Source organism: Saccopteryx leptura, chromosome 1 (genome assembly GCF_036850995.1).
Source record: "Saccopteryx leptura isolate mSacLep1 chromosome 1, mSacLep1_pri_phased_curated, whole genome shotgun sequence".
Taxonomy (NCBI): domain Eukaryota; kingdom Metazoa; phylum Chordata; class Mammalia; order Chiroptera; family Emballonuridae; genus Saccopteryx; species Saccopteryx leptura.
In genome coordinates, this window is record NC_089503.1 from 241,801,066 (window position 1) to 242,089,423 (window position 288,358).

Below are 288,358 nucleotides of genomic sequence, written 5' to 3' on the forward strand. Positions count from 1 at the left end.
GTTGCATCAGAGCAATGCCCCAGATGGGCAGAGCATCGCCCCCTGATGGGCATGCCAGGTGGATCCCGGTCGGTGTATGTGGGAGTCTGTCTGACTGCCTCCCCGTTTCCAACTTCAGAAAAATACAAAAAACAAACAAACAAAAACTTTTTTTTTCATGTCATATTTAATTTATGACAAAACCCCAGTCCAGAGAGGTTAAAAGACTGGCCCGAGGACATAGAACAGGAGGGACAACAGATTAATAGAATCAAACAGATCTGGGCTCGATGCCCAAACTTGAAGAAATCATATTTCCAGTCTGAGCCCCTTTTTTTTTCATCTGGAAAGTAGGGATAATAAAAATCATTCCACAGGATTGGTGTGGAAATTAAGATAGATAACCTTAAGGAATAGTTCTTGCCACACAAAAGTGTTCAGTAATTCTTTTTCAGTTTCTAGTGTCAGAGCCAGTATTCAATGCCTGGGCTCAGAAGTCCCTGTTCATCCTCTTTCCTCTGGTCCCAACGACAGTACCAGGGAGTGTATCAGGTCCCATCGGCAATGAAGGGGACCACTGCACCATGTGCGTAGTGGCTCTGTGGCTCTGCTGTCCAGTACAATCGAGATCCCAGCCACAAGGCAGTATCTAGTTTCTGCCTCCGCCACTGATCAGCACGAAAACCTAGATCCACTGATAGTTCAATGTTTTCAGCTGAGAAACAGGGCAAAGGTCATCATTAAGAATTGATACTATCTGGTATTTTGGAAGCCTTCCTAGCTGTTAAGTTCAGTGAACTTGGCTTAATCTGTATTTATGTTTACATTTGCTGGGATCAGGGTAACAAATCAAAAATCAATTAATATAGGTCCTGACTGGGTGGCTCGGTGGATAGGCATTGACCCAGTGCACTAGAGCAGTGGTCCACAACCTTTTTTGGGCCACGGACCGGTTTAATGTCAGAAAATATTTTCACGGACCGGCCTTTAGGGTGGGATGGATAAATGTATCACGTGACCAAGGCAAGAGGCAAGAGTGAGTCTTAGACCAGGGGTCCCCAAACTACGGCCCGCGGGCCGCATGCGGCTCCCTGAGGCCATTTATCCGGCCCTGCCGCACTTCCGGATAGGGTACCTCTTTCATTCATGTTCAGTAAGAGGAGCATAGTTCCCATTGAAATACTGGTCAGTTTGTTGATTTAAATTTACTTGTTCTTTATTTTAAATATTGTATTTGTTCCTGTTTTGTTTTGTTTTTACTTTAAAATAAGATATGTGCAGTGTGCATAGGGATTTGTTCATAGTTTTTTTTATACTCCGGCCCTCCAATGGTCTGAGGGACAGTGAATTGGCCCCCTGTGTAAAAAGTTTGGGGACCCCTGTCTTAGATGGATGTAACAGAGGGAATCTGGTCATTTTTTTAAAAATAAAACATTGTTCAGACTTAAATATAAATAAAATGGAAATAATGTAAGTTATTTATTCTTTCTCTGTGGACTGGTACCAAATGGCCCACAGACTGGTACCAGTCCTTGGTCCGGGGGTTGGGGACCACTGCACTAGAGGTCACAGATTTGACTCCCAGGGCACGTTTGAGAAGCAATTAATGAGTACACAACTAAATGGAACAGTTAAGTGGAACGAGTTGATGCCTCTCTAATTCTCTCTCCCCCCTTTTCCTCTCTATCTCTCTAATCAATGGAAAAAATTTTTCAAAGTAAATCAATAATGTAATCCACCAGAAGTGTGTGTAAGTGTGTGTTTGCGTGTGTGTGTAGGTATATCTCAGATGGGGATGGGGGAGGTTAATGGGAATGGGAAGGCAGTCCTATTATAAATGGAAAAATGGCCAGGTCATCCGGTCCCCATATTTACAGGAAGAAAGCGAGCGGGCTGAGAAAAGGTGGCTTTCTCACTTTTTCTCACCTGGAGGGAGTAAGTAAGGTTCCAGGGACCTGGAAGGAGAAGATAATGTTGTTGGCAGGGAGAGACAGAGGCAATAGTAATTGAACAGAGGAGTACGGAATTTGCCCTATTGCCTATGGCTCCCCAAATCTATATTTTCCAGCCCTCACCTCTGCTCAGAACTCTAGATTAACACTTGAACGGTCTCACAGGCATTTCCAATGAGCTTGCTCGAAAGAGAACTCTCACTGCTCCCCTCCCCCCACACAAACCTGCTTCTCTTGAGGCATCCCTGTCTCTGAGAAAGCAACATGATCCACTCAGGTGCTTACTGCCAAACAGCTAGGAATTTTCCTAGATCTCTCCCATCTCCCTTCTCACTTGTAGAACCTGTGTGTGCATCCACAGGCTCTCAAGTCCATTTTCTCCTCTTCATCTGTGCTACTCCGACTCCACCCAACATCCAAGCCCAAGCCACCAGCAGGTTTTGTTTTACAGTATTGACCCCACTGGTCTCACTGATCCCAATTATGTCTTCTCTTTTTTTTTTTTTTTTCTTTTTCTTTTTCTTTTCTTTTGTATTTTTCTGAAGCTGGAAACGGGGAGAGACAGTCAGACAGACTCCCGCATGCGCCCGCCTGGGATCCACCCGGCACGCCCACCAGGGGCAACGCTCTGCCCACCAGGGGGCGATGCTCTGCCCCTCAGGGGCGTCGCTCTGCCGCGACCAGAACCACTCTAGCGCCTGGGGCAGAGGCCAAGGAGCCATCCCCAGTGCCCGGGCCATCTTTGCTCCAATTGAGCCTCGCTGCGGGAGGGGAAGAGAGAGACAGAGAGGAAGGAGGGGGTGGGGGTGGAGAAGCAAATGGGCGCTTCTCCTATGTGCCCTGGCCGGGAATCGAACCCGGGTCCCCCGCACGCCAGGCGACGCTCTACCACTGAGCCAACCGGCCAGGGCCTGTGTCCTCTCTTCACAAGCCTACCAGCATGACCTTGGGGGAAAAAATTATATATATATATATATATATATATATATATGATCAAATTATATAATCAACATATATAATCAAATTTGAGATATCAAATTATCCCTCTGTTAAAAGCTTTCCAATGATTTCTTATTGCATTTGGAGAAATGTCACTCCTCCCTCTGAGTCACAAAGTCCCAGACTGCCTTTTCCTAACCTATTTCCTATCCACTCTCTCTGTTCATTCCCAGTGCGCTGGACAAATTGGCCTGGTTTCCGTTCTTCAAATAAGTGAATATTAGTTCTTCTGAGCTTCTGCAGGGGCCATGTCTGCCTGGAATGCTCTTCTCTCCTATCTCTGCATGACGGACTCCTTGAGAACTCAGCTTCCAGCTTTATGTCACCTTTGCAGGCAACCCTTATAAGAATCCCCATATTCACTCACTGTTAGGTCACCTTATTTTAATTCTCTGTGTAGCTCTTCTCATTTGCTGATAGTTTTCTTGTTTATTTCTTTAGCGATGGTCTGTTTTGCTTTAAAAGAAGGGAAACTCTATGAAACAGCAGAAGTATTTTCTTTTTAAAAATTTTTTATTATTTATTTATTTTTATTCAGTGAGAGGAGGGGAGGCAGAGAGATAGACTCCTGTATGTGCCACGATCAGGATCCACCTAGCAATATCCCCTGCTCCCCACCCAGCCAATGCTCAAATCAACTGAGCCATCCTCAGTGCCTGGGGCCATACTTGAACCAATCACACCACTGGCTGCTAGAGAAGAAGAAAGAGCGAAGGGGGAGATGGAGGGAAAGAGAAGCAGATGTTCGCTTCTCATGTGTGTCCTGACCAGGGGTCAAACCCAGGACTTCCACTTACTGGCCTGACACTCTATCCACTGAGCAAACTGGCCAGGCAGCAGGGATTATTTCAATCTATTTTATTTCCTGTATCTCAGTGCCCAGAAACTGATCTGACATATAAAAGGCAATTAGCAAACGTTTGTTGATTGACTAAAAGAAGGAATAAATTTTAAACCACCAAAAGCAAACTAAAGAGCGTTATTTTGGGGGAGTGTTTCTTTGAATTGAATCCCAAGATGGTTTCACAGAAAGCGGCTGCTGTTCAGGAGCAGCAAAAGAACGAGAAGGGAGGGGCAGTGCAGCATGGAATCCTGAATCCTTTTCTGAAGAATCCCAATTGGCTGGACATCTCTATCAAGAGACCTCTGGAAAGGTAGCTCTCCATGCATTTCTGCAATGAGATGAGCTCACATGTCTGTTTTAAGATAGTTACATTGTGTTCCAAATGCTCTCTGCTGTGAAAGTGCTATGGCCTTTTTTTTTTTTTACCTGAGATCATTTGTAATGGCAGTAGCTCTAGCCAGGGCATAGAGGTTGCTAAGGAGAATCAGTTAGTTATAGCAAATGAGAAATTTTGCCTTTCCTTGAGTTTTTCCCCACCCTTACCCCCACTCTCCACCTACAGAAATTCTATTTCATCATGTTTAAGACACAGCCAATAATGCTACAGCTGCTGAGAAACTTGTGACAGCCTCCAGTCGAGATTAGCCAATGCTTTCCCAGATTCTATTACCCTTTTGTGTATCAATCCATTATATGATTTATTTATCTTTTATTAACCTTTATATTTACCTTTTATTAGCACTACTTTTAGACACCTAAAGTTACCCTGAATATTGTTAAGTTAATTGAGGTTGTAATCGTATCGTTCATTTTTTTCATCTCCTCTCAGCAACTTTCACAGTTATTTACGCAGAGGAGATGCTCAATAAATGTTAAAGAATAAAGGGATAGTTCCAGCCAGTTAGCTTAATGGTAGAGTGTCAGCCCAGCGTGTGGATGTTCCAGGTTTGAGTCCTGATCAGGGCACACAGGAGAAGCAACCATCTGCTTCTCCACCCCTCCCACTCACCCTTCTCTCTCTTTCTCTCTTCTCCTCCTGCAGCCATGGCTTGATTGGTTCAAGTGCATTGCACCAGGCGCTGAGGATGACTTGGGAAGCCTCTGCCTCAGGCACTAAAAATAGCTCGGTTGCGAGTATGGCCCGAGATGGGCAGACCACTGGCCCCAAACAGAAGTTTCTGGGTGGATCCCGGTTGAGGTGTATGCAGTAGTCTGTCTCTCTACCTTCCCTCCTCTCACTAGGAAAAGAAGAAGAAGAAAAAAAAAAGAATAAAGGAATAAGATAGGGTAGTATGACTCCTACTCAGGCAGGGGTTAAACACCAACTTAAGACTGAGAAAAACAGACAGGAGCTGGGATCTTGAACTTCTGATGGCATTTACATGTATTCACAGCTACCTCCTGTCCTCTCAGGCCAGAGAGACAGAAAAGGCAAACCGAAGCCTTGCTGGGATCTGCTCAAGAAGCCCAGACAGAACAGACCACCCCTAACAGGCACTCAAGATAAGTGAAGTGCCGTCATCCTGAAGGCTGAAGATTAACTGCTAATATAGGGTGTGTGTGTGCAGAGAAAGTTGAGGTGAGTTATAGATGAAAATTTTAGGCTTCTAAAGAAAATACCTGATTTCACTTTATATTTGCTTAAGAAGTTGATCTAGGATGCTGTCTCTAAAATAATTAAGTTAAACTGTTATAATAAACTTGGGGTTTTTTTTGTTTGTTTTTTTTGTATTTTTCTGAAGTTGGAAATGGGGAGGCAGTCAGACCGACTCCTGCATGCGCCCGGCTGGGATCCACCTGGCATGCCCACCAGGGGGCAATGCTCTGCCCATATGGGGCGTCCTCTGCCGCAATCAGAGCCATTCTAGCACCTGAGGCAGAGGCCACAGAACCATCCTCAGCGCCCGGGCAAACTTTGCTCCCGTGGAGCCTTGGCTGCGGGAGGGGAAGAGAGAGACAGAGAGGAAGGAGAGGGGGAGGGGTGGAGAAGCAGATGGGCGCTTCTCCTGTGTGCCCTGGCCGGGAATCGAACCCGGGACTCCTGCACGCCAGGCTGACACTCTACCACTGAGCTAACTGGCCAGGGCCTAAACATGCATTTTAAAGTAAATAAGACATGGAAAATTCTGTGCCTATTGGGGACATTAAATTCTGACTTACATGGCCAAGGCTCCAATGCCATCACTGTAGGATGGCCACATAATGGCATTTAAGAGGGTATTTGTCTTTAGGAGAGTGAATGTACTTATTTTCACAGGCAAATGGCATTGTTCTAAAAGATTTTAACCTCTTATAAAAGCTTGTCTTGTGCATTTTTTTTCACTGCTGTGATCAGCTGGACAATACTCTGAAGGACCGCGAGTCTGCCCCCCCACCCGCGTTTCCTAGACCCCGACATCTCCACAGCCGAGCCCTCCTCCAGTCCTGTCTTTACGTCCCTCCTTTGTTCTTTTCTTTTACAGCTTCCCTGTGTCCCTCACTACTTCCCACCCTCTGGCAACTCCCTGGGTCTTCTATAAACCACAGATAAGCATCTCTGTGGAGGCTTCTCCTCCTTCTGAGACACTGGGGATTAAAGTGTTTAGTACCTACCAGCGCTAAACACACATGCACCCTGTGCCTCAGTCATTCTACTCCTGGGTACGAACAGGAGAGAAATGAATGTCTACAATGTGCAAGAATGTACAAGAATGTCCACAAAAGCTTTATTTGTAACAACCAAAAGCTGGACACAACCAAAGGCTCATCGACAACAATATGGATAAATTGTGATATGTCATATAATGGAATGATTGCACAGCAGAGAAAAAGAACGAAGTATCGCCATATAGAACACTATACCTGGATGAATCTCAAAGGCAGTGATGAGAAGAAGAAGACAAACACACAAATACTCTCTATCTATCTCTCCATATATATAAAACAAACAGGCAGAGCCAATTTATGGAGGCTGGCAAAGCAGTTACCTTTGGGGAGAAACTGCCTAGGAGACAGCGTAAGGGATCCTGTCTTAAATGTGGTTTGCGGTTACCTGATCCTGATAAACATGTAAAAAGTTGTCAGGGTTTACGCACTTGATGTAAGTTATAACTCAATTAAAAGATAAGAAACTATATTAAAATTAAAAAATAAAGTAACTGATGTGTTATCACAAATTCCAAAACAGCAATCTATGCTCTGCTCCCCCCCCCCCCCCACGTTCTAACTCATCTGCCTCCTTTTGGATCCGTGCCAGGATGGCGTCTGACAGGCGCCATTAGCATATGATGAGAGGAAATGTGCAAAGCAAGCAGACAGCACGGCAGCTGGGAGCACCTCACCTTGTGAGAGGAACAGACCGGGACCTTCCTTTTGTAGTTTCCTTCGCTGTTGATAGGAAAGGTGAGCGTGTGCCCGTGAAAGATGGTGGGATAGAATTTCTCCCTGACTTTATCCTCACCTTCTAGCTCCTAGTCAAAGAAAACCCACCCTTGAAGCTCCAACACCCACGCTCTCATTTCTACCTGTTTAACTCGCTGAGGGCATGTGGTACAGTACCCATCGTGCCTCTGTTCTGTTTGTCTTAATTAATTAATTTATTTTTATTTATTTTATTATTATTTTTTTTGTATTTTTCTGAAGCTGGAAACGAGGAGGCAGTCAGACACCCGCATGCGCCCGACCGGGATCCACCCGGCACGCCCACCAGGGGGCGATGTTCTGCCCATCAGGGGCATTGCTCTGTCGCGACCAGAGCCACTCTAGCGCCTGGGGCAGAGGCCAAGGAGCCATCCCCAGCGCCCGGGCCATCTTTTGCTCCAACGGAGCCTTGGCTGCGGGAGGGGAAGAGAGACAGAGAGGAAGGAGAGGAGGAGGGGTGGAGAAGCAGATGGGCGCTTCTCTTGTGTGCCCTGGTCGGGAATCGAACCCGGGACTCCTGCACGCCAGGCTGATGCTCTACCGTTGAGCCAACCGGCCAGGGCCAATTAATTTATTTTTTAAAAGATTTTATTTATTCATTATAGAGAGGGGGGAGAGAGAGAGAGAGAGAGAGAGAGAGGGAGAGAGAAGGGAAGAGGAGCAGGAAGCATCAACTCCCACATGTGCCTTGACCAGGCAAGCCCAGGGTTTTGCACCGGCAACCTCAGCGTTTCCAGGTCGACGCTTTATCCACTGCACCACCACAGGTCAGACCCTCCTGTTTCTGTCTTTGTCACCTATTTTACCCTTCTCACCTCATTCTCCATGTCCTCTTATCTTTCTACTTCTTTTTCTACCTCCCCCACCTCTCTGGGATTCCCTCTCTCTTCTCCATCTTCCCGCTCATTTCTTTTTTTTTTTTTTAATAAATTTTTTTAAATTTTTTATTTATTCATTTTAGAGAGGCGAGGAAGAGACAGAGAGAGAGAGAGAGAAGGGGGGGAGGAGCTGGAAGCATCAACTCCCATATGTGCCTTGACCAGGCAAGCCCAGGGTTTCGAACCAGCAACCTCAGCATTTCCAGGTCGATGCTTTATCCCCTGCGCCACCACAGGTCAGGCCCCACTCATTTCTTTCATCGAGAATGTGCAAGAGAGATCTAAGGATTTCCTACAGCATTCTGAATTATTTAATTTTTAAAAGGGATTTGGAAAAAGCTAGGCTTGGTTTTAGAAAACACCATTCCCGTGAAGGTAAACTCACGTGTACATTATTATGTAGGAATTTGATTTTTAAACTACAGGTTGTTGCTGTAAAGTTATAGAAACAGCCTGTTGGAATTGTAGTATGGTGGACTTGCCAATGTCTCCTCAGGAAAACCATTTCCAGCAACACTGTTAAGTTCTGAAGAGGTTTACTCAAAGTAAAAGTTGCATAAAATTTCCAAATGACCTCAATATATGTATGGAGGAACTTACAAAATACCTAGTAATAGAAAAGCAGTTATGGGAGATTTGTTTCATTTATACTTCATGACCCACGGAAAAAGGACTAGGAGTGGTGTGGGTGGAGGGAGGGGTGAAGCTCCCCTAGGGAAGGGTTGGACTGGATAAATGACAGCTGTGTGCAGGGACTAGGCAAGATGGAGCTGGGGGGGTGCGGTGTGTGGTGGTGGCAGGAGGCTAATGATTGCCTCGCCTTCAATCCCATCGTCATTCCTTCCTTCTTCCCTCCCTTCTTCCTTTCTTCCCTCCTTCCCTTCTTTTTTTTATTTATTTTAGCAAGAGAGAGACAGAGACAGAGACAGAAAAAGACAATAGGAAGGGAGAGAGATAAGAAGCGTCAACCCGTGGTTGCATCCCTTTAGTTCAGGGGTTGGGAACCTTTTTGGCTGAGAGAGCCATGAATGCCACATATTTTAAAATGTAATTCCATGAGAGCCATACAACAACCTGTGTACCTTACGCATTATCCAATAAAAATTTGGTGTTGTCCTGGAGGACAGCTGTGATTGGCTCCAGCCACCCACAACCATGAACATGAGCGGTAGGAAATGAATGGATTTAATACATGAGAATGTTTTATATATATATATATATATTTTTTTTTTTTTTTTTTTTTTTTTTTTTCCTTCCATTTTTTCTGAAGCTGGAAACAGGGAGGCAGTCAGACTCCCGCATGCGCCTGACCGGGATCCACCCAGCATGCCCACCAGGGGGCGATGCTCTGCCCATCTGGGGCATCGCTCTGCTGCATCCAGAGCCATTCTAGCGCCTGAGGCAGAGGCCACAGAGCCATCCACAGCACCTGGGCCAACTTTGCTCCAATGGAGCCTTGGCTGCAGGAGGGGAAGAGAGAGACAGAGAGGAAGGAGAGGGGGAGGGGTGGAGAAGCAGATGGGCGCTTCTCCTGTGTGCCCTGGCCGGGAATCAAACCCGGGACTCCTGCATGGCAGGCTGATGCTCTACCGCTGAGCCAACTGGCCAGGGCTGTTTTATATTTTTAACGTTACTATTTTTTTTTATTAAAAATTTGTCTGCGAGCCAGATGCAGACATTAAAAGAGCCACATCGGCTCATGAGCCATAGGTTCCCGACCCCTGCTTTAGTTGTTCATTAATTCTCATATGTGCCTTGACTAGGGGGCTCCAGCTGAGTCAGTGACCTCTTGCTCAAGCCAGTGACCTTGGGTTTCAAGTCAATGACCTTTGGGCTCAAGCCAGTGACCATATCATGTGGATGATCCCACATGGAAGCCAGCCAGCAACCCCACACTCAAACTGATGAGCCTGAACTCAAGCTGGAGACCTCAGGGTTTCAAAAGTGGGACCTCATGTCCCAGGTTGACACTCTATCCACTGCGCCACCACTGGTTGGGTCCAGCCTTTTTTTTTTTTTTTTTTTACAGATCTTGCCTCAGGTTTACTTGTACAAATAGCACAGGACACCAGCCTCAGGCAGAAAGCCAGGGGCACAGCAATCCTTCCCTCCTCATACAGCAGGCAGAGGCCCTGCTCTGGCGCCTTCATGAGGGCTGGGCACCTCTGGGAGTCTGAGCCTGAGCCAAGCTGAAGCCAGAGCTGCAGCCTCAGCTTGGGCCTTGGTTTGAGCCTTGGCCTTGGGATTTCTTTCACGTAACACTGAAATACTAGTGTTTCTTTGAAGAGGCAGTATGACGTAGCGTTTGAGAGCATAGATTTTGGAGCCAGCTTTTGGAGTTCAAATCCTGGCTCTACCAATACTAAGCATGTAACATTAGGAAAGTTATTTAATCTCCACTTACCACCGCCATCTGTGGAGGGGAAACGATAACAGAATTGTGAGGATGAAATGAGTCAAAATACTGGCATTACATTTGGCATAGTCTGTGGAAGGATTTGATACAGTTCGGTATGGAGCCACTACCACCTTTAAGTGGTGGAGTAGAGGACTGGCTGCTGTTATGGTTCCCCATGGCTGTTGTAAAGCCAGTAGCCACGGCCACCATCACAGAAGCCTGGCCCATGCAGGTTTGCATTAGATTTGGACAGTCTGTAATGAAACAATGGAGCCAAGAACTGGTGGGCCATTACCTTTAATCTAGCTTGCACCCGGTGGGCAAGTAAAAACACACACTGGGCTCCAAAACCCACTCATTCAGTGCTCACAAAGCTACTGACTTATCTGAGTTTTCCTAAGATCAAAGATTTCTACCTCACCAGTCTTATTCACCTCTGTTCCCCATCTCCTTCTCTGCACAAACTCTGCACAAACGGCTTCTCAATTGGCATTCTGCCATTTTGCTGCTTCTCCTCTTCGCCATGTGGCCTTTCTCTGCTCTCTCCTCTAATACTAATCTCAGGAACCGAGAGAGAGCAAGCTCCCGGTCTGCCCCACTTTATAGTGTAGAAACCAAAACCTTTAATTTAATATACAAACAAGGAAGTCTCTGATACAGAGTCACTTATCTAAGGCATAATGGGATTCCTCATGAGAGTGCACCACCCCACATCAAAAAGGGTGGGAAAGGCTTAGTCCCAAAACCAAGCCCCAGGCTACAAGGATCCTGTTTGCCCACAGCCCGCCCACAACACACATTAATATAATCACGCCCATCCCAAGCAAGAAGGGCAACCAATACCATCACCTGGGTGAAGGGCTTCCACGTGGGCAGCGCCATCTTTAACAAAGTGAGCATAATATATTTTAACTGCCCAACAGCTGTCCTTTTGGGGACCATAGGCTGGCTGACTTTTACAGCCATGTGTGAGGAAACCAAGAGCTCTGTGGAAGAGGCTTCCTGGGACCTGCAAACCGAGCAGTGGAAGGAGCTGGAGGAGACATGGGATAAACAGATGCTGACCCTGGAGCTGGAGGAAGCGCTGGAGGAGGAGGCTGACCAGGTTCGCGAGATTCGCTTGGAAATGGAGCAGCTGTTGGGGAAGGAATTACAGGTTCGTGAGTTGCAGCATGCCCTGGACGTTGTGGAGAGCCAGCAGCTGCGGGAGGCCGGGGCTGAGACTGGAGCTGGGGCTGCAAGACCTGCGGAGAAGAAGGCGGCGGTGGCTCAGGGCTCGATTTTGGCAGCAGAAGCTGGTGTTTCTGGTTCCTCTTTGGAGGATGAGGAGAATCGAGCTGGAGTTGTGATCTGCAGTCTCCAGAAGATGAGAGCCCAGCAGCAAGGAGTACCTGCTATGCCCCTGGTAGGTCTGCGATCTTGGGACATAGGTGTGAATGCCATCATGCTGTCCAGAGCAGAGATGGAAATGCTGACTGCCAATGCCACGTGCTCCTCCCTGGGACAGTGTAAGACCTGCAGGATGGCAGGGATGGGGGGGGGGGGAGCTGCGGCCCCATGTGTGTGGACTGATTCCTGGACTACGACCGGAGTGGGCACTGGCTCCTTTGTGGATGGACTTATGGAATTTGGACAATGTGAAATACCCTGATGGGGGTGGAGGGGACAGCTTTGCTGGAGGCCCTCCCCCTGCCCCGGGAAGCTTTTCCCATGGCTAGAAAGAAGTCCGAGGAAATTTTGTGCTTTGGGCTAAGTGCTCAGAGACTGGTGAAATGTACCTTTGTAATTGTTAAAACTGTATGATTTGTGCTGTTGTAATTTGTGTAATATGCCTAATTTCCTTGTGCTGGAATACCTGTGTTTTAGATTGTAAGTGAGCAAAAGGGGTGGATTGTTGGTCAAATAAGTTTGTAAATATGATATATAGGTTTTCTCACTTATAGTTTGCATTGGGTGTGGGGGACAGGCTGTAAGCAGGCAAGGTGGTTATAGCCTAAGGCTTAGTTTTAAAACTAAGCTTTTCCCCACACCCTTAACTGATTGCATGATGTGGAGTGTTGCACTCTTATGAGGAATCCCATTATGTCTCAGATAAGTGACTTTGTATCAGAGACTTCCTTGTTTGTATATTGGATTAAAGGTTTTGATTTCTACACTATAAAATGGGGCAGACTGGGAGCTTGCTCTCTTGGTTCCTGAGATTAGCATTAGAGAGGAGAGCAGAGAAAGGCCACATGGAAGAGAGGAGAAGCAGCCAAGATGGTGGAGTTCTGAAGGAGAAGCCAGTTTGCGCAGTTTGTGCAGGGAGAAGGAGATGGGGAACAGAGGTGAATAAGGCTGGTGAGGTACAAACCTTTGATTCTAGGAAACTCAGATAAGTCAGTGGCTTTGGGAGCCCTGAATGGAAAGGGAAGCGTTTTCCCACTGTGTGTATTTCTTGCCTGTCAGGTGTGAGCTAGGATAAAGATGATGGCCCACCAGTTCTTGGCTTCATTGTTTCATTACCATCTGTCCGAATCCAATGTGAACCTGAATGGGCTAGGTGGCTGTGATGGTGGCCGTGGCTACTGGCTTTACACACACTGTTTAGCAGATACTACATTCTTGTTGTTTTTGTTTGTTTGTGAGAGAGAGGAAGGGAGAGAGAGAGAGGAGCATAAACTTGTTGCTCCACTTAGTTGTGCATCTATTGATTGCTTCTCATATGTGCCCTGACTAGGGATCTAGCTGGCAAGCTCAGGATCCAGACACTGATCCTGGGATCCTCAGGATCGGGTCAGCAACCTCAGGCTCAAGTCAGCAACCTTGGAATTAAGCCAGCGACCCTAGGATCGAGCAAGCGACTCCGGGATTGAGCTGGTGACCTTGGCTTTCAAACTGGCTACCTCAGTGCTCCTGGTTGACAATCCACCACGTCAACACTGGTCAGGCTATAACATATTTTTTAAGGTTCAGAATTTATGAAATTAAATATCAGTGAAAAAAAACTTTCACACATTTCAAGTTTAAAAGTTATAAACACAACCATCAAGTAGAGTATATATATTTATAAGTGGTATTTTATTATTCTAAAATGATAAAAATAAAAATCATCATGAAAAATTGAACACAAAATAACAATTTCAGCTTTAAAAGCATGAAACATCAAAAAACAAAATGTTCCAATGATATTGTTGTTCACTTATGAGTATATTTTGTGCAAATCTTCCCAGTTGCTGAAAAGTGTTCTCTGTATGACTTGAGGGAAGAGTAAGAGATCAATAGTTATAAGCTATTTCCAAATATTTTCTCTGAATCCGTCTTCACATTATACAATTTTTTGGTTGCTTTATATCTTAAAAAAAATCTTTTAAGGAGAACTCCTTTGTGTACTTTTTCAGAAACTGCAATCATTTTCTTGACTCTGAGTTATAGTTTTTGTCTGAATTGCTTTATCTCCATTGCTTTTGTCAAGTATAGCTGGAGAGTTTGGCAGTTATGTCAATTTCAATAGCATAACGTTCACATTCTGTTTGTTCAAAAGCCTTTAAAATCAAGACTCATTCTTGTGAGTCTCTACCAACTAGTTTTTTTCTCTTGAACATTATAGAACATAAAAAAGAAGGCATGAAAGATCATTTACTCCATTTGAAAATTAATATAGTGTCTAACTTTCTAAATACTCCTCAAGATGTGAACGTTTCAGATTTTAGGAACACTCTGGTGGCAGCATTATGCCAACAAAAATACTGGAAAATAAATATATCAAAACACCAAAAAGTGGGATTGCAGTCTATACTCATGAGCATCAAAAACCTGCTCTAATTGTTTGTATCCATCAGGGAGAGTCTCATATTGGTTAGATGACAGTGTCAGACCTTCTTGTTTTTTTTTTAAGCCTCTCTGCAGCCATCTGTTCTGACAGCCCAGCAAGCTGCTGAAAAAGAATCCTGCTCATGGACTCAAATTCCATTCGGTTTCTTGCCTTTCAGTTTTTGAGATTCAGTGTGCAATCTCAAAGTAGGACACAAGGGGGAGCAATCATGCTCCCGTCGACCATGGTCAGTAAGTTATGTTCTCACAGCGGTGGGATCATAGAGGGATAAGTCAGTTATCACAGAGAGGTTAAAAAATGGCCAACAACCACCCCTCATGAAAAAATTTTTAGAGGAAAATATAAAATAACCAACTTAGGGTTTCTTAAAATTAGGAACATAATTAGGAGCCTAAACCTTTATTTACTGAACATTGTTCAACACATGACAATTATTAGTATTCCGTTTCATATTATGGCCAGTTTTTAGAAAGGAAAAAAGAAATAAAGAGAGCGTGGAATAAGAAACCAAAGGGAAGGGGAAAGAGAAGGAACAAGAAGAGACAGGAAAGACATCAGCAGGGGGAGGAAGGGTGATAACAATATAAGAGTCAGAATCCTGGCGGGGGGTGGGGGGGGGGGAAGAGGTCAAAGTCTAGAATAATAGTTCACTTTTTTCTTATTGTCCATTTTGAGAATATGAGTAACTAGAGGCCTTTCCTCATACAATGGACATATTTCTATTATATTCAAGGGATCCATGAACTATAGGTTAAGAACTCCTGGTCTAAACAGGGCTATAGAAAAACAGAAACAAAGAGAAACATGCAGAGAGAGGAAGATGGAGAGATGGACAGAAAGAGCCACAAAGAAAGAGAGGGAGCAGCAGAGAGAAGGGCTGACACTGCTTCCACCCCTCTCATTCACCTAGACCAGTGTAGTCAACCTGGTCCCTACCGCCCACTATGGGGCGTTCCAGCTTTCATGATAGGCAGTAGTGGAGCAATCAAAGTATAAATAAAAAGATAGATTTAACTATAGTAAGTTGTTTTATAAAGATTTATTCTGCCAAGCTTAGTGAAAATCCAACATAAAGTACCTGGTAAGTCATTATTATTATATGCTTTAACTTGCTGTAACTCTGCTTTATAAATTTTATAAAGTAAAGTTACTTCCCTACTTTATAAATCACCATTACTGTGGAACCGGTGGGCAGTTAGAAAATTGTACTACTAGCAGAGATACAAAAGTGGGCGGTAGTATAAAAAGGTTGACTACCCCTGACCTAGACTAAAGCTGGGCTAAACTTGCATTCCTTAGTGCTGTTTAATCTCCCCATCCCTTCTTTTCTCGCCTCCAACTGCACAGCCCTTGTTAAAGGGAGCATGGTGGTCTTAAAACTTATTGATATGAGCCATGCCAGAGTAACATCAAAAGGAAACCCACACTGCTGGATTATATCTTTGTAAATCATTTACCTCTTAAGGCCCCTGACTCTCCTTCATACAATGAAGGGATTCATGTAGATGAAAACATTTTTTTTTAATCAATATGTCAGCTCAGAAGTTGTCTAGGAGTCAGGAGAAGAAGTCCTAGGTGGCAGGGACAGCAATGAAGGCTGCCCCAAAGCAAGCTGAGGCGTTTTTCCCTTATCTGTGGGCTATAGAATCGGGAAGGAATGAAATAAGCCTCCCCTTTCTGCACTTCTGTGTAGTGTGGTCTTAGGATCATGATTATTTTTTTTATTGATGAGAGAGAAAGAAAGAGAGAGAGGGAGAGAGAGAGAGAGAGAGAGAGAGAGGAACATTGATCCGTTCCTGTATGTGCCCTGACCAGGGATTGAACCGATAACTTTCGCATTTCTGGAAGACTGAGTTATCTGGCTATCTGGGCAGGGCGTGTGGTCTTATGATTAAAGAAGGTGGCTATCTATATTAAAACCATCAACCTAAAGTATCTAAATCTGATCTTTGCTCTAGGTCTCTTCCCTTTCCTTGGAGTTTCAGCTGGGGATGGCCCAGGAAAGCATTTTGGAGTTGTGGACCATTCATTCATTCCAACTCATTTTCCACCTTGATTTTTAATTCCAAATACATACACTAGACTCTAGGGTTTTCATTTTAGAGTTCTTACCAAGAGATGAAGAGCTACAAGAGAAAGGTACTGTAGGGCAGTGGTCCCCAAACCCCAGACCGGTACTGGTCCATGGGCCATTTGGTACCAGTCCGCAGAGAAAGAATAAATAACTTACATTATTTCTGTTTTATTTATATTTAAGTCTGAACAATGTTTTATTTTTTAAAAATGACCAGATTCCCTCTGTTACATCCGTCTAAGACTCACTTTTTTTTTTTTTTCATTTTTCCGAAGCTGGAAACGGGGAGGCAGTCAGACAGACTTCCACATGCGCCTGACCGGGATCCACCCGGCATGCCCACCAGGGGGCGATGTTCTGCCCCTCTGGGGCGTCGCTCTGTTGCATCCAGAGCCATTCTAGCGCCTGAGGCAGAGGCCACAGAGCCATCCCCATCACCCGGGCCATCTTTGCTCCAATGGAGCCTCGGCTGCAGGAGGGGAAGAGAGAGACAGAGAGGAAGGAGAGGGGGAGGCGTGGAGAAGCAGATGGGCGCTTCTCCTGTGTGCCCTGGCTGGGAATCGAACCCGGGACTCCTGCACGCCAGGCCGATGCTCTACCGCTGAGCCAACCGGCCAGGGCTCACTTTTTTTATTTATTTTATTTTATTTATTTTTTACAGAGACAGAGAGTGAGTCAGAGAGAGGGATAGACAGGGACAGACAGGCAGGAACGGAGAGAGATGAGAAGCATCAATCATTAGTTTTTCATTGTGCGTTGCAACACCTTAGTTGTTCATTGATTGCTTTCTCATGTGCCTTGTCCGCGGGCCTTCAGCAGACCTAGTAACCCTTTGCTGGAGCCAGCGACCTTGGGTTCAAGCTGGTGGGCTTTTGCTCAAACCAGATGAGCCCACGCTCAAGCTGGCGACCTCGGGGTCTCGAACCTGGGTCCTCTGCATCCCAGTCCGACCCTCTATCCATTGCGCCACCGCCTGGTCAGGCCTAAGACTCACTCTTGCCGCTTGTCTTGGTCATGTGATACATTTATCCGTCCCACCCTAAAGGCCGGTCAGTGAAAATATTTTCTGACATTAAACCGGTCCGTGGCCCAAAAATGGTTGGGGACCACTGCTGTAGGGGGTTTGAAGCAAGGATAATAACAGAAGTAAAGTTTCTGGATTAGGCCAGTCCTTTTAACAGGAAGAGGGACTCCGGACATAATCTTCTCAACCTCGTGTTGTTTTCTTAGGAGTTGTATTTCCCAAGCATCTGGGGGTTGGGGAGCAGCAATTGCTCAGAAGAACAGAGGCTTTCTTTTGGATGACTTGGAGCAAACAATGTCCCCATTCAAGGGATCAAGGTGGGATGGGCAGGGGTAATGCATTGAGGAAGAAAGGAATAGATCAAGTGTGAAAATTCTGTGCCAAACAGCTTCCTCAGGCTTCCTTCCAGCTAATCTGACCCCTTTTCAATGAGAAGCATGAACTAAATTGTTGCTTTGATGATCTTTACACTTTTTTCCACTGAGGTGAACATGGATGCCGTATGGCATCTGTTCCTTTGCAATCCTACAAGAGAAGGCGCTGGGCCAAAAGTGAATAATGAGCTCCTCCCAGGGAGTCAGTCAACAAGTGATGCTCATTAGTAGAGCTGACTCAAAACCGGCTCGTCACCTCCCTAGGGTTGCACTGTGCCCACTCAGCTTAGCGGGCAGGTGTCTGCATACTTCCCATGGGCCCCCACACGGCACAGGCAAGCTGCCGCTGAGCAAGGGATTCTGGGGCAAAGGGAAGGGAAAGAAATGAGAGAAGTATTCCAAACAACTCATCATCCCCTGCTTATTGGTCCATCTGTGATGCAGAGGACTGACTTGTTGCCTAGAGCAATAAGAAGTTTTTTCAAAGTATGGTCCTTGGGTCATAGGTGTGAGTCATATGTGCTTTTAAATTCAGATTCCTGGGATCTACCTCAGACCTACTGAATCTCAGTCTCTGAGGAATGGGTCTGAGAACCTGTTTGTTTTTATAATTTCTTCCCCTCCCACCTGCAGGTGATTTTTATGCAAAAGAAAATTTGAGAAACTATTTCAGTAGAATAAACTCTTCCCTGAAACTCAGGAAGTGGCTTCTTAGTCCTGGTTTTCTTTCAAGCTAACTGGGCCTCTGTTTGATCATGTCTCGGATTGGATCAGGAGTCAGCAAAATATTTTGAGATAATTATAGAGTTATGGGCAGTTTAAAAAAATAATACCCACACCCAGTTTCCCTCAATGGCATCATTTTGTAACTAGAGTACAATATCAAAACCAAGACACGGGCATAACTACAACCCCTCTATTTTATTTGGATTTCACCAGTGTTCCACTCACTCATTTGTGTGTGTGCAGTTCTATGTGATTTTATCACTTGTAGATGTGTGTGGCCATGGCACCACACAGGACACAGAACGATTTAGTAGTTTTTACAATGGGAGTTCCATCCAGGTGCTCATGGAATACTGCAGTGAAGGGAGAGAGAAAGCTGGTGCCAAGGAGGTGGGGTTTTAGGCACTTTCTCTTTAAACAGTCTTTATCTGTTCATTTTTATTATTATTATTATTATTTTTACAGAGATAGAGAGTCAGAGAGAGGGATAGATAGGGACAGGCAGACAGGAACGGAGAGAAGATGAGAAGCATCAATCATTAGTTTTTTGTTGTGGCACTTTAGTTGTTCATTGATTGCTTTTTCATATGTGCCTTGACCGCGGGCCTTCAGCAGACCAAGTAACCCCCTTGCTCGAGCCAGTGACCTTGGGTCTAAGCTGGTGAGCTTTGCTCAAACCAGATGAGCCCGTGCTCAAGCTGGCGACCTTGGGGTCTTGAACCTGGGTCCTCCACATCCCAGTCCTATGCTCTATCCACTGTGCAACTGCCTGGTCAGGCGGTCTTTATCTGTTATATACCGAAACTATATATGATGAAAGAATCCCATAGCTAAGAGTCACTGGCTTAGTCCAACACTGTCATCATATAGATGAAGCAACTGTATGCAGGTGTACCTATGTGCTGCAGCACATACATTAGGGTTAGTACTCAGCCTGCTAATGGGCAATTTTTATCTACAAAGCTAACAATTTTAGCTAACAATCAACATAAAATATACCTCAAAAATTTCTCCCTTCCCTTCGAATATGAACTCCTTAAATTTAGCAACCATTTAACAGTAAGTTAGGACATTTCCCCCTTTCATTAAATTGTCAGGAAAGTAAGGACGTTATGTGGTTCATCGCCGGGCATATAGTAATCAAACAGTGCCATAAGGAAATATTTGACTTTAATTGTATATTAGAGTTTGAATAGTTGGTGAAAATGTATATATACATATCTTCCTCTCCTTTCAATGTTTGAGAGATGGTTGTAAAAAAAAAAAAGTGCCCTGTTTTCTCTGATAAACTTAGCAAGTGTACACTGAGTTCTTCACTGCGTTTATAGACTCTGGAGACTCATATTCAGTTATGTGAATAATTTTAACAGGAATATTCACAACTGGTGTCTTTTTGGAAGGAAACCACTAGGTCTAACAGGAAGTCATGAGAGAACTGGAAAATAGGACATGAATTGGAGAATGAAACGTGTTTTGCTTACAGAAAAAACTTGCAGGAAATAGCAGTTTTCAAATGTCTAGAAAATAATCATGTAAAGGAATATATCTACTGTATATCTGTAGAACAGTACCAATGTTGGAAGGTAACAAAGAAATTCATTTTCCACTGACATCTATGGAAAGCCTTTTGTAACAATTTAGCTGCCTCACAATGGAACAGAAGGCTGACAGAGTAGTGAGCTTCCTGTTACTGCAATCATTCAAGCAGAAGCTGATCAAAGCTAGTCTGGAAGAATTTTTATACTGGGCTGAAGATTGGACCATATGATTTCTAAACCAAAACCTGATTTGCTTATGTGGGCAGGATTTCCTATTCAGAAATTGATATAGATACTTTAATGCATTCATTTGTTTTGCAACAGATATTTATTTAGCCCCTATTATGTGCCTAGTAGTGTTGTGCTCTGAGGATGACAGCAAAGGAGGGGGTCTTACCTATATTGACAGAACAAGTGTGACAGAGATCTGATATAGGATGGTGTGTTTTTATACAGTGTGTCCGTAAAGTCATGGTGTACTTTTGACCGGTCACAGGAAAGCAACAAAAGACGAAAGAAATGTGAAATCTGTACCAAATAAAAGGAAAACTCTCCCAGTTTCATACCTATTCAGTGCAGTTCGATGTGGGCTCACGCACACATTTTTTAGGGCTCCTTAGGTAGCTATCCCGTATAGCCTCTACAGACTCGTCACTGACTGATGGCCTACCAGAACGGGGTTTCTCCACCAAACTGCCGGTTTCCTTCAACTGCTTATCCCACTGAGTAATGTTATTCCTATGTGGTGGCACTTCGTTATAAACGCACTGATATTCACGTTGCACTTTGGTCACGGATTCGAATTTAGCAAGCCACAGAACACACTGAACTTTCCTCTGTACCGTCCACATCTCGACTGGCATGGCTGTGGGCTGCTCCGCTGTATACACGGTGTTACATCATCATCTGCACTTGCGCACATGCTGCCACATCATCCTACAGAAACTGGGAGGGTTTTCCTTTTATTTGGTGCAGATTTCACATTTCTATCATCTTTTGTTGCTTTCCTGTGACCGGTCAAAAGTGTACCATGACTTTACGGACACACTGTATATTTCTGTGTTCCAGATTCATATGAATGCTATATTATCATGAATGAAAAAAATAAGTAGTATTTATTACTAGAATACCCTAATTAAAAAGTAGTAGTGTTATATATTAAATAGTCTATAAGATGATTTAAAAATCAGGTACTAATGACAAAACAGAGAACAAATTATTTTATTTTATTAAAAATTTCCAGTTTATAACCAAAATATACAACCACTACATTTAAAATCAGTTTGTACACTCACAGTTAAAGTGCTAGGTAAAAACAGTTACAAAACTGACAGTCGTCTACTGTAAACAAAATAAATCTACAAGAGCAGAGTGCAAAGCACATCCAGCTAATGTGAAAACAGTTCATGCTCTAAGCAAGTGCACTCGCCCTATACACATCTCGACAACGGTCACTTTTCCACTCACTTGGAAATGAACAATTTTAAATATATAAAAAAGAAACAGGAAGAACCAATGCCACAAAATACAAGTCTTTAGCATAAACATTTTCTAACTAAATGTTTATATGACAAAGTAAGATTAAAATTTTAGAATCTATTTTAGAATCACCTGATCAATTTAATTCAAAATAGGTTTGAAAACTAAATTTCTAAGTGCCAGCTATTTAAAAATAATCAGTTTTTTAAAATAACAAGAAAGGAATATCTTTTCTTCCTTTATATCTCTTGAAAAAAGGGTAATCAGTGTCTACAGCAGTAAAATTAAGTTTTTATTTTGTTGTTGTTTGTTTTTTAACATAGGAATGGCCACTGTTCATTTGTAAATTTAATAGCAACGAGCCAGAAGATAGGCTCGCTGGAAGGCAGGGCTGACCAAGACTGAAACACAGACCATCTCAGAAGACTAATGCGGGGGATGGATACCGAGGATGCTCCAGACACAGCCCTTCTACTGAAAAACATAGCATCAATCAGCAAGGCCCTGACTTCATGTAACCCATAAACAGAAATGATAGCTCCCTTCCCCAAGGTCACTGAAAATATACAGCACTTGCAGACATCACATGGGTTTAGTCAAAGAGGTGCAGATTCCCCAGTTAGGTCATTTAAAGATATTTCTTGCCTCACAGTAGTCCCACCAACACTAATTCAGTTAATTTTGGTTTTGTTTTGAAGTTTAATATACTACTAATTGATAGTCATTTGTGCTAACAGTAATGTGTTTGCTCTTAAATGTAGATTTCTCTTTAAGAGAGGTAAAAGCACTGTAGTCACTAACACTTTAATATGAATTAGTTAAAGCAAATTTCCTTCTTCCCAATACTTGAGGTAAGTTATACTTGGGAAGGACTGAGAAGGAAGACTGGAGACAGAAGGCAGACAGCTAGATGTTGGGGAATGTAAGGGAGGGTATGTACCTGGGCAGGGCTCACGGCACCACTTAGGAAGAAGTATACTGAGCAGTTATTGAGAGATCAAGGTAAGCTTTCTCCACTAAAACAGTTTATCCAAAACCAAGACGCCTAGATTAATACTGGAGTGTACTAGGTCAGTTCTTGTTACCTAACCTTATTATTGTTACTTAACCCTTATTATTCATAATATTACTTATATGAGGAGATGTAACAACCAACATCTGAGTTTGGAACAACCCAATATACAACCTTTTAGAGCAGAGTTGTAACCAAACTTGAGGATTTCCCGTGTAGAACTTCATATTTTTACATGTTTTTATACTCATATACTTTTATTCTTATATCCTGAAATACAGTATAAAAAAAAAAACTTTAAATGACATTTTAAGGGAAACTTGTTAACTATATAACACTATAGTTTTATTTTAGAATGCCGACCAAGAAGATAAAATTCTATAATTAGCAAAACCTGAGTCCATATTAGATATGAGATGGGGCAGGTTTCTTGCCTTTAAATGATGTTTACAGACTAAGCCTTTCACATATGACACCTCAGGTTATGAAAGCTTAAAAACGACACACAGACTTAAGTAACTTATGTACTCTCCAAAGGAATTTGCTTTAATAACCGAAGTCTTCTCTTGATAAAATATCTTTGAAAACTGGACAATTTAACAACAAAACAAAGCTTTTCTTGGTAGACCTGTGGGTATCTACAGTTTGTGAGTCTCGCTCATAAAGCCTCTTGATAAGAGGTGGGATGGAAAGTAACATATCTGTTTTAAAAGATCTTTTGTTTGGTTGTTTCTTAAATGTATATTATAAAATTGCTAACATCATTTGATCACTTTTGACCAAAAAACCCTCAGGAATTTCACATAGTTCAGAATAATATTATCCAACTATAACTACATAGGAAGACTCTCCTTGGCCTGATTCTCAGAAAAAAAAAACAAACCAGTTCATGTACAGGAGTTTTCTGTTGAGATGACCATGATAACCTAACATATACAACACCGTACAGAGGGAAACAAGACAGAATTTTAAAAGGCTCAAAAAAACCCAAAAACCAAATAAAGAAGAGTATAGCTCGGCTGGTTAGAGCACCATCTGGAAACACAAAGGTAGTAGGTTTGATCCATGGGCACATACAAGAACAGATGGAAGTTTCTGTCTCTGTCTCTGTCTCTCCCTTCCTCTTTCACTACAAAAAAAAAAAAAAAAAAAAAAAAGGCAGAGAAGTACACTAGGCATTTAATACACAAAAAAGAATTTTTATATTTTGTGACATTTGTGATTTTATCAGCTTTTAAAATTGTGTTATAGTCTCTAAATAAATACCCATTTTTTGTTTGTTTTATTTAGTGAGAGAAAGGGAGGCAGAGACAGACTCCCGCATGCACCCCAACCCAGATCCTCCCAGCAAGCCCACTAGAGGGCGATGCTCGGGCTGTCTGGGGTCGTTGCTCCATTGCAAGTGGGGCCATTTTTTAGTGCCTGAGGCAGAGGCCATGGAACCATCCTCCGCGCATGGGGCCAACTCTCTCCAATCGAGCCATAGCTGCAGGAGGAGAGAAGAAAGAGAGAGAGAGAGAGAGAGAGAGAGAGAGGTGTGAGAGGGGGAGGGGGAGGGGTGGAGAAGTAGATAGGTGCTTCTCCTGTGTACCCTGACCAGGAATTGAACCTGGGACTTCCACACACCAGGCAGATGCTCTACCACTAAGCCAACCAGCCAGGGCCAAATATCCATGTTTATATCTTTTTAAAAAGCTCACATTAAGTAAATGTGGACTTTGGGTACTGCATATTACAGAAAGTGAAATAACTGCTATTAATTGTCAATACATAAATTTATATAAATAATCCTCCAATTTCATTATCAGATTAAAATACAGCAAAGTTAGTATTTTCTTAATTTAAAAATTTTAAATGAGAAAAAACAGCTCCTACAGCTCTTCCAAGTAACAAAAAATAAGACAATTTAATACTTTTCAGTGTCAAATTACCTTTTCTTTTATGGCTGGGGAGAAGGATGGTGCTGGTAGTATTTTTATCATGCCAAAGTAAACTTCAATGAAAAAAATAAAACTCTCAAAAATAAAATTTGGCATTTGAAAATAAAAGTTGTTTAAAGTTGGTGTTAAAAGATATGAGAAATGGGACAATTCTAGAGAATTTAAAGTAAAAGAAAATAAATGATAGAGAATTCAGATTTACTCTGATAATTCACAGATGAGGCAGAAAATAGCACCTGATAACAAAAAAACTTCCAGACTAATATTTCCACATCAAAGTCCCTTTATGATTAAAAAAATAATTTTAAGGTCACATATAAAGAAAATACATTATTTTCAAGTATATATTCACTTCAACTCAACGTAAAGAACTATTGTGTTGTTCTTGTCTCAGAATATGGAATTATTTCATATTGAATGTTTCTGCTGACGAGCAGTCCAGAGAATACTAGCTGGGGCAGGAATACGGAAATGAAGGAGGACACCTGCAAACTTCCTTTCGAAACGAGGGAGGGGAACGCAGAGAAATACAGAAATTGGGATGGATAATATAAATTCAGTCATTCTAGCTTATTGCTTTATCTTATGGAATATCCCATTCTTGAAATCCAGAAAATATTCAAAGAAATGTTTGGACATCAGATTCAAGTTTAACAAATGTAATAAAACATGCAAAGCCAAAAAACTGTAAATAAAGATTTTTTAAACAGGTAGTCAAAACAACATTGTAATATACACGTCTGAGTGAGGGAAGCTGGGCATCGAATTTAATTTCGGGAAGCCAGAGACCTGCCTGATTCAGTGAACCAACCAAAGACAAGCAATCAAGGATAACTGAAGAAATCACACCAGAAACCAGTTCACCTTCCTCTATCAACTTTCCATTACTCTTCTCTACCCATCAGATCACAAACCCAATAACTAGATTGCAAATCTGCAGAGCAAAGTGTTCAAGAGACCGAAATGAGCAAATGCAGACCATCAGGACAAAAACAATGATCTTTAAAAGTAACAGAAACCTCTTTGGCCTGGTTCTCAGAAAACACAAATCTAAAAGAAAATTCTGCTGAGATGAACTAGGAATCACTGTATTTTACCAAAGAGTTAGGAGGCTTTATGGAAACATCTGCACAGTCAGAAAAAAATTAAAAATAACCACATTTATCACTAATAATATTTTAAAGCAGAATATACACATATTAATGGCAATCTGGCAACTGCATTTATTCAATAAATCTAAAAATACAGCTTAAGTATAATTATTGAACAGAAACGTTTCAATCTACTCCTCTGAAATTCCTTTTATATTTTATAATTATTTTAATGTTGGTAAAACATGACAGCTTTTTGATTGGCTATATGGGCCAGTGTTATAACTGCTTTGTTCACTAATTTTATTTTGAATGCAGTTTAAAGTTTAGACTAACTAGCTATATTCATAATTTAGAGAACAAAACCCACAAAATTTTATGTCACTTTTTTCTGTATATAAATTTAAGGTGCTTATATTAGTTTTAGAAGACTTTTTACATAAGAAAAGTCATGTAACCTTCCCTTCAATTCTGTTATCTGTAGTATAATATTCCTCCTTTAAAATTACTTAAAACCATGAGTAGAAAACAAAGTTAATAACATATCTGAATCCTATCAAATTATGAACAACTTGCATTAACAGTACAGGCTAATCTAGTAAATACAGTTTATGGAAAGAGTAACAAGAATAAAAGTAAGTCCAGAGTAATGATCATAACATGATCAAGGGACAACCAAAGTCAAGACAGGTAGAATGTGCGATTACCTAATACAGTGGTAGTCAACCTGGTCCCTACCGCCCACTAGGGAGCGTTCCAGCTTTCATGGTGGGCAGTAGCAGAGCAACCAAAGTATAAATAAAAAGATAGATTTAACTATAGTAAGTTTTTTTTTGTTTTTTTTTTTTGTATTTTTCTGAAGCTGGAAACAGGGAGAGACAGTCAGACAGACTCCAGCATGCGCCCGACCAGGATCCACCCAGCACGCCCACCAGGGGCGACCCTCTGCCCACCAGGGGCGACCCTCTGCCCATCCTGGGCATTGCTATGTTGCGACCAGAGCCACTCTAGCGCCTGAGGCAGAGGCCACAGAGCCATCCCCAGCGCCCGGGCCATCATTGCTCCAATGGAGCCTTGGCTGCGGGAGAGGAAGAGAGAGACAGAGAGGAAGGAGGGGGGGAGGGGTGGAGAAGCAGATGGGCGCCTCTCCTGTGTGCCCTGGCTGGGAATCGAACCCAGGATTTCTGCACGCCAGGCCGACGCTCTACCACTGAGCCAACCGGCCAGGGCCTATAGTAAGTTGTTTTATAAAGATTTATTCTGCCAAACTTAGCAAAAACCTGACATAAAGTACTTGGTAAGTAATTATTATTATATGCTTTAATTTGCTGTAACTCTGCTTTATAAATTTTATAAAGTAAAGTTACTTCTCTACTTTATAAATCACCATTACTGTGGAACCGGTGGGCGGTTAGAAAATTTTACTACTAAAAGAGATACAAAAGTGGGCGGTAGTATAAAAGGTTGACTACCCCTGACCTAATAGAATGCCCTTGTTTCTTTCATTCACAGATGAGAAAGCCAAGGTTCTAAGAGGTAAAACTCCAAAGTTACACATTTACTCAAAAGAGGCAAAACTAGAAATCAGGTCTCCTGACTCAAAACTCTGTCATATTTTAAAAAATAACGTAACGCATTTTTACTGAGCCTCTGCCAATTTAGAACAGAAATTATTTAGCTCTAAAGATCTTCATCTTTTAAACCAATAAGTACAATACACAAAAAATATTTGCCAGTTAGCAATATAAATAAGCTGACTTACAGAACAATAACAATAATGTAGTTCATCCTACTTCAGGAAATATGATGAAATGACAAGCTTGACAGTATCAGTCTTACAAATACTAATATTACTAGTGAATGGTAATTAACAAAATAATGGAACACCTGAATCTTCAAAATCCGAAATACAAGGTAAAAAACTTGTCTATCAGGTTAAACTGGTGACAGTGGTCAATAAAATGGGAATAAATTATGAGCAATGTTATTAGACCAAAGAAAATGTCCAAGAAAGGACACAATCGATTTCCTGTGACAAGTGATTCTTAAAAGTAATCTGAAAGAAACTATCCTTTCCTGCATTTAAAGAGACTGAACTACTGTTATAGGAAGTAATGTAGTACTGGTTTGGTATCTGACGAAAATATAAGTGAATCTTTCTTTTATCTTTACAGCAACAAAAATTTACTAATTAGAGATCACAGAATAAGAAATATGCTGATTAATGGATTATATTACATTTTTATAAATCAACCAAAACAGCAATATCTACAAAGATGGCTGGGCAGACCTCAACATTTTCTCCTAGATTTTGGATCCTGAGAGAATATTATAATCCTATATCAATTTGGCAATTAAAGCAATCTAGAATTAATTAAAAAAGAAAAACCTCCAGGAGACTGATAATAGTCAGATAAAGAAAGGTAAAGGATGCTTCACCTTCCTAACCCTTTCCTAAAACTCACATAACTGAAACAAAAAAGGCAAGAGGATTAAATTATGAAGAGATGAGATAGCAACATAATTTTTTCATATAAAATAGAAATGATATAAGAATAATATATAAAATTATACAGCTACTAAGAAACATAGCTGAATTAAATGTAAATGCTTTCTTATTTTCATCTGGTGTAAAAAGGGATAAAATTTTAAAAGAATCATGAGTTCCTTTCTAAAACTTGATTCTATAAAGATGTTATCTTTTATGTGTTTAATGTGTGGAAAAAATGGAGAAATTCTTACCTCTTATGCAAGTTAAAAAAATTATATGTACAAATAAGATAATATAACTTAAAATGTAAAGTTTTGCAGTGATGAAAACCAGTGTTAATCACCTTTTAAACACGTGTTCTTAATCAGAAAGAATTAGGTACAACATGAAAGCCCTCAAAGAAAAAGAAAGTTATAAGGCCCTATACTCCTTTTTATATTTTTCTTACAAATTTCAGAGAAGTCAAGCCATTTTATATAATTCCCTATCAAAGGTAACATATAATAGAGATCCCCAATGCCTTCTGAAAGTGACCTACAAATTCACTGCATAAAATTTGAGATAATACTGTGGTATAACATATTAAAGAGCCAACACAATTTAAGGGCACAGTTACTCTGGAAAGAGAACCTCATTTTAAAAAGGATAATTGGCCTGACCAGGTGGTGGTGCAGTGGATAGAGCGTCGAACTGGGATGTGGAGGACCCAGGTTCAAAACCCCGAGGTTGCCAGCTTGAGCACAGGCTCATGTGGCTTGAGCAAAAAGCTCACCAGCTTGGACCCAAGGTCACTGGCTCGAGCAAGGGGTTACTCGATCTGCTGAAGGCCCATGGTCAAGGCACATATGAGAAAGCAATCAATGAACAACTAAAGTCCCACAATGAAAAACTGATGATTGATGCTTCTCATCTCTCTCCGTTCCTGTCTGTCTGTCCCTCTCTCTGACTCTGTCCCTGTAAAAAATTAAAAAAAAATTAAAAAGGGATAATTGGATTGTGTGTTTAAAGATTATATCAAATAAATACCGGTCTGTATTGTCTACTTTGTTATTATTGCCATATACCACTGAAGACCATATCTTTGTTTTGTATAACCCCCAAATTCTAACAGAAATATATAAGTAGAGCAATTTCTAGATTACAGCGCACTATAGTACGTGTTATCTCATTTGATCCTTCACAACATCCTGTGAGTTAAGTTGGGACCAAAAATTGCCTTATCCTCATTTTACAGTGAAGAAATTGAGACTAAGAGAAGTTAAATGACCTGTCCACTTCATATTATAATTATGGGTCTTTGAATTTCAAGCCCAGCAGAATTTTCATTACACTAGACTATGTTAAGTCACCCAAGTATGATAATATATATAAATACACCTTTGGCATGTCATAAGAGTGAAATTTTGGTATAGTAATGTTTTCTAAGCTCCAGCCAATGATCCTCTACTTTATCAAAAAATTTTAATTAGTTTATTTTATTTCATGGAGTGATAGCCTAAATCAAATAGTTACAATTTCAATTATTTCCAGCTATTACTACAAAGAAACTAATGAGGTAGGTTAAAATGTTGAAAAATTTTTCTAATTTGAAGAGATTCTTAGAATTTTTATAAATCTGCTCTAAGAAGCAGTAGAAAAAGAAAATCATTATTAATAATGGTTTGCTTGAATATTTACTCACCCAACTAATACACAAAGATGTAACTTCACAAAAAATCAAAAAGAGCCTAAATATTTACTTCTAAGAAGTTGGTACAAGTTTGTATATATATTTCTCTAATTTAAATAGTAATATGGACTGTTACTATAGGAGAAATAAGCTTGATTTGGTACAATTTATTTATTTCTCATTATTTGATGCATATTATTTTGATAACGCATACTTCATTTCACTTAGTTTAAATTCAGGTCCTTCAAATTTCTTTGAAGTGAGACTCTCATTACCAGGGTAAAAGTGAGGCATGACATGAATTGTTCATTTGTTCATTTATTGAAAAATTTACCATGCACTAAGTCCTGTGTTAGTTATTGAGTTATTAATCAATTATTCTTTGAAACTGATTATTATTTTGAGCTTAATATTGTCTTGGGTCTTTTAATTACTGAATAAATTAAATATAATGTTGGTGGAATCAAAGTATTTTTCAAAAACCTTTTGATTATATATTAACATTTTAGAGAGCACTATTATCAGCTGTCAAATGAACAGACAAAATACTACACATTATCTTATGCCAATCACAACACAAAATAAAGTTAAACATATGGTAAGAAAGCTGCCACACTTGCTCAAGACAGTTAGTTGGAGCTAGCTGAAATTTGAAATTCCTGTGCTGCTACATATAGTTCTTCAACTGTCTCTTTAAAAAATTAATTTGGCCCTGGCCGGTTGGCTCAGCAGTAGAGCGTCGGCCTAGCGTGCGGAGGACCCGGGTTCGATTCCCAGCCAGGGCACACAGGAGAAGCGCCCATTTGCTTCTCCACCCCTCCGCCGCGCTTTCCTCTCTGTCTCTCTCGTCCCCTCCCGCAGCCAAGGCTCCATTGGAGCAAAGATGGCCCGGGCGCTGGGGATGGCTCTGTGGCCTCTGCCCCAGGTGCTAGAGTGGCTCTGGTCGCAACATGGCGACGCCCAGGATGGGCAGAGCATCGCCCCTGGTGGGCGTGCCGGGTGGATCCCGGTCGGGCGCATGCGGGAGTCTGTCTGACTGTCTCTCCCTGTTTCCAGCTTCAGAAAAATGAAAAAAAAAAAAAAAAAATTAATTTGGAGCACTAATTTGATAACATGGTCTAAACTAAATACTGTTATTCAAAACAATGAATTAACAATATTTAAGTAAATCTTGTGTAGCAAAATTAAGAAGTAAAAGTAACTGAAATGTCAATACAGCATTTAGATATATAACCACAGTTTCCTAGAGAAGATGCAAATGAATACATAAATTAGGAAGCACAAGGTTAAGATTTTCTTTAAAAAAAAAAAAAGGATTTTCATAGTGCTGTTCACTTAACTGTCTATACTTGGCCACTTGTACAAGAAAGCTAATTAACATTTTGGCAATTGATAATATAATGCAGATGGTGATGACTGACAACGTCTTTGAGCTCAAACTGGTACCTTCTATTTTAACTTATTTTTGTTTCTGAATGTTGGTGTTGGTCCTCTCACACTGTTCCGGAGAGATTCCCAGAAAAAAGCCTCATGAATTAATTACTAATTTATTTATAAATGAGTTGTTATAAATTTGGCCTCCAGAGGAAAGGTTTCCTAAATGTTAGGTCTGTGGGAATTCACACTGTCTGTCTTGAGCGCTAATTCAGTTCAAGAAGAAAGACAACAAAGGCAGAGGAAAAAGAAAAACATTTTGGACCAAAATGTTCAAATATATCTCATGAAGAATCAATAAAAATATTAGTATATATGTACTTTGAAAGAAACAACATGATATACCAACAAATTATTATCAGAAAACTGACTTCTGTCTAATAAAAGCTACTTTTTCAACACCTAATTTTTTGGTACTCTTTGTTTTTTTAAAAAAGAGTAAAAGTATACATGAATTAAACACATGTCAAGGAATGTATTATAGTAGCCCTCCAATAAATCTCTTAAGTCCTCAATAATCTTAACCCCTTATATTTTACCATTTACAGTTTTCAAAAAGCTTTCAGATGATCTTTCAGTTGATCCTAGTTGACAATTTAGTGAGGTAGGTATTTATCTTCTATCTTCATTTACAAACAAGGGAACTGTAGCTCAGAGAGGTTGACTTTTTAAAGGTCAAAAGCCAGCATAAGAGAAAGCCACACCTCTCTGGAGTGTAGAATATTTTTTAAGGTGTCATTCTTGGATTACCTGTATAAGAATCACCTGTGGTATTTCTATAACTACAGGTTTTAAAGTCTTACCACCACCTTTCAGTTACTGAATAAGAATCTGTAGGAGTAGGGTCAGCATTCCACATTTCATAATGGACGAAATAAAGTGGAGAACAACTGTGTATCAGGTAACGATGTAAAAGCATAGTATTGAGTCCAGCTAGATTTTCACATGATAGAATATGACGCCATCAGATCATCATCAGTGGCCCATTAGTTTCAAGGAGCCTACAGCCTGGCTGCAGATTAGAATCACCTAGAAAGCTTTTTTTTTAAAAAAAAAAAACAAAAACAAAATAAACAACTACCAAATTCTCATCTGAATGAGAGGAGGTGTGGGGCATCAGAGGGTCCCCAAATGATGATTCTTATCTGTTTTCAGGGTTGAGGACATGCTTGTTCAATATGTTTTTCTATATAACACAGCCAGCATTTTCAGAATTTTTCTTCCCCTTCTGATCAATTTCATGCCTAATAAACTTCCTGGTTTTTACTGTCAATTATTTAAACATTAAAAAACAAAGTGTCAAACATTTCTGAGTTCATTTTTTTAAGGTTAAAAGATACTTCACAGCAAGACTAATCATGCTTCATTTAGCTACAATGATTTTCAGATACACCAAATAAATGACCACTTTGGACTTAGATCATATATATTTCAGCTGTAAACAGGACGGCTCCAGAATATGAAAATAAGGTGGGGGGCAAAAGCTGTAGCCTATTTGCTTCCGGGCAAGGCGAGTATAATCAACTCACTGAGAGGAGGGGCCTGGGGGCCAAGATCTGGTGGCTTTGGCAAGATCACATCTCGCTGTAGAAAGATACAACAATGAATACAGAGAAAAACACTTTGCCATTTTGTAATTGTGGTTATACAAAAAAACCTTATAAAGTGTGATGCTTATCTTATTACATGCCTCCACAGAACAGATCTGAACATAAAGTTCTCTATGAATCAATACTGCTATCTGGGAAAAGATGGCTACAAATTATTTTTCTATCATGCAAATGGATAAGTTATAAAAACACTGCCGGTAAAAGTAATATTTACAAAAGTAATAAAAACAGCTCAATTATGGGGGGGGATGCCCATTGATACTTCTAGTCCTTTATCTCTCTGATACCGCAGTGGAAGATTTTATATGTATATTTGAGATTGATTTTGGTAGAAGTATTTCTAGTCAGATTTGGTCTAATAGGAGGGAGGCAGATTTCTGACTTGATAAAATTTCGAATCAGATTTTTCTGTTGATCTTATATTCTATTAGCTAAAATACCTTTGCTGATTTATCACATTCTCCTACAGTTTAAAAACACAGTTCTTTTTCACTTAATGGAAATAAAACTACAAAGTCCTACCATTTATCTGAGAAATAAACCTTGCATAGAAAATTCCTTAATTCTGACATTTTATTACCAGAATGACCAGAATTGTCATCTCACGACTAGTTAATATTATATGAAACTTCACTACAAAGCAGTCACCACACATTGAGGATTTTTCTAAATATAAAATAGTGGGTTTATAAAAAATGCTTGCCAGACAAATAATTATCTCTTCATACCTAGAAATAAGAATTATTTATGTGACAATATAATTCTTAGCATTTTGGATGCCTTGACGTTCCAAGTTTGATGCAATATAAAAAGCAAAAATCTACTGTTCCCATGGACACGATCTGCACCTGACTGAACGCATGATACATTGCGAGTTACAGCAATTAGTCATGCAAAGGCAAAGAATAAAATCTGCTTTGTAAACGGCACACGTTCTCCACCTTCGTACGATTTAAGCACTGGTCCCATCTTCCTCAATAACTCGATTCATGCTGGTGCCGTGTGTGATGTGAGTCAGAGGGTTACTGCTGAGGTCTCGGACGCTGCTGTGTCGTGACTGCTCGTTGAGCCGATGGGAACTGCTGTGCCGGGAGTGATCCGTCAGCCTCGACATGCTGCCGTGAGGTAGTCTCTCCTCCATCCCTCTGTGACTGCAGGGAGTGTACCTAACGGAGGGGAGTTCATTCTGAAGTGGGTGACAAAATACACTAGAGAAACAATACTAACATTTCCCATGAAAATGCTGCACGATGGGAAATAATTAGGAAAACAATAAGTGAGAAAGCAACCACCTTTGATGGTTTACAGTTACTTCATTAATGCTGTAGAATTACTCGTATGGCTAACCAAAAAAAAAAAAAAAAAAAAAGGGAAGAAAAATCTACTCGTTACATTCAGAATTAAGGTCCTATTACCTGCTAAGGTTAACTTTTCTCATTCAAAGGAGTTTCAGGTTATGGGGTGAGTTCAGGGAGAGGAGGAACAACAGTAGAAGAAATATGGCAGTGAACCAGGAATTCTAGAAAATTGATTATAATCAGAAGTACAGCAACTCAAATTTTATTAAAAGACTATGAAGAGGGAGCATATAAAATTAAGAGGAGAAATTAGTATAACAACAACAAAAACAAGATGAGTAAATAGGCAAGCAGGGAGCCCAGTTCACAGTTAAATAAATGACTATGTAAATAGTCTTGATTACTTTTTCCAGAACTATGAGGATGCCACGCTAGTTCATAAAAAGTATATCTACTTAAACATATGTAACAACATCCTAACTAACACACTGCAACATATATTCCTGCCAAAGCAAATTATCTTGGTACCCTGACCCAAAACGGAGCTTTTAAATATGTCAGCTGGGCTACATTGCTTATCATGGGCTGTCTTCTCCACCATCATTGTACTTACCTTGAAAGGCATCAGTGGGGAGCTGTTAAATTTTCTTTTGTTGCAATCCTGACTCACTGAACCCCCACCAGAGGTTAGAAAACTCACACTCATACATACACACTTTTTAAAAAAGTATTTAATTTAGGATAACAAACTTCAAAGAAAATTAAACTAAATGTAATTTATAACTTTAATTAATATATTAAATTTTAAGAAACGTTTCTAAAAATAAAAAGAACATAGCAGGCCATTTCCTTTTTAAATAGTCATCAAAAGAACTAATCAGCAGCAGCTGAAGACCGCTTGGCTGTCAAAGCATTCATTTATCATTCTTTCATAGTTATAACAAATTTCATGACTCAATAATCATTTATAAAATTTAAAGATTTTTTTTTTAAGTGAGAAGGGGGGGAAAGGAGAGAGATGAAAAGCAACAACTCGTAGTTGCAGCACTTTAATTGTTCATTGATTGCTTCTCATATGTGCCTTGATGGAGGGGGGCAGAGAGGGAGTGCTCAAGCAAGGCCAGTTACCCCTTGCTCAAGCCAGTGACCTTGGTCTTCAAGCCAGGGACCATGGCAATGATCCCACGCTCTAACTGGCAACCCAACACTCAAGCGGATGAGACTGCAACCATGCTGGTGACCTTGGGGTTTCAAACCTGCGTCCTCAGCATCCCAGGTGGACACTCTATCCACTGTGCCACCATCGGTTAGGCAAAATTTAAAGATTTTAATGACTGATTTATGCACTACTGAAGAGATCTAGTTTTATAGCAGTGCTTATTAAATAATGTTTTCATTAGATCACAGATTTTAAAAACTGAGAAGTCCTTTTACAAAAGAAAGCATTCTGTTGTTTCCAGTTTTAAATTTGATTTGCATGTTTTGGTAAAATAATTACAATGTTAAATGTAAATATTTCAGAATGAGCTTGTTATTCTATTATTTTGCATAGTAATTATTGCCCTAAACTGAATGATTTTTCCAAATATGATTTGCCAGCTAATTTGAAGATATTACATCTCTCAATGACTTCATAAGTATCTGTTTCAAATAAATACCTGATGTAGCTCTAGCAATAATATCAAAATAATTTTTCAAAAAACCCAAATTTCTATTTAAAAATAGGAATTGGGTATTTTCTAAAATGAAACCTAAGTCTTTCAGTAATAAATATGACTCAAAGAACATTTATGTCTAATTATTTGAGTGAAATATTATGGCTATTCACAAAATTCTAGAATATAAACAACCCATCTATGGATAATTAGGAATCAACTACATAGAAAAATAAATGTAATTATAGTATTTAATCTCAATTGTATATGTGGGAATTACCAAGTTTATTTGTCTTTTCACAATCATTTTAAAACACTGTGACCATATAATATAAAATATGAAAATGTATATTAATCTTAAGATAAGCTTAGGTAAAACAATAAGGATGGTTAATTTGCTGAAAAGATAATATAGTATATTCCAAAGTCAAAATGAAAAAACTTGATGATTTACTCTTTTTTTTTTAATTTATTTTTTATTTTTATTTTTTATTTTTCAGAGAGAGAGAGGAATAGACAGGGACAGACAGACAGGAACGGAGAGAGATGAGAAGCATCAATTATTAGTTTTTCATTGCGCGTTGCAACACCTTAGTTGTTCACTGACTGCTTTCTTATATGTGCCTTGACTGCGGGCCTTCAGCAGACCGAGTAACCCCTTGCTGGAGCCAGCAACCTTGGGTTCAAGCTGGTGAGCTTTTTGCTCAAACCGGACGAGCCCGCGCTCAATCTGGCGACCTCAGGGTCTTGAACCTGGGTCCTCTGCATCCCAGTCCAATGCTCTATCCACTGCGCCACCACCTGGTCAGGCGATTTACTCTTTTTGATTCTCTGTACTATTTGCTACCATTAATATAAATAATTCATTTCACTAGTATCTTATTATGCATTCCCTTGCCACCTACTTTTACCATCCTAATCACTCATTCCCAAACCTCCACCTATCCATTCATCCACTTACTTTTCCACTCATCTTCTCATTTAACTACCAATTATTTATTCTTTTAAGTTGATATATGTCTAAGGGTATTTACCTAAGTGTATTTATTTTACATAGCACTGAGATCAATAATTATCTGTCAGGGAGTCTGGACCAGAGTGAGTACTGAGAGGCAGAGAGGTGTGTGTGTGTGTATAACTCTCATAATCAATATACCATGAGATGATGAGAAAAAGATGACCAAAGGATAATGTTAACAAGTAAACTTAAAAAACTGATGAATGCGAGAATAAATCTCCGTGAGATATCGTTTTGAGTTAGAAAATCCTTGTGTAGAGTGTTAGGTTCAATGTGGTCTTGGAATCTTTCAACCTGCTCTGGGGTTGTGAGTACGGCAGAGTCTCACGGTGTGAGTGCTCATGCACCACATTACAGAACATCCTTAGTAGGCTGCCATTATGAGGTCTGAGCCCTGAATTTCTGGAAAATGTTCACACTATTTCTAAAATCATTAGTTATCAATATATTTATCTCACTGTGCTACATACTCTGAGAGAAATACAGAGATGTCTGTCTCCTAGTTCTCATTCTACAGAAGCTGCAAACTTAGCTAAGGAAAGGCAGCTATATCAAAAATAGGTCATACCAAAAGAATGATTAAAAAGGAATTAATTAACTGCTATGGATATGAGAATTAAGTAGGCCTTACAGGCGGAGTATGGTTTTCCAAGCAGGGAGGTGGAAAAGGCCATTACATGAAGTTATAACCTATCCTCTGGATTCCACGACATTTCTTTAATTGATTTCCTCACATGTTTTTAGCACTTTCTCTGAATCACATGCCGGCTATTCTTCCTGTATTGTTATTACTGTAAAGATTTACCAAGGTCTTGCTCTTTTTTTTTTTTTTTTTTTTAAATGACTCAAGGGATTCTATCTCACAATTTTAATTACAACTCATACTAATTATTATAAACTTTCTTATCCAACCTCTAGTTTCACTCATACTAGAGGCTGAAATCCCCTATATTTCATTATCTTCAGAAATTCTCTACTTAATATAAATTTATCTTTTGTTATTGCCATTCACTCACCCTATTTATCTTCTCTAAGACATTTTCACAAGCCAATCTGATCTTTCCTTTTTCTGAAGTTCTATAACATCAGTCACCTCTAGCACTCACTTTCAATTACATGCAGGCTCACACTATAATTTAATTGGTTCTTATGTATATGTCCTATCTTCCCTATGAGGTTATATGCATCTAGAAAACAGAAATTACACTTTCCCTTTCTTCTATAGATTTCTTTATATACAGAATGTCACATGCAAACACATCGGCATTGCACTATAAATAATCATTCAATCCTTATTGAAAAGAATGAGGCTAATAATATTGAATGTCAGATAATGCTGATAGTTATTTCATGGAGGATGGTGTTGACAAAGGGTAATAATCTACAGGACTCTCTGATTCCCTCCCTCCTTATGAGTATCGTAAGATAGATCCCCTAACTGGGCTTACTTAAAACTTCCTTCTCTCCTCTGCTGTCACCAAAGTGATTGTTCTCAAATCCAAACCTAATATTATTAATCATCACAATTCCCCAAATGTATACACTATGCAGTAGCCATACTCCAGGACCTAAAAGACTTCAGTCTCCCTTGCCTCTGCATATACTGTGTCCTTGTCTTTATTTTCCAACTGCATCCTAGGAATCCTATTCAAAGTAGAAGTGCAATGTTGTTTGTGAAGTTTCCTCTGACCTTCCGTGATGAGTAAGATGGCTTTCTTCTCTGGGGTCCTAGAACACATTGTATATCATTTTATTATACCCATTAAGGTGTATTATAACTGACTGTTCACTCTCTGTCTTCTATCTCTGGGTCCCTTGCACTTAGAAGAATGTTTCTTATATAGGAGTGCTGAATGGGAAGAAAAAGGCAGGAAAGATAAAAGATCTCTGAATGTGGTTAAAAACATGGTATAGGTGAGTAAGGAGTAAATAAGCAGATACACAAGAAATGAACGGAATAGGTGGGAAGGAAATATTCAAAATTTCATTTCCAAATCAGGCAAGGAAAGGAAAAAGAATGGATACAAGACAGAAACTATGTCATAGTCAGAGAAAAACTGCTGCTTTATAAAACACAGAGTGGCTGACCCAGTTAGAAGACAAAGGATCTGCTGAGAGGATCTAAAAAGAACGTTAAGTATAGGAATTATATCCTACACTAGGATAGAGAAGACAGAGAAAGGGTGGGATGAGACTGAAAAGATACCAGACAGTTGTAGAAACAAATGTTTTAAAGTTAACAGAATGCTTTCTATTTTAGGAATAAGAATTTTCATTCTTTGTTTCCCAAACTAGAAATCATTAAAAAAAACAAAAACAAAAAAAACTTTGACACAGTCTTTCTCTATAGTTGTTATTAATCCATCACCAATTCCTATCTTTTCTTTCTTTTTTTTAAAATTGATTTTGAGAGAGAGAGAGAGAGAAGAGAGTGAGAAGCATTAACTTATAGTGGCTTCACCTTAGTTGTTCATTGATTGCTTATCATATGTGCCTTGACTGGGGGGCTCAAGCTGAGCCAGTGACCCCTTACTCAAGCCAGTGACCTTGGGTATGAAGCCAGCAATCTTTGGGCTCAAGCCAATGACATTGGGATCATGCTGATAATCCCACACTCAATCTGGTAACCTCAGGTTTTGAATGTGGGACCTCAGTGTTCCAGGTTGACACTCTATCCACAGCACCACCACCAGTCAGACTCCATTCCTATCTTTTCATTTCTTCTTTCTAAATATTTTTCAGATCAGTTCTTCCTTCCCCTTTTCCTACTGCCATTACTTTCCTATTAACCTTCATTAATAGGTTAATGTCTCCACTGTTAAATTTAACAAAATGCATCCCCTTCTCTCATTCTCTCTGTGAAGCTTTCTCTGACCTGCACCCTTCCTATTTTTATAAGTAAAATTTTATTGGAATATAGCCATTCCCATTTTGACTACATAATGTCTACAGCTGCTTTCATGCTACAACAGCATAAATGAATAGTTGCAACAGAGACCATATGTCCCACAAGCCTAAAATATTTACTATGTGGTTCTTTATAGAAAATGTTTGCCAACCTCTGGATTATACAGTCTTCCCTTAGTATCCACCAGGGATTAGTTCTAGGAGCCCCATGGATACTAAAATCCTTGGTTGTTCAAGTCCTTTTATAAAATAGTGTACTTGCATATAACCTACACACACCCTCCTATATGCTATATACTTTAAATCATCTCTAGATTACTTATAATATCTAATACAACGTAAGTGCTATATAAATATTTGCTGTACTATACTGTTTAAGGAATAATGACAAGAAGAAAAAATGTACATCTTCAGGACAGACATAACCACTGTAGGTAAATTACATGGTACATGTCAGCAACAAAGTAACACTTTTTTCACCAAATACTTTTGATCTGCATTTGGTTGAATACACAAATGCAAAACCCATGGATAAGAAGGGTCAACTATACCATCATATTTATATTTTACTTTATTTTATTTTAATTTTTTATTTATTCATTTTTTTTTAGAGAGGAGAGGGAGAGACAGAGAGAGAGAGAGAGAGAGAGAGAGAAGAGAGTCAGAGAGAGAAGGGGGGAAGGAGCTGGAAGCATCAACTCCCATATGTGCCTTGACCAGGCAAGCCCAGGGTCCTGAACCGGCAACCTCAGTGTTCCAGGTCGGTGCTCTATCCACTGAGCCACCACAGGTCAGGCTATATTTTACTTTATTCGTTAACTTATAATAATAACAGAAGTTAGTATCAGGCACTTACTGAGGACTGGCACTGTCCTAAGCAATCAGATATATTATCTCATTTATTTTTTACAACATTTCTAAAGGGGCAGATATTATTACTATTTTAACTATATAGATGAGGAAACTGAAGATTATCATTCCAGATCCCATGTTTTTAACCACACACTAATAGTGACTACACTATCTTTTTTAATAGACTGTGAACTTATTAAAAACAAAGAGTATGTCTACACCATCTTTGTATTCCCAGAACTGTGACTTATACAGTAGGTATTCCAATAACTGTTTGCTAAATTAATCTTACTAAAACAACCACTTTCACCCTGCCTTCCTCTCTGCTCAGTACCCTTCAATGTCCTCATATTGTTCACCGAATCAAGTCAAAACTCTAAACTCCTCTGACTGGCTTTAAATTGGATCATAATCTGGGACAACTGTTTTTAGTAAAGTTCAAAAGAGTTTTGAATAATGTACAATTTCTTCCTTTTTTAAAAGAAAAATAATGTACAATTTCTATTTCAGAATTGACTGCTCTTCCTTCTGCTGTGTGACTGTATTTCAGTGTATGAGATAAACCAGGCTACCAATAACTCACCTGCCATCCCGGGACCTGTGGAGGCTGCCATGGTAGCTGCTCACTTTGCTGTGGACACTCCCTGCTTTGCTCCTCTGATCATCCACCATAGCCAGCTGAGTTGAAGAAGCATGTGTGGATGTTCCTTGCGTGGAAGTTCCTCTTGATTTTCTTATAATAGGAGTATTTGGGTCCCTTAGGAGGGACTGAGCAAAATCAGGTTCTTGGAGTACCTGTCGGCTCTCATTCACTATCCTAGACAACAAAATACTAAGTTTAAGATAAAGATCACTATTTCTAAAGATGAACAAACAATACTTTTGTGACACATTGATGTTATTCTTGAAATTAACTGCTCTCTACATAATGTCTTTAGGACAGATGTAAGATCACATTGTTGGCAAAGGAAAGAATATAACAAAAATTCATGTCAATCTGTCCCCTAAAGTAACAGATGGAGAGAGGGCTGCACTAGAATAAAGAAATAAAAATTTTAGTTCCAACTGTGTCAATAAATATGTGATCTTGGGCAAGCCACTGTCTCCTTTCCTTCATTTTCCTCATCTCTAAAATAAAGTTATACAATTTAATTATTTCTAAAAAGTCCCTTTCAGCTAAAGAATTTTATGATTCAAAAGGACCCTGAAACATTACAAAGATATTACTATAAAGTAGAGAAACTGTGTTATTGCATAGTTTATAGACGTAGGAAGCCCTCATCATAGTAGATACATTTTTTAACTTGTAAGAGCAATTGCTTCAAGGTTACAAGTTGATTTTATGGCAGAAGCAGTTGTCCAGTGCTGGAACAAACATGAGGGGTCATAATTAGAACAAAACATATGAAAAATTAATCAAAGTAAATATATAATTAAGTCCCAAACACATTAAAGGCTTAACAGAAAAAATTTAAAGGGATAAATTATTGTCAAGAACAGAAGTGTTTACTATGAAAGTGTTAAAATCAGATAGATGTTTATGACAATAAAAAAAGCAGTTATTAAATTAATAAAAGACCCAATTAAATACTTGCAAAGATCAGTGTCTCCGTTTATGTAAATGAGTGATTATGAGAATCAGAGTTAAAGTTAAAATTAGATTAACAATTTCATTTAAAAAATATTTTATTTATTTACTTATTTATTTAAATTTCAGAGGAGGAAAGACAGAGAGACAGACTCCCACATGGCCTGTGACCAGGATCCACCTGGCAACCTTGGTCTGGGGCCAACGCTCTGCTTATCTGGGGCCATGCTCACAACCAATGCCTGAGGTGGAGGCTCCACAGAGCCATTCTCAGCCCTGGGGCCTATGCGCTTGAACCAACTGAAGGCATGGCTGCAGGAGAGGGAGAGGAAAAGAGAGGATGGGAAAGAGGGAGGGAGGGAGGGAGGGAGAGGGGGAGGGGTAGAGAAGCAGATGGTTGCCTCTTCTGTGTGCCCCAACTAGGAATCAAACAGGGGACATCTACACTACAGCCAACATTCTACCATTGCCCCAACCAGCCAGGGCCAAGAAATATAAATAAATAAATAAATAAATAAATAAATAAATAAATATATTTTTAAATTCATTTCAGAGAGGAGAGACAGAGAGAGAGAGAGACAGAGAGAGAGAGAGAGAGAGAGAGAGAAGGTGGGGAGGAGCAGGAAGCATCAACTCCCATATGTGCCTTGACCAGGCAAGCCTGGGGTTTCGAACTGGCGACCTCAGCATTACAGGTTGAGGATTTATCCACTGCGCCACCACAGGCAAGAAATATATATTTTTAAAATGTGATTTTATTTCAATCTAAACTGTTTAACAGAAACTGCTAATTACTAATATTTTAGAAAATATAGATTTTTTTGTTATTGAGGCACTTTAAGTTGTATAATAAAGGTGCATTGTGCCATACAAGGCATAACATATTATAAACACAGTCTTAAGGGTTTTACGGGTTGTCCATGAAAGACCATTTTCCATGGACCCTAGATGGATTCCACTAACTTAGATTTCAGATATAGTATTCATATAAGATTTACACTGTGTAAAAAGTTTGAAAATAAGTTGTCTGTGAATATTAAAGAGTTTTGCTTTATTTTATGAACTAAGGGTTCAAAAAATTAAAGATTCCTTAAATACGCTCTCCAAAGACTGCTTTCGCAAGCCTCACATTTACCATGATATTCTAATATGCAGTATGGCCATCTATGAATTGAATTAAAATACTTTCTTAAACATATTTCATGTTATCTAACAATATTTTTTCTATTTTGGCTTTAATGTGTACTAATCAGAATGGAATAACATGCTAGCTCTTATATGGTACACTTGGAGAAACAATGAATAACTGGAAATAGAAGCCTAATCTAATACCTTTGACCAAGGCAGCTAACTTCTCTGTCTTTTTCTCACCTGTAACACAGAAATGATAATATGCCAACCTTCACAGGAATATCAAGAAGATAAAATAAGAATATATAGAAAAGCATTCATTTGTTTTTAATTTTAAGAAAAATTACAATTTGGATTTTAAAATTAAATATTGACCTTCCCTCAAATATTCTGAATTAGTAAGGAAGAGATCTTAAGCCCAATTCTACTTGGTTATCTTCTCAAAATAAGTTTTTAGCTACTGTGTCGATCTTAACTGATGGCATCTGAAGTTATAATCTTATTGGAATACTTCCTTCAAATCCAAATTATTTTCATGTAAGCAACACACACAAAAAATCATGTGAATGTGAAGTTTGTGAACACTGATAAATTACTTCAACTTACTCTTTTTTTCTACGACCATGAAAAAAACTGGCCCATTCAAAGCATGTCTTTTTGCTTCCAACCCAAAAAATGGAGGGGATACCAACTATGAGGGCCATCAGGTATTTCATCAGAAAGAGAATCAGGTCTGGACGACTCATATGGGTGACCTACAAGAAGGAAAAGACAAACACCTTAAATACATAAAAAGAACTATCTATTAAATGCCATAATCAAAATTTCTAAATAAAACAAACAATAGTAAAGTAATTCTACAAATTTGATCTTTTCACTCATATAGTACGAGTTAATTTTCTGGTTATATGGAATGATACACTTCTGAACATTTGACAAAAAATTTATAATTTATATATATTTTTCGAGTTTTATATTTTTATTAGCACACACTGGCTACCTTCTAAATAAAGACATTATTAATGTCCAAATAAACCATGAACAAGAATAGCAGTTCAAGTAGTACCTGTATTGGCCAATTTTGCTAGCCCTATCTTTGGTAAACACAATATAAAAAAGTTGTTATCTTTAATATGTTCTTCCATCTACCTACTTCATCTCTACTGCTAGCTCTCTGCAAGCTTCCCCTTCAATCTATGCACTATTTGAAAGCGCATTTTCTAGTTTCTAGCCAGATGAGTTTTTCAAAAATGTCTTTTTTATGCTGGTTTCAAGTTTAATTATTGTGGTCAGATAATCTGGTCTATAGACTCCAGTTACCTTAACTTTTGGAGACTTATTTTGTGATTTAGAACACAATTTTTCTAAGTATTCAAAAATACTGCATTTTCTCTATTTGCTGGGTACAAAAGTTTCTAAATGTATTAGATCAACTTCATCAGTTGTGTTGTTCAAATCTTCCCTGTATTCTTCATTAATTTTGTTTAATAGAGGTATGCTAAAATCTTTCACATAATCAGTTTTCCTTCTGATTTTTATTTTCAAGCCTACATGAAGTGTTATGTAAATTTCAGTAATGCTCTAGCTGCTTATTTTACTTTATTAATACTCTTCACCTTCAACTGTATTTTAGCTGACATTAATATTGTAACATTAGCTTTTCTTCCGTGTTAAAATAGCTCTAGCTGTTCTGTCCATCTGTCCTAACTCTGTCCTCTGGAGATATGAAGAATACAGCTACCATTCCAGAAGTCTTAGTCAATTCTGGAGACACCCTGACAGAATGGAAACTTAAAAACAGTGTAAGTTCTGGGAACAAAGACAGAATAAGACTATCCTGAAAATCCAAAAAAATCAACTGAAAAAAACAAATAAAAACAAAGGATTCAGTAACTAAGTTGGGAAAGATTTATATACAAAAATCAAAAGTTTCTAAATATTATTAATATCAATAACCAGGTAAGAAAAACAATGAAAATAATTTAATTTATAATATTAAAAGAAACTATAGGACACCTACAAATAAACCTAATAAGAAAAAGAAAATGCTAAAATCCTATTGGACACAGAAAAACTTAAGTAAATAAAGAAATATTCCATATTTCTACATGTAAAGGTTCAATATTTTAAAGATATTAATTTAATTATCCCCCAAATAATCCTATAAACTTGAAATAATCCAAAAAATCAATAAGATTTTTCACAATCATGTGAAAAGTTAAATAACTACTTCAAATAAATGAGGAAAAGATAGCTTGTTCAATACGTGACACTGGGATGGTTGGCACTCCACCTGGAAACAAAATAATTTAGACACCACCTCACACAATAAGAAAAAAAATTATAGAAACTTAAAAATAAGATATAAAACTATGAAAAGCATAAAGAACATTTATATAATGGGAGGCATAAAAGGCCTTTTTAGAAGAGAAATATGAAACAAAGAAGATACATATAAAACTAAAAGACTGACAATTCTGACTACTAACAACTTAAAACTTCTGCAGAACATGTAACCATAGTGACTAACTAGGAATATTAATTGTATTACTATCAATAAAGCAATCACAAGAAAAAGAAATTGAAGGAATAAAGATACAAGAAATTAAAAGACAAAAATAACTAAGAAGCCCCAAAGTTGGTTATTTGAAAAGAATAATAACCATTCTCTACCCTACTTAAAACAAAGGGAAGAAAATAGCCCATGTGTGTACACACATACACAAGTAGAAATGATAAGTAAACAGCTACAAAGAGAACAAAACTAAAGTAACATTAAGAGATTACGTTGCTCAATTGTATGCAAATAAACTTTGAAATTAATAGAAAAAATAATAGGAAAATATAAACAAAATTGACCCCAGAATCAAGCATAAAATTGTACCTAACTCAACAGACTCAAAACAATTACAGATATCCCACTTATGAATTTTTATGCAAAAAGAATCCAACAGAAAATTCAAAAAATATATCATAACCAAATATAGAAAAGCAAAAATGATTCAATATTAGAAAACTAATTTATAAATTCCATACATTATTGGATCAGAGAGAAAATATACATAATAATTTCCATGTATGCAAAAAAAGGCACTTGACTAATTAATTATCCATTCTTAGTTTTTAAAAATTGTAAAAATAGCCTGACCAGGCGGTGGCACAGTGGATAGAGCATCAGACTGGGATGCAGAAGACCCAGGTTCAAGACCCCAAGGTCACTAGCTTGAGATCATCTGGTTTGAGCAAAAGCCTACCAGCTTGAACCCAAGGTCGCTGGGTCCAACAAGGGGTTACTTGGTCTGCTGAAGGCCTGTGGTCAAGGCACATATGAGAAAGCAATCAATGAACAACTAAGGTGTTGCAACGCACAATGAAAAACTAATGATTGATGCTTCTCATCTCTCTCCGTTCCTGTCTGTCCCTGCCTATCCCTCTCTCTGACTCACTCTCTGTCCCTGTAAAAAATACATAAATAAATAAATTTAAAAAAATTAAAAATTGTAAAAAATATCCATTTATTAAAAATTATAATAAAGGGCCCTGGCCAGTTGGCTCAGTGGTAGAGCATTAGTCTGGCGTCTGGATGTCCTGGGTTTGATTCCTGGTTAGGGTACACAACAGAAGTGACCATCTGCTTCTCCACCCCTCCCCCTTGCCCTTCTCTCTATTACTCTCTTCTCCTCCCGTGGCCATGGCTCAGTTGGAGCAAGTTGGCCCCAGGTGCTGAGGATAACTCCATGGCCTTGCCTCAGCCACTAAAATAGCTTGGTTGCCAAGCAAAGAAGTAGGTTGTAGATGGGCAGAGCATCGCTCCATAGGAGGTTTGCCAGGTGGATCCCAGTCAGGGTGCATGCAGGAGTCTGTTTCTCTGCCTCCCTGCTTCTCATTTAAGAAAAAAAAATTGTAATAAAATAAAAATAGATGATAATAAGCCCTTATAAAGTGACAAAATAAATCTGTCATTCCAAAGCCAGCACCATGTTTAATGGGAACACCAGAAGCTACTGTTCTCATTAAAGTCAGGAATACAACAAGAGGATCTACTGCTGCTACTCTTTTTTTTTCTTTTTTTGACAAAGACAAAGAGAGAGTCAGAGAGAAGGACAGACAGACAGAAAGGGAGAGGGATGAGAAGCATCAATTCTTTGTTGCGACACCTTAGTTGTTCATTGATTGCTTTCTCATATGTGCCTTGAGGGGGGGGCGCTCCAGCAAAGCAAGTGACTCCTTGCTCAAGCCAGCGACCTTGGGGTCATGTCCATGATCTCATGCTCAAGCCAGCAACTGCTTGCTCAAGCTGGTGAGCCCGCGCTCAAGTTGGTGACCTCGGGGTTTTGAACCTGGGTCCTCCGCGTCCCAGTCCGATGCTCTATCCACCGTCCACTGCCTGGACAGGCTACTACTACTACTCTTAATTAAACTTGTATCAACAGTTCTGACTGCAATTAGACAAAAAAGGTATAAAAATTATAAAGGATAGAAAATGATTACTTATAAATAAAGTAATTTTAAGAGAATAAAGTAAAAACTATTATAAATCATAAGCAAGATAGCTAAGTGCAAAATAAAATACTCAAATCACTTTCAGCTATGCAAGTAACAGTTACTAGGCAAAAGAAAATTCTTCATCTGTCATTGTTATGGGCTAAACTGTATCCCCCTAAAATTCGTATATTAAAGCCCTAAATCCCAGTATTTCAGAATGTGACTTATTTGGAGACAGAGCCTTTAAACAGGTAATTGTGGTTAAATGAAGTCATATAGGTGGACCTTAAACCAATCTGACTGATGTCCTTATAAGAAGGGGAAATTTGGACACACAGTCAGCAGGGATGAGCATAGAAAAGACCATGTGAGGAAATAGTAAGAGGGTGGCCAGTCATCTACAAGCCAAGGAGAGAGGCCTCAGAGGAAACCAACCATGCTGGCACCTTGATCTTGGACTTCTAACCTCTGTAAATATTGTTTTAGCCACCCAGTCTGTGGTATCTTGTTTTGGCAGTCCTAGCAAACTAATACTTCCATAGTAACAAAAGGGATAGAATAGTTAGGAATAAATTTAATAATAGAAATAAGTGATGTATTAGAAGAAGCTTTAAAATGCTTATAAAACATGTTCTTGGCTAGAAAGAATCACTATCATAAAAGTGTACATTCTCCTTGATTCAATCATTAAATTTAATAATTCCAATAAAAATACCAACAGAGTTATCTGGGAATTAAACAAAGTGATTCTAAAGTTCATATAGAAAAACAAATAAGGCCTGGCTGGTGGCACAGTGGACAGAGCATCATCCCAGAACACCAAGGTCGCCAGTTGGATTCCGAGTTTCTGGCTCGATCCTCAGGGCACCAACTTCATCCTGAGGTCACTGGTTCGAGCTCTAGCCACGGCATGATGAGAAGCAATCAATAGGTGCACAACTTCCCTCCCTCCTTTCACACAGCCTGTCCATATAGCTTATGACTAGTTTGGAATTCAGAGTGGTCTAGACTTCTCACCAGAGGCTGGCTTCTCCCAGAGCAATCATTCTAAGAGAACTTGAAAAAAGCTGCAAGACTTCTTAAGACTTAGCCTCAGAGTCATGTAGAACCACTACTGCTCATTCTGCTAATCAAAAGAAGTCACAGAGCCAGCCTAATTCAAGGAAAGGAACAAAAAAAGTAAGAAGTGTGGTTCAATAGCTAGAGGGTGGTGGTGGTCCATATCTCCAAAAAGTAGCTACCAAAATGTTATAAAAATATACAAAAAAATGTAAATAGTGGTTATATTGATGGGGAGGTGCATTTTTCCTTTAAGCATGTTTTACAATAATTTTTTTCCTAAAATTTAGCAATATTTTAAAACAGATAAAACTATATGTATATAATCAACATTTACAAAACATATTAAACCAGGGAAAGTTTACTTTATTAATGGAATGCCAAAATGTGGTAAAATGTAAATAGATTATAGAAGGTATCAATAAGTGTTCTACAAATGAAATGCTCCAAGAAATCATCAAAAATTATATTGATATTTAATATACAGTATACAGTGAATATCATAAGTATCTAAAGTGAGTTATATGTGACGTCACGGAAATGGCGCCGTGAGCAGCGCGTCCGACAGCTCTCCCCTAAATCACAACAAATTTATCAACTAGAAACAGAAAAATTTATCCTCGGAGCATTCCGGAATTCCACACAAACTGATAGCGAAAGGACTGTTATCACTTGAATCTGAGAGACGAGGGTGTGGAGGAAGCTACCGCAGGGATGTTCATTCAAGCCGCGAGGAAGTGCACCTGTGGTGAGTCAGCCCACACTCGGAGCCGCGAGCAGCCGCGAGCAGACGCCGCGCGTGCGCGCCCGGTCCCGTTGCAGAGCGAGCACCGCTTACGTTCCCAGCAGCCCGCACACTGCGAGTGAGAGTCGCCAGCCACCGGTGCCCGGAGCACCCCATTCGCGCGCGTGCCCTGGGCATTCCACGCGTCCAGAACGCCCTACTGGCCCGCACACCCAGGGGGCCCCATTATCCTGCGCCTGGTGCAGTCCAGCCGCCAGCGGCAGGGCGAGCGGGAGAGGCTTGGGAGATTCTCTCCGCGGGCGGGGCACCTCACCCAGCCATTCAAGCTAACAATCAAGCGTTGGGGGAGGGGCGCGCGCAGGCAGCCTAAAATACCTTCGGGAGCACAGCTGCGACCAAATCACTGAAATTAGCTTAACCCATGAAATCTGCGCACCCTCGGTTCTAATTGATAAGATCTCTCTCAGTTCAGCGATCCAAGACAAGAGGCGTGATATTTTTTAGTGCCTCTCGCTAAAGGGGCGGGGGCAACTTCTGATTGATAGAGCCTCCATATTCAGGGATAAACGCTAACAAGAAGGACTTGGCAGATAATAAGATCTATACTACACTAGTCGCAAGCAGAGACTAGTGCCTCTTCTTCCCAGCAAAAACAGGCTACAAAGTGTGGAAAGCCTGGGTTGAGAGGTCCAACTGAATGCTAGGCGCTGAACAGTCACCTTGACAACAATTGACTCCCACCCCCGCCTGATTACACTGGAGGCCCTGACTGCCAGAGCCTTTCCCAAAGCCTTGCACTGAGTGGGGATAGAGTGGGGATTTCCCAGCTCTTTGAGCCTCTTACTCCCCAGGCAGAAGCAGTTGCAGCCTTATAGCTGGATCACCAGGCTGCTAATTCAGAAAGGGGGGACTAGGAGAGAGAATCCAGGAAAGCAAACTCTCTCATCGTTGGACCCTGCAAACGCCAACAAGCCTTGACTACCAGCAAGACTAAAGCCAATTATATGACATTGCCATAGAATCCCATCAACTGCAAATCCCTACCTAAGTGTGACACAGGGGCAGAGCCTGGGGTACAGAGTCACCGACCAGGAAGAGGGAGAGAAAAGAAAAAGGAAGAAGTTAACCTCTCAAAATCAAGAAAAATCCACAGACTTTACAACTTGTTCCACTAATTTTTTTTTTGTTGTTGTTTGTTTCTTCTATCTTATTGCCTTTATTTCCTCCACCTCGGTCCTTCTATTCTCTGCCCATCTTATGATTCCCTTTTCCTGAACTACACTACCCATGAGTGTTACATTTCATTTCTCTTCTTCATCCTCACCCTCCTTTAAGGTTATACTCCAAAACACTTAACTCTCACTCTCTCCTCTTTTGTTTTTTGTTTTTGTCTTGCTTTATTTTGTCTTTTTTCTCTTCCTATTTTATTTCTTCCTTCGTTTTTCTCTTTTTCTTATTTTTTCCTTTCTATTCATTTTTTCTTTTCTCATTTTACTTTCCTCCCATTTAATCCTCAATCACGAACAAATTAGTTAATTTGGGACTCAAGGCTTTTTTTGGGCTTTATTTTTCTTTTTTGCTTTTGTTTTTATTTTTTTTCTTGTTTGTTTATTTTTGTGGCATTTTGGGTCCTCCCAACCCAAGGTCTCCATTGTATTTAGTCTTCGCTCCACTTAATACAACAGATTTTTACTTATTATTTTTATTTTTTTTCTTCTTTATTATTCTTTTTTGGTCCTTTTTTCTGGTTCCCTCTTATCCCTCTCATTATATCTCTTAGTTGACCATCACTTACAAGCAAATCATCTTATGCTTGTCTAAGATTTTCTTCCTTTTTTTTTTTTTTTTTTTTTACTTTTTACTCTTTATTAATTCTAATTAGTGCTATCAACAAGACCACCCTCAGATGCCGATAAGAAAGAGGAAATCGAATATTATGATACAAAAGACAGAAAGGTAACACAAATAGATGTGGAAAAATCTATGGAGAAAAGACTTAACATATTGGAAGCCTTGGAGCTAAATGACAGAGAATTTAGAATAGAAATCTTAAAAATACTCAGAGATATACAAGAAAACACAGAAAGGCAATATAGGGAGATCAGAAAACAACTCAATGAACACAAAGAATATATTACCAAGGAAATTGAAACTATAAAAACAAATCAAACAGAAATGAAAAACTCAATTCACGAGCTGAAAAACGAGGTAACAAGCTTAGCTAACAGAACAGCCCAGATTGAAGATAGGATTAGTGAAATAGAAGACAAACAACTTGAGGCACAACAGAGAGAAGAAGAAAGAGACTCAAAAATAATAAAAAACGAGAAAGCCCTACAGGAATTGTCTGACTCCATCAGAAAGAATAACATAAGAATAATAGGTATATCAGAGGGAGAAGAAAAAGAAAATGGAATGGAGAATATACTCAAACAAATAATAGACGAGAACTTCCCAAGCCTGTGGAAAGAACTAAAGCCTCAAATTCAAGAAGCAAACAGAACACCGAGTTTTCTTAACCCCAACAAACCCACTCCAAGGCACATCATAATAAAGATGACACAAACCAATGACAAAGAAAAAATTCTCAAGGCAGCCAGGGAAAAGAAGAGTACAACATATAAAGGAAGGCCTATTAGATTATCATCAGATTTCTCAGAAGAAACTCTACAAGCTAGAAGAGAGTGGACCCCAATATTTAAAGCCCTGAAAGAGAGGAACTTTCAGCCAAGAATACTATACCCATCAAAGCTATCCTTCAAGTATGAAGGAGATATAAAAACATTCAAAAATACAGAAAAGATGAGAGAATTTATCAACAGAAAGCCCCCACTCCAGGAAATACTAAAGGGGGTTTTCCAACCAGATTCAAAGAACAAAAGAAAACAACACCACAAGTAACAGCTCCACCAAGAACACAATAAAACCAAACTTAAACTGTGACAACAAAGGAAAAAAAGGGGGGAGAGGATGGAGATTAACAGTAGCAAACGGCGATGAAGTGCAGAAATACTTATAAGATAGGGTACTACAATGAATATGGTAGGTACCCTTTTCATTACTTAATGGTAACCACCCTTGAAAAAACCACCACAAAAACACTTGACTTAAAAAAGGTAGCAACAGAGGAAAGAAGTATGGAACACAAACAAACAAAAACAAATGATAGAAAAACAAAAGAGAAGAATCAAACTAGATACAAAACTAACAGAAAGCAATTTATAAAATGGCAGTAGGGAACCCACAAGTGTCAATAATTACACTAAATGTAAATGGATTAAACTTACCAATAAAAAGACACAGAGTAGCAGAATGGATTAAAAAAGAAAATCCAACTATATGCTGCCTACAAGAAACACATCTAAGCAACAAGGATAAAAACAAATTCAAAGTGAAAGGCTGGAAAACAATACTCCAAGCAAACAACACCCCAAAAAAAACAGGTGTAGCAATACTCATATCTAATAATGCTGACTACAAGACAGAAAAAGTACTCAGAGACAAAAATGGTCATTTCATAATGATTAAGGGGAAGTTGAATCAAGAAGACATAACAATCCTTAATATATATGCACCAAACCAAGGAGCACCAAAATATATAAGACAGCTACTTATTGACCTTAAAACAAAAACTAACAAAAATACAATCATACTTGGAGACCTCAATACACCGCTGACGGCTCTAGATCGGTCATCCAAACAGAGAATCAACAAAGACATAGTGGCCTTAAACGAAATACTAGAACACCTGGATATGATAGACATCTACAGGACACTTCATCCCAAAGCAACAGAGTATACATTTTTCTCTAGTGTACATGGAACATTCTCAAGAATTGACCATATGTTGGGCCACAAAGACAATATCAGCAAATTTAGAAAAATTGAAATTGTACCAAGCATATTTTCTGATCATAAAGCCTTGAAACTAGAATTCAACTGCAAAAAAGAGGGGGGAAAACCCACAAAAATGTGGAAACTAAACAACATACTTCTAAAAAATGAATGGGTCAAAGAAGAAATAAGCGCAGAGATCAAAAGATATATACAGACATATGAAAATGAAAATACGACATATCAGAATCTCTGGGATGCAGCAAAAGCAGTAATAAGAGGAAAGTTCATATCACTTCAGGCCTATATGAACAAACAAGAGAGAGCCGAAGTAAACCACTTAACTTCCCACCTTAAGGAACTAGAAAAAGAAGAACAAAGACAACCCAAAACCAGTCGAAGAAAGGAGATAATAAAAATCAGAGCAGAAATAAATGAAATAGAGAACAGAAAAACTATAGAAAAAATCAATAAAACAAGGAGCTGGTTCTTTGAAAAGATCAACAAAATTGACAAACCCTTGGCAAGACTCACCAAGGAAAAAAGGCACAAGACTCAAATAAATAAAATCCAAAATGAAAGAGGAGAGATCACCACAGACATCATAGATATACAAAGAATTATTGTAGAATACTATGAAAAATTATATGCCACCAAATACAACAATCTAGAAGAAATGGATAAATTCCTAGAACAATACAACCTTCCTAGACTGAGTCATGAAGAAGCAGAAAGCCTAAACAGACCAATCAGCAGGGAGGAAATAGAAAAAACTATTAAAAACCTCCCCAAAAATAAAAGTCCAGGCCCAGACGGTTATACTAGTGAATTCTATCAAACATTCAAAGAAGACTTGGTTCCTATTCTACTCAAAGTCTTCCAAAAAATTGAAGAAGAAGCAATACTTCCAAACACATTTTATGAGGCCAACATAACCCTCATACCAAAACCTGGCAAGGATGGCACAAAGAAAGAAAACTACAGACCAATATCTCTAATGAATACAGATGCTAAAATACTAAACAAAATACTGGCAAACCGAATACAACAACATATTAAAAAAATAATACATCATGATCAAGTGGGATTCATCCCAGAATCTCAAGGATGGTTCAACATACGCAAAACGGTTAACGTCATACACCATATCAACAAAACAAAGAACAAAAACCACATGATCTTATCAATAGATGCAGAAAAGGCTTTTGATAAAATACAACACAATTTTATGTTTAAGACTCTCAACAAAATGGGTATAGAAGGAAAATATCTCAACATGATAAAGGCCATATATGATAAACCATCAGCCAACATCCTATTAAACGGCATAAAACTGAGGACTTTCTACCTTAAATCAGGAACAAGACAGGGTTGTCCACTCTCTCCACTCTTATTTAACGTGGTGCTAGAAGTTCTGGCCAGAGCAATCAGACAAGACAAAGAAATAAAAGGCATCCATATCGGAAAAGAAGAAGTAAAGGTATCACTTTTTGCTGATGATATGATCCTATACATCGAAAACCCGAAGGACTCCGCAAAAAGATTATTAGAAACAATAAGCCAATACAGTAAGGTCACAGGATACAAAATTAACATACAAAAGTCCATAGCCTTTCTATATGCCAACAATGAAATATTAGAAAACGAACTCAAAAAAATAATCCCCTTCACGATTGCAACAAAAAAAATAAAAATACCTAGGAATAAACATAACAAAGAACGTAAAGGACCTATATAATGAAAATTACAAAGCATTGTTAAGAGAAATCGAAAAAGATACAATGAGATGGAAAAATATTCCTTGTTCTTGGATAGGAAGAATAAATATAATCAAAATGGCCATATTACCCAAAGCAATATACAAATTTAATGCAATTCCCATCAAAATCCCTATGAGATTTTTTAAAGAAATGGAACAAAAAATCATCAGATTTATATGGAACTATAAAAAACCCCGAATAGCCAAAACAATCCTAAGGAAAAAGAATGAAGCTGGGGGCATTACAATACCTGACTTTAAACTATATTATAGGGCCACGATAATCAAAACAGCATGGTATTGGCAGAAAAATAGACACTCAGACCAATGGAACAGAATAGAAAGCCCAGAAATAAAACCACATATATATGGTCAAATAATATTTGATAAAGGGGCCAACAACACACAATGGAGAAAAGAAAGCCTCTTCAACAAATGGTGTTGGGAAAACTGGAAAGCCACATGCAAAAGAATGAAACTCGACTACAGCCTGTTCCCGTGTACTAAAATTAATTCAAAATGGATCAAAGACCTAAATATAAGACCTGAAACAATAAAGTACATAGAAGAAGACATAGGTACTAAAATCATGGACCTGGGTTTTAAAGAACATTTTATGAACTTGACTCCAATGGCAAGAGAAGTGAAGGCAAAGATAAATGAATGGGACTACATCAGAATAAAAAGTTTTTGCTCAGCAAGAGAAACTGATATCAAAATAAACAGACAGCCAACTAAATGGGAAATGATATTTTCAAACAACAGCTCAGATAAGGGCCTAATATCCAAAATTTACAAAGAACTCATAAAACTCAACAACAAACAAACAAACAATCCAATAAAAAAATGGGAAGAGGACATGAACAGACACTTCTCCCAGGAGGAGATACAAATGGCCAACAGATATATGAAAAGATGCTCAGCTTTATTAGTTTTTAGAGAAATGCAAATCAAAACTACAATGAGATACCACCTCACTCCTGTTAGATTAGCTATTATCAACAAGACGGGTAATAGCAAATGTTGGAGAGGCTGTGGAGAAAAAGGAATCCTCATTCACTGTTGGTGGGACTGTAAAGTAGTACAACCATTATGGAGGAAAGTATGGTGGTTCCTCAAAAAACTGCAAATAGAACTACCTTATGACCCAGCAATCCCTCTACTGGGTATATACCCCAAAACCTCAGAAACATTGATACGTGAAGACACATGTAGCCCCATGTTCATTGCAGCACTGTTCACAGTGGCCAAGACATGGAAACAACCAAAAAGCCCTTCAATAGAAGACTGGATAAAGAAGATGTGGCACATATACACTATGGAATACTACTCAGCCATAAGAAATGATGACATCAGATCATTTACAGCAAAATGGTGGGATCTTGATAACATTATAAGGAGTGAAATAAGTAAATCAGAAAAAAACAAGAACTACATGATTCCATACATTGGTGGAACATAAAAATGAGACTAAGAGACATGGACAAGAGTGTGGTGGTTACCAAGGGTGGGGGGAGGGAGGACATGGGAGGGAGGGAGGGAGAGAGTTAGGGGGAGGGGGAGGGGCACAGAGAACTAGATAGAGGGTGGCGGAGGACAGTCTGACTTTGGGTGAGGGGTTTGCAACATAATTTAATGACAAAATAACCTAGACATGTTTTCTTTGAATATATGTACCCTGATTTATTAATGTCATCCCATTACCATTAATAAAAATTTATTATAAAAAAAAATAAAATAAAATAAAGTGAGTTATATAAACCGATTAATCATCAATAAGATAGAAAACATTATAATGAATTATAAATGAATCAATGCCTAGGACTTATATTCTGCATTTACACAGACACATACACATCACTTCTTTACATTCTCTGTTACAGCACATTACTTCTTTTTGTGTGTGTGTGTGTGTGACAGAGACAGAGAGAGAGAGAAAGAGAGAGGGACAGATGGGGACAGACAGGAAGGGAGAGAGATGAGAAGCATCAATTCTTCATTGAGGCTTAGTTGTTCATTGATTGCTTTCTCATATATACCTTGACCGGAGGGCTACAGCAGAATGAGGGACCCCTTGCTCAAGCCAGAGACCTTGGGCTTCAAACCAGCGACCTTTGAGGTCAAGCCAGCGACCATGGAGTCATGTCTATGATTTCGCGCTCAAGCTGTTGAGCCTGCGCTCAAGCCAGATGAGCCTGTGCTCCAGCCTGTGACCTCGGGGTGTTTTTTTTTTTTTTTTTTTACAAAGACAGAGTCAGAGAGAGGGATAGACAGGGACAGACAGACAGGAACAGAGAGATGAGAAGCATCAATCATTAGTTTTTCGTTGTGCATTGCAACACCTTAAGTGTTCATTGATTGCCTTCTCATATGTGCCTTGACCGCGGGCCTTCCGCAGACTGAGTAACCCCTTACTCGAGCCAGCGACCTTGGGTTCAAGCTGGTGAGCTTTTGCTCAAACCAGATGAGCCCTTGCTCAAGCTGGCGACCTCGGGGTCTCGAACCTGGGTCCTCTGTATCCCAGTCCAACACTCTATCCACTGCACCACGGCCTGGTCAGGCGACCTCGGGGTTTTGAACCTGGGTACTCTGCGTCCCAGTTTGATGCTCTATCCACTGCACTGTGCCTGGTCAGGCGGCATATTACTTCTTTTTAGAAAATGACAGATTTTCACATAATATTAAGAAAGCGCAAATATATGTAGCATATCAAATACAACTGTGTTTGACATCTAGTAAATGTTTAAACATATGGTGCAGGGAGCTATTGGACCAAAAGATAAAAGGTAGCAAGATATTCTGTGGTAAAGTAAAATTTGGATATTATACTCCCTCCGTGGAGACTAACATGCACATTTGTACATGAAAGGCTCTGAGAAGTCCTGAAATAAGGAACTATTTATCCTATGTTGCTTTTTTTTTAAGATTTTATTTATTCATTATAGAGAGGGGGGAGAGAGAGAGAAGGGGGGAGGAGCAGGAAGCATCAACTCCCATATGTGCCTTGACCAGGCAAGCCAAGGGTTTTGAATCGGCGACCTCAGCGTTTCCAGGTTGACGCTTTATCCACTGTGCCACCACAGGTCAGGCCCCCTATGCTGCTTTACACTGAAATTTCCTCATCTGAAAATTAAGGGGTTGGAATATGCAAATTTTAAGTTTTATCCTAATAACCTATCACCCTAATAATCTTGAAAAATTTTCTAGGGAAATTAGAAACTAGTCTTTATTATATCTAATTTGCCTCCAAAGTTATATCATACCAGTTAAAGTGTACATGCTGACCATGATTATACATTTTTCTTTGACTCACAAACAACAGTAAGTTCCTACAAAAGTGGAGGGAGGTAAAGGGAAAAATGTGACTATTGAGAAGCATGTTTCAAATCACATCTGCTTATATTCAGTGAATAGTGAGAAAACAATGACTGAAGAAAATTATTTGTAAATGTAAAGACAAGGCTTACATAAATTTATGTAATGTAGCTTAATAAAGGTGAAGAGGCCAAGAACCTAAAAATAACACTAGTAAAATTGTAATCAAAGAAGTATAGCGGGAGATTTAATCAGAGTTGAGCAAAGAATTGCAGGTATTGTGTGATGTGAAAAGAGGACTGGCAGAAACCATGTGACCTTCATCAAATCCCTTATAAAACAGGGGGTTTGAGCTGAATGACTTTGAGGTTGTCTTCAACTGACTGACCATCTGCCATCTAAAATACTCTTCTTCAAAGATATTGCACAGTCTAATCCGTTATTTACATATGTGGAATCAAAGTCTTGGAAGATGAATCAATTTGCTCAAGGTCACGTAACTAATTAACTCAGTCACTTAATTACTTAGTGCCTACTATGTTCCAGTACAAGATCTATAACCATAAATAAGTCAGAAAAAGTCGCTGCCCTTCTGAGCTGACATTCTAGGGATGGGTAGGGAAAGGGTGAGTCTGGACTGCTGTCAACAGACAAGAAAATAAAGAAATCTAATAATTTCAGGTAGTAATAAACTGAGAACTAAAACAAGTTAGGGAATAGCGTTTGGGGTGTGGTGTGGTGTATGGGGTATGTATTTTAGATCAAAGTGGTCAGCAAAGGCCTCTCCAAAGACATGGCATTTAAGCAGAAATTTGGAGTATATTCTGCAGTAAGGGTATTCCAAGCAGAAGGAACAACAACAACAACCATTGTTATCTCTGAAGACCAGTAAGAAGGAGACCAGCATGGCTAGACCTGAGCACAAAAGGAAGAGAATTGTAGGAAATAAATCAAAGAAGTAGACGGGCCAAATTATATATGGCCCTGCAGGTAATGGTAAAAATTATGATTTTTATTCTTGGGTAATAGGGAGCCACTACAGGGTTTTGTTTGAAGGAGCAACATGATTTCATGTTTTGAAAAGATCACTCTGGCTACTGGGTTAGAAATAAACCTTACAGGAATACGAACAGAAAAGCAAGCAGATGCATTGGAAGGCAGAGTGGAAGGATCAGCTTGGACGAAGGTAGAAATGCTGGCGATGAGAAGTTGATGGACTGTGTGTGATGAGATATGTGAGAAAGAGGGCCCAAAGATAGCTCCAATGTGGGTCTGAGCAACTTGTGAAACGGGGAGAACTGGGGATAGGATGTAGGAATGTTTAAGGGGAAAAACGAAGACTTCCATTTTAGATATGTTCAGTTGGAAATGCCTTGTAGACTTCCAAATGAAAATATTGTATGAATAGATATATGTCTGAAACTCAGAAACAAAGTTGGGCTCTAGAGTCTAATACATGGGAATATATAAGATTATCCAGACACAGGGGAAGGGGAAGAAAAAAGAGCCTCAATGAGAAACCGTATCTCTTTACTTCGACAGTGTTTTAAACTGCATCGTACTGTCTTTCACAAATTAGAAATGCTGTCTATATAACAGAGAGGCTTGAATTAAAGAGACATGCTCAAAACAAGATTGACAATAACACCAACCACCAAAATCTTCAATTAGGCAAGAGAGGACAAAGAATAAGAGGACAGAGGGACGGAACACGGAACATTTTATATTATAAAGTTCTGGTTAAAGCCAAAATTCCAGGGAAAACAAGTCAACACCTGCCTGTGGCAGAGATACAGTGAGAAAGCAACACCTGTTTTGTGAACGAGCCAGTAGTCAGAGTGTTGCAGCCAGAGGGCCAAGACACTGGGGAAGAGTGGTCAAGCTATTGCTATAAGGAAAGGAGGAAAAAGAAAGAGAAAGGAGAACACACTATCATCTAGTTATAAATCCCATAAGGAACCTCCTCAAATTCAGACAATTAGTATGTAAAACAGGATATGTACTAGCTAGAAAGACAAAGCTCATTAAAGAAAAAATTTAAATAAATGTTGTTTTTATTTTAAAATGATATAATTATCTAAATGCCCATATATATATATATATATATATATATATATATATATATATTTTTTTTTTTTTTTTTTTTTAAGGAAAAACCCTACTATAAGCCAGGCAGAGAAAGAAAAATACCATATGACCTCACTCATTTGAGGAATCTAATGAACAATGTGAACTGAGCAATGGAACAGAGGCAGAGGCGGGATCAAAGGGACCAGAGGGAAAGTGGTCAGAGGGAAAGTGGAAGAGAAGATGGGATCAGAGAAGGGAAAGACATTAATGAAATTATATATACATAACACAGCATTATAGAGAATAGGACAGCAAATCCTGGAGGGAAGGGGGGGAAGGCATTGGGGGGAGGGAGTATGGGGGGCAAGGGGGAATAAGGGGGTGGGGGAGATAAATTCGGTGGGATACTTGAATCTATGTAAACAAATTAAAATCATAAAAAAAAACGCACTAAATATTTCAGTTCTTTGTATAATGAAAATGGACAAATGAGAAACTTTAAAATATTCTCTTATAGTTCCTTTAAAAACACTTTATACATACTAATATTGAAATATATCATATCAACCTGGCCTGTGGTGGCACAGTGGATAGAGTGTCAACCTGGAATGCTGAGGTCGCCAGTTCGAAACCCTGGGCTTGCCCAGGCCAGACATATATGACAAGCAAGCAATGAACAAATAAAGGAAGCAACTATGAGCTAATACTTCTCACTTCCTCCTACTTCTGTAAAATCAATAAATAAGAATTTTAAATATATATATATCACATTAACAACTGAAAAAACTCACATATCTCTTTAATCGATTTACTGGCAGCTTAAGAAACCCAGGTAGAGAAGGGAGATTTTTTTGCATTCACTGTAAGCTCTGTGCCTTGATTAATGTCCTTTCTCTACAATGGCGTGACTGGCTGTGGAAAGCCTTCATACATTCACTATCTTCTGTACAACTCCTCTCCACTAATATCATTCTCATTTTAATCAACAGAATTTTGCAATATGACTTTATTCAACCACAATATGGAAAATATTTTTCCATGTTTTATTCTTCCAATTTAGATTTATGATCCACCAAAGACCCTGGGGATTAAATTCTTCTTAATTAAATATAAAAATTTACTCATGCTAAAGGGGAAAAAAGCATTGCAAAAGAAGAAACCCATCGACAACATATTTATGGTAATTGTGGTTGCCTAAATTTCATTCTTGTTTCTGAGACTTTGGCTTTGAATTGGGTTGACAGAGTCCTTGGCTTCTTTCCCTATCAAGTAGAATCTATACTTGACTAATGACACATACTGCATTAGGTTTACTTTCATCTTAAAAAATAGATTCATTACAAAATGCTGGCTTATGTTAAGCTTATGGTCATTAAAGCCCACATAAAAATATCTTACTGATCAGCTCATGCAGTCTGTCATGTTAGTAGTCAGTGACAGCAGTTCTAGAATGAAGGTCTGCTGATTGCAGGTTTTGTGCACGTATTTCACCACATTGCTTTATCTGCCTTTCTACTTTTATTCTGTGTTGAAAAGTCCTACTTGCCCTATCAGACATTAACAACTATCATAATACTAGAATAATTAAGACAATGACAGAAGATTAAGCAAAGATAGAAAATGGACCATGGAAACAAACGGCAAAATAAGTTTCACATATGGAAACTTGACATATAAGACAGCATTAAAGTTTACTGGAGAAAGGATAGACTAGTCATTAAATCATGCAAACTAGATATCTACATATTTTAAAAATAGTATCTCTCCCTCACACCAGATAAATTTTATAGAAAATTCCACATCTGTACAGATAATTATAATTGTACCCCTAAAACCTATATAATTTTATGAACCAATGTCACTCCAACAAAATTCAATTAAATAAACATTTAAAAAACGAATGTTTTAAAATCCACACCTGAAAAGCCAAACATTAAAACTGCAAAAGAGGCCCTGGCCGGTTGGCTCAGCAGTAGAGCGTCGGCCTGGCGTGCGGGGGACCCGGGTTCGATTCCCGGCCAGGGCACATAGGAGAAGCGCCCATTTGCTTCTCCACCCCCCCTCCTTCCTCTCTGTCTCTCTCTTCCCCTCCCGCAGCCAAGGCTCCATTGGAGCAAAGTTGGCCCAGGCGCTGAGGATGGCTCTATGGCCTCTGCCCCAGGCACTAGAATGGCTCTGGTTGCAACAGAGCATCACCCCCTGGTGGGCATGCCGGGTGGATCCCAGTCGGGCGCATGTGGGAGTCTGTCTGACTGCCTCCCTGTTTCCAGCTTCAGAAAAATACAAAAAGAACCCCAAAAAACAAACAAACAAAAAAACTGCAAAAGAGGACAATTTTTTTATGACCTCAAGGTCATAAAATTCAAGGTAGAGAATTCTTAAATACAATACAATTAAAACAAGAAAAAGATAAATAATATATACATTGAAATTTTAAACATCTGTTCATAAAAGGACATGAAAGCCAAGCTAGATATCTGTAATGCATAAAACGGACAGAGAATTATAATCCAGAATATGTGTGTGTATAAACAAGTAATTTAGAGAAATTTAAATACTTAATAAACATTAGGAGTTAAATCTGACTAGTAATCAGAAATACAGATTAAAATAGCAATAAAGATTGCTGATTAGGTGGCAAAAATGAAAAAGTCTGATGATACCATGTGATGATGAGGATGTAGAACAATGAGAACTCTCTCTACTTTCATAGGGGATTCTAAATTCATTCAACAACTTGCAATTTAGTAACATCTAATAAAGGTGAAGATTCACATATCTTATGACCTAACATTTCCCTTTTTAGGTATATACTATAGGAAAACTCATGTGGAAACATAAAACTATTCATAGCAGCATTATTTATAATAGAGGAAAAAACAAGGCACAGCCTAATTATACATTAATTGTAAAATGGATAAACAAATGTGATATATTCATACACTACAATGTTGAATAGCAGAGAAAACAAACACATACCTATTACCATAGACAAATCTCACAAACATAAAGAAAGGCTGCAAAAAATACATATACAGCTTTGATGATATAAAATTTAAAAATACTTAAACTAATACTATATATTATTTAGGAAAAATAGATGTGAGTAAATATATAAGTAAACACACAAAAACACCAAATCCTGGATGATAGTTTAGAAGGGAGATGAGATCACGAAGGGGCAGCTGCAGTTTTGCTAGTGTTTATTAAATGGGTGGTGGATATATTGGTGTTCAGTGCACAGTATTACTCTTTATTCACATCTGTATGTCAGAAACATTTATAATGCCTTTTAAAAAGGACAAAAAAGAAGTCAAGGCTCTCACAATTACAGTACAGTTTGTTCCTCTCAGGTAGGCAACAGTTTTGAAATTAAAGCAAAACTAGACAGGGTAACTAAAGTAAAAAGCTAGCAAGTAATTCACTTCTTTAACTAGATATAATTCACTCCTAGATTTGTATCTGTGTATCTTCCTTTTATTCTCTATCTTTGCCCATGGTTGGCCCACCAATTTTTTTGCAACCCTATGAAAAATTAGTATAGTAAGCTGGGATTTCAATTCCCAAGTTTTCCTTTTATCACCAGAGGAAATCATAAAATACAAACTCCATATTTCAAATATTTTGCAAATAATTTCATTTTTTTTCCCCAAACACAAAGGTTACCTTCTTAAAAAAATGTCTTTCTTCAATTCAAGGATGGCAATGAGGAAGGTTAAATGATTTAGATACTAATTAACTTTACCAATGACTGCTGTAAAACCCTGGGTGATGTCAACTTTTGAGCAAAAAAATTTAAAGATTTAAAATTTATCCCATTACGTAAGGATGCACAACTTCTTAAGTCAGAGACTAGATAGGCAAAGAGAGGAGAAAATGGATTGATGAGTAAGCTGACTGGAAATAAAGCAGTGTTTGCCTTTTTCAGAAAAAACTGATTGATATAGAGTGTAATGCTCAGAGAAGTATCCACAAAAAATTATCACAAAGATTTATCATGACACCTGGATATATTGTGCCTATACTCTAACCTCATAGAAACCTCACAAATGAAGTAAGAAAAGGCTTAAGGCCAAAATCACTCAAGAACTTAAAATGAAAACAGAAATAACATTGTTATCGCAATTCTATTCTATAATTCTTTTGCTTTGATGGCATTATAAAATAGAAAATTTCACTCCTTCAGAAACTGCACTTGATTAAGGACAACACCTGGAACTTTCATCCAAATTATACCTAAGGGAAAAAATGATCATCACTCTGATGCCACTTTAGTCTTATGAACTAGAAATAATTAGAAAATGGAAAAGTCTACTGAACACATATACTTTATAACAATGGATGCAATAATAACTGGGAAACAAATATTTAAAACTGTAGAATTTAGCTTAATTTTAATTCACATAAAGAACTAATCTTGATACACAGTTCAATGATATCCATTCGTCATGTGAAAAGTATAATCCTTTCCTTTTGGATTGAAGAAAATAAACTATTGGTTTTTTTGCCCAAAACAAATAAAAAGGCAGACCATTTTGAAAAGTTCATTCCTCTCTTTCAAACATAAACTACAGAATAATCAGAAAAATATCTTAGTTTGTTATTAAGTATGAAAAAAATAAAACAGAAAACATGGTTTAGACTTTGCCAAACATTACTATAATAGATCAAATTCCTCAGCCCTGTAAAAACAATTTAGGGCACAGACCATGTTCAGAAAGGAGTTCTTTGAAACTCCTTAAAATCGTTTTGTAATTTCATGATTTATAACAAGAAGATAAGACATTAATGAAAAAAAATACTGAAGATATAAATAAATAGATATTCCATGCTCATGGCTTACAACTAATATTGTTAAACTGTCCATACTACTCAAAGCAATCTTACAGATTCAATACAATCCTTATCAAAATTCCAATGGCATTTTTCACAGAAACAGAACAATCCTAAAATTTGTATGGAATCACAAGAAGACCCCACATAGTCAAAGCAATCTTGAGAAAGAAGAACAAAGCTGGAGGCATCATACTCTGATTTAAAACTATCCTACAGATCTATAATAATCAAAACTGTATGTCATGGCATAAAAATAGATATAGATCAGTGGAACAGAACGAAAACCCCAGAAATAAACCCAAACATATGTTATCAATTAATTTACAAAAGAGCCAAGAGTTTACTGTATTTTTTGCTCTGTAAGACACACCTGACAATAAGACGCAGCTAGGATTTTAAGGAGGAAAATAAGAAAAAAAAAATTCTGAACCAAATGGTGTGTTAAAATATTTAATAAAATATAACACAATATTTCAACAATATAAACTCAACAGCAGTATTAACAACCATTAGCACTGTTATTAACAAATGAGAAGAGACTTTAATGTTCAAATACTCTTCTAGTTGTCCGGGAACCCCGGGAACTCATCATCGCTAGTGTCAGAATTGAAGCAGCTCAGTTGTTCACAATCACTGGTATCACTTTCTTTGCTATTTTCATATATGATACTATCTTCAGTGCCATCTAAAAAATTGCTAATGTCACATTTTTTGAATGACTGTACCACGGTTTCATTCTTCACTTACTGCCATGATATTTTCACCCATTCACAAACTTGAGTGACAGTGGGTCTCTTCATTCGTCCAGTTGGTATCAGATCATGCTTATCAGCAGCCATCCATTTGTTCCACTCTTCTTGCTTAAAGACTTAAATGGTATGTTGATGGAAACGTCAAGAGGTTGCAACTGACTGGTAAGACTCCCAGTAATTACGGCTAGATGAGTCTTCACTTCTTTAGAGTTTTTTTGTGTGTGTGGTTTTGCTAATATGTGCTCTAAACTGGTCAAGCACTAAAGGGCAGCAAGTGACGTCAGCACTTCACACAGAGCTCCAGCAGCTGCAGCGCAGCCCTCCACCGCTGCAGTGAGCCTCTCACGTCTGCCTGGATGATGCCAGATGAATGTGCCCACACGTCACTCACCTTCCCTCCTGCGCTGCATGCAACTGTGGAAACCGGAACCAGGAGATCACTCAGGAGATGCTGGGGTTCCACACACCGCTGTTGCAGGTATGATTATGCTCCCACTGGCGTTCATTCTACATGTTTACTGGCTCAGCGCCCCGCAGCAGATAAAAGAAATGAACAGTCGCTCCATAAGATGCACAGGCATTTCCCCCTCCACTTTTGGGGGGAAAAAGTGTGTCTTATGAAGCGAAAAACACGGTAACAATGGGAAAAGGACAGTTTCTTCAATAAATGGTACTGGGATAACTAGACAGTCACATGCAAAAAAATAAAACTGAACCACTTTCTTACATCATATACAAAAAACAATTCAAAATGAATTAAAGATTTAAATGTAAGATCTCAATCCAGAAAACTCCTAGAAGAAAACATAAGCAGTAAGCTCCTATACATTGGTCTTGGTGAAGATTTTTTTTTTTGATCTGATACCAAAAGCAAAGGCAACAAAAGCAAAAATAAACAAGTAGGACTACATCAAACTAAAAAGTTTCTGTACAGGAAACCATCAACAAAATAAAATGGCCCACTGAATGGGAGAAAATATTTGCAAATCATACATATTTCATAAGGGGCTAATATCCAAAATATATAAAAACTCATACAACTCAATAGCATAAAACCAATCTGATTAAATGGGCTTTATACTTTGAATAGATATTTTCCCCAAGAACAAGAGGTCTATGAGGGCAGAGAGCAAAAACAACAACAACAACAACAAAAAACCCCAAACAAACAAAAAAATAAAGCGAGGATGGAGAAGGGCATTTTGTCAGGATTTCAAGATCACCATTAATTGATTTCTGAAGCAACTCATTCCAGCACTAATCCAATTCTGGTCTATATATACATTTGCCCTATTTTCCTACTGGATTTTTGGTACATTTATTTAATTATATTTTTAAAAGATTTGTTTGTTTTAGAGAGAGGAGAGAAAGAGAGAGAGAGGTGGGGTAGGAGCGGGAATCATCAACCCAGAGTAGCTGCTGCTTGTGTGTGCTTTGACCTGGCAAGTCAGGGGTTTCTAGCCAGTGGCCTCAGCGTTCCAGGTTGACGCTTTACCCACTGCGACACCATAGGTCAGGCTTTGGTATATTTTTTAAACCCACAAATTACATTATTAGTAGTATTTTATAGAAACAATATTTGTTTAGCTTTACATACATGTTTACAACTTTAGTTCATTTTTTCTTGCATCTCCTACTGTTTTTCATAAATCATTCTCATTCCTCTTGAAATACAACCTTTAGGAACCCCTTTAGTACAAGTCTCTTGGTGATAAACTCTGTTTTTGTTTATACAGAAATGGAGTTACAGTATTTCATTCATGTTCTTGAGAATAGGTTGAGTTCACCAGAAGATGGCAGGGATGAAGTTTGGGGTGCAAGATGTTTATTAGGGAACAATAGCTGTAAAGGAAATGGAGTGGAAGCAAAATTGGGCAGAGGAGGAAAGTGGCCTGCCCTACATCCAGAAAAGCCTCTGCCAAACCAGTAGGGAGATGCTCTGGAGCAAATGACAGTCAGAGGTCTCATGCTGGGTGACAGGCCAGCCCTTCTTAGCTCACCTAACAACTGCTCATTGCAGGCAGCCCCCGGACAGACAGGACCTCAGATAAGGCAGATCTCTGAGGCTGAAGCAGCCATTTTTGCTTTGATGGAGATCTGGCAGTACACCATGTCCACCACAAGTTTCACAAGGTCCAAATTCCTGGTTGAAAAGTTGTTGTTGTTTTTTTCTCTCAGTATTTTAACGTTAACATTATACTGTCTTCTGTTGTTCTGCTGTTTGTTGAGGACTCTGATGTCACTTTAACTGTTGGTCTTTTATTTTAAATGATCTGTCCTTTCTTTGAGACTGCTTTCAAAATTTTTGTCTTTGGCATTCTGCAGTTTTTCCAAAGTGTAGATTTTCTTTTATTTATCCTGCTAGGGCAGCGGTTCTCAACCTGTGGGTCGCGACCCTGGCGGGGGTCCAAAAGCTTTAGGCGACCCCTGTGTTTTGGTCGTTGGACCCCCGCCGGGGTCGCGACCCACAGGTTGAGAACCGCTGTGCTAGGGGTATAGAGTGCCTCCTTGAGCTGCAGATTTATGTGTTCAGCACTTTTGGAAAATTTGCAGCCAATCTCTCTTTAAATATTGTCTCTCCTACAGTCTCCCAATTCCTTTTTCCTGGAACTCTTTCCTAGGACTCTTACACTCCTACTGAGCCTTCTCATTCTGGTCCCCAATACTCTTAACATCATTTTCATATTTTCCTTGTCTCTCTTGCTGCGTTCGGATACCTTTATTTTCACCTACATATACTTAGTTCATTTAATTACTCTTCAAACAGTAGTCTAAACTTTTATATTTTAAAAATTCATCAATTGAGTCCTGGCCAGATAGCACAGTTGGTTAGAGCAGTGGTTGGCAAACTCATTAGTCAACAGAGCCAAATATCAACAGTACAACGATTGAAATTTCTTTTTTGAGAGCCAAATTTTTTAAACTTAAAACTATATAGGATGACGTCAGAGTAATGGCGCGGTAGGAAGCGATACCGATAAATCTCCCCCAAAACTCAACAAGATCTTCAACCAGAAACAGAAAAACCTAACCTTGGAGCCTCCAGATGTTTCACAATACACCCAAAGGTATGGTCGAGCGAAAAATTGGCTAAATATATAATCAAACCCCGAAGGAAATAGGGAGTAAGAAATGCTCCGCCTTCCTCACTAACCTAAACAGGGCAGCTTTCACTGGGAACTGAGAATATAGAAACTAAGGCGGGCAAAGGGGGTGAATAGATCCAGGCCGCGGCACAAATGGCCGAACCAGGATGTGGCACAGAGATCCAAGCCGAGGAAAAACTGTTCCTGTCGCAATCCAGGCAATACAAGCTAACACTCGCGCCAAACCCAGACAAAGAAAGACAAACGGGGCAGCCATTTTCCCCGATCTTCGAGTCGGAGCACGCAGATAGTGGGCGAGAGATTCCTTCCAAAGCCCCAGGAGTGGGCGTCCGTGTTATCCCACAGAGAGGCAGAGTCAGAGGCCTTTGTGTGGGCCGAAAGCGGAATCTCTGGGCTGCCCCAGCGCCCTGAGGGAGCCGAGCATGGGGAGGGAGTGAGAGCCAATTCCAACGCTGGAACTTTTCTGTGAGGGAGGGGGATTCACTCAGAGGGTGAGGCGGCCAGCCTGATTCCTGGTCTGCACGCACGGAGAAGTGAAGGCAAAAATTAATGAATGGGACTACATCAGACTAAGAAGTTTTTGCTCAGCAAGAGAAACTGATAACAAAATAGACAGCCAACTAAATGGGAAATATTTTCAAACAACAGCTCAGATAAGGGCCTAATATCCAAAATATACAAAGAACTCATAAAACTCAACAACAAACAAACAAACAATCCAATAAAAAAATGGGAAGAGGACATGAACAGACACTTCTCCCAGGAAGAAATACAAATGGCCAACAGATATATAAAAAGATGCTCATCTTCGTTAGTTATCAGAGAAATGCAAATCAAAACTGTAATGAGATACCACCTCACACCTGTTAGATTAGCTATTATTAACAAGACAGGTAATAGCAAATGTTGGAGAGGCTGTGGAGAAAAAGGAACCCTCATACACTGTTGGTGGGAATGTAAAGTAGTACAACCATTATGGAAGAAAGTATGGTGGTTCCTCAAAAAACTGAAAATAGAATTACCTTATGACCCAGCAATCCCTCTACTGGGTATATACCCCAAAAACTCAGAAACATCGATACGTCAAGACACATGCAGCCCCATGTTCATTGCAGCATTGTTCACAGTGGCCAGGACATGGAAACAACCAAAAAGCCCATCAATAGATGACTGGATAAAGAAGATGTGGCACATATACACTATGGAATACTACTCAGCCATAAGAAATGATGACATTGGATCATTTACAGCAAAATGGTGGGATCTTGATAACATTATACGAAGTGAAATAAGTAAATCAGAAAAAACCAGGAACTGCATTATTCCATACGTAGGTGGGACATAAAAGTGAAACTAAGAGACATTGATAAGAGTGTGGTAGTTACGGGGGGAGGGGGGAGAGGGAGAGGGAAAGGGGGAGGGGCACAAAGAAAACTAGATAGAAGGTGACAGAGGACAATCTGACTTTTGGTGATGGGTATGCAACATAAGTGAACGACAAGATAACCTGGAGTTGTTACCTTTGAATATATGTATCCTGATTTATTGATGTCGCCCCATTAAAAATAAAATTATTATAAAAAAAAAACTATATAGGTAGGTACATTCCTTATCAAGGTAGCACCCACACGTGGTATTTTGTGGAAGAGCCACACTCAAGGGGACAAAGAGCCGCACGTGGCTCTTGAGCCGCAGTTTGCCAAGGAGGGGGTTAGAGCATTGCTCCGATATGCCAAGTTTGCGGGTTTGATCCCCAGTCACAGTACATACAGGAACAGATTGATGTTTCCGTCTCTTTCTCTCTTCTCTAAAATCAATAAATAATTTTTTAAAAATTCATCAAAATTGAGTCTCTATTTCAAAAAGTATGTTTCTTGGTATCTATTTAAAAAAAACCTGTTACCTATTCCAAGTAAGTTCTTGTAGATTGGTAGTAATCTTTATGATTGTTACTGCTACAAGTATTACATACTTATCCATTATTCAGTATCTGACAATTTCAGTATCTGCAGTTCTAAGCCTGACGTTGCTTAATCCAATGACTATCAATCATAGTGGCTTGTTTTCTCATGTGTTTGGTGGCATACTATGAGCTATTTGGTTAGTCAATCAGTGGGAATCTGGCAAATAATCTGCTTCTGCTGATTGCCGGGAGGTACACCTAACCTGTAAATACATGACCATGGTGGTTCAGGCTCACAAGGAAGTTCCTGGCTCCCTTTCTCAACTTCCCAGCTCGTCCAAGTCTGTTTCCACCAATAGCAACCACACTTAGGTGACCCTTCCCCTCCCACCTGCCTGACAGCCCTGCCTGACCACTCCTAGGTCTTTATTGCTGGCTCTAAGCAATATTGGGGCACTCTTTGGAGATCTCCCCTAAATCATATAGGATCAGTGATGTCTCAAATAGTGTGTTCTTTCCAGATTTTACTGTTCAGACTTTAATTGTTGATGCTGCAATTTAGACATACTGTAAAAAGTCATACTGTCAGAACAGAACTTGAGTTTATCATTTTTCCTAACATTCTACTTGGAGACAAATTTCTTAGCTCTTTCTTTAGCAAACTTACAAAATATTGGTGAACTAAATGATCTTAATAGTTTATAAAGTCACTGGTATATTTGTATTCACAAGAGGAAATAAAATGAAAGATTTCATATTTGACGTGATTAGGTAGGTGGTTAGTAGTATAAAAATAAAAGGTCAGGTAAAACAGAAAAATCACAAAAAAAACCCCACATTTATTTTCACTTAAAACAGTTAATCATCTATGTATGGCCAAGGCATTTTATTTGATTGCTGGTCTGCTAATTAGTATTTCTATTTTTTCTTACATACAAGTTTATTCATCATCTGTGCTTTCCAATTTCTATTTATTTAAAGTAAATGGATAATTAAAATACTTATAAGCAATCTAAGTACAAAATCCCAAATTTTTATTTTTTCAACAAAACCTTTAACAATTCATCTTGTCCATACTAACTTCAATAATAATCTCTTTTTTAAAAAACCAACATGATTGCCTGACCAGGCGGTGACACAGTGGATTGAGTGTCGGACTGGGACATGGAGGACCCAGGTTTGAAACCCCGAGGTCACTGGCTAGAGTGCAGGCTCATCCGGATTGAGCGTGCACTCACCAGCTTGAGCATGGGTTCGCTGGCTTGAGTGTGGGATCAAAGACATGACCCCATGGTCGCTGGCTTGAGCCCAAGGTCGCTGGCTTGAGCAAGGAGTCACTCACTCTGCTATAGCCCCCTGGCCAAGGCACATATGAGAAAGCAATCAATGAACAACTAAGGTGCCACAATGAAGAATTGACACTTCTCATCTCCCTTCCTGTCTGTCCCTATCCTGTCCCTCTCTCTGACTCTCTCTGTCTCTATTAAAAAAAACACAAAACCCCCCAAAACTTGAGTCTCTCTAAAGCAATCAAGTTAGTTTTAATGATAACAATGCTTTCTTTTCCAACCAATACTTCACTGGTTTACCTAAAATTTAATTCAACTATATACTGAAGTAACACTACTGACATAAACAGGTTTTAGAATAAACATAATAAATTTAGAATAGACATAATAAACACTATTAACAAAACTACTGGTAAAGAAGAGGACTATGCAGGTATTACAGAAAACAGCATTTCAGCCCAGGCATCCAACATGCACTGGTCATCAGTTTATTTATTTTATAGAGGTCTTGGGAAGTACCTGCTAACCTAGCAGGCCAACTAATCTGAAAAGTCAGTTGTTTTGAGCATAACTGGTTATCTGTTTATGGCACTCTCTAAAATCAGAAGGCGCTGAAGTCTCACCTTCTGTTTCTACCTCTGACAGAAAGCCAAGAACAAAATCGAGTCCTCAAAGAGGACAAATAAGCCATTGCACCAACAGACGGATATTTTGTAAAAAAAAAAAAGGAGGAAGAACTGTAAAAGATTGGGTAAAAACTCTAATAATCGTCTTTCTCTTTTCTCCCTTTGCTAATGTGTCCTTTCCATTAGAAGGGCTACTAGAATTAGGGAGGAGCCAGGGAGAAAGGAGACAAGGAAAAGGGTAGTTTATGAAGGCTCAGCTTTAAGCCTTGGATAAGAGTTATTTTCAGATTGTCGCTCAGTTTCTGCAATTATGGCGCAACAGTAAGCCTCAGATAGGGCCAAGACCAGAAGTAGACCTAAAACAAAAATTTATAAAGCACGCAATTTGGCCTGTCTCTTGTTAAAAGGGGCAAGAGGAACTCCTCTAGACAGACAGACAGACACATACACACACACACACACACACCCCCTCTTTGAAATAAACAGCACTGTATGCAGCTAGCTGAGGATCTGGGCTTCAGAATTGTAGTCACTATTCTCTTTCCATCAGATATGCAAAATATAATGTTCACATAGGAACAAGTCTTTGCAAGCAGTGCTATGTTTGGTGCTAATTTTAAGAATTTTCCATAGTTATCCTTTGGGATTAAAGTGCTGTATTTTATTTGAGGGTAAAGATGCCAAAAAACATTTGAGAAATTATTAAAGTAATTATCTGGTCATTTTAAAATTTTAGGACCTCAAGGAAGTTTTTTCTACCAAACTTATAAAAAGACATAGTTTCACTTGGCTGTGAGGAATATTCATTAGAAGTGCTAGAAAAATAAATATATTCTAAATTAATCGTTGTATACTTACTAAACACCTTTATATTTTTAGGCATAGTATAATCGATATCATATTCTTTACAGTTATTTTGCCATATTTTTTAAAGAAACAAGAGCAAAAACTCATAAAATAATTGTACTTTAGTCACAGAATTATCTCCCTACTAGACAATAAACTCCTCCAGGATAGGAACTTTCTTATTCACTCTTGCTTCCTCGGCAGCTGTCACTATGCCATGATGGTAGATAAAGAATATATGGCTGTTTTGTCAATAGATGAGTTTTAGAAAGGAAGGGAAAAGAACTCGTTTTATGAGAGAAAAGTTTCTAGATTCACTTACTATTAGACCTAAAAAAAAAAAATCTTAGAGATTATTCAATTCAATCCCCTAATTTTAGAGAAAAAGAAATTATAGAGTGACTAGTTTAAAGCACAATGCTAGCTAGAGATAAAGCCCAGACTAGGTTGCATCTCCCAAGTATCATTCTAGTGTTTATTGCATAAGATGGGGTATAAAGTGATGGTAAGACTGTAAGCTTTGGCCTGACCTGTAGTGGTGCAGTGGATCAAGCATTGACCTGGAACCATGAGGTCGCCAGTTCAAAACCCTGGACTTGCCCGGTCAAGGCACATATGGGAGTTGATGCTTCCTGCTCTTCCGCCCTTCTCTCTATCTTTCTCTGTCTCTCTCTAAAATGAATAAATAAAAATAATTTTTAAAAAATGACTGTAAGCTTTGGAATCAGAAAGACAATTCATATCCTAGCTATCACTTACTGTTTAAATCTGAGTAAGTTTTATAATTATGACACTCAGTTTCCTCACTTGTCAACTTCAGTACAATCTAATTTATTGGGCTATAGTGAAAATTAAATGAGATAAATTTGCTGAGTACAGAACCTGGCACATAGTAAATACTTAGTAACTAGAAGCTTCTGTGATTATTACGTTATTTCACTTCTATTTTACTATTCCTATAAATTTCTGAAATTATTAAGTGGATGTGGTGATGACTCTAAAAACTATTGGAAAAAAAGATTTAATGGCATGTCTTTATTATAGTGATGTACTAGAATTATTTATTTATTTATTGTAGCAATTGTACTAGACTGTATTGAGTACTGTATTCCCCATGTAGAAGATGCACCCTTTTTCAAAAAATTTGGGGTCTAAAAACTGGGTGCATCTTATGCAGTAGTTGTAGTTTTTTTACTTGCATTTCCTGCTTTTTTGTGTGAATGAGGAGTTGTATAAATTTTATGATGAGTAAAACTTGAGTTCAATAACTTCATGTAATACATTTTCCCCCCAAATTTCAGGCCTCAAAATTAAGGTGCATCTTATACATGGGAGTGTATTACACATGGGGAAATATGGTATTTTTAATACCATTATGCAAATAACAAAAAATGATAACTTCCCAAAGTAGTAATGAAAATGAAACTGATAATTTACATGGAAAAGAAAAATGGCATAGGCCACCAACTGCTGTTAGGAAAGATTTTTCAAAGGTAATATAGAATAATGCTTGCTGTAGATAGGGTGTGGCAAACTATATAGCCTATAGACTAAATCTGCTGCAATTGTTTTTGCAAATAAAGCTTTACTGGAACAATTCCATTTGTTTACATATTGTATAGCTACTTTTGTATTATACCAGCAGGGTTGAGTACTTGCAACAAAAACCCTGACAGACAAAACATGAAATATTTACCATCTGACCTTTTACACTAAGTTTTCTGTGCCCGGCTGTATATGTAGATTGTAGCAAATATGTTAATTTTTAAGCACGTGTGTGTGTGTGTGTGTGTGTGTGAGAGAGAGAGAGAGAGAGAGAGAGAGAGAGAAAGAGAGAGAGAGAGAGAGAGAGAGAGAGAGGGAGGGAGGGAGGAAGTGGAGAAGAGAGAAAGGGAGGAAGGAAGAGAGATGAGAAGCATCAACTTGTAGTTGTGTCCCTTTAGATATTCATTGATTGTTCTCATATGTGCCTTGTCAGGGGTGGGAGGAGTGAGGGTGGGGGACGGGAGCCTCAAACCAAGCCAGGGACCCTTTGCTCAAGCTAGAGACCTTGGGCTTCAAGACAGAGACCATGGGATCATGTTGATGGTCCCACACTCAACCCAGGAGCCTGTGCTCAATTTGGATGAGCCCACACTCAAGCCAGTGAACTCGGGGTTTCAAATCTGGGACCTCAGCGTCCCAGGTCGATGCTCTATCCACCACACCATCACCGGTAGGCAAATATTTTTCATAAAATGTGTAAACTGTTTGTGTATTAGAAATATCTGCAATTAACTTAAATTGAACTTACAGCTTAGGCTTTTCTGTTTAACAGAGGCCAGAATAATAGTAACTTGTATATTTTAATATACAGTGTGTCTGTAAAGTCATGGTGCACTTTTGACCAGTCACAGGAAAGCAACAAAAGATGATAGAAATGTGAAATCTGCACCAAATAAAAGGAAAACTCTCCCAGTTTCATACCTATTCAGTGCAGTTCGATGTGGGCTCATGCACAGATTTTTAGGGCTCCTTAGGTAGCTATCCCGTATAGCCTCTACAGACTCATCACTGACTGATGGCCTACCAGAACGGGGTTTCTCCACCAAACTGCTGGTTTCCTTCAACTGCTTATCCCACTGAGTAATGTTATTCCTATGTGGTGGCGCTTCGTTATAAATGCGCCCATATTCACGTTGCACTTTGGTCACGGATTTGAATTTAGTGAGCCACAGTATACACTGAATTTTCCTCTGTATCGTCCACATCTCGACTGGCATGGCCGTGGGCTGTTCCGCTGTAAACCTGGTGTTACGTCATCATCTGCGCACGCGCACATGCTGCCACATCATCCTACAGAAACTGGAAGGGTTTTCCTTTTATTTGGTGCAGATTTCACATTTCTATCGTCTTTTGTTGCTTTCCTGTGACCGGTCAAAAGTGCACCATGACTTGACGGACACACTGTATTTTTCCACAAGAGCTATTTGACAGCATTTTACAACCTGTACATTAAAACAGTAATCTATAAATTTATTTAATCTTATTTCTATAACATTTTCCTATAAAACAAGAGATTTAGAAAACTTTTACCCGGAATTCTTACTCTTTTCCTCTATTATAGATACTAAACAATTTTGAGGAAAAATTACTTTGGTACTAGGAATTCACAGGCAGGATATTTAACACTTGAAATATTAGTAGCAGGGGGAAAAAAACTAGTAGCACTACACATTTATATAAAAATATTCACTGTCCCTAATGTTGGAATTATAAAACATAACCGTTTTCCTCATAGTTTCTTCATAAACAATGATGATTCCTTTTGGAATTGCTTGGTAAAGACAAGCACTCATCAGAAAATGAATCTAGCCTGATCAGGCATTAGCGCAGTGGACAGAGTGTCAGACTGGGATGCGGAGGACCCAGGTTCGAAATTCCAAGGTCACTGACTTGAGTGCGGGATCACGGGCTTGAGTGTAGGATCATAGACATGACCCCATTGTCACTGGCTTGAACCCAAAGGTTGCTGGCTTGAGCAAGGGCTCACTAGCTCTGCTGTAGCACCCCTCACCCCCACGTCAAGGCACTTATGAGAAAGCAATCATTGAACAACTAAGGTGCTGCATCGAAGAACTGATGCTTCTCATTTCTCTCCCTTTCTGTCTGTCTGTCCCTATCTGTCCTTCTCTGTCAAAATAAAAAATGAAGTTAAAATCATAATTTAGATTTGACATTATTGTTAGTTTCATGTTGTTCTGAATCATGCCTAGATAAACAAATGGGTTGCTTTATGTGGCTGAAAGAATACAAATAATGTTTACTGTTTGTTTTCTTCCTTTCCTTTTTTTTGTTTGTATTTTTCCAAAGTTAGAAGTGGGGAGGCAGAATCACAGACTCCCACATGTGCCCAACCAGATCCACACACCCCCCGGCATGCCCACCAGGGAGCGCTGCTCCACTGCTACAGAGTCATTCTAGCACCTGAGGTGGAGGCCGTGGAGCCGTCCGCAGCGCCCAGGCCAACTTTCCTCCAATGGAGCCTTGGCTGCGGGAGGGGAAGAGAGAGACAGAGAGGAAGGAGAGAGGTCGAGTGGAAAAGCAGATGGGCGCTTCTCCTGTGTGCCCTGGCTGGGAATTGAACCCGGGAATTCCACATGTTGGGCCGACGCTCTACTGCTGAGCTAGCAGGCCAGGGCTTACTATTTTCTATAAAAAAAAAAAAATATATATATATATATATATATATAATATTTTAGACTATTCTACAAATGGTTCTAATGAGAATTTGATAGACTTAGCAAAGCTGCTTGTATTACACTAACACATTTCTACCACTGAAACAGTTTCTAGTATCAAATTTCCTTGGGATATATAGCATTGCATTAGATGAATAAAAGAGATGAAAAAAAAGAAAAGACACTTTAGTAAAGAAAAATGTTTTCTTTTGAAAATCAATGTTTAAAAGAAAAATAATTATGATTCTAGTAGAGAATATAGAATCTTTTTTCAAGCTTCAAGAAATATGTAACTGTAGCAATATAGAATATTGAAATTTTCCTTGGTGCAAGGCACTCTTGTAAGAGGTTTAAATTTATTATCTCCTTTAATCTTCATAGCCACCCATGAGGTAGATATTACTATAAGTAAAATGCTATTTTCTGCATTTTACATGAGGAAACTGAGGCTCAGAAAGTTAGGGACAGGACACAAACCAAACCCATCTGCCTTTAAAACCCATGTTTTTAACCAGTATGTTATATTGACATCCTCTTCTAGAAATATCAACAACTTTTGAGGCTTGTAACTCTTTAATGAAATGCTTTGAGCCTCTTAGAAGGCACTAAATAGAGGAAATTACTTTTAAAGGGGAAAAAAATCCCCAAAATAGCCCTGGCCAGTTGGCTCAGCTAGCAGTGTGACATGGTGTGTGGAAATCCTGGGGTTTGATTCCCAGTCAGGGCACACAGGAGAGGTGACCATCTGCTTCTCTCCTGCCTTCCCCTTCTCTTTCTGTCAGTCTCTCTCTCTCTTCCTCTCCCACAGCCATGGCTCAATTGATTTGAGCAGATCGCTCCAGGCACTGAGAATGGTTCTGTCAAGCCTCCAACCTCAGGCACTAGAGATGGCTTGGTTGTGAGCAGCTCCAAATGGGCAGAGAATCGGCCCCAGACAGGGTTGAGGGGTGGATCACAATCGGGGCACATGCGGGAGTCTGTCTCTGTATCTTCCCTACTCTCACTTTAAAAATATAAAAAAAGAATAAAAAAAACCCAGTACTTAGAAAATTACTAATAACTTAAATAATGTATCAGATGGAAATGTACTCTAGGGATAAAGTTTACTGATTTTAAATCGTAAAGTAGACATTCTTACAACTTGAGCTATATTTCATAATTAATTCTGGATTCAGGCATTAAATATTACTTTCTCAAATACTGTTGAATACAGATTTTAAAAAATTATTCTTGCTAAAATTAGTATAAAGTAGATTTTAAGATCTAAGCAGTAAATTTTTGTTTACAGCAAGGAAACTATTTTAAATCCTTTATACAAGCCCATTTTCCTTTAACTTACACACTTAAATACATGCCGTTTGTATTAAACACAACTGTTATTTTGAAACAATGTGATCAACTGCTTCACAAACTGATGTTTCAAATATTTGAAAGTTTCAGTAATATAAAGCAACCTCACTGATTTTTAAGCAAATATATTCAAATAGTATTCTCTAAGTCACCTACTAGGCTACTCTAAAGATAACATCATTGCATAATACATTTTAAAAACATCTCATTAGAAATTATCATCAGGGCCTGCTATATATTCTTTTAGGCAAGCTCAGTGATAGCAAATCTTGTTCAATTATGTGTGGATATTATTTCAAATAGAAATTGAATCTCTCTGATACTCAAGTCACAAGTCTATATAAGTTCTTAGTAAATTGTGAATAAAAACTATGTAGTATTAAAATTCTAATATTAGACTATTAAAAATTAAAGTAGGACAAATATTGTATGGTTCCACTTAAATGAGGTATCTAGTCCTGGAGTATAGGCATACCTCATTTTATGGTGCTTTGCTTTATTGTGCTTTGCAGATCCTGCATTTATTTTACAAACTTAAGATAAGACCCTCTATCAGCAGAAAGACTGCAACTATCTGAAGACCCAGATGATGGTTAGCATTTTTAGCAAGTTTTTTTCCCATTAAAGTATGCACATTATTTTTTTAGATATAATGCAATTGTACACTTAATAGACTACAGTATACTATAAGCATAACTTGTATATGCACAGGGAAACCCCAAAATAATTCCCATGACTGGCTGTATTGTGATACTTTACTAAAAGGGTCTGGTCTGGAAATAAACCTGCAATACCTCTGAGGTATGCCTATAGTCAAATTCATAGAGACATACATTAGAATGATGGCTGCTGGAGGCTGCAAGGTTGGGAGGCAAGGAAGAAAGGGGAGTTTTAATTATTGAGTAAAGTTCCAGTTTGGGAAGATAAAAAAATTTCTGAAGCGCTGATAGTTGTACTAAACATGAATGTACTTAATGCTACAGAATTGTACACTTAAAATGGTTAAAGCGATAAAATTTGTTACCATTTATGAGGGATATTTCACCACAATTCAGAAAACTGAACACCCAGCTGACTGACTCTACAGTTCATCAATGGGCTCTAGTTTAGGTGGGCTGTATTTGCTGACCCCTGAGCTAATAATGCTACTCTGTGTAAGCAATATTATTTTTCTGCTTTAGCCTTCTCCCCTTAAAGTGGCAGGAATGAAGCCATACTATCTGTATCATAAAGTTGTTGTGGGTACCAAATAAGATCACAGATTTTACCCACAATGAAGTTTATACAAATAATAAGAGCTCATATTTATAACAGTTTATCTTTTTTGAACAAGTCAGATTTAACTCAATATCTGTTACTTAAGACTGAAAAGCCAGAGTCACAAGGGAGTTCATGGGATTCATACACAGAATAAAGCCTTAATCATACTTGCTCTAACCTTCCAGAATAGCCTCTGAACTATTATGCTGAAGAAAAAATAATACTAATTCTACGAAAGAAAATACTGTAGGGAATAAAAGAAAGTATGCATTTGAGTATTAATCTATGAGGTGTTAGTATGAGCACACCCCCTTTCAACAGGATTGGGAACTCTTCTATGAGGAAAGAAAGGCCAGAGATTCCCCAACTTGAAATAATAAAAGGTTCTCAAATAAATAAATAAAGTTGTTTGGAGCCAAGTACAGAAAACTCAATGAGTGGTCAACATGGTTAATAATGGTTTGGGGGTATTTTTGGTTAAACTTTAAATGCACTTCAAAAATCAGGAAATATTAAAAATGTATGAGTTGAATTTTCAAGACTCCAGACTCCAGAATAACAAAGTACAATTGACCACTGAACACAGGTCTGAACTGCGTGGGTCCACTGATATGCAGATATTTTACAATAACCACACAGTCAGCCCTTTACATCCCCAAGTTTTGCAACCGTGGATTCGACCAACTGCTGACTCTATGCATGTGTGCATTATTCTGTACCATTTTATAAAAGGCACTTGAACATCATGGATTTTGGTATCCACAAGGGTTGTGGAACGAATTCCCTGCGGAGATCATGGGACAAATGTAGTAAAGTTTTGGGAAAATCAAAAGTTATATGCAGATCTTTGAGTGGGGGCTGGCACCCCTAACCTCCACATTGTTCAAGGGTCAACTGTAATTACAAATAAAAGTAGTAGGAAGAAAGGTAAGAACAGAAATAACTGACTTAAAAAGATAATCCTCTGATAAGACAACAAGGGAGGAAAAAAAAAATCCATTAAGAACCAAAAAAAGATATAGTAACAATTTTCAAAATTAAAAAAAAAAATGTGAATAACCTTATACCAATTTATTTGAAAAGATGAAATAATTTTCTAGAAAAATATAAACCCCCAAATGTCTTGCCTGACCAGTAGTGGTGCAGTGGATAGAGCTTCAACCTGGGACTCTAGGTCCCAGGTTCAAAACCGTGAGGTCCTCAGCTTAAGCGTGGGATCATTGACATGATCCCATGGTCGCTGGCTTGAGCAAGGGGTCACTGGCTCGGCTGGAGCCCCCTGGTCAAGGCACTTATGAGAAGCAATCAATGAACAACTGAAAGTACTGCAACTATGAGTTGATGCTTCTCATCTCTCTCCCTTCCTGTATCTGTCCCTCACTCTCTCTTACACAATCACAAAAGAATAAAAGACCTGAATAATTACTATTAAAGATACTGAAATAGTAGCTTTGAAAACCTAGTGCTTTCCACAACTTCTTTCTCCTCACTTCAAAAACACTATGGGCCCTGGCTGGATGGCTCAGTGGTGGAGCATCGGCCCAGTGTGTGGAAGTCCCAGGTTCAATTCACAATCAGGGCACACAGGAGAAATACCTATCTGCTTCTTCAACCCTCCCCCTCTTCTTTTTATCTGTCTCTTCCCCTCCCGCAGCCAGGGCTCCATTAGAGCAAAGTTGGCCCAGGTGTGGAGGATGGCTCCATGGCTTCCACCTAAGGTGCTAGAATGGCTCCCGTTGCAGTGGAGTAACACCCCAGATGGGCAGAGCATCGCCCCCTGGTGGGCATGCAGGGTGGATCCAGTCCGGCACATGCAGGAGTCTGTCTGACTGCCTCTCCACTTCTAACTTTGGAAAAATACAAAAAACAAACAAAATAAACAAAAAAACACTATGACACAGAGTTTTTATAGGAGGATATATTAACCCTTTCAAAGAGAGGGTCTATTTATTATAAAACCTGTTCCAGAGAATAACGGGGGGAAAATACCTCACCTTATGAAGCTATTATAAGCTCGACATCCAAATTGGACAAAGACAGTACAGAGAACTAACAATTATCACAATCTATCTACTCATGAGTATACAGTAGACTCCCCTTATCCACAGTTTTGTTTTCTGTGGTGCCAATTACCTATGGTGAGCCATGGTCCAAAAATATTAATAAAAAATTCCAGAAATAAACAATTTCTAACTTTTAAATGGCAAGCTGTTCTGAGCAGCTTGATAATCTCTCACACTGTCCTGCACCATCCTGCCTGGGACATGAATCATCCTTTTGTCCAGCGTCTCTATACTGTATACCAGGGGTCCCCAAACATTTTACACAGGGGGCCAGTTCACTGTCCATCAGACGCTTGGAGGGCCGGACTATAAAAAAACTATGAACAAATCCCTATGCACACTGCACATATCTTATTTTAAAGTAAAAAAACAAAACGGGAACGAATACAGTATTTAAAATAAAGAAGTAAATTTAAATCAACAAACTGATCAGTATTTCTTTCTTTTTTTTTTTTCTGAAGCTGGAAATGGGCAGGCAGTCAGACAGACTCCCACATGGGTCCGACCGGGATCCACCGGCACGCCCACCAGAGGGCGATGCTCTGCCCCTCCGGGGCATCGCTCTGTCGCAACCAGAGCCACTCTAGCGCCTGGGTCAGAGGCCAAGGAGCCATCCCCAGCGCCCGGGCCATCTTTTGCTCCAATGGAGCCTCGGCTGCGGGAGGGGAAGAGAGAGACAGAGAGGAAGGAGAGGGGGAGGGGTGGAGAAGCAGATGGGCGCCTCTCCTGTGTGCCCTGGCCGGGAATCGAACCCAGGACTTCCGCACGCCAGGCCGACGCTCTACCACTGAGCCAACTGGCCAGGGCCTGACCAGTATTTCAATGGGAACTCTGGGCCTGCTTTTGGCTAATGAGATGGTCAATAGACAGTTCCATATTTGTCACTGCTAGCCGTAACAAGTGATATGATGCGTAACAGAGCCCTGACATGTGCGTCCCGTGTCACAAGAAGTAGTATTGTACGTGAGCAATGCCGTCACCAATGAAAGAGGTGCCCCTTCAGGAAGTGCAGCGGGGGCTGGATAAATGGCCTCAGGGGGCCGTAGTTTGGGGACCCCTGCTTTATACAATACCTACGTGTTCATCACTTAGTAGCCACCTGAGTTATCAGATCGACTGTCATGGTATCTTGTGCAGTGCTTGTGTTCAGGTAATTCTTATTTTACTTAATACTGACACCAAAGGGCAAGAGCAGTGCGGCTGGCAATTTGGATGTGCCAAAGAGAAACTGTACAGTGCTTCTTTTAAGTGCAAAGTTGAGTAATTGTTATAAAATTAGTTATTATTAATTTTACTGTTATCAATTTATAAGTTAAACTTTATCACAGGTGTGTGTATATAGCAAAAACATAGTATGTACAGGGGTCAGGCCTATCTGCTGTTTCAAGCCTCCACTGGGCGTCTTGGAATCTATCCTTCTGCAGATAATGGGGGAATAATATAGATGCAAAAACCTCTTAAGAACTGGAAGGCAAGCAAGAGACAAAGCTGTCCTTACTTGCAGACAATAGGATTTCTACAAGTAATTATTATCTAAGAGAATCTAAACACAATTAGAGCTAATAAAAGATTTCAGCAGGGCTGCTCAATATAAGATCAATACACAAAAAAATCTATCAGTGGCATATTCTTGTATACCAGCAATAACCAATTTAAAATGTATTGGAGATCTCACTTGCAATTGCTACAAAAACTAAAGGTGCCCAGTAACAAATGAGGTAATATATAAATAAACAAAAGATATTAAACTCAGTATTACAAAAATGACAATTCCACCAGAATCATTTAAAATAAAAAACAAGTTCAATCAAAATCCCAATAATGGCCCTGGCTGGATAGTTTGGTTGGTTACAGCATTGCTCTGAAGCACAGAGGTTGCTGGTTCAATCCCTGGTCAGGGCACATACAGGAACAGACACGTGTTCCTGTCTCTCTCTCTCTCTCTCTAAAATATTAAAATAAAATTTAAAAAAAGGAAGAAAAGTCAGGGAAATAAATAAATAATCCCAACAATGTTTTTCACGGATAAACTGATTCTAAGATTCATGTAGAAAAATGCCCAAAATGGTTAAAATAATTTTTTTTTATATTTTTCTGAAGCTGGAAACGGAGAGAGACAGTCAGACAGACTCCCGCATGCGCCCGACCGGGATCCACCCGGCACGCCCACCAGGGGGCGATGCTCTGCCCCTCCGAGGTGTCGCTCTGTTGCGACCAGAGCCACTCCAGCGCCTGGGGCAGAGGCCAAGGAGCCATCCCCAGAGCCCGGGCCATCTTTGCTCCAATGGAGCCTTGGCTGCAGGAGAGGAAGAGAGAGACAGAGAGGAAGGAGAGGGGGAGGGGTGGAGAAGCAGATGGGCGCTTCTCCTGTGTGCCCTGGCCGGGAATCGAACCCGGGACTTCTGCACACCAGGCCGACGCTCTACCACTGAGCCAACCGGCCAGGGCCTTAAAATAATTTTGAAGAACAAGAAGGTAGGATAAATGTAGAATTGACACAAGGTTATATAAACAAACCAGTGGAACAAAAGAGAGCCTAGAAATGAAACTTGTATATGACAGAGGTTGCATTACAATTCAGAAGGGCTATTTAATAAATAATGGTGTTGAAAGTATACTGCTTATTCATATGGAAAAACAAAATCATATTACTCATATTAAAAATATACTATATTTCAAGGGATTAGAGATATAAATCAAAAATGAAAATTTAGCCCTGGCTAGCTGGCTCAGTGAATAAAGCGTTGGCCTGGCATGTAGCTGTCCCAGGTTCAATCCCCGATCAGGGCACATATGAGAAGCAACCATCTACTTCACTTCTCCTCCCTCTCCCCCTTTCCTCTCTTCCCCTCTCACAGCCAGTGGCGCAACTGGTTCAAATATTGGCCCTGGGTACTGAGGATAGCTCAGCTGATTTGAGTATCAGCCCCAGATGGGGATTGCTGGGTGGATCCCAGTTGGGGTGCACGCAGGAGTCTATCTATCTCTCCTCCTTTCACTTAAAAAAGTTCAAATTTTAGCCTGACCTGTGGTGGTACCGTGGATAAAAAAACATCAACTTGCAATGTTAGGGTCTCCAGTTCAAACCCATGGACTTCCCCAGTCAAGGCACATACAGGAAGCAACTACTATGAGTTGATGCTTCTTGCTCCTCCCCCCTTTCTCTCTCTCTTTCTAAAATATCAATAATAAAATCTTTAAAAAAATTCAAATTTTAAAAATTGCTAGAAAAAAATATGGCAGATCGTATTTATGACTTTAGAGGCAGAGAAGGATTTTTTAAAACACAAAGGCAAAAAAAGAATACTAGCACAGAGCAGGATAAGATATCTGCAGTAAAAATAAATGACAAGAATCACACCAAGAATATTTAAACTACAACAACAACAAAAGGCAAATAACCTAACAGCAATGAAGGTACTAAACAGGCAAATCATGTTTAGTCAACAACTATGTCTTTAATAAACAGCCAACCAAATAAAATGTTTAGTTTTCGGCCCTGGCCGGTTGGCTCAGCGGTAGAGTGTCAGCCTGGCGTGCGGGGGACCCGGGTTCGATTCCTGGCCAAGGCACATAGGAGAAGCGCCCATTTGCTTCTCCACCCCTCCCCCTCCTTCCTCTCTGTCTCTCTCTTCCCCTCCTGCAGCCGAGGCTCCATTGGAGCAAAGATGGCCCGGGCGCTGGGGATGGCTCCTTGGCCTCTGCCCCAGGCGCTAGAGTGGCTCTGGTCTGGGCAGAGCGGCAGAGCGACGCCCCGTAGGGGCACAGCATTGCCCCCTGGTGGGCAGAGCGTCGCCCCTGGTGGGCGTGCCGGGTGGATCCCGGTCGGGCGCATGCGGGAGTCTGTCTGACTGTCTCTCCCCGTTACAAGCTTCAGAAAAATACAAAAATACAAAAAAAAAAAAAAAGTTTAGATTTCAAGATAGTTGGATTGTGAGTACATGGGTGTTTGTTATTTTCTATACTTCTGTAAACTAATATATTACTATAAACTTTCTTAAAAGAAAACATTTTTAAAAATGAACAACAGTATTAACATAAATACATCTCAAAAACTAAATGTTAGGTTAAAAAGTCAAGTTACAGAAATAGATGTATAGTATAACATTTACATACTATGTAAATAAATATTTTCATAGCTACATTCACATTGGTAATTGAATAGCCTTTCATGGGAATGACACTCCAAATTCAGGATGATGGTCACCTTTGGGCAGGGAATAAGAGAAACAGGACTGGGGAAAGATACACAAAAAGTTTCAGCCAAATCTGTAATATGATTTCTTTAAAAGTCTGAAGCAAATATGGTATTTGCTAAAGCCTGGTACTAGATAGTTTTAAAAAACTATGTTTATACATACACCTATGTGTGTGTGTGTGTGTGTGTGTGTGTGTGTGTGTGTGTAAATAGGAAGAGCAGCAACAGTTAATGAAGAAATTAATAAAGCTAACCTCTGAGTACTTATGTAGAAGGTACTCTTCCAAGTGTCTGTATGCATGTTCCTAAAAACAACCCTAGGAGGTAGATTCTATTACTATTTATGTCTAATACTATTGCTATTAGATTCTATTATTCATTTTACAGATAAGGACCTGAAGCAGAGAGGTTTGAAGTTGGTCTAAGGTTATAAAGCTAGTATATAAGAAAAATAACATAAGAAACCAAGATTCCTGTTTCAGAATTTACAGCTTAAGAGCCATGTTATTGTTATTATGTAATTTTTTATTTTTATTTTTTACAGGGACAGAGAGAGAGAGAGAGTCAGAGAGAGGGATAGATAGGGACAGACAGACAGGCACAGAGAGATGAGAAGCATCAATCATCAGTTTTTCATTGGGACTCCTTAGTTATTCATTGATTGCTTTCTCATATGTGCCTTGATCACGGGCCTTCAGCAGAACAAGTAATCCCTTGCTAGAGCCAGCGACTTTGGGTCCAAGCTGGTGGGCTTTTTTTTGCTCAAGCCTGATGAGCCCGCGCTCAAGCTGACGACCTCAGGTCCTTCCACATCCCAGTCGACGCTCTGTCCACTCTGTCCACTGCACCACCGCCTGGTCAGGCTTTTTTTTTTTTTTTTTGGTATATTGAAAATCCAACATTTCTGTGTGTTGGAAAACTACTTTTTAACCTATGACTATAAAGGAATGGATGTATGCGCGCACACACACACACACACACACACACACACACGTTATCTGTACAGCTTAAACTGCTTCTAAAGATGCTAAAAGAATTCTAGGAATGTCTTGAAAATAGCATCCCAACTACTCTAATTTACTAAATTTACATGGTTAAGCTTTGGTATTTTTTTTATCATTATTTCATAGTCACACATTGTTGTTCCTTCAATAGCCTCAAGATAATATATATATATTTGGAATCCTAGAAAATGTATACAGGAAAGCATATGATGTAATTCAACCATTGCTTTCTCTCTCATTAGGTGTAAAATCTGGTTAGTTATCTTCAGATTTGAAAATTCATATTAAGAGTTTTTAATAAGTGGCCCTGGCTGGTTGGTTCAGTGGTAGACTGTTGGCCCAGTGTGTGGATGTCCTGGGTTCAATTCCCCATCAGGGCACATAGGAGAAGTGACCGTCTGTTTCTCCACCTCTCCTCCTTTCACTCTCTCTCTCTTCCCCGCTTCTCCACCTCTCCCCCTTCTCACTCTGTCTTTCTCTTTCTTCTGCTCCCGCAACCAGGGCTCGACTGGTTCAAGTACATTGGCCCCAGGCACTGAGTGCTAAAAATAGCTTGGTTTTAAGCATGGCCTCAGAAGGGAAGAGCATTGACCCCAGACAGGGGTTGCCAGGTGGATCCCATTAGGGTACATGCAGGAGTCTGTCTCTCTATCTCCTCTCCTCTCACTTGGAAAAAGAATAAAAAGGAAAAATAAGTTTTTAATAAGTAATTCTGTTAAGAAATTTAATACATTTCAATTATTCAGTTTTTCTAGCTTCTTTATTGTAAGTTGGTTTATTTATTTATTTATTTATTTATTTTGTATTTTTCTGAAGCTGGAAATGGGGAGAGACAGACAGACTCCCGCATGCGCCGACCGGGATCCACCCAGCACACCCACCAGGGGCTACGCTCTGCCCACCAGGGGGCGATGCTCTGCCCCTCCTGGGCGTCGCTCTGCCACGACCAGAGCCACTCTAGCGCCTGGGGCAGAGGCCAAGGAGCCATCCCCAGCGCCTGGGCCATCTTTGCTCCAATGGAGCCTTGGCTGCGGGAGGGGAAGAGAGAGACAGAGAGGAAGGGGGGGGGGTGGAGAAGCAAATGAGTGCTTCTCCTATGTGCCCTGGCCGGGAATCGAACCCGGGTCCCCCACACGCCAGGCCGACGCTCTACCGCTGAGCCAACCGGCCAGGGCCTGTTGGTTTATTTTTTAAAAGCTAGTAGCTCATACTTACACAATAATAAAAATATAATTTTGTATGGGACTATTTATACCACCATATAAAAGGGAAAATGTAATTTTTAGTCATCAAATATTTATGAACTTTGACTATGTGCTAAACACACACTCCTTGTCCCCAGTACCGTTTCCATTTCTTAGATGTTTCTTCTCAACCTATACACCCCCATTTCTAATGCTATCATCTACTAACCTACAGAACATTCATTCAAAAATATGAAAAAGTTCTCGTCTGCAAAGAGTTCACCATCGAGGAGGGGAAACAGACAAGTATAAATGATCTATAATACCTAAGTACTTTAAGAAAGACATTTAAAAGGTACGAGAGAAACGCAGGGTTGAGGTAGAGGAAAGGGTGGCTGGTGCACTTCCGCACGCAGGAAACCTGGAACAGGAAGAACAGGAGACAGCTCTTTCAGGAAAACTTGTTTTAAGAGAAAGAAGAGAGGGTAATAGCTAGTGGCACAGTTCCAGAGAAGGTTTTACAATGAGAGAGATAAATACTTAGCATCAATTTCTTTGAATTACTTTCCTTGTTCCAATCCTCTCCTAGGACTAAATCCCAGATGAATGTGAGCAGGTTACTATACATTTTTAAGCCTCAAATGAGTCTGATGTTTAAGAACTTTACAGAGGGAACCTAAATAAATTATTGCTAAAGTTCTTTCTAGATCTAAAATTCTGTGATTCTATGATTATCTAATCTCTTTAAACTAAAGAATAAATCACAAAATATTCAGTATGCAAAAGAGAAAAACCAAGACCAACTGAGAGATGAACTAGTGTGCACAATTGCATCCTATTATTTTTACAAAACTATTAAAACAACATATTTCTACTTTGAACATCAGTAAAATTTCCAGAAAAAGACAGAACCTTTTTATCAGAGTTGGCAAAGTTCTAAAGAATCAACAAGCAACTGTTTTGTGATAACAGAAGATATTGTTTAAAAGCCCATAGCATAGACTTGTAAAAGTCTTATTTTAAAAGGACAATATTTACAGGAACATGTGTACGACATTCTTACTACAATATATTTGTTATAAAATTTTTTAAATTTTAACGTACAAATTGAAGGTTCATGAAGAGTTTTTTAAAAACCTAGTTAAGATTAGCTTTTTATAGCAATATGCCTTCTTTTCAAGACTACATATTCCGAAATTTAGAACAAGGTTTCCCTTACCTGATATGGACATGGAATGTGATATTCTCTGCAGCGCTCTTGTATCCATGTGGTTTCCCAAATGCCACGGTAAGCTTGCTCATAAAAGTAGCATCCAATTACAACCAAGAGTGGTACGAGATAAAGAATGCTGAAAACACCAATCCGGATCATAAACTTCACCAATTTATCTTGGTTCTCCTTTTCTAATGGAATCTCAATTCGAACTCTGTTTAGGGATATAATGCCAGCTAGGAGGAGGGAAATCCCGACTACCACATAGAGGCAGAGCGGTGCAAGAACAAAGTACCTCAGTGCATCAACATCGTAGAGGCCAACAAAACACACGCCACTGATATTGTCACCTTCAATTTTATTCATCGCTAAAAGGATGATAGTTAGAGTTCCAGGGATGCCCCATGCACTGGCATGAAACAGCAATGCCTTCTTCTCAATAGCTTCACTACCCCACTTTGGCACAGCCGCCAAGAACCATGTGATGGTAAGAATTACCCACCAAACGCTGCCAGCCATAGTAAAAAAATAAAGTACCATAAAAAGCATGGTGCAGGCTTTATTATGAGATCCTTGTGTCACTGTGGAAGCCTTGTACTGTGCAGGGCTAGATGCATTGCAGGCTACTCGGTCCTCAAGCAAAAACCCAATGAAGAAAATTAACGACACCATCATGTAGCAGACTGCATAAAATATAATAGGTCTTTCAGGATAACGGAATCTTGTGACATCGATCAAAAACGTTAAAAAAGTAAACAACGTGGCAGAGAGGCAAATGATTGAAATCAATCCTATGAAATAGCGAGCAAATGAAAGTTCTTCTCTCCTAAAGTACATATTTGGGCAAGGAGGTGAACAATCACGCACGTGCAAAAAAGAATAACCAAGATCAGGATCAATTTTTAACTCTCGGGGACACCAAAAACCATAGTCCCTCTGCACTGCCACTGGGGCTCCTTCAGTAGGTTCTCCAGCTAAATTCAGATCCACAAGTCGAGGGTACGGCTCATCACAATCTGGGAACCTATAAAATACAAGACGAGTACCATTTTACTAATAGAGAAATCTACTGCCACCTAACAATTTGGATTTCCAACTTAGCACCTATGACCTTACTGTTTATTCTCATGTCCTTGGAGCACTTTATGATAAGTATAAAGTAAATGGTGATGTTTACTGTGTGAGCCATACAACTAGATTTTCCATAGTTGACCAAAAATGATAAGGTTTTATACTTAATTTTGTTTTGGCTTTAAAAACAGTACTTTTTCTTAAAATAGTCAAGCATAGACACACAAAAAAGTGTGTATACACACACACTATTTAGGACACACAGTTTAGAATAAGATTTTAAAATATAAACATGTATATAAAATAAGCAAAATAAATACAAATATATATAGCTTCAACAGAATAGAAGCTAAAAGTTAGTTTTGTCTAACTATAATCTAGTCCTCAATTTACCCTAGACTTAAACAGATCTTACTCAAACATAAGAGTTAAAAATATTCCCTAAATGCATGGGCCAAGGTATTCTGAGTTAGATTAGTATTAAAAGTCCTTACAAGCCAGTACCTTTTAGTTTTTTTCTTCCCATTTTAAAGTTACTCTATGCTTATCATATTGGTTAAAGGCCTTTCAAGTCAACTAGTTTTTTCCTACCATTCCTAATTTCTCTCCAACCTACTGCATTCTCTAATTCAGTTATTCCCAAACTTTAAAGTACATAAGAAAACTTAAGGTCCCTTTAAAATGTAAATTCTTGGACCTCACCACCACAAATCACATTTCCATATACCTGAGTTAGGGCCCAAGAAAATTGCATTATAACAATTTTCCAGATCCACAGACTTGAGAAAAAAATCAAAGTCTCAGGACAAAGAAAATAGGGTGGTATTGCAGACATACTTATATGACTAAGGGTACCATTCTCAATAACTTCCTGCATCTTTAATTTTCTTGTCGGTAGCAGTTTCTAACCTTCAGACTCCCACTAAACTAAATGTTTACTAGTTTATATGCATCAAATAGTTTCCAAGAAACTATAATTGATATTGTTTTCCAAATGCATGTATAACCTTATGCTATAGTAAATTAATCTTTTATTTTCCAATACAAACCATTTTCTTCACAGGGCTTGGAATTATAAAGCCAAAAGGCAGAAACATAGTACATTCAGGCATTTATTGGAATCTGCAGTATGCCAGAAATTTAACATAAACAGACAAAAAAATCAGGATCTCTATCCTTGAGTTTAAAAGGAGACACATACTTATAAAAGACAGCACAAAATGCAGCAGTGTGATATATAAAGCAATCAAAATATATATAAAGTATAAATTGATATAGAGGATTATTTCAAAGAAAGCGGTTATAAAAGACTTCAGAGTCTCTTAAACAGAATTTTGTATCAGTATTTGCCAATACTGAAAGTATGCCAAATAGTATTTTAGCAAGAAATACAAGTAAAAGCATAGAAGTTTGAACCAAGTGTGTTTAGAATTGCAGGAGCATGAGGTATGCATGACTTGCAACAAGAGAAAGTTGGACAGGTAAGAATGTTGCAGAAATATAATTGTGTGTGTCTCTCTGTATGTGCATCTATGTATATATAAACAACGTCATAAGATTTAAAAGCATGCAAAGTAATATTCGGTATTTTTGTGGATGTATCTGTATAGCCAACTACCAATTCAACATATACATGCCCTTCAGTCTTTAACCCTTCCAAAACTAAACTCTTGATTCCATTCCTTAGGTTTCTCCATCTGCACAACCGACAATTCCATTTTCCTAGATACTCAGGTCAAAAACCTTGGGGTCATCTTTAAAGTCCCTTCTCTCTCATTTACACCTTACAAATTACCAGCAAATCCTGTCCTTCTACTTCGTGATATACTCAAAATCTGACCACTTCTCATATTCTCCACTGCTGCTCCAGTTTGGGACTTCCCTGGACTTCTGAGAGAGGCTTCCCACTGATCTCCACTTCCACATAGCACCACTCCAGTGCTCTGATCATGTTTATTCTGGCTTCCCTTCTCACTCAGGGTCAAGTCCAAATTCGACACCAGAGCTACAAAACTCCTACCACCCCTCACACTTTTGTGTGTGTGTGTATGTGTGTGTAAGTGTGACAGAGAGAGACAGTGAGAGAGACAGATAGGGACAGACAGACAGGAAGAGAGAGATGAGAAGCATCAATTCTTTGCTGCAGCACCTTAGTTGTTCATTGATTGCTTTCTCATGTGTGCCTTGATGGGGTGGGGTGGGGCTACAGCAGACCGAGTGACTCCTTGCTCGAGCCAGCAACCTTGGGTCCAAGCTGGTGAGCCTTGCTCAAACCAGATGAGCCTGCGCTCAAGCTGGCGACTTCGGAATTTTGAACCTGTGTTCTCCACATCCCAGTCTGATGCTCTATCCACTGCACCACCGCCTGGTCAGGCCCCTGTACTTTTTTGATCTTACTTAATCTTTCCATTCTCTCTCATTCACTTGGCCTGAGCCCCTTTGGTCACCTTGTTGTTCTTGGAATATACCAAGCATGCTTCCACTTCAGAATCTCTGAACTTGCTGCTCTGTTTCCCCTTCCTGGACTGTTCTTCCCTATACATCTGTATTGTTTGTTCTCTCACTTTACTTAGGTCCCTGTTCCAGTGCCTCCTTTCCTAATCAGTAGAGAAATAAAAGATTAAAAGGGCCTTCCCCAATGTCTCCACAGAAAATAGAGTCCCTCTGCTTCCCTGTATTGTATTACTATCACCTAACTCTACTCTCGCTTAATAGCATTTGTTACCATCTGACATTATCTATTTATTTGTTATCTCCCACTATCAGAATTTTAGCTCCCTAAGAACAGAGATGTTTTTGTTCACTGCTCATCTTCAACACGAATTAGTGCCTAGCACATAGAATACATTCAATTAATGTTTGTTGAATCAATGACTGTTGAATAAATATATTTATATAGCCCTAACTCGAGTAACTAGAAGATGACTAGGAGCAGTGTGGAAGACAGCTTTTGAGCTGAGCCAGAACTAAAATCACGTAGGACAGTGAGAATGCGACAGCTATGAAATTAGTTAGATAAAAGCAATAGGAATGTGGAAGCTAATGTCAATGAAGGAGGAAGATGACTTCCAGGGAATTAAAAAAAAAACTGCTCTAGAAATAAAATAAATTTTAGACATGCTGAAATTGAGGTATCTGAGACAAATTCAGGATAGCATTTTCCAATGGCTTCTGAATATGCAGATTTGGAACTTGGTAGGAAGATGTCAAGGCTATAGATTTAAATTTAGGAGTCATCAGTCCATGAATAAGAGGATAAAATCAGTAAGATAATTATTACCTAGAGAACAGGAACAGAACTTTGAGAAGCACTAGTATTTAAGGGTCAGAAAGAGAAAGAGGATCCAAGAAAGAATATTGAGAAGGATTGGTCTGAGTTATAGTAACAGTTCACATACGATGACTTAACTGATTTTCGGGAAAAGAGGGCAGGCTGAGGTTGAGGGGAATAAGGATCAAATATAAAATAAAAGTGAAATATGGGTTTGAAGTGAGTTATATAGATTTGGCATTGGTGTTAAGGGGAATGAACACAAATTTCCCTGTTTACCAAATTGGAAATTGATCAAAGAGAAACAGCAAATAGAATTGCTATAGTTTAAATCATTAAATAATAGCACAGGTAATTTATAAGAAATTGGTTGAATCGATCCAGTTGGGGATTTGAACAAGTTACAGTGGAAGGAATAAATTAAAATTGCTAGGAAAAGTGTTAAAGTGATGGACCACAATTTAAGCTACATAAGGTAATAAGACCCAGAAGGTATTGATTGGGAGGGGAAAAAACCCAAAAGGCTGTGGGTGTCCATGAAGCGAAGACAGGTCTAGTAGGAACAAAAATATAAGAGAGGTAAAAGAATAAAAAGTTTTGAAAGATTAGCATGCCAGAATTTAAGAGTTAGGCAATCCCAGGCAATAGTGAGGATATAAAAATACATTTAATCCTATCAAAATAAAGAAATAAAGATCATAATGAGATTTCTATACTTGTATATAAAGAACTAACATAAAAATGATCACTAAACAATGAGAGTTAAATACAAGAAACATAAAACAGGATTCTGGCCCAGTCAATTCATAACTGTTGCTATAAACATCAAGAAATTTATAGAGTTCTAAAGAATGACTATAAACACTATCATAGGTGTTTGAGGAAAGAGTGGATAAGAAAGCAAAATGTCAGTGAATTGACTACAAGAAATTAATATGTTTTATTTCTTAAAATTTTCTATCTCTCAAATGAGAGTAATAGCACCTGCTTTTTGCCTACCTCCAAGGGCGACTGTCAGATGATAAACAAAATTAATTTTAAACATAATGGAAAAAAGAATGTTCACTGCAGCATTGCTTATAATAGAAAGATATCTGAAAATAACCCAAATGATCATCCCTAGGAAATGGCTAAATAACTACAGAATATTAATACAACTGGCCATTAAAGAGCAATTAAAGAGAATGAATCAGACCTAAAGACATAAACATAGGTACATGTAAAAAAATTTAATGTTTATGGATATGTATATATGAAATGAAGCGTATAAAAACAAACATCGGAACAATTAACAACAAATTTAACATAATGATTACTGTACTTCAACTCCAGGGAGAAAAGAAGAAAAGGAAATCAAGACAGATACCAAGGAAGTAATTTTCAACTCTATCTGTATTGTTTTATTTCTTAAAAAGAAAATATCAGAAATAAATATTGCAAAATGTTAAGACTACCCAAGCTAGATAATAGGCACGTTCATATTCCTCTTATTCTTTAGTTTTTAAATATTTCAGAATACAAAAAGGAACAATGTTATTATATAAGAAATAACAGTATTACTACTGTGTACATTATTACTACTAATTATAATGGTCTCTGATACAAATCTATAAGACTGTCTAGTAAACATCTCTAATCTTTAGGAAATGTTTAAAATCTATCCACTGAAAATAATTAGAAAAGCACCTGACATTTTCTGGGGCTGGTACTTTTAATACATGACAGAAAAACAGAACTGACAGAACTACTCGAGTCATTAACACATTTCAATCATAATGACATTTAAATTCCATTAAATCATCATTAAAGGTATGTAATGATGAGGCAACAAACGATTATTTTCTTCTATTTTCTAATTTTCGTAAATGGCATTACTTTTATAGCCAGAAAAAAAATTAAGAGAAAATCAACTGAATGTCTTATGTTTTCCTTATTTAATTCTTTTAAACATTTCTTCATAGTAACATTTCTCTTTTTCTACCTTTTTTATGTAGTGTTTCCAAATTTCTAAGGAAATGAATAATTTTGAGGCCATGAAACTGTTGTTCAAAATTAAAACTAATATATTTACTTTTTAAAAGTTTCTAAACACCAATGAGCTAAAAGAAAACTAATTTTTAAATATACTGCAACATAAGTAATGATCCATGAAAAGATACGATTTTCGCACCTACTGCACTCCATGTCTTCAGGCCAAGGAACACCAAACATCTCCATAAGCTTCGAGCACTCGCTGTAGGCCCGCTGGCACAGCCTACGACAGGGAAGTGTGACACGTCCATACTCCATACAAATAGGAGCATAGAGCGCACAGAGAAACGGCCGGAAATCCCGAGAACAATCCAGATTCACCATAGGGTGGAACGGCTAGAAAAAAGTTAAAACTGAGTCATTAGAGAAAGAGTTGTATCATTTTCTATATACAATATTGCAATATTCATATTTTTGTGTTAAAAAATTCCTGAAAGTTATTAAAAATTTTTGAAGGAGAGTTTTGTTTTTTAAACAAACCCTCCTAGCCGTAGCCCTGGAGATTCTGATGCTTAAGTCTGCAGTGTATCCCAGAATTTATATGTATATTTTAATTGTTACAGGTAATATTAATAAAGAGAAAAGGCTGAGAATCACTAATAACAGTATGATCCATTTTACAGAGAAGAACACACAAAAGATATATGCTAGATGCTCAAAAGGGTGATAACTTCCTGGTGATAAGGGATTTTAATATTCTTCCTTTTATGTATTCCAATTTCTACATTTTCCTCATTTAACATGTATCAACAGAAGAGAGAGGACAAGAAGTGAAAGAGAAGGGGAAGGGAAGGGAAAAGTAGTTATACGTACTTATGGTTATTTAGAGGGTGAGAAGTACGGAAGAGATCTCTCACCTTTCTCATATTTTCTTGTTCTTTTTGTTAAAAATATTTTTTAAAAAACAAGAGCTCTTTAAACTAAAATTACATGATATAAACAGAGTTAACACTGTAAACTGATATTAAGAAAACAAAAACAAAAAGATAGTGGCTCCAAATATAAAAGCACACTAAAATCATCACAGGAATAAATCAAATATCCAGGAAGTGTATATATGTGGGCTTTTGACTATAAAATATTCTTTCACTTGTTTATATAATAGTTTCAGGGCCATTTCTGATTTTGAATTGATAGCAAATATTCTCACCACCAGACCTACTAAGTAAAAATCTATTTCATTTCTACACTTATATATACTTTCCAGAGATCTCCTATACACAATGCAGTCAGAAAAGCAAGAGTCATTCAAAAGAAACTGATGTTAAAGATGTTAACTGTATAATGGATGTAATAACCAATATATAACAATCAACTATTTGTGGCAATAAACTATATGTGACTGTCACTTCTAGGTGAAAGAGTAGTTTGTGTTAAACCATCAAGAACAACTTTAAAATACAGAAAAAAAGTTGTTTTTTTGTGTGTGTGTGTGTATGTGTGTGACAGACAGATGAAGGGAGAGATGAATTCTTCGTTATGGCTCCATAGTCTCAGTTGTTCATTGATTGCTTTCTCTTATGTGTATTAACCAGGGGGCTACAGCAGAGCAGTGACCCCTTGCTCAAGCCAGTTACCATGGGGTCATTTCTGTGTCCCACACTCAAGCCAGTGTCTCCACACTCAAGCTGGTGTGCCCACGCTCAAGCCGGATGAGCTCAAGCTGGCGACCTTGGGTTCTGAACCTGGGTCCTCTGTGTCCCAGTCCAAAGCTCTCCAGGCGTCCCCAAATTACAGCCTGTGGGCCGCATGTGGCCCCCTAAGGCCATTTATCCGGTCCCCCGCCGCACTTCCGGAAGGGGCACCTCTTTCATTGGTGGTCAGTGAGAGGAGCACTGTATGTGGTGGCCCTCCAATGGTCTGAGGAACAGTGAACTGGCCCCCTGGGTAAAAAGTTTGGGGATCCCTGCATCCATTGCGTGACCACCTGGTCAGGCCAGCAAGGTTGCAGGATGTAAGAAAAATATTTTTAAAATGTATTTTTCTATATAATGAGAATGTGGAGAATAAATTAAAACAATACATTTATAATCACTAAAAGAAATGCCCAAACTGGCCCTGGTCGGTTCTCTCAGCGGTAGAGCGTCGGCCTGGCATGTGGAAGTCCTGGGTTTGATTCCTGGTCACTGCACACAGGAGAAGTGCCTATCTGTTTCTCCACCCTTCCCCCTCTTCTTCTTCTCCCGCAGCCAAGGCTCCATTAGAGCAAAGTTGGCCCGGGCACTGAGGATGGCTCCATGGCCTCCGCCTCAGGCGCTAGAATGGCTCTGGCTACAACAGAGCAACACACCAGATGGGCAGAGCATTGCCCCTGGTGGGCATGCTGGGGGGACCCCGGTTGGGCGCAAGTGGGAGTCTGTCTGCCTCCCCACTTCTAACTTCAGAAAAATAAATAAATAAATACCCAAACATGGTATAGATGCAACAAACCATGTACAGGACTTGTATAAAACACTGATGAAATAAATTGAGGAAGCCTGACCAGGTGGTGGCGCAGTGGATAGAGCCTCGGACTGGGATGCGGAAGGACCCAGGTTCGAGACCCCAGGTCGCCAACTTGAGCGCTGGCTCATCTGGTTTGAGCAAAGCTCACCAGCTTGGACCCAAGGTCGCTGGCTCCAGCAAGGGGTTACTCAGTCTGCTGAAGGCCCGTGGTCAAGGCACATATGAGAAAACAATCAATGAACAACTAAGAAATCGCAACAGAAAACTAATGATTGATGCTTCTCATCTCTCTCCATTCCTGTGTGTCTGTCCCTGTCTATCTCTGCCTCTGTAAAAAAAAATAAAAAAAAAAATAAAAAAAAAGATATAAATTGAGGAAGACAAATAAATGAACAGATATACACTTTATTAGTTTGCTAAGGCTGCCATAACAAAGTATCACAAACTGAGTGGCCTAAACAACAAAATTCATTGTCTTACATTTTGGGAAGCTAGAAGTCTGAGATCAAGGTGTTGGCAGCAAAGTTATGTTTGCACAAAAAGCTGTACATGAATTTTTGGAGCAGCTTTACCTGTATATATCATCAAAGAGCTGGAAACCATTCAATGTCCTTCAGTGGATGACTGGTTAAGCAAACTGGTGAATTTCTAAAATGGAATACTACTTAGCAATTAAAAACAATGACTAGGCCCTGGCCAGTTGGCTCAGTGATAGAGCGTCAGCCTGGCGTGAGGAAGTCCCGGGTTCGATTCCCGGCCAGGGCACACAGGAGATCTCGCCCATCTGCTTCTCCACCCCTCCCCCTCTCCTTCCTCTCTGTTTCTCTCTTCCCCTCCCGCAGCCAAGGCTACACTGGAGCAAAGATGGCCCTGAGTGCTGAGGATGGCTCTGTGGCCTCTTCTGCCTCAGGCGCTAGAAAGGCTCTGGTCACGACAGAGCGATGCCCCGGATGGGCAGAGCATCGCCCCCTGGTAGGCATGCCAGGTGGATCCCAGTCAGGCGCATGCGGGAGTCTGTCTGACTGCCTCCCCGTTTCCAGCTTCAGAAAAATACAAAAAAAAACAAAAAAACAAAAAACAATGACTACTGGTACCTGTAACAAGTTGGATGTATTTCAAGGATATTATGCTAAAATCTCAAAAGACTACACACTGTATGATTCTTGAAATAACAAAATTATAGACAACAAATTAGTGGATGCTTGGGATTAGAAAGGGGAGAAAAATGAAGTATAAGGGAGTTCCGTGGTGGTGATAAAACTATTCTGTATCTTAACTGTAGCACTGGCTATATCAATTTATACATGTGATAAAATTGCAGACTACACACATATGCACACACACACACACAAATGGTGTGTGTAAAAACTGGTGAACTATGATAAGGTCTGTAGACTATCAATGTTAATGTAAAATAAGATAGTAGGGGGGGGACTAGGTAGAGTACACAGAATCTTCTGTACAGTTTTTGCAATGTCCTATGGAGTCTATAATTATTTTAAAATTAAAAGTTAAAAAATGGCCCTGACCAGATAGCTCAGTTGGTTAAGAGCATCATCTGGAAGCACAGAGGTTGCCGGTTTGATCCCTGGTCAGGGCACATACAGGAACAGATTGATGTTCCTGTCTCCCTTTCTCTTTATCTCTCTCTCTCCCTCCCTGCCTCTCTCACTAAAATAAATTTTAAAAAGTTTTTAAAAAGTTAAAAAAAATGTATTATAGTCATATGCTGATGTACATATGCCACACACATATATGCATATGTATGTCTTAAGCAAGTCTCAAACTTGCCTAGTACTAAGCAACACACGAATACTGACTAAGCCAACACTGCCACGTTTTTATGTTAGTAAAACCTCCATTTGTGAGCCGCATCATGAATTATAAAACTGATTTGAGTGACATGTTGCATGCACTGCTTGTACTGAGCCTAAAGCTACAAGTTTTTGATTCTGTCACTTACTAGCTATAAGTGCCTTCTGTGCTTTGTCTCAGCTAGCATTTACTGACAGTTCCTAGAGAACAGGCAGTGTTCTGAGTGCTTTACGCACATTATTTCATTAACCCTCTCAACAATCCCATAAAGCAGGCCCTACACTTATTAATCACATTTTATAATACATGTGAAGAAAACAGGGCATAGAAAGTTAAGTAGTTTGCCCAAGACCACACAGCTAAAAAGAGTCGAGAGTCAAACCTTGACATTCCTATTCAAAGCCCTTGAGCTTAACCAATCTGTTCAACATAACTTCTCTAAACTAGTTCTCTCTCTCTGTAAAATGGCCTTAATAAATACACAAAATTATCAGAATCCACCAGCCAGTAAATGATAGCTTTAAAGGGGATTAAGGGAGAGCTGCAAATTAATAGAGCTGTAGAAAGCCTATGTGATGGGCATAAGGAAACCCTGCTAAGTTTCCTGTTCACAAAAGCCAAGTGAGAATTCAATGGAAATATTTTCAAAAGCAAAACAAAACATGGATGAATTTCAAAATCATTATGCTGAGTGAGAGAAACCAGACATAAAAAAGTAGATACTATATGACTACATTTTTATAAAACTCTAGAAAATGAAACTAATCCATAGTGACAGAAAGCAGATCAGCTGTTGTGTGGAGCAGGGAGTCAACAGGGTGTGGACTACAAAGGACACAAGGAGGCTTTTGAGGTGATAGAAATGCTCTATATCTTGATTGTGGTGATGGTTTCATGGACATATACGTCTCTCAAAATTCATCAAATTGAACACTTTAAACAGGTGCAGTTTATTGTACAAAAATTATACCTCAATAAAGCTGCTATATAAAAACAAAAATATTAATATTTTCAAATAAACAAATTGCCTTGACTTTAACCCTAACAATTTTCAATCTCCACAAAATAAAACTTAAAACAAGGTAACCTGAATACTGTAAAGCTGAGAACAAATATATAAAATAAGTACTACTATTAAGCACCATGAAGTAGAAATAGGATTTTTAGCTGATTAAATTTTAAGAGTCTTAATGGCTACTTCCTTAAATAGTAATAATTTTGTTCACTAAATGAAGACCAGGTATAAGAAGTTCACAAACTGAAAAGTAACTTTCTAAAATTAAATTTCTGGGTTTGTTGTGTACAAAGGTATACAACATGGAACCTTCCATTCTTTGTTCAAATTCAAATCAACCAAGCCTTTGTGCTCCCACTCCCTTTCTTCTTTCAAATTTCCATTCCTGTTACCATAGGAACCTGCTAGCTGACAAGCCTTCAAGCATAGCAACAGCTGAAGCTTAGCAAGGGGTGTGAAAAGGGGACAGAGTCAAAGGCCAAAATTTGACTCATGAGAATCAGAATTCCAATCTTAGGAACTCTACAAAGGGTCTGGCAACCATAGAAATAGTGTCCTACTGGGTTTGGGAATATTATAACTAAATTCACTAACTGTGAACTAAATGTGGAATGGCCTTGAAAATTCAAAAATGGTATTCATTCTATTTCTGATCCAAATTAGAAAAAGGAATTAATAAACAACTGTTTAAAGTAATTTAAGTGATTAAATATAACTTTTAGAACTTTTTTTGTAACAAAATTTCTAATGAGAAATCCAAAACTTTAATAATTATTTTGTATAAAAATAAATCTAGGTTTTTAAAACACCTTTATAATCCCAATAGATTTACTTTTCTTTTACAAATCTTAATATTTTTATTAGATCTTATTTATTGATTTTTTAAAAAGTAGAGAGAGTGAGAGAGAGAGAAAGAGAAGGGGAGAAGCACAGGAAGCATCAACTCGTAGTAACTGCTTCTTGTCTGTGCCTTGATCGGGCAAGCCTGGTGTTTTAAACCAGGGACCTCAGCATTCCAGGTTGATGCTTTATCCACTGCGCCACCACAGGTCAGGCCAAATTTTAATATTTTTAAATGTCTCATAATAGCATATTAAATGCTTTCTAATAGTATTTTAGTAAGTTTGCAGAAATATGTCATTATCACAGAAGTATATTTATCTTAAGTCAAAGATGAGTCCCCAAAGCAGTCCATAAAATTTGACTTTCCTTTAGAAAGTAAACTTTAATATTTCAAATATCATAAAGAGTTGTTCATTATAGTCTGTTTCAAAAGATAAAACTTCACAAACCAAATTTCACCACACTTAATAAGTTCATTGAAAACAAATTTTTTAAGCTATTCCTTTGATTTGTCACACAAGAGAAACAATTAAAAATTTTAAAGGCTGCTATTTCCTCCCTAAAGTCTAGAAATATCTAAACCCAATGAATTCTCCTTTTTTTTTTTTCATTTTTCCGAAGCTGGAAATGGGGAGGCAGTCAGACAGACTCCCGCATGCGACCGACCGGGATCCACGCACGCTCACCAGGGGGCGATGCTCTGCCCATCTGGGGTGTTGCTCTGTTGCATCCAGAGCCATTCTAGCGCCTGAGGCAGAGGCCACAGAGCCATCCCCAGCGACCGGGCTATCTTTGCCCCAATGGAGCCTCGGCTGTGGGAGGGGAAGAGAGAGACAGAGAGGAAGAAGAGGGGGAGGGGTGGAAAAGCAGATGGGCGCCTCTCCTGTGTGCCCTGGTCGGGAATTGAACCCGGTACTCCTGCACGCCAGGCCGACGCTCCACCACTAAGCCAACCGGCCAGGGCCTGAATTCTCCATTATTTGTATGTACATTTTTCAGTTTAGTAGCTTCTTGATTTCTGGCTGGTTTTCCTGTTGTACAATAGGCTTCTCAAGCCACCTCATCAAATTGTTGGTTGATTAGGAAAAAAATCAAGTTATTACTGTAACCTAAACAAAAGATAATACATTCTGGGTAATGCATGTATTCTAACGATATAAATCATGAATTTTAAGAATATAATCAAAGAAATTTTGTTTCCTAAAAGGACTATCCACAAAATGTTAGTAATTATTGGTACAGCAGTGCATATTATGCCATTCCCTTAAAAAGACAAACAAAATAAAACAGTCTCTGAAAGCCCATTCAAACACTATCCACAGCTAATGCCTTCCATATATGAGCCTTCTCTTTTGAATCGCCTAAGCACTTCATGCTGTTATGGCATTTAACAAGTTCTTTAAGTTTCAGTCATTCAATCAAAATATATGTAATAAATGATACTAAGTCTTAGGCACTGCAACTGGGAGCTAAAAAAAAAAGAACTGCTGGGTTTTTAAAAACAAAGTTTCTGTACTAATTTTATTACTTTAAAAGCACAGTGTGGATCTTATAGAAAAATCAGAAAAAAACATTAAATGGGCCCTGACCAGCTGGTTCAGTGGATAGAGCATCAGCCCAGCGTATGCATGTCCTGAGTTCAACTCCCGGTCAGGGCACACATGAGAAGAGACCATCTGCTTCTCTACCCTTTCCCTCTAGCCCTTCTCTCTCTCTTCCCCTCTCACAGCCAGTGGGCTTAACTGGTTCGAGTTTCAGCCTGGGTGCTGAGGATATAGCTCGGCTGGTCCAAGCACTGGCCCAAGATTGGGACTGCCAGGTGGATGCCGGTCAGGGCGCATGAGAGAGTCTGTCTCTCCCCTCCTCTCAAAAATAAAACAGAACAAAAAACATTAAATGAAAATAAAAAACAAATAAATTGTACTAATTCAGGAACAACCACTACTAGCCTTAGGGAAAGATCATGAACATGTACATTTTTTTTTCTTCAACCAAAGTAGAAATTTCCAAAAGTAAATGTACTATACATAATGTTTTGTTATCTACCCCTACTTTTTTTCCTACTTATTAATGTATCAAATACAACTGTTACAATTTTTTGACTGGCAAAGGTAAAGAAGAGAGTATTAAGGCAGAAGGGACATAAAAGGTCTAGATGGGAAAATTGGATTGTTTTATTCTTTTTTTTCAGCAATTTAGAAGACAAGATAAACGAAAACATGGAAGCGGAGTAGCAAAAAGAAAAAGAGGCTCAAAAAGTCTAAGGAAACTCTAAGAGAGCTCTTAGACAACCTAAAGAGAAACAACATCTGCATCATAGGGGTTCCTGTAGAAGAAGAGAAAGAACAAGGGATAGAGATCTTGTTCAAAGAAATCATAGCTGAAAACTTCCCTAAATTGATGCAAGAAAAAGTCACACAAGTTCAAGCAGCACAGAAAATTCCAGTAAAGAGAAACCCAAAGGAATCTACACCAAGACACATCATAATTAAAATACCAAAGCTAAGAGATAAAGAAAAAATATTCAAAGCTACTAGAGAAAAAAAGTCAATCACCTACAAAGGAGCCCCCATAAGGATGACATCTAACTTCTCAACAGAAACACTTGAGGCAAGAAGGAATTGGAAAGAAATATTCAAAGCAATGCAAAATAAGAGCCTAAAACCAAGATTTCTGTATCCAGCACAGCTTCGTTTAAAATTGAAGGAGAAATAAAAAGCTTCCCAGACAAAAAAAAAAAACAACACAAAAAAACCCCCAAGGAATTCATTACAACCAATGCTGTAAGAAATGTTAAGGGGCCTGTTGTAAAAAGAACAAAGGGGAAAAAAAATACAGTAAAAGAGGAATATAGCTTTAAAGAATAAAATGGCAATAAACAACTACATATTAATAATAACCTTAAATGTAAATGGCTCAAATGATCCAATCAAAAGACACAGGGTAGCTGCATGGATAAGAAAACAGGGCCCATACATACGCTGTCTACAAGAGACACACCTCAAAATAAAAGATATACATAGATTGAAGGTAAAAGGTTGGAAAAAAATATTTCATAGAAATGAAAAAAGCTAAGGTAGCAATACTTATACCTGACAAAATAGACTTTAAAACAAAGGCTATAGTAAGAGATAAAAAAAGGTCACTACATAATGATAAAGGGAGAAATCCAACAGAAAGATATAACCATTATAAATATCTACACACCTAATATAGGAGCACCTAAATATATAAAGCAGACTTTGATGGATATAAAGGGCAAGATCAACAGCAATACTATAATAGTAGAAGATTTCAATACCCCACTAACATCACTGGATAGATCCTCAAGAAAGAAAATTAACAAAGAAACAGCACACTTAAAGGGCACAGTAAATCAACTGGATTTAAGATATCTTCAGAACCTTTCACCCTAAAGCAGCAGAATATACATTCTTTTCAAGTGCTCCTGGTACATTCTCTAGGATAGACAACATGTTAGGGCACAAAAGCAGTCTCAACAAATTTAAGAAGATTGAAATCATATCAAGCATCTTCTCTGATCACAATGACATGAAACTAGAAATCAACCACAACAGAAAAACTGAAAAATACTCAAAATACTTGGAAACTAAATAGCATGTTATTAAATAACGAATGGGTTAACAATGAGATCAAAGAAGAAATTTAAAAATTCCTAGAAATGAATGATAATGAGCATACAACTCAAAATTTATAGGACACAGCAAAAGCAGTACTGAGAGGGAAGTTCACAGCATTACAGGCATACCTTAAGAAGCTAGAAAAAGCTCAAATAAACAACTTAACCCTGCATCTAAAAGAACTAGAAAAAGAACAGCAAGTAAAGCCCAGAGGTAGTAGAATGAAGGAAATAATAGAGATCAGAGTGGAAATAAATGACATAGAGGCTAACAGAGGATCAAAGAAACCAAGAGCTGGTTCTCTGAAAAGATAAACAAGATAGATGAACCTTTAACCAGACTCATCAAGAAAAAGAGAGAGAGAACTCAAATAAATAAAATTAGAAATGAGAGTGGAGAAATAACAACTGCCACAACAGAAATACAAAGAATTGTAAGAAAATACTATGAAAAACTGTATGCCAAAAAAATTAGACAACCTAGGTCAGTGGTCGGCAAACTATGGCTTGTGAGCCACATGCGGCTCTTTGGCCCCTTGAGTGTGGCTCTTCCACAAAATACCACGTATGGGCGCTACCTCGATAAGGAATGTACCTATTTATATAATTTAAAAGTTTAAAAAATTTGGCTCTCAAAAGAAATTTCAATCATTGTACTGTTGATATTTGGCTCTGTTGACTAATGAGTTTGCCAACCACTGACCTAGGTGAAATGGAAAAATTCCTTGAAACATATAATCTTTTAAAAATCAATCTGAAAGAATCAGAAAACCTAAGCAGACCAATTACAACAAATGAGATTGAAACAGTTATCAAAAAACTCCCAACAAACAAGTCCTGGGCCAGATGGCTTCACAGGTGAATTCTACCAAATATTCAGAGAAGAACTAACTCCTATCCTCCTCAAGCTATTTCAGAAAAATCAAGAGGAAGGAAGACTTCCAAGATCCTTTTATGAGGTGAGCATAATTCTGATTCTAAAACCAGGCAAAGAACAACACAAAGAAAGAAAATTATAGGCCAATATCCCTGATGAATTTAGATGCTAAAATCCTCAACAAAATATTAGCAATCCAGATCCAGCAATACATGAAAAAAATCATACACTCCCTGTTTCCAGCTTCAGAAAAATACAAAAAAAAAAAAAAAAAAAAAAAAAATCATACATCATAATCAAGTGAGATTTATTCTGGGAAGGCAAGGCTGGTACAATATTCGCAAATCAATCAATGTGATTCATCACATAAACAAAAGGAAGGAGAAAATCCACATGATAATTTTTTTTTTTTTTTGGTATTTTTCTGAAGCTGGAAACGGGGAGAGACAGACAGACTCCCGCATGCGCCCGACCGGGATCCACCCGGCACGCCCACCAGGGGCGATGCTCTGCCCACCAGGGGGCGATACTCTGCCCCTCCGGGGCGTCGCTCAGTCGTGACCAGAGCCACTCTAGCGCCTGGGGCAGAGGCCAAGGAGCCATCCCCAGCGCCTGGGCCATCTTTGCTCCAATGGAGCCTTGGCTGCGGGAGGGGAAGAGAGAGACAGAGAGGAAGGAGGGGGGGGTGGAGAAGCAAATGGGCACTTCTCCTATGTGCCCGGGCCGGGAATTGAACCTGGGTCCCCCGCACACCAGGCCGATGCTCTACTGCTGAGCCAACCGGCCAGGGCCCCACATGATAATTTTAATAGATGCCAAAAAAGCATCTGATAAAATCCAGCACCCATTTATGATCAAAACTCTCAGCAAAGTGGGAATACAGGGAACATACCTCAACATGATAAAGGCCATCTATGACAAACCCACAGCCAACATCATACTCAATGGGCAAAAATTAAAAGCAATCCCCTTAAGATCAGGAACAAGGCAGGGGTGCCCCCTTTCACCACTCTTACTCAACATATTTCTGGAAGTCTTAGCCACAGTAATCAGACAATAAGAATAAATAAAAGGCATCCAAATTGGAACAGAAGAAGTAAAACTATCATTATTTGCAGATGATATGATACTGTATATAGAAAACTCTAAAGTCTCAGTCAAAAAATTACTGCCTGATAAATGAATTCAGCAAGGTGGCAGGATATAAAATTAATACTCAGAAATAAGAGGCATTTTATACACCAACAATGAACTGTCAGAAAGAGATATTAAGGAAATAATCTCTTTCATTATTGCAACAAAAAAAATAAAGTACCTAGGAGTAAATTTAACTAAGGAGATTAAAATTTTGTACTCGGAAAATTAGAAAACATTGATAAAAGAAATCAAGGAAGATACAAACAAGTGGAAGCATATACCGTGTTCATGGATAGGAAGAATAAACATCATTAAAATGTCTATATTACCCAAAGCAATTTATAAATTCAATGCAATACCAATTAAAATACCAATGACATATTTCAAAGATATAGTACACATAATCCAAAAATTTATATGGAACCAAAAAAGAACACACAAATAGCCTCAGCAATCTTGAAAAAGAAGAATAAAGTGGGAGGTATCACACTTCCTGATATCAAGTTATATTACAAGGCCACTGTACTCAAAACAGCTTGGTACTGGCATAAGAAGAGGCATATAGATTAATGGAGCAGAACAGAGAACCCAGAAATAAACCCACACTTTATGGACAATTGATATTTGACAAAGGAGGTAAGAACATACAATGGAGTAAAGGCAGCTTGTTTAACAAATGGTGTTGGGAAAACTGGACAGGTACCTGCAAAAAAATGAAACTAGACCACCAACTTACACCATTCACAAAAATAAACTCAAAATGGATAAAAGACTTAAATGTAAGGCATGAAACCATAAGCATCTTAGAAGAAAACATAGGCAGTAAGCTCTCCAACATCTCTCGCAGCACTATATATATTTGCCAATTTATTTCCACGGGCAAGAAATAAAAGACAAGATAAACAAATGGGACTATATCAAACTAAAAAGCTTTTGCACAGCTAAAGACAATAAGAACAGAATAAAAGACAAACTACACAATGGGAGAATATATTTGACAATACTTCTGATAAGGGGTTAATAAACCAAAATTTATAAAGAAGTTGTAAAACTCAATACCAGGAAGACAAACAATCCAGTCAAAATATGGGCAAAAAAAATGAATAGACACTTCTCCAAAGAAGACATACACATGGCCAATAGGCATATGAAAAAATGTGGAACATCACTAATCATTAGAGAAATGCAAGTTAAAACCACAATGAGATACCACCTCACACCAGTCAGAATGGCGCTCATTAATAAAACAACACATAATAAGTGCTGGCATGGGTGTGGAGAAAAGGGAACCCTCCTGCACTGCTGGTGGAAATGCAGACTCCTGCAGCCACTTCGGAAAACAGTATGGAGATTCCTCAAAAAATTAAAAATGGAACTGCCTTTTGACCCGGCCATCCCACTTTTAGGAATATATCCCAAGAACACCATATCACTGATTCAAAAGAAAAAATGCACCCCCCTGTTTATGGCAGCATTGTCACAATAGTGAAGATCTGGAAACAGCCCAAGTGTCCGTCAGTGGACGAGTGGATTAAAAAGCCGTGGTACATATATACAATGGAATAGTATGGGGCCATGAAAAAGAAGGAAATCTTACTTTTTGCGACAACATGGGTGGACCTGTGAACTATTATGTTAAGTGAAATAAGCCAGGCAGAGAAAGAAAAATATCATATGACCTCACTCATTTGAGGAATCCAATGAACAATGTGAACTAAGGAACGGAATTGAGACAGAAGAGGGATCAAAGGGTCCAGAGGAAAAGAGGACAGAGGAAAAGGGGACGACAGGATGGGATAAACCTGAAGAGAACGGGGGAGGGTGCTGCGGGGGTGGCAAGGGAAATGTTGAGGGGGATGCATTCAGGGCTACACTAGAATCTATGTAAACACAATAAATTAAAATCAATAAAAAAACTGCTTTCAGTAATCATATTATTAGTAATAATATTGCAATTATTCTGAAATTATACAATGTATATGTGTATAATAAAATTTCAATATAAAAAACAGAAACAAAATTTAAATAAAAACTCTGTACTATTATTTGTATTGAAAGTATCAGTATAAACTTTGCTGTATTAAAAAAACAACAACCAAACACATTTTTTAGCTTTCTCCATAAGGCCTAAAAATGATTAACCTAATTATCTATTAATAGGCTTAGCACCCAGACAGTGGTCTTTAAATATCATTTCCAACAAAAAGGAACCAGTGCTACCTAAATAAACTGATGATTCAAGGTGTGAAAATAAAGGAAACTTCAATTAAAATTGGAGCTGGGAAGGCCTGTTAGAGGGAGCTCTCAAACATTATCACTCATTGCAGATTACTCCAAAGAGGAAGACATCAATTACAGTGTGAATGAATTCAATCACAGACCCCCATGGGGAAAAGGGTAACTTGCACAGGAAGCATATACCTATTTTACTACTCCAGCAGGAGAAAGGTTTTCTTTTTGCCCAGCAATTAGTTCAGCTAATGAAAAACTATAGCTCAACCAATGGAGAAGCCATAATTACCTATAAACTCTTACTTTTCTTCAGTGAACTTTCATTTTTCCTTGTTGATAACTTCCTTACCCTGCCCTCCTTACTACAGAAGGCTTCCATCTTGTATAACCCGTGAGTATTGCTATGCTTGCTACATAAAATGTTGTCCTACGCATGAGTCATTTAATGAAGTCAAGTAAGTCATTAAATTTAAAGTTTGTTTATTAACGAAGATCTGAGACAGAATTTTACATTTAAAGTTTGTTTATTAACGAAGATCTGAGACAGAATTTTACAAAATGGACTTGGATCATACCAGAAAGCAAGGAAGTTATTAGAAATCAGTAGAGTACTGTAAAAAACACTTAGGAACAACCTTGAAGAGGCTCCCACTACTAAAGGTGGAATACGGTGAGCCTCAATAATAATAATAACTGCAATGGATTAAAACACATCAAATATGTTAAAAATCCATGAGCTCATACTAATATTAAAAAAAAAAAAAAAAGACCTCCCTGGTCACCTTTAGAGAGTGCCTGGGACTCAACTTATCCTAAAAACTAATAAAGGAACACGATCAGGTATTTATCCTGTCTTTCTCATATACATTGTACATAAAAGTAATTCAGTAGTCTAGTTAAGAGAGGAAGTTCCTGTTTATAAAATATTCCAGCTGAGAAATGAAGAAGATTATAATATCACCATTTTTTGTAAACCCCTAATAGAATTATTGATCTAGGAAATCATCATCAATGGCTGCCAAAATTATAAAATGACGGAGCTCTGGACAGATAGCTCAGTTGATAAGTGTTGTTAGAATTTAAGTGGTTGCCAGTTTGATCCCCGATCAGGGCACATACAGAGACAGACTCATGTTCCTGTCTCTCTCCCTCTCTCTCTTTCCTCCTTCCTTTCTTTCTAAAATAAATAAATTTTAGAAAGAGGTATTCTTCCCCACTCCCCCCAAAAAATCAAAAAAAGGAGACTGAGGAACATGGTAAATAACACCACAGGGATGTAATCAGCAAACTAAAGATTGAGAAACTCTACAGGGCAAACGTGTTACAAGAAAAAAGGGAAAGAGGAAAAGGAAGGAGACACTATAAATTAAAAGAGACTTTGAACGATATATCATCTGAATGCAATGCATGAACCCTGATTTGAAAAATCAATTATAGAAAAAATTTGAAGTGCTCCAAGTAATATGAACCTAATTGGGTATTTGATGATACTGAGGAAGTGATAAAGGTATGGTGTTTATACTTCTTCAAAGAGTTCTTACTTTATATATATATATATATATATATATATATATATATATATATATATATATGGAAATATTTGTGGGTGAAATTACTGTGCTTGTGATTTGCTTTAAAGTAACTCAGTTAGATTTGAGGTCATAAAAGAAACAAGACTAGCTATAAATAGATAATTTTTATAGCTGGATAATGGGTATATGACATTCACTATACTATTGTATCTATGTATCTATATATAATTGCAATTTTCCACAATAAAAAATTAGAGGGAAAAAAGCTAAACTTTGAGTTTGGATAACTGGGAGACTGGATCAAACATCCTTTATTCTTTTCTTTTGAGAGCAGGGGAGGCAGAGAAACAGACTCCTGTATGCACCCTGACTGGGATCTACTGGGCAAGCCCCCTTATGGGCAATGCTCTGCCCATTTGTGGCAATGCCCTGCCATTTGGAGTGTTGCTCTGTTGCTCAGCAACCAAGCTACCTTTAGTACCTAAGGCAGAGACCATGTAGCTATCCTCAGGGCTGGGGCCAACTTGCTTGAATCAATTGAGCCATGGCTGCAAGAGGAGAAGAGAGAGAAAGAGAAAGGGGGGGGGGGAGTGGAGAAGCAGATGGCTGCTTCTCTTGTGTGCCATGACCGGGAATTGAACTGGGACATCCACATGCCAGCCCGATGCTCTACCACTGGGCCAACCAGCCAGGGCCAAACATCCTTTATTCTTAATGGCTATTCTTAATGAATGAAGGCTTTTCAGGCAGCTTTTAGGCTCTGCATTCCCTCTAGATCTATCCCATTGCCAACTTCCCATGCTATAGAAAATCTTTAATGATGACAAAAGAAAATAAGAAATAGAAGCAAACAACACACCATCCCAGGAGTTTTTCCTCTAATTTTTCTAGAGGCTTAGTTTCTTAAAAAGAAAAGAAAAAGTAGACAAGCCATCAACATTCCAAATATCAATAGATTAGGGTGACAGGCAACAAAGAATAATGCTCTGTACTCACACAGCACTTTAGTTTTTCTTTTTTAAATTTTCTTTCTCAGAGGAGGGGAGACAGAGACAGACTCCTGCATTCACCCCAACTGGGATCCACCTGGAAAGCCCACTAGGAAGAAATACTCTGCCCACTTGGGGCATTGCTCTGTTCTGAGCTCTTCTTAGCGCCTGAGGTGGAGGCCATGGAGCCATCCTCAGCGCCTGGGGCCAATTTTTCTCTAATCAAACCATGGCTGCAGGAGGAGGAAAGGGGGAGAGGAAGACAAAGAGAAAGGAGCAAAATGGAGAGTGGAGAAGCAGATGGGCACTTCTCCTGTGTGCCCTGATCAGGAATCGAACCCAAAACATCCACTGAGCCAACGCTCCACCACTGAGCCAATCAGCCAGGGCTACTTTAGCTTTTCTTAAATGATTGATTTTAGAAAGACAGAGAGAACAAGGGAAAGACAGAGGGAGGGAGGAGGGGAAGAGGGGGAGAGACAGAGGGGGACAGAAGAGGTGAGAAACAGAGAAGCATTCATTTTGTTCCATTTAGTTGTGCATTCACTGGTTGCTTCCTGTACATGCCCTGACCAGGAATCAAACCTGTAACCTTGGTGTTTCAGGATGACATTCACTGACTGAGCTAACCAGCTGGGGCTAGCATTTTAACTTTTTAAAGCTCTTTAATACAAGTCATTATATCATTTAATCTTAACAATAACCTTGTAAAATGGACTGGGAAAACTTCATTTTCTTGAGAAAACCAACACAGAGAAGTCACAAAACTTGTTAGTAGCAGAAAACAAGTCTTCTCACCTCTTTCTAGTGCCTTTTACACTAAATTGTTCCCTTTCTATTCAATTTAATTATTCAGTATGGGAGAAAGGCTGCTCAGACCTCTTTTATCACCACTAAAGTCACAAATACCTGAAAACGTGTGGGTTGGTAAAGACAGTTACTAACATTTTATTGTCCATGCTGCACAGCTCCCAAAAGTTTACTTAGTAATTTGGACAGCTCAAAATGGTTTGAGAAACTCAGGAGTGAGAAATATTTTTCTGTCAAAAGCCACTGATAGAAAACTGTCAGGTGACTCTTACTGTCAGTGGATGGAGCATCACTGTCCTGATACAACAACTGAGCTAGAAGGGGAAACCATGATACTCAAGGGGAAAAGAAAGACATCAAGTTAAGAAAGTATAAAAATTCAGTGTATGTGTTTGTGTATAGATGTATATGTTCTGGAAGGTAGGGTAGAGAAATAAATATACTAGCAAGGATCTCTTTTTCTAACTTAATAAATTATCTTATTATTTAAACATTTCCCAATTTCAATGAAAGTATAGATTGGAAATTCTCTATGTTCAATGAAAGAACATCCAACTTGTTGATCGTGAATAGTCAAATCTGAGATAACCCGATCCTGCACTTTCTCTCATCTGTGCATCCCTAGCTCACTACGATGTACTATCCTGTTGCAAGCACTTATTTTATTTTGACTCACCAAACATCAGAACAGGAATATACCAGGCAGGCTGGACACCCGGATCTGCTGAAAGATACTACACCTAGGAAATTGTCTTTCAATTCAAGTTCCACAGTGAACACTCAAGAATGTGCTGGAAATACTTGCTCTAATTAGTTGCTCCTGGTAAAAGCTGGCAGAAATGTGTCCAGAGTTCCTGGACGAAGAGTGTCATCGGTAGATATAAGTCCTTATAAGGACCCAAGAATCTTTACTTCTGTCTGGAAGTGTGTTGTGTTGATTGCCGAGCATCTGAGTCTTTTACTATTACAGAAACTTCACACTCTCAAACTGTCGGGTGACTCTTACTGTCAGTGGAGCATCACTATCCTGATACGACAACCAGGCTACCAGCAACTATCCCCAATTTTAATTATTTCAAATCACTAGAGCCTTCTCAGAAAGTATTACCCACTAAGGTGCTCTCCCTAGAATGTGTGAAACTTATTCTACGGCAACTTCATTGCCAACGAAATATCTAGACTACAAGGGCTTATTTGAGAATAAGACAGAGCACAGGTCGGGAACCTATGGCTCGCGAGCCAGATGTGGCTCTTTTGATGGCTGCATCTGGCTCACAGACAAATCTTTAATAAAAAAAGTTAAAAATATAAAACATTCTTATGTACAGTGTGTCTGTAAAGTCACAGTGCACTTTTGACCGGTCACAGGAAAGCAACAAAAGACGACAGAAATGTGAAATCTGCACCAAATAAAAGGAAAACCCTCCCAGTTTCTGTAGGGTGATGTGGCAGCATGTGCGCATGTGCAGATGATGATGTAACACCGTGTATACAGCAGAGCAGCCCACGGCCATGCCAGTCGAGATGTGGACGGTACAGAGGAAAGTTCAGTGTTCTGTGGCTCGCTAAATTCGAATCCGTGACCAAAGTGCAACGTGAATATGGGCACGTTTATAACGAAGCGCCACCACATAGGAATAACATTAAACTCAGTGGGATAAGCAATTGAAGGAAACCAGCAGTTTGGTGGAGAAACCCCGTTCTGGTAGGCCATCAGTCAGTGACGAGTCTATAGAGGCTATACGGGATAGCTACCTAAGGAGCCCTAAAAAAATCGTGCATGAGCCCACATCGAACTGCACTGAATAGGTATGAAACTGGGAGAGTTTTCCTTTTATTTGGTGCAGATTTCACATTTCTATCGTCTTTTGTTGCTTTCCTATGACCAGTCAAAAGTGTGCCATGACTTTACGGACACACTGTATTACAATCCATTCATTTCCTACCACTCATGTTCATGGTTGCAGGTGGCTGGAGACAATCATAACTGTCCTCTGGGACAACACCAAATTTTTATTGGATAATGCCTAACGTACACGGGTGGTTGTGAGGTCAGGAAGTAAACTTCCCTCTTTTTTTTTTTTTTTTTCATTTTTCTGAAGCTGGAAACGGGGAGAGACAGTCAGATAGACTCCCGCATGCGCCCGACCGGGATCCACCCGGCACGCCCACCAGGGGTGACGCTCTGCCCACCAGGGGGCGATGCTCTGCCCATCTTGGGCGTCGCCATATTGCGACCAGAGCCACTCTAGCGCCTGAGGCAGAGGCCACAGAGCCATCCCCAGCGCCCGGGCCATCTTTGCTCCAATGGAGCCTTGGCTGCAGGAGGGGAAGAGAGAGACAGAGAGGAAAGCGCGGCGGAGGGGTGGAGAAGCAAATGGGCGCTTCTCCTATGTGCCCTGGCCGGGAATCGAACCCGGGTCCTCCGCACGCTAGGCCGACGCTCTACCGCTGAGCCAACCGGCCAGGGCTAACTTCCCTCTTTTTAATCAAGTAGTCAGCTAGCTAATTGCAGAAACCCTTTTGACAAAGAAGATGGCTAAAAGAAAAAAAGATGAGGAGTATCGTACTTTTCAGCAGGAATGGACAGAGGAATTCGCCTTTGTGGAGAGAGCAGGTTTTGCAGTGTGTCTAATATGCAATGATAAAATTGCATCAATGAAACGGTTAAATAGAAAGCGGCACTTCGACACACAACATACTACATTTGCATTGAAATATCCAGCGGGGGACAGCAGGAAGAAAGCATGTCAAGAGCTACTGTGCAGAGTGCAAGCTAGTCAGCAGCAACTCCGTGTTTGGACCCAACAAGGTGACTGGAATTCGGCTAGCTCTGCTGGTGCTTTAGCAATTGTGAGAAACGGAAAGCCATTCACAGACGGGGAGTATGCCAAAACATTCATGCTTGATGTTGCCAATGAACTTTTTGACAACTTTTCAGATAAAGACAAGATAATCAAACGAATAAAAGACATGCTTCTGTCGGCAAGAACTGTTCACGATCATACCATCATTATGGCAAATCAAATTGAGAAAACACAAGTGAAGGACATAAATGCAGCACCATTCTTTTCTCTCGCTTTGGATGAGTCAACAGACATAAGCCATTTATCCCAGTTCAGCGTGACTGCAAGGTATGCTGTCGGTGATACACTACGTGAGAAAAGTCTTGCTGTTTTGCCTATGAAAGAGACAACAGAGGGGAGGATTTATTCAAGCCTTTCACTGAGTTCGCTAAAGAAAAAAATCTACCAATGGATAAACTTATTTTCATGTGTACTGATGGTGCTCTGTGCATGGCGGGGAAAAACAGAGGATTCGTAGCGCTTCTTTGTGAACATGAAAAGAGACCCATCCTAAGTTTTCACTGCATCCTACATTAGGAGGCGCTTTGTGCTCAGATGTGTGGAGAGGAGCTTGGTGAGGTGATGTCCCTGGTCATTCGAGTGGTCAACTTTATTGTTGCCTGAGCTTTAAATATTGCCAGTTTAAAACACTGCTGGATGAAGTTGGGAATAATTATTGGTCTGCTTCTGCACAGCAATGCACATTGGTTGTCAAGAGGAAAGGTGCTCAGCCGTTTCGCAGCTTGTCTGAGTGAAATCCGAACTTTTCTTGAAATGAAAAATGTTAAGCATCCTGAGTTAGCTAAACACTGAGTGGCTCCTGAAGTTCTGCTATCTCGTGGACATGACTGAACATCTGAACCAGCTCAATGTGAAAATGCAAGGCATTGGAAATACAGTCTTATCCCTTCAACAAGCAGTGTTTGCATTTGAAAACAAGCTGGACTTGTTTTCAAATGCAACTCTGAAACAGGTCGTTTACTACACTTTGAAAAACTGAGAGAGTTGAAAGATGCATGCACAGCAAGTGACCCTGCTCAACATCTTGATCTCCAGCAGCTAGCAGGCTTCACATCTAATCTCCTGCAGTCATTCAAAACATGCTTTGGAGAATTTCGTGAGTGCACTCATCTTTGTAAGTTCATCACCCATCCACACCAGGGTGCAGTGGACAGTGCCGACCTGAGTTACATCCCCAGTGTCTCCGTCAGAGATTTTGAGCTACAAGCTACTGACCTGAAGGCCTCAGACATGTGGGTGAATAAGTTCAAGTCACTGAATGAAGATTTGGAAAGACTTGCAGGACAGAAAGTAACCCGTGGACCAGCTGATTGTCAAAACTTGGAACTGCTTCCCATCACATACCACACACTGCAGTGTGTAAGTATTGCTGTACTGACAATGTTTGGCTCTACGTATGCACGTGAGCAGTCTTTCTCACATCTAAAGAATGTTAACCTACGATCATGTTTAATGGATGGAAGTCTCAATGCCTGCATGAAGCTTAACCTTACCATGTATCAACCAGACTACAAGCCATCAGCAAAACCATGCAGCACCAAAAGTCGCATTAATGGTAAGAAGTACTTTATTCATCATTGGTTAGCAACAGCATAACAATGTTATTAAAAAGAATTCAGAGCCTGATCTGTGGTGGAACAGTGGATAAAGTGTCAACCTGGAAACGCTGAGGTTGCCGGTTCAAAACCCTGGGCTTGCCTGGTCAAGGCACATATGGGAGTTGATGCTTTCTGCTCCTCTCCCCTTCTCTCTCTCTCTCTCCCCTCTCTATAATGAATAAATAAAATCTTAAAAAAAAAAAAAAAAAAGAATTCAGAGATTTATTGTACTTTAAAAGTGTTGGTCTTACATAAAATGCACACATTTACTTGTATTTAGTGTTAAACATATTGTATGGCTCTCACAGAATTACATTTTAAAATATGTGGCATTCATGGCTCTCTCAGCTAAAAAAGTTCCTGACCCCGGGGTAGAGATAGCTTAGCATGCCATCATTATGAATGTTCCATGAGCCTACAATAGGGATGCAAGTTCATTTGGAACACACATATCTTCTCATTCTTTCTGTGTAGGATTGTTTAGAAATAGAATTTGAAATCAATCAACATTTGCAGATCACCTATTGTGTGCCATGGATTGTGCTAGTTACTTTATAAATCTCTCCTTCATTCCCAACATTGTTTTTTCATAAATGAAGAAACCAAGAAACAGGATGTTAAGTGACTTAAGTCCAAAGTCTTCAAGTTACTACATGGCACAGCCCAAAGGTGAACCCAAATTAGTAAAAATATCTTTAATGACTTGCTTCTTACCACCCTATTTGCTTTCCAAAGGAGTTGTACTACTTTCTTTTTTTTTACAGAGGCAGAGAGAGAGTCAGAGAGAGAAGGATAGACAGGGACAGGCAGACAGGAACGGAGAGATGAGAAACATCAATCATCAGTTTTTCATTGTGGCACTTTAGTTGTTCATTGATTGCTTTCTCATATGTGCCTTGACCGTGGGGCTATAGCAGACCGAGTAACCCCTTGCTCGAGCCAGCGACCTTGGGTCCAAGCTGGTGAGCTTTGCTCAAACCAGATGAGCCCGCGCTCAAGCTGGCGATCTCGGGGTCTCGAACCTGGGTCCCTAGATCCCAGTCAGACGCTCTATCCACTGCGCCACTGCCTGGTCAGGCATTGCTTTCTAACCATACTAGAAACAAGGGTACTCCTACTTCAATCTTTTTGTGTGAGAAAACTGGTGTCATTAATGCACAGTAGGGACTACATGCCTGGAACAAAAAGACTGAAGTTAATTACTATATTAAACCAATACCCATTTTCACATATCCTAATCTGACAATCTGTATCAAATCTCTATTTTACTTATTAGATCTTATGTAATCAGAGGAAATGCAGAAAATGTTTTGTTCAACCCCTGTGGTATCTTCAAATATTTGGAATATAAGGATGCACTCCACATTTCAAAATCTATGAATAATCTTTCTACAAATTTTCCCAGACACATTTATGTTAGTCTACTTGGGAGTAATGAACCTTTGAGTATTATCATAAAATGAAGAATTACAAAACACACAGTCTTCAATTTGCTGAAAGCACTGTAAAAGTGGATTAAAGACTAAAGTACAAAACATTCTCTGTAAATTATATGCCATATAGCCAAATTAATATGGGAATATGGGTAAATAGTAAAAGCTATCACTTTAGAGTACTTACTATGTACCAAGTATGTACTTTATACACGTTTTCATTTTATACTTTACAAAAGCTTATATGATTATTAACTCCATTTTACAAGGAAAGAAACTATGGTAAGAAAAGTTCACATAACCTGCCAAAAGTAATAGAGCTAGAAAGTGATAGAGCCAGAATTCAAAGCCAGGTCTGTCCAAATCTAAAACCTATGCTCCTTACTGACATCATTTCCTGCCTCCTTGTTCATACCTGGTAAACCTACCCTTGTCCATAATTTAAAAACCAGTATAGAAATACATACATACTTACTTAATCCTGTTATTAGTTATATCCATTAACTTATCATAGTTTTCTTTTTTTTTTAAGTGAGAGGAGGGGAGATAGTGAGACAGATTCCAGCCACTGGCTGAGGAGGAGAAGAGGAAGAGAAGTGTGAGGGGGAGGGGCGAAGAAGCAGATGTACGCTTCTCCTGTGAGTCCTGACAGAGAATCAAACCCGGAACATCCACAAAATCAGCCGATGCTCTACCACAGAGCCAAGCGGTCTTTAGGTACTTTTAATGACTGTTCTTTAGAAACTATGACAGGCCCTGGCAGGTTGGCTCAACGGATAGAGAGTAGGCCAGGCGTGTGGATGCCCTGGGTTCAATTCTCGGTCAGAGCTCATAGGAAAAGCACACATCTGCTTCTTCGCCCCTCCTCCTCATGCTTCTCTTCCTCTCTCTGTCTTCTCCTCCCATCTTGGCTCGATTGGAGTGAGTTGGCCCCGGGCACTGAGTATGGCTACATGGCCTCCAGCTCAGGGGCTCTGGTTGCAATGAAGTAAGGGCCCCAGATGGGCAGAGCATCGCCCCCTAGTGGGCTTTGCCAAGTGGATCCTGGTTGGGGCTCATGCTGTCTCTGCCTCCCCTTCTCTCACAATAAAAAAAAAAAAAGTGTCAAAAAAACTACCATTAGAAAAATTCAAGTAAATTTTCATAAAATCCCGAGAGGTCAAGGAAAAAACCCCCACAAAATTTACACAACAAAAACTCTTTCATTGCTTTGGAGTTACTGTTCTTTAAAAAAAAGAAACTGATGGTAAATACGGTAAGGCCAGAAAATCATTTTAAGCATTTAAGAAAATTCAAATACTGTAAACCACTAGCTTAAAGGGTGAATAAAAGAACTCATTTGTCAAAATCACATTACTGCCAATACGTAATGACTGAATTATAGGTATTATTATATTTTGCTCTTTGTCTAAAGCTTTATTATCAGCCAAATAACAGAAAAGATATAATCACAGCTTGGGCAACTTTAAACTTCTAAATGGCTATTATCTGTAGTGTTCCAGTGTTTCAAATTTCTTTATAAAAGTATGTCTAAAAAATAAGTAACATTCCCCAAACATCAATCTTTCAAACTATTAGAGTTTGAACCTAAACAGAGCTTTTTAATGTATAAGACGTAGTTTAAAATAACATATTCTTTCTCTGTTTTTTTTTTAAATTTATTCATTTTAGATAGGAGAGAGAGAAAGAGACAGACAGAGAGAGAGAACGGAGGAGAAGCAGGAAGCATCAACTCCCATATGTGCCTTGACCAGACAGGTGCTGGGTTTCGAACCAGCGACCTCAGCACTGCGCCACCACAAGTCAGGCTCTCTGTTGTTTATCAGTCACATTCATTAGATTAGTTAACAGGGCACTATAAGGAACACTTTTTTAAGATATGTCAAAGAACAAATTAAGTCTTACCTCCATTGCTAAAGCTGCTGTCTGTTGGTCATAGTGATTCAGAAGATTAGGCATGAAGGTAGTATTGTAAGGCAAATCCTGGCACATCCTCAAGGTAATAGGTTCACAAGAAAACAAACTGTGCCCATCTATATGCCACACAAACATAGTCAAGGGCCAAAGGTAGATGATCCAACTCATAGCCATCCTTCTTGGATCTGAATGAGATTTGGATGATCAGGCTTATTCAATATATATTTTTGATCTTTACACACCTACAGGTCTCAGCTTGAATAAGCACTTCTTCTATATCTTACTATTAAGTTCTTCAAACTGTTAAATACTCTTTGCACTGTCAGAGGTTTGTTAGGTTGGTCTCATAAAAGGCGTTTGTTTTTGGTTTCACAATATGGGAAAATGACATCATCTTGTTTCTTCTTTTCATTTTATTACATAGGGCACATTTGTCCAACATATCAAGTTGATCAACCGCATTCCCAAACAACAGATTCCATCTTAGGAGAAGAGCTATTTCTTCTTTTGATTCAAATATCTGAAAAGCATTTTAAAAAAAAAAAAAAAAAAAGGAAGAAATTAGTCATTTCCTCTCAAAACATTGTGAAGTTGATATAAAATCTTTGATGAGCTCAATAATGTTTCAGAATATAAAATTAATATACAAAAGTTAGATTTTTATATTATAACAGTAACTATCATAAAGGGAAACAAACAACCATTGATGAGAGATATCATACTGACCTAACAGATAAAATACATAGGTAATTCATAAAGGGATAGTACTATAGTTTTTCTGTCTTATCATTTATGCTATAAACAATCATTAAACAGCATTTAAAATATAAATTAATATTTTATGTCAACTGTATTGACAAAATTTTTTAAAAAGCATTTAAAGGCAAATTTTCTTCCCTCAATTGTTTATATAATATAGTTTAGATTATCTATATTGATTGCAATTTTCATTTACCACAAGCTGTAATTGACACATTTTGAAAATTTTTCATGCTGTTTTCTCATTTTATTTAAATAGCTGCCATACTTACAATCTAAGCTGTTAATTTTTTTTTTTTTTTTTTTGTATTTTTCTGAAGTTGGAAACCAGGAGGCAGTCAGACAGACTCCTGCGTGCGCCCGTCCGGGATCCACCCAGCATGCCCACCAGGGGGCGATGCTCTGCCAATCTGGGGCATCACTCTGTTGCAACCAGAGCCATTCTAGCGCCTGAGGCAGAGGCCATGGAGCCATCCTCAGCGCCTGGGCCAACTTTGCTCCAATGGAGCCTTGGCTGGGGGGGGGGGGGGGAGAGGGAGGAGAGGGGGAGGGGTGGAGAAGCAGATGGGCGCCTCTCCTGTGTGCCCTGGCCGGGAATCGAACCCAGTACTCCTGCACACCAGGCCAATGCTCTACCACTGAGCCAACCGGCCAGGGCCTAAGCTGTTAAATTTAAAATTTGTTATATGTGTTTTAATCATCAACAGAGCATTTTTACATTAGTTGATTTGGCAGAAGGTATCAAAAAGATAAAATATAAATAAAAACAAAAAGATATGGATTAAATCATCTTTGTAGCTGTGTGAATGAAATCATATTGTTTAACTTTTCTGAACTCAGAATTTTTCTTCCTGAAAATACCACCCTCAAACAGGGATGCTGTAGAAGTGAATTATGAGATAAGGAATGTAAAAGTATTCTATAAATGATAAAGCAGCATCAAACATTAGGTAATTTTTTAACTGAATTACAACTGATACAAAGGCTACCATTTTCAACCAAATACTGAACTGGCAAGTAGAGGCTGTAAAAGTAGTGTCGGGAAATTTTCCCACAATGCATCATCTTTTTAGATAGCACAAAAATTTAGTACCACACACACAGATGCAGAGATATTTTATCAACAAATGTTTCATTATATAGAACCAGGCTACAGAGAAAATAAATTACCCCTAGAAAGTCAAAGCAGAAATAGGAATGATTCCCAGTTAGTTTCCACTAAGCTTTAGAACCTTTGAGTTGCCCTTACTTTTCCAGAGGCAAAAATACTTCTCTCATTTGGGAATGAAGGGGTGTGAGTGGATCGGAAGTCAAGTCTGGCAGGAAAAAAGCATATTCTAAGTTATAATCCTTTCATTTAGTTTAGTGATGATGTTAAAATTGCTTTTATTTCATTTTGTTTCATATGCATTGGATATTTCTATGTTTGTTGTCAGGAACCTAGTTTGGGAAAACATTGAGAAATTCAGGTTCAGAAATTCTCAGAGACCAAGATTAATTAGAGTACTTAAATGCTAGGGGTCATGACAGCTTAGACCTTGAGACCTGGAACTGGTTTGGCTTAAGCAGGGCAAGATACTGTCCTTTGTGCACTGCCTACCAATGATTGAAACCTCTGCATCCCAAGCTTTAGTTACTAGGCAGAAAAAAACTATTTGGAAAAAGTAAAAGAATGGCTGAATCTTCCCAATCTCTCTCTCTAGCAGATGGTCTTGAGTAGTGGAGGAAAAAAGGGAAGTCTGTGGTCCCTAGCATTAATAACATTAAAGTTATGAGCACTCCCTGCCTCAAATGCCTCATCTTTCTATACCAAAATCATTAAATCGGAAACCTTTGTCAAAGCCTCTTGGCCTGTCACATTTTTTTTTCCTCCTTAAAGCTGGCCCTGGAAATTTGAAATCTGGCTATAGAAAATTGACACTGAACAGTTGTTTATACTTAAGTTTAATGATCATTCCGCACAGTAACAACCATGTGTATCATTAAATATGTGTCAAATAACTGCTGAAAGCTTTATTTGGTTACAGCATTAAAACCACCATGTAAGTTCAGTCTTTGTAGTTTGTTGCTTATACAGCATGTTCATCTGCTTGCAACTAAAAAAAAAAAAAAATTAAAGGGAACACTGCTCCTTATTAAATATGTATATAATAATAATTTCAAATATTTCAATGTACAAATCTATTTTTATAAGAAGTAATGGGTTTCGCCCTGGAGAGGTAGCTCATTTGGTTAGAGTGTTGCCCCAATACGCCAAGGTTGTGGGTTCAATCCCTGGTCAGGGCCCACACAAGAATCAACTGATGAACGCATAAATTAGTGGAACAACAAACTGATGTTTCTCTTTCTCTCTCTAAAATCAATCAATAAAATTTTTTTTAAAGTGATGGGTTTCAAATTTATGGTTCAAAGACTACCACATAAAACCTGAGGAAGAAACTGAGCAATGCCTCACTGGATCTTTAAAACCAGATGAGACATCCCTTACACTTTTTCCTACTCTATTTTACCTGACTTCTTTTCAATCATTCCTTTTGCCTCATTTGGAAATAAGGATTCCCACCATTTTATTAGCTTCCTTTATGTTCTACAACATCTGTACTATCATATAGCAAAACTTTGGTAAAATCTATTACATTAGGGTGGGCCAGAACAATTATCTTAATATATCAAGACTATAGTTTATGATTATTAAAATTAAGAAAAAACGTCATATACAGTGAGACAAAAAGAAAGAAAAGCAAAAATAGTAAGAATTTCTATATCCCCCATGTTAGAGGTTCTCTAATTTTAATGTGTAGCAGATTCATGGATTCTCCCCACAGGTCTAAGAAACCTGAATCTCTATAGGACATGCATTCTAACAACTATCTCAGGTGCTGTTACAAGTGCTATATAAGCCATATTTTAAGAAATTCTAGCCTAAATTACAATAATTTAAAAGACTATAAATATATTTGAATATAACTGTATGCTTAGCAAAAACAAGACATAAAATTAATTTAAAATTTTTTTTTAAAAAGCAGCTAAAGGCCCTGGCCGGTGTCTGTCCTGGGTCTGGTTCCCATCAGGGCACACAGAAGTGACTGACTGTTTGGCCTCCCCCTTTTGTCCCCCTCCTGCAGCCATGGCTCAGTTGGAGCAAGCTGGCCTTGGGCACTGAGGATGGCACCAGTGGCCTCCCCTGAAGCACTACAATAGTTCGGTAGCCCAGCAACAGAGCAATGGCCCCAGATGAGCAGAGCATTGCCCCATAGGGGGCTTGTCAGCATATGTGGGAGTCCTTCTGTCTCCTGCTTCTCACTTAAGAAAAATAAGTAAATAAAAGCAGTCAAATAATACTTTAAAAGAAAAATGGGAAAAGGACATGAATTTACAAAAGAAACACAAATAGCTGATACATGAAAAGATATTCAAATTGACTAATAACAAAAAATGCAAATCTGAGGTAGCATAGCAACTGATTTTCTTTCTTTTTTTAAAAAATGCAATGAGAGGAGGGGAGGCAGTGAGACAGACTCCCTCATGCACCCCAGCTGGGATTCACCCTGCAAGCCCACTAGGGGTGATGTTCTGCCCATCTCCGGCTGCTGCTCCATTGAAACAGCAGCCATTTTTTAGCGCCTAAGGCGGAGACCATGGAGCCATCCTCAGTGCTTGAGGCCAACTCACTCCAACTGAGCCATAGCTGCAGAAGGGGAAGAGAGAGATAGAGAGAGAAGTGAGAGAGGGAGGGGTAGAGAAGCAGATGGGTGCTTCTTCTGTATATCCTGACCTGGAATCGAACCTAGGACTTCCACACGCAGGGTGGGGCTGACGCTCTACCACTGAGCAAACTGGCCAGGAACAGCAACTGATTTTCAATATTAAGAAAAAATCATATCACCTACTAGCTAATCAAATGGTATACACACACAAAAAAAACAACTCTTGATATGCATTTCAAATTACACTTCAATAACATAATGAAATATCTATTTCTAATCAGGATCGTCTGAGTGAGGGTAAAAAAAGTCATTTTTCCAAAGGTAGGTTCATTCATGTTAAAGCTATAAGTTGAAGTTCCAGATATGCAGACAATAGAGAAGGTCCTGGATTCAAAATACAGCAACTCAGTAAATAAAGGTTAACAGTTGTTTTGATATTCTTACTGATATTGTGTTTTTTACTAAAAGGAATATACAAAATTTCAACTAAAGAAAGGGACCTGCTGGGTTAATATAACTGAAGTGAACAGTTTCAGGGCCAGGGGCCCACAAAGTGAGTGATATGGCAACAATTTATTCATGCTATACCTATGAAAAAACAGGCACACTCACTTTTCCATACAGCAATTTAAGATAAAACTACTTTCAGCTTAAATTACAAGATTATCATTCCATACAAAAAAAATCCCCAAAAGGATTAGATATATTTAACCCTCCATTTTAATTTTTATGAATGTGTAACATTGGAAATCTAACAGTCTCCAATCACCAGTTTTCTTTTGACGATAAAAAGAAAAAGCCCTTAAAATAAGTTAAGTATTTGTCCAGAAGCACAGCAATAAAGGGGCAGGGGATACAATCTTGGAAAGCTGTCTCCTCAGGCTGGCTGCAAAGCCAGACCCAAAGAACAGGAGGTGGCAACTGTGAACAGGAAAGCAGGCTGAATCCCAGTAGAAACAATGACAAAAGTGGGCCCTCAGGGCTTGTCAAGAGGGTCCTGAAACAAAGACTATGTTGAGCAATTCTATTCCAATTTATACGCTCTGTACAGAAAGTGATCCCTTTCATCATTCTCAGTTTAGATTTAATTTTCTTGACATCCTATAAATGTATACAACATTTTGCATTTCCAATTCAGAAATACCATCTAAAAGTTGCCTCACACACAGTGGCTCTACAGTGGAAACAGGAGGAATATTCTTTGTCTTTTTTCCAAGTGTTCTAAGAATGCATTGCAAGAATTAGCAATGACTACCTCTAACAGAGTTTCTTGTCTCAGGACAATGTGTTGTTAGAAGAGACAAAATATACACTTGGAGCATACTCACTGCTCTAAGCCGTAATTACATTCCTTTTCCTAAAACCCATGTGGTCTGTGGCCTTTCATTTTCCACATTTTATTCTTTAAAAATAAATTCATTCTCAAAATTTGCATCCTTGTTTATAAAAGGAAGTTTATTAACTTCATATTAATTCCCAAGGACTAGATTCCTGTTAATCTCAGAGTATCTCTTTTCTGCTCTTTCTTATTTTATCTAATATTTTTTGTAACTTTATCTAATTTTTAAAGTCCATCTTGTCTTTTACCAATTACAACACATAGACTCATCTTCCAATGTACTAAGTGATGGCTTGGAAAAAAAAACACAGGAAAAACAAATACCTCTACGTTCAAAATTAAATGAACGGTGGGCCACAAAATCCAGTCTATATAAATTACAAATTATTTTTAATACTAAAGATAGCAGAAGATCTTTTAAAATTAACCTGATAGCGTGCGGAGGACCCGGGTTCGATTCCCGGCCAGGGCACACAGGAGAAGCGCCCATTTGCTTCTCCACCCCTCCGCCGCGCTTTCCTCTCTGTCTCTCTCTTCCCCTCCCGAAGCCAAGGCTCCATTGGAGCAAAGATGGCCCGGGCGCTGGGGATGGCTCCTTGGCCTCTGCCCCAGGCGCTAGAGTGGCTCTGGTCGCAATATGGCGACGCCCAGGATGGGCAGAGCATCGCCCCCTGGTGGGCAGAGCGCCGCCCCATGGTGGGCGTGCCGGGTGGATCCCGGTCGGGCGCATGCGGGAGTCTGTCTGACTGTCTCTCCCTGTTTCCAGCTTCAGAAAAATGAAAAAAAAAAAAAAAAAAAAAAAAAAAATTAACCTGAAAACAAAAGTGGAGAGTGAAAAGACAGCCTGATTCTAGACTGAAAAAAAAACTCATCAGGCTGAAATTATGACCCACCTTCCCTATCCAATTAAAATCTGTTCATCAGAAAATTTTCTAATACCAAGTCCCTGATTATTTTTCCCTTAGCAAGGTTGTATGGTTTATACGCTTTTTCTATAAAATTCAGTAAGATAAAATTTAGGGACCAATATTTGTTGGTTTTTTTAAAGCCCGCTAGCCTAGTCATATTCATCTCAAACTTCATTTGCAATGCAGTCCTTGGATCCACCCAAACTGTCAATACTTTTCAGCATAATGAATTGGAAAGCAAAAAGAGAGAAATAATTTTTGACACACAGTTAAAACTCCTTCCTCGCGAATGAGGAGTTCTTACTCTTCAAACATTTATTCCTAGCCCTATGGAAATGTCACTATTAAAAGTCTGCCTTTTCTCAAGCCCTGCTACACATCTTTTCAAAAATCTACATTGAGTAGTATCTCCAGTACACATTTTCCAAACCAGTCTCTTTATTTGTTATTGCTCTTTTTGTGGGCAGCTTCACCGTTAAGCAGCTATAATTCCAGAGTTTTAGCAATAAAAAAAAAAACTTGAGGCCAACAGCATTCTCCCTGTGTAAGGGGGTCAAGATGTGTCAGGAGCTGTTTCCTGCCACCTGTCTCTTAAAGAAAATAAAATCAACAGCAGCCTATTATTAACAAACTAATATGCTCAGAATAAATTTTGAGTATTAAAGCTGATCGTTTTACGTACTAACAAACTATCTGAAATTTAAGTTGGGTAGAGATCTTTTTTTCCCTGTCAAGAGGGAAAGAGAGAACTTACTGAGTGAAGGAAGACCTTGTCTCTCCTCCTCTAATGATAAAGCTTTCTCATTGCACTACACGAAGAATGTGAACTTTACTATTAAATTTCCCTCCTACTTCAAATATCTGAATCATCAAACTCCCTCCAAAAAAAAAAAAAAAAAAAAAAATCCACCTAAATGTTCAAAGCACAAAATAAAGCTGAAGGGAAAGGGACTATATTAGCTAAGATGAGGGAAGAATTCTATCGTCCCATCTTTTCCTTCTGTGAATGGGACAGTATTATAAATTCAGGAGAGATGCAGAAGTAGGGAATATTAACCATGGGTGAGAAAAAAAGAAATAGGAGGTAAGAGAAGGTAGGATGGTAGGCTTTATGAATGACTTGTTTTCCTGATAGTTTCAAAGCATTGGGTGGGTCGAGGAGGCGCATGTACTTTCACTAAATAAAAGACAAGATGGTAAGAAAAGAGCTGCATCTTAATTATATTTTATCTTCAGCTCTATCCTTCCAAGAGCACCCGGTTAAGCTTTTACACTTCTTCCCTACTCTCCTAACTTGAATCTTTTCCCCTTTATGTAGTGGTTTGGTAGTTCAAGTAAATGCTCTTTTTTTCCCCCTGGAGGAAAACGATAGTATTGATTTGCTGAAAAGTACGGATGGAAAGCATTATCTTGAGGAGTAATTGCTTCTTAATAACAGAACTTAGGCTGTCAGCACACCACTGAAGGCTCAAAGAATGCTGAAGAGGGAGGCAACATCCCCAATGTCAGCCAGCTCTTTGTTTCCTCGCTCTGGTTCTATTGGCTTTGCAAAGTGACCCAATTCCCATAAACGAACATTACAGATCCATCACAACTACTTTGACAAAATACGATTTTGTTTGGATACTTTCATGCAGCAGTCATGTAGAGAGCTGCCAGTGCATCTGCCTGAATTCAGCAGGGAACCGAAATTCAAATTTTCATTCATACCGGGCAAGAAACTAGACCTCCTTTAATAGGGTATATATTTTTGAACTTCCAGTCACTCCTATGCCTAAATTAATGGCATATGCTTTTGCTTGGGGGGGGGGGGGGGGGGAGAGATGGAAGGGGAGAAGCCCTCTTTCTCTAATAGAGGAGGCACCTAACTCCAAGACTCCTGAGATTTAAAAAGCCTCTAGGAAGATGTTAAAACGTCTTGAAATATTGTAACAACATCTTTCAGAGGCCATCTGCTAATTACCCAGCAGCACCCATGCTATGGGAAACACAGAGCCTAAAAGGGTGCCGCTGGGGGGGTAGGGGGTAGGCATTTGGGAAGGGAGAGCGACTTTTGCAAACTGGTCCGGGGATGGAGAGAATAACTTGCAGGGTTTGGAAATAGGTCAGCCAGATGCTAAAACAAGGTCCAGGCTGGGGTAAAATTCGAACGTGGGTCTCCGGCGTCCCCAAGGGCCCGGGGCGCCGAAGCCCTCGGCGCATTGTCCTCCCCTGGCTGGCCGCCGCGTCCTCCACCCACGCTCCTGGCGGGCGGGGAGCGCCACACGCCCCCGCGGCACCGACCGCGGCAGCGGGCTCCGGCTGGGGGCTCCCGGCACGTTCCCCCGAGAAGGGCTCAGGCCCGGGTGGCGGAGAGGGAGCCTCGGTCTACACTCGCACAGGTTGTCCACCGCGGGCTGAGGACACAGAGGGTTCATAATCTCCCCGGGCATCTGCCCACCTCAGCCCACAACTCGGCTTCTCCGCATCCCCTTGGCCAGGGGTCGATCCCGAGAAACCCCTTCCGACCCCCCGCCACAGCCCGGCGCCGAAAGCTTTTGTTTTGGCCGCGACGAGAATAACGATCCCAGAGGAGGTGCCGGGGCTGCTGGTGGCTCCTCCAGTACAGGGTTAGAGAGGAGCGGGCAGCCGCCGCCGCGGCACCTCCTCGCTCCGCACACTCCCCGCGCCCTCTGCTCGCTAACCCGGCCGGGGAACCGCACACCTCGGTGCTCACCTCACAGCGCGGGGCCCGGGCTCCAAGGTGGGGGCGAAGGTGCTGCAGCGCCCGCCGCGGCCGGCCACGGGTCCCGCAGGTACACCGAGCGAGCGCCTCGAAGCGACCGCGAGCTTTCACGAGCGTCGGGGCGCGCGCTCCGGGGATTGCGCGCGCACGTATGGCGCAGGCGCGCTGCGCAGGTTCGTCCGAGCGCTCCCATTTTGAGCTCGGCTACGCGGGGTTGACTCCTCAAGCTTCGTGGTTGTCTGCCTTGCGCCATAGGGGATGCCTTGCGGTGTCCTAACCCGGCGAATTCGTCCCCAGTTCTGAAAGCGTTTTTATTAAGTGTGTTCAGGCCTCTGCAAAACCCTCCCTCCTCTGCTGAGACAGCGCGGAGACTAATCACCCCAGCCTATGATGTTATTATTGCAAGAGCGCCAAAACCTGTACTGAGAACCAGTGTGCCGACCGCGGGACCCCGGCATTCGAGGTGGTCGGGAGGCGGGTCACCGAGTGCTGAGGGTGGCTCTGAATGCAGGTAAATGTAGGCAACTGGCCTGTTGTGGAGCTCCAAGCTAAAACAGCAGGTAGGGTACCTGCCCTGAAACAGTACATATCCTCTTTGCTAAGACTTGAGTGAACAGGTGGAGTTTGTGGTTATCGATGGCATTCCTCATCTTTTTGGTCCTTAGAAAATGTTCCCTTTTGCTTTTTCTACATAAACAATTTTAGGGCTGCAAATGTTCATAGAGATCATCTAAACGCAACCTCACATTCTCAGCTGAGAAAAAGAACGCCCAGAATATAAATATAAATATAAATATAAATATATATATATATATATATATATATATATATATATATATATTAAATTAAGTGAGAGGCCAGGAGGCAGAGGGACAGACTCTCCTATGCACCCTGACCTGGATTCACCCGGCAAGCGCCCTACCAGGCAATGCTCTGCCCACCGGGGGTCGCTGCTCCATTGCTCAGCAATAGAGCTATTTTAGCGCCTGAGGCCAGGCCATGGAGTCATCCTCAGCAGCTGGGGATAACTTGCTGTAATCATTCAAGCCATGGCTGTGAAAGAAGAAAGGGGGGTGGGGTGGAGAAACAGATGGTCACCCCTCCTCTGTCCTATGTGCCCTGCTGGGGAATCAGCCTGGGACTTTCACAGGCCTGTGATGGTCTACAGCTAAGCCAACTGGCCAGGGCACACCCAAAAAGATTTAAATGACAACCCCAAGTAATGCAGTATTGCCATGACAATCTACATTGATTTGAAGGGAAAACTGTTCTTTTACACTGTTTCACCTACCTTTCTTTTCCTTTTTGTTCTTTTTCAACCTAGACTTCAGAAGCATCATTTTGTTCTGTTGATAACACAAGAATGAGAATGCACTTAACACAAATCGATTGTACTCTTAAAAATAGTTAAACTGATAAACTGTATGTTATATATATTTTACCACAATTTTTAAAAGGTGCTCAATTAGCCCTGGCCGGTTGGCTCAGCGGTAGAGCGTCGGCCTAGCGTGCGGAGGACCCAGGTTCGATTCCCGGCCAGGGCACATAGGAGAAGCGCCCATTTGCTTCTCCACCCCTCCGCCGCGCTTTCCTCTCTGTCTCTCTCTTCCCCTCCCGAAGCCAAGGCTCCATTGGAGCAAAGATGGCCCGGGCGCTGGGCATGGCTCTGTGGCCTCTGCCTCAGGCGCTAGAGTGGCTCTGGTCGCAATATGGCGACGCCCAGGATGGGCAGAGCATCGCCCCCTGGGGGGCAGAGCACCGCCCCTGGTGGGCGTGCCGGGTGGATCCCGGTCGGGTGCATGCGGGAGTCTGTCTGACTGTCTCTCCCTGTTTCCAGCTTCAGAAAAAATGAAAAAAAAAAAAAAAGGTGCTCAATAAAATGTTAAGTGAATATTGAGTATTAAGCTTAGACAGCCGTAAGTATAGTTTAATATCAAAAGGTGAGCAATGAGAAAAAGCATAATAAATGAGATCTCAAGTGACATTTTTCAATTTTCCTAATAAATATATGCTTGGGCAATACCAATTTTTTTTTTTTTTAAAGTTATGTTGATCCTTAGTCTGATTCTAAGCAAGCCAATGTGTCTATGGAGCCAACACTGCCTTTACTGAGGGTGGGTAAGGAGGCAAATATATAATATATATGTGAAAAGCCATGTGTGCCCGCTTTATATGCTTCCAGGTTCCTTGCGGCTGCAGAGCCTGTGGAGTGGTGCAGCTATATGCATTTTTATGCAATTTACACAGTGCCCTTTGAAAACTGTCAGGCGTAGAACATATCATAGCTTACATGGGGAGGTGAAAAAGAAATTATCACTGAAGTGATTGACATGATTAAATCTAAGAAATATTACACAGAGTGAAAAAAAGGAAATTACTAGATATGTAAATTATTGTACCTGTCCAAAAACACCTAGCTGTATTTTGTAAATTATTGAATCTGTCCAAAAACACCTGGCCATATTTTTTTATGAGGGCAAATGTATATCTAGCATAAAAAAGTGGACAAGTACATTACACTCCAATTTCATGACAGTGCTTGCCTCTAGGCAGGCTAGGCAGGGAATGAGATTTAGAAAGTGTACAAAAAGGGTTTCAGCCCTGGCCAGTTGGCTGTGCAGCTGCAAGATCATCGACCTGGCGTGCAGGAGTCCCGGGTTCGATTCCCGGCCAGGGCACCCAGGAGAAGCGCCCATCTGCTTTTCCACCCCTCCCCCTCTTCTTCCTCTCTGTCTCTCTCTTCCCCTCCCGCAGCCAAGGCTCCATTGGAGCAAAGTTGACCCGGGCGCTGAGGATGGCTCTGTGGCCTTTGCCTCAGGCGCTAGAATGGCTCTGGTTGCGACAGAGCGATGTTCCAGGTGGGCAGAGCATGCGCCCTGGTGGGCATGCCGGGTGGATCCCAGTCGGGCGCATGCGGGAGTCTGTCTGCCTCCCCGTTTCCGGCTTCAGAAAAATACAAAAAAAAAAAAAAGGGTTTCAACTATACTGCTCACAAAAATTAGGCGTTATTTCAAAATGAATATGAAATGATAAAAGAAGCATTTGGGTTTTTTTATTAAACAAGAACATCAGAAAAGCAAACAAGTCAAAGAAAGTTGTTCAATTATGCAAATGAGATGCAAAACCAACTTGTATTTCATTGGTGAAAATGCACTATACAGAAGGCTGAAAGTACTGGAGTATCTGCACGTTCCTTGATCGCCTAATGTTTGTGAGCAGTGTATTAATCACAAGAAACAAAAATGTTAATTTTTTTTAAATCTCGATAGGAATACACGGGTTTTTCTTATGCTGGTATCTAAACTTTTCTTTATTTTTGAAATGTTTTATTTAAAAGTAATGTTGAAGTATCGTGGACATTGAGCTGGTGTGCTCACTATGAGCACAGCACAAGTGAATGGTGTCATTCAGACTAGGGGTAGTGGTGGGGGCAGACGTCAGACTGCTGAAGTGCTGGACAAGAGGAGCTCCAGAGGGACTGGTTGAAAGGATAGATGAAAGGAACCTTATTTCAGGGATAAAAATATTAAAATCCAATAGGGATAAAGTGTTACTGCCCTCTTTTATCTCATCTCTCATTCCATGTTATAACCACCAATAGAAAGTCTTTAATGAGCCGTAACTTCACAGAGAGACAAGCACTCTCACAGCATGTCCTTAAAACTGGTCTCTTTCTGGATGAACCCGTTTTGAAACCTTAAATGTTAACTGGTAATACACAGTAATTTAGTATTGCATGTATGTACCTCCCTCAGTCCACCGTTCACCACCACCAAAGGATTTATTTATTCATTTACCCTGGTCACGTGAAAAACATCACTCACCAGTCTGGAATTCAGAAAACCTAGGTTCTAATTCCACTTTGGCCATTTACAAATCCTTAGTTAATTCAAAGAAATCAACAATCTCTGTGGTTTCACGTTTCTTTTTATTTTTTAATTAGAGATATACAAACATTGTCTATTTTAAAACTACGAAACACAATACAAGCATAGGGTATACATTTAAGTTGGAGGTGAGTATATTCTTATCTATTTTAGTGAGTAAAGCGTCTTTTTTGTTTTTTGAGTGGTAGGTTGTTTTGTTTTGTTTTTGTTAGCTGCTGCCCATAAGAACTACTTAACATTACTAAAGAAGCTCTGTCTGAAATTTTGAATTTTGGATTATTCTCCAGCACTGTATAGTTCTATCACAGCAGTTATCACTGTGGGCCTTACAATATTTACACGTTGTGTTTTACAGTCTTCCTTATTAGATTCTTTTTATTATCCTTGTATTCTCACTCCGCCCCTTATTACATGGTGGGTGCTCAATAAATTTAATTAAATTAGACTGGATTGTAAAATTTCCCACGTTCGGAGTTATTAAGTCATGCCATCTGCTGGTTCCACGATGTATCTATCAGTCAGCCTGAATTCCTTAATAATCTGGTCAATTAAAATTCATATTGAAGCGTTTGTGAGTTTATGTGTTAGACAATTTTCCCACGTCCTCCCACTTCCTGTTGCAGGTGCTATTCTTTTATTGAACCCAACACGAATTATTTTTACTCCAACCATCTTTTTTTACCTGTTGGCCACTCTTAAAACCTGGAAAAATGGAGTTTGTATATCAGAGGCTCGGAGTGACCAGAGCAACATAATTGGGTGTGCTCAGGAGGTTGGCCTGATTTGGAAAACAAAAATATCTGAATGAGGGCTTTTAATGCTGCTTGTTTCAGGATTGGTTGCATCTTCGTCTTAGCATTGGGAGATTGCAGTCCCTCCCACCCTCTGGGCACTCTCATTTTTTCAAGATATCCCCGGGCCCAGTTTTGGAGCCAGCCCTCCTGGATCTCCTGGCCAATCACCAAACCACACATTGTTGCCTAAGAGACCCCGGATGCCAGCGAAAGGATTTATAGATGATGATTGGACTACTGGAAGCTAGCTAGGGCTGGGGGCTGGGCACAGTAAAAGAAAAGGCAGCTATGGCAACACCAGCCAGCGCGTGAGGCTTGAAGGAGGGAGTCGAGCGGAAAGAGGTGAGGCAGTGGGTAGTGCATGAAAAAGATGGAGACTCTTTCTTCAGAGCTCCACTCTCAGATCCTCTTGGACTTCTCACGAGCCTGGTCAGTGCTCCTGAGGATGACATTTTGCTCCGTTTCAGCTACAGTTAAAGTGCCATATGTTTCATACTTACGAAATTAACAACAAATAATTATTTCTATGCCTATCAAGCACTGACTCTTTTTATCGTACTCTAGTTTTTGCTTTCTAACTAGTTGACTATTAGATGAATTAGTATTTAAATCTAACCATGCCTCTTTGCCTGATACTTTCCTGATAATATCTGAGGTTCCCTTCTCTAATGATGCAGCAGTGTACAATGCGTGAGTTGTGTGTTAGCAGAGAAATTCAATCCTATTCTGCTTTGTAAACTCCAAATAAAAACTGGATAATCCTGAGTATAATCCCAGTGCTCAATTGTTTTGAGTTTCACCCTGCATTTCCACTAGTTTTAATCCTTAAACTGTTCCCTCCACTGTTGCATTCATTCATTCAGTTGATTTAATAAATATTTATTGATCATTCATTATGTACTATGAATTAAGATTCAGGCAAGCAGTCTCAGAAAACCACATAAACAAAGAAGCATCAGAGTTTTATATTGTTTTCTCTGGAGATTAGAAGTTTGAGTGTCTCGGCAGATAGTGCACGAAGGGAGAGAGGCAAATGAGGCTCAAAAGGTAGATTGAGTAAAGTCATACTGGACCTAGACTTGCATACAAATAGTCTGGGTATTCTTTAGTTATTAGCAAGACTCTGAAGATTTTTGAGCTGAAAAGGGACATGATCAATTAACTGGTCATTAAAAAAAAACAAAACAAAAAAAAAAACACCTCCCTAAGTAGAATGGTGGTTACCAGAGGTGGGAGGGGGAAGATATTGATCAAAGGATACAAACTTTCAGTTATAAGGCGAATTCAGCCTGATCAGGCAGTGGCGCAGTGGATATAGCATCGGACTGGGATGCGGAGGACCCAGGTTAGAGACCCTGAGGTTACCAGCTTGAGCCCGGGTCATCTAGTTTGAGCAAAGCTCACCAGCTTGGACCCAAGGTCGCTGGCTTGAGCAAGGGGTTACTCAGTCTGCTGTAGCCCCACGGTCAAGGCACATATGAGAAAGCAATCAATGAACAACTAAAGTGCCACAACAAAAAAAACCTGATAATTGATGCTTCTCATTTCTCTGCATTCCTGTCTGTCTGTCCCTATCTATCCCTCTCCCTGACTCTCACTCTTTATTTCTGTAAAAAAAGAAAGAAAGAAAGAAAGAAAGAAAAGAACGAATTCAAGTTCTGGAGACCTCACTTAGAGCATGGTGACTATAGTTAATAATAATATAATGTGTACTTGAAATTTGCTAAAAGAGTAGATCTCAAGTGTTCTCACCATACACACACACACACACACATATATACACACACAAATGGTAACCATAGGAGGGGATGGATATGTTAAATAATTTGATTATTCATTTCACAATGTATAAATATATCAAAACATCATCTTGTACCATTTAAATATATATAACTTTTATGTGTCAAAAAGGAAAACTCTAACAGTAGACTATAAACTCCATTAAAGCAGAATTTTATCTTTGTACCTCTAACAGAGGCCCACCAGGTCCTACGCAAAGTTGAATAATGGTGACAATGTGAAGAATGGCTTGGAAAATGGAATTAAAGATGTGTAGCCACTGGAACTTGACCAGAGGACCCATCCTTGCTGTTAAACACGGAAATAGAACCATACATTGGCGGCTAAGGCCATAGGCCCTCTTTCTTTTTATCCAAAGAAAAATTAAACATTCAGGAACAGCCATGAAGGAGGAAAAAGGTCACAAAAAGTCAGCAGCAAGCTTTATATGTGGAAGAAGGGAAGATGACTTGCTTTATCTTGCTGATAGAGAGGGGGGCAATTATTTCTGTGTATGTTACATCAAGGCATCTGTCTTATAATAGCCCTGAGTGGTCTATACCGTGAACATGTGTGTACATGCTGACGTGCACACAGCCTATCTTCTGGAATGAAGGAAGGAGGAAGAAAAAGTAAAAAGATAATGATAAAAGTCCGGGCAGGACACCCATGTTCATGCTTCAGCAGGGCTGTATTACCAAGAGGGCTGTTTCTCCTAGCCAGGCCTATCTCTTGAATTCTAGTTTTCCTCAGGTTGATTTGAAGAAAGCCTAGTACATATCATTTCTAGCTCTGAGAAACCAGGGGAGGGGGGAATAAAAATAAAATAACCGGTGTGGGGCCTTGGGGAGGCCCTAGAGAAGCTCCTTTGTCCTAATTCAAAATTTTCGCCGAGCTTGTTTCCTATACAAAGTGGGAAGAGAGAGGGTTTCTCAGCTTACAGCAGGAATTTTTAACCTGGAGTAAGCAAAATTTTATGTTCATGTGCATTTTTCTAGGGAGAAGATTCATAGCTTTCATCACATTCTCAGAGAGTTGTTTGGCCCTCAAAAAAAATTTTTTTAAACCACTGGTTAATAAGAAGGAAGGTGAAATGTAAATAACAACAACAAAAAAGAAATATATAGTATTTAACTGGACACATCTAGATTCAGTGACCATGCTTTGTATCTATAATTTGCCTGTTCACATGTACTTTTATAGCTGCCAATTAATAGTACTGCAATGAAGTCATTTCTTACGCCTTTTGCAACTCAGCTAAATATGTGTGACTTTGATAATGAGCTGCTGGGGGGAAGAGAAGAACGTTGAGGGCTGGTCTGAGCCGCCTGGACTCGGTGGTATGATGGCAGCAGGCAGCTGCAAGAAGGTATTGTCTAATGATGCCACTGAGGTTTTAGAACCTTAGCTTTATTTTCAGCTATAATTTAAACCTGAGAGATAATATTGGATGTCAAGTGAGAGCCTGAGATTTCAGATCTAGCATTTGGGTGAATCCCATATCAGCCAAAAACTAATGATTTTTTTTAACTGTCCAATATGTGCTGTTGTAGAGAAATTTGGGGGACCCATAGATCAGACAGGCAAGCCCTGGTATCCTCAGTCATCACTCCTGCCTTTCAGTATGAAACCCACTTTTCTCCTAGGAGAGGAGGCGGAAACACTGGAGATAGACATTGAAACTACCATCAATCTGCTTTCAGTGTTTTCCGCCTTAATATATCTGTCACGGCCCTCTGCAGGACAGGTGTTGAGGCACTCTGTGAATAGTGGGGAGTTCTGAGAAAGGCTGCAAGGAATGACCATTTATCGTGGCCACCTATCCTCTAATATTCACAGTAGCAGTTGAGGGTGGACATATACATTCTTGTTTTACAAATGAGAAAACCAAAGCTCAGATAGAGTAAACAACTTGCAAAAAGTTATATAGCTACTAAGTTGAGAGCCGGGATCAAACCTGTCTGAAGTTAAAAAAAAGTTTTGGTTGTAAATAATAGAAATAGATTCTAGCTAGTATAAGCAAAAGTGGAAATTTATTGTAAGGATATCAGGTGGCTCATTGAAAGGACAAAAAAAAAAAAAGGTTTTTGAAGGAGGAGGCAGCAGGAAGAACAGAACAGCATTGCTACTTTGACCACCTCAGCTGTAAAGTGGGGACAAGCCAGCATCAGCCCAACTGGCCTACCTTTGTCTAGTGATCACCTCTTGGCCAGGGAAGGGGAGGCCACCTTGATTAACCAACCCAGCAAACTCAAAACAATGAAGGAAAAGTAATTCCTCATGGAAATTTTAGTGCTTTAATCAAACGAAGGCAATGGACATTTAAAAATAGAACATTGCCCCAGTAAACCCAAATCTGTCCAGCTCCAAAGGATTGGTATTGTACATTACATCATTCTACTTCTTAAATATGGTATCAAGGTAGAACCCTTGTTACTTAGATGTCAGAAAGTTAAAAGGGGGGGAAGAAAGTCACAAGGGACAACTATGAATATTGCACTATGGTTTTATAAATTAAAATATCTCTTCTTTCTAGCCAATATAGTATGTTCTTAGTTTTAGGGGTGATTCTAGATTTCCATCTATGGTCCAATGAAAATAAAGTAATGTTAAACAGATGTGGGTCTGATTTCCAGTTCCAACATTTACTGTCTGTATTATTTTGGGCAGAACACATAACTTAAGTGCGTTTCATTTTCTTTATATAATGAGCTAAAACCAACCACCTCATCAGGTTGAAATGAACTTTAATTAAGTTCATATCATTTAAGCATAGATATAAAGTGCTCCCAATAAATGTTCTTCCCCTCAATTCCTTCTTTCAACATGCTAAAAGATTGTATAGTATTAGTATTTTTAGTATTCTGATGATTATATGATTCATCTCTTCTGATAGATATACTTTTTCTTATGGAAGAATACCCAGTTATTTCATGATGGCATTTGCACCTCCAAAAAGCACAGATGGTCCCAAAATGCAGACAAAATTGAGTACCTGGACACCATTAAACCATCAGCTTTTGAATGACCAGGTAAGTGACCAGAGTTGTTTTATCAATTACATCCATGCCTTTTTTTTTTTTTTTTTTTTTTTTTTCCTTTTCTTTTCTGAAGCTGGAAATGGGGAGAGACAGTCAGACAGACTCCCACATGCGCCCGACCGGGATCCACCCGGCACGCCCACCAGGGGCGAAGCTCTGCCCACCAGGGGGCGATGCTCTGCCCCTCTGGGGCGTCGCTCTGCCGCGACCAGAGCCACTCTAGCGCCTGGGGCAGAGGCCAAGGAGCCATCCCCAGCACCCGGGCCATCCCTGCTCCAATGGAGCCTTGGCTGTGGGAGGGGAAGAGAGAGACAGAGAGGAAGGAGGGGGGTGGGGAGGTGGAGAAGCAAATGGGCACTTCTCCTATGTGCCCTGGCCGGGAATCGAACCCGGGTTCCCCCGCACGCCAGGCCGACGCTCTACCGCTGAGCCAACCGGCCAGGGTACATCCATGCCTTAAAGAAAAAAAAGTATTGGCCCTGGCCAGTGGCTCAGTGGATAGAGCATTGGCCTGACTTATAGATATCCTGGGTTCAATTCTTGGTCAGGGCACACAGGAAAAGTAACCATCTGCTTTTACCACCCTTTCCCCTCTCCCTTCTATCCCTCTTCCCCTCCCATAGCCAGTGGCTTAGTTGGTTCAAGTGTCAGTCCTGGGCACTGAAGATAGCTCAGTTGGTCTGAGCATGTTAGCCACAGGTGCTAAAATAGCTTGGTACTTGAGCATCAGCTCCAGGTGGGGTTGCTAGGTGGATCCTGGTTGGGGCACATGTGGGAGTCTCCCCTCTTCTCCCCCCCCAAAATATCGAAAGTTTGGTTATCAAAATATAAACAGTATACAACAAGTGTTCAGTGAACAATTAAAGGGAAGCAACCCAGCTCCCTGACCCAGAAAATCAATAAATAAAAACTTTTTTAAAATATGAACAGCAATTGTTTAATATTGTATAATATAATGGATAAAAAAAAATAAGGATTTTTTCCAATATTTTTTATTGAGCCCTTGCTATGAGAGCAAGGCTGGCAATAGACACAGAGCCCCTACCTTCAAGGAAAATGTCTTTCTTAGATTTTTCTTTCCTCTGGTCACTGCTCCTCTCTGGTTCCAAATGCCTTTCTTCTCTGTCACTGGTTCTCTGCTGGAACCACCAAGAATGAGAGAGGAGAGGGTGCTCTATAAGGAGTTCCCAAGAAAACAGATTCTTTTGCGAGAGTTGCAGTAACTAGATAATGCTATATATTTAACCAAATAAATAAAATGAATAAATTTCATCCCATTACTCACATAATTCAGGTTCTTCTAAGAATTTAATTCCACGCTGCATACTGAGGAGGCACTAGTGGACTACACCCAACAAAGGATTGCATGGGTGGGGAGCTGAGTATCATGCTGGGATATGAGATTGGCCACCTTCTGGGTATTTCTGTTTCTTCTTTAGGTAGAGACAGAATTCACCCACAGGTCTGTGAGCTCCTATTGTCAATACAGCTGACCCTTGATCAACACATGTCTGAACTGTGCGCTTATATATGGATTTTTGACTGTGCAGGAGGTCAGCGTCCCTAATTTCCTCGTTGTTCAAGGGTCAACTGTACCTATGACAAAGACCACACATAGTTGGCAGTAAAATCAGCATCAGTAAAACTGACCTCATTATCTTGCTTCTACATACTAGTTCCTTCCTCCGGTGGAACACCAAGCCCCACTTCACATCAACTCATTTAAGCCAGACATCTTCCTTCTCTCTGTGGGGTCTGGAATTTGGTTTCCCCCAATTTACAAACTAATAACTTATCCTGTTACTTATGGCATAGAAGCCACTACAGTTTTGCAATAAAAGACACAAGATTCTTGGGTGAGAGACAAAGACCTTTACTATTCACGGTGCAGAAAACAGCATGAACATCATGTTTTTCTTGCTTCTCCTTGCACACCTCTTTGTCCAACAGGTGTGATGCAGAGGGTTCAGATAAATGCTACACACACCGTGGGCTTGTGTCATAGCTAAGGAACTATGAGCCCAGAGAATCCACTGCTTTTATTGTAAGCAGTAAACAAGCTTGCTCTTGGTCCAAAAGGGGGACAGTACCTCATTGCTTAAGGTTGCCTTGCTGCAAACAAAGCTGGGAGAAATGGTGGTCAAGGCCTTGCATACTTGGTATTCCAAGACATTTAGGAGTGTGAGAGGCCCCGGGAGGAGCGTCTGCCGGCACCCTCTCACCTCCATATCCAATTCATTTTCAAGTTCTAGGAGACTTCCTCCTGGAGCTCTTTATCTAGGGTCCTTTTCTCCATCCACCTACAGATCTCCAACTCCACATTCTCAGTTCACAGCCTCATCGCCCTTTTCCTGGGGCAGTGTAGTAACCCCTCATAGGTTTCACTGCCCCCACCAGCACCAATCCACCCTCTGTGTTGATCCCGGAATGATATTTCTAAAACCCTAATCTAATTCTATAATGGAAAACCAATATCAGGCCCTGCTCGGAAGGGTCAATTCCAAACTGCCACGCGTAGCATTGAGGACCCTTCATGAACTGACTTCGGCCAGCGTCCCAGTCCCAACCCCTGCCTCTGCTTCCTCTCATCCTATAGCCAGGCCAGCTAAGTGGCCCCAGATGAGCCATCTCTCTTACACCTTCACGCCTTTGCACATGCTCTCCTCACTGCCTTCTAGAAAAGTCAACTCGAACATCGTTTTCTCTGGGACACCTCCTCCTGCTTGCTTTTCTTTGCTATCATCACTTTTTACTGACTTTGCTGCTCAGCTCTAATGTGTGAAGAGTTGAGATTCTCTCTTTTCGCTCTGTCCGCAGTGCCTGATATTATTCCTGAAACACATGACACGGAGTTGCCCTGGGCCCTCCCTCCACAGACTCTCATCTTCTTGTCTCTGCATCCCTCCTTCCTTAGCCTGGATTTGATGCTTTGCCTCTCTGAACCTAACAGACGTGTTCATCTATCTGGGAAAGCTGGAGCACCGATCCTGACCCCTCCTGCTTCCTACTTTCCTGTTTCTGCTTTTCCAATGTGAAATGAGCAATCTGAGGAGGGAGACAGAGGAGCCAACTTAGTGATCAGAATGAATGAGAAGTGAAAGGGAGAGAGAGACTGAAAAGGAAAATGATAAAAGAAAGGAAAGTCAGAGTAGAAAAGGGGCCCTGGCTGGTTGGCTCAGTGGTAGAGCATCGGCCTGGCTTGTGGAAGTCCCGGGTTCAATTCCTGGTCAGGACATACAGAAGCAGCCATCTGCTTCTCCACTCCTCCCCATGCCCCTTCTCTCTCTCTCTTCCCCTTCCACAGCCATGGTTCGATTAGTTTGAGTGCATTGGCTTGGGTGCTGAGGATGGCTCCTGAAGCCTCTGCCTTAAGCACTAAAAATAGCTTGGTTGTGAGCATGGCCCCAGATGTGAAGAGCATTGGCCCTATGGAGGATGGGCAAGTTGCTGGGTGGATCCTGGTCAGGGTGTATGTGGGAGTCTGTCTCTCCATCTCCCCTCCTCTTACTTTGTGAAAGAAAGAAAAAAGAAATAGAAAAGGAGGGACCAGGAGAGACAAAAGAAAAGACAGAGGGAGAGAGAGAGAGAAATCAGCCTTCAGCTAGCCATGAACAGCACAGGTCTATTGAAAGTCTTTGTTATTCAGTGCAACAGTTCACCTGTTTGCAACACTCTTAGCTCTGCAACAGTTTATATAACAGCTTCTCTGTCCCCCCCCCCCCCCCACATCCTGCATGTTAGTGTTTAGTTTTGAAATCTGTTTTTCTATAGAATGGAGAAGGTTTGCACATGTGTGAAAAAGTGACTTGTATTGAAATATGTATTCATTGGATACCTTGAATTTCAGAAATTTTCTTAGAAAAATTTGAAGTCTTAAGCAATTTAGGAACTAGGGAGAAAAAAGTCTCTTAATTGCCTATGACTTGTTGTCGATTGGGTGGCTAGAAAAGCAGTCTCTGAGAGTGCCTGTAGGGTGCTCATTGGGAGGGCTCTGGGGATCAGCACTGGGGAGAGGAAGGGCAGAGAGGGGAGGGGACATGTTTGGGGCAGAGGAAGAAGCTGGGCTGTGGTTCACTCTCAGTAAATCCTGCACTGACACTGTAGCCACCCTGAAGATCCTGGACAAGGCAGATCTCTCAAGCTCCTGGCTGCTAGCCAGCAGCACTCTCAGCAGGTGGGGGAATAAATAAATCCTTCAGTTCTGGGGGAGGGGGTTCTAGGCAGTATGTTACAGCAAGCGTTGCATTGTCTTAGCTTGGTTCTTGACCAGCTTTTTGTTGAATTGAATGATAACTTTTAGAGGTAATATTTATTTTGTTGTTCAGCCTTCCCATTTTATTCCAACAAATTACTTTTTGGTTTAGTTAAGTTCTAGTTTGGAGTAAAGTTATTTTTTAAAATCTCTGCATGTGTATAAATGTAAATAGACAGACACACACATATATCAAGAGCTTGTGCTTGCATATATCAAGCTATTAATAGTGGTTTCATCCAACTCATTGGATGACATTGGGGAAATGGTCCTGTTAGAAGACGGCTTTCAGTTTTATACTTTAAAAGTACAATCAGCCCTGGCTGGTTGGCTCGGTGGTAGAGCATCAGCCTGGCATGAGGATGTCCCAGGTTCGATTCCGGTTGGGGCACACAGGAGAAGCGACCATCTGCTTTTCCACCCCTCCTTCTCTCCTTTCTCTCTTTCCCTCCTGTAGCCATGGCTCGGTTGGAGCAGCTTGGCCCCAGATACTGAGGATGGCTCCATGGCCTTGCCTCAGGTGCTAAAATAGCTCAGCTGCCAAGCAACGGAGCAACAGCCCCAGATGGGCAGAGCATTGCCCCGTAGAGGGCTTTCCAGGTGGATCCCGATCGGGATGCATGCAGGAGTCTGTCTCTCTGCCTCCCCGCTTCTCACTTAAGAAAAAAAATTTTTTTTAAAAAGTGCAATCAGCCTGACTGGGTGGTGGTGCAGTAGGTGGAGCATCGGACTGGGATGCAGAGGACCCAGGTTTGAGACCCCGAGGTCACCAGCTTGAGTGTGGGCTCGTCTGGTTTGAGCAGGGCTCACCAGCTTGGACCCAAGGTCACTGGCTCGAGCAAGGGGTTACTCGGTCTTCTGAAGGCCCACAGGTCAAGGCACATATGAGAAGGCAATCAATGAAAACTAAAGTGTTGCAACGAAAAACTGATGATTGATGCTTCTCATCTCTCTGAAAGAAAAAAGAAAAAAAGAAAAAATAAAAAAAATAAAAAGTGCAATCAAATTTCAAATTTTAAAACAATTAAATAAATATAAATACAAGTAAACAAAGAACAATAACTCTGGAAATTGAACATTTTGTTTCCAGATCAACCATACCAATAGTTTTCCACGTGACTAGAGTAAGCCACTTACCTTCTCAGGTCTTTACTATACTCCTTTATGAAATGGGTAGATTGGATAAGATGACGTTGAAGGTCCCTTTCAGCTCTAACATTCTGACTGTGTGAAAGGGATTAAAAGTGGATGCCAAAGATACAGCTTGTCTGATGGTGTTTATACAGTAATTTCAAGGGGTTATCTATATTTCTAAAATGGCCTTTGTCATCAATGATCGGTGTAATTTTGAGGTCCTGTGTTTTTTTGTTTTTGTTTTAATCTTCTATAGTAAAATGTGAAACATATAACTATTCCTGATTAAAATAAGAGTCACAAGATTTTCATTTATTTATGTATTTATTTATTTTTATTCAGTGAGAGAAGGGGAGGCAGAGACAGACTCCTGCATGCCTCCTGACTGGGATCCACCTGGCAAGCCCACTATGTGGTGAATACTCTGCCCATCTGGGGCATTGTTCCATTGCTCAGCAACCAAGTTCTTCTTAGTGCTTGAGGCAAAGGCCATAGAGCCATCCTCAGTGTCTGGGGCCAACTTATTCCAATTGAGCCATGGCTGCAGGAGGGGGGTGAGAAGAGATAGAGAGAAGGAGGGGCCAGGGGAAGAAGCAGATGGGTGCTTCTCCTGTGTGTCCTGTCCGGAAATTGAACCTGGGGCATCCACATGCCAAGCTGATGATGCTCTACCACTGAGCCAATTGGCCAGGCTGTGAGTCACAGGATTTTAACTTTTTATTGAAGGCTTTAAAAAGAATGATTGAACTGAATTTCAGATATCTAAAAACAAAAACAAAGAAACAAAAAAAACCAGCAGTAGCAGCATAAGCACATTGTGACTTTTGAGAGGAGGAATGTTTTAAAAGTATATGTATTTCTTGGCCATCTAGTATTTGAATTGAAAGTGGCCAACATTTCTTTTCGAGCATGGTTCACAGATATAGTACAGTACATGTAAAAAGGGTGTTCTGAGAAAAAGCATCTCATTACCATCACTCAATCATCATTTAGAAGCCCCTAAACGTCTTACTCGTACACTGTAAAGATGTCACATAGTGAAATATGTAACTGTAGTGTCTCTAGACTAAAATAACAGGGTAGGATTTTGATTTAACAGCAGGCTCTGAGGAAACAGTGTTATAAACATTCTGCAAAGAAAGAAGATCCATTTTAACATTTCCATTTGGAATCTATACTTTGTTTTCCAGCTCTGTAAGATGATTACAAATCTTAGAAATGAAGACTTGCTCCAAACTAGAGAACACGAGACTCTTGACCTAAGACCTGACAATTAAATAATTTGTCCTAAATTATATTTCTTGTCAAGGGTAGTTAGAACCAGATCTGAGCTTGTTTAGTGTTTTCCCACCCCCTTCACTCCTGTCAGTTTCTACTTGGGTCTAGATGCCTTTGGATAAAAAACTGGATTTGCTTGGGCCCTGTTTAAACTTGATCATTAAATAGCCCTTTAAAGACTATGGTTTTAGCCTGAATAACATTCCTGAACAAAAAAACATTTATTTGAACAAAAGAATTGCAATCCGATAGACACAGATTCAGGTGGCAACTCTGCAGAGAGCAAGGAAAGCAGGGTTATAAAGGCAAAGACCACAAAATGTAATTCTTTCATGCAAATGAAGGACGGCTGGCTAGGTTAACAGGAATTGGTTAGTTCTAATATGCAAATGAGGGAGGCAGAAACGACAAGGAAGGAAGTGAAGTCCATATGTGCCCATGTAACAGTTGTTCCAGGATGCCTGTGGCTCCAGGATGTTTATGGCGCAGCCTTGAGGTAAGTTTAGCAACTTAAATGCAGCCCTGAGAATTGAGGCACAAGATGTCCATAGGCCCCACTTCCCTAACAGCCTCCTGAGTCTATTTTAAGTGACTCTCTGAGCAATCTTTCTTCCATTTTATTTTTTCCATTATCACTTGGACCCTGCTTAGCCTTGGTGGTTGGCACTCTAAAAGCTACTGTTTCAGCCTGGATAATACTCCCCACCTTCTACCCTACTCTCTCTCTGCTATTTCTTACTGATTCTCCTCACCCTTTCAAGTTAGTGCCCCTTTTGTTTCCAATGCTCCATGTTGTCATCAGCCACCATGGTGGTCTTCCCATTCTCTTTTGAAAGGCGATTGCAGTCTTAGGACCTAACCCTTTCTTCTCCTGCTGTAAGGCCAAAGCATGTTGGACTGGAAGGATAGAGAAGGCCAAGGTTCTAGTGAGCAACCAAGTACAGAGTTGAACTGAACAGATAGTTAAGAACTAGTGATTTGCCTGACCTGGTGGTAGCGCAGTGGATAGAGCGTCGGACTGGGATGTGGAGGACCCAGGTTCGAGTCCTTGAGGTTGCCAGCTTGAGCGTGGGCTCATCTGGCTTGAGCAAAAAAAAGCTCACCAGCTTGGACCCAAGGTCGCTGGCTCGAGCAAGGGCTTATTTGGTCTGCTGAAGGCCCGCGGTCAAGGCACATATGAGAAAGCAATCAATGAACAACTAAGGTGTCGTAACAAAAAACTGAAAAACTGATGATTGATGCTTCTCATCTCTCTCTGTCCCTGTCTATCCCTCTATCTCTCTCTGTCCCTGTAAAAAAAAAAAAAAAAAAAAAAAAAGAACCAGTAATTTTTAGAAATCTCTAAATGTAACCCCTTTGGGCCTCTGATTGACCTCTCTAAAACAAGGAAATTGAGCAAAAAAATCTTTAGGATTTCTTTGAGTGCTACTTTTGAAGTTTTTTGTTGTTGTTAAGTCAGCAGGTGTTTTTTGAGGGCCTGCCACAGAACCCTTGGAACATGTAGAGAAAGTGGTTGTAACCTACATGGGAAGATAAAATGAGAGACACAACCAGAGACCCATAGCAAACCCTGCAGAGATCACATGGAGTAGGAGTAGGGAGGAGCTAGGTCAGTGGGCACCAGAAAAGGAGTGGGCCTGACAACTCTGTTTGCGTGAGACAGGACTGATCGGATTTGGTTAGATACAGGAGAGGAGTTCAAGAAATATTTGAATCCAGATTTTGTTCTATAACAACCAATTTGTAGTTCTTAATTCCTTCTCCTTTTTTTCTTATGCCCCCAACCCCCTCCTATCTGGCAACCATCAAAATGATTCCAATTTTGAGAGCAGACAGGGTGCATGTGTGGGAGTGAGAGAGACGTTTACATCTGCTCATTACTTCCTCTTGCTTCCTCTCTCCATAGTTCCCTCCCCAGCCAAACATTCTCACATTAGTTTTCCCTTTTTCATTCATTCAGATACACATATGACTGATGCTCGGAAAAACACCCCACACCAATAGGTAAATATCTCACATGTACCAATACGATATATCCATAAGGATATTCATTGTCACCGTCATTGCCACATTCATTTAATCCATACATGAGTACCTGCGATAAGCTGTATATAACACTCTGTACTGGAGGTGGAAAGATGCAAAAGACATGGTTTCTGTCCTAAATAGTATGTAACACACACTGACACAGATAAACACTGAGTTGTAAGCCCAGAGGTATACATAGAAACATTTCTAATCCTATAAACATATAAGTGCATAGATACCTACTGAAATACAACACACTGAAATACAACCGAGCTGCTTATTTATAAATTTCACATGTTCTCAAACTATTGATACTGAAATATTTAGGGGGAGGGCCTCCATTTTCTTGTTTTTTCTTTGTTAATTTTTTCATTTCCTTTCAAATTCTAACACTTTACTTTACAGTTTCTTTTTTTTTTTTTTTTACAGAGACAGAGAGAGAGTCAGAGAGAGAGAGAGATAGGGACAGACAGACAGGAATGGAGAGAGATTAGAAGCATCAATCATCAGTTTTTCGTTGCAACACCTTAGTTGTTCATTGATTGCTTTCTCATTTGTGCCTTGTCCGTGGAGCTGCAGCAGACCGAGTAACCCCTTGCTCAAGCCAGCGACCTTGGGTCCAAGCTGGTGAGCTATGCTCAAACCAGATGAGCCCGCGCTCAAGCGGGCAACCTCAGGGTCTCGAACCTGGGTCCTCTGTGTCCCAGTCTGATGCTCTATCCACTGCACCACCGCCTGGTCAGGCTCATTCTTTTCTTATTTCTTGCCTTTAACTTCTTTAAGATGAATTATTCCACGTGCAGAAACGGAGAAAAAAATACCTGTCCAAGTTAAAAAGGAGTAAAGTACTGTCTCAGGAATGAAATCTTTTTAATACTCAGTTGACACGATGAAAAGAATACTTATTTATTGATACTTTAATGAGGTATTTCTTGTAATGGATATTTTGAACCATGAATTATGAAATTATTCTATTCTTTTTTATTTATTGTAGGTATTTGAAGAAAGAAGAGTCCTGCTTGGAAAATGGGTAACTACTTAAAATATACTTACTTCTATGTTATGTTATGTTATGTTATGTTACCGTAGAGCCCCAAAAATTCCATTTGGAAGTAAGATAATCAGTGGTGACTGCTTGACTGCACATAGCCTGAAACTTTTGACTGGTATTTTCTGTATCAGTTATGGTTGTCAGGAGAAAAGAAATTAGACCAGCTATTTTAACTGATGTGATTAAATTTAATAAATAGAACGGGTTAAATAAATACTGAATAACAGAAAGGACAAAAAGGAAACACTGAGGTGCCATGGCAACAGAGGAAAGTAACGTCTTCTTCCAGCTTTCCTGATACCTCAGGGGCTCAGAGAGAGGACCTCCTGGAGCTGGGACAAGCCCTGTAGGAACTGCGATGGTTCTGGGAGTGTGAAAAAAATTAGACACTGCAATCAACAGCTGCTGCCGGGGTGAAGAGTTAGAGTGACGCTGCCGGGAACAGCAAGGAAACAAAGGAGCAAGGCTCTCCTACCTCAGTTTCCCTCTAATTCCACCTGCCCCATTGGCAACATTTAGCAGGGATTCAGCTGTCAAAGGAGAAATGCGGTTTATAGAGACACAACCCTCTGTACTCAAAGCAGAGTGCAGAAAAGTGAGTTTGGATCTGAGCGACAATAGCTTGATAAACAGCACAGTTCACCCACTTGGCTACTTAGCATCCACATGCACCCTTATACACATGTGTCTAGTTGTTACAGTAACAATTTCATGCTTCTGTCTAACAAGATACCACTATTTTTTATACAAATGAAGACTTTCTAACTCTTTCCTCAAAGGAGACAGGTCCCAGCAGTCACTGTCCATCCCTAGGTCATGGCAATGTTTATTACTCCTCAAATCACTCTACAGCCCCATCTAATAGTATCTACCACCCAGGAGAATTGAAAACATACAGCCATGCAAAAACTTGTACGCGAATGTTCATAGCAGCATTATTCATAATACTCAAAAAAGTATAAACACCCATATATTCATCAACTTATGAATGAGTAAGCAAAAGGTGGTATACCCATACAATGGAATATCATTCAGCCTTAAAACAGAAAGAAATTCTGATACGTGCTGCAACATGAAGGCATTGTGCTAAGAGAAATAAGCCAGATATGAAAGGACCAGTATTGTTGTGTGAAGTGCCTGGAGTATTCCAATTAATAGAGACAGAAAGGAGACTAGAGGTTACCAAAGGATGGGGAATTATTGTTTAATGTATATAAAGTTTCACTTTGACAGGATGAAAAAGTTCTACCAATGGATAGTGCTGATGGTTGCACAACAATATGAATGTACTTAATGCCACTAAATTTTACACTTAACAATGGTTAAAATGGTAAATTTTATGTTATATAATTTTATTAAAAAACTTTTTTTGTATTTTTCCTAAATTAGAAGCAGGGAGGCAGTCAGACAGCCTCCTGCATGGGCCCGACTGGAATCTACCCAGCATGCCCACCAGGGGGCGATGCTCAGCCCATCTGGTGCGTTGTTCTGCGGCAGCTGGAGCCATTCTAGCACCTGAGGCAGAGGCCAAGAAGCCATCCATCCTCAGCGCCCAGGCCAACTTTGCTCCAGTGGAGCCTTGGCTGCGGGAAGGGAAGAGAGAGACAGAGAGGAAGGAGAGGGGGAGGGGTGGAGAAGCAGATGGGCGCTTCTCCTGTGTGCCCTGACTGGGAATTGAACCCGGAACTTCCACACGCCGGGCCAATGCCCTACCACTGAGCCAACCACCCAGGGCCTATCTTATAAAAATTTTAAAAAGCAAAAGTAAGCAAAAGGCAAAACAGTATGGAGTTTTTTCAGAAAAATTGAAAATGGAGGCTTGACCTGTGGTGGTGCAGTGGATAAAGTGTCGACCTGGAACACTGAGGTCGCCAGTTCAAAACCTTGGGTTTGGCCCTGGCCGGTTGGCTCAGCGGTAGAGCGTCGGCCTGGTTGTGCAGGAGTCCCGGGTTCAATTCCCGGCAGGGCACACAGGAGAAGCACCCATCTGCTTCTCCACCCCTCCCCCTCTCCCTCCTCTCTGTCTCTCTCTTCCCCTCTCGCAGCCAAGGCTCCATTGGAGCAAAGTTAGCCCGGGCGCTGAGGATGGCTCTGTGGACTCTGCCTCAGGTGCTAGAGTGGCTCTGGTTACAACAGAGTAACGCTCCAGATGGGCAGAGCATCGCCCCCTGGTGGGCATGCCGGGTGGATCCTGGTCAGGCGCATGCGGGAGTCTGTCTGACTGCCTCCCCATTTCCAACTTCAGGAAGAACAAAACAAAACAAAACAAAACCCTGGGCTTGCCTGGTCAATATAGGAGTTGATGCTTCCTGCTTCTCCCTACCTTTCTTTCTCTCTCTCTCTCTCTCTCTCTCTCTCTCTCCTGTCTAAAATGAATAAATAAATTCTTAAAAAAAGAAAAGAAAACGGAACTGCATTTTAGCCTAGAAATTCCACTTCTGGAAATATATCTGAAGAAACTAGAAACACTAATTGGAAAGAATATATGCACCCCTATGTTCATTGCAGCATTATTTACAATAGCCGAGATCTGGAAACAGCCCAAATGTCTATCAGTAACAAGTGAATAAAAAGCTATGGTAAAAAAAAAAAAAAAAGCTATGGTACATTTGTACAATGGGATACTACAGGTATATTTTGTTGCTTTAGGGTGAAAGGTTCTGAAGATATCTATTAAATCCAGTTGATCTAGTGTGTCCTTTAAGTCTGCCGTTTCTTTGTTAATTTTTTTCTTGAGGATCTATCCAGTGATGTTAGTGGGGTATTGAAATCCCCTACTATTATTGCATTGCTATTAATCTTGCCCTTTATGTCCATCAAAGTCTGCTTTATATATTTATGTGCTCCTATATTAGGTGCATAGATATTTATAATGGTTATATCTTCCTGTTGGATTGCTCCCTTTATCATTATATAGTGACCTTCTTTATCCCTTACTATAGCCTTTGTTTTAAAGTTTATTTTGTCATATATAAGTATTGCTACCCCAGCTTTTTTTTCATTTCCATTTGCATGAAATATTTTTTTCCATTCCTTTACTTTCAGTCTATGTGTATCTTTTGTTTTGAGGTGGGTCTCCTGTAGACAGCATATGCATGGGTCCTGTTTTCTTATCCATTCAGCTACCCTATGTCTTTTGATTGAAGCATTTAATCCATTTACATTTAAGGTTATTATTGATATGTAGTTGTTTATTGCCATTTTATTTTTTAAATCTACATTCCTCTTTTACTAGATTTTTCCCCCCCTGCTTTGTTCTGTCTACAGCAGGCCCCTTAACATTTCTTGCAGCATTGGTTTGGTTGTGATGAATTCCTTGAGTTTTTTTTTTTTTTGTCTGGGAAGCTTTTTATTTCTCCTTCAATTTTAAATGATAGCCTTGCTTGATACAGAAGTCTTGGTTGTAAGTTCTTGTTCTGCATTACTTTGAATATTTCTTGCCATTCCCTTCTGGCCTCAAGTGTTTCTGTGAAAACTGTATGGTTTTGTGAGGCAATATCACTCCAATAAATTCAGTTTTTATTTTTTTATTTTTATTTTTTTTATTTATTTATTTTTTTCATTTTTCTGAAGCTGGAAACAGGGAGAGACAGTCAGACAGACTCCCGCATGCGCCCGACCGGGATCCACCCGGCACGCCCACCAGGGGGCGACGCTCTGCCCACCAGGGGGCGATGCTCTGCCCATCCTGGGCGTCGCCATATTGCGACCAGAGCCACTCTAGCGCCTGGGGCAGAGGCCACAGAGCCATCCCCAGCGCCCGGGCCATCTTTGCTCCACTGGAGCCTCGGCTGCGGGAGGGGAAGAGAGAGACAGAGAGGAAAGCGCGGCGGAGGGGTGGAGAAGCAAATGGGCGCTTCTCCTGTGTGCCCTGGCCGGGAATCGAACCCGGGTCCTCCGCACGCTAGGCCGACGCTCTACCGCTGAGCCAACCGGCCAGGGCTAATAAATTCAGTTTTGAAAAAACTATCTTTGCCCTGGCCGGTTAGCTCAGTCAGTTAGAGCATCATCCTAAAATGACAAGGTTGTGGGTTCAATCCCCAGTCAGGGCATAGACGGAAAGCAACCCATGAGTGCACAACTAAGTGGAACAACAAATGAACGCTTCATTTTTTCTCTCTGTCTCTCTAAATGTAATCAATTGGAAAAACAAAACAAAACTAACTTTGCATCTGTTACCAACAACTTAAAAAGAGTCTTTTATGAAATGACTGTTTTTGCACCAGCTATCATTCCACTTACTATTAGTGGAAATCCCTAAATTAATATAACCAGGGCTAATGGTCAGCCAGTATTTTGTGTGGCTGACCAGCTTTTGTCTGTTTTGATTTGTTGAGGGCATTGCCAATTATTAAATAATTTTAATATCACCCTGCATAAGGTCTTCAAATATTTTAAAAGATCTTGTTTATTCTATACCATTGCTAATAGAAGTATACATTTGCAAAGATCACTAGTTATCTATCTTCTGCAGTAGACTTTTCTAAGGGAGCAGCAGACATAGTTCTATCGTGCTCTTCGTTGTACATTCCTTGGTACTACCAGAAAGTTACTAAGTACCATTTAAATGAATAAATGATACTGCTTTTTCTCTTTTGCCCAAAAACAAACTTATTCTTTAAATTCACTAGATCATGTAGAGGTTTTTTTGTTTGTGTGTTTTGTGAACACCATAAGAGATTGCTAACATAAGAAATGTATTTTCCAAAAAAGAGAAAGAAATAAGCATACCAATTTTTCTTTTTATAGAGCAGTATTTGGGATTTTTATTATAAGGATCATAGTGATTTTAAAATTCAATATAGTATGAGAAGTAAAGTCATTTTAAAACAATCTGGACACTGTGAGATTAAGATGTAATATGAAACCTATTTAATGATAGATAATCCAAAATTATCTTCTATTTGGTCATAGACTGTCATTTTTGTTCATGCATTTGCATGTGGTCCTGTCTGATGTTCTGTACAGTAAAAAAATTTGGAGAAATTTTTACTGTTCCATGCTACTACTTAATTCCTTACCTCAAATCTCTGCCCTTCAATCCGTTAGAAAAGACCATTGCCTCCAAATCAACAGAAAAGAATAGCAGAAGTATTTTTAGTTGAAAAGAAAGCATCTCACATTTTTCTCAGCTTCTGTGTTGTTAACAGAAATAATAGTAATGTTATAAAGAATTTAAAAAAATAGATGGTGTTTCTTTTAACTTGCTGTAAACAATCACGTTAAAATTCAAGAAAGAAATGGGAAATATTTTGCAAATGCATGCTAAAGATTAATATCTGGGATATATAAGGTCTACCGGAAAGTTCTGTCCATTTCTATCACAAGTTTCGACACGTAAGCACATGTTTATTTGGCGCATGTGTGCCTCTCTATTTTTATCACTTAATGTATACATACTGATGTAGCAAATTAACTAAAACAAAGTTGATTCACGTTAGTCTTATGTGTGAAGCGATAGTGTACCCATGGCTACTGATAAAGTTCATTTACGCCACTGTAATTTTTACAAGTTTCAACAAGGAAGAAATGCTACAGAAGCATGTCTGTCACATCCACCATATTCCCCAGACTTAGCACCCTCCGACTATCACTTGTTTTTGTCCTTACAAAATTTTCTGAAGGGCAAAAAATTCAAAAATGAAGAAGATATCAAACAAGCAGTGGTTCAATTTTTCGCATCAAAAGATAAAACATTTTTCAAAAATAGGATATAAGCCCTGGCTGGTTGGCTCAGTGGTAGAGCGTCGGCCTGGCGTGCAGAAGTCCCGGGTTTGATTCCCGGCCAGGGCACACAGGGGAAGCGCCCATCTGCTTCTCCACCCGTCCCCCTCTCCTTCCTTTCTGTCTCTCTCTTCCCCTCCTGCAGCGAGGCTCCATTGGAGCAAAGATGGCCCGGGCGCTGGGGATGGCTCCTTGGCCTCTGCCCCAGGCGCTAGAGTGGCTCTGGTCGCAACAGAGCGACGCCCCGGAGGGGCAGAGCATCGCCCCCTGGTGGGCAGAGCGTCGCCCCCTGGAGGGCGTGCCAGGTGGATCCTGGTCAGGCTCATGCGGGAGTCTGTCTGACTGTCTCTCCTTGTTTCCAGCTTCAGAAAAATACAAAAAAAAATAAAAAATAGGATATACAAATTGCCCTCACGCTGGCAAGAAATCATTAATAATAATGGCAATTATATTATTTAATAAAGTTTATTGACAGTAAGAAAAATTTGTATTTTGTTTTATTCCAAAAACAGACAGAACTATCCAGTAGACCTTATATAAAGAGTTCCTACAAATCAAGAAAAATACAGAATGTTTTACAGAATAATAGGCCCATAGAAGAATGAGAAATATACAAAAATATACAAATGCCCAATAAACATATAAAAGATGCTCTATTTTACTAAAATTAGAGAAATACAAATTAAACAATGAGACTCCCAATTCCTCCCTTTGTCTATGTGGCAGAAATTAGAGAGACAGATAATATCCAAATTCAGATTCATTGGTGAATAGGAGGATATGCTTAAACACAGTTGGAAAGAATATTAAAATGGTAAAGATGTTTAAAAGACAGTTTGACAGGCTCTATTAAATTCTTAAATGCAAATACTCTTTGAACCTGTAATTCCACTTCCATTTAACTATACTAGAGAAATGTTCACATGGGACATGAAAAGGCACGTTCTAGGCTATTGCATGGTTTTTTGTTTTGCTTTGTTCTGTTGTTATATCAGAAGTAATCTAAATGGTATTGGCAGTAAAATGAGTAAATAGATCCCCACATATCCATCCTACTATGAATGAATGAGAAAACAATACCCTTTGGAGTTTATTTCATATCAAGATATTTATGGCTGTATTTTGTTTGTTTTTTAAACTTCTGTATAGGATTCCACAGAATGGGTATACTCTAACCTATCTAATTGCTTCTCTATTGATGGATATATGTGTATGTAAATGCATAGAAATGCACAAACATCCAACTGAACAGTGCTTATTTCTGGGGAATAGAGTGAGATTTGATGGGGAGGGGTGTTTAAAGAGGATGTTCGTGTTTGATTATATTCATATCTATTTGAAACTTTTAAGACAGGATGTATTTATTCATCTTTTAATTGTGAAATTAAGTTTTTGACAACAGGACTCAGAAACTCCACCAAATTAAGATAATATAATCAATTAGAAAAAAAATAACAAGCCTACCTCTTAATCTTGTCCCTCACTTCCCGGGAACTTTGCTGTGCCACTCAGTGTGCTATAAATGGACCGTCATCGCTAGCAGCTGTCTTCACTTCCGGAAACTGCCGCAAGAATCCTTGTACTCCAGGCCCTGGCCGGTTGGCTCAGCGGTAGAGCGTCGGCCTAGCGTGCGGAGGACCCGGGTTCGATTCCCGGCCAGGGCACATAGGAGAAGCGCCCATTTGCTTCTCCACCCCTCCGCCGCGCCTTCCTCTCTGTCTCTCTCTTCCCCTTCCGCAGCCAGGGCTCCATTGGAGCAAAGATGGCCCGGGCGCTGGGGATGGCTCTGTGGCCTCTGCCCCAGGCGCTAGAGTGGCTCTGGTCGCAATATGGCGATGCCCAGGATGGTCGCAGCATGGCGACGCCCAGGATGGGCAGAGCGTCGCCCCCCGGTGGGCAGAGCGTCGCCCCATGGTGGGCGTGCCGGGTGGATCCCGGTCGGGCGCATGCGGGAGTCTGTCTGACTGTCTCTCCCTGTTTCCAGCTTCAGAGAAGAAAATGAAAAAAAAAAAAAAAAAAAAGAATCCTTGTACTCCAACTACTCCAAAAAATAGGATTTTCACAATTCTATTGAGTCAAGAAAGCCCTTTAAAAAGGCATTAGAATAATTATAAAATATAAATGTAAATCATTTAACATGATATAATGTAACAGATGGCCTGACCTGTGGTGGTCTAGTGACTAAAGCATCAACCTGGAATGCTGAGATTGCTGGTTCAAAACCCTGGGCTTGCCTGGTCAAGGCACATATGGGAGTTGATGCTTCCTGCTCCTCTTCCCTCCCCCCCCCTCTCTAAAATGAATAAATAAAATCTTAAAAAAAAAAAAAGAACTGTGAAGCAAGTTACCACAAATGAGACCAGGGTAGGAAAATTGTCCTAGCAGCTCCCCAGTCTCACACATTAGATTGATGCTACTGTGTTATGGGTATTTTTACTTGAGAGATGATGCGAGAGAAGGGAGAGATTACCAAATTCCTGTACAGTTAACTGTTCTGTGTACCAAATTCCTGCACAGTTGACTATTCTATAGATTACTTACTATTTGGATTATTCCTATTACCTCAAATGCCAAAGAGATTTCCCCCAACTGTTAAGCCTTCTTCTGAGTCATCACTTTCAATTGGTAGGAGCTCAAAGAATGCAAATTAGTTTTCTATTAGCCTAAACAAACACAATTAGAAAGGAAAATGCCTGGAGGCAAACAACACTATCAAAATCAAATTTAAATTACCTTTGGCCTTTGTAACCAGGGAAATGAGAAACCAATTTAATCATCTTTTCAGCCTCTAAAAAAATGTTTTGGTGTTTTCTTTGAAAGATTTCCTCATCATTTTATATTCCTGATGCTCTTTTTATTAATTTTAAGTCACTCCTTCAATTTGAGCCCGTTCTCTTTAGGTGAGCATCAATGAAGGTAGACAAGAAAACTCCAGCCATTCTCAATGTGTTCCCCATCCTTGACAATGTACAAACATGGTAACATTATGCCTTTTAACTTAATTGCTTACATGTATTTTCTTTTTACATTGATTTAACCCAGTACTTATTATTTTAAACTTCATTATGATAGTTATAATAGCTGCCATGTCTACAGAGAGTCAGGCACCCTATCAAGAATTTTATACACCTATATTTTATTTATTCCTCACAACAGTCCTACAATGTAGATATAATTATTCTTAATGTATAAATGAGAAATCTAAGGCTGAGAGAGGTTGTTAGTGGTGGAACTGGAATTTAGTAATTTATTTCTAGTATTAGAAATAGTAGAATATTGTGAGACTCCCAGTGGTCTCACTCCCAAATCCACCATCACCATAATGCCGCACTTTCTTTTCTCCGGCTGATATACGTATTACGGTTTGCTTAGCGGATCCCCCACAGTTAGGCATTTTGGGTTATTTCTGATTTCTTGCAGTGATAATAGTATTTCAGAAAAATTGTTTTGTGACCGTAACCATTCTGTGTCCCCATGAAGCTCAGTTTCTACAGAGCCACAGAACATTGCCTACAAAGTAATTTAAAAAATAAATTCCAATTTTCATTGTGTCTCTTAAAGAAAAAAATCACAGAGAATCCAGTTCACAACTCTTAATACTTCTCATATCTCCTTCCTTTATTCTTCAGTTGTCTCACACTCTGTACCTGCTGTTCAGGCAATGACAGTCTGAGCCCCCAAACTCCCAACAAGCCAAAATCCCAAAGCTCTTCTGTTTCCCTGTGGCTCTTTATTTTATAGGTCAGTGCATCCTCCTGGGCCTGGTTCTTTCCCTGACCCTAGCCATTCTGTTCTGGTTTTTCTCTATCCATTCCAATAATCCACTACAAATGGAAAGAAGTTGGAGATATGGATTGTACAGAAACAGGGATAGGACAAATCAGGAAACACACATGAATCCACTCTATCCACTTATTTGTAAGTTAAAGTTTTTTATGTTTTTATTCATTTTAGACTTTTTGCCCTTTTGAATTATAGTCTCCCAAGTGAGATTGGTGGGTCATCAAATAGATCTAAATAGTGAATAATTTTAATTACAATAATTCTTACTAATTAAAAAATTACATCGTATGACTACAATGAAGTTGACTATAAGGCTTGTCCAAAATACATTTTTGCTTTTGGATTGTTATATAGATTATATGCCTTTTTAGGTAGTCAGTGTGTAAAGTTCATTATAAAATTCTAATTACTTTTTCATAACTGTAATAAATAGCTATATGTAAAATGCAATAGTACAGTGGTCCCCAACCTTTTTTGGGCCACGGACTGGTTTAATGTCAGAAAATATTTTCACGGACCGGCCTTTAGGGTGGGACAGATAAATGTATCACGTGACCGAGACAAGCGTCAAGAGTGAGTCTTAGACGGATGTAACAGAGGGAATTGGTCATTTTTTAAAAATAAAACATCGTTTAGACTTAAATATAAGTAAAACAGAAATAATGTAAGTTATTTATTCTTTCTCTGTGAACTGGTACCAAATGGCCCACAGACCGGTACCGGTCTGCGGTCCAGGGGTTGGGGACCACTGCAATAGTATAAAAATACAACTAGCCCCAAACTTCCCTGTTCTCTCTAATGGACAAAAGAACAAAAGAGATTTAGACTCTGGAAAAGTGGCTTATTCAGTTGGTAGGTGTTTCCATAGAGCAGGGGTCAGGAACCTATGACTTGCGAGCCAGATGTGGCTCTTTTGATGGCTGCATCTGGCTCGCAGACAAATCTTTAATTAAAAAAATAATAATAACGTTAAAAATATAAAACATTCTCGTATTATAATCCATTCATTTCCTACCGCTCATGTTCATGGTTGTGGGTGGCTGGAGCCAATCACAGCTGTCCTCCAGGACAACACCAAATTTTTATTGGATAATTTGTAAGGTACACGGGACATTGCATGGCTCTCACGGAATTACATTTTTTTTTTTTTTGTATTTTTCTGAAGTTGGTAACAGGGAAGCAGTCAGACTCCCGCATGCGCCCGACCAGGATCCACCTGGAATGCCCAGCAGGGGGCGATGCTCTGCCCATCTGGGGCGTTGCTCTGTTGTACCCAGAGCCATTCTAGTGCCTGAGGCAGAGGCCATAGAGCCATCCTCAGCGCCTGGGCCAACTTTGCTCCAATGGAGCCTTGGCTGTGGGAGGGGAAGAGAGAGACAGAGAGGAGGGAGAGGGGGAGGGGTGGAGAAGCAGATGGGCGCTTCTCCTGTGTGCCCTGGCCAGGAATCGAACCCGGGGCTCCTGCACGCCAGGCCGACGCTCTACCACTGAGCAAACCGGCCAGGGCGGAATTACATTTTAAAATATGCAGTGTTCATGGCTCTCTCAGCCAAAAAGGTTCCCGACCCCTGCCCTACAGCTTTTCTCTGGGTTTTAGTCAACCCTGAAGTTCTTAGGTTTAATCAGTCACTGATCTTGGGACTGATTTAGGGTTATCTCTGGGGAAAATTGTGAAGCAACCAAAGTTTGGTCTGTACCAAATTACTCAGCATCTACTTTTTGTCTCTGGAATTCTTTTTATACAGTCGTTCTACTGATATTTCCTCTGGAGTCACCTCAGTCATTTACACGTTAGTGGGACTTTGACCCAATACACTCCCCTTCTCAGAGTTATTTGCAGGGAATACCTTATTTCCGCCTATGAATGCAAAAGTTTGTTTCTGGTGTTGAGTTTGGCACTTACGAGCTCATCCACAAGTCTTTGGGAGGAGAGGGGCTGCCCAGGCACCTTATCTTGACATTGTATTTCATAAATATATGTTTTCTCAGTTTATGAATACGGCCAGCTCCCAACTTACTGTTCTAATTAACTGCAAGTTCTGAGGTTACACGCACTCTGTACACACTCAGATCTCGCACAGGTTGACACATATAAATGTTAGAAAGGGCATGTGGGTGGCAAAATGTGGAATTTACTAATTAGTGAAAGAAATACTTGCTCTTCATGAGGAATAAATTACCAAACTCACTTTCTATGCCATTTTTTATCTCTTCTTCATAATGAATCTCTGGTATCAGATCAAATTGAACCTGGAGCATTTTCTTTTCTTTCTTTCTTTTTACAGTTTGACAAATGGACAGACTCTCAAAGGAGAAGAATCCTGACGGGCCTGTTAGAACGCTGCTCCCTGTCACAGCAAAAGTTCTGCTGTCAAAAGCTTCAGGAAAGAATTCCAGCAGAAGCTCTGGATTTTACTACCAAGCTGCCCAGGATGCTATCTTTATACATCTTTTCTTTCCTGGACCCCCGAAGCCTTTGTCGTTGTGCACAGGTAAAGGCAAAGAAGCAGTGTAGAGGCATTTTGTGAGGACAGCCTAGAAACTCTGGAACTTGGTTGGAGGAAGCATATGTCACAGGTCCTCATATAACATTGTTTTGTTTAAGTTTGTTTTGTTATAATATTGACGAGATGCTTTGTTATAATGTCGATGAGATGCCATTGTGACTTAATTCTTGTTTATATCAATTAGCCTGTGGTAAAACTGGTTTCATTATTTGTCATTTCAGTTAAAGCTGCTGAACCTATTGATGGTGTTAAGTGAGAACTTACTGTGCACTAAACCAATAAATAGATGAGATGATCAATAGGTTTAGTCCACATAGTTTGGATTCGCCCATGTCCTTTGTGTTTAACTCTGTATTTAGTGCTCAAAAGGTGTGTGGGGGAGTGTAAGATGTCATTAATGTCCACATGCAAAAAATTAGCTAGTTGGTGGGATGAGCACCCATAGGAGAAATGGTTCGTCAGCAGGATAGTCTTAAATTGCAAAGCATACAACTACAATAAAATACTAAATTTACAGTGCAGGCCATTCATAAATAGAAAAGCTCAAAATAAGGTGCTAATGAGATATACAAAAGAATATGAGACCAGAAGAGTTTATAGTGAGCAAACGCATTCACAGATTTGGAAAAGGAACTGACCGTTATTTGCCTACAAGTAATTCCATGGTTGATTAAGTGTAATTAAATTACTTTAGCTATAAAACTGGTAGTCATTTATGTGAGTCTTTTCATAGAGTCTAGTAACACCAGAAATGTCCTGTTTGGCATGCATTCATGCATGTGCAAAATGTTAACTTTCATTTTTAAAATTAAGAAAATGAATTCAGTAAGAAAGACGAATTAGTTAATAAATGGTGTTGGGAAAATTGGGTAGCTATCTGGAAAAATTTTTTTCTAGTAGGATAAAAGATTGATATGAAATCAAAGGAAGCCATTAAAGTACTCAAAGAAAATGTAGGAAAGGAGGTCTTTGTGAGTATTCTATAACCAGAAACCATAAAAGAAAATATACAATTTAAATTCTTGCCTTATTCATTATATATATTAATTATAATATATATTTATAAGAAAGCTACATTTTAAATTGTGCCTATAAATATTAAAATTTTCTCTATAAAAAAGTATCATAAATAAATCCAAACAGAGAAAACACATATTGCCAATGAATGGCTAATATCCTTATTTTTTCAAGAACTCCTATAAATCTATATTAAGAAAGAAAAAAAAAGACCAGCAACCCAACAGAAAAATGAGCAAAGGAAATGAACAAGTAGTTCACAGAAAGAAATGTAGATGTTTCTAAAATGTATAATATGCTCAGTCTCACTATGGCATGCCTTCTTCTTGATTCAGATTGACTGTTAAAAATTTTAAATAATATTCTATATTGGTGAGAATGTGAAGAAACAAGCACTTTCATAAATGGTTTGTAGATAAATTGGCAAAACCACCACAGAGAACAATTTGTATTATAATTTAAAGTAAAGATTCCCTTTGACCCAGCAGATCCACTTCTTAGAATTTGTCTGATGGGTATACTTCAACATATGCAAAATTATGTCTGTGTAAGGATGTTACAACAGTGTTTGTAATAGCAACAGTTTGGAAACAATGAAAATGTCCACCATTATAAATTGCAATGCAAAATGTATCATCAGTGAAAAAGATGTATCATCAGTGAAAAAAGTAAAGGTACAGAATTGTCCTACCATTTTGGAGAGATAAAAGAATACATACATATCTGTTAATATAGGTCTGGCTGGTAGCAGTGGTTACATCTAGGAAGGAAACGAGTGACTAGAGGACGGGGGTGAGAGAGAGACTTCCTTTGTCCTGTGTACCCGCTAGATCTTTGAATTTAGTATTAATGTACATTTATTATTTATTCTAGAAATGAAATAGTTTTAAATAGAGCATAGCATCCTAAATGTTCAGTAGTCGGACAGTATTATATAGCTGTATGATGAATTATTATGCAGCTATTAGAAAACATGATTTGGAAGAACAGAGATACTTATGATATATAAAATGAAGAAAGCACAATTTGAAATTATATATAGTTTTCCAGTTTTCTTTCATACTTGCCTTAAAAAAGATAAGAAAGAGAAGAGCCCTGCCTGTTGTTAATAATGGTCATCTTTGATTGCGTTATGCGTATTTTCTTTAAACTTCTCAGAAGTTTCCAAGTTTTCCACGTGAGAGTGTTATCATTCAAGGGAAATGTTATTTGAAATAGCTATTTCTATTACCTATGGGCACTATATGACAATCTTGCAAAATTTTGATGTTATATTTATTCCCAATACTGACTGTCAGGGAGACACAGATAGTTATTCTTCATCTAGATTTAAAGTAAACAAATTCATTGTACTGAAATGGACTTTGAGCTGTTTGAAAGATATAAGGGGGTGGCGTTTATAGTTTTGAAAGCTCCTCTCTATCCTTCAATTCTCCTCATTCTTCTTCCTTAAAAAAGCCCCTCAGAAACACTGAAGAGCAAAAACAAAACATACACAACCTTATTTACCCTGGGGGTAAAAACCAGCTTAAATACCCAGGTCTAAATAAGATCTAAGGAAAAGGAGGAAAAGAATGAGAATTCAGACAATTTCCTCCCCATCCCCTTCCTCTAAAACCCCACCTCTCCATTGAATTCTGTGTGAATTAACCATATAGGGAGTAAGGTTGGTGTTGTTTCAGTCTGGGTTGGACAAAGTAGATGTGATTTTTGTTCCTGCTTGCAGGGGTGGGATGGGGGGCTCTATCAGATCCTCTAGACCAGGGGTCAGGAAACTTTTTGGCTGAGAGAGCCATGAACGCCACATATTTTAAAATGTAATTCCGTGAAAGCCATACAACGATCCGTGTACCTTACACATTATCCAATAAAAATTTGGTGTTGTCCCAGAGGACAGCTGTGATTGGCTCCAGCCACCCGCAACCATGAACATGAGCTACCGGTAGGAAATGAATGGATTGTAATACATGAGAATGTTTTATATTTTTAACATTTTTTTTTTATTAAAGATTTGTCTGCAAGCCAGATGCAGCCATCAAAAGAGCCACATCTGGCTCGCGAGCCATAGGTTCCCAACCCCTGCTCTAGATGTTTTTCTTCTTCCAACCCTGAACCTCTTATTTCTTCTAATTGTGCCCTCCTCTCTCCTGCCTGTCTCATGTCCAGAACATAAAACAGTGCTAAACATAGCAGGAACTCAATACATGGTGATCAGATGGAGGGAAGGAGAGAGGTGATAGAGGAATGGTTGTATGAATAGTAAGCCCATTATAATGTTCTAGGTTTTTTGGTTCTTTTTTTCTGGTGTTCAAAATTATTAATCAGTTAATCTTGAAAAAGAGGCCAGTTTTCCAAGGATGAAATCTGGGTTTGAAGGTTAGTAGTCATCTTTGCAATTCTTTTTTTTTTTAATAAAGATTTTATTTATTGATTTTACAGAGAGAGAGAGAGAGAGAAAGAGAGCAAGAAGTATCAAGTGATAGTTACTTCACTTTAGTTGTTCATTGATTGCTTGTTGTATGTGCCTTGAAGAGGCAAACCCAGGGTTTCAAACCAGCAACCTCAGCATTCCAGGTTGACGCTTTATCCATTGCGCCACCACAGACCAAGCCATCTTTGCAATTCTTACAGCTAAGACACAGACAGACCTCTATTCTCAACTTTCTATATGAATTTGATCCTAGTTTCTAGTAAGACTTATTCAATATTTGGAATAAATTCTAATACTGGTATTACACATAGAGTCATCTCTCCTTTATGCTGGATGTGTAGATTGACCATAATGCAATGGAAATGAAATATATAGGATAAATACTTTGTGCTGTATGGAATCTTAAAGGCTATGCAAAACACACAATATAGTATCAGTATTTGCGTTCTGTTTATAAAATTTATATTTAGTTAAATTATAAGAATGGAGAGAAGACAGATGCATATCATGAAAAGAGTAAACAATATGCGGACCTGTGTTTCTATAACTCTCATATAACTTTCACATGAAATTCAGAAACCTTTAGGAAATTCCAAAGTCTACTTGACCCTCAGTTTTCTCATTTGCAATATGAGAGTAATACTTATATTTACTTCCTTAGGTTGCTACGTGGATGATTAATAGGTTCTCTATAAATATATGTTAACTCAGATTCTAAGTCTGAATTAAAATGTAAAGAAAATCATTCTGGCCTGACCTGTGGTGGCGCAGTGGATAAAGCGTCGACCTGGAAATGCTGAGGTCGCCGGTTCGAAACCCTGGGCTTGCCTGGTCAAGGCATATATGGGAGTTGATGCTTCCAGCTCCTCCCCACCTTCTCTCTCTGTCTCTCTCTCCTCTCTCCCTCCCTCTCTGTCTCTCTCTCTCTCCCTTTCTCTCTCCTCTCTAAAATGAATAAAAAAAAAAAAAAAAAGGAAAATCATTCTGCATGGGCAGGAAGCACTTAAGGTAGCAGGTAACTATTTAAGCTGTGAATTGGAGGAAAAGATTTAGAAAAATTATTTAGGGCCCAGGGTGACAGCTTAAAACCTAGAGAAAGTAGACATGTAAACTGAGTAGTTTGTTTTCCCCGACAATGGTTGTTGTTTCTCCAGGTGAGCTGGCACTGGAAGAACTTAACTGAGCTGGATCAGCTCTGGATGCTCAAATGTTTACGGTTTAACTGGTACATCAATTTCTCTCCAACTCCCTTTGAGCAGGGGATATGGAAGAAGCACTACATTCAAATGGTAAAAGAACTTCATGTTTCCAAGCCTAAGGTAAATTTAGGACAAAATGCAACAAACTTGCAAACATCAGCTATTTAGGAATTCTAGAACTTAGACTAAGTGATCACACTTGAACTTGGAGAAGTTAGTTGGTTCAAGGGAAGTATACTATGACTTCAAAATTCTCCTTTCCTGAGAACTTAATAGCCCTTTTCAAGATAACCATGTCCATTGAGAGCCCTTATCTGACACTCCCAAACCACAGTCCGCGGGAGGTTAGGACTGTGGGGCTCCTCACTATACCGGTCCTGGATTTCTGTGTCCCTGTCTCACACTCCCAACAGTTCTGACACTGGGACTCTGTGGGTAATGTGCTGTATTTGTTATGTATGGGTCATCAAACTCTACTTTACTAATTCAAGTGTTTTACAATTCTTCTAGAGGAGCTGAACTTTATTTTGGTATCATTTATAAGGAAAACTTTTCCAATAAATCTATTATTAGGGAAGGGCATAATGGACATACTAATGTTCTTTTTAGGATAGAAATTACCAAGGTAGAGCATTTCCATATAATCATAAAAAGTAAATAATACAAGAATATTTTTTCTAGTGGTTTTCTATGCATTATAACCATGTTTATATTTATTCTTATAGTCATAGTTAATTAGGTAACTTTTATGAGCCTTTATTTATGGCATGGTTTACACACAAGCAGAATTGTGCATCGTTTCGTATAATAAATGAGTTCCTGAAAAATTATGTGTAAATTAATTTCTTAAATGATTTTTAAAACCACAGGGGTATTATATTCTATGAAAAAGCTGCAATGAATCCTTTTTAAAATTGAAGAATCCCTTTGAAATACAAATAGTCAACTTCTAAATTGCTCTTTAGGTTAGTTTTATTGTATTTTCTGAAAGTGGAATCCATTTACATTTAATATAATAATAAACTATGCATAATTAATATGGTCACAATTGCAATGATAAAACTAGTATTTCCTATTTTAGTTATTGGTGTGCTCTGTGAGGATTTCTTTTTTTCTTTTTTTTTTGCACGCGAGAGAGACAGACAGACAGGAAGGGAGAGTGATGAGAAGTATCAACTCATAGTTACACACTTCAGTTGTTCATTGATTGCTTTCTCATATGTGCCTTGACTAGGGGGATCCAGCAGAGCCAGTGACCCCTTGCTCAAGCCAGCGACCTTGGGCTCAAGCCAGCAACCAATGGGTCATGTCTATGATCCCACACTCAAGCAAGCGACCCCATGCTCAAGCTGATGAGCCCACGCTCAAGCTGGCGACCTCAGGGTTTTGAACCATGGTCCTCAGCATCCTAGTTAGCACACTTTATCCACTGTGCCACCATCTGGTCCAGCGAGGATTTCTTTAAAAATAAATTTTAAACTGCTAAAAGTAAATTTTAAACTGCAGTGATGGAAAAGTTATCTTCAAAATTACTGTAGCTATGACATCTTTTCTCATAAGGCTTTTCTTGACCTTTTCATTTGTGAGCAGGGAAAGCCATGGAGTACCTGGAGCTTAAGCTGTTTTGGTGCAGAGGAGAGAAAACTGATTAGCCAACTTCATAAAAAGGGATTTAGAGTATTATATATAAAACTGGCTTCAATGCTTTGTCTTCAATAATAACTCTTCGTCCACAAAATATTTCTGCATAACTATATATTTAAAATAATGCTTGCTTCTGCCTGACCAGGTGGTGGCGCAGTGGATAGAACATCGGACTGGGATGCAGAGGACCCAGGTTTGAGACTCCAAGGTCGCCAGCTTGAGTAGGGGCTCATCTGGCTTGAGCAAAGCTCACCAGCTTGAGCCCAAGGTCGCTGGCTTGAGCAAGGGGTTACTCTGTCTGCTGTAACCCCCCCGGGCAAGGCACTTATGAGAAAGCTATAAATGAACTAAGGTGTCACAGTGAAAAACTAACGATTGATGTTTCTCATCTCTCTTTGTTCCTGTTTGTCTGTCCCTGTCTCTCCCTCTCTCTGACTCTCTCTCTGTCTCTGTAAATAAATAAATAAATAAATAAAATAATAATGCCTGCTTCTGATGCAATAGGATTTCTACCTCTTTGCTTGCTATTAAACTTCTGTAGGGAGTAGTACTTTGTTATATTAATCTTGAGTTTTTCTGTTAAATCGACCTAAATTAGAACAACAAAGGTTAATAAAATCAACTAATAATTTTATTTCTTAGAAAGACTAAGGTTATAAAGCCATCTGATGAGTGTTAATAAAATCATCTGACAATGGTTTTAAAGTCAACTGTCAGCCCTATGCTCGAATAATTTGTGTAATTCTCTGCAAAGTTGTTCCAATGATGGTGCCTACAGGCAGCCACTAGAGTAGAGCTTAATTTACCTTCCCTCAGTCCCATCACTGTCTCCCTTCCCCAAGTACTTTATACCTGGCATGAAAATATTTTGTTTATTTATTTTAGCGAGAGAGACAGAGAGAGACGGAAAGGGAGAGAGATGAGAAGCATCAACTTATAGTTGTGACACTTTAGTTGTTCATTGATTGGTTCTCATATGTGCCTTGACTGGGGGGCTCCAGCTGAGCCAGTGACCCTTTGCTCAAGCCAGTGACTTTGGGCTTCAAGCCAGCAACCATAGGGTCATGTCTATGATCCCATGCTCATGCCAGTGACCCTGCGCTCAAGCTGGTGAGTCCGCACTCAGGCTGGTTTTTGAACCTGGGTCCTCAGCATCCCTGATTGATGCTCTATTCATTGAGCATAGGGCCACCACCTGGTCAGACAAGCATGAAAACATTTTAAAAGCAGATGGTAGTGGTTAATACTACTTACCCAATCTTAAAATAAGAGGACTGGACTAGAATGAACTTTGTAACAGTCTGTAAAACCACATTCTCAGCTCTAAGAAACATAATTTCAAAAGACTTAATCTAGAAAAAGTTAAACCCAAAGTTGATAGAAGGAAGAAATTATAAAGAGCAAAGATCAATGAAATTAAAAACAGGTAAATAATTAGCCCTGGCCGGTTGGCTCAGCGGTAGAGTGTCGGCCTGGCGTGCAGGGGACCCGGGTTCGATTCCCGACCAGGGCACATAGGAGAGGCGCCCATTTGCTTCTTCACCCCCCCCCTCCTTCCTCTCTGTCTCTCTCTTCCCCTCCCGCAGCCAAGGCTCCATTGGAGCAAAAGATGGCCCGGGCGCTGGGGATGGCTCCTTGGCATCTGCCCCAGGCGCTAGAGTGGCTCTGGTCGCGGCAGAGCGACGCTCCGGAGGGGCAGAGCATCGCCCCCTGGTGGGCAGAGCATCGCCCCTGGTGGGCATGCCGGTGAATCCCGGTGGGGCGCATGTGGGAGTCTGTCTCTCCCCATTTCCAGCTTCAGAAAACAAAACAAAACAAAACAAAAAGGTAAATAATTGAGAAAACTAAACCAGAACTGCTTCTTTAAAAACAAATAGAATTAACAAATTTCTAGCTAGACTGATAAGTTATAAAAGAAAGAACAGCCTTGGTGGTTGGCTCAGCAGTAGAGCATTGACCTGGCATATGGTGGATGTCCCTGGTTCAATTTCTGGTCAGGGCACACAGGAGAGGCGATCATCTGCTTCTTCTTCCCTTCTCTTCTCCCTTCTGTCTCTTTCTCTCTTCACTTCCCACAGCCATGGCTTGATTGAGTCGAGTGTGTCCATCCTGGCCACTAAGGATGGCTCTTTTGAGCCTCTGCCTCAGGTGCTAAAAATAGATTGTTTGTGAGCATGGCCCTAGGTGGACAGAGCATCAACCTCAGACAGAGGTTGCTGGGTGGATCTTGGTTGGGATGCATACAGGAGTCTGCCTCACTATCTCCCCTCCTCTCACAAAAAAAAAAAAAGAGAGAGAGAGAGAACACATAACTTACTAGTAGCAGGTATGAAAGAGGGAGGCATCATGACAGATTTTGCAGACACTGGAATGATAATGAGAAAATATTACAAATAATTCCATGTTCCTAAATTCAACAACCTAGATGAAATGGACAATTCTTGCAAACCACAAATTACCAAGACAGTCTCAAGAAATAGAAAGCATGAAAAGATCTTTATCAATTTAAAAATAAATCTTAATTTTAAAACTATCCACAAAACTTTAGACCTAAATATCACATATTTAAGGAAAAGATACCAATTTTTACATAAACTCAGAAAATAGAGGAAGAGGGAACACTTTTGAACTCATTACCTTCATAATAAAACCAGCCCTGGCCGGTTGGCTCAGCGGTAGAGCATCGGTTTGGTGTGTGGAAGTCCCAGGTTTGATTCCTGGTCAGGGCACATAGGAGAAGCACCCATCTGCTTCTCCACTCTTCCCCCTCTCCTTTCTCTCTTATCTCTCTCTTCCTCTCCTGCAGCCAATGCTCCATTGGAGCAAAGTTGGCCCAGGCGCTGAGGATGGCTCTATGGCCTCTGCCTCAGGGGCTGAGGATGGCTCCGGTTGCAGCGGAGCAACGCCCCAGATGGGCAGAGCATCGCCCCCTGGTGGGCATGCCGTGGGAATCCCAGTTGGGTGCATGCGGGAGTCTGTCTGTCTGCCTCCCCTCTTCTCACTTCCTGCTTCTCACTTCAGAAAAAATACAAAACAAAAATAACCCCCCACCCACAAAAAACCAGATAAAGATTTTACAAGAAAACAAAACAAGACCACAGACCAATATCTCTCATGAACACAGACATAAAAATCCTTTAAAGTACTAGTGAATCAAATCCAGAAATAATACACAATGCCCAAATGGGATTATTCAAGGAGAGTAAGTTTGACATAATATTCAAAAATCAATCATGCTTGCTTGGGCAGCACATATACTAAAATTGGAATGATACAAAGAAGATTAGCATGGACCCCGCACAAAGATGGAATGCAAATATGTGAAGCATTAAAAAATAATCAATCAATGTAACTCACAGAATAAAAGAGAAAAGATTTGTGATCATTTCAGTATAGGCAAACAAAAGTATTTAACAAAAAAAATCTGCATAGTTGTAATTTAAAAAATTCTCAAACAGACTAGATGAACAAAATATTTTTTACTTAATGCAAACAGTCATCACAGTTTCCATTATCATCTATTATGTTAAAGTGTCAAGCATTTTATATTTTTTCAGAATTAATGATGTTTACTTATATGTAATTACTATCATTTATACCTGAAGTGTTCCCCCCAAAATTAATTTTTATTATCATGTATTCCTAGTAGTATTAACAAGACCTTCTCCAGCAACAGCAGAGAGATTTCATGCAGTATAAGCTCAGAAAAGTGAAATTAATGTCCATTCCAAATGCAATCTGCACAAAATATTGAGTAGTAAACCAATAATGAGCTATCAGTTATATAAATAAAAAATGGCTGCTTTATCTACCAGATTATAATCATTCATTAAATGAGTAAATATTTTTAAAAAACTGTTATGTGCTGGGTGCTGTGAGTGCTGTGATCTTAGCCATACTTCCAAGGAGCCTAGTCTGGTGGCCTAGGACATTGACAAATACATGGGTAGTAAGTGCTCTCTGGTAGTAGAAATATATACAAAGAGCAGTTGAAACAAGGATAAGAAACTAAGTGATTCTGCCTGGAGGGACTGGGGAATTTCTTAATTTTCACAAGCAATTCAAGCAAACCAATTCACCCAGCAAAGCTTCTCTAATCTCTTAAAGAACAGAAATTAAGCCTTTAATGGCTTCTCAACATACCAATACCATTTCCCTTAGGCTACAACCACATAAAAACTTTATGAATTTCACACACACACACACACACACACACACACACACAAAATAGACTTTCAATTTGGGAAATTAAAGCAAAAGTATTTTAGGAGAGTGGATGAGGTTTTGATAACTGATAAAATCTATAAACTACTACCCTGATATAACTTGAAATTGTATGGGTTATAGGTAATTAGGGCTGCAGCACTTTTTTTTTTTTTTTTTTTTTTTTTTGAGAGAGAGAGCAGGGCAGGAAGGGAGAGAGATGAGAGTATCAACTCATAGTCTGGCACTTTGGTTGTTCATTGACTGCTTCTCATATGTGCCTTGACCAGGGGCTCCAGCTGAGCTATTGACCCTTTGCTCAAGGTAGTGACCTTGGGCTCAGGCAGCAACCAAGGGGTCATATCTCTGATCCCATACTCAAGCCAGTGACTCTGCTCAAGCTGGTGAGCCTGCATTCAAGCCAGCGATGTTGGGGTTTCAAACCTGGGACCCCAGTGTCCCAGGTCAATGCTCTATTCACAACATCACCATTGGTCCGGCAGCACTTTTTTTTAATATATACATTTTTATGGATAAATTAACTGCAATTGTAGAAAAATGATACATGATGCAGTAGAGGAGATGGCAGTATGCTATAGAGAGGCTCAGTGCATAGACTTGAAACAAGACAGTTCTGGATTCAAATTCTGACCCTCTGTCTTAATACTCATGTAGTAACAGGCCAATTAATTGGTTTACCCTATTTTCAGTTTCCTCTTCTTTAAAATGAGAGTAGTAGTGATTACTCTAATAGAGTCATTGTGAAGGTTAAATAAAATAATGCATGAAAACTTCCTGAGACAGTGCCTGGCACACAGCAAGTGCTCCAGGGTTGTTGATGGCTGCTGTAATCATTGTCACCATTATCATTGCCATCATGGTGACGATGATGATGATATTCTTATTCTTTGTTTTACTGTTTTTGTTGTTATTACAGTGTGTTAAGAACAGAAATGGTTAATTTTCTTCTTCTAGACACCTCTAAAAGATGAGTTTGTGATTGCTGATGTTCAGCCAGTGACAAGCAGTTCTGCAGAGGAAAAGCAGTCTCCTTCCTCAGCCTTTCGATCGGCTTCCTCTTTAAGAAAGAAGAATCACCCAGGGGAGAAAGACCTCCCACCATGGCGATCTTCTGACAAGCATCCAACTGATATCATTCGATTCAATTACCTTGACAATTGTGACCCCATCAAGCAGATGTGGCAAGGGTGAGACGCTCCAGGCCCTTCTTCACTTGTTTGCTTTTAGAAACAATTTGTGGTCCTGGCCAGTTGGCTCAGTGGTAGAGTGTCAGCCCCATGTGTGAATGTCCCAGGTTCAATTCCTGGTCAGGGCACACAGGAGAAATGACTATCGGCTTCTCCACCCTTCCCTCTTTTCTCTCTCTCTCACTCTTACTCTCTCTCTCTCTCTCTCTCTCTTTCTCTCTCCCTTCAACTCCCACAGCCATGGCTCAATTCTAGTGCATTGGCCCCGGGTGCTGAGGATGGCTCTGTGGAGCCTCTGTCTCAGGTGCTGAAATTAGCTTGGTTGTAAGCATGGCCCCAGATGAGCAGAGCATCGGCCCCAGATGGGATTGCCAGGTGGATCCTGGTCAGGGCACATGTGGGAGTCTGTCACTGTATCTCCCCTCCTCTCACTTGGAAAAGAAGAAATAAAAAGAAACAATTTGCTGGCACTTCAACATATGAAAAGGTGAAAATAGAACTTACTGTGAAAATACTAAGTGCTTTTCCATATGCACTTGAAAAAGTAACTGAAAAGTAAAAGGCAATTGAAAAAGAAAGGAATTGGTGGTGGGGATTTCACTCTGTTCATTGGGATGCGTTTGTATTTTAAAGCTGTAATGATTTAATATTACAGCTTTTAAAATATATAATATCTCAAATTTTAATCCACCACTGTAAGGTTCATTCTAGTCTTTTTCCCATATTTTCACCTCCCTTCTTTGACAATGAGAAGCCACAAGAAGCCTGGCTTTCATATTTATCTATTATTTATATGTAGATTATATAGCATATATATTTTACATTATACAGTTCACCCTTGAACAACATAAATTTTGACTCCTCCAAAACATTACATTTGCCCCTTTGCATGTATGGATTCAACCAACTGCAATCGAAAACAAGAGTTTTCCACCTGTGGTTGGGAATGCGAAATACTGTTCAGGAGACTGTGAGCAAATACTGATAGAATCCACTCATTGCCGGTGGGAATATCAGTTGGCACAGACCTTACAGAGGGAAATTTGAAAATATCCAGCAAAAATGCACATGTGTTTACATTTTGACCTAGCAATCGTACTTCTAAGAATCAAAATTGAAAATACCAAAAGTACATCTGCACAAAGATATATATTGCAGCGTTGTTTATGACTTAAAATGTTGGAAATAACTTAAATGCTCATATAATACATAGAAGAGTGTTTGTTAAATAAATTATGTATGGTCCATTCACACAATGGAGAACTAGGCAACTTTAAAAATGAATAAAGAAGATCTCTATGAGCAGATATGGAGTGATTTCCAGGGTACATTGTTAAATGAGAAAAGCAAATTGCAAAAGAGTATCTATACTATTCCACCCATAATGTAGAAAGAAGAAATACAGATTTGTATCTATGTATATACATAGACATATGTGTCTGTTCATTTGTTAATACACATATGCACACAAAAGATAACCAAGAAATTAAGGAAAAGAATTTTGGAATATTTAAGAATGTTTTAATACATCTACCATATTTTCAGAATTACAGATTAACATCAAGACAGCATAGGATAGTGACAGTGTACAGGCTCTGGAACCATACCGCTTGGGTTCAAATCCAGGCTCCCACACTTCTAGCTGTGTGACCTTGGAGACTCCCTTAACCTCTCTGTGCCTCAGTTTCCACACCTATAAAATGTCAATAATAGTAATACCTAAGTCATAGATAGGCTCCATTCACCAAAATAGACCAGATGCTTGGACCTTTCAGAGTCAGTGTCATGGGGAAAAAAAGAGGGGGGAAAATGTTGTAGAACATGAGACAACCAAGTTCAGTTTGAGTCGAGATGGGATTCAGTTCTAAAAAAAAAAAAGACTTTCATAGGCATTCTTGGAACATTTTGATATAGACTGAGAATTAAATGATTTTAAGAAATTACTGGTCATTTTCCAAGGTATGATGACACTAGAGTGGCTAAGTGGGCAAATGTCTTTATCTTAGGAGATGAGTGCTGAAGTATTTAGGGGTGAAGCATCTGCAACTTACTCTTTTATGATGTGACAAATGTAGATATATGGTTTGTGTATGTATGTGTGTACATATATGCATCTATACATATAAAGAAATAAAGCAAAAATAGCAAAATATTATCAATTGTTGAAGCTAGTTGGAGAATATATGGATAATCACTACTATTCTTTCAACTATTCTGTATATTTGAAATTTCTTAATTAAAAGTTATGGGAAATTTTTGAAAATTAAGCAGCAAGAAATACTGCCTAAAGCTGATCTTTTTAAATAAAACTTTATATTGGAAGTTCAAGTAAATACAAAAGTAGAAGAGAACCCCTTGTAACCATCATCCAGCATTATTAACAGGTTTCAATTCAGGACCAATCTGATTTCATTTATTCCTTATCCACTCTGCCCTTCCTCTAGGTTATTTCTGATTTTTTAAGGAGACCTTATTTATTGATTTTAGAGAAAAGAGAGAGAGAAGAAGGACAAGCGCGGGAAGCATCAACTCATAGTAGTTGCCTCTCATATGTGCATTGATGAGGAAAGCCCGGGGTTTCAAACAGTGACATCAGCATTCCAGGTCAATGCTTTATCTGCTGTGCTATTTAAAATTTTTTTTTTTTTATTATTTTAGCAAGGGAAGAAGGGAGAGAGGGACAGAGACAGGAACATGGAGCTGTTCCTATGTGTGCCCTGACCAAGGATCAAACCAGCAACCTCTGCACTTTGGGATGATGCTCTAACCAACACAGCTATCCCACCAGGGCAGGGCAGGCTAGTTTTGAGACAAATCCAAATGTCATATTTTTTCATTCATACATATTTCAATGTACATCCTTAAAAAAATAGACTCCAAAAATCATAACTTGATACTATCTCACATCTAAATCAATAAATAATTTCTTATAAATGTCTCATAAGTGTTTGATATTTTTAAACAGTTAGTTTGTTTAGTCATGTTCCAAATAAGGTCCACATATTGCTTTTGGTCAATATGTCACTTATCTTTTTTTTTAATCCATACGTTTCACCAGTTCTTTCTTTCTTTCTTTCTTTCTTTCTTTCTTTCTTTCTTTCTTTCTTTCTTTCTTTCTTTCTTTCTTTCTTTCTTTCTTTCTTTCTTTCTTTCTTTCTTTCCTTCCTTCCTTCCTTCCTTCCTTCCTTCCTTCCTTCCTTCCTTCCTTCCTTCCTTCCTTCCTTCCTTCCTCTCTCTCTCTCTCTCTCTCTCTCTCTCTCTCTCTCTCTCTTTTTCTCTTATAATTTGTTTGTGGTAGAAATCAGGTCATTTATCCTACCTTCCGATATCAGATGAGATCGGGCGCATTCAGGGTGGTATGGCTGTAGACAGGTCATTTATCCGGAGCATCTTACCTTCTCTATTTTGCTGATTGTATTCCCAACATCAGGAGTCCCTCTGTCTCCTGTATTTGGCCATATTGGTGGTAAGATCTAGAGGCTTGAGTATATAATGATCATGCATTTCTATTATGGGTGCAAGATTTCTCATTGTCTCTTTTTTTGTGATATTAGTGGTCATTGATGATCATTGCCTAGATCCATTGTTTTAGGTGAATTTTTTCTGGAAAGGACCAGACAGAAAATGCATTAGGCTTTATAGGACATGTGTCACAAGTGCTGAACTCTGCCATTGTAGCCTGAAAATAGCCATAGACAATATGCAAAAAAATAAGCATGACTATGTTCCAATAAAACTTTATTTACAAAAACAGGCATTAGGCTGCTGTTGGCCTCTGGGCTATGGTTTGCTCATACTTACTTAATATATATATGATGTTTTAGAAAACAAATAATAACATTAATACAAACAATAGGATTACTGAAAACAATTTAAGATTCCTTTGCCTGTGTTTTTATCTTGAGATATTCTACTAAGAATATTTAGACAAATTACTGTGTTAAAGTCCCGTGATGTAATTCTGTGTGTGCTAATGCCGCCAACTCAATAGACAAGATCATTTGTTTCATTTTGTTTTTAGATTTTAGGAATTTTTATTCTTTATTTTATTTTATAATGTTGAGACAAACAAAGATGGCTCCAAAGTCAAATAAACAAAACAACATACATATGGCAAAGCCTAGCTTCTGTTCTTACCTTCTATACTGTTCCTTATACTCGATTGGGTCATATTGGAATCCTACTTATAGGTAACCGTTTTTCAAAAATGTTATGGTGTAATCCTTCCATTTGAAACACACACACACACACACACACACACACACACACACACACACACACTTTTAAAAAAATAAATAATAGTATACAGTACATACCCCTTTACCCACTTTCTTCTTTTTTGTGTAACAGTATATCCTGGAGATCACTCCTCAGTTGTATACAGAAACAGACTGCCTTCCTTTTTACAGCTTATAACACTCCATTGTATGGATGTGCCAGAGTTTATTCAACCAGTTCTTTACTGATAGACATTTGGTTTGTTTCCAGTTGAGTGAAGATAATCTTTTAAATCATAGGAACAACAAAATCAAATGGACAGAGCTTTAAAATGATTATTTGTGATTTTTCCAATGCTTGCCAATTTACAGAAGAAAGAAAAGACATGACATGACCCCAGATTCCAGCCGGCAGTCACGTGATAAGAACAATACATTGCGGGACAGATCTAAGCTAAGAAAAGCACAGTCACTGGTGAGTATTGCTTTCAAAAGATTCCTCACCATAATGCTGATGAAAATCACTGGGTCTCTAATCCTATTTGTGAAAATGAATCTGTTTTCTTTTTTTTTTTTTTTTTTTTTTTTTCATTTTTCTGAAGCTGGAAACAGGGAGAGAGAGTCAGACAGACTCCCGCATGCGCCCGACCGGGATCCACCCGGCACGCCCACCAGGGGGCGACGCTCTGCCCACCAGGGGGCGATGCTCTGCCCATCCTGGGCGTCGCCATATTGCGACCAGAGCCACTCTAGCGCCTGGGGCAGAGGCCACAGAGCCATCCCCAGCGCCCGGGCCATCTTTGCTCCAATGGAGCCTCGGCTGCGGGAGGGGAAGAGAGAGACAGAGAGGAAAGCGCGGCGGAGGGGTGGAGAAGCAAATGGGCGCTTCTCCTGTGTGCCCTGGCCGGGAATCGAACCCGGGTCCTCCGCACGCTAGGCCGACGCTCTACCGCTGAGCCAACCGGCCAGGGCTGAATCTGTTTTCTTAATCAGAACCATCAAGTGGTGGTTTAAGTCCTAGTCTCTGAAACTGACAAGTTGTCTAACCTTGAAGATGCCCTTTATTTGATCTCACTGAGCCCCTGTTTTCTCATCTGCTTAATTAAAAAAAAAAAAAGACTAGATGAACTGATGTGTATGAATCTGCTTTGAGAACTTATTGTCATTTAGTTTTTCTTCTGTTATGAGTCTTTTGGGGAGAAGACTATAGAAATTTCTCCAGCGAAGCTTCCCTGACCTAAGAAAAAGGTACACTTTCCTGCTACCAGTGGAGGGTGATTATAAAAGTGCATTTCAAGCAACTAATGGAAAAAATATCTAATTGACTACCTAATAAAGTCAGTAATTGTGCCTAGAGAGCATTATCATTTCATAGCAGAGCTTTTCAAATTGTGGCTCTGTACCCCCAGTAGACCCCTTTTAGCACATATGAGTCTTCGGTGCAAAGTAGAGGGGAATGAGGGTGGAATCAGAAGTTCATATTATTAGTAAAGACTTAGGGAAAAGCTGAGGATACACACTCAAGGAAATGAATATAAAATGGATGTCAATTGGGAGAAGAATAAGTATGTACTCATGAATAAATCACTTTGATAGCTCTGCTTTGAAGCCCTATTACTTTCTGTTTAAATTTATTTTCAAGTGTTATTACGTTCAAAAAGAGAGAGGGAGAGAGATGAGCTCTTTAAAGTAGGGCAGTTTGTATTCTGAGGGACCAATTTCCTTGGACTGGATGAGGCTTTTCAGAGGCAGATGTACAAATGCCCAAGGGAATGAAGAAGCTTAAAGTGGGGCCGTAAAATTGTCAGTGAAAACCATTAATTGAGAAAAATAACTTTATGAGGCTTATCACACGGGCCATTCAGGCATGCTTCTGTCTGGTTTCCCAGCTTCTCCTGAGCCAGGAGCAGGAGAGAAATCCGGGGGAGATCAGGGAACTGAAGGACGATAAAAGTTGATGGTGATGTATGCTTACAAATTATCAGTGCTGTCAAACATTTCTCCAGCTTGAAAAGCAAAACAACAACAACAACGAGAAAAATCAAAGGCTAAAACCAGAAGCTTTCCCCGTGGACTTTTGACATGAACCATCTGCCCAGGGCTTGCTTAAGTTAAAATGTTTGTTATAAATCTGAAACTTTAAAAGTTGCACGGCTCATTAAAGGGAAACCAGGGCAAATTAAACAATGATAAAGAACAATTAAGCTATTAATAAATGAAGTGCGTGACTGGATTGACTTACTTGTATTGTTTATGTGAATACATTTATTACAGTCACTATTTATGATTAGTTGTTTTGCTAAGAAGCTTAGAGCATAATTAAACCCTCCAAAAGTATGCGGTGGTCTTTGATGAGGTGGTGATGTCTGTGATAACTGACTGGTTGGGCCACAGGGTGAAGGTGGCTAAGGCCCCCTCCCCACGAGGTGGCCGTTTGCCCTCACTGCAGGCCACGGACCTCCTAGAACATCGGTTCTCAACCTGTGGGTCGCGACCCCGGCGGGGGTCGAACGACCAAAACACAGGGGTCGCCTAAAGCCATCGGAAAATACATATTTATTAAGTGATGCAAGATGATTGAGAAAATGAAGAAAGGCTGGATGTGGGCCTGAGAAAAGAGGATGTGAGCATTGAGTAAGGGACCTAAGGAGAGTAAGGAGTCAATAAAACACTGCCCACTGCCTCTGTGCAGTTTGGGAGACTCTGCAGAAGTGCGATTGTAATGGGGGAAAAATCGTGTATTCATTTGATAGAACATTCTCATATCAGTTAGACAGGTGTATCTAGGAAGATTTTAGGAGGAACTAGAGAAATGAAAGGAGGCAGAACTTAGGGGGACATGTTATAAAGTCAAGGACAAAAGGGACAGACCCCCAAAGTCTGCCTGAGAGGCTCCTGAGATCTGAACACTTGAGTATTCCTTGCCCCTGTAAACAGAAAAGGGGGCATATGATATTTGGAGAAGTTAAAGCTTGGTGAATGGAAAGGTTGGAAGAGGGAAAAAAAGCACAGGAGTGTAAAAGTACAAAGCATATTCCTGAGGCCATTTCTCCAGGGCTGTGGCCATCAGGCCACCAGAACCATCTTCACTTTTCGCCTATCCTGACTTAGAGCTTTCAAATATGAGCATTCTTTCTAAAGAGAGAAATATTCTTTTTATTTTACTTTATTTTATTTTTTAGTGAGAGGAGGGGAGATACAGACTTCTGCATGCTCCCTGATGGCATTGGCAACCCCTGTCTAGGGCCATTACTCGAATCAACCAAGCTATCCTCAGCGCCTTTGACCTCAACTGAGCCACTGGCTGCGAGAGGGGAAAAGAGAGAGAGAGGGTGGGGGGGAGGAGAGAAGCAGATGGTTGCTTTTCATGGGTGCCCTAACCAGATATCAAACCCAGGACATCAGCACACCAGGCCAATACTCTGTCCACTGAGCCCTGGGCCTAAAGAGTGAAACATTCTTAGGGCAACAGTTTCAAGTCTACATGTGAGCTTGTGACGCTTTCTCTTATTTAATAGTTTGCAGTTCTCGGAGCCCGCCCCTAAGAAGGGTGGCTGATTTCCCCTTAGGCTTTCAGTGTTGGTGTTGCTTCCTGACAGCGCTCCTCTAACCACCTTTCAGTGTGAATCATTGATGGAGGATGGGAAGAAAGCCTACCTAGACTGTCTCACTAATGCTTTGCAATTTTGAACACTGCTTATTAAAATTCCATGAACATCAAAAAATGCTCAACTATTACTGATTATAAAACTCCATACAAAACAAGCCAGTTTAAAAATATAAACACCACAGTGGAGCCAGGTGCCATTTTAATTGAACTCCAGAGATTTTCCCATCTCATGTAAAAATGTGAAAAAAAAATTTTTCTTTTACCCATAACAGCTCGCCCACAATTCCTCTTCGGGGAAGGGTGAGCAGGGAGCTGTCTCTTGGGGGGAAGCCGCGGGTGAGCTTGTTAGAGAAATGCCCCTCAAGGGCTTGGATGCTCTGGGACGCCTCAGCTTCAGAGGAGGGGAAACCCGCTTGGCTGGAGATGAAGGTTTGCTGTTTCTGCTCCTGCGAGGAGAGGGGAGGGCAGGGGAGAAGCGGGGAGAGAGAAGCCCGCCCGATGGGAGAAGCTGAGTGGAGGCAGGGGAGAGAGACCGGGAAGGTGTTCGATAATAATACTACCCATTCCTATCAAATGTCCTGGCTGTTGCTGAGAAGTAAACCCTGCCTTACAGCTCTGTAGTAAATTCTACTCAATTTACCTGGAAGCCAGATCTCGGAAGTCTAGAAGGCCAAGAAAACAAAAGCCCTTTGGGACAATTCACAAAAACCCAGAGGCTGGGCTTTGGACTTCCCAGGTTCTGGGACTGGACTCAGAGGACCCCAGCTGACATCTTGTTTCACGTTCTCCCCCCCCACACACACACACCTTTTTCCTACCAAGTTAAGTATAAAAACAAATACCTTTTGTCTCTCAGTGAACTTTTGTTTGAAGGTTAGATGTCCTCACTTCTATGTTCTGATTTGAGCACAGATCTCAAAAAGCTGGCTGTTTCAGAGCATTCATTGTGATACAAGGAACAAAAGCCTTTAATGCCTTACTTGCTCTAATGGCTGTAGATAAGACCTTATCTTTTCCGTGGATGATTCCAGCTCTGCCATTACCTTCTTCACCTCTCTCCAGGATCACTTGATTCTGATGATTTCAAATGCTTCTTTAGCTTTCTCACCCCCCCCCCCCATGTCAAAGGGGGAGGGAAAGGAATATATATACTCAAAAGTGACTCTTGGTTTTTATCCTGGAAACAACAACGGTTTAAGAACCAGAAAATCCAGGTTTCTAGCCTCAGCTCGACCATTAACTCAGCAGTCACTCAACCTCTTTGAGATGTCATTTTTCCACGGAGGCAATGAGAGTTTGGATTCCCACCTCTTTTGGGTCCCCTCGGACCCCATAGCTTCCTACCACGTTCGCTCACCTCTCCCCTGGTACACCCGAGGGACGAGGGACGAGGGACGCAGCTGTGACTAAGGTGACTTTACACAGAATAGCCAAAAGGATTCATTATTTCGTGAATCCTATGAATAAGGCAATAACAACAGGTTTCTGTCTCCTGTCTTTTTCTTTGAACCTTAGAAAATATAATTACTTGAAAGAGGGGGAGTTTACAAAACAAAGTTGTAAAGCGGTTTCCTGGCAGGCCGTCTTTAATAGACTTTCAGCGCTGGTGGACTCCCCAGGAGTTTGTTTGATCCTGCTTGTTCGGTTTGGATGTGCCGAGCTAAAAATAGCTCTGGGAGAGATTGCTAATTATTCAGTTCAGTGAAATTCTTGAGAATTCCAGAGGGAAAGAAGGATAAAAAAGATAAGAAAGAATGTGGGTTTTGCAGTCAGAGGGACCTGCAGTTTTCGGTAAACTGCAGTCAGTTTACTGAACAGTGTGACTCTGGATGAGCCTCCATTTCTTCATCTGTGAAATGGGAATAAGGATGGTTGTCAGAACTAAATGCTAGGTATATATGAAGTACGATACATGTTTGTGTTCTCCCTCATTAAATACCATCTCATTTTTCACTTTGCTGACCAAGAGCACGGTAGGGACTTCACCCAGATTCATGGCCCAATACCACAATTTTAGTAGCCTGGGGAGTTTGGCCAAGTGTTAACCTCTTGGAGACTATGTTTCTCATCTGTGAAATGGAATTAATAACAACACTAACCTCACTGGCTTGGGAGGCAGATGAACTGCATTTAGCACAGCGCCTGGCTCAAAGCGTTGCAGAAACAGTAGCTGGTAGCGGTAGTCGCAGCAGTAACAACAGTCAGAATCACACCATAGCAACAGTCTGAGCGGCACGGAGAGGTGAGGGCCAGCCAATGGGGAGCAGCTGTGAGAGGGGCAGCCAGGCAGCCACAGGCTCCAGTTTGTGGAATAAGCTTCTCTCTCAGTCCCGCTTTTGCCTTCTTACTTCTCTCCAGTTTTCTTTATCTTTTCCCTTTGTTTTTTTTCTTTCTCTCATGGTTTCCACTATGTAAGATACGGTTGCATTCATAGCTGTATGAAATGTAAGCCAGATGTTTTCTTTTCCTGCCTGGCCTCTGAACTGTGCTGCATCTGTGTGGTGTTAGTGTGTGTGTGTGTGTGTGTGTATGTGTATGTGCCTGAGGTTCAAATGCTTCTTTAGCTTTCTCACCCCCCCCCCCCATGTCAAAGGGGGAGGGAAAGGAATATATATACTCAAAAGTGATTCTTGGAATCAGTTTTTATCCTGGAAACAACAATCGTTTAAGAACCAGAAAATCCAGGTTTCTAGCCTCAGCTCGACCATTAACTCAGCAGTCACTCAACCTCTTTGAGATGTCATTTTTCCACGTAGGCAATGAGAGTTTGGATTCCCACCTCTTTTGGGTCCCCTCGGACCCCATAGCTTCCTACCATTCAAGCACACACTCAGGCATTTGCACCTCATCTAGAGTGAACAGTGAGTGTGTGTTGAACTCGGTGGCATGATTTCTGCGTTGTGTGTATTCCACTGCTTGCTAACTACAATGTTGGTTCTAATTTCAGACGAGAAAAGGCCTACTTGCTAAGAATCCTGGGGGCAAAGTGAACTCTCAGGAAGGACCCCACTTAGAGTGCCTGCATTTCTCGTCAGTGAAAGAGCAGAGCTTGCTTCTTCTGTCTCGTCGCCCATGTTGTGTCATGCTATGAGAATCAATTGCCCTGGTGTTTCCAACAGGAGTGATTCTACCTGCTTCACTTTCACTGAATATTTAGACGGGGACCAACTGACTACTTGTCTTTGCTTAAGAGTTAAACACCAAATATACTGCTCACAAAAATTAAGGGATGTCTCCCTAAATTTTTGTGAGCAGTATAGCTGATACAGATTGGCTTCTTCTCTTCAGGATCTACCAGAAGAGAAGAACTGTGTTTAGGAGTTATATAATATTAGTTATATATGTATTATTTATGACCTATTTTAATCAATGTTTCTATTGGGGTTTAAAATCTGTATGTGTGTATGTAGGGTATGTTTGTGAATGTATATATGATATTTAGTAATAATAGTATTTCACCACAAACTGTAGTAGAAACCAGTTTTCCAAGACATGGATGTTCACAGTCACGACTAACAAACAACCATTCGAACTTTATGGCCTGTGAACAATTTGCAGCACACCCCTACCTTATTTCACGGACTCGGGAGACTGGTGGTGCCATCACATAGTCTTTGTTGACATCTCAGAACCCTGCCTTGGGCTGCTTAGCCTTCCTCAGCAGCTGAAAGTTTGACCCCAAGGTTACTTAAAAGAGAAATGGAGAATGAAGGCCTGTGGCTTCTTTAAAACTGTTGATTATTTCTCCTTAACACCTTTCCTTTTTTTTTCTCACAGCAGAGTGAGCTAGGAGGAAAGGGGGCACCCTCTCCGTGGGTGTTGACCTAAGCAGGGGCCCTACAAGGGTGACCATGCAGGTCTGAGTGGCCTGGGGCTCCCAGACATGCCGGAGGATGGTCCGGTCCTCCTCACAGAATTCCCCAACGGAAAGTCCACGAAGCCGCTCTATCCTGTGGATAAAGCATCCACCAACTGAAGCCAGGATGAACAGTTCCCCCTCTCCCCTCTGAAGGAAGCCCCGCAGGGTGGACCCTCTCCCTTCGTCTTCTCCACGCTCTGTGCCTGTAGCCTGGCGCGTGTCCCTTACTCATTCCTCGGCCCCCAGCCTGCGCTCAGGCAATTTACAGGGGTGAGTCGGAGCCGTGCCTCTGGGATTAAAACAGAAACACTTCTGATCTTATGCTTTGCAGACACAATAACCCACATTTATGTACACTTTTACCACATCCCCTCTGAAATGAGACTCAGAATCAAGTGTTGAGGGTAGATTTTAAAAATTGTTATTGAATTTATTGGGGTGAAGGGGTGGATTTTTTTAAAAGGGAACTGTGAATGAAGTCACCTTCTTTATTTGTCTTTACCATATCACAGGCTTAGGATGATTAAATGAAATAATGACTATAGGACTCTTAGCACCATGCCCGGCAGTCAAGCTATTTGCAGTTATTACTGGTGGTGGTGGTGTTTCTAGAAGCATCATGGGCACATTGCAGGGGCGATCACTGTCGATACTGTATTTACCAGTTGTTCATACCCACATTCACCTTTATCTAATCTATCCTCTTAACTTATTTGTCGGTTTATCCAGTGATGTTGTTTGTATCAATGGTCATTGCAAATTTCTGCAAATAACATGAATGGAAACAACAACACAAATCCAAGCGGGGAATGACAGACACAGGCAGCTGGCGAGGCCGGCATATAGAAGTTGTGCCCTACTGGTGGCCCTCCTTGGGCCTTAGCCTCCTCTTTCCTGGGTCTGTCCACCTCAGTAGCCTCTCACCATTCTCGCTCTCTTCTTTATACCCAATAAAATGACATCTAGCTCAAAGACAGGAATTTTCTATCCTTGTTTTAAAGTATTCCTGCATGGTGGTTTTTGCCATTGCTCTGAAATGGGGGGGGGGGCATTTGTATGTTTATTCATTTATTCAAACAAGTAGTTTCCCAGTACTGGACTAGGCACTAGGGCTACAACCATAACAAGATACTATCTCTGCCCTGCAGACACTTACGCTAGGGTGGGGAGCTTCTGGTAACTCCTAGGTATCTGGGTTGAGCAATTGTATTAATTTTCCTGCCACCACTACTGAAACTACAATCACAACAGGACGTGCTTGGTGTAAGGTACCCGCTGGATGACACTTTTCATAGTCAAAAGAGAGCTGAACATATGAGCTAAGAATTCAGGTAGGAGAGCAGAGCAAGAGATATATATCCAGCAATTGAAGACTTAGGCACTGATTGCCTAGGAAGTGGGCCAGGAACAGAACCCTGGAGAATTTTTGCTGTGTAAAGCATGGCCTTACATTTCTCTTCCCCTGTGTGTCCTTCCACTTAAAGACATGATAACATGTTAGAGATATTATTATCTCTTGAAGAATAACATTAAGTTCACCTGATGAGAGAAGTATACAGTGTGTCCGTAAAGTCATGGTGCACTTTTGACCAGTCACAGGAAAGCAACAAAAGACGATAGAAATGTGAAATCTGCACCAAATAAAAGGAAAACCCTCCCAGTTTCTGCAGGATGATGTGGCAGCATGTGCGCATGTGCAGATGATGACGTAACACCGTGTATACAGCAGAGCAGCCCACGGCCATGCCAGTCGAGATGTGGATGGTACAGAGGAAAGTTCAGTGTGTTCTGTGGCTCGCTAAATTTGAATCCGTGACCAAAGTGCAACGTGAATATTGGCGCGTTTATAATGAAGCACCACCACATAGAAATAACATCACTCAGTGGGATAAGCAGTTGAAGGAAACCGGCAGTTTGGTGGAGAAACCCCGTTCTGGTAGGCCATCAGTCAGTGACGAGTCTGTAGAGGCTATACGGGATAGCTACCTAAGGAGCCCTAAAAAATGTGTGCGTGCATGAGCTCACATCAAACTGCACTGAATAGGTATGAAACTGGGAGAGTTTTCCTTTTATTTGGTGCAGATTTCACATTTCTATCGTCTTTTGTTGCTTTCCTGTGACTGGTCAAAAGTGCACCATGACTTTACGGACACACTGTATTTAAATTACCTGATTCCACCCCTCTTTATAGGAGCAGGTTGAAGAGAGGAATACTCTTGCCTGACTAGGTGCTGGTACAATGGATAGAGTGTTGACCTGCAGTGCTGAGGACTCAGGTTTGAAACCCCGAGGTTGCTGGTTTGAGCACAGGCTCCAGCTTGAGCGCAAGCTCACTAGCTTGAGTGTAGGATCATAGACATGATCCCGTAGTCCCTGGCTTGATCCCAGAAGTCGCTGGCCTGAAGCCTAAGGTCCCTGGCTTGACCAAGGGGTCACTGTCTCAGCTGGACCCCCCCCCCCCCGTCTAGGCATATATGAGAAGCAATCAATGAACAACTAAAGTGACACAACTGCGAGTTGATGCTTCTCGCCTTTCTCCTTTCCTGTCTGTCTGATTGTCTCTCTCACTAAAAAATAAAAAGAAAAAAGAAAGGAATACTCTTTGTGATAAAAAAGTCCAGTACCAGGACCTACTGGTAGATTGTGTGGCTGTCGTCACCATTGGCCCATCAGAAAAGCAGGCTATTGCAGATGGGCCTGCACGTATGTGCAGATTATTTATATCAGCACTTTTTGTAAGTGCAAAAGATTGGGAACAGCTCACATATTTATCAGCATGTTTCATATATAAGTGGCCTATAATACAACCATCAGAGGTTGAGGAAATTATTTAAGTCTTAATTTATATCACTTGAGAATTTACATGGGTTTTAGGAACTCTGTGCCCAGAGCCAGGGGCTCGTGCCCAACATTGGTAAAAGAAGTTTCCAGTTATTTCTAGACTGTCAGATGCTCTAGACCAGGGGTCTCAAACTCGCGGCCCGCGGGCTGCATGCGGCCCCCCGAACAATTTTGTGCGGCCCGCAGACTAATCCACGAAGTTCAAAATATTTTGGATAAAATTAAGTAAGCCTAGGGGCCTACTTGTATTTTTCATTTCTCTAGCATCCTAGCTAGATATTAGCTTAGTTAACAGCAGTTGTGATGCGAGCTACAGTTTCTGGTCATTTTGTGACACTGAGTAAACTGCATGTACAATTGTGCTTATTGTACTGATTTTTTTTTGTTTTCAACTGCAGTGAGAAAAGTGTTGCGTAACAGTTGCCTTTTGTAGACCTAGTATGGCCTGCCGAAGGGCTGTGATCTTGCTCTGCGGCCCACATGCTGAGTTGAGTTTGAGACCCCTGCTCTAGACCAAGGTCCAGGATGGTCAGATTTGTACCCTTTTATATCACTTTTTTATGTTTTCCCCTTAAATCTTGTCTTTTCTCTTGTTATGATGAACATTAGTCTTACAAAGAGGGTTTGCGAACTTGCTTTCAGGGACAGCAAGGGAATGTGGATGTCAGGAGACTGGCTTCCTAGAGCCCATGTTAAAGGGAAGAGAAACCACACCATCTGGGAAGGCGGCGACCATTACTGAGAGGAGAGGAGGATGGGGGGTAGTCCCTGGGACCTGCCACAGAGGAACAGGAGAGTGTGAGGGGAGCCTGTGACCCTCTTTGGGGGACTTAGGAGAAAGGGGCTCCTCAAATGCATGATACCTAAGTTTCGTACAGTGACAGGATTAAATTCAGAACTATTCCAGGTGAGGTCTGACTAGCCCATTCTTGAATCACAGAGAGCTAGGTTTTCTTCTTCGCTCCACAAGTATTTTGGTTTCATTGTTACTAAAATAGCACAGAGGAACACCTCTATTTGTGGACTTACCTTATGCTGATCTTAGAACAGAACTGAAAACCAGGTATGATTATCTCTCCCGTTTCTTCCCCCTTTCCTCTTCCATTCTAACGACTTGTTATATTTAACCCCAGCTTTGCCTGCTCTTTCCCAGACAAATCAGTAAACAGACATATATCTATCCACTCTAGGCAGGCAGCCCTGGGTTCAGTGAGGTAGAAGATTCCAGCTTTACTCACAGGGAGCTTGCATTTTCATCAGAACACAAATAATTACATTAGAAACAAATCCTAAATGCCAAGAACGTATGTGTGTTCCGTGCCGAGTCAGAGGTCTCGCTTGGAATCCAGCTGGGGCAGAAACCCCTGAGGGACAAGGACCCTCAAGCTTCTTGGAGGAGGTGGGCCTTGAAGGACAGGTTGTATTTAGAGAACCAATAAAGAGAGCATGTGAGGTAAAACCAGTCGGTGTGGTGCGTCTTTGTGGAATAAGAGGGACCCGGTTCGCTGGGGAGAGAACAGGAGATAGCAGTCATTGGCTGAAGCCGTTTCTGATTTCCCCCAGATGACTAGAAGCTCTGTGTGTTGCAAACATTTATTTCTATCAGAGCATCAGAGGGAGGCACCACAGGATCTGACAACTGAGACTTGAGGGTTGACTGTGGAGCAACAGGAGGGCTGTTGTGTTCAGGGAAGGCGACAGTATCTGCATCTCTGTTCCATCTCCGTAAGTCTCTGCACAGAGTAGGAGCCAACATATGGGTCTCCTCACAAGTTCCCTGTAAGCTCAGCTCATATTATTTCTCTCCATTCTTTCCCCTGCCCTTCTCTGCTCACGGCCAGAGGTCGAGGAGAAGTCCTTTCTCACTGTGAGTTTTGGTTGGACAGTCAAGCTGTGACATTTGCCTTTTTGGAGAGCATGTGTGCATGCACAGTGTAGCAGGGATTAGAAAATATGGCCACTCTACCAACCCTCACCTTGTCTCGGAGTCACAAGACCCTTGCACTTGGTGAATGTAGGCTGGCACTTAGCCTGCTGTTCTTTGGTTTCCTTTATTTGTGTCATGGAGACGTTCATACTGCCCCACCTACCTACCTTGTAGAGTGTTTCCATGTGGTTCAAATGAAATTATGGTTGTGAAAGCCTTCTGGAGATGAAAGAAGGTATTAGTAGCTCAAGGTGAAGACTGCATGGGGATAAGTGGTGGTGACATTGTCTCAATAAATCCCATCCAGCCCTATGATTTTATACAATTGTTTTATAGCATTAAAATAAGTTTAATTATATAGCTTCCTCTGATGTTCTAACGACTCTCCCTCTAATGATATCTCTTTCCTCCCTAGATATCCTTAAAAGCAGAACGCAGCCCGCCGCTACACGGCCCAGCTCATCTCGCCTGGCCTCCTCGTCTGGGGGTGCTCCCAGCCACCGAGGCAACAGCGACAGTCCTCACACAGCATCTTCACCACAGACACCCTGGCCTTCGCTCAGCACCCATCCAGGCTCCGGAGCTGAAGCTGATTTGAAAACGTGAAGAGTCCCTGACCAGGAAGCTCAGATGGGTAGAGTGTCATCCCAATGCCAAGATTGTGAGTTTGATGTCCAGTCAGAGGACATACAAGAATCAACCAATGAATGCAAAAATAAGTGGAACAACAAATCGATATTTCTCTCTCTCTCTCTCTCTCTCTCTCTCTCCCCTTTCCACTCTCTCTAAAAACCTATCAATCTATCAATTTTTTTTAATGTGAAAAGATTTTTATAGAAATGACAAGATACTCTACACCAGTGATCCCCAACCCCCGGGCCACAGACTGGTACTGGTCCATGGACCATTTGGTACCGGTCCACAGAGAAAGAATAAATAACTTACATTATTTCTGTTTTATTTATATTTAAGTCTGAATGATGGTTTATTTTTAAAAAATGACCAGATTCCCTCTGTTACATCCGTCTAAGACTCACTCTTGACACTTGTCTCAGTCATGTGATACATTTATCCGTCCCACCCTAAAGGCCAGTCCATGAAAATATTTTCTGACATTAAACCGGTCCATGGCCCAAGAAAGGTTGGGGACCACTGCTCTACACCTTGGAGCACAGGATGTTACTTGGCTCCTCTATTAGAAACTGTCCATTTAAGTACCTTGTTGTGAAAGTGAGCTCTATGGTATTTCAACAACAGGTATTCATGGCATAAGTGTTGATATATTTACAAACTTAGACAGGAATAGGATGATAGATACCATGGGGTTGATAAAGGGACATGTGATAGCACCATTGGTAATAATAAGTTTGAGAGCCAGGGTCCCAGAAGGATATACTCAGCATACTTCCAAGGCTGCTTGAGCAGGTTAATGATGGGGCTATTACCCTGGTGTCTTAATTTGCTAGGCCCTCCATAACAAAATACCACTGCCTTCGTCCACACAGGCTGCTATAACAAAAAACCATAGGCGGGTGGCTCACAACAACAGACATTTATTTCCTCACATATCTGGACAAGGTGTCATCAAGGTCGATTTCTTCTGTGGCCTCTCTCATTGGCTTGCAGATGGGTGCTTCTCCTTATTGTGTTCTCACATGTGCCCTCTCTGGGTCCCAACTTCCCCTTATTATAATGACACAAGTCAGATCCAGTTGTACTGAGTGGTAAATATGAGGTGGGAGAGACAAGGGGAACATTTGGGAGAGAAGAATAAGATATGCAAAGGCCCAGGGCAAAACTGGAGGGACACCATCCTCGTTTCCCAGGACAGTCCTGGTTTAAACATTCAAAGTCTCGCATCCAGGAAGTGCCTCAGTCACTGAGCCCTGTCTGTGGAACAGTAAATACCAGAATAGCTGGAGTATAAAGGAGCTGGGCTTGGGCAGGGCTGGGGAGAGAGAGAGTGAGAAAAGTAGGCAGGAGCCCCAAGTGGAGCTGAGCCAGCACTAGGAGGTGAAGGCTTTATCTTGGAGGTAGTTGAGCAATCAATAGGTGATCTTATGTAGGGGAGTGACTTGCTAGGAATTGCATTAGAAAGACCTCTGTCTGCTATGTGATGAAGAAGAAGGACAGTACTGTAAGCCAGTTAGGAATCCACTGCCATTTTCCAGGGACGAGATGATGGTAGTTAAAAGTAAAATTGGCCCTGGCCGGTTGGCTCAGTGGTAGAGCATCGGCCTGGCGTGCAGAGGTCCCGGGTTTGATTCCCGGCCAGGGCACACAGGAGAAGCGCCCATCTGCTTCTCCACCCCTCCCCCTCTCCTTCCTCTCTGTCTCTCTCTTTCCCTCCCACAGCCAAGGCTCCATTGGAGCAAAGTTGGCCCGGGCACTGAGGATGGCTTCATGGCCTCTGTGTCAGGCACTAGAATGGCTCTGATTGCTGCAGAGCAATGCCCCAAATGGGCAGAGCATTGCCCCCTCGTGGGCATGCCGGGTGGATCCTGGTCGGGCGCATGCGGGAGTCTGACTGCCTCCCCATTTCCAACTTCAAAAAAAAAAAAAAGAAGGTAAAATTGTGGAGGGAGATGGAGGGAACCAGAGGATTTAGAATATCTTAAGGAGAAGTGCAGAACTTAGAGATGCGGGAGGCGAGAGACAAGGAGAAATCAGGTTTCTGGTTTGGGCAACAGGGAAAAGTCTTGGGAAGTAATTAGAATGGGCTGGAAATCCCTTCCCCACACCACCCTACATGAGAATACAAATAAAGCAGCTGTTCGTCTGCTCCCCGTACAGCTCTTGTTCACCCAGAAGTCTCAGGCATAGCCACGAGACTTATAGAAACTTCATGCTAAGAGGGAGGTTCAGGGAGGAGGGGGGAGAAAGTGGGCATTAATTATACGAGATACTTCCTAAATGATTCATGTATTCTATCTTACTGATCTTCACAAGGCTCCCCTGAGGTCAGTAGGTGGGTGTTGTCATCCTCATTTCACAGCTGCAGAGTAGGGTCGGGGCAAAGTATGGTGCTGCAGCTGGCTGTGGCCACAGGGCAGCAGACCTGGGCGTGTTTGACCCTAACCCACTGCTCTTTCCACCATGCTGCGTCCCTGATGAGCACTGGCTTCCACCTGAGTGGGTATTGTGCCACATCCAGGCCCCGTCCTGATTCCATCTTTATTCGGTATCCGAGAGAGATGCGGGCTAAGAGACCAGCTGAAGGCTGCTTCCAGAAGCAAGGATTGCCAGAGAGCTTAATCCTTTGTAACTGGACCCCACACTGATTATACTTGTAGATACCCTAAAGCCAGAGGACCTATGTCATTATCTCTGGAAGCTTCAAGGCCAGGGGAAGCTATGGAGACTGTCCTAGGCAACAGCTAGTTTAGGTAAGGAGGGAGATGAAACTCAAGAGATAGGTAGCTAAGGAAAGGCCTCTTCGGGGAAGAAAGGCACCCAGGATGAGTTCCCAGGGCCTCCCTCCCAAAGAGAAGGAGTGCGCAAGTGAGTGGGCTGAGGAGCGATGGCACGTGACAGCTAGACCAGTGCGGTGCCTACATGGAGGCTGCTCAATCTTTCTATCTTTCTAAGCAGCCAGGTTGACATTCTAACGTGAACCTTGACTTAGCTCCTGTGAAGTCTTAATCCTCTGTATTCACAGAATAATCTACCCATCTTACTTACAGTTATTTCCACATGCATTTTACTCCCCCACCTCTTCTAGACCCACCTCTTCTAGACTTGGAATTTTTCAAAGGATACCTGTTTCGCTCTCTCCATATTTTCACATTTTCTTTTATGCAGTGGGCATTTAACTGGAGTTGTCATTGGAATGTCATCAGAAGATCTGCAATGTTCATTTCTCAGCAGGCTTCTTTATTCACTGACAGTGGCACAGAAAGGACACAAGAGGGCGCTCCTTTCCTTCTAATCTGAGTCCAGGGAGCTGAACCTTTTTTTTTTTTTTTTTCATTTTTTCTGAAGCTGGAAACAGGGAGAGACAGTCAGACAGACTCCCGCATGCGCCCGACCGGGATCCGCCCGGCACGCCCGGCACGCCCACCAGGGGCGACGCTCTGCCCACCAGGGGGCGATGCTCTGCCCATCCTGGGCGTCGCCATGTTGCGACCAGAGCCATAGGCCGACGCTCTACCGCTGAGCCAACCGGCCAGGGCCCCGGAGCTGAACCTTTTCTGCCCGTTTTAGGTCTCTCTTGAAAACTCAGGCATGACTGATGTTGGTGAACCAGGCTTCACCACTATTGGGGAAAGACTTTGGGAAATTTTGAATATTTATACTGGCACCCTTGGAGAAATATTTATTCAGCTCAAGTCTTTGATTCCATTCAAATCAATAAAACAAATATTCATATAGTCAGTTTTTGAAGAACTCACAGTCTAAGGAAGAAACATATTTTAAAAAGTAACCAATCCCTTTACATCCATTAGGATGGCTATTATAAAAAACACAAAATAACAAGTGTTAGCAAAGATGTGGAGAATTGGAACCTTTATGTATTGGTGATGGGAATGTGAAATACCAGCTGCTGTAGAAAACTATGGTGGTTTCTCAAAAAAATTAAACATAGAATTGCCATATTCTAGCAATTCGACTTCTGAGTATATACCCCCAAATAATTGAAAGCAAGGACTCAGAGATATTTGTGCAGCATTAATCATGGTAGCCAAAAGATGGCAGCAACCCAAACATCCATCAACAGAGGAATGGATAAACAAAATATAGTTTATATATATACAAGGGGATATTATTCAGCCTCAAAAAGGAAGGGATTTCTGACACTCAGTACAATGTGGAAGTGCAAAGCAAAACCACAATGAGATTTTATCTCACATCCGTTAGAATAGATACCATCAAAAAGTGAGAACAGCCTGACCTGTGGTGGCGCTGTGGATAAAGCATAGACTTGGGATACTGAGGTCCCTGGTTCAAAACCCTAGGCTTGCTTGGTCAAGGTACATACAAGAAGCAACTGTACTATGAGTTGATGCTTCCCACTCCTATCCCCCTTCTTTCTCTCCTCTCTCTAAAATCAATCAATAAAAACCTTAAAAAAAAGTGATAAGTGGTGGTAGGGGCCCTGGCCAGTTTGCTCAGTGGATAGAGCATCGGCCCCATGTGCAAACATCCCGGGTTTGATACCCAGTTAGGGCACACATAAGAAGCAACCATCTGCTTCCCTTCTCCTCCCTCTTCCCCTTCTCTCTCTCTTCCCCTCTCGTAGCCAGTGAGTGGCTCGATTGGTTCGAGCGTGGGCCTAGGCACTGAGGATAGCTCAGTTGATTCGAGCATTAGCCCCAGACAGGGTTGTCAGGTGGATCCCAGTTGGGGTGCATGCGGGAGTCTGTCTCTACCTCCCCTCCTCTCACTTAAAAAAAAAAGTGCTGGTGAGAATTTTGAGAAAAGTGAACCATTGACGAGAATGTAAATTGGTGCAGCTATTTACACTATGGAAGTTCCTCAAAAAATTACAAATAGAAATACCATGTGATCTAGGAATTTCACTTCTGGGTACATATCCAAAGGAAATGAAAAAGGATATTGAATAGATCATATATATGCCCATGTTCTTTGCAGTGTTATTTATAATAGCCAAGATATGAAAACAAACTTAACTGTCCATTAACAGATGAGTGGATAAAGATGTGGTGTGTATATACATGGAATATTATTCAGCCACGAGAAAGAAGGAAATCCTTACATTTGCAACCACATGGGTCTCCCTTGAAGTCATTATGCTAAGTCAGGGGTCAAGAACCTATGGCTCGCGAGCCAGATGTGGCTCTTTTGATGGCTGCATCTGGCTCGCAGACAAATCTTTAATAAAAAAATAATAACATTAAAAATATAAAACATTCTCATGTATTACAATCCATTCATTTCCTACCACTCATGTTCATGGTTGCGGGTGGCTGGAGCCAATCACAGCTGTCCTCTGGGACAACACCAAATTTTTATTGGATAATGTGTAATGTACACGGGTCGTTGTATGGCTCTCACGGAATTACATTTTAAAATATGTGGCGTTCATGGCTCTCAGCCAAAAAGGTTCCCGATCCCTGTGCTAAGTGAAATAGGGCAAAGAAAGAAAAATACTACACGTATCACTTATATGTGAAATCTTTTTTAAAAAGTTGAACTCATAGTAGAAAAATGGTTGTCCAGGGCTGGGGTTGGAAGAAATAGGGAGAAATTAGTAAAAGGTACAAACTCCCAGCTATAAGATGTAACTGTAGTTGATAACACTGTATTGTTTATTTGAAATTTGCTAAGAGAGAACTTAAATGTTCTCACACACACACACACAAACAAAGCAACCCTCCCCCAATGCATTTTTAAGATTTCCAGGTGTTTCTTTACTTTCTTTCTTTCTTTTTTTTTTTTTTTTTTTTTTTTGGACAGAGAGAGTCAGAGAGAGGGACAGACAGACAGGAAAGGAGAGAGATGAGAAACATCAATTCTTCATTGCAGCTCCTTAGTTCACTGATTGCTTTCTCATATGTGTCTTGACCGCGGGCCTTCAGCAGACTGAGTGATCCCTTGCTCAAACCAGCAACCTTGGGCTCAAGCTGGTGAGCCTTGCTCAAACCAGATGAGTCCGTGCTCAAGCTGGCGACCTCGGGGTCTTGAACTTGGGTCCTCCACATCCCAGTCTGACGCTCTATCTACTGTGCCACCACCAGGTCAGGCCCCAGGTGTTCCTTATGGCCTTTGATGTCTGAAGAATACTACTGTGTACCAGTCTGTTCTTTCCCATGCACTCTCCACCAGAAGGGAGAGATCATGATTTTAGAAGTGTTCCCCAAGTGGAGAGTTGATTTGGCCCTTTAAGGCTGGGTGGGGTTTGTATGGAAAGGATGAAAAGGCATGAGCCAGGACAAAGTTCCCAGGAGATAGAATGGTTTATGCACAGAAAAAAAAGAAAAGAGAAAAACCTGGCAAAAATGAAGAGAGATTAGACAACTTTGAAGTCCTTGGACTTCATGAAGGGGAGTAATAATGATAAGATTGGAAAAACCATGAATAAGAGGCCAAAGTATTTATTTGAGAGTGCAGTGTTTTCTCTAACTTGTTCATGGTGAAATTTAAAAAAATGTTTTTATTGATTTTATATATATATATATGTATGTATATATATATATCATATATTTACACACGCGCGCGCACACACACACACACACACACACACACACACAGAGAGAGAGAGAGAGACTTGTTGTTTCACTCATCCATGCATTCACTGGTTGATTCTTGTATGTGCCCTGATTAGGGATTGAACCTGCAACCCTGAGGTGTCAGAATGATACTCCAACTAACTGTCTGGCCAGGGCTCATGATGAAATTTTGATACATTTTATTTCATCAGTCAAAAGAGATACAATTTTTAAGAAAGAAAATGATTGTACAACTGACATGTGTTGTAAAAATCACAGCTACCAGCACATGTGCCCGTGAGAAAACCAAGCTGTTGAAGTAAATGGGACCTGATGTTGCCAAATCTTTGTTATTATTTATTTGCTGCTTGTTCATTCATTTTGTCAGCTGCTAAAGCTGGCAGATCAAAGTCTGGATCCTTACTACCATGGAAAAACAAGTATGGGGGGGGGGAACCTTACAATTTGAGGAAATTCTACCCATTAATTTTTCTTTTCTCTGAACTGGGAAGGGGTCATGGTTATTTGATATGAGGACAGACCACCTTGGGCCAGCTCATCGAACATCAGACTTCTCAGGGAATGTGGATTAAGCCCTGCTGTGGACCGTGGGAAGCAGGGCCAGCAAGGATAAATGTGTGCTTTTAGGCAGATTACTCTGGTAATTGTATATAGGATGGGTTGTTGAAGGCAACAACCAAAAGACAGGAAGACCAATTAGTAGATGACAGCAATAAATAGCAGTAATCCAGACTTCAGATGGAGTAACAGGACCTCGTGTTTACACAATATTGTGTTATATAAATTCTTTTCACAGGCACTCCTTCAAATGATTATATGAGGTAGGAAGTGTAATTTTAAAAAAAGAAAGAAAGAAAGGAGAGAGAGGGGAAAAAAGAAAAGGAAGGAGGGAGGGAGGGAGGGAGAGAAGGAAGGAAGGAAGGAAGGAAGGAAGGAAGGAAGGAAGGAAGGAAGGAAGGGAGGGAGGGAGGGAGGGAAGGAAGGAAAGGAAAAAAGGGAAGGGAAGGGAAGAGGAAGAGGAAGAGAAGAGAAGAGAAGAGAAGAGAAGAGAAGAAGGGGGGGGAGAAAAAAAAAACCCAAACCCCAGTGCCCTGGCTGGACAGCTTGGTTGGTTAGCGCATCATCCCAACATGTAGAGGTTGCTGGTTCAATCCCTGGTCAGGGCACATGCAGGAACAGATCAACATTCCTTTCTCTCTCTCTCTCTTTCTCTCTCTCTCTTCCCCTTTCTCTCTCTGAAATCAATCAATTAAAAAAAAGCCGAGGTGAAAATTTAATCTAAAAGGTGGCTATTTGAGACATTAAAAAAATACATAACTGATAGGACTTAGTGAGTGTAGAGTGGTAGGTGATTGGGGAGGAAGGAGGAGAGAGAGGAATCAAAGATGATCCCAAAGTTTTTGAACCTGGTTGATTGTGAAGATGTTGCTGCTAACTAACACAAGCCTAGAGGAAATGCTGATTTGAAGTGAGCATTGCTAATGGCAATTTTTAAATAATTACAAACTCATAAAAAAGTTATATTGAAAGAAGAGTACAAAATAACTACCATGCCTGACCAGGCGGTGGCGCAGTGGATGGAGCGTCGGACTGGGATGCGGAAGGACTCAGGTTTGAGACTCTAGGGTTGCCGGCTTGAGCACGGGCTCATCTGGCTTGAGGGGAAAAAAAAAAAAAGGCTCACCGACTTGGACCCAAGGTCGCTGGCTCCGGCAGGGGGTTACTTGGTCTGCTGAAGGCCTGCGGTCAAGGCACATATGAGAAAGCGATCAATGAACAACTAAGGTGTCGCAACGAAGGACTGGTGGTTGAAGCTTCTCATCTCTCTCCGTTCCTGTCTGTCCCTCTCTCTGACTCTCTGTCCCTGTAAAAAAAAACAAAAAAAAACAAAAACAAACTACCACATTCCCTTTGCTCAGAGACTCATTCAGCTTATACCTGTCAGCTCAATAACATCACTGCTAGTGAAACGACCCAACACTGCACCCAATCATCATGTCTTTCAAACCTTCAATCCAGAGAAGTTCCTCAATTTTCCTTTCCTTTCACAGCCTTGACTTTTTTTTTTTTTTTTTTAAATACTACAGATTATTTTGTAGGCTGTCCCTAAATTTGGGTTTGTCCAATGCTTCTTCATGATTAGACCCAGGTCATGCATCTTTTTAACCAGAGTATCACAGAGGTGACTGTGTTCTCATGATGTCACCCATCAATCAGGTGGCACTTCTGTCACTTTATCTCAGTACTTTGATGTTAACGTCCATGATTTGATTAAGGTGGTATCTGACAGTTTTCTCCATGGTAAAATTAACCACCAACCCCCCCCCCCCCCCCCCCCCCCGGTCCCTAACTACTCAAATATTTTGTGAGAGGGGCATTGACAGGATGCTGGCCAGGCTGACTACACAGCGTCACCTGTGTAGTTGTACCGACTGCTCTGCTTAGAGGTTCCAAGGTTTGATTTACTTTTTGCTTAGTTCACACGATGGAGACAGAAATAAAGGTGGGAAGGGAAGAACAAGCAGGCATACATTTAGTTTTTGACTTGGCACATTTGAGTTGCCAGGACACCCAAGAGTTAGACAAGCAAAGCTAGGGCTTGGGGAGGACAATCTGGCTTGGAGAGAAAAGGTTGAGGTGTACAATGTGCAGAGGTGGTGACCGAACTGGGGAGGACAGTTTCTCCCAGAAAATTAGCAAGAAATCGAGGAACGGAGGACCTAACATTTGGGAAGACTCAGAGATGCAGAATATTAAGAGAAAGGAAAGCCAAAGGACTTAAACACATCAGAAAGTGAGAGAGAGAAACCCCATGGTGAGATGTCACAGACACCAAAGGAAAAGGGGGTTTTATGAAGAAAAGAGCAGTCAGCCATGTCAACACTGCAAAGAAGTTAAAGGATCAAGAAAAAAAATCCCTGGTTCTAATAACCAGCCACAACGAAGAGGTCATTCGTTTATTCCTTTAGGCATTCAACCAGCATTGATGGGTGGGGGTTGGGCCACAGGCTTGACGATAGGAAGCCCGCTTGGCAAGGCGGGCTTCATGACTGCACAGCCTATGTAGGAACACAGGGTCCTGAGCTTAGAGAAGTCCCGGCTTGGTTTCATGCTATGAAATTCTTAATATTTGAGACAGAGGTCCTGCCTTTTCATTTTGCCCTGGACCCTGCACATTACATCGCTGGTCCCAGGTGATGGAGCAAGTGTAAACTATCCTTCGGGAGTATTTGTTGGCGACAGTGAGAGGCCAGTTATCTTGCCCAGTGGCAAAGTAGAGTAAAAGGTAATTTAGCTTTGGGCATATGTGTTGGCAGGCAGCAGAGGGTGGTGGGAGGAGATTACCGAAACTGCTAGAGATTTACCGGCGGGAAAGTTGAGTTCAAGGCCTCCAGTGAGTCAGATTTAGCCTTGGACCGGAGGAAAGTAGAGGCAGAAAGCCAGCAGAGGCAAGGAAGGTGGGGAACAGGCTGAGGACGAGCAAGCGCCAACATAAAACCTGATCTGGTGTCTAGTACTGAGCGTGCCTGAACGAGCCAAGGGGCTCCTGGAGAGCCCGCAGGACCAGACTCCAGCGCGCACGCGGGGCCCGGCGGGGCAGTCGCCCCGCGGTCCCCCCGACGCCAGGGCGCGCGCACAGCTCCACACCGTGAATCGCAGCCGCTGGCGCAGCACGACTGTGGGACAAGGGGGCCAACGGAGCAGCGGGGGAGGCCGTGCGTCGCGGCCGCGGGCGGAATCCGGGCCCCTCTTCTCCTCTTCAACCTCTCTATAGGGCAGGCAGCCGGCGGAGAGAAGGTCTTCCGCGGTAGCCGAGCCAGGGGTGGCGCAGGGAGGCCTCCGTGGGCCCGGGCACGTCTGCGCCGCCCTTCCGGCCTCGCGCGCCCGGAGGTCGCGATGGCGAGGTTGGGCCTCGCTCTCCTTCCTCGGTCCCCGTGATTTTGCCGGCCGTAGTCAGACCTTAGGCACTGGGCCCGGGGAACGGACAGGGTCAGGGACGCCGGGCGGCGGTGGCGCGTGGCCTCCCGCTCCGGGGAAGGGCCGGGTGGCGCGCTAGGAGGAGGCCGGCGAGCCCCACCGCGGCCTCTCTTCCCCAGGACCAGACCGCGCTGCCAGGGGGCCCCTGGCGCAGCCGCTGGTGGACGCGAGTCAGAACTGCCTTATCTGCATTCGCGGTGGGGGGGAAGGCAGGCGCAGAAACCAGCTGGAGCCTGACACTGCCCTCCCCTTGTGCTCGCCCTAGCCTCTCAGATCTCCCTTCCAGCAGCACCGTGCTCATCTACGTGCCCCAAGGCCCTGTGTAGCTTTCAAAACTTTTAAGAGGGGTCCTGGAGGAAATTAACCTCATTCAAAGCATTGAGAAGGACACTGAGGACATTGGAAGTCGGTTTCAACCTCTGCCTGCCACCATATAATCAAAGTAATAGGTGCTTACTGCATAAACTGTGGCAAAGACAGAAAAGCATAAATATTTAGACAAAAAAGCACCCATAATTCCACAGCCCACAAGCAAACACTTTGCATATTGCAGTATTTCTTTTGCTATATTTTTTTTTCTTTTTTTTTTTTTTAAAAGACTTTATTCTTTTTTCAGAGAGGAGAGAGAGAGAGAGGGAGGGAAAGAGAGAGAAAGAGAGAGAGAAGGGGGAGGAGCAGGAAGCATCAACTCCCATATGTGCCTTGACTGGGCGAGCCCAGGGTTTCGAACCAGCGACCTCAGTGTTCCAGGTCGACATTTTAACCCACTGCGCCACCACAGGTCAGGCATATTTATTTTTCTTTACATAGTGATAATTCTTTGCACATTATTCAGTATCTTGCTTTTTGTGTTTAATGGCTTAAAAACATTTCCCATTTTCTTGAACACATCATAAAGATTGTTCATGGTTCTACACTAACATTATAGAGCTAGACCAAAATGTAACCATTTTCGTTTTTAAAGGCCCAAAGGATATGTATATTTTAAAGTTCTTGATTATTCATATTAAATTGTTCTTCAGAAACTCTGCACTAATTTATATTTTCAGTCACACTGGATGAATGGCCAGTCTTACCGTATCTGTGAATATTGATCAGAGACTGACACTCAGCCTTGAATAAATAACCCCATCTCTCCTTCTAGGCTCCAAAACTCTGCTCTGCCTTCTTCCTTTCACTAAAAATGTAAAGATTCAGACCTTTTTAGACTTGGGCATTCTGACTATTGGGGACTTTGGCCAGTTCTTGTTTCTGTTTCCCCATGATTTCCTATTCCTGTAAAGCTTTAAAAGTATCTTACAAATGGAAGAATATTCAGCCAGAAATCTATCTTCTAGAACTCTGCAATCCCCTGAGCCAGGTGAGACTATGTCAGTGCGTTTCCTTAGGAGCCTCAGTCTATAATAGATGCAGTGACTCCCATCGGAGTAGGTCAATAAGATGTCAAAGCTAAAATGTTAAATAATTATTTCTATTAAGAATCCCCTGCAAAAAAAAAAAAAAAAAAAAAAAAAAAAAGAATCCCTTGCAGCCTGACCAGGTGGTGGCACAGTGGATAGAGCATTGGTTTAGGACGCTGAACACCCAGGTTCAAAACCCTGAGGTTGCCGGCTTGAGCACCAGGTCGTCCGCCTTGAGTGTGGGCTCACCAGCTTGAGTGTGAGATCATCAACATGAACCATGATCTATGGCTTGAGCCCAAGGTCGCTGGCTTGAGCAGGGGGTCACTGGCTTGGCTGGAGCCCCTCGGTCAAGGCACATATGAGAAAGCAATCAAGAACAACTAAGGTGCCACAACTATGAGTCAATGATTCTCATCTCTTTTCTTTCTTGTCTGTCTGTCCCTCCCTCTCTCTCTCATTTGCTCTTGCCAAAAAAAAAAAAAGAATCCCATGCAGTAACATCTAAGTGTCTACCAACAGACAAATGAATAAAGATAACACACACACACACACTTGAATATTATTCAACCAAGAGAAAGGATATCCTACCATTTAGACAACATGGATGGCCTTTGAGGATATTATAGTAAGTGTGGTAAGTCAGAGAAAGACAAATATTATATGATTTTACTAATATGTAAAATCTAAAAAAAGCCAAACTTGTAAAAACAGAGCAAAATGGTGGTTACCGGGGGTTGGAGGGTGAGAGAATGGGACAGATGTTGTTTAAGGGTATAGAGAACTATGAGATAAGTAAGTCCTGGAGTTTTAAAGATTAGTATAATTATTATGGACAACAATAGTGTCTTATAGACATCAAACTTGTTAAGAAACTAGATCTTAATTATTCCCACTTCGGTAATTACATGTAGTGATAGAGGTGCTATCTAATGCTGTAATGCAGGGGTCCCCAAACTTTTTACACAGGGGGCCAGTTCACTGTCCCTCAGACCATTGGAGAGCCGGACTATAAAAAAAACTATGAACAAATCCTTATGCACACTGCACATATCTTATTTTAAAGTAAAAAAATAAAACAGGAACAAATACAATATTTAAAATAAAGAACAAGTAAATTTAAATCAACAAACTGACCAGTATTTCAATGGGAACTATGCTTCTCTCACTGACCACGAATGAAAGAGGTGCCCCTTCCAGAAGTGCGGTGGGGGCTGGATAAATGGCCTCAGGGGGCCGCATGTGGCCTGCGGGCTGTAGTTTGGGGACCCCTGCTGTAATGGAAAACATACTGCAATATATAAATGTATCAAATCAACTTGTAAGACACCTTAAACTTATACATTATATGTCAAATATATAATTATTTGAAAATCCCTTATAACTGGGACCTTAGAGAATAAGATAAGGAGAAGCAACATTCTGCATACAAATAACCTCTCAGCCTCATCCTACAAAAATATTAAATTTAAATTGACAAATGTTATAATAAAGGTAAGTGCAAAATGTCAAGTGTATGTGTGTATGGGTGGGGGGAGCAACCCTTGGAAAACTAAGTGCCTCATCCTCAAGACTCTTTGGCAGTTCACAGTATTGGACGAATTTAATCCCCAAATCTGAGTGGCTGAATGGACTCTGAGTGACTTTCTGGGAAGCTGGGCACTGCACTGTAAGAATAAGTAACAGCAACAGCAGGCATTCTTTTGAGCACTAGCTTGTGTGCTCTAACCCCCCTTTGAGGAAGCTACTATTTTACAGATGAGGAAACTGAAGCTCAGAGTGGTCTGATTCCCTGATACTCTGAAACGAGAAGCATGTGTTGTTTTCTTTCTCTTTCCCCCCTTTGCAAACTGTGGAGATAGTGACTCTGATCTGCATTTTTTCTTCTATATTTAAACCCTCGTGTATTGTGTCAGCACAATCATAGCACAGCACTGATGGGATCAAAATATACAGCAGCAGCAGCCACTTTTTCTTTGTTTACTTTGGTTGGCTGCAAGTCTGTGATCAAGTGGTTTTACCATATTCCATTCTTTTAGCTGCCCTGCTTCCCTAGCCCCATAAATTCACCTCGCTCCCACTGCTGCACCTAAACCTCCTGTTTTGCCCTTATCTTTGAAATCCCTTACAGTACTTCCCCTATTACCTGCCAGAGATAGGTCTCAAGACCCCCCAGGGGATGCCTGAAACCACAGATTACACCCAACACTATATAAACTATGTTCTCCCCCTATACATACCTAAAGTTTAACTAACAAGTTAAGCACTGTAAGAGATTAATTAACAACAACAATAATGAAATAAACAATTATGAATGGTTTGAGACTATTATTAAGTAAAATAAGGGTTACTCAAACACAAGCACTGGGGTGTTCAATAGTTGATTGGATAACCAGGACAGCTACTAAATTACTATCGGGTGGGTAGCATATACAGGGTGGATAACACAAAGGGATGACTCATGTCCCTGGCGAGATGGAGAGGGACAGTGCGAGATTTCATCACACTGCTCAGAACAGTGTGCCATTTAAAACTTATACATTCATTGTTTATTTCTGGAATTTTCCATTTAATATTTACAGACGTGGTCAGCTGTAGGTAACTGAAGCTGCGGGTGAAGGGGGATTGCTGTGTGTTCCTCCTGTGTTTATCTTTCGTCTCCCATCTAGGCCACTGGCCTCGTGATATTCTGAAGACCACTTTATTTTTCCCAAAGTTGGCTTGTTGTTTAACTCTTCTTTCGGATTTCCTTAGGACTATTTTCCATCCTCTTAGTATCACTAAATCATAAAATGATCAAATTTTCAAGATATAAAGAACTTAGCCATTGTCTAGTCATCATTTTACAGAGGAGGTACTCTGGTCACTCTTCCACCTGAGTCACCAAGGCTAGGACACAGGTGTCTAGCATTCTTTCCTGCAGTATCTGGTCGCTGGCTGTTTCCTGGGCTCCAGGTGCTCCTGCGCTAGTGTTGGGCAGATAAAATATATTATGCTCACTTTGTTAAAGATGGCGCTGCCCACATGAAAGCCTGTTGCCCAGGTGATATTAATGTGTGTTGGGGGTGGGCTGTGGGCAGACATGATCCTTGAAGCCTGGGGTTTGGTTTTAGGACTAAGCCTTTCCCACCCTTTTTGATGTGGGGTGGTACAATCCCATCATGTCTCTGATAAGTGACTTTGTATTAGAGACTTCCCTATTTTGTATATTGGTTAAAGGTTTTGATTTCTACACTATAAAATGGGGGCAGAACGGGAACTTGCTCTCTTGGTTCCTGAGATTAATATTAGAGGAGAGAGCAGAAAGGAGAGCAGAGAAAGGCCATGTGGAGGAGGCCAGGAGAAGCAGCCAAGATGGCGGAGTGTTGAGTGAGAAGCCAGTTTGTGCAGAGTTTGTGCAGGGAGAAGGAAGGAGATGGGGAACAGAGGTGAATAAGTCTGGTGAGCTAGAAACCTTTGATTCTGGGAAACTCGGATAAGTCAGTAGCTTTGTGAGCACTGAATGTGAGTGGCTTTTGGAGCCCAGTGTGTGTTTTTTACTTGCCCGCCGGGTGCAAGCTAGGATTAAAGATGATGGCTGTAAAGCCAGTAGCCAGGGCCACCATCACAGCCGCCTGGCCCATGCAGGTTTGCACTGGATTCAGACAGTTGGTAAAGAAACAACGGAGCCAAAAACTGATGGGCCATCATCTTTAATCCTAGCTTGCACCTGGCGGGCAAGTAAAAATACACACTGGGCTCCAAAACCCACTCATTCAGTGCTCACAAAGCTACTGACTTATCCGAGTTTCCGAGAATCAAAGGTTTCTAGCTCACCAGACTTATTCACCTCTCTTCCCCATCTCCTTCTTTCTCCCTGCACAAACTCTGCACAAACTGGCTTCTCACTCAACACTCCGCCATCTTGGCTGCTTCTCCTGGCCTCCTCCACGTGGCCTTTCTCTGCTCTCTGCTCTCTCCTCTCTCCTCTAATGCTAATCTCAGGAACCAAGAGGGCAAGCTCCCGTTCTGCCCCCATTTTATAGTGTAGAAATCAAAACCTTTAATCCAATATACAAAATAGGGAAGTCTCTAATACAAAATCACTTATCTGGGACATGATGGGATTATACCACCCCACATCAAAAAGGGTGGGAAAGGCTTAATCCCAAAACCAAGCCCTAGGCTACAAGGATCCTGCCTGCCCACAGCCCGCCCCCAACACACATTAATATCACCTGGGCGACAGCTTCCATGTGGGCAGCGCCATCTTTAACAAAGTGAGCATAATATATTTTATCTGCCCAACAATGGCCCACCAGTTTTTGGCTCCGTTGTTTCTTTACCGACTGTCCGAATCCAATGCGAACCTGCATGGGCCAGGCTGCTGTGATGGTGGCCTTGGCTACTGGCCATACAGCTAGCATCACCGATATGAGCAGGAATCTGCCAAGCCCGGAGGCTGAGCTGCAGCCTCTGTCTCTTTGCTGTTCAGGTTGCTTAGCCCAGTTTCAACCATCGGGCCGTGAACTGATCTACCAGAAATTTTGTCCTGGCCTGCCAAAAAGTTAACCACCCTAATGTTGTATGGAAACCCAATGATCTTAGCTGAATTTGCTTATACTCAGGGTGATTTCTGCCATACTAGTCCTCAAACTAATTCTTCTATTTTCACTAGTCTGCAAGTGTAAAAAGGTTAAAAACTGGCTTAGCCAATTCTGAGTTCTTGGACAATGTGGACTTTGCCTCTATTAACTCTGAAAAATATCCTGATAAACTGCTGTTTTGTTTTTTTTATGGGTTTGCTCTGGCTAGTATTTGACCCTCAGTAATATGACAGGGAGAAGAGAAGTTACAAAGGAGGACCTTTCAAAACTCCTACTATATCCGGCAGTAGAAATAAGCTTCCCTTCTCCTGGTCCAAGTCTTAAAACTGCCTCAGACCTGGCAAGAGCTTTCTTTCTTTTTGTTTTTCAAATGAATTAATATTTATTTAACAACATTACCATAAACCTATACCATAATCACACCTTTACAATTCATTGCCACGTTTGTTTGTGGGTTTTTTTGTTAAATTTTTATTTTATTTTATTTTATTTTTATTTTATTTATTCATTTTAGAAAGGAGAGAGAGAGGGAGAGAGAGAGAGAAAGAAACAGAGAGAGAGAGAAGGGGGAGGAGCAGGAAGCATCAACTCCCATATGTGCCTTGACCAGGCAAGCCCAGGGTTTTGAACCGGCGATCTCAGCATTTCCAGGTCAACACTTTATCCACTGTGCCACCACAGGTCAGGCCCGCCACGTTTGTTTGTTTTTTACATACTATTGTGTGTATAATATTTTTATGTAATTTATATATTATTTCGATTCTACAATTCCCCCCCCTTAAGAAGTATTTTATATATATATATGTATACAGTGAGATACAGATATCAAAAGTATACAATTTGATGACTTTTCCCAAACTAACACAGCCAGTTGCTTGCATTCAAATCAAGAAATAACATTTCATTACTCCAGAAGCCCCCTTGTATAGAATTTTTTGTTGTTATTCTTTCTACCCTCTTTTCAGAAATTTTCCTAATGTGAAATGAATTTTTATATGATTTAAAGATGGCACATTCCCCAGCTTCCTATCATGCAGAACACATTTAATAGAAGAAACATTTCTTTCCTTCCCACTCTTATGAGGTCAACTTAACATCAAGTGCAGTAAAAACTTGGCTTCTTAGAAAAAGTTGGAGGTGTACTCATATATGAAGCTGGAAGAGACTTCGGAAAGAGGAGATTATGGGCAAGGTGTTATACTTGTCCAGTGGCAGATGTGAAACTGGGCCTGGCCTCCCAATCACCCACCATTATTCGTTGCTTTGTTAAGACTATGTAAATAGCAGAACGCAGTGGTACCAGGAAGGTTTCCTGTCGAGAGCTGAGTAATGAAACTGTGCACAGGGGTGTAAGTGGCTCCCTTTTTGCCATTCTACTAGGTAGACCGCTACTGCCTTCTGGTTGCTTCCTGAATAATCTCTGACATAATCCTTAATCCCATGGTTCCCAAATTGTGTGCTGAGGCACCCCAGGGTGCTACAGAAAATTCACAGGGGCACCTCAGGATATTTTAAAACTTTGAGGGCTACACAGTCATCCTTTACATGTCACACTCTGCATGAGCTATTAATGATAGGAAATCCAGTTTCAACATTAGATTTCATCATATTCCTTTTTTTTTTTTTTTTTTTTTTGTATTTTTCTGAAGTTGGAAACGGGGAGGCAGTCAGACAGACTCCTGCATGCGCCCGACTGGGATCCACCAGGCACGCCCACCAGGGGGCGATGCTCTGCCCATCTGGGGCGTCGCTCTGTTGCGACCAGAGCCATTCTAGCGCCTGAGGCAGAGGCCACAGAGCCATCCTCAGTGCCCGGACCAACTTTGCTCCAATGGAGCCTTGGCTGCGGGAGAGGAAGAGAGAGACAGAGAGGAAGGAGAGGGGGAGGGGTGGAGAAGCAGATGGGCGCTTCTCCTGTGTGCCCTGGCCGGGAATCGAACCCGGGACTCCTGCACACCAGGCCGACGCTCTACCACTGAGCCAACTGGCCAGGGTTTTCATCATATTCCTTTTGAAGATACCCTGCCTTTATGGAGTTGGGTTCTTGGTGGATACTATGTTAAAAAGAAAATTGATGGGGAAAAGGAATGAGGTTGGTCGTGGGCAATCTGATTCCAAGATTTGAGAAGCTGTGCAGTGCCCCATAAGTGCACACAGGTCATCAGAAAGTGACTGTAGTTAAGAATAAAACAAAAATATCAGTCTTTTCCAATTTATTATGCACATTATTTTTGCAAACAACCACTAAATTGTTAAGACATAAATTCTAATTAAATTATTTGGGTCTAACTACTTGATAAATGGGCCCATTACATATTTCTTTTGGCCTAGGATTTCTGTGAACCTTTGCCTTAGGCATAAGGTAATGGGAGATCAGGTTCTTCAAGTTAAATCAGCACCTCTAATACTCTTTGTCAACTGATGTTGCTGGCAGACCAGAGTCTAGAATGTTTTTACTTAGATGAGGAAACTAAGTTTTAGAAAGTAACTTGAGAGAGGTTATCCAGTCTGGGCAGATCCAGCTTTTACGGGAGCCTGAAACTTTTACAATGGTTGGAGCCCTCATTAACAATAATAATGCACATTTGAGATTCAAAACTGGGTAGATGCCTAACCAGGCAGTGGAGCAGTGGATAGAGCATCGGACTGGGATGCGGAGGACCCAGGTTCGAGACCCCGAGGTCGCCAGCTTGAGTGCGGGCTCATCTGGTTTGAGCAAAGCTCACCAGCTTGGACCCAAGGTTGCTGGGTCAAGCAAGGGGTTACTCGGTCTGCTGAAGGCCCGTGGTCAAGGCACATTTGAGAAAGCAATCAATGAACAACTAAAGTGTTGCAACGAAAAACTGATGATTGATGCGTCTCATCTCTCTTTGTTCCTATCTGTCTGTCCCTATCTACCCCTCTCTCTGACTCTCTCTCTGTCTCTGTAAAAAATAAACAAAAAAACTGGGTAGAGCAGGGGTAGTCAACCTTTTTATACCTACCACCCACTTTTGTATCTCTGTTAGTAGTAAAATTTTCTAACTGCCCACCGGTTCCACAGTAATGGTGATTTATAAAGTAGGGAAGTAACTTTACTTTATAAAATTTATAAAGCAGAGTTACAGCAAGTTAAAGCATATACAAGGTCTACCGGAAAGTTCTGTCCGTTTTTGGAATAAAACAATACGAATTTTTCTTTTTCTTTTCTTTTCTTTTTTTTTTAAATACTCTTTATTTATTTTTATTTTATTTATTCATTTTAGAGAGGAGAGAGAGAGGGAGAGAGAGAGACAGAGAGAGAGGAGAGAGAGACAGGGGGGAGGAGCTGGAAGCATCAACTCCCATATGTGCCTTGACCAGGCAAGCCCAGGATTTTGAACCGGCGACCTCAGCATTTCCAGGTCGACGCTTTATCCACTGCGCCACCACAGGTCAGGTCAAATTTTTCTTACCGTCAATAAACTTTATTAAGTAATATTTTTCCACACCAATCCTATCTTCCGAATATGATCCAAAATGGTTTGCTGAGCTGAATTAAGCCTTTCTGCGATCTCCGATGTTGTCAGAAAAGGATCTTGCTCCAACATGGTCTTAACAACATTGTCATCGATCAAAGATGATCTCCCAGAACGTGGCTTATCAGAAAGGTCGAAATCACCTGTTTCGAATTTTTCGAACCATCTTCTGCATGTCCTATCAGAAACTGTACCTTCACCAAACTTTCAATAAATTTCTACATGCTTCTGTAGCATTTCTTCCTTGTTGAAATTCGTATACAATACAGTGGCGTAAATGAACTTTATCAGTAGCCATGGGTACACTATCGCTTCACACATAAGACTAACGTGAATCAACTTTGTTTTAGTTCATTTGCTATGTCAGTATGTATACATTAAGTGATAAAAATAGAGAGGCACACATGCACCAAATAAACATGTGCTTACGTGTAGAAACTTGTTGTGATAGAAACAAACAGAACTTTCCGGTAGACTTTATAATAATAATTACCAAATACTTTATGTCAAATTTTTGCTAAGTTTGGCAGAATAATTTATTATTATTATTTTTTATTTTTCCGAAGCTGGAAACGGGGAGGCAGTTAGACAGACCCCCGCATGCGCCCGACCGGGATCCACCCGGCACGGCCACCAGGGGGCGATGCTCTGCCCATCTTGGGGCATCGCTCTGCTGCAATCAGAGCCATTCTAGTGCCTGAGGCAGAGGCCACAGAGCCATCCTCAGCGCCCGGGCAAACTTGCTCCAGTGGAGCCTTGGCTGCGGGAGGGGAAGAGAGAGACAGAGAGGAAGGAGAGGGGAGGAGTGGAGAAGCAGATGGGCGCTTCTCCTGTGTGTCCTGGCCAGGAATCGAACCTGGGACTCCTGCACGCCAGGCTGACGCTCTACCACTGAGCCAACCGGCCAGGGCCAGAATAAATTTTTATAAAACAACTTACTATAGTTAAATCTATCTTTTTATTTATACTTTGGTTGCTCTGCTACCGCCCACCATGAAAGCTGGAATGCCCACTAGTGGGCGGTAGGGACCAAGTTGACTACCACTGGGGTAGAGTGTTTGCTAGAGGCCTAAGCAAGTGAGGGGTTCTGAAACTTAAGGTTTGTTAGTTTCTGGGCAAATCTACCTCTGGCCACCAGCTAATAAGTGGTAGAAATGGAATTCAAACCCAGCTTTGTCTGCCTCTAAAGATACAAAATAGGAAATTTCCTAAAGACAGGAAGAGAATACCAGGGATGTAAAAGCATTCCTAGCCTCGCCTGACCAGGTGGTGGCGCAGTGGATAGAGCGTCGGACTGGGATGCGGAAGACCCAGGTTCGAGACCCCGCGGTCGCCAGCTTGAGCGCGGGCTCATCTGGTTTGAGCAAAAAAATAAAAAGCTCACCAGCTTGAGCTCAAGGTCGCTGGCTCAAGCAAGGGGTTACTCGATCTGCTGAAGGCCCGCGGTCAAGGCACATATGAGAAAGCAATCAATGAACAACTAAGGTGTTGCAACACGCAACGAAAAACTAATGATTGATGCTTCTCATCTCCCCGTTTTGTTCCTGTCTGTCTGTCCCTATCTATCCCTCTCTCTGACTCTCTCTCTCTGTCTCTGTAAAGAAAAAAAAAAGCATTCCTAGCCTAGCTGAGTTACGGGTCCCTCCCCAAGAAGGAACCTGAGAAGGGGAGCAGAATGCCTATATCTTCTCATTAGAGAGTTGTGATGGGGACAGGAGGATAGGGCTTTGGTGGCAAAGCTAAGTTTGAATTCTGGCTCTACCACTCCCTGGCTCTGTGATCTGGAAAAGTTACTTACCATCTCTGCATGTTGCTGGAGCAATATTGCCCACACTCCACCAGACAGGATTAAATGAGATATCACAGATGAGAGTGCCTGGTCTATAGCAGTCACATAAGCTCCATTGACCCCCTCTGCATCCTCTGCTCCCACACAGATATCATGGGTATTTGGAGACAAAATAAATAAAGACAAGCTAATTGGTAGAAGTTTCCTTTGTTTGTGGGTATGTTAAGTAAATGCACATATATGGCAAGCAACTGTCTAAAAAAAGATGCAAATCAGACCAAATTGACAGATATTTGCCTGGTATCTTGTCTTGGTTCAGTGCCTAGCACCATGTCTATTTTCAGGGATTCCCCATTATCCGCAACCTAAGTTCAGAACTGCTCACCCTGGTATTTGAAATTTCTCCAAATCTGACCTCAACTTAACCTTCTAACATTTTCTCTCACTATGATCCACCCAAGCCTCTCTTCGAACCTGACTGGTTTCCTCACTGACACTTCAATATCCACCACAGCCTCAGCAGAAAGCTACTTTCTCTGCCAGGAATTTTTTTCTCCTTTCCACAGTCCCGAATCCTACCCGTCCTTCAGGACCAGCTCAAGCCTTCTCTTGGGAGTGAGCATTTTCCAGCGATGCCTGCCTCTGGGGACTCCCGTCTTCTCGACTCCTACCACTCATGCCATTTCTACCAGGCGTTCAGCTCTTAACCACACACTGCCCTGTTCTGTACTACAGCTTTTAGGGAGTTTGTTTTTCCTTTCAATTGAATTGTAAGTTCAGTGCGATGTCATGGAAATACCATAAGACCGAAAGCAGAGACCTGGCTTCTGTTTCTAACTTGCTGTATAACCCCAGGCAAATAGCTTCCTTTCACTCAAAAGTGAGCGGGTTGGATATGGAAACTCTAAGATTCCTTTTCTTAGAACCATGACCCTCTTCATAGGGCCCAGCTCAATGATATGCATACAGAATTTAATTTAAAGAACATTCAAACATTTGTCAATCATTTATTCCCAAAGCACTGAGGTAGGTGCTAAAGTATGAATAAAGTAAACCAAAACACAGGGCTTACTATCAAGGAACTTACAAGGAAGGACTAGGTACACATACTCACTTGGGGGATTTATTGAATGGGGTCAGGAGCTAGAAAGGTCAGGAACTGGTGGAGTATCTGTCTGACATTCTGTCTGGTGGTTGTCACCCCACTCTACTGTTTGGCCTTGTAGCTGACTTCATTCTCTGAATCACTTTCCCCCTTTTCCAGCAACCCCCACGCACACCTTACAAGGGTAGGACTCAGAAGCTCCCTGCCCCTGTTCTCACTCTGCCACACATCCTGTTCCCCTTGGCTTAGAGGTGAGCTGTACAGCTCTCAACTTGGGGATGTGCCAGTCAGCACAGCTACCCTGCCCTCTGCCCTTCCATGTATCACCTGTTGGCACTTGAAAGGCAGTCTTCTAAAGCTGAGCCTGGCTCGGAAAAGTAACCTGGCTGCAATATATAATGGGAGGCATCAGGAAGGAAGGATAGAACATTAAGAAACCCAGCACAGGCCCTGGCCGGTTGGCTCAGTGGTAGAGTGTCGGCCTGGCATGCAAGAGTCCTGGGTTCGATTCCCAGCCAGGGCACACAGGAGAAGCGCCCATCTGCTTCTCCACCCCTCCCCCTCTCCTTCCTCTCTGTCTCTCTCTTCCCCTCCCGCAGCCAAGGCTCCATTGGAGCAAAGTTGGCCCAGGCGCTGAGGATGACTCTGTGGCCTCTGCCTCAGGCTCTAGAATAGCTCTGGTTGCAACACAGCAATGCCCCAGATGGGCAGAGCATCGCCCCCTGGTGGGCATGCCGGGTGGATCCCGGTCGGGTGCATGCGGGAGTCTGTCTGACTGCCTCCCCATCCGTTTCCAACTTCAGAGAGAGAGAAAAAAAAAGAAACCCAGCACAGTGTCAAGCCCAGAGCAGTTTCTTTGATGGCTTTACTACAAGTCAACTGCTGTCCTGAACTGCATCTCTATGAGACAGATGGTTACTGTCGGTATCCTCAGTTTACAAATGAGGAACTGGAGGCAGAGAGAAGTCAAATGACTTGCCCAAGATAGCTAGTTGGTGGAGATAGGACTGGAATTCAGACAGTTTGGCTCTACAGTGCACTCTCCCAACCTAGACTGAAACTGCCTCTTTTCTGTGCTCTGTAAAGGTTTTCTGCCAGCTATGATCTATTTCCTGGAACTACCTTGAGACACACGGAAGGTAAAGCGCAGATACATCTTTCCCTGGGGAAAAGGGAAAGATGTATCTGCGAGACCGGAGCTACCGGTTTCAGGGTAGTCCACTTGACCCTGAATTGCAGCAAGCGGTCTAGAGAGAGAAGACCTGGCAACAGGAGGTCTGAGTTCCGCTCTTCGCTCTGATCTAGGAAATCTTTTCACCTTTCCGAACCCCAAGTTTCCCCACCTTTAACGTAAGAGAAAGGCGAAGGGAGTTGGACTCGGTGAGCTCCCGGGGAACAGAGAGGTCAGGGAGAGGCGAGGGAGGACCGCACAATGTAGGTCTGTGTGTGCAGGAAGACGTCTCCGAGGGCGGAGGCAGAAAGGGGTGTGTTTATGCAGCAGGGGGCTCGCGAATACGTGGGGTTCTGTGGAGCCCAGCAAGAATCCGGAGGAAAGACGCGCAGCCGAGGGGGACGGGCAGGAGAGGAGTTGGGGGCGAGCCCTGTGGCCCCGCCGCGCGCGGAGGAGCAGAAACAGTGACAAAGTCGTCGGGAGGCCTAGCGCAGCGATCGTGGGGCTAGAGGCCAGAGGGGGCCCCAGCTGGGCCTGAGGCGGGGCGGGCAGGCCAGGCTCCGGCGGGCTCTGGAGAGGGAGGAGGGAGGGGCCCGGGCCTGCCCTCCCCACGGCCGCCGCGGCTGGGCCGGCGCAGGCCCCGCCCACAACACGAATCACGTGTGCGCCACGCACTCTCCCTCGGCGCGGGCTTGAGGCGAGCGGACTGGTGGAGAGTGGTGTCCTGAGGGAAAAGGCTCTGCGGGAGGGCTGGGGAGTGGGCATCAGGATGGGGCACGGCTGGGGCAGGCGGATGCCTTGAGGGATAAGGCGGGCGGGGCGGGGCCTGTTGCGAGGGGCGGGGCCTGTTGCTGGGGCTGGCTCAGGAAATGGGGAGAAGGGGCGGGTCTTACTGGCTGCCTGTTCAGGCTGCTTGTTTACTCCTGGCGGGGGAGCTTTAACCCGGAGGGTGGGAGGGCGATAGGGAAAGTGCGGGCTGGAATCCCGAGCCGCTGGAGCAGGAGTGGTGCGGAGGAGGAGTGGAGGGAGGGACTCCCGTGGAGATGCCAAGGCCGCTGCGTTCCTGGAAAGATCCAGCTGAAGACGCCCCGGATAGTTGTTTTTGTAGGTTTTTGCGTGTGTGTGCCTGTGTATGTTTTAAATTTCCTAGCCTATTAAATGCTCCCTCCTCCACCCCTCTCCACCCTGCGCGCGCGCTCTCACACACACACACAGACACACACAGACACACACACACACACACACACACGCTCGCGCGCGCGCGCGCACACAAGTTGGTAAAGGGTGTGCATGAACGCAATCCTTTCGGCCCTGAAACTCCTTAATCCTAGAATGGGTTCCCCGGGGAGAGGGCAACGCGTACGTGCTCACTGGGATCCCTGTCTTAGGAGGTGGTTGTGTGCGTGTTGTTTCCTAGTGGGGCTCTGCCACTTTTCTTAATCCAGGAAATGATTCAGTTGCGGTAATCGTCATATATTTTGAGTGCCTGCATGTGGCTCCAGTTAAACAAATAAGTTAATTTTAGTCAAAAGGCATTCCAGTCTCTTGCGCTTCCTTTTCTAAGTTGTATGGTAGATGGAGAGCTCTTCCTAAAATGTAAAGTGTTTCACAAACGTATTGGCATTAAAATAGAGGACGTGGGCACTGTTGCAATGTCTTCCTCATCTAAGGCAGTTTTCAATTATCTGAAAAATCGTCTGGTATCTGAAGAGATACAGTATCATATAATTTAATATTGTACTAATAACTACCATGTAACCATTTTATACATGAGGAATTAAGGCTCAAAAAGACACAATGGCTTGTCAGAAGTCACACAGCTAGTCAAAGAGCCTAGCAACACAGTGCTTTGAATCCCAAAGGGTGTCCTCCTCTCCCTCCCTCCCACTGTGTAGTGGACATATGTAAATTTCTGTGTTCATTCATTCCTTTGGGACAGCCGCAGTCCTCTATTCCCTGTGGTTTTACGTAGGTTAGGTTTAAAGCCATGGAATCCCATCCCTCTGGCAAACATGGTCCTAAATAGTGAGTGTTTTAACTAAAATGAATCAATTAATCTTTCCCTGGAACTAATATATGAATATGAGAGAGAAAATTTTGTTTTCTGTTAGTGCTGCTAAATTGGGATGTCATAGTTGGTAGTTGCCAACAATAGTGTTCCCAAGTGTGTGAAGAAAGCTCTTTTTGGGGGGTTGTGGGGAGCTCTTCTGAATTAGGAGGACTAATAAGAAGGGGTGAACGGAAATGAGAGATTTAGAGGCCGAATGCTGACATCTTTGTTTAAACCTGGGGTCTGGCTGTGTTTGTGGCCAGTACAAAACTCCTGGATTTCCCAGTTAAGTAAGCCAACAAGTTCTTTTTTCTTTCTTTCTTAAGCTAGCTTGAATTGAGTTCCTGTCACTTGTCTCCAAAGAGAGGCCTGACTAGTAAGTTTGGCACAGTGTTATTTATTTATCCCTCAGAAAATAATGGAAGTTGGGTGCCGGCCACAACTATCACTTCTTAAGTGTTCCAGTTCCCATGAGTCATACCAAGCGTGAGTCCCTCGGATATTGGTAGACAGAAGAAAACATAATTCTTCCTCAATATTATTGTATGACCAACAGGACATAATTCAACCAACCCAAATTAGAAGTTGGATAGATAACATTTCATCTTGGGGTACTATGACAGTCTAAATCATGAAGAGGGTAAGATTGAGGTTTTTAAGATGAGATTACTAGGTTTTTAGTGAAATGGTAAAGAAAGAGGGACTGATAACAATTTTCTCAATTGGTTAAAACTGAAGAATGTGAAGGTGAGTGGTCACTTTTAAAGAAGCAGTGAGGAGAACAGGACATTGAACTGTAAGGAGTAGGGACATTTGGAGCCACAGAATTTTAGAGACAGATGGAATCCCTGACAGATCTGTCTTTTTCCTCCTGAACAATTGTGGTGATAGGCAGCTAGGTAGGTCACCAAACAAAGGTGGTCAGTGGTCCAAAAAGAGCAGGGAGGGATGATCCTCCATGTCCTTTGTTAGCTATTCTAAGAAGTTAGAGATAAAATTGTAGAGATCCTGTGTGTGTACCTTGGTAACTCACCAGAGAGACTGGAACTGGTTGTCATGAGAAAAAAAAAAGAATTAAATGTATACAATAGCAATCCCTTGCCACTCCCTGACTTCCAGAGGGAGGATTCTTGGCTCAGTCAGCTGCTAGGTCTCTGATAAAGTTAAGAGACAGAGTCTGGAGCAGGCCATATTTTTCCACTTGAAGAAGGAGAGAGAGGGGAAAGAGGAGTGCAGAAGCAAGGAGAACAAGGCTAATGACAGTGGGAGAGAGAAGGAGGAGCAAGGGAAAGAAACAGTTGTTGATAGGTAGGGGTTAGAATTTTGGAGACAAAAATATAAAAAGAGGATTTGGGGGAGCTTTTCTGTATGTGGTTAGATAAAATTCCTCCTTGGCTTTCTCCTGAAAAAAATGTCAACTAATGCCCTGGCAAGATAACTTGGTTGGTTAAAGCATCATCCCAAAGCACAGAAATGACTGGTTCAATCCCTGTCAGGGCACATACAGGAACAGATCGATGTTCCTTCCCCCCACCCCCTCTCTCTCCCCTTCCCTCCCCCTTCTCTGTGAAATTAATAAACATGAAAAAAATATTTAAAAAAAATGTTAACAAAGACATTATTTCAAAAGCTTTTTTGAATTGAATTTGTCTCTTCTGACTGAGTCACTCAGATTTCATAGGTCTGCCATCAGCATTTTGGAACCCCTCCAGCCAACTAAAGGTATTGTAGCATCTCTTCTCCTGCACCTTTTCCCAGTATGTAGATGGAATCATCGTGACAATGATAACTTTTGTTTATCAAATGGTGGGAAGCATGTGGGCAGCGGAGCCAGTGGGTGCTGGGTGCTCAAGAACATGATAGTAATGACTTCCCAGCCATTTTGGCTCCTACTGTTCCTGTCAGTAAAGCCTTCCTGGAAGGTTATTGGCTAGTGAATTTTAAAGATTCTCTTTGGGGTGATTAGTTTGGCTTAGGAGGGAAGAAGAGAAATATCAAAGGAATAACAACCCAGAATGGTCATGTGTTGGTTAGAAATCTGGTTCCTGCATGGCAGATCTCACTCCCACATTTGGGTGTTGCATTGACTGAAAACTTAGTTGCTAGCCATTTCTCTTGCCCTCAGGAATCAATGAAAGCTTCTCAGGGGTGGTCTGATAGGCAATCAATTATGCTGTCAGATGGAAAAATTTGAGTTTAGGCGATTCGGCAGTTTATCAGTGAGAAGACTGTGAGATTGGCCATGTCTCGAACAAGTAGTAGCAAATCAGAGAGTGTTCCCAGGTGGAGAACACAAAAAGGTAATTAAACAGGGTTTGATTAATTCACGATTTCTACTCCAATGTATTAGAAGGATTATTAAGGCAGGATGTGGCCTAATGCTGGATGAGTTGTAGGTTAAGAGAATAGTATGGTGACTGGTTATATTATCAAGGTACGATTATGGGTTTCATGGGCAAGTGCTTGGTTGACTCTCTTCTGAAAACCCAAAATCAGTAAGGCCCATTCTTCTCATCTAAATTATTTTAGGCAGGTCTATGAAAAGAAGAGAAATTTTCTGTTAGTAAATAATTTAAACTTGAAAAAATTAAATTTGAAGGAGAATCTAAGTTTTAGACCTTGTTATCTATACTAAAATGCAAGAGGGAATTCAATAGTATATGCTAAGCCCTGGCCGGGTACCTCAGTTGGTTACAGCATTGTCCTGATAAGGCAGTTTTGATCCCAGTCAGGGCACAAACAAGAAACAACCAATGAATGCATAAATAAGTGGCAATATAAGTCATTATTTCTTTCTCTCTCTCTCTCTTCCTCTCTCAAATCAATAAATGTTAAAAAATTAAAAATAGCATATGTCAATCCCCGTTTGCATCTAGTGTCCTATAAACTGGTATTTGTGAAGTTGATTATTCCACTGGGTAGTGATGGAGGCCAGCCTATGATAGATGTAAGAAACTGTGCTGACTGCAAATACAGTACGACGTCTGGCACAAATAGGGAACAGTACCTGCTGTTCAATTCAGAAGAACCAGAAATTGGCATAAAATGATTGCATTTAAAATGCTTTTAGAAACAGGCTTTTATATTTGGAGTTTTGTTTGATTGGTTTATGGGTTTATGGACTTTTTAAAAAATCTTTTCATTTTGCTTGTCAAGAAGCCATTTAGTTGCTCAACCCCAATCCTGGGCGGTGGTTAATTGGCACATTCGTGGTGTGGCCATGTGGAAGTGGTATTTCCCAGGACTTTATGGTGCTGCCAATTCAATGGTATACATAGTGGGTGCAGATAGCCCTGTGCCCTTTGCTTCATTTGTCAAGAACTACAGTATTCCCAGGTGATCACCCCTCTGCTAGGGAGCTTCCTTATAGGAGTTAAACAGGATCTGGGTCATTCTTGATGATGTCGGTGGTCCAGATCATGGCAGGCATACCTGCCTTGGGCAGGAGTTTGGTCCTGCAGACGAATAAGGAAGAATGGCAGAATGCTTATGTGGGCTAGCAACCAAAATGGAATATGTAGGGAATGAAGTTGAACGGCTGGACAAAAATGAAACTGGTAAGTTCACTAGAGAAAAGACTACCAGCTCCTTCTCGGGGGTGGTGGGGGGGGGAGTTAGGGGATACCAGTACTATGGGAAGGAAAGTAAGAATAGAAGCTGCAAGAGCAGAGTTCAGTGGCAAAAAACATAGGGCAGAAAAGTAATAATTATGTATTGATTGGAATCCAAGAAACTAAAATAGGAGGTAACACAGCTGGGCATTCACAATGTACACTTCTGCCCATTCTTTGCTTCTCCCCTCTATCTCGACAGCCCCAAATCTAGGAGGTGAAATGACTTCAAGTCACCTCCTCGCCACCACTGGGGGTTTATACCAGTCCTTTCTAGTTGAACAGTGTGAGGTTTCCACCTTACTTAGTAATGCTTATCTCTTAAATAGCTCTGTGTTATCTCCCTCATGGGTGGGAAAAGCTGGCTGTTTCAGCCTATTTTAAGGACTTCCTATGAGAAGACTGTTTTTACAGAAACTATAGGTATATAGAAACCTAATGGAGAAGGGCTCCCACAGTATTTGTTGAGTTGAGCTGAACTGCTGTTTCCCCACGTGGTATTTTCTGTCCCTGGTATGCTTCAGCATGAGAGTCATGTCTAGATAGTCTTAAGCCTGTACAGGAATTTTTTCCCTTGGCCTTCCACTCCTCTGGCCTGTTACTAGCATATCCCCCAGGGCACAATGTAGGGTGAAGCTGGAGTTGGTCCATCATCAAAATGGTTCTGTTCTGGATTTTATCTTCCTGCCTTGAACAATGAGATAAAGATACTTTTAATCCTCATTTTTTATGTGCTCACTAGAAAGCAGACAGAGTTGTTCCAGAGTGGATTTCCTGTGTCACAGAAATCACAGATGCATAAAAGGAAAAACCAGATGTGCACAGAGAGCCTGCCTGGGCTTACACATTCCTTCATACCCGGAGTCATAGGGCTTTATGATCTATGTTCCCAAAGCCAGCTCATTTATTCCTCTTTTGAATATGTGCTCTTGCTCATACCCAGATTTTCAGAGCTAGGAGGAAGTAGGCACGGATTGGGGTGTTTACGCACTGGGGTGTATCTTTGGATATCTTCACACATGTGGGAGCTTGTTTGCTTGCAAGTGTGGCAGTGCAGATCTAAGCAAGCTACTCCAGGGTTACCCTTAAGCTGTGAACAACCTACTTGCAAACTATCAATCCTTTCTCAGCCATGAAATGCGAAGCTCACCTTCTCCAGAAAGGATTTATCGATTGAGTAGTTCAGAGAGATGCCATTTGCCCCAGGCATATCTACAAACTACTTTCTCTTAAAATTTCTGAATCTTGTGCCTTCGGTTTTTGTCCATGAGGGTATTTTGGTATTTTTCTCAATCAAAAGAAAAAATATAGGCCCTGGCCGGTTGGCTCAGTGGTAGAGCGTCGGCCTGGCATGCAGAAGTCCCGGGTTCGATTCCCGGCCAGGGCACACAGAAGAGGCGCCCATCTGCTTCTCCACCCCTCCCCCTCTCCTTCCTCTCTGTCTCTCTCTTCCCCTCCGGCAGCTGAGGCTCCATTGGAGCAGCGTTTGCCCCTGCGCTGGGGATGGCTCCTTGGCCTCTGCCCCAGGTGCTAGAGTGGCTCTGGTCACGACAGAGCGATGCCCTGGATGGGCAGAGCATCGCCCCCTGGTGGGTGTGCCAGGTGGATCCCGGTTGGGCGCATGCGGGAGTCTGTCTGACTGCCTCCCCGTTTCCAGCTTCAGAAAAATACAAAAAAAAAAAAATAATAATACAAATGCAAAATAACCAGTATTATCCTTTTCATTTAAAACTGATAGCCTGGGCCCTGGCTGGTTAGCTCAGTCAGTTAAGAGCATTGTCCAGAAACAACAAGGTTGCAGGATTCGATCCCCAGTCAGGGCACATACGAGAAACAACCAATGAATGCATGACTGAGTGGAACAGCAACTGAACACTTCCTTTCCCTCTCCCCCCTCTCCCTTCTTCTCTTTGCCTCTCGAAAAATCAATCAATCAGATCCTGGCTGGAGGGCTCGGTTGGTTGGAGTCTTCCAGGCACAGAGGTTTGATTCTCCAGTCAGGGCACATACAGGAGCAGCTTTCAGAGGTAACTTTTTGGTAGTCTAAAACCCTAGATTCATGATTACTAGATCTTGGATGCCTACTATATGCTGGAATGCCTACTACTGTTCTAGAAGCTATGGATACAGCAGTAAACAAAAATATAGATTCTACTATCCTGGATCTGTTGAGGGGATGGAGATAGGTTGTCAGTAATAGTAAGAGCTAAGAAAAAAAATAAAGCAAGGCCAAGGATGGTGCTATTTTAGATAGATTAGTGAGGAAATTTCTTCTTTTTTTATTATTTATTTTTATTTATTTATTCATTTTAGAGGAGAGAGAGAGAGAGAAGAGAGAGAGAAGGGAGGAGGAGCAGGAAGCATCAACTCCCATATGTGCCTTGACCGGGCAAGCCCAGGGTTTTGAACCCGCGACCTCAGCTTTTCAGGTCGATGCTTGATCCGCTGTGCCACCACAGGTCAGGTGGAAATTTCTTCTTATAAGAATGCATTTGAGGCCCTGGCTGGTTTGCTCAGTGGTAGAGCGTCTGACCAGCATGTGGATGTCCCAGGTTCGATTCCTGGTCAGGGCACACAGGAGAAGTGACCATTTGCTTTTCCACCCCTCCACCCCCCTCTCTCTTCTTCTTCTCCTGCAGCTATGGCTTGATTGGCTCGAGTGAGTTGACCTTGGGTGCTGAGGATGGCTCCATTGCCTCTGCCTCAGGCTCTAAAAACTGGTCCAGTTGCAATGAAGCAACAGTCCCAGCTGGGCAGAATATCACCTCCTAGTGGGTTTGCTGGGTGAATCTGGTGGGATGCATGTGGGAGTTGTCTCTCTGCCTCCCCTCCTATCACTAAAAAAAAAAAAAAAAAAAAAAAGGAAAGAAAGAAAAGAATGTATTTGAGAGCAGGGACCTAAATCAAGCAATAGAGCTAATCATATGGCTATCAGGAGGAAGATCATTTAGTTCAAAGGAATCACTTTGGAAAGCCTGAGCTGGAAGTCAGTTCAAGAACCAGCAAGGGGGCCAATCTGTCTGGCTCTGGGTGAGCCAGGAAAGAGTGGTGGGTATTGGGACCAGATAATTGACTGGGGGCAAATCTCTGTAGGGCTTTGTAGTGAGGGAGGTGGGAAGTGATTGAAGATTTTGAGCAGGATAGTGATATAATGTGACTTAGGTTTGAGAAAGATCACTCTGACTGCCATGGTGTTGAATAGAACAGAAAAAGCAGAGAGATCAGTTGGAGCCTGTTTTGGAAGTCCAAGTCAGAGAGATGGTGGTCTGACTAGGGAAGTAGTGCTGGCAATGGAGGGATATGAATGGATTCTGGATAAGTTTTATAAATAGAACCAGTGGTGGGATTCAAATAATTTAACAACTGGTTCTTTCCCCTAATGACCATTTTAAATATAAAAAAAGATATACTGAAAGGTAGTTTATTATTTCATGCATTTAATACTTAAATAAGAACAATAAAAGAAGTATACAAAATTAGATTATAAGAAAATGTTTTAAAACATTAATGAAAAAATATTAGGCCCTGGCTGGTTGGCTCAGTGGTAGAGTGTCAGCCTGGCGTGTGGGTGTCCCTAGTTTGATTCCCAGTCAGGGCACACAGGAGAAGTGGCTATCTGCTTCTCCACTCCTCTCCCTCTTGCTTCTCCCTCTCTCTCTCATTCTCTCCTTCAGCGATGGCTCAACTGGAGCGAGTTGGTCCTGGGTGCTGAGGATTGCTCCATGACCTCCACCTGAGGCGCTAAGAATAGCTCAGTTGCTGAGCAACTGGCAATGCCCCAGACAGGCAGAGCATCACCCTGTAAGGCAGTGGTCCCCAACCTTTTTTGGGCCATGGACCGGTTTAATGTCAGAAAATATTTTCACGGACCAGCCTTTAGAGTGGGATGGATAAATGCATCACGTGACCAAGACAAGCATCAAGAGTGAGTCTTAGATGGATGTAACAGAGGGAATCTGGTCATTTTTTAAAAATAAAACATTGTTCAGACTTAAATATAAATAAAACAGAAATAATGTAAGTTATTTATTCTTTCTCTGTGGACTGGTACCAAATGGCCCACGGACCGGTACTGGTCTGTGGCCCGGGGGTTGAAGACCACTGCTGTAAGGGGCTTACTGTGGATCCTGGTTGGGGCACATGTGGGAGTTTGTCTCTGACTCCCTCCTCTTACTTAATAACAAGAAAAAATTAGTGAAAAAATGTTAAATAATATATGACAAAAATAATAAAACTGTTACTTAAGATAGAGACAGAGAGAGGGACAGACAGGAAGGGAGAGAGATGAGAAGCATCAGTTCTTCATTGAGGCACCTCAGTTGTTCATTGATTGCTTTCTCATATGTGCCTTGACTGGGAGGGAGAAGCTACAGCAGAGCGAATGTCCCCTTCCTCAAGCCAGTGGCCTTGGGCTCCTGCCAGCGACGTTTGGGCTCAAGCCAGTGATCATGAGGTCATGTCTATGATCCCATGCTCAAGCCAGCGACCCTGCGCTCAAGCCAGATGAGTGCACACTCAAGCTGGAGACCTTCGGTTTAGAACCTGGCTCCTCTGTGACCCAAGCCAAGGCTCTATCTACTGTGACACCACCTGGTCAGGCCCATATTACTTCTTGATTGCTGTCCTTTGCTATTTTTTTCACCTATGGACAGAATGAACATACTATGGACACTTAGAATATGTTGTTGTGCAGATGAATGTTAACGAATAAGGAATGTAAATTTGTGATTTCCACATTGGGTGGCTGCCCAGGTGCCCACCTTTAGAGAGAACCCTGATTACAGGTACCATTTTAACAAATGGTTCACTGAACTCAACAAAAAATTAGGTATCAGTTCTGCTGAACTGGTGCAAACTGGATGAATCTCACCCTTGGATAGAACCAACAGGATTTTCTGCTAGATTGGATGTAGCATATGAGAAAAAGAAAGGAGTTCAAGATTACTCTAAGTTTTTGTGTGTCCCTTTGGGTGCTTGTTTTTTGAGCAACTGGAAAAATAGAATTAGCATTTATTAAGTTGGGGAGAAGCAGTTTGGAGGAAATCAAAAGTCTGGTTTTTGACATGGTACATTTGAGATCTGATTAGACATCCAAGTGGATGTCAAGTATATAACTGATATCAAGAATTTGGAGTTCAGACCTTGGCTGGTTGGATCAGTGGTAGAGCGTCGGCCTGGCGTGCAGGAATCCCAGGTTCGATTCCCGGCCAGGGCACACAGGAGAAGTGCCCATCTGCTTCTCCACACCTCCCCCTCTCCTTCCTCTCTGTCTTTCTCTTCCCCTCCTGCAGCCAAGGCTCCATTGGAGCAAAGTTTGCCCGGGTGCTGAGGATGGCTCTGTAACCTCTACCTCAGGCTCTAGTATGGCTCTGGATGCAACAGAGCGACACCCCAGATGGGCAGAGCATCGCCCCCTGGTGGGTATGCCGGGTGGATCCCGGTCGGGCGCATGCGGGAGTCTGTCTGACTGCCTCCTCGTTTCTAGCTTCGGAAAAATGAAAAAGAAAAAAAAAGAAAAAAGAGTCTGGAGTTCAAAAAGACAGGTTAGGTATAAAATGAGACTCTGGTGGAACCTGAAGACTAAGTTCATTCCCTAGGCCTTACCCCATTCTAAATAAATGCTTTAAAAGTCGTTCCCAGCCTTGGCTGTTTGGCTCAGTAATGGTAGGGTGTCGGCCTGGCATGTGGATGTCCCGGGTTTGATTCTGGCCAGAACACACAGGAGAGGTGCCCATCTGCTTCTCCACCCCTCCCCCTCTCCTTCCTCTCTGTCTCTCTCTTCCCCTCCCTCAGCCAAGGCTCCATTGGAGCAAAGCTGGCCCGGGCACTGAGGATGGCTCCATGGCCTCTGCCTCAGGCACTAGAATGGCTCCGGTTGCAATGGAGTAATGGCCCAGAAAGGCAGAGCATTGCCCCCTAGTGGGCATGCCGGGTGGATCCCTGTCAGGCGCATGTGGGAGTCTGTCTCTCTGCCTCCCCACTTCTCACTTCAGAAAACTGCAAACAAACAAACAATAAGTCTTCCCCAGCCCTAGAATCCACTGAACATCTGAGGCATGTTATGAACCAGAGATTGCCTGGACTGTGGATGGAATAGCTCTAGTCAGTCCTCTGGGTCCAACTAACAATGTATTATTAACTGATGTTTATCAAATGCCAACTCCATGCCAGGCACTGTGCCAAATGTTGGGTATTCAATAGAAACAAGACATGCTCCTTGTCTTTATAGAATGTTAAGTCTTGTAGGGGATTAGGATGAGACAATAGCGTTTTCAGTACAATGCAATGGGAGTGTGGGGGGTGAGCGTAGGGTGCTATTGGACATAAAGGAGAGGCACTTAATCCAGTCCCAGAAGGCAAAGTGCCATCTAAGCTAACTCCTGAAGAATAATTAGGGGTAGCCTGACCAGGCAGTGGTGCAGTGGATGGAGCATTGGCCTGAGACACTGAAGACCCAGGTTTGAAACCCTGAGGCTTTCAGCTTGAACATAGGCTCACCAGCTGGATCCCACTGGCTTGAGCATGGGGTCACTGGCTTGGCTGGAGCCCCCTGTCAAGGCACATATGAGAAAGCACTCAATAAACAACTAAGATGCCACAACTATGAGTTGATACTTCTCATCTCTCTCCCTTCGGGTCTGTCTGTCCTTGTCTGACTCTCTCTAGCTTAAAAAAAAAAAAGTAGTGGTAACCTGGTAAAGAGGTAAGAGAGGAGTGGAGAGTGTTCTAGGGGAGAAAAGAGCATGTATCAAGCAAAGCAGTTTGTGCAGACAAGGGACAAAAGTTCAGTTTAGCATGTCTGGAGTATAGTGAATAGGGTAGAGACAGAGAGGGGCAAGTAGTGACTGGAGAATTAATTAGGAGTCACACCATGAAGGATTTTTTTTTTTCTTCCAGAGACAGTCAGAGAGAGGGATAGACAGGGACAGACAGACAGGAACAGAGAGATGAGAAGCATCAATCATTAGTTTTTCATTGCGCGTTGCAACACCTTAGTTGTTTGTTGATTGCTTTCTCATATGTGCCTTGACAGCGGACCGAGTAACCCCTTACTGGAGCCAGTGACCTTGGGCTCAAGCTGGTGAGCTTTTTGCTCAAACCAGATGAGCCCACGCTTAAGCTGGCGACCTTGGGTTTTCGAACCTGGGTCCTCCGCATCCCAGTCCGATGCTCTATTCACTGTGCCACCGCCTGGTCAGGCACCATGAAGGATCTTAATGAACAATGCTGGGAGTTTGTTATAAAAGTTACAGGAAGGCCCTGGCTGGTTAGTTCAGCCGGTTAGAGTGTTGTTCCAAAACAACAAGGTTGCGGGTTCGATCCCCAGTCAGGGCACACATGGGAAGCAAACAATGAATGCACAACTAAGTAGAACAACAAATGAATGCTTCCCTTCCCCTCCCCTCTCTCTCCCTTCCTCTCTCTGTCTCTCTAAAAATCAATCAATCAATAAAAAATTAAGCCCTGGCTGGAGAGCTTGGTTGGTCGGAGTGTCATCTGGAAATGCAGAGGTTGCCAGTTCGCTCTCTGGTCAGGGTATAGAGGAACAGCTTGATGTTCCTGTCTACCTCTCTCTCTCTCTCTCTCAAAAAAAAAAAAAGTTACAGGAAACATTTGCGTTTTTATTTTTATATAATTATTTATTTTTGGAAGCATTTGAGGTGTTTTTTTTGTTTTTTTTTCTGAAGCGGGAAACGGGGAGAGACAGTCAGACAGACTCCCGCATGCGCCTGACCGGGATCCACCCGGCACGCCCACCAGGGGGCAACGCTCTGCCCACCAGGGGGCGATGCTCTGCCCCTCTGGGGCGTCGCCATGTTGCGACCAGAGCCACTCTAGCGCCTGGGGCAGAGGCCACAGAGCCATCCCCAGCGCCCGGGCCATCTTTGCTCCAATGGAGCCTCGGCTGCGGGAGGGGAAGAGAGAGACAGAGAGGAAGGCGCGGCGGAGGGGTGGAGAAGCAAATGTGCGCTTCTCCTGTGTGCCCTGGCCGGGAATCGAACCCAGGTCCTCCGCACGCTAGGCCGATGCTCTACCGCTGAGCCAACCGGCCAGGGCTGCATTTGAGTTTTAAGTGGAGGAAATGGGCTAATGTAAGGAATGGCTTGGAGGGAGGCAAACCTGGAAGCAGTTACATCGGGGTATTTGAGATAGTGTCAATCTCACACTCATACTGCACCTCTAAATGTGTCCAGGTAACATGAGGCAGGACGTGGGTCTGCTTTGCTTAACCCCAAGCTAATAAGAGATGCTCTCCAAGAAGCTAATTACTTTGACGGAAAAGAGGCACAAGATGTCTACGTTTTAATCGGCAGCCAAGGTGTGGGAGGAAGCAAGGAAGCATAGTTCTAGGATGGGACAGCTTCCAGGAAGGGTAAACACTAGTCATGGGGAGTCAGGAAGCCAAGATTGGAAACCACAAGTTGGAGTCTTTCTAAGTACATCTTGCTTTGTATGATGTGTGTGCTGTGCAGTGTGTGTTTAGGACAGAACCTGGATTCTGTGTGAAGGTGCTGAGAGCTGGGTGTGTGTGTGTGTGTGGAATGGAAGTTTATGGTGGAACATTCTCTCTGAGTCTGTGTTAATGTGCAAAACTCTGGAATGCACACTGTGCAAGTATATACCTGCAGCAAAAAGGGAGATGCATGCAACATATGCTATGAGAGAACATGTGCCTTTTAACGGCCTGCATCACAAGACACCATCTCAAACAGGACAAGCTATGGGTTCTGTTCAGATCTAGAACTCCTTTGGCTCACTTTGCATACAGCAGGCACTCACATGTTTGTCAAGTGAATGGTTGTTTCACTTCTACTAAAATTCAATCGTTTTTGGAAATATGTAGATTTGGTTACAAGTTTGAACTAGGCATTTTAAGAAAAATAAACTCACAGTCAGGCACCAACATCCATTTGCAAAATCTAGCAGTTTAAGTCCTGCAATGAAGTTTATAGGCTAGCTTGAGTCCTAGTTCATGTAAAAATCACTAGTTCATTTTATTCAGCAAACGTTTACTGGAACACCTCAGCCACATTGGTAGTACTGGGCTGTTGCTGCTGGAACTCACTGCCCTCTCCTCTGAGCCGCCTTAAGCTGAGTGCTGCAGTTAAGCTTAATTATATGCTATCTTGTATTGTTCCTTAATTGTTGCATGTGCATTAAGCCATTTCCAACTAGGTTGTATGTTCCTTGGGGGCAGGGACTATATTATAAACTTCAGGATAGGTGAGGGACTTAGCAGAGAATATATTGAAGGGAGTAAACACCCCTTCAAGAGTGGAAAAAGGAAAATGAGAACATAAAGCTATATACGAACTGTAGTGATTAATGTATAAAATAGCTTAAGAAAAAGGGAGCATATATTGTTGTTGATTAACGAAAATATTCCATTAATGATAAAAGAGTAAAATTCAACTCTGTATTTTCATGTTAAGGGAGGGGTTTGTGTAGTGACATAATTGCTGTGACACCCAAATGCCTTCATTCTAGATGTTCTTTTCAGTGCAAAACAAGAATGTTTCCTTGAGGATGAGAGTTAAAAGGTAGAACCAGTCTTTGGTGAATTATTTGATAGCAGATTTATCCTACAGCTGGATTTCTCAACAATGGCACATCGACATTGTAGATGAGGTAATTATTTGGTGTGTGTGTGTGTGCTGTACTGTGCATTGCAGGATGTTAAGTAGCATCGTGAATCTATACTTATTAGATGATAGTAGCACCTTCCCCCCCTTTATGACAATCAAAAATGTCTCCAGACAGGTTTCTCAAAAAATTAAAAATAGAACTGCCTTATGACCCAGTAATTCCACTTTGGGGTATATATCCAAAGAAATTCAAAACACTAATTCAAAAGATATATCTACCCCTATGTTCATTGCAGCATTATTTAAAATCGCCAAGATGTGGAAGCAACCCAAGTGCCCATTTAATAGACAAGTGGATAAAGAAGATTTGGTAGATATAGTATACACAATGGAGTGTAACTCGGCCATTAAAAAGAATAAAATCTTGCCATTTGAGACAACATGAATGGATCTAGAGTATTACGGTAAATGCAGTAAGTCAGACAGAAAGACAAATACCATATGATCTCACTTATGTGTGGAATCTAAAGAATAAAATAAACAAACAAGCAAAAACAGACATAGACTTATAGATTCAGAGTTGCCAGATGGGAGGGGGTTTGGAGACTGTGTGAAAAGGTGGAGAGAGTAAGTACAAATTAGTGGCTACAAAGTAGTGAAGGGGATGTAAAGTACAGCATAGGGAATATAGTCAGTAATAGAATAATAACTATGTATGGTGCTGAGTGGGTACTAGAATATGGGACTCTCACTTCCTAAGTTATGTAATTGTCTGTTATGTTGTACACCCGAAACTAATATAAAAGAATATTGAATGTCAACTGTAATTGAAAAAAAAAATGGATGTATGAGGCAAATTGGATATATACGGATGAAAATATTTCTGAAATAGTGGGGAAAAATGTCTCCAGACATTGCTCCCAGCTGAGGACCAGTGTCCTATAGGAATTTTGGTTCATTTGGATATCTTCCTTATTTAACCAGAGGTGGAAAATAAGGGGAATAATATTTATTGTCTCTTTGTTCTGAGCTAGGAATTAAACCTATGTGAGGTTTGTTTTGTTTTTAAAATTTCACCTTACAGATAAAGAAGCTGAAGTTCAGAGAGATAAAAGAACCTGCTGAAGACCACAAAGCTTGTTCAGCAGTTAAATCAGGATTGCAAGCCAGGCCAGTCTGCCCGCAAAGCCCTTAGTCCCTTCCAGCACACACCCCACTGCCTCTCCGTAAGAAAAACAGCATACCTCACCTTGAAGGCGAGCTGCGCATTCAACAAGTATGCTTGAAAATATTTTAAAACTTTTTGGTGGAGAGGAATTATTACTCTTCTAGCCATTACATTCGTTTAAATAGAATATACAGACAGGCCCACACATACAGACACCGGGGCCCTTCATTACCGTTGTGCCTCTGGTCTTATCTCTGAAAAACACAGAGCAACACAATGCAACAGCTTCAATTCCCCTTGTTACAAATTATACAAAAGCCAGAGCCTAACGGTGCCAAAAGCAACTGGTCTTGTTTACATAAGGGCTGAAAGCTAATAGTTAACTTTCTTCCATTCCAGAAAAAGTAAATAACGCCTCACTTTACAACTACAAACGAGTAAAATCGCGTAATATGTCATGAAATGGAGAAAACATGAAATCAAATGGAAAATGGAGAGGTTGATTCCAGTGCTCCCTCTCTCCCCGGCTTTCGCTAGAGCTCCCGGCCGGTCGGGCTGCGCGGCCTGGGTCCCTATCGCCCCCGCCAAGTTCCCGGCAGTGGCGCCTGGGGCTTTCTGGCTTCCTTTCCCGCCCTGGGGCAGCACGGCCTCTCTCGGAGAAGCCTGTCCCAGAGCTAGGCCTGGAAAAACAACAGCAAGAAACTTTGGCTGGGTTGGCGGTTCAGTAATAAGAGGCACTCAAGTTTGGTTCGGGGCTGCAGCCGCCGGTTCCGATTTTGGGGTGGAAATGGGGAGGGGTGGGTCACAACTCGGTCAGGTTCAAGGGCGCATGTGCACGAGAAGTCGCTCGGTAACTTATTGAGCGCCCACTGTCTACGAGCAGTTGGGGGTGTGCATCCAGGCGCGTGGTGGGTGTGTGGGGAGGGCGCGGGCGCGCGTGGCCGGCGAGAGGCGCGCGGGCCGCGAGCGCGCTCAGAGCCTGGGGCTGGTGCTAGGGTTGGGGGCGGGGAAAAGAGGTTGGGGTTGGGGGTGGGGGTGTGTCCCCGAGTCTCGCTCGTTCACTCGCTGGCTGGCGCGCTCCTCCGCTCCCTTCCCGGGCGGGAATCCGGGCCGGGTTGTGGCCGCGGCCGCGTACGTGAGCGCAGTGTCCCGGAGAAGGGAGGCAGGCCGGCCAGGTGGGCGCGAACGGAGCCTCGGCGGGCGGGCGGCCGGAGCGGAGCTGGGCAGTGGGCCGCGCCGGGTGGGTGGGCAGGGGCGGCGGCAGCTGCAGCCCGGAGCCGAGCCGCGCTGTCCAAACCGGAGCTGCCCAGCCCGCGCTGCTGCTGGTGACGGGCGAGGTGAGCTGCGCTGCGCTGGGACCTCGCGGCGCTGCAGCCGGGGAACGGGGGCGGCCCGGGAACTTCCCACGCTCCGCGCGCCCGCGGGGGCTGGGTGGGCGGCCTGAAGGCCCTGGAGGCCGGCGAGAGGGGGCAGGGGTGGGTCGGAGCGCCGGGGCGCTGCTGCAGTCCCCGCGTTGGCTGGGTGGGGGTGGCCGCCCGCTTTTCCGTGTGCCGCCTTGTTTATCTTGCTCGCAACGGCCTTTCGCCAAGGCACCCCCTCCCCAACTTTGAAAGGTTGTCCAGAGTTGCCTCTCCGACGGAGACTGACCTGTCCCCTCCCTGACCCTTTCCGTCTGGGCCGCCAGCCCAGCACTCCCGGCGCCCCGCGCGTTCCTGCCCACTCTACCGTGCTAGCGATTGCCGGGCTTCGGGACGAGCGGCGCGACACACCCTCCACCTCGGAGGCTGGCCCCCACCCTTTCTGTCCTCTTCTGTCCACCCCCACTTCCTTCCGCGCCGTTTAACCCTGCCTCTCTTCACTGGTGGCCCCTGGCCTTCCTAGGATCTGGCACTGTGGGCATGTGCGGTGCTTTGTGGGGGCCTGGATGGGGAGTTTGTCATGTGCAAACAATTTCAAAGGAAGCATTTTCTTCCCTGTTTTGGAGTTCAGGGTGCAGCGCCTTCACTTGAGGATTGACTCAGAAATCTAAGAAGCCCACCTGCTAGGTGGTTAGTGGGAGCTGCTGCCGCCGTGATTTCAGGCAGCCCTGTCTGGTTCCCGGTGGCTCTGGAGCACTTACACTAGGCAGACACGGTGCCAGGCTGCCAGGGGCAAGGGTTACCTATAGGCCACCACTACCTTCTTTACACTCTTCTTTCCAGAAAATTGTATCTGGTGTAGTTTGCCTGAAAGCAAGCGATCAACATATATTGAAGGCCTTTTTACACCCTCCTCAGGTGTTGTGTAAACAGAGATTTGGGTCTTAAGGAACTTGAAACACAAGAAAACATAGCAATTAAGTACAGCTCCAGGGGTACTTTTGAGGGGCTGCTGTGTTCTCAGCACCATGCCAGACTCTGCATGATGATAAGAGGCACACAAATATAAGGCCTGAGACAGCCTGTTGACCAGGTGGAAGTGATTTCAGAGCTCGAGTTCAAATTAATGTGTTATGGCTGCCCAAATTACTGTAAGTGCTGGGGGCAGAGGGAATATCAAAGGGAAGGTTAGAGTTGGGGAATGGATTTACAGTACTAAATTCTGAAATAAGTTATGCACTGTAGCATAACTCCCTGGCGAAGGCCCAAAGGTAGGAGAAGAAGAAATAACAAGTGTGAGAGGTTGCAAAGGAACCAGAGGAGAAGAGGTTCAAACAGTGATCTCTGCAAGGGAGGGTCTAAAACATACGTAAGATGGTGTCCTCCAAGGTTTATAATCTCATGGAGGAGGCAGGAAGACCTGAGCAGGTGAAGTGAAACTCAAGATAGGGCACAATTAACTTAAAATGCAGCATATAGACTAGGTGCTATTGGAGTTCGGAAAAGGCAACTATGGGCAGGAATCCCGAGGACTGTATTCCTGGAGGATGAGGCCCTTGAGATGGACCATGAGGTGTGAATGAACGTGGCTTTCTTGAGACAAGGAGGTGGTGGCTTTGGCCAGTCCAGGGCACATTTCCTGAACAGGAGGAGATGAAGATGGAAGGAATGGTGGTTGAGATTGTGAAAGTCCTAGAAAGCCCAACTGGGGAATTGCACTGTACCCTGTGTGTATTGGGAAGACATTAAAGTTTTTGAGCCAGGGAGTGACATCATGAAAGGGTATTGGGAAAGGGTTTTGTGTGTGTGTGTGTGTGTGTGTGTGTGTGTGTGTGTGTGTGTTTTACAAAGACATAGAGAGAGTCAGATAGATAGGGACAGACAGTAACGGAGAGAGATGAGAAGCATCAATCATTAGTTTTTCGTTGTGACACCTTAGTTGTTCATTGATTGCTTTCTCATATGTGCCTTGACCATGGGGCTACAGCAGAGCAAGTAACCCCTTGCTCGAGCCAGTGACCTTGGGTCCAAGCTGGTGAGCTCTGCTCAAACCAGATGAGCCCGCGTTCAAGCTGCTGACCTCGGGGTCTCGAACCTGGGTCCTCCGCATCCCAGTCCAATGCTCTATCCACTGTGCCACTGCCTGGTCAGGCTCATATGTGCCTTGACCATGGGGCTACAGCAGACCAAGTAACCCCTTACTCTCTAGCCAGAGACCTTGGGTCCAAGCTGGTGAGCTTTGCTCAAACCAGATGAGCCTGCGCTCAACCTGGCGACCTCGGGGGTCTTGAACCCGGGTCCTCCGCATCTCAGTCCGATGCTCTATCCACTGCGCCACTGCCTGGTCAAGCGAGAAAAGTTTTTTAAAGTAATGTTAGGAGGCAAAGCAGTTAAGGCAGTTAAGTTGTGGCATGCCCAGGGTTTGAACTGGGATAACTAGAAATGGAAAAGAGGGTGAGTTTTTAGAAACATTGCTGTTGAAACAGTCTGTTGACAGGGGCAGGGCAAAGGAAAGAGATGAGTGGAAATTAATTCCTTGTAGAAATTGATTACACGCCAGGGCCTTGGAGTTGCTATAGTTGGTAACTGGAGAAATCTGAAATGTGTGTTTTGAAGAGAAGTAATTGACACGGAGGCTGCAGAGGAGTTTTGTGTTTGCCACGACATTCAAACATAGGTGTCCTGCAATCAGATGTGACTCTGAGATTAGGGGGAAGCCAGGGTGTATAGTGTGGGAAAGGCTGCCAATGCTGGGAGAAGGAAGGCACTCGCGAGATAAACGGGGCATCTTAGTTGTAGGGGAGCAGCAGAGGAAGCTAACGAGGGTCTGAATTGGAAGACGCTGTTCTCGATTGCCATTCAACTGACATCACCTGGACCTGAACCTGAAGTTGGTGAAACAACTCTGGGAAACTGAGGCTCCGAGAAGAATGGGCCACTTATTCTTACCATGAGGGCGATTGAAGGGGAGTAGAATGAAACTTGCTAAAGACATAAAATGTTGGGTTTTGAAATGAGCTGAATTTGCTCTCCACTGAGACCTTTAGGCTAGTCCTGGTGTCCCATTCATGGGTGGGGGTGGGGAGCAGCGGTGATCTAAAGGAGCAAGGAGCAAGTTTTAGGCTTAGGGATACTGCCTTTCTGAGGGCCAGGCCAGTCCCATCCTGGACCATTGCCAGTTCCCAGGAATCCAGGTTTTTCTTGAGCTCAGAATTCTGCTTTCTTGTTGCAAGGGTGACTTAGGTTGATTTGCTGAGCAAATTCCCCAAGCCTCAACTTGCAACATCTCAGGGCTGATGAATCTAAAGTATGATTGCAGAAAGTTGCAGAATGAGTGGAGAGTGTAGTTGAAGTTCCGTGGCCCCTCTGTTTCTCTGAGATGCAGGATCAGTGAACTAGCAGGAGAAGCTGACTTGCATAGGGAGAGGTGTCCATTAGATAATTTTTTCTTTACAGGGAATATATAATGGTCAAAAAAATTGCATGGAGCAGAAGTTGAGCTAACTTACTCTTTGGAGAGCAGTGTTTTCTTCATAGCTTTGACCGTGACCTACATTAAGAAATAAGATTTACATCACGGCTTAGTACACTCAATCATGCATGTAAAAATCTAATTCAAGTTCATGAAGTACTACTTTCCTTGGCTTGGTGCAATCTCCTCTGATACTTTTATTTTCCATTCCATTATTTTTAATTTAAAAATGCCTGTTGCCTCCCACTAAATTGATTTAACCACTCTGTAATGGAACCTAACCCACGGTTTGAAAAATACAGTTGTAGAAAATTTTCACGTCTCATCACTATTTATTAAGCTGCTCATGTGCAGAACTACCCTTACGAGGAAGAAACCGAAAAGTTGACTGGCAAGGCAAAATGATTAAATACCAAAGTGAAAAGTAAGTACACGTAGAGTTCAGAGGAAGGGATGAGCAACCTGTGCTAGAATGGCTTGGAAAAACTGTTTGGAATAGGGAAGGAAGTCTGGGATGAACCTTTTTGGGTGTTTTATGGTGTTGCACAGGTGGGAGGTGTTGCATGGGCAAAGGTTTGGAGTGGGGGCGGGGATGTCCATGGTGTAAGAGTGATGAACAAAGAGTACAGAGATACTAGGTTGGCAAGGTGAGTTAGGATTAAAATGTAGTGTAGGAGTTGTAAATAGGTGGCCCAAGGAATGTGTCCAGCCTTCATACGTGTTAGCATTTGGACTATCCAAAGGTTTGAAAAACTCGGGAGCAATCCAGAAAACCTCTAGATTTGGGATTGTCTTAAGGAATCTGATTGAGCAGGCTTCTAGAGCTGAGTGGTGGCTGCTCCCTGTGAATGGGAGACTGGCCTTGTGGTCCCCAGCTGTCCTAGTCCCGTGCTCTGTGTTTCCTCAGCCCAACTGCTGTTCCATCCCTGCTTAGTCTTGCAGGCTTTGGGTTTGCAACCTGAGTCTTGAAGAGGATTCAGGTAGGAGTCTGACATTATGGAATCTCAGCTATTTGTGTGCAAATGATTCGTTCTGGGCAGGTCAATCACACTTTCTGAGTTGCTCTTGGCTGAGACTTTGCACTATTTTTTGATGGGTTGGAATGGTACTAATTAGAGGGCTTTGAGACATATTGTCTATAGTGAGGCAAATTTCTATGACGGCAAGATCTCTCAAGCCTTCCCATTTCCCACTACTGGCTGCCATGGTTAGATCGTAGCTCCTGGCATGTATCCTCTAAGAGTGATATTGAGGTATTAACTTGGTGAGACGTGAGTCATGGCTGCCAAATGCCGTGTGACATTAGACTCTAAGGAGCTTTGGTGCTGCGAGTCAATAATAAAGGAATGGCAAGGAGAGGAGCTGTGTCATCTGTTATATCCTTACTCCTCAATGGCCCCAGGGGTAGGCCTCCAGGATGCAGAGATTCATAATGAATATGGAATAATCGGTCCAAACCCAGCTGTTAATGTGAATGACACCGGGAAAACTAGGCTGCTTTTAGGGCCAGGTGAAGTGAGTAGGTTCAGGTCTCTGGTCCTGAGACAGTTTGGTTTACCCTGGGAGTCCAAAACCACTTGTTATGCTTCCCTAAGTGAGCTACAGGTGAAAGGGACAGAGGAAAAGCCACCCTGGTTTTTACAGGTTGCACAATCTGACTACTTTATTTATTTATTTTTATAAAAAACTTATTGATTCTAGAGAGAGAGAGAGAGAGACATAAACATGGATCTGTTCCTGTATGTGCCCTGATAGGGAATTGAACCCGTAACCTTTGCATTATCAGGAAGACACTCTAACCAACTGTGCTATCTGGCCAGGGCACAATCTGGCTATTTTAAAACACAGCTTTTGTAACATTAAAAAAAGTTGGAACTGAAGTGCTTTTTGCTTAAAACCATGTGGCCTGAGGATGCAAGAATAACCAGAAGTCTGTGGCATCAGATGAAATGAAAGCTGTTTCCTATTTTATGTGACGGTTTGGTTACTAGATCAGAGAAAAGATGTAGCAGCTTTGGCACACTGTGGCTTTGTAGGAAAGCATTTAACAGTTCCTAAAGATATGATGGTCCATATTAAATAAGTGGTAGAATGTGGGCTGGATGGTGTTATTAATTTAATTTGATGATGTTATTAATAGGCAAAAACTGTTAATTAGTGGCACTGAGTCAGCCTGGAAGGGGGTCTGAAAACGAGTGCCGTAGGATTCTGTTCTCGGCCTTGAGCTGGTCAGCATTTTTCCAGTGTTGTGGATGAAGATACAGGAGGTATGTGTTGTTGATGGCACGGAGGTGGGAGGGATAGCTTGTTTAGCAGATAAATCAAGAGTCAGGATCATCCAGAATAAGGGCCCAAAGTTAAAAAAGAAATTCAGTAAGGGATGCATGTAAGGTCTGTTTTTGTTTTTAAAATTTGAATTGTAATATGTCAAAATGTTCATACATTCTAGTCAGATAATTTCACTTCTAGAGCTATACCTGAGACCATATCCAAAATGTAGATGATGTTTTATTTTCTTTTATTTATTGATTTTAGAGGGAGAGAGGAGGGGAGAGAGAGAAGACAGAAACATTGATCTGCTCCTGCATATGCCCCGATCAGGGATCAAACCCACAAACTTTATGTATTGGGATGATACTCTAACCAACTGAGCCATCTGGCCAGGGCTGTAGATGATGTTTTATGCACAAAGGCTATTATTCCACTACAGTGAAAAATTGGATATAACCTAAATAACCAATGGTACGATTGTACTGGAAGCAATCCATATATGATTGGTATGACTGTTTTTATGATGGAATATTATGGCCATTAAAAATAATGGTTAGGCCTGACCAGGCGGTGGTGCAGTGGATAGAGCATCGGACTGGGATGGAGAAGAACCCAAGGTCACCAGCTTGAGCGCGGGCTCAACTGGTTTGAGCAAAGCTAACCAGCTTGGACCCAAGGTTGCTGGCTCGAGCAAGGGGTTACTCTGTCTGCTGAAGGCCCACAGTCAAGGCACATATGAGAAAACAATCAATGAACAACTAAGGTGTCGCAATGAAAAACTGATGATTGATGTTTCTCATCTCTCTCCATTCCTGTCTGTCTGTCCTTATCTATCCCTCTCTCTGACTCTTTCTCTGTCTCTGTAAAAAAAATAAATAAATAATGGTTAGGAATAATTTTAAAATACCACGGACAAGTGTTTCTGCTAAAAGTTAAGGTGCATCTACAATATGATTTCAAATCTTGAACAAAAGTACATAGAAAGTGGCTGGAAGGAAATGATTACTTTTAATACCAAAATACTTAATACTAGTTGCTTCTGATGGATCGAGCTAAGTGACATTTTTTTTTTACATTTTAAATTGATAATTTGTAGTTTTACAATGTGCGTGTGCAACACAGTGGGAAAAACACTGCGATATATATACATTTAAATATACTTTAGTTTTTAGAGCAGTTTTAGATTTGAAGCCAAATTGAGAGGAAGGTACAGATCCCATAAAACCCCTTGTCACCACACAGGCACAGCCTCCCCCACTCTCAACACCCCATTCTGAGTTTGGACAAATGTCTAATAACACGTATCCACTATTACAGTATCATGTAGAGTGCTCTCACTGCCCTAAAAATCTCTGTGCTCTACCTGTTCATCCCTCCCTCACCCCAGCCCCTGGCAAGCAGTGATCTTTTTACTGTCTTGACGGTTTTGCCTTTTGCATAGTGTTATATGCAGCTTTTCAGATTGGCTTCTTTCATTTAATACTATGCATTTAAGCTTCCTCCACTGCTTTCCATGGCTTGGTAGCCCATTTCTTTTTAGTGCTGAGTAATAGTCCATTGTCTGGGTGTACCACTGTTTATCCTAAATGTACCTACTGAAGGGCATCATGGTTACTACCAAGTTTCTGCAATTATTATAAATAAAGATTCTGTAAACGTCTGTGTGCAGGTTTTTGTGTGGACACAAGTTCTCAATTCCTTTAAGTAAGTGCCAGGAAGTGTGCTATTGCTGGACTGCAAGGTAAGAGTATGTTTATTTTTATAAGAAACTGCTAACCTGTCTTACGAAGTGGCTGTACCATTCTGCATTCCCACCAACAGTGGGTGAGAGTTTCTGTTGTTTCGGTTGCTCCACATCCTCGTCAGCATTTGGTGTTGTCAGTGTTCTGGATTTTGGTCATGCTAATAGGTATGTAGTGGTATCTCATGTCAATTTGCATTTCCTTAATGACATCTTTTCATGTGCTTGCAACCCCCCCATCCTCATCTGTAGGTCTTCTTTGGTGAGGGGTCTGTTGAGGGCTTTGGCCCGTTTTTTAATCAAGTTGTTTTATTGCTATTTTAACAGTTTTCTGTATATTGTGGATAATAGTCCTTCTTTAGCTGTATCTTCTGCACATATTTTCTTTCAGTCTGTGGCTTGTTTCCCCCCCCCCCCTTTTAAACAACTACTATTTTAAAAAACATTTTATTGTTCAAGGACAGGATGCGATAAAGTAGATGGCTCATTCAGTGATGAGTCTTAAGTACCTACCTGCTTTGTGTTACACACTGGCTGAGACACTGAAGTTACAAAATAAGACACAGCCTGTGACCTGAAATTAATGATCCAATTGAAAAGGGCAGGCCTGCGGGTGAACAGACACAGTGAAACCTGGTGTTACTCAGCATGCTGAGGAGGGCTAGATCATGTGGGGGAAAAGTTGTAAGGTCATTCTGTTGTTTGTGAGTTTAATGTGAACCCTGAGTGGGATGAGGCTTTTAAAGATTGAATCCAAAAAAAAAAAAAAAAAAAAAAATTGAATCCAGTTTACAACTGAATCAGGAATTCATCCATCCAATAATAGGATCTAGTCTATTGTTTTATTTTTTGAAAGAGGTAGGGAGAGAGAGACAGACAGGAACAGTATGGACCAAGGATCTAGTGTTTTTTGTTTTTTTAAAAAATTTTTTTAAAAAATTTTATTTATTCATTCTTAGAGAGGAAGAGAGAGAGACAGAGAGGGAGAGGGAGAGAGAGAGAGAGAAGGGGAGAGGAGCTGGAAGCATCAACTCCCATATGTGCCTTGACGAGGCAAGCCCAGGGTTTCAAACTGGCGACCTCAGCATTTCCAGGTCGATGCTTTATCCACTGCGCCACCACAGGTCAGGCCCAAGGATCTAGTTTTAGTGACTTCTGGTCATGTGACATTTAGACCAATGGTGGGAAGGGGGCCATGATTTAAAAGAAGCATGAACAAGCAGGACTGTCTGCTGGAATGTGACTAAGGTGGTGTAGAATCAGGAATGATTGGAGTGACTTGTGGGGTGGGTACACAATAGAACTTTCAAATATTTTCATGGTTATTAAGCATAGGAAAGAGTAGACTTGTTCATTTTTGCTCCTGGTGTTGGAGTATGACCAATGGATGGAATAATCACTTTATCCTCTCTAGCTTCAGATTCCTCATCTGTAAATAATTACACTGAAGTTAATGAGCTTGAAGGCTCCTTTTAACCCTAAAAACAGATTTAAGGTCAATATGAAAAAGGATTTTCCAGTTCTCAGAGAAGCCCAACAATAGAAATGTTTGCCCATGAAATAGTGAGCTTCCCATTGTTGGAAGTATTCAAGTTGGGCTGAATGCTGTTGAGTAGGAATACTGCAGAAGAGGACAGGAATTAGGCTGACCTACAAACTTCTTTCCAATTCTTAGGGTCAGGTTTTTAGGTGACTTGTCACAGCTGAAAAATAATGTATATAGGGGATATACCTCTCATTGCATAGTATTTGAGTCAATAGCATCATGTAAGCTCTTTTAAAAATGTTTCCAGGCCTGACCTATGGTGGTCCAGTGGGATAAAGCGTCGACCTGGAACACTGAGGTCGCTGGTTTGAAACCCTGGGCTTGCCTGGTCAAGGCACATATGGGAGTTGATGCTTCCTGCTCCTCCCCCTTCTCTCTCTCTCTCTCTCTCTCTCTCTCTCTCTCACTCACTCCTCTCTCTCTAAAAATCACTAAAGAAAATATTTAAAAAACCAGACTTTGATCCATATTTAAAAAAAAATGTTTCCAAATGGGTCCCAACATTTTTGAGACCCTTCTAGGGTCATTTTTAGAAAGGATGAAGAGAACTATTCCAAGGTGTGTCAGGACTCAGTTTGTGAGCCACAGGGCTGCTGAAAATTGAATTTGGTCTTTAGGAAAGCGAGAAGATTGGGGCTTGTGTGGAAATGGCAAAAAGTAATAAAATATCAATAGATGGACACATGAAAGACTGTGTGTTTTGACCAGTTCTAGTCAGCATAATGAATGAATCAAGATGGGGCCCTTTAATTGAATGATGGGTCCTCTGCTTGGCTGTGGAGGAACTGGGAAGTACCCTTGACCATCTCCTTCCTATTTCCAACACCGCTGGTTTATATCACCAGGCAGAGCTCTGCAAATGCCATCCTGACACCTGCAAAGAGACTGAGTCTTGTGACTGCTGTGTAAGTTTAGTGACAAAGAGGACAAGGGTTGAAAAAAAAATTTTTATATATTTTATACATATATATTTCGGTATTTTCCCAAAATTAGAAGAAGCGGGGAGGCAGTCAGACTCCTGCATGCGCCCAACTGGAATCTACTGGCATGCCCACCAGGGGGCGATGCTCTGCCCATCTGGGGCTTTGCTCCATTAAGGCTGGAGCCATCTTCAGCACCCGGGTCAACTTTGCTCCAGTGGAGCCTTGGCTGCGGGAGGGGAAGAGAGAGATGAGGGAGAAAGGAGAGGGGGAAGGGTGGAGAAGCAGATGAGCACTTCTCCTGTGTGCCCTGACCAGGAATAGAACCTGGGACTTCAACACACCAGGCTGATGCTCTACTGCTGAGCTAACTGGCCAGGGCTGGGATGGATAAATTTAAAGAAACTTTGTGTGTGTGTGTGTGTGTGTGTGTGTGTGTGTGTGGCAGAGACAGAGTCAGAGAGAGGGACAGATAGGGACAAAGACAGGAAAGGAGAGAGATGAGAAACATCAGTTCTTCGTTGCGGTTCCTTAGTTGTCCATTGATTGATTTCTCATATGTGCCTTGACCAGGGGGCTACAGCAGAGCAAGTGACCCCTTGCTCAAGCCAGCGACCTTGGGCTCAAGCTGGTGAGCCCTGCTCAAACCTGATGAGCCCATGCTCAAGCTGGCGACCCTGGGGTCTCGAACCTGGGTCTTCCGCATCCCAGTCCAACGCTCTATCCACTGCGCCATTGCCTGGTCAGGTGTAAAGAAACTTTTGAGTGGGATTTTTCCAGAATGTGTATATATAGTTTATATCTGACAATAAATTTTTGGTTTGAGTAACAATGTTTCATTTTGCATTTTTTTTATTTTATAGCTTATGTGTAGAAAATTTGATTAGTTTAAATTTGTCTAAAGCTCATTTAAATTTGATTTATTTAGAAACCACCCTGATAGTTTTACATTTTTAGATTTTCTTCCTGATATTTTTGGATTACCTTTCTTTTCTTTCTTTCTTTTTTTTTTTTTTCGCTGTTGGTGCCACTGCCAGGTGCCAGGGCTAAGTCACATAGCAAATGTTTCTTAGAGAACTCTACAAAGAGGAGAATCGACAGAGGTTTACGTCATCTTCAGAGAATATCACAAGATGATGTCTTATCTCCACATGCTCCTGGCACATACTTTGGCTTTGAAAAATCAATGTTTGTCAAGAAAGTGCTCTCTCTTCACATGGAGTAAAGCAATTTTGGGGTGCATGACCCAGGGAATGACAGTTTTAGAAGTTTGAAAATAGAGGCAGAATTTGGTTATTTAGAACTAACATTGGACATCTCTGTGCCTTGGTGATGAAGGGCCCAGCTTTCTTTTATCTCAGCATCCTCTGGGCTGCGCACAGTGTACGGCCCAACAACTCTGCTGGTTGAATTGTTTCCTGGGCCACGTGGAGTGGGGATGGGAAAAACTTACACTATATTATATACTTTTTTTAAAAAGCAAAATACAATCAGAAACAACAGTTCTCAGCCTTTTTTGTCCTTTGAGTATTGGGAAGTCATAAAACACTTTTAGTAAAAACAACCACATTTAGTGGCTGTTTTTCATCGTGCAGGGGGAATGAGATACTCCCTCTCTCTTTCTGTTTTTCTTCTGCTGCTGAAAATGAATTGCTCTTGGTGTGCTGTTCTTAAATTCCTGTGTCCTCTATCCATTTTAATCTTGTTATCTATTTTTATGGTGACTGTCGCCATGGTACTCTGTGCTCTTTACATAGCATAACAGAGATTTCAGATGTCTGATAGGACAGCTCAAAGTTCTGCTGCAGCTGGCTGGGAAACTGTTTGAGTAGTTCTTTTTTTTTTTTTTTTTAATTGAGGTATAATTTGCATACAGTGGAACGCTCAGATCTTAAGTGTGCTGGTTAATCAGTTTTGACAAATGCATTTTAAGACAGAATATTTCCATCACCCCAGAAATGTTCCTCATGACCATTTCCAGATTATCCTCCTCCAACCAGGAGGACGACAGCTCTGATTTCCATCGCCCTAGGTTAGTTTTGCCAACCAAGTTCTTAATAATAGAATTTTGTGTTTCTGAGGACTTTATACATAGTGCTTTAAAGAAGTGGAAGGAGTGTGTGTTTAAAAATCAGTATCCTATAAAGTTTGGTAATCCTGGTGAGTCAGTAATATTTTGGAGCCAGTCTAAGAGTATTCAGATTTTCCTCAGTGTCCACAGGATCCAGATTAATATTTGGAATAAATGTGATTGGGCAAGGGTTGCCATTATTGGCATGTGTGTGTGTGTGTTGTGTTGGAGAGCTGGAATCCTCAGCTAGAAGGACTGGAATGATTCCTAGGACATCCCTTTGGATTACCCAGAAACCCCAAACACATTCTCTTTTTTTCTTGACTCTTCCTTGAACTAGCATATAAATTTAACAATCCACAGAGTTACATAGTCGGGCTTGTAATATTGAAACAAGATCCATGTTGCAAAGCCCAGTGCTTTGCCCTGCTGAGCTCTGGTCTCTTGGGAAGCCTGTCCCCACCCAAGCCCCCATATTACTGAAATGTATTGAACAAGATCAGTTTCTTTATTTTTTAATTAAGTGGTTAAGTGAAATTTTATTACATAGGTAGTACATGAAGGTCTTCCTCACAGGAAGAAAAGGCAAACCTTCCAGAGCAAAGTCTTCTTTGACAAACACTCCCACAAATTTATTGGTATTTTATAAATGCTTTACACCTGATCAGGTGGTGGCGCAGTGGATAGAGCATCGGACTGGGATGCCGAAGACCCAGGTTTGAGACCCCGAGGTCGCCAGCTTGAGCACAAGCTCATCTGGGTTGAGCAAAAAAAAAAAGCTCACCAGCTCGGACCTAAGGTCACTGAGCAAGGGGTCACTCGGTCTGCTGAAGGCCCACGATCAAGGCACATATGAGAAAGCAATCAATGAACAACTAAGGTGTCTCAACGAGAAACTGATGATTGATGCTTCTCATCTCTCTCCGTTCCTGTCTGTCTGTCCCTATCTATCCCTCTCTCTGACTCTCTCTCTGTCCCTGTAAATAAATAAATAAATAAATAAATAAATGCTTTACATGCATGCATTGATACTTACAGAACTTTAAAAACTGAAGTGCATTGCACTGCAAGTATTGTCTCCCCTGTTCTGCCCCACAGGTAAATAGTGCTGCTTGCTCCCTATCCTCTTGTAGGTCTTCTTGATTTTGTTTAATTCCTGAATGGCCTTTTTTAGAATCAGGAGGCTAAACCATGGGTTAGCCTTCCCTTAATTGGTGAACACTTAAAGTTATTTCTAAATCCTCGACTGTTGCAAATGTTACCAAAAACTTGGCTGTACTTGCCTCTTTGTAACACAGGTGAGTGTTTCTCTAGGGTAGATACTGACAAAGGGGAATTGCAGTGTAATAGGGCACTTTAATTTTATATCCTAATGAAGACACGTGACAAGGTCAGTTCCTAGCCTAGACTTAATATAGGCCAGGGCACACTTGAAGCATGCTCAGACACGAAGCAATTGTTTTCTAAGGTTAGGGCAGGATATAGGGTATGCTAGGTTTGCGCCCCCTTCATGAGATAGCACTGGTTGAATAAAAGGGTTGGGCCTCATAGTTAATTCGGTCTGTCCCCCCACACCCGAGAACTTTGGCCTGCGTGTTGGTTGTGTGCAGAATTACAGGATGGATGAGCAAGCACGTTGTGGACTGGCTGATAAATCCAGTTCATTCCCTAAATGGAGTCCTTCAAACACATCTGTGATTGCTCTCTGTGCCTCCTCTAGAGTACAAAGTGCTATCCCCTTAAACACTCAAGCCCAGGGTGAGGTGTGTGGAAGCATTTTAGTGTTCTTAGAAAAAACCTAGAACCCTGGTGATACACTTTTATTAACGGTTTCATTTTAGGTGGAGAATAGCGTGTGTCTCTAGATTTGCACTTCTTGACAATCATCTCTAGATCTCTGGACTTCCGGAAAGCTTGAAAATTCATCGTCCTATGGGGCCAGGCTCATGCCTTTGGGAGCTGATGTAGCAAGGAAGGGCTTGGCTATGTCCCTCTTGAAAGGCACGGGCTGCTCCCACTGGTCACCTAGTTGGCGAGAGGCAGAACCCTTTTGCAGCCTTGTTTCCCTTGTCTTGGCCTTCAGATCCCTTATACAGACAGATGTTAATGAACGTAGTTCTGGATCTGACCCCAGAGGAACCCCACCATTGCATTCAAGCCATTGCCCAAGCCCAGGAATGCACTTACGTTGCCGTCTTTGGGGGTACTGAAGCGTCTCCTCTTGCGGCCTCCCGCCAGTGTTAGCAGGCTCTCCCTCGTCTGTCATTTCAGGATTTGGTGACAGAGTTAGCACCCCCACCTTATCTCTCCCAGTTGCTAGATTCTCCCAGGGCTCCCAGGGCCTTCTCGGCCTTGATCTTGCTGGCCGCGTTGGCCCGCCCTCCCCCTCACACAGCCCCCGCAGGTGACTGTCTTCTGTGTTCACAAGTTATCTTTAGGGTTGGCAGCAGCCAGTGTTCCCAGTGTGGACCATTCTCTAACTTTATAGAGCGTAGGTGGTGGTACGTTTTCTTTTCTGTTTGTTTGGTTTTGTTTTTAGAGCTTTTGCAGCAGTGCCGGACAAAATGATGTTTTTGTTTGTTTTGGCCTCTGTGACCACGGTAGGATGACAGTGTGATCTGGTAGTGACACAAGAGGTCCCTTTCCTGGATTCCAACTGTTGCCACAGAGCTCTTGCATGATTTTGATTTTTTTCCTTAAGTGTACTGCACTGCCCTTGTCAATGTTAAAATTTATTGGCTGTTTTCCCCCCTACTTACACAAAGTCTCCCCTGTAATCATTCCATAAGTTTGGCTCGTCATGACTCAGAGCGAGGAGCCTTTATATGTATGTATGTATACACACACACACACACACACACACACACACACACACACACACACCGTGTTGAGTACTCTGTGCCAGGCACAGTGCTTAAGATTCGAGGTGCATTTCTTCATTCTTTCCCAGGGCCCTCTCTCAGAGGAGTTCAGGTCTCTAGGAAGAGGAACTGGGTGACTCTGAAAAACCAAGCACTGTTAGAAAGAATTGCGTTTCCTCAGGCTATCCTGCGGAGTAGGACCCACCGTCTGTCTCCTTTCAGAGGTGAGGAAACAGGCCAGAAGGGTGAAGGAATTTGCCCATGATCATGTAACTGGGAAACTAGAGCTCCTTTGCAGCCCTGAGTGTTTCACTGTGCATTCTTTTTGGGATATTTGTAGTAAAAGTGGTAAATAAGAATAGTGACTGCCTGGAGCTGTGGGAGCCCCGCTCGGTGCTTTGCCGTTGTAATGTGTAATGCCTGTTTCATTTCCACACCACCAGCACCTCAGTAACCTCTCAGCGACTCACTCATTACTGTCAGGGCAACCTTACGAGGTCATCCGTCTAGCCTCTTACCTGATGCGTAGTTTTCCTGTAGAATATAGAAGAAAGAGCAGAGCTTTTGAGACCTGACAGATTTGATTGAGCTCACATCTTAGTTCTGTCACTTTTTAGCTCGGTGGCCATGGGAGCGTTATTTAACCTCCCTGCGTCTCAGTTGCCTTACACATAAAAATGGAGAAGAAGACGGTGATGTTACTGTGAGGGGTGACACGAGATCAAAGTCTGTGAGGTGCTTCGCCAACGACGGGCACTTAAGTGTTGGATAAATGAGAGGAGGTAGAACATTCAAGACTGAAGGGACATCGGTCTGTGGAAGGCTGCAGGTTGCATCGGTTTCCTCTTTGACTCCTGTCTGTTTATGACAGTTCTAGCGAAGTAGTTAGATGTGATTCTGTCACTTGGGAACATTGCACTGCCTTTTTTCCCTTGGGAGATTTGAGCCTTCTGCTGGCACTGTGCTACAGCCTACCCGCCGGCCGATGTGGGTGAGGTTCCACCTGGTGCTGGTGCCTCGACTGTCCTCGAGGCCGGGCGGGGGCTCCCCCGCGCTGTGCAGACGCGGTCTGGGGCTCTTGGTCGACTCAGTGCGCACCCATTTCGTCCTTCACTTCTCTCAGACCTCAGGCGTGTGGGCCATCTGTTCTCTGTGACTGAGCCACGTCTATTTTGTTGCTTTGGTTTAGAGCAGCCACACCAGTGAGCACGCTGATCAGCGCTGCCACCCTGTCGATTTAAGGAGAAACACCTAAGAGTGGACACCCCAATATCTTGAGCTCATACTGGGATAAGCACACGTTCAATTCCCCCACCCCTCTCCCATGTTTGAACTTATCCTCTTCCTCAGCCCCACAATTATCGGGGCAGGAAGATTCCTTAAATGGCGTACTTCACAGAAGGTGCTTCCTTCGTGGGTTGTGCCTTGGGCAAGCCGCCCTCCCCCACTGGGCTCATTTTTCACTGTGTATTTAAAAGATCTTCCTTAATGGTGTCTGTAGTCTCTTTACTTTGGCTGACTTTGTGTTTTCTGGGGGAAACGTGTCTGTCTATTTCACCTTCCAGTCAGTCACTCAGCAGATTTTTAAAAAAATTCATTACATATTTTATTTCGACTTATTTAATGTATGTCAAACACTTACACTTTTAACGTGCACATTGATCTAACTTTACGAGCTTAGTCCTGAAAACCGTCTTTCTATCAGGCTTCCATGTCAGATTGCTGGCTGTGTTATTTATTTATTTTTTTGCAGTTTCCTGAAAGAAGCAAATTCTGATTCATTTATCTAATTATAAAGCACAAAAGTCTTAAAAGCGCTGGAGCATACTAAGCGCTTTTATGAACAAGTGCTGGATGTGTGATCCAGGTGGGCACTCATTTAGGCCTGACATTCTTTAATTTAAGGCAGGGTCTGAAGCTTAGGTTTCGTAATGATTCTGTTCAGTTGATCAGCAAGAGCCTGGCACGTGTGTTGAGCATCAGCCGATTTTAAAAAATGCTGGTGTTTGTGTTCTGAGGTGCCCCTTTCCTTGGGCTTCTGGTGAGTTGGTGCGAAAGGCTTCCTGTGTGGGTCTGCTCTGGGGCGGCGCGGCCGATCCGGGGCTCGGGGACCGAAGCCTCTGCAGTGAGTGGCACTGGAGGTCGGTCACAGGGCTGGCCAGCCTCTGCCTCCCGGGGGTTTGGCAGTAGTTCTTGACCACCCTGGGCAGGGCACCAAGACTCAGATTTGGGCTTGGGAGAGGAAGGCAGCATTGGGACGTGTCTGCTGAGGGTGAGGTGAGGAGCCAGGTCACGTGGGAGACGGACAGTGGTGGGTCCTCATGGTGGGACTCAGCCGGTTCACACCGGTTCGGCAGAGCCGATACCTACTTTTTTGTTGAGTTTGGTGAACTAGTTGTTCAAATGGCACTTATAATCAGGGTTCTCTCTAAGGTGGGAGCCTGGGCAACTGGCCGATGTAGAAATCACAAATTTACATTCGTTACTCCTTTTTAACGTTCATCTGTGCAACAGCGTATTTGAAGTGCCCGTAGTAATGTTCATTTCATCCATAGGTGAAAAAAACTTGATGAAACTGTGCTTGTAATATTTGTTTACTCATTGCATAAAACTCGTTATACCTATGATGAAATACAACATTTTAATTCCCTCGTGTTTGTTACTTCAATAAACAAACATATAACGTAAAGAGAAAAAGTGCCAAAAAAAACCAGGGGAGTGACAGGCTGTCATTAGAAATATCTTAAATAACAGCTTTATTGCTTTTTGTCAGGCATTATTTAATATTTTTCATTAATATTTTAAAACTCTTATAATCTAGTTTTGTGTACCTCTTATTATTCTTAAGTATTAAATGCATGAAATAATAAACTACCTTTCAGTATGTTGTTTTTTTAATACTTAAAACAGTCATTAGGGCAGAGAACCGGTTGTTAAATTATTTGAATCCCAGCACAGTGGGGCCTGGCTTTGGGCTTCGTGTTGAATGCACTCAGCCTGAACCCTGAGGTTGGTTCACTGTGCCCAGCAGGCCTCTACATGGAATGCATTGGATTTCTTGGTTCCCCTATCATGCTGCCATCAGTTTTGTTATGATTTCAATTAATTAGTGGCTCACCCATGGTCAACATCTTGATTTCCTTTGGAGTCAGTAGTTGTATTCCTGATTCTGGTCAATTGTCCTTTTACAACCTCCCTTCCCAGATGCCAGCCTGAGTGTGGCTACTGAGCAGTCAGAGTGGCCTGTTGTGTTATTTAGCTCTCTGGCTCCCGTCTAAAATAGGAGGGCAGGGGAAGGGAACACATCATGAGTTCCTTCCCGATGCTGGGCACTGTTCTCAAAGGTGGGGCGGGAAATAAAGACTCTGAGATGGTGGCTAACTGCTGCAAGTCACACAGGGGGAGGTGAGCATCTGCAGTGGGCCGTGACAGCCTCTCCCACGCAGATAGGTCTCCATTGTGATGGCTGGGTGTAGCACTTTCGTGGTGTCCAGTCTTTTCTTTCCTCTCAGCCATGGCACTCCTGGGGGTGGGAGTGAGAATAAAGGGGGAAATTGGGTTAAAAGTGAATCCTCAGAAGCTTGGTTACCTCCCTTCAGGCCAAACAGCTCTGTTCCCGTGGGCCCGTTCGCCATCCTTGTCTTGGAACAAGTCCTGGTATCCAGCTCTTATTTCAGAGTTTTAAGTGTTATCAGCCACTAGGATGTTCTGTCATTCCAACAGCACATGTTTCTTGTCTTGTGGCATATCAGTTCCAAGATTACAGCTTATTTACTATCGGCTTACGTTTTGGACGGTGGCTCCCGGGTGAGGCTGGGATTCCTGAGCGGTATTGGGCACCTCGGTCCCTTTCCTTACCAGTTTGTCTTTTTGGCTTGCTGTCGCTGGTGGACTGGTCTTGTCTGCACGAGCGTGGGTTCTCGTTTTTCACTTGGCATTTCACCTTCCCGGCCTGTCTCTCAGACCAGGTGACATCGTTCTTAAGTGCGGTACCTGCAGCTGCTTTGTGTGCTCTGACAATCCGCGGCAGGAGAGGGCCGCTGTCTTTTTATTATATTGATTTCAGCTAGGCAAGTCACCAGGTGGTTCTCACCTTCCCTACAGGCCCCACTGCCTGTTTACTTAGTGCCATGGGGAATGCCATTATTCATTCAAATGACTATTGAGTTTTGAAAGTTTTTCTATTTTAACCATGTAAATGAAAAATGTGTATAAAGTCTAGTCTGCATTTCTCTGCTTTCTTAAAGAAGTGAAAACATACGGAACCCTTTTCCCTGTGTCTCAGGATTGGCACCCTGGGTATCATTGCCACAGTCTTCTCTTTCTGGTGTGTGCACCACTCAGGGCCGTATGCTAATGGGCCCTGGATTGTTAGGTTTTTAAAATTCTCATCTCCCATGTTTTATGTTTTAGGGGTAGTTCTTTTGTTGCCAACTTTTGCTTCTCTTTCCTATAACTATGTTGAGATCCCTTCTTTCTTTCTTTCTTTTTTAAAAAAATTAATCCCTCATTGGGATCCACCGAGCAAGCCCTCTATGGGGTGATGTTCTGCCCATCTGGGGCCATTACTCCGTTGCTTGGCAATGGAGCTGTTTTTAGCACCTGAGGTGAGGCCACGGAGCCATCCTTAGCACCCAGGACCAACTCGCTCAAACCAATCAAGCCATGCCTGTGGGAGGAGATGAGAGAGAGAGAGAGAGAGAGAGAGAGAGAGAGAGAAGTACGAGGGGTGGAGAGGCAGACAGTCACTTCTCTTGTGTGCCCTGACTGGGAATTGAACTCAGGACATCCACATGCTAGGCCAGTGCTCTACCACTGAGCTCTACCACTGAGTCAGGGACCCTTCTTTTCAATGAAACTCACTTTCCTCCTTATAGTGTTTTGAATAAAAAAAAAAAAAAGCAATGTAAAGTCATTAGGGTTGTGAACTCCAGAACCCTCCATTCTGCACAGCCATCCTGAGCCCCCATCTTCCTGTTGGGTCTCCCCTTGTGGGGAAGAGAGAACTGGACTAGGGAGCAGCCAGGAAAGTGACAAATGCCATTGCTTGCTGGCTTGGGCAAATAAGGAACTTTCTTAAGCACATCATTTTTCTGAGCTGTAAAATGATTGTCCCTCCACATTTTCTTGAGTTGCTAGGAGGTTAGGGAGAAAAAAAGGAAGCTCCTAAATGTGTGTATTAAAGTGAGTGTAAACCTAAGAGCTGTGTAAGCATTTATTCATGGGTGGTTGGAGTTAATGCACGGGTCTCTTATATGCTTACTTTGAGAACTGCTTGAGAAAACTGTTAATTCTTTGAGGCTTGTTCTCCCGGAGATACTCGGCCCGGTTCCCTCCTTCCTGCAGGCTCTGGGTAAAACGCCGAGTCAGCAGTCATCCATCTCCACGCCTCCTGCTGGAACTCTCACATAGTTTTTGCACAGTGCAAATCAGGTTTAACCACAGTGCATGCACGTACCCACACGTACACATGCGCATGGGCGCCCCCCCCCATGCATGTACAAAGCAGTGCTGGACACCCTCTCTGCTTCTCACAACACATTGTAAGCATGATTTTGCTTATGCCTGCTTCCTTGTGTAGTATTCTTCAGCTGTTTTGAGCCCTGTCTTCATTTTAAGGCAAACAGCAGGTAATATTCTTCAGGACACATTCCTTTTGAATCTGGGGCTCTCCTCCCTCACAGGAATATCATCTCCTTAAAATCATAATCCTGATGAGACAAGCAAGATATGGCCTCTGCCCTCAAAGGGCGTTTGCAGTCTAAGGAAGATGCCGTCCCACTGGTTCTAGTAGAAATAGAGTTTACTAAGCCCTAACTGTGCACCAAGCACTGTGCTGAGAATTGTCTTATGTAACTCAGAGTAGCGTCTGCACGACAGAGCAAGGGATGAGGTGCAGCGGCAGTTTTGAGGTAGATGGGGAGCTAGGTGTAAAGGAAGAGGAAGTGTGCTTGTTCCTGGGTAGAACTGTGAAAAAAAAACCCCACTTTCTTTCCCTGCCAGTCGTGTAAACGGAGTGTCTCTTTCTCTTGATTGAATGACTGTTATATAGTCGGACCAACAGAAGTACTTGTTGATCAGGGTCATTTATTATTTGCTGGAGAAATTCAGTGTAATAAAATCAGATGACCTATTTCTACAGCCCATCTGCTGGAATATGAAAATAGCACTGCTATTTGGGGCCCTTATTTTTTCCTTCCGTTATTCTGTTACATGTATTAAAGTAATAGGAAGGCTGGATGTTCACTTGCAGGGGCTGCCATGACCAGGATTCCAGCCACTGAATGGGGGATGGGCAACCTTTAAGGTTCCTGTCAATCCTGATAATCCATAATTTTAATTGTATGGGTAGTCTAAACTATCATACATTGAGGCATTGTAATCCAGTTTTATTAAACCTTCAGAAGACGACAATAATTTAAATGCTCGGAAAATCCAAGTGGTCATTCTTTGAACAGCTGATTTAGAAATGTTGGTACTGTATTGAATCAGTCACTGATATGTTCAGTGCTGTTTATCTTAAGTTTGTATTGTGAAAATCTAAAATGCACACCACACATTTTAAAAATGGTATAACTGGGCCTGTTAAATAACTTGAGAGATATAAAGTATTAGCTCAGGCCCTTGGCTACTGTTGGAGGGATTTCTGTCCAGAGCCAGGCTGGCCAAAGAGTCTTCTGGGAAGACAAGGTCAGTATATGCTCAGTGAAGTGAGTATTTTTTTTTTCACTTTTTCTGGAGAAGGCAGTCCAGTTGGTAGGAAAAACAAAAAACAAACAAATGAAAGAATGATTTGAGAACCATCCGGCAGCATTGGGGTGGTGATGGCAGGGCATGACACCTTGAGTCTTTGAGTCTGCCAAGTTCAAGTGGTGACCTGCACTTTAAGAGGACCATAGACATATCTGCACAGGATTGTAACTGTACTGCCACTTGGCATCTGTCAACAGAGATGGTCCTTTGCTAAAAGCTACTGGAAAATAATTGGGAATCCTAGTCTCCATTGAGTTGTGTTACAAGAGAAGAGATGTGGTTTGCTGCATTTTAACCTTTGGATGAGCTTAGAACATCACACTGAAGATAATTTAAGTTAAAACTTTACAGATTTTAAAAAAATTAATTGATTTTTGAGAGAGCAGAAGGGAGAGAGAGAGAGAAATACCAATTTGTTATTCTACTTATATATAGAATTGTTGGTTGCTCTTTGTATGTGCCCTGACCAGGGATTGAACCTGCAACCTCTGCACATCGGGATGATGCTGCAACCAACTGAACTACTTGGTCAGGGCAAAATTTCACAGATTAAGAAAAACAACAACATAAACTGAGCAACTTTCTGATAAAAGGTTAAGGATGATATGCAAGGTATTACTAAAAACTCAAACTGGCATTCTGTGCAGGGGTTGCCCAGTGGAGACTGAAATAGAAAGCTGAAGTTTTTAGTCGAGAACCTGAAACTGTTGGCAGAGGGTTGCTGTCCCTCACCTTGGTCCATAAATTGTTCGTTAGAGAGCTTGTAGCAGGCACCCAAGATGTAGCAAATGGGAATCTTACTCCAAACTTAACTGTTCTTAACCAAAAGAAAAGGAAAGAAAAGAAAAAAAAAAGATGAACCCAAACTATTAGTCATGCAATGAATCATTTTGACTTATGACCTGTGTCCTAGAAGTGCCACTAGGCGATGTCAAGGCTTGCTGCAGTGTCGCTGGGTGGTAGGAGAGAACAGCCATTGTGCACACACACGTACGTGTGCTGAGACATGTGGTTGTCCGGCAACAGTCACATGTCAAATAGCTATTTGCAACTCAGAACCACAGAGAGGGTTTGTTTTCCTCTTCTGTCTGTTCCAGTTATTTAACTGATGGCAGATGTCCTCATTAAGGGCTATTAGCGCATCAGAATATGTTTGCTGAGCCTGGAAAGGGGCTAACCGTTTTTGAACATTGACCAAAATACATATTCTTGGATAGCCAACCCCTCCTACTGGGGACAGCGGAAGGGGTGAGAAGCATAAGAGGGTTCAGGGTCTCCTTAGAACTGTAGTTGAAGGGGAAGTCCTCTAGCTTGAATTTGTTTCAGTCAAGGAATTCCATAGTCAAGAATGTAACATCATAAACAGGGATTTGACTACCTATTGAAACATTGTTATTGTTATCCTGAAAAGGGTGTTTCTTGATTTCTCTTTGCTGTACCAGAATCATGGCAAGTTAGGGGATGGCTGCTTTAGATGGACGGTTGATTGCTCCCAAGAAAGAAGCCAATAGGGGAATGAATAGAAGTATTGATCAGGGAAGAGAGGTTTGAAGATTGGATTGATAGGTATTATCAGTTAGATGGATAGAAGTGTGCTACGAGGGAGGGTAGGACCCTTCATAGGCAAGCCTGAAAAGTCACTCTAAGGTCCAGAGTTAACTGGGCCCCTCTACCCCCTGCACATCCGACCTCTGTAGGTGCTGTAATCCACTTTGGAGTCCCTAAAGGACTCTGTTATCTGTAGAGCCATGTCCATAATGTCATAATGAATGAATGTTCTGATAAATACAGGAGAGGCAATGCCCCCCACCTGGTGATGCTGCCAAGCCTACTTTCATTCTATCAGTCACTAGTATAAACTTGGCTAAAATCTTTTAACTTTTGAGACTGTATTGTCTCTCTGCTCCCTCTCAGAGGCCAATGTGTATATAAAGGTCTTCCCAAACCACTAAATGATTAACAGTGACTTGGACTGTTTAACAAGGTTAGATGAAAGCATTGACCTCTATTTTGTAGGTAAGAAGTCAGTGGAGAAGAGATTTTCAAGGAAAGAAATTGTACAAAGAAAAAGAAGTAGAGACTTGCAGGATCAAGCTGGTTTTTTGTTTGTTTTATTTTCTATCAAGGTTCACTAACAAAGGAGGGGAAAAACACCATGTAGATAATGGAGTGTTTTATTTTGAGAGATCCCTCACCTCCTGGAATAATGGCAGGATTGTGGCCTTTGACACCAGGGAGATGTGAGGTCACTCGGCCTCCAGGGCTGCCGGTTCCTAGCTGTATAGCCTCAGCAACCTAAGCTCTCTGTGGCTCAGTTTCCTCATCCGAGATAAAAGACAAAATGTTAATCTCAGATTGTTTTGAGGATTAAATTAGATGCAGCTTGTGAAAGCTAGTGCCTAGGAGGCACTTAGAGGCAGTTTCCCTTCCTTCTTTCTGTTCTGCTTTTAAAAATTAAGATTTGGCCGTACTATAAATGAATAAAATAAAGCATATTTCAGTGTGGAATTTGGAAGAGGGCCAGAGGCAAGAGCAAACATACACAGGAACAGACCGGAAGTGGGCAGGTTCACCGACTCTGCAAACCCCGCAGGCTTTGGAAGGTGTGGGTTCTCAAACCGAGTAAAATATTTTTTTCTTTAGATTAGAAAAAGAAAGAAACAGAAAGGCTTATAAAAACATCGCCAGAGTCTGTTAGCTGAATATTTCAGGCTCTGTCTGGAGACGGGCAGCCCAGGAATTTTGGAAATACTATTTTTTTTTTCTTCATTTTCAGAGGTAGAAACCTCAAACTTCCTGCTGTGGAAAGTGGGGGTGGCCACCACTTTTTTTGGTCAAGAAAAGGGTTGTCTCTGTGTCTGGGTGGATACTGCCACCTGATGTCTGTAGGTGGCACTGCAGCTTCACCTTGGGCTCTTAATGGAATTACATTGAGCGCTGGAGGTTCTTGGTTCTGGTGTGAGTCTTCGAGTACGAAGGGAGGTGAGGGCTTAAAAAACTGAGTTAGCTTGGATATACCTTTCTTTTGGTAGTGGTCAGGAATTTCCTTCTTACATTTTTCCCCTCCTTTCTATTGTTATTGTGAAGCTTTCCAGAATAGTGTTACTGGATGTGACGTCACCAGACACCTGAACAGGAAGGAGCTCTGTAGGGTGCTGAGGGGCCAACCTTTTCTGACCTTTTCTTTCTTTCTAGGGCATTCTTGGCGGAGATGCCATGCTGTCTGCTGCCAGCCCCTGAAGCTCTGAGTCAAAGACTTGGGAAAACCCTTTTTCCTATCACACTGTATTTATTACAGGTTGTGAAGAGGTTCTGCAGGACCCTTCTCATGCTCTCTCCCAAGGTATCGGCGAGGGGGAGCATTAGTGTTGTGGTTTATTTTTTAAATTTTTCATAAGAATTCATTTAAGCCAAACTGACGACAGTTACTGGGGAGCAAAATCTAGAATGTTCCGGCGTAGTGTTTTTGTAGAGGAGGAGAGGGTCTCTGAGTGGGGACCGAGCAAGCTTGGATCTGCATTCTCCCTGAGGCTCCCTGAGTAGGAGACAATGGTCCTGGGAAGGCTTTCTCAAGAATAAGCTTGTTGACTGATTCAGAGCACGGAGGGACCTGGAAGATCAGCATTTTTGTTTTCTGGAATGGTGGAGGAAGTTGAAGGTCAAGGCGTGGCCCGGAGGACCCCTGGTGCTCATGGAGTGCCATTGTGGTTGGAACCCTGAGGGCATTGATGAAAGCATCACCAGGGACTCTAGTGTTGCTCTTCTCCCGAGCTCTTCTTGTCTGTAAAATGCAGAGAGTGCTATTACCCAATTCCCTGCTTTCTGGCATGTGAGTGATGGGGGTACAGGGATGCCTCAGAGCGTGCAGAAATGACACATACCGATTTCAGAACCGCTTTTGTTCACCGTGGGACGAACCGTGCGGAGGCCCTGGATGTCTTCCCTGGTTCGCGTCAGGGCCCTGGTCCTGGTTTCCATCACCCTGAGTGCGTTACCAGCTGACACCTGCTGTTGGAGGCAGGGTGCTGGCCACTCCAAGGCAGAGAGGGTTCCCGGAGCTGGAGTCAGGAGACCAGATCTGATTCAGGCTCTTTTTCATAGTGAACAAGTCACTTAAACTCTCTGAGTTAGTTTTCTCAAGTGTAAAATGAGGAAAGGACAGTTAGCACAGCTCATTTCTGTGGCTTTTTTGGTTTGAAGCCAACTCAGCTGGAGAATGTGAGTGCCTGACAGACGTCCTCGTGCTTTGACTTAGTGGCAGTCATGTGCCATGTCACAACGGCTAGTTCAGTGACAGACCACATATGTGACAGTGGCCCCATGAGATTTCAATAGAGCTGAAAAATTCCTATCGCCTACTGACATTGTGGCCGTCACCACGTTATAGCACAGTGCATTACTCACGTGTTTGCAGTGCTGGTGTGAACAAACCTGCCCTGTCAGTTGTATTAAAGTCTAGCAGTACAGTTATGTATAGTGCATAACGTGATAATAAATGACTGTTACTGATTTATGTATTTACTATATTACACTTTCTATAATTATTTCAGAGTATACTCTTTCTACTTACAAAAAATGTTTGCTATAAAGCAGTGTGCTGTGTCCTGCCAGCAGCAGCCTCGTACATCAGTGTTTAGCACGCCTCTTGATCACATCATTTTCTCCTGTGCTGCTTTGTACGGTAACATATTATATGGGCTTGTAGTCTAGGAGCAACAGGCGATAACATATAGCCTAGGTGTGTAGTAGGCTATGTCATCTAGGTTTGTTTAAGCACACGCTGATGTTTGCATAACGATGAAGTCACCTAATGACGCATTTCTTAGAACATGTCCTTGTTGTTAAGTGGCATGTGAGTGTATCGTATATCAGAACCTGGCCTGGTGTGTGTGTGCTGAGGTTGAGCTCAGAGGATGCTACCTGTAGGCAGAGCAGTTCAAACAGCATGATACTGGATACAGCCTGCAGGTAGAATAATAAAGGGTTTGTTAAATTAGCAATGATACATCTGTCTAAGAATATACTGTGTGGCTTCTAAAAGGGTTTTTATAGGCTCAGTAGTAGTGTCGGCCCAGTGCGTGGATTCCTGGTCAGGGCACATAGGAGAAGCAATCGTCTGCTTCTCCACCCCTCCCTTTTGTCTTCTCTTTCTCTCTCCCTCCCCCTCCCACAGCCATTGCTTGATTGGCTCCAGTGCATTGGCCCCAGGTGCTGAGGATGGCTTCAAGGAGCCTCCACCTCAGGGGCTAAAAATAGCTTGGTTATGAGCATGGCCCCAGATGAGGGTTGCTGGGTGGATCTGGAGTCTGTCTTCCTATCTCCCTTCTTCTCACTTGGAAAAGAAGAAAAAAAATGGAAAAAAAATAAAAGGGTTTTTATAGAATACCATTTACTGATATAGTAAAACCTACACAAGATCCTAAATGAAAATTCAGTTTATCAAACCATGATCCATTTTTTATAGAAATGAAAGTAAAAAATATGTGTATATAGGAAAGCATGAAATGCTATATAGCAAAGGTGGGTATCTCTGAGAGGCGTCTTGAGTGATTTTTCTTTGTGCTTATCAGTATTTTCTAAGTATCCTCTGGAGAATGGGTATTAACTTTGTAAAAATAGAAAAAATATTGTAATAGTTACTATAAAATGTTTCATCCATTTTAATAGGTGCAGCTCCTTCTGCATGTACTGAAAGCTTCCTGATTCCTCCAGATAACGGCTCAAGGATTCTGTGTCCCCCTTTGCCTCCCCAGGAAAGATAGCAGCATGGCCAGTGTGCTGTCCCGGCGCCTTGGTAAACGGTCCCTGCTGGGAGCCCGGGTGTTGGGGCCATCCGGGGCTGCCCCACCGTCAGAGCCTCCGGCAGAGCTGCTGGAAAGGGCAGCTCCCCAGCCCTTCTTCGCCTCCAAGGACACTTCCTGTCAGCGGCCCAAGGAAGTCCTCAAGGCTCCCGGCACTTCAGGCCTCCAGCAGGTGGCCTTTCAGCCTGGGCAGAAGGTAGGTTGGTCCCTGAGTGGACGGTGCCCAACCTCCCCAGGCTTGGGGCCAGCAGACGAGTGGTGCCCCGAGTGACAGGCTGGATATCCCTGGGCATCAGTTTGCATGCACATAGACCTTTAACTTGCAGCCCGGCGGGCCCTTGGGCAGCAGGCTGCCGAGAGAGTGAGGCAGCAGCGGCAGACCCGGGGCTCCTCCATGATGTTGCTGTCAGGAGGAAAAGTTGGCAAGACCTGACATCTGACATCCTGGGCTTAGGCCCACTCTAAACTTCAGTTCCAAGTATGGCCAGAGCTCAGTTTTTCTTAACTTGCCTTAGTTTGCACCTTTACAAAACGAAGAAAAGAATCTCAGGTTCATGAGAGACAGATAAGGTCAGTGAACTACCTTTAGAAGTTTTCAAGAGAGGAAGGCGTGGCAGGGCCCAGCTATGACCTGTAACTGATATTAGTTTTCCTTTTTTTTTTTACAAGTGAGAGGAGGGGAGGTAGAGAGAGAGACTTTTGCATGCCCTGACTGGGATCCACCCAGCAAACACTGTCTAGGGCCGATGCTCTACCTATCTGGGGCCATGCTCGCAACCAAGCTATTTTTAGCACCTGAGATGGAGGCTCCAACGAGCCTCAGTGCCCAGAGCTCATGCACTTGAATCAATTGAGCCATGGCTGTAAGAGGGGAATAGAGAGATAAGGGGGAAACGGGGTGGAGAAACAGATGGTCACTTCTCCTGTGTGCCCTGACTGGGAATTGAACCTGGAACTTCCACACACCAGGCTGACACTCTACCACTGAGCCAACCGGCCAGGGCAACCTGTACCTGATATTCTCACTGGATCCAGATACATGGGCTTCTCTTTCATTGCCTTCTCAAGGGCCATATATAGACTCTATCTCACTTCCCCAACAGCTAGCAGCCCTAGAGAGAGGTCAACCTACCTCTCCATCCTTACCATCTCGTCTCTAGGGAGACTCAGAAGTCTCTGAGGAACAAAATGCAGCATGAGCAGTGGTGGTCAACCTGGTCCTTACCGCCCACTAGTGGACATTCCAGCTTTCATGGTGGGCGGTAGCGGAGCAACCAAAATATAAATAAAAAGATAGATTTAACTATAGTAAGTTGTTTTATAAAGATTTATTCTGCCAAACAGTAAAAATCTGACATAAAGTACTTGGTAAGTAATTATTATTATATGCTTTAACTTGTGGTAACTCTGCTTTATAAATTTTATAAAGTAAAGTTACTTCCCTACTTTATAAATCACCTTTACTGGGGAACTGGTGGGCGGTTAGAAAATTTTACTACTAACAGAGATACAAAAGTGGGCGGTATGTATAAAAAGGTTGACTACCCCTGAGAATGAGCAATTCAAGGCAGTAGTTGGGAACCAGCAGATATATAGGACTTCAGAGGTAAGGCAGGGCAAGAGAGATCTGGAGGGTGGGCCACAGATTCCAAATTCATTTGATTAGAGAATTTAATTCATTTACATTTAAAGTAATTATTGGCAGGTAAAGACTGACTATTGCTATTTTGTTAATTATTTTGTTCTGTAGTTCTTTTGTTCTTGTCTCCCTCTCTTGTCTTCTGTTGTTGTGATTTGTTGATTTTTTTTTTGTAGTCATATGCTTTGATTCCTTTATCTTTTGAGTATCAACTAGAGGTTTTTTTCTTTGTAGTTACCATGAGGCTTACAGAAAACAAAGTTATAAAAGTCTGTTTTAAGATAACAACTTAGCCTCAATTGCATACAGATTCCAAGTTCAGGAAGAAAAATATCTCAGAAATGGACATGTTCCTTTTCTCCATCTAGAGCAGGGGTCGGGAACCTTTTTGGCTAAGAGAGCCATGAACGCCACATATTTTAAAATGTAATTCCATGAGAGCCATACAATGACCCATGTACGTTATGCATTATTCAATAAAAATTTGGTGTTGTCCTGGAGGACAGCTGTGATTGGCTCCAGCCACCCGCAACCATGAACATGAGCGGTAGGAAATGAATGGATTGTAATACATGAGAATGTTTTATATTTTAACATTATTATTTTTTTATTAAAGATTTGTCTGCGAGCCAGATGCAGCCATCAAAAGAGCCACATCTGGCTCGTGAGCCATAGGTTCCCATCCCCTGATCTAGTTTATAAGGATCTGTTTTGGGAAGAACCAGTCCACTGGGCGCTCAGGTGGGAAGCAGGTCCCTGAGAGCCTCTGCTTGAATTAAAGATGACTCAGAGGACACAGTTTGTGTCAGGTGGATTCTGGCTCCCAGAACTTGGGGAATATGGGATAAGAATGACTAACCTGATCGCTGGTTGTTGTTTTCTCCCCCACCCAGGTTTATGTATGGTACGGAGGTCAAGAGTGCACAGGACTGGTGGAGCAGCATAGTTGGGCTGAGGATAAGGTGACAGTCTGGCTATTGGACCAGAAGTTACAGATCTGCTGCAAAGCGGAGGAGGTGTGGCTGGCTGAGCTGCAGGGCCCCGTTCCCCAGGTGCCACTGATGGAGCAGGGAACCCAGGCACAAGCCTACAGGCCTGTCTCCAGGAACATTGACGTCCCAAAAAGGTTTGTGCGGGAGAACCTGGGCTCTAAAGATCATGTGGATGGTGAGAAATGGAGTCGAGGCGTGTTTTGTGATGAGGGAGGAACGTGGAAGTCCTGGGTGTCTAGTTGTCAAGATGTGGGACAGATGGGGCACAAAGAGCGGAGAGGGCACCCTTTAGAAAAACCCAGAATAGTATCTGTTCTTCCCCATCACTCTGTGATGGGTGTTCTATCATTGATTTGGCTAAAGGCTGTTTTTCCTCTCTTTATGCTTAAACTGAAATTAGTTCTTAGTTTTTCATGATGAGAGGCAGAAAAAAATGGCTTAGCTCAGGAATCAGTAAACTTGTTCTGAACAGACCAGACAGTAAGTAATGTAGTGTAGGCCTCATGGGCGGAGGAGTCTGCTGCTGCAGGGGCTCGGTTTGGCCACAGGCCACGGAGCGTGACAGCAGCCACAGCGGTGGAGAAGTAGATGGCATGGTTGCACTCCGGGAAAGCTTTACTATGGACACTCAGATTTCAATTTTGTATCATTTTCATGTGTCACATGTCAAGAAGTAAGTCTTCTTTTGAAAAAATTTTTAAAAAAATTTAGTGAGAGGAGGGCAGGCAGACAGAGACTCCCGCCCTGACCAGGATCCACCCGGCATGCCCACTAGGGGATGATGCTCCGCCCATCTCGGGCGTTGCCCTGTTGCAACTGGAGCCATTATTTTAGCACCTGAGGCGGAGGCCATGGAGCCATCCTCAGCACCTGGACCAACTTACTCTAATCGAGCCATGGCTGCAAGAGGGGAGGAGGAGGAGAGAGAGAGGTATGAGGGGGTATGGGGGAGAAACAGATGGGCACTTCTCCTGTATGCCCTGACTGGGAAATCAAATCCAGGACATCCAGACACCAGGTCAACGCTCTACCACTGAGCCAACCGGCCAAGGCATTCTTTTGATTTTTGAAAAAAATATGAAACCCTTCTTAGCTTGGGAGCCATCCAGAAGCCAGCAGCAGGCCATGTTTGGTCCACAGGCTCTGAATCGCTGACCCCTGGCTTAGATATTTAAAATCATTGATGATTTCTTTTTAAATTTTATTTTTCAATTACAGTTTACATTCAATATTATTTTGTATTAGTTTCAGGTGTATGGCATAGTTCAAAGCCATTCATGTAGATCTTGCTTTAAAATTTTATGATACAATTTTCCCCTGACAAGAAAAATATACAATATATCTTCTGATTTCTATGTTACGTACTCTATGTACATTGGTCTTTTAAGATTAACAAAGAAAGTCTGCCAACAGATACAGGGTGTGCAAGTGGTCAAGCTCATTCTACCTCTTCCTGTTTGTCTGTGGGGACCACTGTCACTGACAGTCCACCCAGGACACTGAGACCACAGCAACCATATTTGTCATTTTGAATTCAGGGGAATGTTGGCAAAGGACTTGCTTTTCTATTCGACAGGAATAAAAATACAAAGATCCTGTTAAAAAAAAAAAAGGATGCTAATATGTTTAATAAATTTCTGGTCTTAGGTTAGCTTCAAACCCAGTGATGTATTATTTTGGTGGATCTAAATTATAAAGACGGGATTAATACAGTCCTTTGAAATAGATGAGCCGCCTAAAAATATATTTCAGGCTAACTTTTCATATGTTAGCATTACTGACAGCTCTAAATTGACTTCCACATAATAATGTAACTCTACATGGTTGTTTTTTTTTTGTTTGTTTGTTTTTTTACAGAGGCAGAGATAGACAGGGACAGACAGTCAGGAATGGAGAGAGATGAGAAGCATCAATCATCAGTTTCTCGTTGCGCGTTGCGACTTCTTAGTTGTTCATTGATTGCTTTCTCACATGTGCCTTGACCGTGGGCCTTCAGCAGACCGAGTACCCTGCTGGAGCCAGCGACCTTGGGTCTAAGCTGGTGAGCTCTTTGCTCAAGCCAGATGAGCCCGCGCTCAAGCTGGCAACCTCGGGGTCTTGAACCTGGGTCCTTCCGCATCCCAGTTCGACGCTCCATCCACTGCGCCACCACCTGGTCAGGCTACATGGGTTTTTAAAACAAATATTGCATGTAAAATTCTATAGACCTCTGCTGTGTTAAGCGTTGAGACTTATTTTAGTGTTTCTGGTTTACTTGCTTGTTGGCTTATGGACTAGGTTCTGTTGACATTCAGAAACTAACAGAATATCTCGTAATTTTTCTTGGGGGAGGGGAAAGGAATTGGTTAGTGTAATTCTTCCCTCTTAAATATAAGACAGGGAAAGAAAGGTAATTTTAGTGCTTTCAAATTCCAGTGGGCATCTTTTTTGTCTATGTTTTTTTCTTCATTGCTTTGACTCGCACTCCCCCCCCCCCCCATACAATTCTCTATTTTAAGCTGCAGAGTTAGTTAGGAAGTGAATTCAGGGGAGAGAATGGAGTCACCTCCGGGTGTCAGCAGTGGGGTGGGGGCCGACCTGCTCATATTGGGGTTTAGTGATATAGTAAATGTAATTTGGAATGAGTATTTTTCATGAAGAATGAGGAGAGACCTTCAGGTTTTATTTAACATATACTACTGATTGTAGTGGGCACATGGAGGGGACAGGCCAGAAGTGTAACACGATGATGTGACCAGCAGTCTCAGAAAGTAACCTTTGCCCTTACCTGCTTGAATCCAGGAAGTCCGATGCAGTGGAAATGGATGAGATGATGGCGGCCATGGTGCTGACATCCCTGTCCTGCAGCCCGGTCGTGCAGAGTCCTCCAGGGGCCGAGGCCAACTTCACTGGTGAGGAAGGGGGTCCACATGGGTTCTGAGTGCAGCAGAGGCTCACAGCTGACTTCCTTCGCTTTGAGCAGTGAATTGTCAAAGCACTGGCCTGGCAGTAGGATTTTGGAGTCCCTTCTTACTTGCATCCCAGACTGGCTGAGTGACACTGAGTTAGATGCTTCCATTCTTTTTCCTCAGTTTCCTCCTCTGGGGAGAAGCTTCCTGGTGCATTGTGAAGATGATTGAGCACGGGGCTGACCCACACTGGCCACTGGAGTAAGTTCTTCTATGGGAGTAAGTGAGTGAGGCCCTTTGGTGGGGCCCTGAACAAGGCCAGTAGAGGAATACTTAGTTCCCGAAGGTAGAAACTTACTAAATGGTCCCCTAGTGGCCTCAGAAGATTCATGACCCTGTTCCAAGTACCTGATTCAGTCTTGTAAATTAGTGTGGGCCTACAGGCCAAGGACCTGAAATAAACAGGCTGAAGTCTATTATAAATCTAATTGCTTAATACAAACCGAGAGTATGACTTCACAGCGTATTTACATATTAAATGAAAATTCATTTGGTGCAACCCCCATAGTACATTATGAGTAATATGGGAGGAAAAAGGGTTGCTGGATATTAGTTTGACCAGACTGGTAGTGAACTTAAAGTCTCTTTTTGTTTTGTTTTTAAATTCGTTACTTACTGGCCTAACTTACTCCCAGGGAATAACTTTTTCATTGGTGAGATCTACGTGAATTGCAGGCTACTTACAGCTTATTGGAAAATATGGAGTCAGAAGAAAAGTGGCCTTTACGAGTATCCCTCATGAGTAATCTTTCTAGACAGAAGATTTAAAGGAGTGATGAGGCAGATTTACTTACGGCACCCAAAGCCCGTCATCTGTGACGTGTCTGCTAGAGTTGGTTGTTGTGTGTAACTGTTCCTTGTGGTGAAGCGTGGCATTGCACGCCTACTATTTTAGTACTGGGAGCTATGCAGCAAGACGGGGAGGTAAGGAGTAATTCTGCGTTTTCAGGAGCTCTGATGAGTTTAGGAGATCCAGGAGGTTGGTCAACAGGAGAAAGATCCAGAAAAGTGTCAGAAAGGAAAAGAAAATCGTTGACTCCAATTCCCATCAGGTTTTGTGTGTACACAACCCCTTGTAAACACCTACACATGCCAACACCAGATATATATATTTAACTGATAATATGCCATGATCCCAATATCTGAAGTCCCTTTGGACAATTTTAATTGTTTATTAGAGATATTTTTTCCATTTTATTTCTGATCATGTGGTTGAAATCAGTGGAAAAACAAGGCTTCCTTGGCAACTAATGTTGTTGAAGTATTCTGCCAGGTGAGGTCTATGCAATAACCAAAACCTTGCTCTAATCACAGACACTATTTGCACGGAAACCACTATTCTGTTTGGTGTCTATATTGTTAGGATGGTCCTGTGCATGCATGTGTGTAGAGACCAGAGGAAATGACAAATATTTATATTTCCTAGAGGTTCAGTGTAAGCTCTCATTGCTGTGTATCTATAGAGGAGCACTTAGCTTTCATGGTAGAGAATATCTGTTACCCTGCCCTAGAAAATCATATGATCTAATTTATGTTCATTGTATAACTTATAGATGAATTGATGATGTTAACTTTTTCCTTTTTAAAATATTTTTCTTTCTTTGTGTGCCACTCTGCCAGTTGCAGCATTTGAGCCATTTGAGTGGTTCCTTGTGGAAGGTTGCTGTGTTGGGGGGTTTCCCTGTGTTTGACCTGCCCCTTTTCTCCAGAGTCCTGATCCAGGGGTCCCCAAACTTTTTACACAGGGGGCCAGTTCACTGTCCCTCAGACCGTTGGAGGGCCGCCACATACAGTGCTCCTCTCACTGACCACCAATGAAAGAGGTGCCCCTTCTGGAAGTGCGGCGGGGGGCCGGATAAATGGCCTCAGGGGGCCATAGTTTGGGGACGACTGTGAGACGTTCTACTTCCTTGCCCTTCTCTCCCTGAGTCTGCGTCCTTGACCTATTGGGCTGTTGTTGGCTCCTGAGTTCTTTCCTGAAGGGCTACCCGATTGACTAATTGATTGATTTCAAGAGATAGAGGAAGGAAGAGAAAGAGAGGGAAACACAGGAACATTGATCCGTTTCTGTATGTGCCCTGACTGGGGATCGAGTTGGCAACCCTGTGCTGCCAGATGACGCTCAACCAATGGAGCTGTTCGGCCAGGACCCGGGCCGTCCTGTTTTGTAAGCCCCGTGTGTGGGTGTCATAAGCTTGTGGTTTCTAGGAAGTCATAGCTTTGAGACTTGACAGTGATAACTTAGAGAGGAAACGGTTTCTTTAACCCATTCTGTTTGGGTGGGCTTCTCCTAGCATGTGAGATTTAATTAGTCTATCTCAGAATCCAGGTTACTAAGGAGGCTCCGTGGAACACCCACCCATGTTGGGAGTTGGGGTAGGTGGGGACATGGCCACCATACCTGCACATGTCACGCACACCCCCATCCCCTATCTCCTGCTATTGTTTTATATAAGAATTTCAGGTTCTCCTACACTGTGAATGAATTAGGCTTTGTAGCCTAGGCAGGGAAGAATCTGGGTTAGGCCTAAAACAGGCAATTTAAGAACCGAAAATTTCACATCTCACTGCGGTTTGCCTCCTGTTCAGATGCACTGCGGGGAGGGAGCAGGGCCCCAGGCTCAGGGCCATGTAGGCCCTAAGTGCTCCCATCATTGATGATTGGTCTGAGCTGCTCTCAGAAGGAAACTTTCCTCCTGTGTTCCTTGTGGGGAACCAGGAGCCACCTGGCTTGCAGCACCTCTGGTGCCTGTTACACATTCCACGAGCTGCCAGAGTTGGCCACGTGATTTCTTCTCACCCGATGATTTTGATGGACCTGCACTGGTTCAAATGATCAAAAGGCATTCTTCAAGAAAGCCCGGTCAACAAGCTCTTAACTTGACCTTTCCGCCCTAACTCTACTGCGGGGAAGATTGCCCACGTGGTCCTGGCATGCGTGTCTGTGCACCTTCTTATCCACCCTTTTAGACCTAGAGATGGGGTAGGCTTTCCCCTGCCTCCTCCCTACACACCCCCAGCTTTTTACTTACTTACTTACTTACTTATTTATTTATTTTTCTGAAGTTGGAAACGGGAGGCAGTCAGACAGACTCCTGCATGCGCCCAACCGGGATCCACCCGGCATGCCCACCAGGGGGTGATGCTCTGCCCATCTGGGGCGTGGCTCTGTTGCATCCAGAGCCATTCTAGTGCCTGAGGCAGAGGCCACAGAGCCATCCTCAGCGCCTGGGCCAACTTTGCTCCAATGGAGCCTTGGCTGTGGGAGGGTAAGAGAGAGACAGAGAGGAAGGAGAGGGGGAGGGGTGGAGAAGCAGATGGGCGCTTCTCCTGTGTGCCCTGGCTGGGAATTGAACCTGGGACTCCTGCACGCCAGGCTGACGCTCTACCGCTGAGCCAACCGGCCAGGGCCTTTTATTTATTTTTAACATTTAAAGTGAGGAACACATCTTCATTAGGTTTTGTTTCTGTTAACAATATACAAAACAAAGCTTCAGTGTGTGTCTGTCGATCAGCGGTCATCAGCATGGCTGCGGCAGGAAGTGGCCACTGGGCTAGCAGACCAGGGCTACCCAGAGAAGCTGCCACGATGAACTGCCTCACCCTGCTTCTCATTCTGACCGAAGCTCAGAAAGGGGCGGTTTGGGTTTTCTCGCCCTGACGTGGCACAGCCAGGCTGAGGCAGAACCAGGACTTGGATTCAGGAACCCAGACTCGAAAGGAGAACATCATGGTCCCCGACCTGGGTTGTCCCATGCGGAATCCAGTGTAGACAGGGCCACACCAGAAGCTCTGTCTGGGGACAGGCCCATGAGCATCCTCTGTCTTCTCTCCGGCTAGCTTCCCGCGCGCCCTGTGACCCGTGGAAGGAGAGTGGCGACGTGTCCGACAGTGGCAGCAGCACCACCAGCGGGCACTGGAGCGCGAGCAGTGGTGTTTCCACCCCCTCGCCCCCACACCCCCAGGCCAGCCCCAAGTATCTGGGTGACGCCTTTGGATCTCCCCAAACGGATAATGGATTTGAAACTGATCCCGACGCTTTCCTGTTGGATGAACCAGCGCCACGTAAAAGAAAGGTACGTTGTGATGTGGGCGTGAGCTCAGGCTGGGGGGGGGGCTGATGTCCACGTGGGCCTCCCAGGTCCTAGGCGTTCTCAGGCTTCATCTCATTTTAGGTTTCCTTTGCTGCTTCTGTTCCCTCATGATATTCCCAGGAGCTCTCTTGAATGCCAGTCTCTTGTCACCTCTGATTCAATCCCTGCCTTCTTTGCTGCACTCCTGAGGCTGGTACGTGCCAGGCCTTCAGCGGGGTCTGACCACAGCACCAAACACTGCTGCTGGCAGTTCTCTGCCCCTGCTGGTCAGTTTCTTTGGCTCCAGCAAGCCGTTTGTTAGGATTTTGAAGGCAGCTGAAGTCCCCATGAGGTGAGGAGGTGAGGGGGATGAAGGAGAGAAGCATATCTCAATGATACTGTCCCTCATTCCCCTAGAACTCTGTGAAGGTGATGTACAAGTGCCTGTGGCCAAACTGTGGCAAAGTTCTGCGCTCAATTGTGGGCATCAAGCGACACGTGAAAGCCCTCCACCTCGGGTAGGTATAGAACCCAGGGCCTGTCTGCCTAGGGGCCTAGGGTGTCATTCAGGTCTCCTTTTTATTGATTGGTTTTAAAGAGAGAGGGGAAGAGAGAGAAACATTGGTTTGTTATTTCACTTATTAATGCATTCATTGGTTGATTCTTGTATGTGGTCTGACTGGGGATTGAACCCACAATATTATTCCTGGTGGCCCAGAATGCTTACAAGAAAATGACTTGCTGAGAGTACCACCTAGTGCCCATCCCTGGCCCCTGTGCCCAGCACAATCGCCTGTTGGAGAGAGCTCTTGGCTGGGAAGAAGGGATTCTCCTATCGTGGTGAATGTTGATGCTGTTCATGGGAAGGGAGCACCATCCGTCTTGTAGATGTATCATCTTTTCCTCACTTTGGGATGTAAGATGTTTTAGTTCTGAGTGGAAATAGAGAATTTGGTGAGACCCTGTTGTGAGGCCCGTACCTGCTTTCCAGAAGGATCTGGGGCTCCGTTCACACTGTGGCCCTGGAGCCAGCGCTGCTCTTGGAAGAGGAACTGCCTCACGCCCTTTCCCTCGTGGAGAGAACGTGACTGCGAGTAGGCGGGGCCCAGTCAGGGCCCCTGGCAGAACTCCGAATCAAATGACTCCTACGGGAAGAGAGGTTCCTGCCCACTCTGTGAGAGGAGGAGCCTTCAGTGCCAGGAGAAACAGCCTCGTGGGTGTGCAGGCACGCCCTGCCCTGTGACACACCTTCAGCAACAGCCTCCTGGGCGTTCTGGGCTCCTTCCCTGACTCACTGAGCGGCCCTGAGCAAGCACTCCCTTTTACGCCTGTCCCCCTTGTGTTTGAACTGAAGCAGCTTGTCCCTGATCACCACGTGTCTCCCTCCCACACAGGGACACTGTGGACTCCGACCAGTTCAAGCGGGAGGAGGATTTCTATTACACGGAGGTGCAGATGAAGGAGGAAGCTGCTGCTGCCGCTGGCACCCCCACTGCCGACTCAGCCCCCACCCCCAGTGTGACCAGCTCGCCCCTTGCCATTCTTCCCCCACCTCCTCCCAAAGCCCAGACCTCAGGCCCCGAACACCCTGGCCTGGAACCGTACCTGCCCTCTGGTGCTCTCAGCAAGTCAGCTCCTGGCTCCTTCTGGCACATTCAGGCTGACCATGCGTACCAGGTATGCGGCTGGGGCATGTGGAGCTCAGGCCTGTGGCCGTGAGGCCGTTCAGTGTCTGACCTGTCACCCGCTGGTGATCACCCTGATTGAAGGCCCCAGCCCTTCAGCCACATAGCTCATCTCTAACTTCTGTAAAGAAGGAAAGGAAAATAAACTGCCCTCAATAAATTCCCGAGTTCTTCACTGGTGGCTGTCAGGAGGGATTACTAAAAATCTGGTTGAATCCTTGAGTAACCAGGTTGATGGATTTGGAATGGGGAATTGTTATATCGTCTCTGGCTATTAAAGGGGATGGAATGGTGTAGTGGGCTTCTCAGAACAAACCCCTAGTTTCTAGAATTGTGTTACATTTAACATACAACTCAGCACCCATATTTTGTAATCCTACTATGTGTCAAGCAGTGGGCTAAGCTTTTCAGATCAAATAAGACATTGTCCCCGACCTTGTGACATGCATGGCTTAGCTGGAGAGAGAAATGCGTATGTAACTGTGATTGGTTATAATCATCAGTACATGCCTTACTAGAGGCACAAGACATTGTGGGTACAGGAAGGACCAAGCTATTATGCTCATGTGGTTGGGAAAGTTGTCATGGACGGGGTGGCACTTAGATGGTCTTCACTGCACATAGTAGGTATTCAGGAAATGCACAGCTTACTACATGCCAGTTTTTCTTAAAATGCTTTTTTCTTTTTTCCTTTTTTTTTCCCCCCACAGCTTGGTTTTATCGGACTCTAGGCTGATTTTCAAGTTAGTCATTAAACAGCAGTGCTTTCCATCAGAAAACCTTTACAAAATGCGCCAACTCGCCTCCTTAGAATGAGTGGTCACTTAGCTATTGCATGATTGGCCAACTTCAGGTGGCCCTGCAGGCAGCTGGCTGCCCCTGGAGAGTGTGGCTGGTGTTTTTTATAAACAAACCGGCCCCTAGACATCCAGGAGCGTGTGGCTTGTCCCAGGCAGTTGATGGGGATGCTTCGCCCTGGTGCGTCATGTCCATCCGTGCTCAGAAGGCTTCGGAAGGTCTCTGAGGAACTGCCCAGAGCATGTCCTTGGTCGGTGAGCCAGCCAAGTTCATCCGCTGTGATGATGACGTCACGAGGCTGGCAGGCACACCAGTTCTGGGAGGGGCTCCTGAAAAAGATTGGCACCTGGGACTAAGGAGACAGCTTCAGAGCCTTGGGGCCCCTGGTGTTTCTTTTGGAAGGAGCAACCTGGGGTTCCCCAGCATTTCCCAGCCAGAGACTTTCTGCTGTGCTTCGTGGAGTTACAGGGGGATGGGGGGCCTCTGAAAGTGGGGCCAAGGCTGACGCTGTCGTGTCCCCGCAGGCCCTGCCGTCCTTTCAGATCCCTGTCTCGCCTCACATCTACACCAGTATTAGCTGGGCTGCCGCCCCCTCTACGGCCTCCTCCCTCTCTCCGGTGAGTGTGCCCGTCTCCGGGTCTCTGAGCCCGACAGCACTTTGGGGCCCTGGAACAAGGCGAGGGCCCTTCCACACGGCCCCAGTGCTGGAGGCCGTCTCCCCGCACTTGTCTCCAGCCCTCCAACCTTTTGAAGATCTCCGTGTATTTGGCCCCTCACCTGGCAGTCTCCAGCTGGTCACAGCCCCTCTCGGAAGGGTGCTTGCAGAGGAGTATTCAGATCGTGCAAGTTCCTTGCCAAGAAAATCAGAGGCGAAGCCAGGGTCCGTGCCCTGTTTAGCTCTGAGTGTCTGTGCATGCTTGTTAAGAAGGGAGAGAATGTGGGAAACCTGGAGAGGAAGAGGGTGGGCAAGAAAGAAGGTAGGAGCTTGTGGGGGGCTGGGTAGGGCGGATCAGAAATCCTGAAGCCACTGTGTCTTTGAACTAACACAAATGGGATTCAGGTCATTTGAATCATACAAAGTGGGTTCTGGTCTTGAATCTCTCAGGTGGGAAAGTATCACACATTGTAAAGCCCAAGTGCCTGAAGGTGCCGTTGCGGCAGTGCAGTCCCTTTTTTTGCATGTGTCACATGTGGTGACTGCATCTAAAGCTGTAGGGAGCAGTCCCTACAGTGGCCAGGTCAAGTGACTCCCCTGCCTGTGGCCCCTTCTCTATCCTGAGCGTGAATTAAAGGCTTCCTCCTCGTTCTCCAACCTCCCCTCTCTACCTGGCCCCTGTTCACCTGTGCCTAGAATATTCTTCTAGAAAAGGCCCCCTGGCCCCCTGACACACGGAGGGGCTCCGCGGGTGTGGCCGCGTGCCCTGTGGGGTGGTTCTCGCCCCTGTGCTCACGGCCCCTCTCTCTGCGCCCAGGTCCGGAGCCGGTCGCTAAGCTTCAGTGAGCCCCAGCAGCCACCGCCTGCCATGAAATCTCACCTGATTGTCACTTCTCCACCCCGGGCCCAGAGCAGCGCCAGGTAAGACTGTCTGCTGCTGTGTCCTCTCTCCGGCTCCCATCCCCGTTCTCTCCATGGTGAGTTTGGACTCCGAGTCCAGCTGACCCTGGTCGCCAGGGTTAATCCTGGGAGCTCAGCTGAAGGACACACTGGATGCTGGGGAGACGATCTACCTGCCCTCTGGCCCCCTTGGCTCCCACCCCCACTCCTTCCAGCCTCTGGCTGTTTGCTCAGCCTCACACCTGGCCACTCTGCAGGTCTAACCACCAGCACGTGTCTGTATCTGCATTCCTCTCTCTTGGCAGGAAGGCCCGCGGGGAGGCCAAGAAGTGCCGCAAGGTGTACGGCATCGAGCACCGGGACCAGTGGTGCACAGCCTGCCGCTGGAAGAAGGCCTGCCAACGCTTCCTGGACTGAACCCGTCCAGCCGGCTCCTCCTCTTTGCTCCTGGCCCTAATGGCAGCCAGGTGACAAAAGGCAGACCTGTGAGCCCTCAACAGACACCCACACATAGAGAGCAGACACTGGGAGTTTGGGCTCTATTGGCTAAGGTTTAATACTTAAAACCTTTTTCCCTCCCTTCTGGGAACATTTTGTTTTATTATTTTTTTAAAGAAACAAACATATTTCCCCCCTTAAATAGGAGAGAGCCAAAAATGACCAAGGGTATTCTGCAGCGAACCAGAGACCAAAGAATTACTCTCCCTTTCCTACACCCCCTTTCTGCAGAGGGTTTAGTTGGTAAACGTCAAAAGACAGAACAACTCATTCTGTTTCCTGCCCAGCTGGTGAATTCTTTGCTTTCTCAACTCATCCAGAAGGGACTGTGAGCAAGATGAATTTACCTTTTTTTTTTTTTTAAAGAAAATAAATTTCTGGCTGATGATTCGGAGAGTAGGACCTGCCCGTGGCAGGGTGGGAAGAGTGCTTTTTTTTTTTTTTTTGCAGCTGGTCCCTCCCTACCTGGAGAATGGAGAGAGCATGTTCTCACCAAGCCACACCCATGGAAATGGAAGGGAAACCCTTCCCTGGTGACAACTGTTTGAAGCTGGGTCCCCTCAGACGTTGGGTGGCAGCCCAACGCATGTTGGATAGCTTCCTCTCAAAGCCCAGACTAACAGGTTTTTAAAGACTGTCCCCAAATAGCTGAGCCAAAAGGCTGACATGAGTTCCCTTTTGGAAATGCAGCAGTGAAACACTACCTTGCTCTTCCTTCCTGTTTCCTGAGGAAAGGCGAAAGGGTTTTAGTGTCTCTGTGCGCTCTCCACCGTTAGCCGTGCGATGGAAGGGACACCTCAGAAACGCTTTGTTTTCTTGCGTGGTATATTCAGAAGCCTTTCTCTGATTCCAGTCCCCTTTTACTGGGATGGCAGGTTCCTCCTTGTCTCTGGTTACACCAGGGATTTTCCCATTTCCCTCCCAAGGCTGCAGGCAGGGCTGGCAGGGGAGGGGAGAGAAGAGCAGAGACAGATAGGGAGGTGGCAGCTCGCCCCCACCAACGAGGCGTTGACAGGCCTCTCATTGTGCGACGGCCTCACCTGCCCCTTTGCCCCTTTGAGAGTAATCTGATCTTTTTCCTTAGGTGACAAGTAGGACCGGACTCTTCAGTCAAGGCAGGAGGCTTCTGGGTTTTTTGCTGTTGTTGTTTTTTTTTTTTAAACCAGTATTGGTCCAATCTGGGTGACGAGGAGGGTCACTTTGATGCAGTGTAACTTCCCAGATACCTTCTGGGCACTTTGTTGCCTGAAGACAGGATGGAGGAGGTTAGAGAGTGTTGTGGAAATAGGGCAAGGAGGGCCTGGGGTTGGGTCCACCACTACTGGCACTGCAGCCCGAGGGGTTTCTGGAAGCCTGAGGACTGGAGGGGAGCCTGGACTGCCCTGCTCAGCAGGCTAGTGAGCAAAGCTGGCCTTGTGGGGAAGAAGAGAGAGAGGGGCAGTTAGTGCCGTGCCAACCAGTGGTTGATTAGGATGGGGCGGGGCCTTGCCTTTCTTCCCAGAAAGTAACTGTGGAGGTCCCTTGGGGCCTGCTTGACTGGGACCACTGGTGCCCAGCTGCCCTGGACCTATGTCCTTGATGTCAGGGGCTCAGGGAACCCCACCGAGCCACCTCTCTGGGGATTGAGCAGCAGCATCCACCCCTTGGCTCTCACTGAAGTTGTCCTCTTGGTCCCAGGTAGAAATACCTGGTTGTTTGAAGCTGCTCTGGCCGCTTCCCGTGGGAAACGTGCTTAAGCCTATCAATCTGAGACAGGCAGAGTGTTAGAACGCCTGCCAACGTAAGAGCAGGGGCGTGACTTTGTGAAGGGTGATGGGGACCTGGGTTTGGTGACAGAATAGAAAGACAGTTAGGCACAGGGTCTTTGGTGGTGATGGGATATATTTTTATAACTTAGTGAAAAAAAGTATGTGGAATATGTTCCTTGGTAAAGCTCGAAACCAGGCCAGCAAGTGGTGGCCCAGGGCTCTTTTCCTGTCCCTGCAGCCTCCCTGAGACTTATAAGCCAATAGTAGGATATTGCTTGTTGTGACTCTACTCACTGCCCGTGCTGTCCATTTTCAGGTCTCTGGGGGAGGGGAGGGAGTGTTCGAGACGCTGGACGCTGCCCAGGGTACCTTCCCTTCTCAGTCAGAGGGCCTGCCGACTCTCATCTTTAGAAAAGCTGTTATCATTTCCCCCGTCAGTTTGGATTGTGTAGACACAACTGGATATAAAGATTTTCTTTAAGGGAGGCAGGCTTGTCATGTCGTTGGTGCCCAGGGCAGAGAAGAAGAAGAAATTGACAAAACAATTGAAAAACAAGTGGTTTTACCTTTAATTTTTATTTTCGTGTTTTGTTTTGGTGCAGCTTACCCCGTCTGGGTTTGCTCCTCTTACTTTTATTGGTGGTGGTGGGCTCCTTCAGCTCCCCCTCCCCGCGCCTCCATCTTGTGGCTGTTGTGTTGGTTCTTGACATGTGGTCTGTCCTCGGGGTTACCCCATTTGTTTCTTCTCGGAGGGCGGGGGTGGTTTGTGATCTGATCCAGCGATCATGCCTGTTTTGTTTCATCTCTGTCTCTCCCTCCTTCCCAGCCCACCTGGGCCACAGAATCTGACAGAAGGTAAGATGCCATAGGTGTGCATTCAGAACTAACAGGGCGGATTGTCTAAAGCAGTTATCTTGGGAAACTTCATTCCAGCGACATCCCCCTTATTCAGAGTATTCCTTGGAATGGCCTTGGGAGTCTGCGGCGCCTGCTCAGACCAGCCTTCACGATAGTAAATGGACAGTCAGGCCGGCTCAGGGCAGAGAAAGCCCACAAGTGTCTGTGCCCAAGTGAGGCCACAGGTGCGGAGCGCCAGGACTGACTGGCGAGTGAAATAGCTGGCACCTACGTGTGTGATGTTAAACTGGCTGGGCAGGCAATTCTTTCATTCCAGAGAGCGTTTTGAGCAATGTCCACATTGTGATAGTAAGCCTGTAGTTTGACTCCTTGGAGGATGTTATTAATTTGGATGTGGGAACTCTGATTTGTTTGAAGAATTCCGTCCTGTTACTTTCTGGTCCTTCTAGGTTCTGACTTTACCAGGGGCAAAAAAAAAAAAAAAAAAAAAAAAAAAAAAAAGAAAAAAAAAAAAAGAGAGAGAGATAAATCCCATCTGTGAATTTGTCTTATTGGCGTCTTTTTTCCCCAGCTGTCTTCCAAGTATTATTTTTACTGTTAAAAAGTTTTTTTTAAAAAAATGTGAAATGTAATGTTTTTACAGCAACAATATGAAATATATTTTATAAGGAACAAAATGATACGTTGTCTGATTTAATGTGTGTGTGTTCCTCTGCCCCCTCCCCCTGCAAAGGAGAAGATTGTCATTGTGCTCGGTGTTAAACCAATGATAGCATGTCACCCTGTGGGCACAGCACGCACAGTCATTTGCTTATAATGACAATAGGTAACCTGCTCAGGGACCAGGTCAAGTGCTTACATGGATTAATAAAACCCCATGAAGGAGGCACCATGATTAGCCCCATCTTCAGATGAAGAGAGTGAGGCACAGAGGTTAACTAGCTCTCCCAAGATCGTGCCCTGGGAAGTAGTGATTGTCAATGCTTATACAGTATTGACAATTGGAAGCATGTTCTTGGCCATGTTTCTGAGTCTCTTGGGGAATTGGCAAGTGACTTAGGAGAAAAATGAGTCACCCTCTTCTTAGGGAATGAGTTCTGACCCTGGATGGCAACATGGACCACTCCCTGAATTCATTGATTCCATGTCCTGTGATGGCCTAAATGGCCAGGAAGGGTGGCAAAGGTGTGGGGAGCAGAAAGCAACATCCCCCCCTTGTAGCAATTTTAAAGGACCCTGAACAGGGCCTGATATCGGGTGAGGCTGGTGACGCTCTGAGAAGACCTGGGAACTTGACCCTGGCTGGTCAAGCCCAGAGCCTATGAAGCTGGTGCAGGAAGCTGTCCTTCAGCCTTTTCCTTTACTTCCTTTTCCCCCCTTCCCCTGAACCTGCCAATCCCATCTCTCTAAGAAAGTCCCAAATAGAATTTACTGCTTGAATGTTGTTTGCCCAGGCCCCCCCAATTCACTTCACTGCCTTTGAAGTGACATTCTTTATTTGCAGCCCTGGGCCCTCCCAAGCTTACCATGATGGCTGCATCTGAGGACCCCCTAACTTTTTGGCTTCCAATTTTTGGACCAACAGGAAACAATAGGCCGGAGTTTGAGGGGCGCTGAAGGAGAGAAGAGTTGGGGTGTTGCCTCTCCTGGCCCTGTACTGTGTGTGACTGGCCGTCCGTCCAGCTCAGGGGGTCCCAGTAACTCCCCCTGACCCGAGCTCTCCACCTCCTCAGCAGAGCTCCTGACCTTCCCTTTCATGGCAGATGTTTGGCTCTCCTCAGTTACTCTGGGTGCACCCGATGTTTCTTGGCTGGACCCTGATAGTTACACACCTTGACATGTATCATGTTAAATTGGAGATGAAAAATGACACGAGCCGATTTGTCAAATCTCTGCCCCTTGCCTCACATCCCAATCTGGTGGTCCCAAACTGGCAGGGTCTGCATCTCTCGGAACTTTTTGCAAATTTTTATTGAGTCAGAAATGGAAGCTGGGACCCAATAACTTGCCTGTTGGGAAAGTTTACATGCAAAGGAGTTTCTGAGAACCGTGGCCCTTCTGTCCCACCCATCCATCCACCCATTTGCATCTGGGGACACAGCGCAGTTGGGTGTTTCTGCTCACGTATCTTGCCTGTCATACTTGATGTAAAGCAGAGCCATGTGCTTTTTGTTCTTGTCTCCCAAGAGAGGCAGCTCTGATGGTATGTTTGGGTTCTGTACTTCTCAGTGACTTCGCTTAAAAACAACCAACCAATTTATTAACCATTTGCTCAGTAGAAGTTTAATGGAGAAATATCTGTTCAAAACAATCAGTCCAAAAGAACAGCTCTTTTACAAACAAGTTATGGCAGTGACAAGTCAACACCCCAGGCTTGATGTCCTGTTCCTTTAACCCACCCCTAGAAGAGGGGAGAGGTGGGTGAGGAGGAAGGGGGCCATTTCAATGGTAGCTGGAGGAATTACAAAAATACACTCTGATGTAGCAACTGGGCTGTCATGAAACATGCCATGGTGGGGGGAGTGGAGGGGAAGAAGGAAGACAACCAGACAGGGAGGTTCTGCACCCTGGGGGTGGAGACCCGGAGGCAGAGCCTGGCTCAGTGCCGTGGGAAGGAAGGAATCCGGATGCCCAGGCGGCAGGTCTGGGGCTGGACACATGCTGTTTTGGGGATCACCCGGACACCTAGGGAGACAGAAATGATTATAAAATGGCAGACTCGACAGTTTTACTAACTCTTCAACCCTATTTGTCCTAGGGACTGAGCGATGGACAGGAGGCAAAGAAAAGCTACCAACTGAATAAACAGCCCCTAAAGCAGCGAGAGAGAGCGTTGTCTAATTCCCTGTACACACCTTCTTTCCCTGGCCCTAATATATGCCTATTATATAGTAGACTGTTATACAGGGGTGGGTGAAAGAAGGTTTATGTTGTGAGTGCCTAAAACATGGAGTCTGTTCTTGTATTATTACTTATTCTTGTATTATATATTTTTCCATATGAACAACCGTAAACCTACTTTTGCCCACCCCTGTGTAGTCTACTGGCATAACTAACAGAATAGAGAGGGAGGCCTGTGGACTGGACTCGAAAGGTACAGAACAGGCTCCCTGCCCAGAAACAGCTCTCTTATCCCCGGTATTTGGAATCCATGTGTACTGATTTATTTCTAGAGGCTGCTATATCCTCATTTACAGTTCTCTTAAGGAGCAAGTGTTTCTTAAGCCTGATTGCGCTAATTCCTCACTATGAATGAATATGCTCACCACTGTCTAAAAGGGTCCAAGCCTGGGCGAGCAAAGAGGAGACAGTAGAAGGACAGGAAAGAGGAGGGTAGATACCCAGACCAGTTGTATCCTCCTCATCCTTCTGTCTAGGACTGGTCCTGCACCCCAATGTCCCTCCTTCCTAACATATCATGACACTTTCTGATTAGGGTTCTTTAGCCTGTTCCCGTGTTAAACAGCTCCGTTTCCTCCAGCTTCATCCATGTAGATTGGTACTGGCTCCTGGAGTCCCCCAAGATGGAGAAATCTCAAGCATGTGTAGGGCTGGTTGGGGTGTGTGCAAGTGAATCAAGACAAGGTTTCAGCTGCCTGTTATGGACTCATAAATACTTGTCAATCTTGTAACTCCGCAACCTTGACTGTGTGGGGAAAAGAGAGATGGTTGCGGAAGGAGGGGGAGCAATCAATAAAACCCAAACGAGCTGGTTAATGTTTCCAGTGTGTCCATCAAGGCGTCTACATGTGAGCAAAGCAGCAGACAGAAGCTAGTTGCCCGTTTTGTTTCAGTGCTTCTCAGGCGGAAGCTTAATAGAAAATGAGAAAAACCAATTGCCTGAACAGGAGCTCAAATAGTTCTTTTTTTTTTTAAATAATAAATGGATTCCTACTAATGTGACTGATTTTAAACTGTCTTTAGGTAGAGAAAATGGTTGTACTTGAGAATTAGACATGAGCTCAGTGTCCCTTAAGAGCCACTTTATAGAAGAATGTCTTGAAGATTTGAAAAAATTCAATCTGTGCTACTTCTGAAAGATTTATTGTTAGGGACTGTGCACATATGGCTTAACAAGAAAGAGAATGCTTGTTAAAGACCCAAGAGTATGACTTCAAAAACTGCAGGTTAATCCAGGGCCTTCAGAGATTAGTCATTCTGCTGAAATAAACACAGCAACCTTCTCAACCTAATACATGTGTCCGTATTTGGCAATGGGTGTCTTGCAAACAAGCCGGCCCACCTGCACATTGCTACATGGGCTGCCTCCCTTCCTAGGTGTGAGTGCGAATGATTAACACATGTATTAATATACTTGAAGAAAGATTATTAATGATCTGGCTATCTTTGATTTATGGGATGCAAAATAAAACAGCTCATGAGGGCATTTTCTTGGATGTCTCTGAGCCTGGGAAAAGCCCCACTTGGGTAATGTTCTGGAAATGTTTTTGACCAACTGATTAGTTCTTTCTGTTAGGGCAAGTTTCTAGACCAGTTAAGAAGAGGTCCGAGATGCTACAGATAATTTTATGCCCACATGTGAATTAAGGCACATAGCCTCGATGGATATTCTTAGATCTTTCAGAAAATTCCACTCTGCTAATTCCCTGTGCCACTCAACGTTATGTATAGGTTGATGGGATGAGGACAGTTGAATTTGTAATGACTGGGTGATAAATTAGGGTCTTTGATGTTTATTATCTGATATGTATTATAAGTATCTGTATTAGCATGGCTGTGGGGATAAGATCAGACCAGAAGGGGGAGATGAATAAGGGCAAGCACGCAAACAAACAAAAACAAACTGGCCTGGCCCCTGGTGGTGCAGTGGATAAAGCATCAACCTGAATGCTGAGGTCGCTGGTTCAAAACCCTGGGCTTGACTGATTAAGGCACAGATGGGATTAATGCTTCCTGCTCTTCCCCCCTTCTCTCGCTCCCTTCTCTCTCTCTCTCTCTCTCTCCTCTCTAAAACAAATAAATAAAACCTTTTTTTAAAAAAAAGAACAGTTGTGCATTTTAAATTAAAAACAAAACAAAATGGGAAACAAAACAAAAATGACCCTGGAAAGAAGTGAAAAGTGAGGAAAGATCCCTTAGAATCTATAAGGGATAGGGCTTTTAGACCTTATTCTAAAAGCTACTGGGTCATCAGAGCTCAGTGATACTGCCTGAGCAGTATCAAGCACAGGGAATCCGCCCACTGGGCAGGGCAGTGGGATGGTCACATGGGAGGAAGAAGAGCGGAAAGTGTAGGTCCTGGTCCTTGGCTGGGGGTGGGGTGGGCAAGTTTCATGGTTCCCATGGAATCTAGTCATTTTGAGATATGGCGTGGGGGGAAGAGATGGGGGATAGCTAAGCTGGTTTTGAAGGTTAAATACCAATATCATAGCCACAGAAATCAGACTCTTTCCTAATAACTAAGGGTAGGTCCAGCGATTGGTTCTTAGAGATCAAGTCTCTGAGGAAAGGTGAGCTGAATGGTTGCCATGGCAACTGGATAGGAGGATTGGTCCACTTTACTGTCCCCATAGTAACTAATCTCCTGGAGAGTTATGGAGGAATTAGTTATCTTACCCTACTACTATTATCCCCATGGTAACCAGTCTCGAAATGGCAGTGGTCAGCCTTAAGGAGCAATCCTAAAAAAAGAAATCTTTGCTCCTTAGGAAAAGGGTGGGCAGGTGGCAGGGCGGTGAATTTATCTCCTAGGCCTCCCAGGAGCTTAATGTGTGTGTCTAATGTGCTAAGACAGGTATAGGAGGTTTCTTTTCGCCCCCAGCTCATTCCTGCCCAACTCACTCATGGGTTGAAGTGGACGGTGCAGCTGGGAGGGGCTCTCCTTCCGGCTACACATTACCATTCTGGTGCAGGGTGCGCCGGCGCTGGCTGGACTGCATGCTCAGGACCAGGTACTGCCTCATAAACTCACTGAACCGCTTCTGGTTGGCCAATTTCCGGGCTGACTTCCGGGCCCCGGTGAAGCCCCCAAACCTCTTCTGCAGCTGCTTCTGCTCCTTATCTCCAGCCTCATCCAAGCCGGGCCCGGTCTCTTTCTGCGCTGGGAACAGGCTCCTGACACGGGGCATCCGCCTCAGGTGCGTCTCAGAGGCTCTTGGCCAGTGGAGAGCAGCCGCCAAGTGCTCTGGATCGGCAGGGCTGAGCTGCCAGGAGCCCCTGGCCATGACCTCGGTGCACGGGGCCCAGAGAGGGCTGGACAAGACCTTTCCCTCACATTCGAGGATGCACACCTGCAAAGACAGGTGGGAGGAAGGGAGGAAGACCAGGGGGACATCTATTAATCCAAGGGGATGAGGAGATCAAATCCCTCTGGCGCCTGTATCTGTACCAGTACTAGTGCTTCTGCATTATCTCTTTGTGAAGTACTGCACAGCCATTTTACATGTTATTACTAGGTTCATAGAATTTCAAAGTTGGAAAGCAACAGAAAACCATCTGGCCTAGCTCCATCACTTCTCAGATGAAGAAACTTGGGGCTCAGAGATGTGAGGTGAACTTACTCCAGGTGGCGCAACAAGTTAACACAGAATGCATGCACTAGAACTGTACCCTGCTATAGATAGCCCTTAGCTGGGTGTTTGGAGCCACTCTCTCCCACTTTGCAAGCCAACCACAGGAATAAAGCTAAGGAATTTTTTTACACTCATTTTTTGGTTATTTTTTTTCTGTTACTACAGTACAGTGTACAGTACAATATATTTATGTCCTTTTCCTTTTTATGTGGTTTAGTTGTATTTTTAGGTTCTAGATTATGATTTTACAACTGTGTTTAAGATAGGTAAGTCATCCATATGAGAGTCATCCATAAAGAAGAATTTTATTTCGTTCTTTAATCAGGCTTAAGGGAGGTCAGATTGGCTTAAGAAATTGGGGATGCCAAAGTATATACAGGGAGTCCTTGGGATATGACAGTCTCAACATATGACATTTTGCGTTTACGATGCTCACTCCCATAAAAACTTTAAAAAATTTAAACGTGAGTATTTAGGCTTACACTGTTAGTGTCGTACTTATGGACTATGTGGGTGAACTAGTTCCAGACCAGCCTGGAACAATTCTTTAAGAATGTAGAGAGGCCTGCAACAGATCCTGTACCCTCGATATCAGCTGCTTCTTGAGATGAAACACCTGTGTACAGGTAGAATCATCTCCCTCGTCTCCTGCATGTTCCTCAGGCAATCCTGATTCACCTGACCCAGTATTACCAGCACCTTCTGCAGGTTCTGCTGCCTCTCCAGCTTCCTCCTCCCAATAGGTCACTCTCTCCCACTTTGCAAGCCAACCACAGGAATAAAGCTAAGGAATTTTTTTACACTCATTTTTTGGTTATTTTTTTCTGTTACTACAGTACAGTGTACAGTACAATATATTTATGTCCTTTTCCTTTTTATGTGGTTTAGTTGTATTTTTAGGTTCTAGATTATGATTTTACAACTGTGTTTAAGATAGGTAAGTGACTTAGCCTAGGGTGTGTTTCAACTTACACCAAAATTCGGGTTATGTTACTGTTGTAGGAACAAAACTGTGTCATAACCTAAGGACCCCCGTAGTTAAATCTGCATAGTTATTTTAAGGTCCCCAGGTAAAGCTCTGTCCTGGTATTAATTTTCCACCCCCCCCCCCACAATATACTTGTCATCACTATCTGTTCATCATTCATAGAAAATGAAGGTCAAGGCCCTCTGGGATGTGGGCAGGTTGGGCAATCCGGTTCCACATGGGCAATAGTGACCATCAGATACAATGCAGTAGACCCACCAGGCTCCTGGAAACCTCTGCTACTGCTCTCCCTCTCCAGGGTCTCCCACTTCTCCTCCTGACTGGTCCTGGCCTTGGCCTCACTCTTCCACATTCCTGTCTCTGGTTGGGTCTCTTGAAAGCCTCTGCCTTCAACTTTTCTTATTTGCTGTTTTGGCTTCACCCCAAATTCTCCTCTTTGTGTTTCTGGCATTAGCCAGATGAAATCCCACTTCACCCTGGCCTTGCCGTCATGGTCAGCAGAAAGTTGCAGAGTCTTTCATCGAACCTGGGAGCTCTTGCCTGGCTTACAGAGCACAAACAGTTACTGTTCTGTCTGAGCAGCGGCAGGTCATCTGAATACTGGTGTATGTGCCCTGTAGTCTCTGCCTGGGGAGCAAAAATGCTCACCCAGGTGTTCAGAGTGGCGCAGATGCCTCTGTGGGTAAGGTTTCCTACCAGGTTTCTAACCAAGGAATGAGACATGCAGGCACACACCCCACAGGCTAGTCCACAAAACCCTAAAAACTGTCTTCAATTCTACTTGTGTACGTTTTTGCCACCCTTGACCTTCAGCTCCTTTGGTCACTGCTTGGTCACTTCGTCTGTTTGTGCCTCTCTGAATGACACCTTATTCCTTAGTTGATTTAAGTTTAGAACCTGGGTATATCTTCAGCGTCTCCCTTCTCAGAAACCCCGCCCCCCCATCCCGTCAGTATATAAGTCTGCCCTCCTTCCCATCCCTGATTCCTGAGGACCTCTTAGGGGGCAGTGGATTCTTAGTTGAGCTCCTCATCTCCAATCTTACTGCTCTGACCCATTTTCTATCCCTGGCAGAATAGTCTTCCTGGAGAATACATCAAATTACATCATTACTTGCCCATAATTACCCCATATTTTGTCTGCAATGGAAGTCGCCCAGTGGCCACACTGGGAAGTGGCCGTAACTGTCTTTGTATGTCAGCAAAGCATGGCATAGATGGTCCCCAGGAGAGACCTTCAGCAGTACCTTGTCCAGGGGGTCCCACACCTGGGTGTGAACCCAAATCATCTACAGAATCTTAAAAAACATGGAATTTCAAAATCCAGTTAAACTCCTGAATAATAGAACCAGGGTTTGAATAGAATTTTACAAAACTCAGGTAATTCTGAAATTTGCCCAGGTTTGGAACCACTGGTGTTGTCCACGTTCACATGTTACAATAAGATTCAGTAATGGGTCCAAAACTACACTGCCAGATAACAGTATAACCTGAGCAAGAACACAAATGTCTCGAGCTGCATCGCAGGACATTTCCTACTCAATGACTTCACGTGTGCTTACAATACTATGGACTGATGGAAATGAATGGGAGGATAGAATCCTATGAGACCAAATGGTAAAGCTCTGGTGGGAAAACTGCTCATTTTCACGTTGCTGGACCAGAGTGGAGAAAGAGACAGAATCCAATGACAATACCACTCCTCTTCACAGGAGCACCCTTACCCAAGCCCACATGCAAGCCAGAGGTGCTGATGTTGGCACCTACTGATCCCCCAGCTGTGTTTTTTTTGAGCATGTCCTTTCCATTAGCTTCTTTTTTTTTTCAGAGAATCTGGCAGAAGTAATATGTGGTCAGTGCCAACCCAGCAGAGCTACCTAGAGAAACCTCTTTTTCACATCCACAATGTCACTGGGTATGTAAAAAGGACAGGCAACTTCCAGAGAGAGGGAGGGTGAATGTTAGGACAATGGTAGCTGCAAACTTGAGTATTCTGTAGGAATTGCTACTAGAGTTTGTTAGAATGCAAATTCTTAGCCTATGCCTGGAGATTCTATTCAGTGAGCCAAGACTATGTCCCAGGGATTTGCATTATTTGCAAGCATTCCAGGTGATTCTGAGGCTGGACTATGAGAAATCCTGCCTTGGAACTGGCTCTGAGGAGGATGAAGCTGTCAGGGAACATGGTGGTCGGAGAGTCCATCAAAGATAGGTTCACATGGGTCTGTACTTAGCCTGCTCCTGAAACACTTTGAAGAAAACTGGGTAGAACCAATTTGTAGTATGTGCTTTCGGATCATGATCCTCTTGGGTTATTACTCTAGCAGTGGGTCTCAGCTGGGGGAGATTTCTGCCTTCCCCCTACCCAGGAACATTTGGAAATATCTGGAGATATTCTTGGTTGTCACACAGGGGATGGGGAAGGGGGTTGCTATTGCTCTCTGTGGGTAGAGCCCAGGGATGCTGCCAAACATCCTACAATGCACAGGACAGCCTCCTCCCTCCCTCCAACAAATAATTACCCAGCATCCCTGGGCTTTACCCACAGAGAGCAATAGCAACTCCCCTCCCCATCTCCCCATCCCCTGAGTGACAACCAAGAATATCTCCAGAGATTGTCAAATGTTCCTGGGGTGGGGGAAGGCAAAAATCTCCCCCAGTTGAGACCCATTGCTGGAGTAATAACCCAAGAGGATTATGATCACCTCTGTGGTGAGTCTGAGAAACTGTATTCTATAGAGTCAAGGAGAAAGCATGGGTAGCACTTGGAAAGCCAGTAGGAGTTCAGAATCTTAGCATTGAAATGGACCTTTGGGCACACCTAGTTCAATCCTGCAGCATAGTAGCCCCAAAATGTTTGTTGAATTGTTCCATACCATCCATTTACAGGAACAGGTGGGAGTTGTTAAACCTAAAGGCTATTAGACCTTCTGCGAGTCTCTGGGGTTTCTAAGCCCAGATGGTAATTGGATTGTGTGTCAATCAGAGAAAATGAAATTCTACGATCAAACCAGATGCGTAGCCTGTACCAAGACTCATCATACTGTTGGCTGAATTAGGTACTAACACAATCATCTCGACTCATGATGTAGGAGAAGGTTTTGGGCAAATAGGAGGAATCCAAATTCTCAACAGCATTTGTAGCACCAGATGGGCATCAGAGCTTAATGCTGAACCGTCTGGTCTGAGGGACCCACCAGCCTCTTTTCAGAGGTGGGTTAATAGCCTATTAAGTGAGCCGGACACATTTGCACAGCCCACACTGATGGCATTACTATATTAAGCCAGAGTGTGGATGAGCATCTGGGAAGTCTCAAATGGATGCCAAATTGATCTGTAAAGCTGGGCTTGTGGGGAAACTGAGCAAAGGGCCATTTGGCTGTCTGGAACCACAGACTAGGGAGCAGGCACATGAGCCCAATGGAAGGAAAAGAAGAAGCTCATTCATGTT

General features: G+C 41.9%; 4 protein-coding genes and 2 non-coding genes across 15 annotated transcripts in view; 3 read left to right on the forward strand and 3 right to left on the reverse strand.

Annotated features, from left to right (window-relative positions):
- Positions 1-9,587: 9,587 nt before the first annotated feature.
- Positions 9,588-9,663, reverse strand: TRNAG-GCC (transfer RNA glycine (anticodon GCC)). Its single transcript has one exon. It is a non-coding gene; the product is annotated as a tRNA-Gly (tRNA).
- A 21,109-nt stretch (positions 9,664-30,772) lies between these two features.
- Positions 30,773-131,369, reverse strand: FZD3 (frizzled class receptor 3). Of its 3 annotated transcripts, none has more exons than XM_066388431.1 (7): positions 131,245-131,369; positions 121,804-122,335; positions 96,805-97,001; positions 90,299-91,316; positions 43,781-43,929; positions 41,039-41,272; positions 30,773-33,891 (listed from the first exon to the last, which is right to left on the reverse strand). In XM_066388431.1, exons 2-7 carry the CDS (start codon positions 121,987-121,989, stop codon positions 33,678-33,680), a joined length of 1,998 nt encoding a protein of 665 aa, XP_066244528.1. In that variant the 5' UTR covers positions 121,990-122,335; positions 131,245-131,369; the 3' UTR covers positions 30,773-33,677. The 3 variants fall into 3 exon arrangements, with proteins under 3 accessions (XP_066244528.1, XP_066244536.1, XP_066244544.1); XM_066388439.1 differs by having other exon boundaries at positions 131,213-131,355; XM_066388447.1 differs by having other exon boundaries at positions 33,694-33,911.
- A 189-nt stretch (positions 131,370-131,558) lies between these two features.
- FBXO16 (F-box protein 16) lies at positions 131,559-193,403 on the forward strand. 3 transcript variants are annotated; one of them, XM_066388523.1, is made up of 8 exons: positions 131,559-131,764; positions 140,610-140,745; positions 150,441-150,476; positions 162,290-162,496; positions 167,114-167,278; positions 173,981-174,213; positions 178,803-178,905; positions 191,083-193,403. In XM_066388523.1, exons 2-8 carry the CDS (start codon positions 140,647-140,649, stop codon positions 191,263-191,265), a joined length of 1,026 nt encoding a protein of 341 aa, XP_066244620.1. In that variant the 5' UTR covers positions 131,559-131,764; positions 140,610-140,646; the 3' UTR covers positions 191,266-193,403. The 3 variants fall into 3 exon arrangements, with proteins under 3 accessions (XP_066244620.1, XP_066244610.1, XP_066244629.1); XM_066388513.1 differs by lacking the exon at positions 131,559-131,764 and adding an exon at positions 136,196-136,276; XM_066388532.1 differs by lacking the exons at positions 131,559-131,764; positions 167,114-167,278 and adding an exon at positions 136,196-136,276.
- On the forward strand, positions 172,040-172,142 carry LOC136390276 (U6 spliceosomal RNA). The gene has a single exon (XR_010748700.1). It is a non-coding gene; the product is annotated as a U6 spliceosomal RNA (small nuclear RNA).
- A 39,447-nt stretch (positions 193,404-232,850) lies between the features above and the next one.
- ZNF395 (zinc finger protein 395) lies at positions 232,851-277,851 on the forward strand. Of its 4 annotated transcripts, none has more exons than XM_066388477.1 (11): positions 232,905-232,974; positions 257,988-258,135; positions 260,546-260,789; positions 263,126-263,358; positions 266,006-266,115; positions 270,013-270,248; positions 270,663-270,763; positions 271,640-271,922; positions 273,253-273,345; positions 274,201-274,304; positions 274,589-277,851. In XM_066388477.1, the coding sequence occupies exons 3-11, from the start codon at positions 260,559-260,561 to the stop codon at positions 274,698-274,700; spliced, it is 1,503 nt and encodes a 500-aa protein (XP_066244574.1). In that variant the 5' UTR covers positions 232,905-232,974; positions 257,988-258,135; positions 260,546-260,558; the 3' UTR covers positions 274,701-277,851. The 4 variants fall into 4 exon arrangements, with proteins under 4 accessions (XP_066244565.1, XP_066244574.1, XP_066244583.1 ...); XM_066388486.1 differs by lacking the exon at positions 232,905-232,974 and adding an exon at positions 232,981-233,136; XM_066388468.1 differs by lacking the exon at positions 257,988-258,135 and having other exon boundaries at positions 232,851-232,974.
- A 1,872-nt stretch (positions 277,852-279,723) lies between these two features.
- PNOC (prepronociceptin) overlaps positions 279,724-288,358 on the reverse strand; it is a 24,880-nt gene continuing 16,245 nt past the window's right edge. Inside the window, exons 3-4 of one of the 3 annotated variants that reach the window (XM_066360951.1) lie at positions 283,320-283,638; positions 279,724-280,072 (exon numbers count right to left, since the gene is read on the reverse strand). In XM_066360951.1, coding sequence (XP_066217048.1) covers positions 279,987-280,072; positions 283,320-283,638 — 405 coding nt within the window. In that variant the 3' untranslated portion in view covers positions 279,724-279,986. Of the gene's footprint in view, positions 280,073-283,189; positions 283,639-288,358 lie in introns of all 3 variants that reach the window. The other 2 variants (XM_066360950.1, XM_066360952.1) reach the window with 2 other exon arrangements.

Excerpts from the sequence above, each read along its gene's own strand:
- FBXO16 (XM_066388523.1), top strand. The coding sequence starts at position 140,647 with ATGATGGCATTTGCACCTCCAAAAAGCACAGATGGTCCCAAAATGCAG. Across the intron at positions 140,746-150,440 it reads ATCAGCTTTTGAATGACCAG|GTATTTGAAGAAAGAAGAGT; the intron begins GTAAGTGACCAG and ends TATTTATTGTAG. Across the intron at positions 167,279-173,980 it reads TTCATGTTTCCAAGCCTAAG|ACACCTCTAAAAGATGAGTT; the intron begins GTAAATTTAGGA and ends TTCTTCTTCTAG.
- FZD3 (XM_066388431.1), bottom strand. The coding sequence starts at position 121,989 with ATGGCTATGAGTTGGATCATCTACCTTTGGCCCTTGACTATGTTTGTG. Across the intron at positions 91,317-96,804 it reads GAAGACATGGAGTGCAGTAG|GTTCCCAGATTGTGATGAGC; the intron begins GTGCGAAAATCG and ends TGTATTTTATAG. Across the intron at positions 41,273-43,780 it reads CATGGTCGTAGAAAAAAAGA|GATAGTGAATGAGAGCCGAC; the intron begins GTAAGTTGAAGT and ends TTTGTTGTCTAG.
- ZNF395 (XM_066388468.1), top strand. The coding sequence starts at position 260,559 with ATGGCCAGTGTGCTGTCCCGGCGCCTTGGTAAACGGTCCCTGCTGGGA. Across the intron at positions 270,249-270,662 it reads CAGCGCCACGTAAAAGAAAG|AACTCTGTGAAGGTGATGTA; the intron begins GTACGTTGTGAT and ends TCATTCCCCTAG. Across the intron at positions 271,923-273,252 it reads AGGCTGACCATGCGTACCAG|GCCCTGCCGTCCTTTCAGAT; the intron begins GTATGCGGCTGG and ends GTGTCCCCGCAG.